The sequence below is a fragment of the Semicossyphus pulcher genome, unplaced genomic scaffold (assembly GCF_022749685.1).
Source record: "Semicossyphus pulcher isolate SPU_LCO1_2020_fin unplaced genomic scaffold, fSemPul1.0.p SCAF_2, whole genome shotgun sequence".
Taxonomy (NCBI): Eukaryota; Metazoa; Chordata; class Actinopteri; order Labriformes; family Labridae; genus Semicossyphus; species Semicossyphus pulcher.
In genome coordinates, this window is record NW_027211693.1 from 8893759 (window position 1) to 9182116 (window position 288358).

Below are 288358 nucleotides of genomic sequence, written 5' to 3' on the forward strand. Positions count from 1 at the left end.
CAAACTCTGCTACTTTCCTTTAGAGTGCTTCCTTCCTAATTAGAATAAAAATTTAATCTTAATTATTTCATGAATTCTGGACGGACGCCTTTGGCTGGAAGCAGTAATTTGAGCGTAGAAAGCTCAGGCCAACAAGGAGAGTGGAGGTGGCCTGAAAGCAGTAGGGTGCCATGTTGGACTTAAAGAGCTGTTTGTGTTTCTAGCATCAGATATGAGAGCGATGTTTGGACTCTGACCTCCACAGCCAGACACAAAAGCTTTCAGCCAGAGTGCCGTGACTGTTGCATTATGAATGTAAAAGCAGAGTTTCCATCAGGACTGACTCAGCAAAGTTTTCCACTCGTTTTCAAAGTATCTCTTAAATAAGTGGAGCGAAACCGGGGCGAGCAAGGCCGGCTGAAAGCTGTCAGGGGCGCTGAGATATGTCGGCTGCCAGACGCACAACGCACAAAGCTGAATTATCTTTAGAGAATTATCTAATGACTCCTCAGACCGTCTACTTCCACTGTAACTGTCTTTTTAAGTTCTTTCTGATTAAAAAACGTACCTTAGTTTAGACGTGATAAACACTGAGTTACTTTTATATTTGTTACAGTTGCTAAGAAGCGTTTGCCCGTACTTAACATACTCTGTCTAAACTCAACACAGCAGCACACCTACAACACAATTAGCCACATAATTAAAGAAACACAAAGAATATATATAAAGAAATTAACAACCAACATGTTCTCCTCTGACTCTAACTTTATCATGTTCAGTTTATAAACCACACTGCATTCTTTTGTTTGAATGTTTAATGTGTCAAAGAGTCGTCTTTGACTTATAAACTTTACAAAAGAAAAATAGTATTAAAAGCCTGAATTGCTACCTGGTCCAAAAATGACAGTCAGTCATATAAAACCAGTGATTGGTTGTGGTGGTTGTTGTGACTGTGGTGGCTGTGGAGGTTGTTGTTGTGGTTGTTGTGGCTCTGGTGGTTGTTGTGTTGTTTGTGATTGGTTGTGGTGGTTGTTGTGGCTGTGGAGGTTGTTGTTGTAGTTGTTGTGGTGTGGTTGTGGTTGGTTGTTGTGTTGTGGTTGTGATTGGTTGTGGTGGTTGTTGTGGCTGTGGAGGTTGTTGTTGTAGTTGTTGTGGTGTGGTTGTGATTGGTTGTGGTGGTTGTGGTGGTTGTTGTGGCTTTAGTGGCTGTGGAGGTTTTTTTGTGGTTGTTGTTGTTGTGGCAGTTTTGGTTGTGGCAGCTGTGGTGGTGGTTGTGATGGCTGTGGTGGTGGTCGTGATTGGTTGTGATGGTTGTGGTTGGCAGCAGTTTACTGTAAGCTGTATGAATAATAGAATCGGACCGACATGCTTCTAAAAGCTCTGAATATCGGCCTACTGAAATGTTGCGTTTAATGGGTACAAATAACCTTGAAATTTCTTGTTTACTCTGACAAGATGTTCATGACAAAGATAATTGATTGATGAAAAACGGAGCACTCTCTTTGTTGTGGAGCTACAACCAGCAAAAGTTTGTAATTCTTACTTGATAAATGACGAATCAATCATAACTGATGTTGATTAATTTTCTGTCTGGGGACCAATCTGTGACTGACTAATGATTTCAGCTCTAATTAAATCAGTATTTTGAACATCCTCACGTCCTGAAGGATCTGCCTTTTAAGGAGTCCTATCATTTAGTAAATCACTGCCAAAAGCAACCCACTCCTCGTTACTTGTTTTAATCAGTTTGTCACAAAAGCCATCTCATTTTTCAAACTAGGCTCCTTACTCTCTTTTTTTTAAGCTCTCAGAGCCACAAGCAGCGGAGATTCTTCAGCACGACTGCTGCATCAATCCACAGAGGTCAAACTGAAAGCCTCAGCTCGGGAGGATAGATCCAAACTAATGTCACTCTGTTTGAGCAGAGGCGAGCGGGAGCCATATGCTTCGTCCTAACGCAGCAGTCGCTCTGAACGTGCATCGAGGTGACATCGCAATCTGGAGTCGAGCGCGACGGCACAAAATTCAGCAGATAATGGGATGAGAAACCGGTCACATATCACATCTGTGTGAGCGTGCTGCTGCTGATGCTCCACGTACGACGTGTCACAGTCCATTACAGCCTCCAACACACACCAGCACACATGTCATACACACACACTCATTACTCTCACTGTCAGTCTGCTGTGTAGATGCACACACACACACACACACACACACACACACACACACACACACACACACACACACACACACACACACACACACAAGAACATGCAAATAACTGAAATAATACACACAAAAAGGAGAGGACGTTATGCCACTCAAATATATGCTCTTTCAAAATAAGAGCACACACCAAACACCCACACTGTACACACTAGGCTTGAATACCAAAACATCAACATGCTTTGGAGACATTTCCATCCCCGTCTTCCCTATTTAACATGCAGGGCCTTAATTGTCAGCAGCACCTGTGTGACATACACACTCGGGTTGTTTATAAGCGCAGATGTGTCGACATAATCTCTGGATTCGCAGGGAGAATGTCAAGGGAAAGCTCCCGCTCATTCCCCCCTAATGAATCATGCTATAGCTTCATCTTGCAGGCGCAGCAAGACATTTGTAACATGTGCCGGATGAGAGTGAGCACGTACATCGTGTTTGATTATGGTGATGTGTATCTACACGTAAAGCAGGAAGCTCATGACTTGTTTTGGCGATTTACATAAAAACATGTTGGATTTTTAAAGAGTACTCTCCAAGGTACTTGTTTTTGTGCTGTGACCATTGTGGTGTCCATGCAGTCCTATTTCAAGTTTATTCTTTGACTGCTGTGTGGGGTAGAAGGAGTTAAAATGTATGTTAAAAGGTTGACTGTAATGATTTAAAGGTGGAAGTCATCGACTCTTGTTGGGACAGATGAGGTCGGGAAGAAAGAGACTCCTTTGGTGCGATTCGTCTCAGGTTGGGTCAGGTTGTGTCACCCGGGAGGACTGTCCTCAGCAGTCTCCTTTGTTTGTTCAAGAGCTTCAAATGACCTGTTTACACTTTCCTGACAAGTGACCTCTTGTGGTAAATACTGGCTGTCCTCTCCCAAAAGTAAGACAGGAAGGACAGCGGCTTTGAGATTTAGGAAGGAGGCACTGGGCATACAAAGCGGCTGATTTTTACAATGCAGACCATGGTTTGCATCCTATTTTCTTAACAGCTTAAATTATCCTCCAGGAACCACATTAAGTCCCTCTCTCTTACAGGCCAAACTCAGGTTAGCTCCTGCACTGCTTGAAAGGTTCTTGGTTTTTTTATAGCCTAGGAATCAGATGAGTCTTTTAACTTGTGTTTTATTTAATTTAACATAATCCAGTATGTCTGATCCTGCTTCTGTTCAGATGGGTCTCCATTTGGCCTCATTCAGGCAAGGCCAGTCACACCTGTTTATCTTTATGAAGGTCACGTTTTTGATGCCTTTTTATATAAAAAAGCAAGATGGCTGCTGCTGATGTGTAACATTCTGAATCCGCAATCCTGTCAGTCTTAAATGGACCAGACTGTAGTTCACTCTCAATCTTGGTGTTGGCTATTACATCATGTCTGTGTCTGTGTATTATGTTGAACTAGAAGACAAATGATTTGGATGTTGGAGCTAGCTATTAGCCTAGCAGCCTGTCACTAAAGCACATGTTTCATTGCTCTGATTGTTCGAAGCATCTGGAGGCAGTTTGGTCTTCACTCCAAAATAAACTGAGAGGTGTCTGACAGCTTTTGCATTTTCAATGCCTGGTCCCGCATCCTGGGAAGGTTATTTCCTAAACGCCTTATTGTTGGTTAAGATTAGAAAATACTGCATCATGGTCAAAAGAAACAAGTAGCCTCAGGTGCCTTTCCAAACCTGAAGCAAAGAGATCACCAATAAGAAAACGCTTATTGGTGACAAATACAGTGGCGCTACTTATTTGAGTTCAGAAAAGGCGTTTTTTTTCCAAGGTCAAGGATGAACTTTTTACGCTCATAAGGTGCCGACTGACATGATTAACTTGAAAACTATTTATATGCATTTATATATAGATTTTGATATGAATGCATTTTAAACCTCCCTAGAAATAACATCCATGCCTTCTAATTAACCTCACGATTAAGTCTAACGCCAATATTTATTACCAGTACAGGAAGTAGTTTGCCCTTTATGTGCTGATGCTTTAACCAACAGTTTAAGTTGCCTCATCCAAACCATTCCTTAACCATAGTTTATATGCTCAAACCCCCACATAGTTGGTATTAGCAGATATTATAGAAAGCCTGAGTACAGAGGACAAGGAGAATTTATGGAACAAGCTGCAGTGCCTTTTTTGTTCTGTATTCTTTAATATGCACAAGAACACAATTACTGGCATATATTCTCCACAGTGCTTAATCCATCTAAGTCTGATGATTGAAGCATAAATGTGAAATTGTTATGAATAGAAAGTCGGTGAACAATAAGACAAACAGAAATAAATGCATGAATAACTGCATTTGCACAGAGGGAAAACGGAGCGCTTGATGCAGTGTACATGTAGCACAGATTCATGCATCGTACATGTTATTGACCTGATACGAGTCATGTAAAGGAACTCTTAAAGACTACTTATCAGCGTCACAGATCTGTGTACTCAGTTAGTGTTCAAGTTCAAGAACACTAGAGGTAGCTACAGAAACACTTTCATGGTCTCCCTGAAGAGGAAATGCTTTATGTTGTATAACGTCTCTTATGTTTACTGCTTATGTCAAGAAGCTCTCTGTGTCACATGTTATTTGTAGAGCTACAGAAGAGGACGAAGGGTTTTATTTGTTAAATTTAGATTCCCTGGTCTTGTCTGACAAAGCTACAGAATAAAAGTACTGTATATTAGGGTGTTTTAAAAGACGTAGTTTTTCCATATGATGCTACTTTATTCATCTGCATGCTTCTCAGGGAGTCATGCTGCACTTTACTTAACTTTTCTTACATTTCTGTTACGGCTTAAGTTAAAAATGAATATTTTACGTGCAGTATGACAATCTTCTTGAACCTTAGATCCACAACAATGCTAAGATTGCTCAACCAGCTATGACTTTGAAATGCAGCTTAAACTGTGACATGTTGCTAATAATGATCAATTATAGAGGTGTTATTTTTCATGACTTTTGATACTTGATGAAGCTGATGTTTTGATAATTATATTTCTTTACTTTTATTTAAGTAAACTTTGGATGCAAGCTTGTTTTTTTTTATACCACCAGTGATTTTGGTTATCTAAGGTCATGTGGCCTGAGCGTAAGCGAGTGCATGACGAACTAAAACTAGAAAATGACAACAACAAGAACAAAAAAAACACTCTTTTTTGTAAAAGGAAAACTCAGGCTAACAGTGTGCTTGGTCTAGATATAGTTATAGTGTGTCTTCTTTGAGGTGCCAGAGGAGCTGATTGATGTGTCCTCCCAGATCTGGAGCACCTGGGCCCATTGCTCCACAGGATATAAAAGCTCAGCTTCCTGCTGGACATCTCTCTCTCTCCTGACCAGCGTCTGCACCCGTTTAGTTTGATTTAGTCGTTTATGTTAGTTCACTCCTCAACACCCTCCACTACATTATACTCACACACTCACATGCACACTGTTGATGATGCTGACTTTACACACCTCACAGTCATTGTTATTCTTCAGTTTATTTACTTTAAGATTGTAATTAATTACTTATTTCTTTTGGCAATCCGTGTCCCTTCTTGTCTTTGTCATGGCCTATCAGTGCCAGGTTATGACGCAACAAAATAGGTTCCATTCCTTATAAATATGACTACAAGTATATAGTTCAATCATAGAGCCTATTCATAATTTATTAGTATTATTGATGCATAAACAGTATGAAGTTGCTGTAGCTGGTTTTGACTTGAATACTGTTGGGTACTTAAACAATAAATCATATTTTATTGAATAATCAGGTGTTTTATGTGTTAAATGTGATACTATAATAAATGTCACATAAACACGGTGGACAGTACAATACTTAACTTGTGTTGTGTGAGTATTAAGACACATAAAGTACAATTAAAATGTACTTTAGTATATTCTGTATATGAGCTATTTTTACTGATTATGTAAAATACTAATAAAGCACAAAAAACATTTTTTCATGGAAACATAACTAATCATTTCATTGATTATTCATCTGTAAAAATGTTTATTTTCCCTCGTTTTGACCAAATAAGTATTCAAAAATCAACTACTTCATTTTCACGAGAGCATTTTATATATGTGTTGTCTTTAGAGGTCATTCTCTCCTCGTGATGATCACCTGGAGGTCATACAGTAACGGTACAGTGAGGTCATGTAGCACCGAATAAAATGGTGGATACAGCACATTTGTATTCACCTATCCATCACTGGAGCGCACGTGCACTGTAAGTACGCGTATTTGTGTGTGTATGAGTGAGTGTGGCAGCTATAAAGAAACCCAACTCTCTCCCTCTCCTCTCTTTCCTGCTCAGTCAAGGGCAGTTTTCGCTTGTTGGCACAGAGCGACTGAACCGCTTCACATTCCGTCTGTCCTCGTTTCGTCGCTTCTGCTGCTGCCTACTACGGGACATCTGTGATTGGTTCATCCCTCCCTCTCCTCCCTCCCTCGCGCGTGATTGTATGTAAATCCGGTCGGGACTGAGCCAGTAGGTGAGGTTGGGGCTGGTGGCTCCTGCCTCGGTGGCGCACACGAGACCCGAGAGCGGCCGAGGTGAGATCTCTGCGCCGACGGAGCTGTCCACTGCGCCGTGGTGCTGAACTCCGTGTTGTTCTTCGTGCTTTTCTATCGTCTTTGCTGTGCGTTAGAGGTATTCTGGGAAAGGATTAACAACCTCCCCTTTGGCTGCTTATAGGTGCAAACTTCTACGGAGGAAATCTCACTCTACACATCGGAAATTGCACCGAACACCAGCCGTGGATTTGACCGGAGAATAGTTTGTTGAGAAGTGTTGCGTTCACCGCTAATCTCGCTTGGATTATCCCCCTGGATGGTTTACGTTTGGACACACAGGTAAGAAGAATCTAATTCTAATGTGTGCTTTATTTATTTTATTTTTTTGTGGACAAATTGATCAATCGGACCATGGAAAGTCCCCCTTCTCGCTCTTACCCTGCGAGTTTAACCCTCATCATCGGAAAGGCGCAGTAACTCTTCTCTAATAATCCACCAGGTCACTCTCCTTCACTCAGAAAATATCCCCCATTCTTCTGCCTTAAGCTTTCACCGTATCTGCTCAGGTCCCGGAGGCTGAAATCGGCTGATATCAGGATATCTGAAGTTTAGATTACAGCTGCTGTTATTCTGTCCACACTGGAGCCAAAACACTTCTCTTTGTATCACAACCAGTGTTTGTGAAGCGATTGGAGACTCGCCACGTTGCCCAGAGCTTTTAATTTATCCGCGTAGTACTTAGTGTGTTATATATTTTTTTTGCCTTGGCACGCTAATCCTTGAGTGACACCGTTAGCAGCAGAGGGATTATACTTTTGTTTTTCATCCTCCGCTCTGCGCCTGACTCATTTGGCAGAATATTACAGGCTCGAACGCAGGGGATGGACATTAATTGTGTTGTTTGATGGTTTGCGTAGGAAATTTGGGGTCGTTTTTTTTTAATATCACAGCCATGGTGCAGCAGATGGAGGAAGAACTAACCTAAAACCAGATTAAGTTGTGCCATCGATACGACTCAGACTTAAAGCCTGGAATCCTTTCTAATGGTGTCAGCTGAAGGATATATTGGTCACACTTAGGTCTGACAACATGTTACCAACACAGGACATTGAATATAACAAAAGTATGTGTGCATTGTGATAGTATTAAATCATGCATACAACTCATTAGAGTTTTACAACCAAACAAGGCTGAACTATTTGTAAGCATGTGTTGGAATATAACAAAATCCATTCACTCAAGTAGCCTACTGTACTTTGGCACATATTTAAGGTACTTTTACTGCATTACATCGAAATATAATTTTCTTGTTACTTTACAAATAATTCAAAACATATGGTGTTTAGAGAAATAAAAGGTATTACAATAGATAAAACTTCCTCACAGTGTGTGTAATATTTAAATGAGCTGCACCCCAACAACAAAAAATGCTAAGTACACATAAATGATAAATATTAGCGTAATGCTAATGCTTGGATAACATTTTTATTTGAGGACTTTTACTTGTACATATTTGTCTTACTGTGGTACCTTTTTCTTAAATGTACTTCCTTTTATCTTAATCTTTAAAATATTATACTTAATAAAAAATAAACCCTTGTAGTATTTGTTGTTTGTGTGAAAGGTGTCATAATGAGCCTGACTTATTAGTTTGGTGGCAACTCTGGTAAGAGCGACGGCTACTGTATGCTAACAATGCGTTTGTTGATCCATGCAAATCCCCGGGAGCCTGTATGTTGTACTTCCTGCACAGTTTTGACATGCTCTTCGATTCACACGGCACGCTCACACTAACGATCCGGCCACATTCCTCTAATTACAACAGTAATTTGAATTCATGTAGTAGAAGCGGGATCGCTGCAGAAAGCCGTGCAGTCTGAACGCTCATCCATCTGTAGGCCTACACAATCCGACTTCAATCCATAAAGTCCCACAATGCATTCACTTTATCAGTGAGAGCGCTTTGAAACCACCAGATAGAATCTATTTCCAGTGGCGCTTTTAGATGAATGAGGGGATCTGTTTTTCAAGGCTGCACTCACTAAGTGATTCTCCACTTGAATACGAACCAGGAACCAAGTAATGTATCATTTATATAGGCTATATATTATAAAAATCGTGCAGAGTATAGTGAGAATTCCTGCAAAATGCATTGCTTTTTATGAATAACACAAGGGAAGCGATGCTCATTTTCAGAATCACTCTGCTTTCTGCACCAAAATTATCCTCATAAACTCAGTTCTGTCATTTTCAAACCAAAAAGGACACCGACGTAGAAAAACAGCAGCGTTCAGGATATTTTTCACCGGGAAAACATTTTTCTCCATCACAACACGACTGGAAAAAAGTCTTTCCACTCCCTCTTTTTCTCCCCCAGCCTCCATCCAATTAAGCCATTTAACAACAGGTAGGAGATGGAGCCAGCTGAGCAGGTAGCGGTGTTAATGGAGCTGCTCTGCTTTTCATTACAATGACTTTCCTCAAGCACGGTGGGGAGGCAAAGACTTCTGAGTCAATACTTCTTTTCACCAGAAAGAAAACTCTGAAACTGATCAAAGCTTTTCAGATGTGAGGGGAAAAAAGCTCTCTGAGTGAAGGTGTGGGCACACAGTAATGGCAGCTGGTAGAGGGGGGCAGATTCAGATGATATGACAATAAAAGCTGTATGTTGGGGAGGCAAAATTGCTCTGGCAGTGAAAATGGCAGCGTTTGAGGGTCTTCACAATGATCTCAGGTATCCTGGCTTCGCAGCAGGTTGAAAAATCTTTACCGATTACCTTTTGAGATGTCTGTAAGGGCCTGTTTTGGAGATCAAACTGGTGTAAGAAGCCTATTTTTCTCGGTGTAACCTTGCAGCTCACTTTCCAAAGATACTTCAGGAGCTGCTTTAGGTCTGAAAGGTTTTTTTCCATTACAGCCAGCGATATTCTGATCTTTCACAAGCCCCCACTAAAGCTACTGTATTGCGGATTCTAAGCTTCCAGTTATTTCTACTGGGAACCTTGTGGGAGATCAAACAACTGTACTACCACCCTCCCAGCTTCCTTTGGGGATGTATGAATCCATTAGTGCATTTCAAACATGTTGCAGGGGAGTGAAATGTGCAGGAAACATACTGTAAGTGAAGGCTGTGCCATACAGTGCTCGTACACATACACGTTATGTGGCAATATTATTGGATTTTGTGAAAGAAACATTAAAGGTGTCCTGCAGATGGAAATGTACAAACTCTGCCACATTGGGAAACCTTCTGAAATCATCATCACATCAAACTGTTGGACACATTTTCAAAGCGTACTTCATTTTTTAAAGGGACAATTCTCTCAATTTACAAAAAAGACATTTTTACTCTCTAGCGTATTAGTTTTTTCAACCCTATTACAAAGGACATAAATACATTATTTAAATAACTATTTGTTCTGTGGAGAGTAGTTACAAGTAAAACTGTTTTGATTCCTGTTGAAGGATACCGACAGTAATGGGGACATTGTTTGGGTAGTGGCAGAAGTTTCAGAGATGGATAATTCGGGCTATTAAAACTTTTGCTATGGAGGCTGTCAGTTATTACACAGCTGTAATACTTGAGTCTGATTGGTTAATTATGGCATTTCGACGACAATAGCAGACCGTTGCTATGAAGAACAGACCGTTGCTAGGGTTGCAGCTCTAATCACACAATCCTGAGGACCAACTTGCTGTGTTCAAAATGCCGTACCATACCAGCAGTACGTACTGATTTCATAATGTGCAGTATGCCAAAATTACCCGGATGTCGTACTGATTTGGAGAAAATCTCCAGTCTGCATTGGAGCAGTCTACCTCGCCTACTGTATCCCACAATGCAAAGCGCTGGAACGTCACAGCGGCAGTTGAAATGACGGACAGCATAAGCATTCCAGCAGAAGGGGGCGCTGTAGCTAAAGAAGCGGCGGTTATTATTTACTTCCGCCTGGCGTCGCATACTGCAAAATTAATTTGAAAAGCTCCTCCATACTACAGACTACTGCCGAACACAGTATGCAGTATGTATTATGTAGCATATAGTATATAGTATCTAGTATCTAGTACGGCATTTCGAACACAGCCACTGTAATCGCAATGGGATCCTGCTCACCCTGTCGGGGTTCCATTCTACTATAACACCCTCAACGCTCTACATTATACCTTACTTTTCACAACCGTTTGAATACTTCAGACAGGGCGATTCAAGGTTCAATCTAAACAGCAACTGGACTCAGTTCTTGAAGATAATTTCAGGGTTAGAAATAAAAGGCTCAGTGCGTCATTAGATGTTGTTCAGACAGGGCCAGTCACACCTACCAGTTGGTCAGAAGGTGCATGATTATTATTATCAACACGTCCACAGTGACGTCTGCAGCGACAGGTCGACCATACAAGACCTTAAACGAGATTGTTAAAATAGTAAACACTTGTTTTTGTGCATAACCAAACTGCAACTGTTTAAAAACATGTCTAGCGTTTGAAAAAATATATGGTTTAGGTTAAAATATGGAAAATATGGGCGCTAGTTTAGCTCAGTGGGTGGAGCGGCCAAGGTTCAACTCCCACCCTCAGTCCTTTGCCGCTAGTCTCACTGCACTCTCTTCTCCCCATATGTCCTGTCTCTCTAGAGCTGTTCAAAAAAGTCTTTAAAATATGGAAAATATATTCTAAAAGGAACCACCACTTAATTGGCTGATATAACCTCAATCTTCTTAATAAAATCAAAGCTATCAGCTAAGTTAGAATGAATGTTGTAAATTGGTGGAAGAGTTTTGGAAAATGCACTTTCCCCCCTGAGAGTTAGATGAGATCATTACTACTATCATGTTTGTTCCGAGAGCTGGAATGTGATTAGCCTAGCTTAGCACAAGGACAGGAAGCAGCAGAAAAAAGCAAGTCCGGCTCTGTCCAAAGTTTAAAGGCACATCTAACACCACCTTTTAAAGCTCACGACTTAACATGATGTCTCTAATTTGTTCAATCCATACAGACACAAATCTGAAAATGACAACACGTCAGTTATATAATGTAACAAGTAACATTTTGTCCGCAGAGATAACATGTACACAAAGCACCTCTGTGAAGCTTCTCCGCAGTTTTTCTAGCAACCTCACAGTGATGACAAGACTGTGAAGAGTCACTGCACCCGGCTAATGCTTACTCAGAGACTGAAACCAATTTGAACAAAGACATTGCAGCAACCCCTTTTATCTAATTCTGAGCAAGAAAGAAAACAAGCAAACTGTTCCTTTAATATAAGAAACAATCCTTAGTTTGAATCCGTCTTCATTGAAAGATCCCCCCTGTACTGCGTTATGACCACGTGCTCTTGCTCGGGGATGCCTGGTTTCACTTTCACTTACACACATTCACACCTGGGAGTTGCCCATTACAGCCACAGTGAGTCCACTGGAGCAATATGGAGGATAAAGCACTTTTATAATGGGCCCATCAGTGCTATCTGTGTGTTATTTTCTCCTTGAATCCTCCCTCGGCGGTTGACCAGCGACTCAGTGAAACATGGACCCAGCATAGCAGTCGTCAGCATTCGCATGCAAAGCAATTACAGCAATCAAAGCTGATAAAAAAGATAATTTTCATCCTATGAGAATCTAAAATGTTTTCAGTGAATGTTTGATTCTCCAGTTTTTTAAGGTTTCATGTTTCATCTCTCAGCAGCTCAGCCCCCACCCACCTCAGTAATAACACTTCTAACATTGCTTTCCCCTTTTTCCATCTCCCCCTTTCTTCCCACTCTGAGCTAAGCTGTAACTGCTGCCAACTCCCATCTGTGTCTCCGTGTCTGTCTTTGTACTTCCCCTCTTCAATACGTGGAACCTTTATAGTGCAGTAGACCCACACACGGTGAAAAATGTTTTCCTGCTGCCATGTTTAAGAGACATTCTTATATCTCCTGGCAAGAAGGGGGTTTATTTTATGATGTGAAAGCTTGCTTTTCCTCTATTGTGCACATTCCTCTTTTATACGAGTCCACTTGCCGCAGGCATTCAAACCATAGACGGTATATAAGAAGTGGAGGTAGCTTCCATGACGTCACCCGTTGGTTTGGGAACCCTCCCTTTGGAGCCTTGAGTTTGGCATTTTGGCTGTCGCCATCTGTCTGTTTGGCTGTCGATCCTGGCTGACCGGACGTGGTTACAACTTGTCGAAGAGGGGGTATTGTGTTTCACATTTTAACACATATATATATAATTCTACAATGTTGGATGTCCAGACTAAACGTGGGTGACGTTTCAAATCTGTAGGTAAAAGTATGGAGTAACCCCCAGGCTTCTCATCTCAGTCTGCAGGCTGCTTTGAACGCTAGGTTTCAGACAGTTTTTTATAAAGCTGGCACTTTGTGTGGGTTGGTTGGAGCGGGGTTTCTTAAAGGGACAGAGCTGACTGAGTCACTTCAGGCAGAGGCTGTATTTGTGAGAGTTTTTTTTACCTGTAAATTAAGCTACTCCACAGGTATCACACAGTGAAATATGAAGCTTGGAATTAGCACAACACCCCCCCTTTAAAGTATACCCTGGATCCATGAACATCATGCTTTATTGAAGAAGACTTGAAGCTAGCGATTGGGACCATAAACTTATTAGAAAAAAATGTTCATTTAAGTAATACAACAGAGAAACTGAGTTATTTTCCAAACTGGTTTCATTAAAATTGAACTTCCTTTTTGCAACCATAGACTGTATATAGGAAGAGGATGTACCCTCTTGTTCCAGAAGTGAAGCAAATGAGCATTCTTTCTAACGACCAGCAGGGGGCGACTATGCGGGTTGCACTTCTTTAAATACAGCATGATGTCAAGTTTTTTAGTAATAGCCCCATTTGTACAAAAATCAACAAAACAGGGTTGGCTCCAGGGTGTGGCTAACTGTGATTGACAAGTCGCTACTTTGACGGCCTATCAATCAGGATAGAGACGTAGCAACTTGTATCCACACATCTCAAATGTGGTCACTTCTGGTTCAAACAAAAAAATCAAAATGGTGACCGCCAAAATGCCAAACTATAGGCTGCAAAAGGAGTGTTTTTTTTGTTGTTTTTTTGTATGATTAAATGTTTTATTTTCAAACATGGAGGTTACATTAAATATCACAGAAAATCATAAACCTGTACATACATACACGTTTTTTTTGCCCCTCCATTCTTAATCTCCCCCCTCCCTCCCGTATGACACATGGGTACAAAAATAGAAATATTATTGACATCAATAGTGAACATATGAATAAAAAATAAAGATTTGAATTAATAAAAAGGCTGAAAAAAAAAAAAACCAGAAGGGAAAAACTAGAACAACAAGAAAATAAACAACCAAGCAGAATATTTATGGGGAGTTGACTTCACTGTGACTAAGTCCACTTCTTCTTTAAAGTCTCTGTGTTGCTCAGGCGCAGTCGCCCCCTGCTGGCCATTTCAAGAGAATTCAGATTTAAGGCTTTACTTTTGAAATCGAACACAAAAGATGAAAAAATGTAACTTATATTGTCAGTGCATGCCTGGCTCGCTGTGATGATGTATGAGAATGTCATGTCTGTGTGCAGCGAGGTCGGTCTGGTAACATGTGGACGCTGAATCAAATTTCTTTCTTCTTTCCTTCGAGGATCAATCTAAGGCGACAGAATGAGCGCCTGTCTCCTGACTTTTCAAACAGCTCTCTATATCTGAAGCATGACCTCCTCCGCTCCACGTCTTGATTGAACTCCAAGTGGATTGTTAAATTGTTATTGTCATAAGCCATTTCGTACTGTACAGCAGAACAAGGCTACTTCTAAAGCCGAGGCCGGGTGAAATATAGAGACGGCTCTTTCTGCGTCTCCATGCTCCTGTCGGGCAGATGGTCAGACTATAATAGAAGTTAGACAAACTTTAAAGGTGAGGGTCAACAGGCTCTGGGTTTTATGTGCTAATCCTGTCAGTGTGCTGCAGGCAGGCTGGTGGCAAGTGAGGCTCGAGGCATTTTGAAATATGTTTCAGTGGGCACGGGTGTTGGTGGTGCTTCACAGTCTGTCTCTGAGATAATAATGCTGTTGTTTGCTGTTTGTTGGAAGCGTATGACTCTAGGGGAGGCGGGTGTTCGGGTGGTCTGGCCATGCGTTGCATTTTAATGGCATCCCCAGGTCGCAGGTCACTGTTCGCTGGCGCTGTGGCCAAGTGTGACGGCATTGTTCTGGGCACACTACAGTAGATTGGATCAGTATGATTATGTAATGATTGTTAACAATGGGAGAGCCGACGTGCCTGTGCCAGGGATTCTTCCTGCAGAGTTGTAACGACATCCTGCACCTCACGACATTTGAAATGGTCTATAAATTAAATGGCTATAAAAGAAAAGTCAAGGTCTTTCCTGCCGCTGCCTTGTATGTGGAGACTCCGGGGATCGTAAATGATTGTAATATGGACCATATAACGCCCAGGTCTCTGCTGTCAAGCCTTTGTCATACAGAACGTATAGATGCACAAAAAGGTCCTGAAACCTCTGCGCAGCAAAGCGAGGTTGGAAATATTTTGTGGCTCTCGCTCATGCTCTTAATTGTTAATGATTGTGGCTTTGGGATGAAACCAAACATACAATTGTAGTTGATAGTAAACAGTTAGCTGTTTGTCATTCTCAGATATGGTGCCAATAGACAGGAGTCCTGTGCATAACAAAGAATATATTAGCATCACTTAATTTCCTCACTGTGTGGCTATTCAGAGCTGTGATGAATAATTCGCACACTGTCTGAGGATGAATTAGTTCAAAGTTTCATTCAGTACAAACTGGTCACAGTGCGCTATCTGGCACTTCTTACAGGACTGCCTGAGTGGATCAAAGACAAATTATACTCTGAGGAAAGTTAGAGCGTCTTCAAGTGCTGGCATTTAAAAATAGAGAGCCAGACTTTCCCTTCATGTTTAAGTGGACTCTTTACGTTGTTATATTTACTTTCATGGTGTTCTGTTGAAAAATATGTAAATATATGTACTATTTAAAGAGGGGGTACTATGCTGTTTCACATTTTAAGTCATATATATGTAATGTTACAATGTTGGATGTCCACACTAAGCGTGGGTGAAGTTTCAAATCTGTAGGTTTGTTTTACACACTGCACTTTGTGACATCACGAGAGCTGGCCAATCAGAAGAAAGTGGGCTTGTAGGGGCGGGGTTTCTTAAAGGAACAGAGCTGAGAGTCGTTTCAGGCAGAGGCTGTATGAGGGCCTGCACAGAGCACCAGCGTGAGAAAAATTTTGATTTTTTATAACTGTAATTATGTAAAGCTACTCCACAGGTATCGCAGAGTGAAATATGAATCTTGAAATAATCATAATAACCCCCCTTTAACTCAACTGACACTTCATAATATGCTGCTGACAGTGTGCTGCAGATTACTTGAATTTTTTTGTAATTTTTAATTCTGAAAATATTATTGTCCAATCAATCTGAACAAAAAGTAGGCCTTAAGTGAGCACTTACACTTGTGCGCTGTGTTTATGTCCATCTGCGGCAGGTTTTCATGTCACTGTGTTGAGCTTTTTCCAGCCTTTTCGTGTTATTCAAGCTGTGGAGATCGAAACTGAGGCGATGATTTAAAAGTTAGAGCTAATACATGTTGTACACAGCACAGAATATATACATCAGCAGGCTTTAGTTTGGATAGAGCCAAGAAGCTAACAGTCAAATGCAAATATGCATTGGCCTGTCAGCTTCAGAGTTTAGGCTGAACATTCAGTTTAATCAAAGTCAAAGTCAGTATAAAGTCAAATTGTTAAATCATTCATGTCCATGTGTCATAAGCATGTTTTGTTCTCAGCCTGCAAAACACACATTTTCCCACCTTTTTCCGCATTCATGTCTTAATAAAAGACCAAACAGTGGAGTTGAAACAGAACACAGGACACACCTTGTGAGGGAGTTCACAGAATAATGTTGGAGTGCCTACAGGATCACTCACTTAGTCTCAGTGATCAGTGAGCGCTCACAGTCCACAACACAAAACATCTATAGTCCTGCTGAGAACAAAGGCGGCAGAAGCACATCAGAGGCTCATTAACGTTCCAGTGATTGACCGGCTGAACTGTGGTTACCCTCAACGCTTTCTTCACGTGTTCACGGCTAACAATCCCTTCACCTCGCCTGTGCGTCACACTCGCATGTCGACATCAGTCCTCTTAAATCCCACATGCAGAATAAAATTAATGCAAGATCTAAGTGAGACGCTGGTGTTCTGTGGAAGGAGAAACTCCAGCCTGGTTTTGTTCCTGATACTGCAGTTGCATGCTGCTGGAGCACCTTCCCCCCTGAGCGCCAGCATCATTGAAATTCTGCATTTGATTTCAAAAGTTTCTCTGCCTAGATTTGGACTGCCTGCCAGGATTTATAGCAGATTAACTTTGAAAGTGATTTAGCTCTGGGGTTTTGCAGTCCCTACCAGGGCAGAAAAATAATTTTTTTCTCATCCACTATTGCCATCCTTACTGCCGCACATATTCCCACATTCACTAGATATTCCAGACATGCAGAATATGATGTGTTTGTGTGACCCTAATGGTAGTGTCAGAGTAAATCAGAACTTAATTAAAAGGTCCGGGTGTAAACAGAGATGATTGACAGTCTTGTTGAATAAGATGAGACAGCACTGTACTGTAAAGCTGCTCTCTAATCGCACACAAACACAACAAAATAAACACACATTCCTCCTCCAGTGGTAAAATGTACCCATGGTGCATTGGGGATTTGTGAGGAGACACAATACGGCGGCATAAGTTCAAAGCTCAGTGTAATCACATTTTATGCGTTTGGATAGATATCTGACTGAAACAGATAACAGCCTCATAAAAAGGATGGGGGATAATGAATTATGTCATCACAACATGCAGCCAACAAATTTGCACAAGGGCCTATCTCCTTCTTTATCTGTTATCTGGTGGCACAGAGATGCTCCGCTGTTATCCGCTTGGCATTTGGAGCCGTGCTTCCTGTCTAATGAGCCGGCGATAGCGGAGCGGCGGCATCCTGAAGGGTTCAGAAGCAGGGCTGGAGACGGCAAAGTCGCTTCTTTGAAGTCCAGTGAGAGTGAGGGCTCACCGACGCTAAGATGTCTGAACTAATTATTAGCATGGCAGCGAAGTCAAGGGCTTGTATGTAATGTAAGGACCGAGGTCTGATTGATATTTAAAAGGGTTTGAATGATGAATTTCTTTTATGCAGTTCTTCAATAACGTAAAAGAACTCAAACTTTGCTTTTGCATTCTTACCTACTTAACCACAAATCCTGCACCTTTAAACAGTTTCAGTTCATGTCAGTGAGAAATTAAAAATCAACCTTCAGATTGTATGTTGTCTTCTTCTATTAAACTTTCCAAAAGCCAAAAAGCCACCTCACCGGGTGCAGAAGTTAATTGCAAAAAACTAGCAAACAAAAAACAACCTTGTAAAATCACAACAGAACAAATAATTTACTGTTATAATAATGATAAAGATAAATAAATGATGATGGCTCATTCAACACAGGTTTTCACTGACTGATATTTGTTTCATTAATTCATTCGGTTTTTTTGAAGTTTTCAAAATGATTTATATTATTTCAGTGACACAGCAGGTAAGGAAAATATGCCTGGTTGAATGAGTCCTTTAAAGTGATAATCTGAAAGTTTTTCATTTAAATAAATGTCTGTTAAGTCACTATCTATCGCCGAATGAGGTAACACGACGGTGATTGAGCCTATGGCCCACTGATGAAAGCCTTTGCACTTGCAGTTTTACAGTCTGGGTGTCTGTGGTGACTTTCGTGGAAAAAATCACAAGCCGCGCCCAGTTAGTGACGTGTTTTCCATCAGCCAGCAGTGGTTGGTCTGCCAGAGAGGGTAGGCGGAGCTGAGCAGCTGCTTTTCCGGTCTCTGCAAGTGTTGTGAGTAAACAGTAATCTACTATGGCTGAACAAACAAAGAAAAGATGGATGACTACAGATACAACTTCAACAATAAGTGAAAATCCAAAGAAATAGAAACAAATTTGACGCTCAGATGAAAGCTAATAAAAAGGTTAATATAATTAATTGTGATCAATTACTACAACTTAAAGAAATTAGTGTCACATGAATAAGTGCCATAATAATATCTTTTGAGTTCATGCTAATTCATTGCGATGAGTTGTGTCCAATTTCTTTGAGGATTGCGTGAAGTGAAGGGACGGTTTTACAGTGTGAGCGTGAAGTGTGCATGAAGTGTGGTTTTGAGCATTTTGCTATGTTGTCAGAGCTGCTGAACCAAAACAGTACAGGTGACACCTGAACATGCTATGAAAGCCGAGGATAGTTACTGTTCTGGACGATAATTCACCTGAGGTAATCACTAGCAAGCCGCCACTTTGTTTTCACATTATTTGATACATTGTTCTGTAAAAATATAAAATATAGGTACTTGAACTTGAAAATAAACAACAGATTTGGCTTTTTATTTTATGCTGTTGCCTCCCAGTTTGTTATTTTATTTTATTTAACAACCTCACAGAGGATGATTTAGTCAAGAGATGAAATTTGACCCTAACAGCCACATTTAAAGGTTAAGCGTACCCTTTCTGTTCGAGTTTTCTGCAGAGAAACAAACACGCTCTTGCAGATCGCTGCCTTTCATGCCCTTCCAGTCACATCAGTTTTAAACCTTCCCTGACTGAAGCAGACAAGAGTCAGTTGACAAAGTGTGAAAATATGGACCCTTCTCCGAGTTCAAGTAGGTGCAGTTAATTATTTGGTGCAGTAAGATGACCCATCTCACTTCAAGGACTCCCACGTGTGTTACACTTTCTCTCCATCAGGATGTTTTTACCTCCTACCAGCACAGCACATGGTGCAAGATGTTACATCATCATCCGGTCGACTGTGTCATACTTCAAACTCATGCTGCAGATTATTGAGCGATGTGATTAAACGTTGGGGAACCTCCGAGCAGACATTTGCATTTCAAATAGAAAAAGTTATTTAATTTTAAACTTCTTCACAGACGGCACAGCATTTATTTTAACGCCCACGTGTTATATAAGACTATTATATTGCCATTAAATGTATACAAATTAATGCTAATTTACTGAGCAAATTAATTAATTACCTCAATGAATTAGTCCATTATACCTGCTCCTACTTGATGTATCAGGGTGATTATAAAAAGACATTAGGCAGCTCAAGTGCTTCTCATTTGGACGTGATCCAGAATATCTGGTGGATGATTAAGGCCGTGCCAGGTTTGGGCCGCAGCTTTTCAAGGCCCGCTCAGATTTGGCTCAACTATTTGGACCCAATTTAAGGCCCACAAAGAAAATCCCCTTCTCTGGAAATTGGTCCTCAGATGAAAAGAAAGCAAGAAGGCACAGCCATACTTTTTAAAAACGAGCCCTTTTCAACTCATTCTTTGTACCAAAGGCACTACTGCTCATTATCCTGCTCTGCATAGCACAAACCAGGATACACTTAATGAAGTCTTACACTTCCTTTGGCATTTTGCCCATCTGAACAGTAAGCTGCTAGAGAGGAGGCTTAAAGGTTAGCTGGAGTTACGGTGGTTAATCTGTCATGAAAAGGCTCATTGCTTTCTTTCTAAAGTTTAGGAAAATCCAAAGGTAAAATTTTCTAACTCCTCATCCTCTCTGCTTTACTGCAACATGATGCCAGATTGTGATTTTGTGTCCCTGCAGTTTCAGAAAACAGTTCGCTGTCTCGCCAAAGCCTGGTCTAGGTGCCACCCTCGTATCAGTGTGGTCAACTTTGCAAAAACAATTCTGTAACTTCCACTTTCAACATAAAGCAATCGTAAATAAACAACATTCAGTTACATTATTAAAATAAGGCTAGCCAGGGCGCTGCTTTAGCTCAGTTGGTAGAGCTGGTGCGCTGTGTACAGAGGCAACAGTAGGGTTGCACTGATCGCAGGCCTGACTCCTGGTCTGCCGATCATTCCCCACATTTCCTGTATCTCTTCGGCTGTAAATAAAGGCAAAAGGTGGTCGAATGGTCGCAGCTTTGTTATGTTTGGGTATCAAAACTACTTGATTATCTTCAGACTCCTACACTACCTGGTTGGGTTAAGGACACAAACATAAGGCTAGTTTTGTAATAGGGATTCAAATATCAAGCAAAAATCCTATTCGATATTCACCGGGAACTATGCGATCATTATTCGAAGACCCCCCGTGCATGCAAACACACAAAGAGAGACCCATTTACTTTTTCACAACTGTGTTGTTTTATTTCAAACTCAAATGACTGTGCATAGTTGTTGTACACTTAATGCTATGCTAGTTTTAGCAAAGTTTGCACTTGTTTCTTTTCTTGTAACAGTTCCTCACAGAAGTCTTTGATGAAGTCTGCAGCACACCCGCTTTATCAGCACCTGGCAGGACTGCTTTCTTCTTCTTTTTTATTTAACTGCGGTTAGCAAACAGCTTTCAGGTGCGCTACAGCCGCCGTCCGGCAGTAGTACCGCATTACAACCAGTTGGCGGTAAAACAATGTAAATATGTTTTTAAGACGAGATAATAGTTGCATGATTAGATTTTTTGTAAATTAATTACTATTTGAATATTCGAAAATCATTATTATGTAACTAACTTATAGTTTACTAGTGTTACTCAGCGTATTTGATGTACTTACATTACTAAAAAACTTTCCTTATCTTTAAAAGAAGTCAACATGGAGGAGGCTGGTGGTTTCAGGGGAAATGAATATCAGCCTCCTGGATCTAAGTTCTACGTTTGTTTGACTCATCAGCCATCCACAGTCTCTTACAGCTAACCCAAGTGGAGTCCTGCGCTCTTCATACTACTTTAACTGACATAAATGACACTAGTGGGGTATCCACGGCGTCATACTTTGATGCATTGAGCCACAGAACAAGCTGCTGTATTTGATGATGTTGGAATGAGAACCAGCTGTCAGTGTACAGTCCAAATACATTTAAATCTGCTATTTTAAGACCAAACGTTGCATCATGTTGCTTTAGGATACAAGCAGGCAAGATATTTTTCATGTATAGCTAAAGGGACCTCTAATTGATAAAAAGACGGGACTTAAATGCCATGTAGGAGATGCTTTGTGTAGTAACATGACCCATATACAGTATATTGAATGTGCGTTTTCCAAATATGTAGACCCAGGGAAAACTCGCGGCTGCACACAAAGCAGAACCCACCCTGGCTGTCAGCAGATCCAGCTGCCTGCACAGCTGGGCGTCTGCGGAGGAAGTGCTCTCGTAGCAAAAAGATGCTCTCACCGTAACATCTGTCAGCGTGTCATTTTAGATGAATGGCCGGTGATTACACAATGACGGGTTTGTCAGGAGGCTTGCTCTGAACCACCTAATTCTGGGAGGATGACATGATGGTTCATGTTGGCTGATTCTTCTGGGGGAAAAGAGGTGCTGATGAGAGGTGCCATGGTGGGGTTTGGAGTTATTAAAATGTAGTTCTGGTTCAGTTTAAGTCGGATGATAAGATGTTAATGAGGCCTTTGTGACCGAAAGATCCCCAACTGTCGTTTCTGCTTCTACAAAAATCTGTAAGTTAATTTAATGATCAAACTTACTGGAGGTTTTCTTAATGAATGGTTGAACTTTAGTCCAAACAGTCTTTCTTTGCTGTTTTAATAGATGCCTGAACCTTACCAATAAAAAACACACTTCAGGAGCAGGTTTATTTTTTGTGTAGCAGGAACAATGACTGCTGCAAACAGAGGAGGAAGCAAATATTCAGAGTTTGTGATAATGTTTCTGGGTTCATGGAAAGGTTTCGCAGAAAATGGAAAAAAAAAACTTTTATTGTGTTTTTTTCAATTGATATCAAAGAATTGTGATTCAGAGAAAATCCTGTTCATGATAACTTTCACATTTGAGCTTCTAAGCACCTGGTTAATAGTTGTTTTTTTTTTAAGAACAAAATCCTCCGGCACAAAGGCTGAAATGTGTTTTATGTTTCCAGCTGCTGCAGCAGAAGGACTGAGCTGTTATCATGTGCAGCGACCGTCGGCACGTCTGAAAACACAAACCGAACAACCTTCAACAAACAAACTACAGAAACAGAATGTCAATGGAGAAACATTTCACACTACTGGCCAGAAAATAAAACAATAACCAAGAAATCTCTGGCAGTGTATCCGTTAAAACGAGTATGTCGTTTGGAAGTTGCTGCAGTGCTGTATTTACAGTATATTTTACTGTATATGAGGAAACGCGCTGATATAACACAATGATTAACACTAAAAAGAAACAAATGACAATTATGGTTTTAAATCTTCTGCCTTGTCATTGCGGCTTATAAACAAAAATATTTTTCCACATCAACCAAATGTATCCTCGGAAATATAAGTTTGACCAAACATTGCTAACTCAACAACCTTACATGGATTGATGTCAAACATTGTTCCTTTAAAATCAAGTACTTTAATGACTTTAATAAAAGACAGAAAAAAGTCAACATTGATGTGAAGTGCGGCTGCATTTATCCCGACAATTACAGTAACTTCAGGCCCATTGCAGACGGGGTTGTTTTAGACATACATTTGTGTATGTAAAGAAAAAAGTGAGTTTTCATTCCAAAGAAATGTTATCAATAAAATTGTAAAAGACAATTTCAAACAAGTTCCTGCCTTTCTTATGTTATGAATGACTTTTGAACATTGACAGGAAACAATAGAAATGAAAGCAGTTGATTCAGGTGTACATGACTGTTATATGTCATCATTTGGAGGTCATTTGAGCTAATGGGGCCGTTTTCTACCTACTTTGCTGAGTAGACTGGTACAATGCGGGTTTGCTGCGGGAGATGCTAACGTGCAACATTCACGTCATTTGCCGAATTCTGCTCATTGACAAATTTGCTTGACGCTCTGTCGCCAAGCCAATCAGCGTTTCGATTTCAGGACTTCCTTGAATGCATCAGAAATTATTCGTTTGACCTTCATTCAACGGACAAGCATTTTAAAGACGTTTTCTTTCTCCTGCAGACAGATCTGCCAAAGCTTTTTACTTTTTACAAATCTGCATCATGGCGATATTTCGGCCATTTTTGGATCCGTTAATTGCAATCAAATCGTTAAGGTTGGCTTTCTATGCAAGGCGAATATTCTCTTTACTTTTGGTCTGAACCCACTTTAACAGCCAGCCTTACTTTAAGGCAGCGTCACTTACTGGCTGTAGTGATTAGTCAGGTGTCAGGTGACTTTGTATAAAGAGTGGAAAAGTCTGCATCAGGAGGTGGTTGGGGTGGGTCAAACAAAAACGTGACTTTCACCCAGGAGACCAGGTTTCCTTTTCCAGTGTGAGACCAAAGTTGGGTTAGTCAGTCTCATTGAAGTGACTTTACTTCCTTGTTTTATTATTTCCTTAAAAACCAAAACCACAATATTGTAACTCTAACGATGAAGGTGAAGTAAGGTCATTGCTGCGGACATGCTGATGATAATGGATAAAAACTTCCCTTCTGACCTGCTGCTAGGTGGCACGTTCCCCCTCTGAAGCATACTAATAGTCGTGATAACATCTGATAAAGGTCCATTTAATGTTGTGATAACATCTGAAGCGTGTCCTCTTATTGTCTTGGTACTTGATGACAACACTCGTGCATACTGAACCCTCGGCATGACACGAAATGAAAGAGGGAGGACGGAGGTTTGGAAATCATTTATCTTGTTTAGAGTGTGTAGAGACTGCTCCAGCGTGCACGGGGCAAAAATCAGGTAAACAGTCTGCGCAGGTTGTTCAAATTAACCATAAACAACCTGACATTTATCCTGCCTTGTACCAATAATGCATTACAAGCTCAGGTTATCAGCGTTGTAATTAACAACTTTAATTTGCACTGTCTGCAGGGGAATTAAAGACTTTTTGGGATTCATTGTTGCGAGCGAGCTGAGAGATGTTTAAAGCTTTCGATAATGGCGAATAAAAGATCAGATCCTTTAAAATGTTTACAGCCTGTGTTCAGTTCAGCTCTGATTTATGGTTTATAGCCTACATACTGCACCTGCGAGGTTTATAGCTGAATGTTATGAGGCCTGTTTGGAAATATGACACGTGTGCAAATCTCTTCCTTCTCTCTGTACGCCAAATATCAGATCATCGCTCTCTCTGAAGTATAAAGCAAACACTAACTCACTTGCCTGTTGACTAGCTTGTAGTTTGATAGCACATGTTTGAGGTTGAGTGCTTAGCTCTGGGGAAATCTCGGTAGTATTTTTGCAGGGAAAGATTTCTGGCCCCTCCACTTCAAACGCCCATTTTCTTTGAGCTTATATGAGCTTCATATAATCCTACAACCTTGCATTCACCATCCAACTCCTCTAACCTCTAGGCAAGCGCTGCCCCTTTTTATGAACCCACTTTGCCATTTATTAACTGACTCGCTGACTGCTGGTCTTGCAGAAAGAAGTCTACTCCTGCAGAAGCGCCACAAAACTGTAGTAGAATGCTTTTCATGCAAAACGTTCTCAGCGTATCCTTTTCAAACCTCAACGGTTTCATTTTCATGCACAGCACAAACGTTTGCACTAGAGAGACGGCTGACGTTTCATTGATGCACCAAAATAATAGAGTAGAAACGGGCTGTAAGGAAATCTTGATTCACACCGACGCCACACTGGGACGTAACATGATGAATACAATAAGAGATAATGGTTTAAACATGTATGACATTCAAAGTCGTCCCTGTCTTCCTTTTGTCGTGCTCCATCTGAGAGATTGGCACAGCGTTTCCTGCGTTTGTAAGTGAAGAACAAGGACCAAACGGAAGCACTACCCTTGGGGAAGAAGTGTGTCGCCTGTGGTTTTGGACGTGCTTTGAACTTGAAGGAGTCCTTTATCAGTGTACAGTGCTGCCGGGGATGTTTGAGTATGGGAAGTGCGGTGATAACTCTGCCAAATAAGACATGCTGCAGCAGGGTGCTTGGGCAGCAAACACACAGCAGATGCTCCAGTGTTCTCCAGATATCGCAGAGACAAACCGTCGTACTCCAACCAAATTGATCTGTACATAGAAATCAGGCTGAGCGTGCTTGAAGAGCTCTGCCCAGGAGGTCAGGGATGTGTCAGCTCAAGCATGTGTGAGAGCGGGTGAGGAGAGAGGAAAGCGGTGCAGTTTATCTGCTGACTTCAAGTTCCCCTCCGGTGACCTTGCTGACAATTTGAATAATTTCAAACAAGCTTCTCTGGAAATCAGGGGTTTACAGAGCAGACTGTGAGCACTAGTGCATCCCTGCCTGCCTGAAACAGGCCCATGTGGCCTCTATCACAATCCAATTTCTCAGCTGCACAGGAGGGCTTCATTTTTACTGGATATGTTCCTGAGAAAATAGTAATTTCTGACTTCAGGGACCAACAAGAAGAACTTCAAAAGATGAATAAGGTTTGGTAAGTGTACTCATGTAGTCTGAGGTTGAAATTGTTGTTTATTCAGCAGCGTTCAGAACGGCTGCAAACCAAATGTCATCCTGCATCGAGAGCAAAACTTGGCTGCCTGGCTAACTTATTGTGTATGCAAATCTACATCTCTTCAAAGTACAAGTCCCTTAGTAGTGAAACTTTTCAGTGGTTTATCTTAAAAAACTGTTTTTTTATGTGTCTCTTAACATTTGCAGGAAAGAACAAAGCAGGAGTATAAAAACAAATCCAATTTCTTGAGTAAAAAACTTTTTTAATGGCTGCAAAACTTTCTAGAGAAAATAACAATATTGAATAAAACTGAAAATACTAACTGGGCAAACCTTGTATATAACTGTATCCATAAGGTGTTTGCGCCGAATTAGCCTTTATTGTTATTGATGATATTTCTGTGCAGTAAACAAATACACTATTATCCAACTCGGAAGGAATGGATTTAAAAACATAAAAGGAGAGAGATATTCCCTGTTTTTTTCTTCTTCAAAAAATGCTGGGGTGTAAGAAATGTACCCTCGTGCAATCAAAATATACGTCCTTTAAAAGTCTGTTGAGTTTGGTGCTTTTACATTGTTATAGGCAGCATCAAGCACAAAAGAAGCACGATGCTAACGCTTTAGCATGCAGTAAAGTTATGATTAGTAACGTTACTTTGGACATTGGCAGTATCAGTTGTGTGGTGATGTATGTTTAGAAGTTTTGTCTAAAATCTGAGCAGGTTCAGAGAATTAGAAATTAACACAAAAATCATATAAGGGTCTCCCTGAATCGAAACTATTAAATATTAAAGTGCAAAACGTTAGCATGCTAGCAAGGTATATATTTGTAATACAAACACAATTTTTACAGTCATTTATAGGTGTTGGGAAGTAACTAAATACACCTGTTCAAGTACCTGACTTAAGTATTTCCATTTTCTACCTGTTCATAGTACTTTTTACTACACTACAAATATTTGTGTTTATTTATGTATATGTATAATTTTAGTTACAAGTTACTATCCAGATTTAGATGAGTAATACTTAATATAATCAACAATTCAATTCTATAATTGTAACAATAAGAAGGAGTGATGCCGGGGGACATTTCACAAGCAGATTTGAGAGTGTTATGTATTAAGATTGATAAATAAATCAGTATTGGCCCGACACTTACACTTTTAGTTTTCTATTTTTACTTTGAATGCCTTTTACTTGTATCAATGTATTTCTACAACATGGTATCGTTAGTTTTACTTTATAGGTCTCTGTACTTCTTTTATGACCGTGGATAATAGATTGGAATATCAAATTAAGTGCACTCAGCAGTCTTACTGGATTTATGAAAACAACCATAACAACTTTAGTAGAGTACGTTGTCCTTCGTTTTGTTTTCACTCCTTGAAAATAGAAGAAACTAACTGAAGATAGAAGTTGTATCTCAGTTAAACTCGGTTATCATCCAGATTTTTAACCAGAGAGGTTAATTAAGAGGACAAAAACCTCAAATGATGATGGCAAGTAAACATCACCTTCTCTTTTCATGCCACAGTGGAACTGTTGAGCAAAGCACTTAAGTTTTTGTTCGCAGCTCAGCTGAACAACACTTCTGATTGTACTCTTCCCCTACCACAAAGAAATCTGCCACTCTGGAGTCAGTAAGAACCTGCATGCATACTCAGCAAAGTGGATAAATAACTTTCAAATGAAAAAAAAAGTGTTTATTTTTCCTCCTTGGACACTTTGCATTTCACACTAAATAAATAAAAAGGATACACCTGCCAAAGTGCTGAAAAGTTGCTGCCACCGGAAAATGATGGATGATGCTTCAAATGCCATTTGAACACTTGATAGTTTTCAAACACAGTTTGCAAAAATGGCATTTTAAGAATGTTTTTGAGAAAATTGTCTATCTTGCAGAACATGCTCTGATTTTTAAAGTATGAATGTGAAGCTCTGAGCAATTTTTACTATATCTTCTATCAGTCAGGAGAGAAATAAGAGAAGCTAATGGCAGCAGTACGACTGTGTGTGACTGAATTTAGGGACAAAAAGAGACATATTAATATTAACTGTAATACGTTTAAAGGTAGTGAATGAGAAGCCTCCAAATGTGTTGTTTCATTTGGAGATAAATCAAAATTATTTATTTTTGTTCTGGAAGGACGTCTGCTTCTTTGTCCATGTAATATGAGTGTTTCAAACAGCACGGCGACCTTGTAGAGGTCACATTGAGAGGGCAGCTGTTTGGTCATTGTCAGTGGACTGAGCATGCATGTTTTTCACAGCTCTGCCCTGTTTGTCATTCATAGATGTTTACCCCAGTCACCCTTGGGAGCTGTGCAGTACAACCGCAGGGCTCTAGTGTTTTTCAACTCATTGGGAACTTAAGGGAGTTGAAAGGTGTAGAACGCGGCAGCTTGAATGTTTTCTGCTTTTAAATAGCAGTAGGAAATAAATAAGAGACCTCTAACCCAATTGACTGCAGCTTTTTATGTATTCTCTGAATCCAGCTGCAGAGGCAGGCGAGGACAGTCGTTCTCTACTCTGAGGTCTCTGCAAATAACTCAGTAAGTGGATTGGACACTTCAGACTGATTTCAACTTAACAGTTTTGCTTTACATCAAGGATAGTGGTAATATGTTGTTGAGGTGCATCTAAATACACATTGTAGAGTGAGATGGTCCCTGCTGGTTTTGAGATTTGACCCTGAAACTTTTCCTGAAACCTGCAGACTTTCAGGATGTTGGTTCTTCAGATAAATATAAAATGTTGCACCGCTGGCTCAGAACAGTTTTTTAAATCTTCAGTTGTTGTGGGAAACTTTGTAGAAGACATTGGAGCTAGCGCTGCAAACATATGCTTGAGGGAAGTGTTGGCTGTTGTTGCTGAACACTCTGCTAGAGGCTTTGTTGCCCTTTGCTAAAAGGCTGAAATATCTTAACTTGTGCCATATGTTGTTCATATTAATGAGAGTATAATCTCTCAGTCTGGTTTTAAAAACAAGCTCATGCTGTACTGTCCGCTAAAAACAGAGCAGACTGGCGCTGTGTTTGAAATGCCATACTATATATATACTCTATACTACATTCTACATACTGTGTTCGGCGGTAGTACGGAGCTTTTCAAATTTATTTTGCAGTATGCAACGCCAGGCGCCGGTTTTGGAAAGCGGGAGTAAACAATATCTTGCCAATAGCAAACAGCTGCTTCTTTAGCTATAGCACCCCCTTCTGCTCTGCTGCTGCCGTCTGCCATTTCAATGGCGGTTGTGACGTTCCAGTGGTAGACTGGTCTAGTGCGTACTGGAGATTTTTTCCAAATTAGTACAACATCCGGGTACAGACTCTCGTGATATCACGCATTGATTACTGCAACTCCCTACTGGCAGACCTTCCTGCATGCACATTGAAACCTCTGCAGATGATCCAGACCGCTGCAGCGTGAATGGTCTTCAATCGACCCAAAACGGCACACATCACTCCACTGCTCATATCCCTCCACTGGCTCCCAGTCGCCGCTCACATCAAATTGTAAACCCTGTTGCTCGCTTACAAAACAGCATAAACGGCTCCTGCCTACCTGAACGCCCTCATAGAGGTCTACACTCCGTCCCGCCCACTACGCTCTGCCAATGAAAGGCGCCTGGTGCTCCCATCACAACAGGGCCCTAAGTCTCTAACTAGACTCTTCTCCTCAGTACTAGGATTTTCATGATGATGAGTATACTGATCTTGTTGATGTTGCTGATGATGATTATTATTATAAAAAAATAAAAAAAACACCCTGTGCACTGCCTTTCGGCACCAGTGTCTGATCATACTTGGAGCTGGTTTTTGGCTCTTACTGACTCCGTTCCCTCCTGTCTTGATCGTTGCTTGTGTTGTTTTAACTCAGATGTACGTCACTTTGGACAAAAGCGTCTGCTAAATGAAATTGTAACATTGTAACATCCGGGTATTTTTGTCATGCTGTAAATGTTGCTTTTGTTTGCATACTACATGGTACATTTTGGCCAAATCAGAACGTACTGCTGGTATAGTATGGCATTTCGAACACAGCCTCAGCATTCCCAGTAGTCCATCAGCCATATTCAGAATTCCTAATTTCTCTAGGGCTTAGTTTAATTACATTTGAGACAAGCTGACTGTAATTAGAAAGCTGTAAATTGAAGACTTATCAGCTATAAGTCAGAATTAGTCTAAGCTGGCTAATAGTCAGGAGGCCTTTTGGGGGGAAAATCATGCATAATGTCAGGAAAATGTATGGCATGTTTAATAACGTGTTCCTATTTTCCAGACTTATGACTTGCCAAACATGCGTGACAGCTGATATTTAATTACAATGTGCGCATGTATTCAAACCCAGGCCATGCCCAGTATGTTGCAGTCAGCTGATACATACAAATAAACGGGGCTGTATGGACATTTCTATTGTTATGCCAGCTGTGTGCACTGAATGGCAAGAATCTGCTGAATGAGACGGATGGGAGGGGGAGGGGGGGGTTAGAGGAGCGCGGCTGTGAGCTTGTCGAGACATGATGCATTGTGTACATAGTGGGAAATGGGTAGTCTTCATTTGAAAGTCAATGCCAAAGCTTAGACGTGCTCCAGGGAATTTAAAAACCCCAAGCCAAAGTTATGATGGCACTCCCGGAGGGGGTCCAGGGAAAACTTCCAGGCTGCTTCTGTCTCGTGTGCTTTCAAGGCAAATAAATCAGACTTTGGAGTATTTACTCAGCTACACACTTTTCCTCTCACACACAAGGACGCGCGCACACAATTGTATAGAACATGCTCACACAAGTGTTTCTGTCAGTTAGATGAAGAACTGTGTACACTAAAAGCTGTCATAACAAGTTTAATACAAATCCCTGTTTTGCTGTTTCTCCGCCTGCATCGTATCATGTATACTGGTTGTTGGTACAGAAGAGGACATCACAGGTATTTAATAATACTTCATGCTGCAATTTTTGTAAGGTACACATTGTAATACAAAGCTTGGTAATGTTCAGTGTTTGTTTGCACTGTTTAAAGACTTGTTGATTGTACGATCATATGATGGGCATGTTAGTCTGTATTGTTAATTTTAACTGCTCACAGCTTGAGTATATTGGTTTTGACAAGCTGTCTGTACATACAAAAACGTAATTAAAGCATTTTTTACCTACTATAGTATTCAGTGCTTTATGTTCTTAACCTCAGAGAGCAGCAGCAGCAGTACAGATGAAAATGTTGCTAGATGCAGCAGACATGCTTTCGCTTATCTGGAAGGTTGGTGACGGACAATTCTGTTCTTTCTTATCTGACAGAAAGAACAGACAGAAAGGTCGTCTTGGGCTCAAAGCTTATAAAATTGTTTTTTTACATACACGTGCGACGGTGGCGTTTAACAAAATGTGCTGAAAAATCCTCACTGTTGATGATTTTTGACGTTTTTTTGTCTTTTTGAAAATGTTGTGGGTCATTTTTCAAAACACAATGGCAGCAAGCCCCTGAATCTTGTTGTGTTACTTACCCATAAGTATCAGGATATTCCCTGCCAAATTTCATACCTGTAAGACTATTTATGCAATTGCAGTACCGTCATACGTGCTAGGACATCATGTAGCCAAAAGCATCTTTCAGAAAAAGGGCCCCTGAGACCAAACGGCCCCTAACTAGGAGAGGTTGTTATCATCTTGTGATGGCCCAAGGTTTGGGCTAACAGAAAATAATAGCGAAAAAAAAGGTAGCAAAAACATAAAGCTGTAGTTTGTGGGGCTGTTTAAATATTCCAACATCTTGGGGCGCTGGTTTAGCTCAGTTGGTAGAGCGGGCACCCCATGTATAGAGGCTCTAGTCCTCGACACACTGATCGCAGGTTTGACTCCCGGTCTGCCGATCTATTTGGTGCATGTCTTCCCCCACTCTCTACTCCCCACATTTCCTGTCTCTCTTCAGCTGTCCTGTATAATAAAGGCACAATACAATAAAGTTTGTCTACCCCGCAATAGGCCTATATTAAGCATTTCTAAGTCTTGCAGTTCAAGAGCTCTACCAACCGTGAGTGTTTGTGATTAATATTCATATTTGCACTGGAAGTATTGCTTTAACTTTTGCCTTCAGTTTTTGCTTCCATCTCACTGATATGTGTAGTTTGTCACTGTGCCAAAGCTCTATTAACAGTAATGGGGCACAAAATGAAAAGGAAAATAGACTCAATGACAAGAAAATTAACTCACCACCAGCCACAAAAAGTCTCTGAAGTCTTGAGTGGAACAAGCGCATTTTAAATATGCATTGTTCAATTCTCAGTAAAGCCTCTTTTGATAAAATACAGAATGGCGTAGTTGGCACTTCAGAAAGTATTCAGAGCTCTCAGTAAGAACACTTATGATTCAGTAGTCAGTGGTAAAAAAGGGAGGGGCTTGTGTTTTTCAGTAGTTTTTTGTCTGTGAGGGTCTGTGCTGTAAGACACAGTTAAACTTCTGAAAACTGTGCATATGTCTCCGTCTCTGACACAGCATCCTGAAAAAGTTAGTCCATTAATAACCCATTTAACACAGGGACGCTGCAGAGAAGTTGATTGATTGCGCTAGCTGATATGCTAATCCACCTAGTGTGGCCTAAAGAACTGTGTTAGCAGAGAAGTGGAGCAGCAGCAGCTGCAGGCAGGGGTCCTACCTGGGTCTGGAGACTTTAGAAACGCATTAAGAATGAATGTGATCACATTACAGAGGCAATAAGTAAGATTTTTAGTGCCCCATGGCACAAAACGAGCATAATATGTCTGCAGGGGGTTGGTAAGGCTGTTGATCATTACCAGCACTTTAACAATTACTTTTCCATGTTCAGAAATCTTTTGAATTTTTAGACTCGTACTTGGAAATAAAAGCACTCTGCCCCCTGTATTATTAAAGCACTTTTAATGCCCCCTCCCTGCTACACTGACATTGAGGAGTGAGGGACTGACATTACACGACATTTCATCTACAAAGGCTGAAAGCTTTGTTCCAGAGGAAAATAGGCTAAAGACCAAGGCTCAGAGCAGCAGCGGCATTACGCCAGTGTGTTCAATTTAACTTGTACACCACAGTCTTTGAAGACATTTCTTTTGAATTTCTGCTCTAATTAGCTGGATTGTTTGTCTCAGGGGGAACATTTTGACTTTAATGTTTTTGTAAATTCAACAGGACAAGCTGGATGGGTTGGTAGGTGGGCTGCTGGTTGATGTGTTTTGTGTGGGAGGAGAATTTATCAAATTGAGTCACAGTTTGTCGAAGAACAAAGATTTTGAAATCACGTCTGGAAATTTGGTGCGGAACTGGCAGACAATTATACGCAGACCCCAGCTGCTATTTGTTCTTCTGAGGGAAAGTTCTGTCAGCAAGTTCTTCATATCCAACACATTCTCATCCCAGGTTTTCAAACACAGATGCTTTGTCACGACTTCTCATACAGACACACAAAGTAACCCTTTGAGTCTCATCCAGAGGCACCATTTGGTGTCTATTTTCTCTTTTCTAACTTGTCGTTAACATAAAACTTTATCTTTTGTTATGTTTCAGCACAAAATGGTATAAAAAGTGTAATAAGTAGGATTTTTCTTGCATTTTGTCAACAACACATTCAAACTGGGCCCCTCCTCCTGGGCTCTTCTTCACCAGAAGCTCACTTCTCATTCTCTCATGTGAGAACACTCCCACCCCGCCGAGATAACAACACCAACAGCATCACGGTTACCGTTGCACTAGCATGCTAACGGCCGGTTACCGCTAGAATGCCAACTACCGCTTACCTTTGCACTAGCATGCTAACGGCTGGTTACCGCTAGCATGCGAACTACCGCTTACCTTTGCACTAGCATGCTAGACGCCGGTTAGCTTGCCCTACCCGGTTTGAGGCACCTACCTGTCCAATAGAAAGAAGGCCAACTCTGCATCGCTCTTTCGCCATGTTCGGCCATCTGAATGGGGCCCTGTTGCTAATTTGAACCACTCCCACACTCACCTACACGCTGTGATTGGCTCAGCGAACCACAACAGCGCCCCTCCTGAAAAAGTCCTGTGCAAAGCGAAACAACAGAATAGATGCAGAGGGAAGGGTCTCACAAGGGTCTGCACACACTCACCAACACACATGTATAAGAGGCCCATAAGTCATGATTTATATTATATTATATTTGTAAAAGTCGTTATTATTTTTCTAGAAAAAATCTACTTATGATACCTTCAAGTCAAATAACTTCTTGGTTTGGGTGTTGGTTAAAAAAAACACTCAACATGTACTTTGGTTTGAAACAGTACCCATACTCCAGTCTCCTGGGTTAAAGTCCTGCAATGTTGAAACATCAAGCAGACTGCTCTGAGCGAGAAAGAACATATTGCCGTGGGTTGGGTGTACATTTCAGTTTGCTGAAAGCTAGGTGTCTCTATTGCAAACACTAAAAGGTACTTTGTGTCTGTATGAGACACTGAGGGGCGTGACAAAGCATCGGTATTTCACGACGTGAGTATGAGAACTCGCTGAAATGTCTGTGCAAGAAAAAAAACTTTGCTTTAAAGCAGAAAATGTGCAGGGAATCTTCAGGTGTCAGACTCAGCTCAGGGGGCCACCAAAAGTCACATAAAGTCACAAAAATAAAAAAAAGTTTTAATGTTCCCTCCTCGTCCGCCACATCAAAGTGACACGTCGCTTTGCCGGCACGACCTCCCGACCTCCAGTGAAAAGCACGTGGGCCCGCAGAGGTTCCACTACAGAGCCGTTGTTGTCTGACTCCGTGTCACTCCGGAAGAACAGGGAAGCAGGGTCACCATCCTGCTGTCAGTCATCTCCCTCAGCCGGAGGATGATGAGCAGGCACTGGTGGCTTTAGACGTCTTAGAAAGTAGAGCTCAGTGTTCGCCTGAAAAAAATCAACAAGTCAAGCTGAGTCAAATTTAGCGCTTCGAACAAAGGGGATTTTTGCGACGTGCTGCACAAAGAACCGAGGGCATAATGCAGATAAAGACGAGGGGTGGAAATAAGGAGGAACAAATGCATTGCAGATTTCAACATAAAGCCTGTGTGCATGTGTTTGTGCATTTGTGTGTGTGTTAATCCTTGTGTTAGGCAATATGAGAGAAGCGGCTAACACGGATCCTCTTCTCTTCGATTTTCTGCTTTTTTTTTCTTGCAATTTCTGGGACAGACATTTTCACAGGGCATGTTTTTCCCCACAAGAACTGCTTTGTTTAATATCTATCATGCAAAGGTCAAACTCGTTTTCATACAGTGCGATGAATTATTGAAAATGCTGTTATATCCGGGGTAAAGAGTGAATATTCTCGCTCCGCTAAGTGCGTATGTTTGGCCTGCATCTTTGCGAGGGTGCGAGGAAACTGTTAAAGATGTTATCTTGCTGCTGCATCACAGTTGCTTGACTCAGACACTAATTAATCCAAAGCCCTCACTTTAATTGCCTTAATATATCGGCCCTTTGTCTTCTTTATCTTGATTTTTCTCATGACGTCTGTTTCCCCTTAATTGATTAAAAAGGAGATCTAATCTCCGAGCCGAGTGTGGGGCGCACGTATTGATAGCTTTAGTTTAATCCAGCGACAGTTTTGCGGATCCCTTTGTCTGCACTAATTATGGCCGACTTGATGTATTGTCTTGGCCAACCGGTATCGAACCTCCGGTGAGTCGGAGAAGAGCTCTCACCATTCTTGTTTGGTTTTTGACAGGAAAAGACCAATGAAGACAGCCAGATGGTGGTCGGCGGCAACTTTACTGCTGGGGCTCGCTGTGCTCGGCGCCAACGGGACGCCCAACAAGGAGGGATTCAGGTCGCCGCCCTATCGACCGGTCGTGAGATTTCGACACAAGGTATCGATCCCCGTCTTTTTTCATTTGCTGCCCGTAACAAGAAACACTTTGTGCTTTTGCCAAGTATGAAACTAATTACAGTGCCGCTTTCTTCCTGCTTCAGATGACTCTCCTGGTGTTGTTGTTTTTCTGCCCACTGGAAAAAAAAAACCACTCGATGAATCATTATCCCTCCCTCTGTGCCAGGGGACCGTCTTTTGAAAGACAACATCAGATTAGTGCATGCACGGCTGAGCAAAGATGAAGAGGAGCTTTGAATGAATTTAAGACGGTCGCATGCCGTATTAGCTGATCGTTTAAAGTAAAAGACGTCATTTAATGCGAAGTGACCCAGCAGTACAATCTCCATAAGCAAAATCTGACGCTTTCATTAGTCTGTGTTGCTGCATCTTCAGGAATAAGTAACATTTTTAACCCTCTAAACAAACAGCATACTATTATTTGTCTGCGAGAGACACCAGAGAAGCAGAGATGGATCAATTAGAGCCAGCCTGGGAAAGGAATTGACTGTTTTGGCAGACAGGGACTTCAGGAAAGCAGAATGTTTTGTCAAGAGGCATTAGTCGAAATGTGGTCCTTCAGTACACATTTCCCACAAGCCCCCTTTCCAATTCTCATCACTGGTAAACACTTCTCCTCTCCATCCAATCCAAGATAGAAATTAGCAGTGGCAATTAAGTTAACTTAAAATCACAGTTGTTCACAATCTGTCATCTTTAAAATGAGTGATGTGCTTAAGACTTCAGTAACCTGTAGTCACGCCTGCACAGGACTGAAAGGCAAACACAGAGTGCTGCTAAAGGGTGGGTGGGGTAAGAGGTGGTTAGAGAGAGGAGGAGATGGATACTGAGGGAACAGATGGTGGGAATGTCATTAGACTGTATCAGAGTTTAGAGTGGAGCCAGGGGCGATGCAGAGCTGTTGAAGGGACACAATGGTCAAACACGTTTTGACCTATTGAACGAGATTTAATCACAGAGATGCTTCTAAATGCAAGGACTGCAGGTATCAGCTGTACAGGAGTTCAGCTTCTTTCTACTTACAGCCACCCTGGAAATTGTGTGTGCGCTAAGGAAGTTAAGAGATTTAAAGTTCAATATCCAAAAATCCTGTAATATGATCTCAGCAAACTGCAGAGATAGCACTTCTGCCAGGCTGGGATGCTTTATACCAAGGGGAAGAGAGAGGCGAATGATCCAGCATCCAGCCCTGCCTGCACAGCGTTAGATTCCAGTCTTAAAGGAACAGATGCCTCGTTTTATTAACCTTATCTCTATGAGCAGCGTGGCAATGCACCATTGTTTTGTCAATACTTTGCACCAAAGCTCCAGATCCTACATAACCTGGGCTAAGCTGAAGCAACAGAAATATAAGCATCACAGATTTCAGCGTCTCACAGTTTCATCCTATAAAGCAGGTGCTCTGAAGGCTGAAGGATAAAATGCATCTTTCCGAAGCTTGTGTTCACACCTTTTAAGGTGTAAGATTCCAGGGATACACATGGTGTTTGTGTATCAACAAGTGTAACTGATACAGAGGGAAGTGTCAGAAGTGTCTGGACATTTTCTGTCAAACTGCAGTGGATCTGCATTAGAAAGAAGGAGGGGCCCTGGTGTGGAATGTTTCAATGCTAGGTTTGATTAGCAAGTTTTAAGACAAGTATGGAGTGACACGTTTAAATAATAAAGATGCTGAACTACAGGTTTTATATCACTTTGCTGTAGATGCTGTAAATTATAAAATAAAATAAAGGATTTGTTTTTATATTGGTAGCATTGAGCCTTTTGAAATGCTACTGGTGGACACTTTTTTTATAGATTTCTTTTTGGCCTTTGCCTTTATTATAGGACATTGGATAGAGTCTGAAATGTAGGAAGAGAGCGGGGACAGTCTGTTGTCAGAGTCAAACCAGGTTGTAAAGTGTACAATGTTTAATTTGTTTTACCTTGATGAGAATGTGTAAATGCATTGATATATTTTATTACTGAGTTTGTAGTAAAGGTTGCTGTGTTTCTATGATACATTTAATTGTTTCAAATATTCCCATTCATGTACTATAAGTATTTAAAACACCTCTTGAAGATTTTAATTGAAATAAATGTCTGTTAAGTCTCTATCTATCCCCGAATGAGGTAACACAATGGTGATTGAGCCTATGGCCCACTGATGAAAGCCTTTGCATTTGGCACAGTATTACAGACTGGGTGTCTGTGGCGACTCTCGCGGAAATAAATCACAAGCAGCGTCCAGTTAGTGACGAGTTTTCCATCAGCCAGCAGTGGTTGGTCTGCAAGAGAAGGTAGGCTGCTCTTCCGGTCTCTGCAAGTGTTGCAAGTAAACAGTAATCTACTATGGCTGAACAAACAAAGACAAGATGGATGACGTAAGTGAAAATCAAAAGAAAAAGAAACAAATTGGACGCTCAGATGAAGGCAAACCCCAACCCGAACCGTATCTAGGAAGTGTGCTCCCGCAATTACCGCTTATCGCCATAGGTGCCGCCAAAGAGAACGAAGCTGAGACCTTCGAGATTAGCACTTTAATGCAGGGTTTTGCAACACCGCCTCCATACTACTTGTATTTGAATAAACATCACTATAACGATGTCAACAAACGTTATAGATATCTTTAAAGAAGACTTAATGGCAGAGCAGTTGTATTGGATTACATTTGATTATACAGGTGCTGCGTCTAGAGAGTTAAATACACCTCACCTGTTCTAGTTTGGCATCACGACTTCAGAGATGCATGCTGTTTCTCAAGACCTTTATACACAAAAAAAAAACTACCGACATATCTTTGCACCACTATTTGCAATAAAGAGAGTTTGTTGTTGTGATTTGGCTCGAGTAACCCTTTAATTTGGCTACATTTTATATACACAATAAAGCCAACTTGTGGTGTTTGTGAATTTTCCTCCAAGGCATCGTTCCTTGCATTATAAGTGTGGCTATAAAAGACCTTGACGCAGTTCTTAGAGGGAGCTCTCCTGGTGTTGCCTTCGAAATTTGCATTGGAATTTTTCTTTAATGTCTCACTAGAAACCTTTTCTGGTTAATGTTTTTTTCCACAACAGTCCTTGGTGTCTCTGCTCTTACATTATTCTCTTTCGTACTGCACTGAGAGTCTACCACTTCCTTTTTATCGTTATGACTTCTTACATAGTTCAACTTTAACCAACACACACTCTTTGATGTCGGTCTTCCTTTCTATCAAACACTGTACTATCTCTTTTTGCTTCTTTTGACTTTCTCTCTTTATTTAACTCTGTTTGGAACCAAAGTGACTTCAATAATTAAAGTAATGCATGTCCACATGTAGCGCCAATCTGACAAGAAGCTACAAAAATGATGTATGTGCTTTTCCACTCCAATGAAATTAATGTGCCAGGCGCTGTGATTACATTGCCGAGGAATGTCATTACAGCATCTGCATACCATTACAATCCATCCTGTGAGAGGACAGAGGTAAACTCGGCTCATCTATCCGCCTGTCAAAAAGGGGCTCTGGAAATTTACAGCGCTTTGCTGAAAAATGGCCTCATCGCAAGCCCTTTTCCAAAATGTGTCAACGGCCTTTGTAGCTTAGAGAATTTTTCTCCGCCCTTGGCGAGATTGCAGGGAGGCCCGGGTCATCCACTTGTCAATACAGCTGAGTGAGCAGCGTTAAAGATCAGTTGTTTCAAAATGAGATATCCACAGACTGTATGAAAGCAAGTTTCAGCACATCGGTGACGGCTCAACGTTTTTATTCTTCTCTACTTTAAAGGATGTGCATTTAATTATTATTTTTTTTGGACCGGTTAACCGACACTGTTAATGGTTAATAACCGGATAACCGAAGAGATTGAAATGTACTTTTTGGATTGGATAAAAGAACCATTAAAACGCCAATACAACAATTTTTTCCACTTTCTCCATTAGAAGTGAGTTTCTTTTACATGTGCAACAGCATGAACAGAGAGAGAACCTGAGGGTTTAGCCTCCACGTCTGTATTTTACACATCAAGCCCTCTGTGAACTAAATAGACAGCAAAAAAAATTAAATACAGCCTAACGTTGGAGCCAAAAGGGTTTGGAGCATTGTGGCTTCCAGGATACCGGCAACTTCTGACTTTGAAAATAAAGTTAGGCTTTGTGAACGAAAACACATGAAGAAAATCGGAATCGGAATCGGGGTTTATTGCCGAGAAGGTTTACACATTTTTGATTTTGGTGCAGAACAATTAACACAGAACTAGAATAAAAATAAGTAAAAGACTTAAATAGAAGAAGATAAAAAATAGGCAATAAGAATAAAAATATAAAAAGTAAAATGTATAATACAAAATATGTACAACAGGTTTGATTAAAAACTGTACAGATGTGCAGGATATTAGTGAGTGCAAAAGCTTACAGTATAAAGTTAAAGATAAAATGGTGCAGTGTACAGACAATATAAAAGTCCAGTGTGTGTTAATGTAACGCATAGAGTCTGAATTGGAGTCTTAAACATTCGTGGAACGTTGAGTCCTCCAGTTTTTCCAACTCAGTGACTTTCTCGCTATATTAAGCAACTTTTTCAGACTAGTGACATACATTATATTACTTAAATCCCATGTATGTATGCTGCTCAGAGTATTCTCAGTTCACGGCTCCTCCGAGTTGTTCTCTCTTCTCTCCTCTTGTCCCGTGCTGCAGCAGCACTGCACGGGCAGTCCGGGGTGGGCGGGGCAGGCCTGGGGCGGCGGCAGCATTTGCTCACAACCACAACGTGTTGTGCAAATGTATACATGATGACGTCACCAATATGTAAATTAGTGTATGACGTCATCTGGTGACTTCTAGCGACTTTTGGAGCTAGTGCTAGCTGCTTTCATTGTTGGCAACACAGGAATCCTCCAACACACGAAAAAAGAAATCCCTCCGGCCTCAGACGCTGCATGGGACATATAATTAGGTCGGCTATAGGCCTAATACCTGGAGGTAATAATCTACTGTAGATCTCTCTGGAAATATAGAACTTAAAATGGATAAAATAAATAGCATGTTTTTTGCTCGTTTCATTTTGCTCTCCTCTCGGGCTCAGCTCAGCTAACGACAACAGAACATGCGTTTCCCAGATGTATATGTATTTTATTTATTTAACCGTGTAACTGGTAGTATTAACCGGTTAAAATTCTTAACGGTCAGTTAACGGTTAACCAGCTACTTCTAAATGACAGCAGGTTACAGAATTTCTAGTTTGCATCACATATGTAATGAAAATCTTCACATTCATCATTAACGGACTGTGATAGCACATGGAAATCTGAACGGCCTAATTACATGTGTTCTCTCATCTGTACATTCAGTGACATGTGCTGAACATCCTTTCAGCTCGCTGCCACGAGCTGTCAGAGCCCAGCGTCCGTGTTAATGCCATGCCTTTCCCTTTGCTTTAAAGGACATGTGTTTGACAAGGGTAACAGGATCGGTACGACCTCATAAGCTTTCCTCACAAAAACTTCAATCACTAAGAGCCACTGGGGTATAAACAGCTGGTCACATGCCCTACCCATAAATCCCATGTTATTGTTTCGGAAAATTTAGAGTGAAATCCTCGACATGGGGTCAGGAATAGGACAGCGGTCACGGCCACCAGAATCCAGCTCTAATTTTAATGATGGTTACTGTGAGTGAAACTCCCCGTGAGCTTAAGGGATTCAAGGTTTGACTGATGGAGAGACTCCACATGTGTAATTTGGGAACATTTCTGAACTCGTGGCCGGGCCTGCTCGACACGAGGGACAAAAGCAATTTCTGAGAGTTTTGTCGCATCAAGCTGTTATGTCAGGACAAACAAAATGGAGGCAAGGACAACTGTGCGCAAAGCCCCATCCATCCTGCACTGGCTGGGCCACATGGCAAATCTAGATTAACAGGGGATAAGCAGAGAGAAAGAGTCGGAGGGGGGATGGGCAAATGAGATTGAGATACAGAGACAGGGAATGGGAGAAATAACAAGGATAAAAGTCGTAAGAAACAGCATGATGTTCTGTAGCTTCAGTTAAAGCTGCAAGGTTTGGCTTAAATGTAACTTCTGTCACTATTATCTCCACCCTCCTCCTCCTCCTCCTCCTCCTCCTCCTCAGCTGGTCAGTTTGAGCCCCAGCCCTTGTCACTCATCTTGATGAGCTGTCTACTTTCAAATGGCAGCCAGCCCGAGGCAGAGGTAACCAGCTTCTGTACAGTCTCCACAGGGGCTGAAGAGCAGACGCTGTATGGAGCCAATCTGCTATCACAATAACAAGATGTCAATGTCTGTGCTAATGGCTGCCTGTGTTTTTCAGAGCGAGTTCTGCTGCATGCTTAGCTTTGCTGTGCTTTAATATTTGTAACACCGCAAAAATTCTTCATATCAGAAACGTGAAACAGCATGGGCCCGTGCTGGTGTGGGTTGCAGCGTGTAAACAAGCACAGATCTAAATGAGCACAGGTGCAGGACAAAAACAGGAAGCAGTTCTCTACAAACTCACATCTACAGGCTCTAAAAACTGAAAATCAGTGACATTTTTTGACCTCCATGCTGTCTGATGAAATCTTTAAAGTGGAAATCTCGAAGATCTCATTTTCGTTCTCTTTGGCGCCACCTATGGCGATAAACAGTAATTGCGGGAACACACTTCCCAGATATCCAGACAGTGTTGCATGTGTGACGTCCACGGTTGGCTCCGGTTGTAACTCTTGATTTTCCTCGCTGACGGTCTCTTTCCTTTTCAGACTGTTTGCTTCATCTGAGCGTCGAGTTTGTTTCTTTTTCTTTGGATTTTCACTTATTTTTGAAGTTGTATCTGTAGTCATCCATCTTTTCTTTGTTTGTTCAGCCATAGTAGATTACTGTTTACTCGCAACACTTGCAGAGAGCGGAAAAGAAACCGATTAGCTCCGCCTACCCTCTCTGGCAGACCAACCACTGATGGCTGATGGAAAACGCGTCACTAACTGGGCGCTGCTTGTGATTTTTTCCACGAAAGTCGCACCGGACACCCAGTCTGTAATATTGCAGATGCAAAGGCTTTCATCAGTGGGCCATAGGCTCAATCACCATTGTGTTACCTCATTTGGCGATTCTGCAAATCTTCGAGATTATCACTTTACGCTTGAAGACTAATCAGATGCCAAAATGTCTATAAAAAATGTCTACTCTGAATCTCTAAATCATGCTCATGTAAACAAAACAAATGATCTGTCAGGGTCAAGGTCAGACTGGAGACTTAACCACAAGTGAAAGTTTAATAGTTTGCTACAATCCAACACTTGTGCATTTTAAATATAAAGCACATTTATGTTGTGATATTTAGATGTTTTGTCAGCCAGTAGCAAGTTGTTTGCTATTAGTGTCCTGACAGAAAACAAACTCTCACCAGAAAAACTTCCAGCTCCCTGTCGAGCTCCCTTCAGCCAGCTGCGACCTTATTTAGATGGATCACTCGTCACTTTAACTTATCAGTCAGCGCTTTTAGTAGAGGAGTAGTTAGAAACGGAGCATCTGTCAAACGCTCAGCGCTGCATTGCTCACGGGCAGTTAGGACACTCCAGTGATAAAACACACAAGCAGACTGACTTTGTTGCTGATGCTAGTTGGCGTCGCATTCAGTTTGGACAAGGTGTTACACTGCGAGGAAGGATTATCTGACTCTAATAATAATAATAATAATAATAATAATACATTTTTTATTTATATAGCGCTTTACTCAAAGGCACTTTACATAAAAGAAAGAACAGAAGCAACAATAGTAAATACATTAAACACATTAAGAACACATACAATGCACAAATAACCGGTCATTGGTTAAAAGAAGATTTAAATAGGTGCGTTTTGAGTGCAGTTTTAAAGGAAGGAAGAGAGGGAGAGGTCCTTAGGTGTTGGGGGAGAGAGGTCCTTAGGTGTTGGGGGAGAGAGTTCCAGAGGGAGGGGGCAGCAGTGGAAAAGGCTCTGTCCCCCCAGGTCCGGTATTTGGTTCGGGTGAGAGGGGTGAGGAGGTTGGCATCAGTCGATCTTAGGTTGCGGGTGGGGGTGTATTGGAGAAGGAGGTCGGGGAGGTAGGAGGGGGCAAGATTGTGAAGGGCCTTGTAGGATTTTGAATTGTATACGAAATGTGATGGGAAGCCAGTGGAGGTGTTGTAGGACAGGGGTGATGTGTTCTCTGGAGCGACAGTGGGTGAGCAGACGGGCTGCAGAGATTTGGATGTACTGCAGTTTATTGAGGATTGTGGAGGATGTGCCATAAAGAATGCTATTGCAATAGTCCAGTCGCGAGGTGATGAAGACGTGAATCAGTGTTTCATCAGCTGAGAAGGTGAGGGAGGCGCGAAGACGGGCAATGTTTTTGAGATGGAAGATGTAGTTGACGTGAGGTTCAAATGTGAGAGATTGGTCGAAAATGACACCAAGGTTGCGGATGTGGATGGACGCAGGAACAGTGGAGCCATCAATACGAAGGGTGAAGTCGGGGCAGGATGAGATGAGTGATTTGGGGCCGATGACGAGGATTTCTGATTTGTTGCTGTTGAGTTTGAGAACGTTTGCTTGCATCCAGGTTTAGAGACTCTAGAAAGTTATCATGATGTTGGTAAGGAATAAAGATAAAGGTAGCACAGTACTCACATTACATATAAATTTTCTCGGCTCATGCACTAATGTTTTCCAGTGAAGTTTGTTTCTGAAGCAGCTGCGGCTAAAAGTTGAGCAAGGTTCAGCATTTCTTCAGGTTCCCAGTGTTCTTTGTGTTCTGTGTCCAGATAAAATAAATAAAGGAGCCTTGTTGTTTTTCACCCTGCAATATCTGTATCTTTATCCAGGTCTAAAAGACTAATCTTGCCTTCAGATATAGCTTCTGTATATTCCACTCTCTTGTCATTGCTGTATGTTGCAGTTTGTGGTTTTATGTTACAAGTTGAAGTGTACTTGGAAGTTGATGGTGTGGAGGAGTGAGGGATGTCAGATCTGAAGCAGGAGAAAGAGAGGAGAAGGAGGCGGGCGATATGGGTGGAGGAGGGCGGGAGGGGGGGGTTGAGAGATAAAGCCAGAGAGAGAGGCAGAGGGAAGGAGATGTGGGCGGTCAGCCAGCTAGCTGTGACAGGGGCAGATGAACCACAGGTTGTACAGCTGGGTGCTTCTCCGTCCCCAGAGTCTCGGAGCAGCAGAGACAGGCCTGCCAGCGGCCCCCGGGGGAAATCACTCTCTTCAAACAAATGAAGTGTGAACACTGACTGCCATATGCAAATAAGCCCCTTTTGATATCTTCCCTACCTGTAGTGCAATTCTAAATGTCACCTCCTCCATAGGGTGGGAGGGGGAAGAATGTCAGGGTGCCACAGGTGTTTTCGCTGATTTGGGCCCACTGGGTCGTGAGTCAGCATTGTTTTGTGAAACATCCTAAAAGGGGCATTTTTTTTAACAGATCATGATGTTAAATAGAGTTTTTTGTTTTATAATATCGTCTGGTTTTTAAGATAAGATAAAATAGCCTTTACTGATCCCCACTGGGGGAAATTCACCGGTTACAACAGCTCAAAGGAAACGACGGGGTAAAACAAGTGATGGATAAAAAAAAATGCAAGACAAAAAGACAATAATAAAATACAATAATAATGATATTAATGGTAAATATATACACTATGTACAACTTTAACTTATAGTGGATGCTTAAGTTTCTGCACAAAGTCAAAAACACACAGTGTGTATTATGGTGATAAGGCTGAATAAATAACTGCACATGAAAAGCAATTGCACAGACATAAGTGCACGGTATGGATGAGGTGATAAAAATGCAGAAATATATGTAGCAAAGATGATATTACACTATAATAATATATTACAGTAGATGTGCATACATAGTAGATGATAGTAAAATATAAATATGTTTAAATATAATTGTGCAGTTATAAATCAAACCTGAGTGCAAAGAAGCTGCCATGACTGGTGGTTAGTGACTGGAGTATTGTGATCAGACAGCGGTGCTGATGTTATAAAGTCTGACTGCAGATGGATAAGATGAATGACCTGTGGTAGCGCTCCTTCTTGCAGGGTGGGTAAAGGTTATTGTTTTTAAATATCCCACTTTGATATATAGTATATCACATTTTCCTTTAGAACATTAACAGTTGTGATGTACAGTAGTAATGTCAAATGATCAAAAATGCCTGGATAAACCCGACAGATGGTCAGTCTCTTTATTTCCTGTGGTGAATTTCCATTATCTGGATCATTGTAAATCCGGTTATTCCTTAAATGAGTGACTGACAAAGTCTACTTTGTCTGGTGTAAAGCCCTTTTCAACTAGAAGGAGGTTCTTGTCCTTTCTGTGATGCATTAAAGCATGTTTTTATGGTTATAATAAAACTATTGTCAAATGCAACTAATTTGGGCCGGATAATTGTCACATAAAGATTTCATATAGAATAGAATAGAAAATAATTTATTGTCTACTTTTTGTATGCAAAAGGCAGAAATTTGTGTTTGACTTACAGGTGCAAATATATGTCATATAAAACACAGGGTAACACATTTTTGATAAGATGAGATCAGATGAGCCTTTATTGATCCCCAGGGGGGAGATTCGGGTGTTGCAGCAGCACAAAGACAAAATAGCAAGTAAAGAATACAGTATAAAAATAATAATAAAATAAAAATATGAGTTTTATACAACTGTTGTACAGGAAGGCGTAAGTGACAAGTTAAAGTGACATAGAGTGACATGGTGTGTAGGATGAGATAATACAGTATGGTATGAGGTCTAAGGTTTACGATAGGGTACAGTATAAGATGCAGTATAAAAGTGTAAGTAATATAGCGGTAAAAATTTCAATTGTAGTATAATATAGTATAGTCTAATATCATATACTATGCAGTATGGTACAGTAACAATATCGTAATGTACATTATGAACATATACATATAGAATACTACAATATAATGCACCATATAATATACTATACTATACAGCATTTACACAAGGTGCTACGCACACTTAAAACACAACACACACAATAAACAACATAATGCTTCCATTGCTCGTCAATAATGATCAGAAAGTGGTCCATTAAAGAAGCTGCAGCTCTACAGTATTACACTCAATGGTATTATTGCTATTCATGGCAGATGTTTCTTCAGTGTAACTTTGTCATAAGAACTTGGTGAGAGTTTTTATAACTGACACAATCTCAGATCCCGTCGGCTATAGTCTGAGGCGATATCGCCTCTGGGACACCAGTGAATGTGGAGGTAAGCAATAAACGACTTCCCGTCAAGACTTCACTTATTAGACTTATTACAGAAAGAGAAACCGTTTTCTTGTGATTTACTTGTTATTAAGGGTCTTACCTTTGCTGAAATTTCAACATCATGATGCAGATTTGTAAAAAGTTAAAATTAAGCTTTGTCAGGTCTGTCCTCAAGAGGAGAAGAAAAGTTATTTGTAGCACGGATGCATTCGATGAAGTCGGGAAATCTGAACGCTGAACAGCTTTTGTGACACAGCGTCAAGGGAATTCATCTCAAGTTACATTTAAGATCTAGAACAGATTGTTAGCTGTTAGCATGCAGATGTCTGTTTATAGAGATTAATAAGAAGCTAAATCGTCGTCAGATGGCCGCTGATGTGAGCCGGGATGGCATTGCGGCGGATTACGTTCCGTCTGCTTTTGCTCTCCTCATGGACTGTTTTTCCTGCATACGCAGCAGCCTGGACTGGGACTACAAGCATAGTTCAAACAGAACCAGAACACTTGCCTTCCCGGAAATCCACATCCCTGCCTACAGATTCTACTCTGTAGGCTATTCTACTATGTAGAACCTGTAAAAAGAGATTATAACTGACATGCTTGGTTGTCGCTTTTAGCTGCTGGTCATTAGCACCAACGGTTGTATTTAACAGCAGCTCGGCTGCCACAGGAAGTCTCCACAGTCGGCTTAGGACTTGTTAAAAGTATGTAAGTGCTCATGTGGGTGTTCTTTAGTCTGACAAGGGTTTCATTAGCGACAGCAGTTATTAATGCAAGAGTACAGAGTCAGTGCAGTCTTAATGAAAGTGCAGGAATGACAATGTGGAGTGAGTATAGTGCAATGATACAGAAATCAAAGTGAGCTGGATTATTCAGGCAGTAAAAATCCATTATTAACCAGACAGATCTTGTGACACAATTACCCTTTCAAAGAACGGTATACTCGAGTAACTGACTTACAATAAACTGAACATATTTTAGCAAGAAAATCTACAGTATGCAGATCTTGTGTGCAAACCAGGAATTAGGTAATCTTCTATTTTCAGCAGGCAGTCAGGGACCACTGTTCTTTATTGACTGTAGACCTGTTGCATAATGTATCCTCTCCATAACAGCGCCGTGCTCGAGCTGGTAGAAAGAGAGTCTGAATTTTCAGTACACGACCGAGAAGGATGAGCTATGCAGATTTCACTGTAGAGAAATCAAATATTAATGCCTCTTTCTTTCGTATTCATGGTTTGTGGAGAGCAGCTACTCAAAATAGTAATCCTGATAACAGCATTTTCTACAAGCAGCGACACTGTGCATTCTCTAAATGCAGCTGATTTTATAGTGCGCCCACTCAGGGGTCATGGGTATTTGTTCTTTCTATGTCTACACTTCTGTTTTTAGTGACTCCGATTTTTTTTAAAATCAATATACAGTATATCGGGATTTGCAGTAATAACAGGCAGCGCTACCCAATGGTATGCGCTTTGTAAATTCCCTCATTTATCCTTTTATTTATCGTATTTTAGTGTTAAATAAATGAGCATAACAGAACCATCTCATCAAACAGACACGGCTACTTTCAGGGGTGTATATGGCGTGCTGCAAAGAGACCTAACCACTGCTTACTGTTGGATGGCACTGTCCTCAGTTGTCTCTAGTGAGGCTGCTCCGTGACTTGGTGCCCGGTGGGGCAAATTGCACCTTGACAGCTAGAGAAGAGGTAGCTAGATGAGCCCTTAAATATGAAGTATTTCCCTGTTTCACAGGGGCTTCTCTGGCCCACATTTTGTTTAGTTTGTCATGCAAATTTGCTGGCTCTCCCCTGTCTTTCATTTGAAAGCAGAAATGTTCCCAAACTGCCAAAGATATATTTGGTTTGGTGATCAGAGCAGCTGCATTTGTTTCCTCTTAAAAAACAAAGACTGAAATTTGTGCTGCACAGGAAGGAAACACACAGTTGGTGGGGAAAATTACACCCTTGAATCTTTACATAACAAAAATTATATAACATTCAATAGACACGCATGAGATTGTAAACAAGAAAGCCTCATGGAAAGACATGAACAGCAGTTGTGGCAGAGCCTTGCTGTCCCCTGCAGTTGGCCTGTCAATAATGGGATACTGCTTTTTTGCATTAGATAGGGAAAAAGTCAGTGTGTGACCAAGTCATCTTTGCTCAAGTCCCAAGTAAGTCTCAAGTCATTTGGTCAAAGTCTCAAGCAAGTCTCGAGTCACTTTATCTTGGTCAAGTCGAGTACTTAGTTAAGGCAAGTCAAGTCCTGAGTTAAGTCACTTTTTTCCATCCAAGATCCAGCACTCTTACCTGTCATACCCGGTCTTTATAAAGAGAAAAGACAAGGTATTAGTCGCTCGTCTAATAATGATATTATTGGCCAATTTATATAACCTGTTCAAAAAGTATAGTAAAGGATTGTATCTGTATTATCTTGGCACAGACGCAGCCATGATGATGGTCTGCTCTGAGCACGTATTGAGTAGTAACGAGTACGACTGATGAGGCTTCTATTTGGGGGCTTTGATGTTGCGTTCTGCCATAGCGAGGAGTTTGACTGACAGCTTTGTGAGTCGTCCAATCATGATTCCCAGTTTGCGCTGCATACAAACTTGATAGTTAGACAGAAACCTTGAATTTCATCATTTTATATTTAACAGCTAACATTCAAACTTATGAACACACAAGTCATCCGAGTCATCATGCTTCAAGTGAAGTCAAGTCATTCACTTGCAAGTCCAAGTCGAGTCTCAAGTCATTTATTTTGTCAAATCACAAGTCATCAAAACAGTGACTCGAGTCGACTCGAGTCCAAGTCATCAAGTCTCAAGTCCACATCTCTGGAAAAAGTAGGACAATCCAAAGGAAACAGGAGGGAAACTGTAGAGTAATAAGGAGATCAATTAATCGCTTAAAAGTTTTTTCGAAGGAGCTCACAGTAAAGTAACGATAAGATTACATCATCAGAGATGCAAACTCCTCACCTTTCGGCGAAATTCTGCGTTTTGAGATCAAAGTAGGTCACCAACGAGATTCGTGTAGATCTGAGGAGCGGTCGGCATGCAATCTGCGGCAATGGTTTTGGCATCTCTTCTATTTTCTCCACTCGCCGCGAGCGAATCTGGCACGGAAACATACTCAGACCTGGATAAAATGGATAAACAAGCACAGGCCACAGACCTAACTACACAATGCTGGTAACAAACACTGTCTATACTGTGGCCATTCATTCAGTGTAACGTTATTGATCCCAAGTAGGGCAATTCATTTTTAACTTACCCCATCACAAGCTCACAAACAACATCTACAAACGCACAAACAACAACCAAAATGTGGCTGTTAGAATTAGTTTTCAGGCAGATGCAAATATACTTAAAAGTAACTAGAGATGAGTATGTAAGGCAGAATCTGTCAACATTTTCTCCTGGGGGACAACGCCCCCTCTATCCACGCAATGTTCTCACCTTTTTTACACCTTACCTGTTTGCATCCCTGCATCATGCAACAAACATAAAGAAAAACATCAAAACCTGAATTTGATGGCAAAAGATTACGTAATAACAAAATATATCCTTCATGCACAAAGTTAAGTCATATAGGATGTGACTGGTGATTTTTTGAAAGGTTTATTGTTGCGCGTTCAACTGAGGCAACAACCACTTAACGTAATGGCACGTTAATGTCTGACTTATCAATGCGTCATTAATTGCCATTCAAACAGGCGACACTACATTGCTCTGGACGAGTTCTTGCAGGCTGAATTCTTTAGATCTGAATTCTTCGTCATCTGAACACTGAGACATTTGCAAAGAAAGTTGTGTTAAGTGGTCTATAGGTGATTTCTGTGGTAATAGCACAAGGATTTTACTCGCATAGTTAACAGCTTTCTGTTTTGTTTTTCAAGTGGTGGTTTAATCTCTTCTTCTTCTCTGTCTTCTTGTTCCAACAGGATGGGATCCCAGAGAGCTTGAGGATAAAGGGTGAGTTTGCATTTTTCCTTCCTTCCTCGTTCCTCTTCCTCTCCTCTTTGACATGCAGCCAGCTTTAACTTTATGCAGGTGAGGTGCAGGATTGTCTGATGGAGGCCACAGCATGGCTAAAGCACATAAGCTGTGGGATCTGTGGGAGCAGCCCATTTTGTACAGGATTTATGTGTTTGATTGTTTAATAGAAAACAGCAGATGCAGAGAGCAGCTTTTTATGATATTCACACTGGAAAAACCATTAGGAGCACAGCACTCCATCGCCTCCGCTTTCAATCACCTTGTTTGGCTGAACATGAAGATCTCACCAGATAATCACCGAGCGCTTCCTGGTGCAAACATCACTGTGGTGATCTCCTCTCGTTTCCATGTAACCAGGTGCTTTTAAACACTGCATAGAAGAAGCATGAAGGAATTCAACCACCACTGGACCATGTGGTGATGCACATTGTTTCTTGCCACAGTTATGCTTTGTTTTGTAAAATAGATGAGTCATCACCAACCTTGGACAGACAATAGAAAACATTCATGCACCTTACACTTCAACATCAATATCCTCCTGTGAAAGAGAACCCTCAATTATGCACTGACCAAGTCTTGTATGTGCATCTATCCACAGGGACAAGTCAAACAGAGGGAGTGAGAAAGTGTACTGTATGTGCACCGCTGCATGTTCTGTGTCAGTTGATACTAGGCTGCAGTGCAGGTGCAAGATATATCTTTCAATTAATAGTAATAAAGGTTTTGTGCAATATACTGTACAGCAGAGTGAAGTGTGAAATATGGATTGGAGAGAAAGTTTAATACTTTGGCGCATCTTAAACGCACATGCCCCTCAGCATCACTTTTTGTTCTGCTGTGATTTCATATCGCTCAGACACTCCTGGTTTTATGAAGTTTTGTGGAAATGAACAAAATGCCTGAAGTAACTCATGAGCTGCTCAGTGCATGAAAAGTGAAGAATTATACTTCCCCTTTACAAGCGATGTGAGAAGTGGAGTTTCGAGTTATTGGATGAGACATAAGTTTCAGTGCCAAAGAGAGCAGCTGAAAAAAAACGTACTTTAATATTTGCTTTTGAAAATTCACTCAGAATACGATTAGCTTTAACAATGATCTGCATGTGGTAAAACATTTCAGAGACTTGGGTCGCGATTTGTCATTAAGGAGGTGGTGGTGGATCCTGAGGCCAGACCAGGTGAGAACCACTGATTTAGACTTCATGTGGGGCTGCACGGAAGGTCCTTAGTTCCATCCCTGGTTCGGACGATGGGGGCCTTTCTGTGTGGAGTTTGCATGTTCTCCCCGTACATGTTCTCCCCGGCTTCCTCCCACAGTCCAAAGACATGCTCATAAGGTTCATTGGTGACTCTGAATTGCCCGTAGGTGCGAGTGTGAGTGTGAAAGATTGTCTGTCAGCCCTGTGATTGATTGGCGATCAGTCCAGGGTGTACCCCGCCTCTCACCCAGTGACAGCTAGGTTCGGCTCCAGCCCCCCCACGACCATGGACAAGATAAGCGCTTTGGAAAATGGATGGGTTGATAGACTTTATATGACGTCTATAATCTGTGGATATATGAAACATGTGTTTGTGAAGCGTTTTACTATATCAGGGTTTAATCCAACATTTATTTTCATTACAAACTAATCTGCCTTTTGTCTGGACTACTTAGATTGAGTATTTGTTTTATCTTGTTAAACTCACCTCAAAAACACTAACTTCAAACATGAAAAGTTCAAGTTTATTATTGGCATTGCAACCATAAGTACCTGTTGTTGTTGTTGTTGTTGTTGATGTAACAAGAACATATGTTGTTGTTGCTCTCTTTGCCTGTCTCTATCCTGCATCTCCTTCTATCCCATTTTCGGCCCATCTAGTCGAGGCAGATGGCTGTTCAACATGAGTCTGGTTCTGCTCGAGGTTTCTGCCTGTTAAAAGCACGTTTTTCTGCCAATGTGCCGAATATTGCTAAGTGCTTCTCATGTTGATTCATGTTGCGCCTCTCTTTAAATAACATAACGAAGAGTCGGTCTAGACCTGCTCTTTTTGTAAAGTGTCTCGAGATAACTCAAAAACAAAATAAAATTTAATTTGATTTGATTTGAAGTTTGAGGAGCTGTTCCTGTGAGTTTTTACAGTGAAATTTTAAAAAATCTTTAAAGATCTTCTTCTTATTTAACTGTGCAGTAAATGTCCCCATTCACCTTCATGGTGCTCAAGGTAACATTTTAATTAAATAGTCTCTTGTTTTAGAAACTTAATTGGGCTGTTGGTTCATTTTTATAAAGAAAGCATTACTTTAAAAAATAATTGATTCATAGATGAGCCTTTAATGAAGAGAACCATTAGCTGCAGGTGTAGCTGGCACCATTATCCCTAACCAGGATCATCTCCTGGTGCGGTACAAGCTGTCGTGGTTGCATTAATGGGCCATAGTCCTCTCGCTGTTTGACAGATGCATCTCATCTGTCAAACCTGTCACCTTTCTAATGCCTCCTGTGTCTCCTCTAAACAAGAGTCAATGTCAGGTGAAAGGTGCTCCTGCTGCCCAACATGTCTGCCACTAAGTGTTTGAAAGGGCCGCTAAATGAACATCTCCCCATTTTTCTTCACCAGGGAAGGTCGAAGCAGTAATTGTAGAGGGTGCATTACCATAAAGGGCGGCCCCAGCTGTCTGCTGTGATTCACTTTAATGCGCCATGTTCTGTAAGCCGAGAGGGGAGATCTCACTTTGGCTAGTTTTCAGCAAACTCATTTCCAGCCCTGATAACGAGAAGGCAAGCGGCCTGTAGAGAAAATCATAAATAATTCAAGCATCAACCCGGACATTGGGGGCTTCTCATTATTACGCAACTGAGGTCAATTTGGCAACTTGAATCTCACAAGCTACAGTATGTAAGCATCTCCTTTTTTAAGATGAGAGGAGACAAAGTAGCAGCTGAATGCAGTGATCCTGTTCATTGTTCAAGAAATGTGTAAGAATTCCTGGAGCAGAGTATGTGAGGTTTCTACCTGTCTTTTAAAACTCCTGCAGGATACAGGTGTGAGGCGTTTAACAGACTAATCAAAACCAGTTACAGGTCTGAGTGTTGAATTCCCTGGCAGCCTTGTTTTGTATTCAAGTATGTATGAATACATACTTGAATGTGTTAAATTGTCTGAGACTGTAATATTCCTCACCCTGTTGTAGACTGAAAACCTGTCCAGCGAGCACCTTGTCCAATCTTTCACCTAATGTGCGCTGCAGCCCTGAACTGGATGAGCAGTTAAGACAACGGATGGGTATTATATTCCTACAGTTACTGTGGATGAGAAAACAAAAAAATAATTATAGATCGGGGAATGCAGCGCCCCCATAAACTCTCACTGAATGTCAGCGCAGAGGAGACAAAGACAGAAAAATGCCAGCCGTTTATCAGGAAGCTCTGTAATTGGAGTCCCAGAAGGAGCATGTGCCACACTCACAGAGCTTGTTATGCAGTCAGCAGCAAAAACCTTGGGCTGCCGGCGAATTGGGAGTTTACAGAATAAATAACCTGATTTAGCCGTATGAAATACCTGTTGCAAGTTTTAGAGATAATCTTACCTTCCTCATTATGTGTAAAACGTGTCAGTGAAGGCAACGCTGTTATGACGGCTGTCTTGTGCTGGTTTGGTGAGTATAACGGGAGACTGTAGTCTTATTGTTGATGTTAAAATATGATGCTCAGAGTCTTAATAAAAAAGACACATTTGTTTATGTTCTGCTTAAATCAGGTTAAAAATACTTGTTTAATCTAAATTCCTTGTATTACACTTTTGAATATTCTCCGAAAATGACAGAAAGATGAGTAAAGCCCAATAACAAACAAAGTTATCTCATGACACTTAACATATAGAGCAGGTCCACATAGATCTATATCATAGACTGTAATAATGGACGTAGTCTCAGTGACGTCACCCACTGGTTTCTGAAGAAGCGGTTTGAAGCCTGAATTGCGCCGGCGCTGGGCGTTGCCATATTGGAAATGCCAGAGCAGACTAATCCAGAGACGGGCAAAGAGGCGCAGCGCGAACGAGCTGAAGCTTATGGCTGAGCTCTATGGGCGGGCCGCCTGAATCAGCCAGCTACGGCTATGAAGCTAGGCTATATGCTCCTCAGAGTAGCTAGCGGCAGTTTCCCACCTGCTGTAATGTTATTTCTTGTTTTCTGGAGCCTCAAGTGGCCACTGGAGGAACTGCAGTTTTTTGCAATTCTGCATTGGCTTCATTTTTCAACACCGGAGGTTGCCGCTTGGTCTATATCAGTACAATGAGGGTGGTGACAGACGAGACACGGCACACCGAGACGCTCCGCATAATCTGCTTTGCAGAGATGTTGATCAGGTTTGTCAGGGAACACCTAAACAGTGCACGCTGCCAAATCTGTGTAGCTTAATCACTTCTAAAAGAAAGTATTTTTGGTCACTGTGTTGGAACTAGTTGGACAATGACATTTACAGTGCATACTAACAACAGTGTGCTTTTTTTTTTTCTATGGCAACTTTAATAGGAATAAACTACCCCCCCCGGCAGTGGTTACAGGCATTAAAAATAACTATAAAGATATAATCAGTCTTGTCTCTGTTGGTCTTGTTTGCATTTGTAGCTCATATAGAGCCATCAGTATTGATTGATTGATATCATCATTTCAAACATGTTAAAATTAAAGTAGATTAAAAAAAAAAAATAAACAAGAAAAGTATTGAAAACAAAAATATCCATATTCAACACAAAGCAAACAGTACATGTTCAAAAAGGAGTAGGATGAGGTTTACACTTATTTTTTACACTTTATTTTATCTACTTTTCAACAACTATAACACAAATATTAACCTGGTTTCCAAAGTAGAAACAATAAATATATAAATACAGTTAATTTCAGTCCATTTGATAACCAGCTAAATTTACTTTTCCATAGCTTTAATTTACCTGCAGATGAGAACAAAACGAAACAAAAAAAGTATAATTTTCTATACTAGTCAAGTTTCATTTTTGCTTTGCTTCCATTATTTGCAACTTGTTGCCACGGCTTTTTAGCAAATGTAGTTTCAGGGCTTGAGGGTGGTATTATGAATTTTTTTAAATTTACATATTCATTCTACATATCGATTCTTTTAAGTTTAATGACTCCAGTTCAAACTGTGTACTGTTTGCAGTGAATCCACCTCCTTAGCTACTAACATCTGTAGTAGAGAGTCGGCCTGTTCTGTGCTGAAACCTACTTTTTGTGCTTTTAACTTTGCTGACATCTGCATGTTTAAATACTCTTGTGATATATTGAGCTACCACTGTAGTTTACCTTTAACCTTACCCTGTAGTTCACACATTTAATGAACAAGTAGTCTATACAGCAACATTAAAGTACATGAGGCGGCTGTGGCTCAGTCGGTCGTCTCTCAATCGGAAGGTTGGGGGTTCGATCCCTGACTGCTTCAGTCACATGTTACATGTCGAAGTGTCCTTGAGGAAGACACTGAACCCTCAGGAATGCATAGATCCTGATTGGAAATGGGCACTTAGGTCATTGCCATCAGTGTGTGAATGAGTGAATGCGACATTGACTTTACTTATATAGCACTTTTCCACTCACTTTTCCACTACATGTCACATTCACCCATTCACACACACATTCATACACTGCTGGCAGAGGTGAGAGCTGCTACCTGAAGTGCCCGGCTGTCAACCAGCCTTCACATTCACACACCGTTGGCTATGCCACTGGGAGCAATTTGGGGTACAGTGGGGTGGGGTTCCTGCCCAAGGACACTTGGACATGTAGACTGAGGGAGCTGGGGATCACCAGCGTCCGACTGAAAGGCGACCGACTACCACTGAGCCACAGCCGCCCCTCAGAACTAACTGCTCAGTATCGGTGTGTTTTTAATCTTGCCATGCTTTTGATGATATTTCACATGTAATTCCTGGAAAGAAAGATTGTGCCTACTATTTGGTAAATCCAGCATTTTAATCAAATTTCTCATAACTAGAGGCTGTGTGTAAACACGCGTAGGTTCATTGAGTAAGCAGGTGAAGCGATCTCTTCATGCATGTAATCACAGCCACTGAAGACAGATTTCCCCACAGACAGAGTGCAATATCAGTCTTAAATAACAATCGAAAATCCCGCACTATTCCCATTAGTGCAGTTCAGCCTTTGAGGTTTGAACTGTGCACACGAGCAAACATCTTGTTTAGTTGCCTGGCACTACTGTTTATGTTCCTCTAATCTATGTCGTCTCCAATTCTTTCATACACTGACATAATATGTTCATTTGTATGCATGGCAGCTGCCTCACCCCCACCAGACCCGAGCCCACAGCAGAAGTACATTTGAATAATTCAGAGGCTGCAAACACCAAGCTCTAAATTGTATATTAATTCTAAAGTTACACACCACCCCCTGGGCCCGGGTTACACTTTTAATAACTCGTCACAGCTGTACGGTGGAGCGCCGAATGCGGCGCTGCTCCACACTTCTCTCACACTGAATTAGTAGGAGATTCCCCGTTGTTCCACCTAACCTTTCACTGTTTCGCCACGATTTAATTTAAGAGCGCTTTCATATAGTAAGTCTTAATCACGTTACTGTAGTATCGTGGAGTGTGCAGGAGTACTTTTTAAAGAGAGGCTGTGGGACTGCACTGCACCATCTGCTTATGAGCTTCACTGACGGGCTTAGATGAGGAGCCGAGGTTAAAAAAAAAAATAAGCCTGTCGGATTTTCCTTTTGGAATTCCCACAGGACAAGCTGGCTAGCTTTACAGGCCACTTATGCTCCTTGACCCATTAAGCCGTAAGAGGACAGTCGTGTCTGGCCTAAATACTGTACGGGACAGCTCAAGTCGCCTCCTCGGGGGAAGGAAGCCGGCTATACCTTTCATGGTCACACTTCTAAGAGCATTAGAGTGTTTGCACTGCAGGTCTTCATGCTCTGTTTTAAATGGTTGTCAAATCACTTTTTCCCATGCGAATCCCTGGGTTTCGCTTGTAAGTTATCTGAAAGCAATATGACCCAAAAAGTAGTTTGTTTTTTGGGCAAAAGTTCACCCACATTACCCGAAATAAATTGAACTTTAACCAAAGAATTTGTATTTTTCTTTTGGCTGAGCTGACCCTTTACTACACCTGATACAATTGACCCTTCAGTAAGCCCCTCCCTTGAACGACCAATGTCCAATCCTACGTTAGCAACCGTAACTAGGTGCAGGAGGCCTGTCAAGCTTTCAGAACAAGGTGAAATGCCAAAACGATGTGCGTATGGAATCTGCAAGTCTGGCAGCAGATCTCCTCAAAGTTTAGAGGGGGGTGTCATATTATTCACTTTTCCAAAGCCAAAAACTCGAGAGGAGAGAAGTCGGACATGGATTAAAAATTGTGGAAGACAGTCAACTGATCTCTGCTTACAATCCTGTCTGGCCTGCGCTATCACCACCGGTGATATGAGCCTTTATTTTTCCACCCATTGGTTTGTGCCATTGTTGTGGCAAACTTGTGATTTTGTTGGGCTTTCCTGTTTCCCCTTTAGGAGAGCAATGGGCTGAAACATGTTAGATAATGAAAGTTTAACGGAGTCATAACTAAACATTAGCTTAAAATAAAACAATATATCGACTAACCCAGCTGTGTGACAACATTGTTGTTCCTGTATATGATTGTCCTCACCATGACGTGCGGTGCCTGTCGCTCGCATTGGGACCGGTGAGCTTTTGCCTCAATTTTTATGTCCTCTTCATTCTCAACACTCTGCTGACACATTATATTCTGGATGTAGCTTTCAAAAGTGTGTCGTCGTCCTTTCTGTCGACTTCTCTCTGATATTTGGGAAGTATTTGTCCTGAAGTTTGCTATTATTTCACTTCTCTCTCACTGTTATAGCTGAACACGCCATATTTACATGCCGGTGTGAAAGCTTCACAGACGTAGCAACAGTAACCAAGGGGGGCGGGGCTTAGCGAAGGGTCAATTAAGGACTATAAACCTTTTGATATTTTGACAACTAAAACATCTTCAACTTTTTGGCTTACTTGCATATCTTGCACAAACCCATTAATAATGTTGAAGTCACACCAGTGTGTTCTCAGCTATGAAGTAAAAAATACCCGTTAGCTTAATTAACTGTCACAAATTCACACTAAAGAATTACTTCAACTGGATTTCTTGTGTTCACCTGGAAACAGTTTTTCCTCAGCTTCCACTGTGCCCTGAATCAGCTTGATTTTTGAACAGTGTGCTGAAGGCCACGGTCGTTTTCCATCACACCAGCTTGTTAACTCACTTAACACCTGAAGTCTCAGGTGGAAGTCAGCTTCTAATTAGATCGAATGTAAACCAGCAGATCTCTGCAACTTGTGAACCATAATTGAACCGCTGAATGTTTCCTCCCCATGTCCAGGCTTCTAATGAGCTTCTATCTGTGAGAAATTACTGTTCAGATGGTGTTTCTTAAAATGGCAGTAAACGCGACGGCGCTGCTGCTCTCACCCCTGGATCCTCATTTTGAGCGGAAAGTTAACAGTTTGACTCCCATTGCTCTCTGGATTAAAGTCAGCAAATGTTTCTCAGCAACAGAAGGGTGCATCTGTTGGAGCGGTTTGGAGCTGTGCCACTTAAAACTAATGCAAGACTGAATTTTTGGACATGTTATATTTGATTTCTTTGAGCTTCACACTCCAGCCCAGTTATCTAGTTCAAAGCAGGAAATCCACTGAAAGGAAGAGACCCCGCGTGCTTTACAAGGTGCAATCATTTATATTCAGCTGGTTTTTAGGATACATTTTGACTGCTTGTACACAAAAAAGTTTCACAACATAAATCTCTGCCTCCTGGCTTTGAGAGAAACTTTGAATCCTAATATATGTTGACTAATGGACTGTCCTAGGCCTCAAGAATAATATATATGAGCCGCGCCGTAAACAGTTATGGCATGCCATTTGTTTTAAGCTCTTTGAATTGCTTAATGAACTTGCAAAGAACATTAAACCTCTTATTTGAAAATAATAAAGCACACAAGGGTAAAGAACGGGAGTGATAGGTGTCGTGGTGATCATCAGTTCTGCCAAAGGAAGCATAACGTGCTTCACACTTAGCAAGATCAACAATATTACCACCAACACTCATCTTCAGCGTACAAATGACTCCCAGGATGTTGATACCCGTAATTTTTTGGCAAACCGTTTCTGAATATGTAGAATTAAATGGAGTGAGACGAATGTAATGGAGATACATCAATAATTCTCAGTGATCTGCTTGAACCTGTGGTACTTACAGCGGATAATGATGAAGGCTCGGCAGTAGCAGTGCTGCTTTTTTTTTTCATGTGAAGGTCAACACAGTAATCATAGGAAGGAACATTATGTTGAAGGACGGCTCCTGCTCTCATCCGAGATTAACTTTAATGTGACTTTTTATCTGAACGGCAGGACGGCGTCAGCGTCCAAACATAAAGTTACTTCATAAGAGAGCCCATTCACAGACTCTCTTACCACTCTCCATTCAAAAGTGATTTATTCCACTTTGCATCTTCCAATGCAAGAATACGTTCCTTATGATTTCTCACAACTCTTTATCCAGCTTCCTCCTGGAGCTTGACATTAATCGCCTCAAAGCAGCGACAACAGCCTGAATATCTAAGACGGCGTTTGTGGTAAATAAACCAAGCATGAATAGAGCATGTGAGTGAAATCAGCCGGGGTCTTAGTGTCTCTAACACTCTCAGATTATCTTTCAAAGCTCCTTTTTTTCTCGTTCTTTAGTATCACTGTTTGCATGTAGAGAGATGTTAAGAAAGTCGATTTGACTGACGGTACACTCGCGTCTTGTTGTGTAGTTTTTTTCTCGGCAGGGGTTGAAGCTTATCACCGCAGTGGGGTAAAAAAAAACACAACTGCAATTTTTGTTTTCTCTTGTTCATCCTTGAGCTGAAATCTGAGACGGTCTTTTATGTGTTTCATCATGGCAAGAAGAAAAATCTCTTCTGCTGTTTGCTTTCTGTCACACAGGAGCAGTGTGTGCTTAAAGCTCTTCGCTATTCAGCTCGTGTCCTCTGTTTGGTGACACTGAATTTTTTTGTCTTCTGCCATTTGAAAAAGGCCCCTATTGAGTTTAAACGGTATAACCCTCTGAAGGCTGAATATCAAAAGCCTCTTTGCCTCTCTTTACCTCTTCAACCGGAGGCACAGTCACAGAACAATTCAGGTTTCATTACAAAATAAAAGATTCGATTACTTTGGAATATAACGATCCTAATTGGAATCATTTGTGAATCAGCTTTGATCTTATTTTCAAAAATATTGGTTTCTCTGAAGAACCGCTTGTAAAAACACAAAACGGAGAGAGTGTGCGTTAAATAAATGGATTTTCTCATTGACATTTTAAGAGTTTCTCTAATAAAAAAGGTCCATCCTTGTGTGGTCATATAATGTTACATCAACTTTATGCATTTCCATTCATACTTTTCTTTTTTCTTTTCCTTATTTGTTGCTTGTTTCCTAACTTTCAAAAGCTCTCTGCAGTATTACCTTGAACCTGAAGAGAGCTCTTAGCACTGAAGCGCTAAATGTTACAATTCCTTTAAAGTGTCCAGATAAAAACTATTCATTGTGGAAACAAAATCTTAAAGTATTCAAGCAGCAAACAGCTGCACAAGTTCAAAGCTATCTGTTTTTTTCTTTTCTCGTCATTCTTCCTGTAATTCAGTTTTTGCAATAAGTTTAAGGTTCAACAGCAAAGTTTTATCCTCCTCACCGAGGCTGCACAATTAATCCAATATTAACCCTGATCATGAGTTTGGCTTCCCACAGTTAAAAAATGATGACTGACTGTGATATTGACGTTTCAGCAGCCTCTCCCCCCAGGAGGGCGATCGAGAGGATTTGGCTTCACTTTTGGGGGAGCTGGCATGTCATCTCGCGTCATGAGTGCCTACCTTGCAGCTGCAGTTCAGCACGGAAGAGTAAACAACAGAGACGTTAGGGAGAAACAAAAGTCAAATGTAGAAGAAAAAGAAGACGAAGAGCTGGTCCCCTGAAACGGCTCGTCATCGGTTGTTTGGAGGTCCTTCAGGTTTAGGGTGCGTGATGTTAAAAGAAAATTGCAGAAAGTGCATGAAACCTGTGTCTGCACCTAAAAGCTATACAACTAACTTGTTCGACCACCTGAAAAAACACCACAAAGTGCAGCATGAGAGTATGACGGTCAAGAGGAGTAACGTCGCTACTCCCCGTCCAGTCCAGCGTAAAGTCAGACATCTATAGCAGCGATGCTGTAAAGCACAACATCCTGACCACCCAACTTCAAAGGATAGACTGAAATTACCAATGCAATCATATCTTTTTTTGTAGAAGCAGTTTTTAGATGCAATTGTATTTATATTTTGCATCTACAAGATGCACATAATTCAGGTAAAGAACCAAATTTGAAGTCTTAGTTTAAAGCAAAAGTTGTACATGAGCCTGAAAGTAGCAAAAAATTGAACTAAAAGCGTAAAAGCATCGCTTTATTTATTTAAATGTGAAAGTACATTAAAAAAAATGTCCCAGGGTGCTGGTTTAGCTCAGTTGGTAGAGCAGGTGCCACATATACAGAGGCTACAGTCCTCAAGGCTCGACTCCTGATCTGCCAATCATTTGGTGCATGTCATCCCCACTCTCTCCTCCCTGGAGAGATCTTTAAAAAAAAACAAATCCTAAAAATTCATTAATTAAAGCGTATTATTAATCGTGATCTTAATATTGATCAAAATAATCATGATTATCATTGTGGCCATAATCGTGCAGCCCTGCTCCACACTGACAAAAATGAAACCTTAAGTCTATGAGGTTTATCTTCTCCTTCCTTTTGTGAGAGATTCCTCTCTGTATCCTCATACTTGGTCCCTAAAAACAACATTCACAGACTCATTTAAAATCCACAATCACAAGGGGAAACTAAACTCAAAAAAATATCAGATATGCAAAGCAAAATTACTCGTTCTGCAGTTTGCCCACCAAGCGCACCGCTCAGTGTAACGTGGAGTAGAGCTGGGAGTAGCGTGGGGTGCTTACAATTAGTCTGCAATCTCTGATAAATGGGGTTGTTGGTGAAAACGCTCTCAGTGCTGCATCCTGATGTGGACAGAATGAGAGAGGAGCCCGGCCCACGTTCAGTCATTAGTCGAGGGAATGAAATGGGACGGAAAGTTGCCAAGTGGCTGCCAGGTGCTCTCATATTCACACTCCAGCACATGCACTCAGCCGGAGAGCAGCACACTGCACACTGTGAGAGGGAGGAAGTAACACATTTCTTTCAGTCTTGTTACAGCGATTCAATATATTGTTGTGTTTTTTCAAAATGACTCAGGGTTTCACATTTTGTTACAGAGTAAGTTACATAACCTCCACGTAGGCATTGCACAAATGTGATACTGTGAGATGTGCTGAGGCATATGAAAGTGGTGAGCTTACTACCTTCATAACTATATTTGGACACCTGAAAGGAGAAAGACACAAGCATGGCAATCTGGGATCCTATCAGCGATAGTCTGACGACGATATAACCTCTGGGGACAACGTGAACATGCTGGGCGTGTAGCCAGCGGTTAGCATAAAGGCTTCCAGTCAAGACTTCCTTTTCTGAAAATCTTGTGATTGACTTTAATTTATGGAATTGCCGAAATTTCGACATCATGATGCAGATTAGTAAAAAGCAAAGATGAAGCTTTGTCAGGTTTGTCCTCAAGAGGAGAAGAGAACTACTTTTAAAATGCTCGTTTGTTGAACGGAGGTCGGATCGATCATTTCTGATGCATTAAAGGAAGTCGGGAAATTTAAAGACCAAATGGCTTTCATGACACAGCATCAAGTGAATTTATCTGAAGTTTAATTTTTGATCTAGAGCAGAATGTTAGCTGTTAGCATGCAGATGTCTGTTTATAACATTAATATGAAGCTAAATCGTTGTCAGATGATGCTGATGGGAGCCAGGGTGTCGGATTACGTTCCACCTGCTTTTGCTCTCCTGATTGGTCAGTATTACTCACACTACAAGCGTACTACAAATGGAAACAAGAACACTTGCCGACTCCAAAATCCACGTCCCTGCCGACTGTAAATGGAGATTACAAGCATGGTAACTCAAAGAAAGCAGGTGCACATTACAGTGATGGATATGCAGTGTAGATTGTATTCCATTACCTGAAGTCTCAGCCACACCGCCTCTCCTTGATAACAAAAGTAGTAGAAAAATGAAGTCTAGCTGAGCGAGAGGGTGTAAATTATATTTTACTTGCTAATGCAGGGATAGAGCAGCAAGATAAGAGTTTATATTTCATTCTCAGTGAACAAGTCTTCATACCTTTAAAAAAAAAACCAGTTGAATCTAAATCCAGTTATGATTAAAAACTGAATCCTTTAATACCATTTTTTAATTTAATTAGATTTCCCTTGAAACATTTCTAAATAGCAGAAGTTATGAATAACAGTTTAGTGTGTCTGCCTGGGAAGGAAGAAATGAGTTCAGAAAAGAGTCCAATAATCTGCACAAGCTGGGTTGAAAACCAACAAAAGCAGTCCTTTTAGCGTGCAGTTCATATGTGCACATCTTCCTCAGGATAATCTCCACCAATCAGCAATTATTGTAAACAAAAAGAAATCACCACAAAAATCACAGATGAGTGATTAATGGGTGTAATTTATGTCTTAGAACAAAGTGACTACTACAACTGATTTTCTGCATAATTCCGAAACCTTGCGGGGAACACAAAGATTTGATGTTATCATTCATATTCCTGGTGGATCAGTGTCAAAGGAGCCTCATTAACTCGCTGTGAGTCAAAGTTGTGAAGTAATAAAAAATAAGGGTCCACAGTGGATAGGGGTACTTTTTAATAGGAACTGAAGAGGACGGACTCGGTGTGTGGCTATTAATATCTCTGTGAAGAATATCCCACATGCAGTTTATTCATACAGATTAATTTGTATTTACAGAACATCCTTTGTACTCTGCAAAGTGCTTTGTGATGAATGTGTCAGACAGCATTTAATGAATAAATTGGACGCGACTTTATTTGGCTGTTCTGTTAGATTTTGCAAACGCTCAGCACAGCCTTTTCATGTGCTGTCAATTGTGTTGGCAGAGAGCTACAAGATGGATGTTCAGTAGTAAACACCCCTCTATCCCGTATCTGCCTCCTTTACCTGCGCTGAACACTCCTGTCTTGTTTAAAAATGTACTACATCCCCCCTCTGCTGTATTTCTTTATTGAACACCTTCTATATGTGATTATTTGAGGCTCGCAGGAGTATTTTCTGTTGCTACTCCTGTCGGCTCGTACTGAAGTGGATTTGACCCTTGCCCTTTTTACTGTTAAAGAGGGAATTGCATTTCGCTGTTCAGTCATCTCGTATAAGAGGTAAATGTCTAAAATGCGAATGCAAATGCTGTCTCTTCAGCATGAGTGTTACATTTTTTATAGGTAGAACGCAGGAAAGCAGAGTAAGGCTGCAAGGTTTCAGTCCTGCAGGCTGCAGAGCTCAGCTTTTATTAAAAAGGAAAAGGCCGTCCACTTTATTAATGATGCCAGGGATGTGTCCTCTGTTCACGAGCTGTCCGACTCCTTGAGTTCATTAAACAGAAACGGCGAAAAAGGACCAAGCTAATTAGAAGCAAAAAATGCAGCTGCATGAAATCTGATATAAATAAAGTTTAATGGTGAGTTATTATTCACTGAAAGAGTGTGAACTTACTGAATATGAAACATGGCATGACACAGGACTTCACTTTGGTTTTGCATCATAGAGAACGGACTGTGGAGCGGACTCATTGAGGTGGAAGAGAAGTCATCAATGTTTTAAACATAGAGAGTTATTCGGCTCTGAAGGGTTGAAAAAGCTCTTACGCCTTAAATAGCTGCTCATAAAATGTTCACGAGTTGTTTATGCCACCAGGAGTAAAAGTCCTGTCACAGTGCAGCAATTAGCATACAGTGTGCGGGGGGGGGGAGCGTTTCAGCAGGTGATAACACAACACCTCTGTAACGTGGCCGATAGATACAGGTCTGTCAGCGGGTCCGCACCTGGAGGACAGACAGGAACGAGACTTTGGTCTGACATGCGTAACGTTGAAGATAAATGACACACAGCAACTGGCTGCTTTCTTGTTTTTAATGAGGATCTGCACCGAGAAAAGTTCTGGTTAAGTTCCTGCATATATCTCAACATTTCAAATCAGAGGAGCCTTCGACATTTCTAGCTGTGATAATCATTTACATTTACTTAAACAAACTTAAGTTATGCGAACCTTTCATTAGCAGTGTGACCAAGTCATCTTTGCTCAAGTCCCAAGTAAGTCCCAAGTCATTTGGTCCAAGTCTCGAGTTATTTTTTGTTGGTCAAGTCAAGTCGAGTCCTTAGTTAAGGCAAGTCAAGTCCCGAGTCGAGTTGTTTTTTCCACCCAAGATCCAGCACTCTTACCTGTAGTATCTGGTCTTTATAAAGAGAAAAGACAAGGTGTTAGTAGCCCGTCTAATAATGATATTATTGGCCAATTTATATAACGTGTTCAAAAAGTATGAAAATGAATTGTATCTGTATTATCTTGGCACAGACACAGCCATGATGATGGTCTGCTCTGAGACTGTATTGAGTAGTAACGAGTACGACTGATGAGGCTTCTCTTTGGGGGCTTTGATGTTGCGTGTTGCCATAGCGAGGAGTTTGACTGACAGTAAGTCATCAATCATGACAATCACGTACCGGTGAGCTTTTTGAGTCATCCAATCATGATTCCCAGTTTGGGCTGCGTACATACTTGATACTTAGACAGAATCCTGACGACATTGAATTTGATCATTTTATATTTAACAGCTAACATTCAAACTTAAGAACACATGCAAGTCATCCGAGTCATCATGCCTCAAGTCAAGTCGAGTCTCAAGTCATTTAATTTTTGTCAAGTCAAGTCGCAAGTCATCAAAACAGTGACTTGAGTCAACTCGAGTCCAAGTCCCCAAGTCTCAAGTCCACATCTCTGTTCATTAGATATACGGTCTTACAGTTACAAACATGACTGTAGCTGCAGGTTGTTAATCAGGTAGCCACTCAGAGTGAAATGTAAGTTGCTTGCAGGTTGTTTTTTACTAACAAAGCGTCCTTCAGCAGTGCAGTTGCTTTCAGGCACAATGTGGAATTGATTGCCCAAGAATAACAACACCGAACCAAACAAAATGTATTCTTTGTTTTAGATAAATTAAAGAGTGAGCTTAACTTTGTGTAGTACAGAAACCAATTAGTTTTAAAACCCCAAATTGTAATTCCAGGAATTTTAATGTGACAAATGTTTACACTTCGAAAAAAAACGTATAGTGTGCTAACTTATAGTATAGTGTGCTAAATTACACACAGCAGTAAAACTTGTCATGCATATAGTTAAAGAGGAGGTATTGTGCTGTTTCACATTTTAAGACATTTTTATAAGTTTACAATGTTGGATGTCCACACCAAACGTGGGTTTTAAATCTGTAGGTAAAAGTATGTTGGAGTAATCCCCAGGCCTCTCAGCTCAGTCTGCAGGCTGCTGTGAACGCCAGGTTTCACACTGTTTTTTCTACACGTCACAAAGCACAGCCTCAGAAGGCTTCAGAGAGCTGGCCAATCAGAAGAAAGTGGGCTTGTAGGGGCGGAGTTTCTTAAAGGGACAGAGCTGACTCAGACGTTTCAGGCAGAGGCTGTATGAGGGCCTGCACAGAGCACCAGTGTGAGAAAAATTATGAGTTTTTTTAACTTTGAATTATGCTAAGCTACTTCACAGATATCACAGAGTAAAAAATGAAGCCTTAAATTAGCATAATACCCCCCTTTAAAGATTGCATAGGCATTACTTTCAGTGACGTTGCTTCAAATATCTCAATATTCCAAAACAAAGGGGCTTTTTCAATTGACAGTTGTGTGAAAACATGATGATAATGCAGATTTATATTCGTACACATGAAATAAACTGTGAAGCTGAGCAATGTCTCATTAGGCACAGGAGCTGTACAGTTACAAACTTTCATTAAGTAGCCTCTCAAAGTGAAATATAAAAGCCAGAAATATTCAAGCTTATTTTTATTTATTTACTTTGGCAGTGTTGTTGCTTTTGGGCACAATGTGGGATAGCAAGGATAACAACATTGAGCCAAACCACGGACAATTAAAAACTCCTAATTATTTTTAATTATGACAGTATTTCATAGTTAAAGGTATTTTTATGTCTAAATCTCTGAAGTCTACCTATTTGAAAGTCTGTCTGGTGGTTGCTGGTTTGTTCAAGTGTCATAAGTCAAACTAAACTACTACATCTTCCCTTATTGAAAGTCTAAAATGATACCTACATGTTTGTGCATACCTGGGACTTAAGCTGGATGAAACTGAATCAAGCTTTGGGCTATTAAGTTGCTCATTATTTAAGTTGCTACATATATCTATATCTCAAAACAGAACAACCTTTAAAATATAAAGCGGGGTGAAAAACTATTGACATTCACACTTGAGCTGTACAGACTTTCCATTCGACCCTGGAGAGGTGGAGTAAACCATTAAGTAGTCTTTCATTGTTAAATGTGGAAATCAGACAAATAGCTTCCAGCTAGGACACTCTTTGGCAATGAAGTTGCTTCCAGACACATCAAATCGAAAGCCCAAGGATAAGTACACAGAGCCAAACCAAACAAATGAATTATTTTTCTATTCAAAATAAATTAAAAGGACATTTTTTCAGCAGTTTTACAGTATGTAGTACAGAAACCAATTATAGTTATAATCTCAAAATAAGAGATAAGACACAAATCAGTTTAGTCTACTTATTTAAAACCGTGTCTGGTGCTTATTTGTTTGTTAACGTGTCTCTAGGCAAAAACTAAACCACTGCCAGTTCTCTCACTGAGCGTCTGAAATGATATCTGCATGGTCGTGCATACCTGCGACGCTGGCTGAAACTACATGGAGCTTGGGGCCATTAAATTGCTCTATCTATAAATATGTCACAAATAATTTATTGTCAACAAATAGGTGACATTCAGGAGCTGGCTGCGCCCGAGACACTGCTAATGGCTGCAGTTTAATTCAGTCATTGTGGGAGAAAAACCCAGCGCAATGGCAGATTGAATGACGTCAACTGTTTAGCAATGAATACATTAAACTTTTTGTTTGCATGACAACAGGTTGGCTAAAAATACTGCTGCTGCTACAGTAAATGCTTGTGTATTCAAGAATCAGCAGCATCTCTGCACAGCCTTGTGTACCTGCCGAACGTCTGCAGACTTTCAAAGAACTTAATCGAGCTGGGTGTCAGCCAGTGTGAGGGAATCTGGCATTGTTTATGCACCGTGTAAAGTTTTAGTATTATTTTAGTAGTAGTTTATTCTGATTTGCATCCTCTTGTTCTCGTTCACAGGTCTTGTGGGGCAGCTTAACTCGGTGAACCGAGTGAGCTCAGGGCCTCTGACTGTTGTTTACCACACTCTGCTCTCTCCCACAGGACTCTGAGCTGCTGTAATGGAAAACATCAGATGAGTACCAGACAAACATTCTTAGTTTAGATAGAGAGGAAAGAGCCAGTCATGAAATAGGAAATGCAGTACAGCTTTTTTAAAGAAAGAGATGCATGTCCAAGACTGAACACATCCAGGCCCACTGCTGAAGTGTTTGTGTGCATTTAGATTCAGCCTGAGCAGCAGAGATGTCAGAAGGCAGCAACAAAGACAGCGGGGTTGTTACACAATTGTGGAGAGCAGTTTCTATTATAACGCTTTGTGTTCGTTCTCAGACTTGTCTTTTGCTGTGATGGCGAGGCTTTGATCTACCTGCGATGACAATCTGTGATCATGTCAGCCATGTTGAAGTACTCCTGTTCTCCTTTTGCACTGTGTTCACCTCATTATGCATGCATCCAGGGCTGATGCCCTTCAGATGATGCACACCGGAGTCACAGATGTCAGGACCTTAATGTTGCCTACACGCTCTGAGTAAAGGTCAACATTTTACCTGCACCCGGGACATTTTCTGCCTGCTTTGTTTTTAATGAGACAATTCAGGTTAATTTTGTTTTTTATTTTACTGATTTGTAGGCGATATTACAAAATTTTAACAAACAAGTTAGAGCAGGTTTGCAGGTGTGATACACATATCTTCAGTTTGACACATGTCCTGGGCAGCATGTCAAATGCAAGCAGCCGCTAACATTAGCTCAGATTCTTTTAAAGTTGTAGGATTCCTTCTGTGTTTAATGATCCTGAGGTTTTTAACGGGAGTCATCTGCAGCAGTCTATGACTATATCTGAATATCATTGAGTAGCGTGAAGAGTCACACCATCGTAATCTACTCAACAATGACTAACTGAGGGCTCTGGTTTTGCTCAGCGGTTAAATCGCACGTCCCATGTACAGAGGGTCAGTTCTCGACACAGCGGCCCTGGGTTCGACTCCGACCCTCTGCCCTTTGCTGCATGTCATCCCCACCCTTTCTACCCATATTTCAGACTCTATTACCTGTCGTATCATCAAAGGAAGAGGCCAGGAAAACAATCTTTAAAAAGAAATAAATGGATAACTGTGATTTTTTTAAACCCTCCGTACTAGCGATGGAAATAGCAGGGTAAGTCATGATATGATACGCGATACGTGACCCATGATAACGATAATGGCACGATACAGCGATTCTGCGATAATTGATATATTGCAAGACAATCATATAATGATACATGACCATATCTAATTATCGGAAGAGTCCAAAATGGCTCTAAAATGGTAAAGTGCAGGATTTATGTATTTATTCACTGCAATTTGGTGTCACTTTCAGAAAATTGGACACAAACTGAGATAGTTGGCGACAACCTATCGATAATTCTAAGCTTAATCCAAAAGGCAGCTGGTCTTTGTTGACCAGTCAGAACTGAAGAAGCCTTTCGGATGAGAGGTGAAACTTCTTCAAGACCTTCAACCAAGTCCATCTGCCTTTTTGATTAAGCTTAGAATTACCATGACCTGGATGACTGAGAACCTTCACAGGCCTATGGATGATCGTATCGCACGAGTCAGGACGACGGTATATTGCCGAATTGATATTTTGTTCCACCCTGCTCGGTATCATATCTTGTAGACCACAAACACAGGCCTGTAGTTCACTCCACTATAAACACTTCACTATCACAACATTTTGATAGTCTCTTTATCTTTTCAACAAGACTTTAAAAAGTGAGTAAGGCCCTAAAATATCACCAAATTGGCTCACGTCAAATCCATGTTTTGTGTGATTACTGAAATCTCAAAAGCAGTCCTTAATTTAAAAGAAAGCCTGTTTGTTGCTAAGATTGCTTTCTCGTTTCCTTTTAACCTCTTGTTGCTGCAGTGTTTTTGTTCTGCTGCAGTCTGAATAATAATCTAACTGCACTAACAGCTTCTGGTATCTAAATGGGTTCAAACAAGCTTCTCTTGTATACAGCCAGCGTGCACAACTGTCAGCGCAGCCAACATCATCATCTTTCATACTAATGTAACGCATCATACTGTCAAAGGTTTTTATTACAACCCTGTGGATCACACTGAGCATCATGTATTTCTGCCCATGCTCTGCAAAAGTAATAGGTCATCAATAAATGAACGGCGCGAGCACAATCCCTCATTTGTCTCAGATGTCAGCTGATGACCGGACCGTTGGATGTGCATACTGATAACAAATGACTGCGCCCTTCGCCGACCCTGCTGGTGGCAGAGGATGCCTGGCTGTGCGACACAAATTCACTAAATAATCATTATGCCAGGGCACCGCGGGGATTTAATAAACTAGCAAATTGACTGGCTCCAATCAGGTCACAGTGTACACACTCGTATCTCGTCTAAATCCTCTGTGACGGCTAGAGGATAATGCCGGCCTGCGTGTGGGGAGATGCTGGGGATGTGAATGAGGCTTAACTCTTCAGTTTATTTACCCTGTCGTCCAACAGCTGAAACTTGGCTCTGATATTCATGAACACATTTTAATTGAAACCCTTTAATGTGAAATTTAAGGATTTAATATCACCTTGTTTCTTCGTGATGTTAATGACGGAATGAATGTGGCTTTTAGGAGGTCACAGTGTCTCCCAAGGCTCTGTGGATATAGAAATAGTGCAGAAAAACAAGTGTTTACTCTTTGGGATTTGGTTTTTAAGGCAGACTGTGATAGTAACTCCACAATGTGAAGCAAAGCCGTCTCCCTAATGCATTGCTATAACCATTTGCTGAGGCGTATCTGCGAACACTCGGCTTTGGTGTGAGTTAATATATCAGGAAACCATTCTGCTCAAAGCCAAATGCATCATAGATTGTAATTAATGCAGCGAGGCACCACTCTCTAGTCGATATTTATTTGTCAGAAGTGAATACAAAGTGTGTGCGATGTGAGAGTAAAGTTTGTGAATGCCTGTCTGACTCAGTGAGCTCCTCAGTTATGTTATTTTTCCATTACATTTTTACAGTTTATTTGAACACCGTGCAACCCAGTGTCCTATGATAGATTATCATGTGCATAATATGTGTTGGAGCAGGTTTTCCCTTACGTGTATTGTGACATTGTTGGGCAGTGAAAAATGCCTCTTCGAATGACCACCCTTATTTCTCCTCTGCAACCCTTATTTGACAAGAAATTAGGATTTAACAAACCATTAAAATGATAACCTTGCCTCAGGTTCCAGGAGACAATATGGATGAAAAATGTATGGACATTGTGCAAATATTGATTTATGAATACAATGTCAAACACATATCTTTTTGGCTTAAGGTTTCCTTTATGCAGAGCCGTCGCAGGGAGGGCGTGCAGCCCTGTGCGAACTTGACGTGCAAGGCCCTGCTCGTTGACACGAATGCCCGCTAGCTTCACGCACCTGCTCAGCCACCACATCTCCGGAAGTGTTGACAAATCTATCCAGCGATCCTCACAGTGGCTTATTAAATTCTCCCTTTTTTAGATTATTTTCTCAGCACCCGACGAAATCTGTCGCGCTCCCAAGCAGCCCGCCATTGTTTCCCCTTCTCCTTCGTCCTGGCAGTGAGCACCGAGATGGAGCACGCACTACTTAATGGAATCATTTGTGAGGTTAGATTTTTGAGTATGCGTAATGGAATTGACAAACGGGAATTTAGTGTCTGAATCAAGGTGGGTCAACAACAGTAGTTAAATTATTATATAAATTAAAAGGGGGAAAAAGCAGGATGCAACGCCAGGGTTGCCAGGGTTGCCAGGTCTGCGGTTTTCCTGCAGAATTGGGCTACTTTTAAAGCGGACCCTGTGCGAGGCCCTTTAGAGGTTCGAGGCCCTGTGCGGTTGCACACTGCAAGGTTAGCCCATGCAATGGTTCTGCTGTTATGATATAATGTTAGACATATTCAGATTTAATTGCATATAACCTGTATTCATTTAAAATGGCAGGAAGGGCATGAAGTTAGCTCAGTGAATAGCTGTTTCTAGCCCCACCTCTGCGAGACCGTCATACATCCCTTTTGAATGCAGTCATTTAACTTTACAATTGTGCAAAACTGGTGCGCTGGTTTAGCTCAGTTGGTCGCGCAGGTGCCCCATGTACAGAGGCTACAGTCCTCGACACACTGATCGCAGCGTGCCGATCATCCCCCACTCTCTACTCCCCACATTTTCCTCGATCACGATCATCAGTTCAACTCTCTAAACGGTCCCCCTAAGGAAAGCCATGGAGTTAGCTCGTGTTAGCTGTTAAATTTAACAGTGATTGTGTTGTACAGCTTACAGAGGAAGAGTTAATATTAGGGTTGAAGTCTCTGCTATCTCTGGAGAAAATAATATGGCATGGTTAATTGTAGCATGTGCTAAAGCCGCAGAGTTGGTTAATGATCCGTCATGGTTGATGATTATTCGGCAGTTATGTAAAATCAAAAGACAATTTTTTTTAGAAGTTACACGGATCTAATTTCTCAAACTGTCAAACTCGTGTCTTTTTTCCAGGCTCGTCTTCTCTGCGTAATTCTTTCATCGTGATAAAGCATATGTCGCTTGCTTAATATGCATCAGGCGTGTTATTTGATTTATTTTGTCTTCATTAAAAAATAATTCATAAGACAGTTTCATGAGGCTGTTTGCGGCGGTGCTGCAGCGTCTGTTGTGTCAGAGCTTCCATCCATCAACACCGAGCTGGAGCGAGCCTTTGTCTGCGTGTGAGGATGTGTGCTCATGAGGTGTGAACTTTGCAGCTTTCATTGCAGCCATTAAAAAAGCTCAGCATGTCATGTTATAAAAAAGGAAAAGATGAGACGTATATTTTTATTGTAATCTTATTGCATTGGCAGTTTTCTAAAGGACAGTACACGGACACTTGTGAATACAGTGACCTTTTCACAATAAGCAGTGGACAAACCTGTAATCATACTCAGCGATGCCTTATGTTCATAACCGTATGTAAGCTTTGAGAGGCTTTCACTCTAATGGTTGTGATTTCTTTTTTTACAACCATCTCTCTGCTCATCACACTCCTCCATTCCTTCAGGAGGGCAATTTGAGAGCGAGTAAGCTGCAGTTTGAAAGCAGATATATTTGGCGTGGTTCACGGGTTACTGTACAGACTGACCTGTGAACTGTGGAGACTTGTTAGTGTTCAAATGGAAGAGCACAACAGAGTCGTCTCTTCTGAGAGCATCACATCGATCGCTTTTTAAAGGAAACGCTTATTCTCATAAAACCTCACATAAGTGAAATCTTTCTCACAGAATATTTTTCCTTCCAACTTCCCAAACATACACACTGCAATGTTTGGCATCTTATTTTTCCTGCCTCTCCTCTAATCCCCCATTGATAATTCCTCGGTTTCTTCTTGCCTGCTCCATACAGTGGTCGGAGTTCAGGGTGTGCTGCAGAAGTGCACCCCAGAACTGAATGCTGGGAATGAAAATGTCTTGCTCAAGGACACTTTCCTCACATTTGATTTAGCTTTCCTTTTCATTCCGAACCCTCAACTCCTCAGCCCTTGGATTAAATGAATTCTCCATGATGTGTGATGCCCTCTTCATTATAAAGGTCACTTTCTGTGAGAAGGTGTTTGTTGCTGCAAACTGCGCTCTCCTCTCTCTGTGGTGTGTTTATTCACTTCAAGTCATGGCAAGGTGAAGGGTATGAATGAACAGTGAAGAGTTAATGTAGTATATGCTTGGAATTCTATAAGTTTTTATCTTTTGACCCTTTAAAATGAAGCAATGGCCAGTTGTGACCCCTACTCACAAGATAGTACTGACCTAATCTGAGATCTTAAAGGGGCTGTATCTTTTAAATGGATATTCTCATGTTTTCATGGGTTTCACATGTTTGGGTGTTTATTGTTCACAGTGAAAAAGTGAAAACTGCATAATTCCGTGTTTTTCCAGAATGACATGTTTAAAAAGGTCGCCTCTGAAATGAGCCATTCAGAACGGCTGCAGGTTTCTACTTAGAGCTTTGCTTTCGCTGAAATCGACCAATCGCCATTCACCGTCATTCACCTCAGGCTGCCTTCTTGCACGAGCTTGTTGTCAAGTCGTTGTCAAGATTTCAACATACCACTCCGATACCTCCTGGTGATTCTGGCTTGTACATTCAAGGCTGAATAACTGATCCTAGAGTAGCCATGTTGTCTACAACTGTGGAGTGACAGTGCAGTGCGGCGGCTCCCCCTTTATGTGCGATCCCATGTGGGGGAGGGGCTATGCTGTCACTCCAAATACTGTCAGCCAATCATTGCTAAGGTCTAACATTTGAATGGTAAAACGGCTTGTTTGTTTAAGGATGAAGGAGAGGCTCCAAAAAATAATTACATTAAAATGTGTTAACAATTTTTAAAACAAAACAAACTTTACCAACGTGATTCAAAAACACATTAGAATAATAGAAAATTGATTGCACAGCTAAAATAAGTTCTCTTTAAGAGTCCTCTTTTTAAGTAAAAAAATGTCTTTATTTTGTCTCTTGTGTGTTTCCTGCAGGCTTTATGGGACACACTGGCTTTCCCGGTCCATGTGAACACAAGTACTGTGGCTTGGGGCGTCACTGTGTGGTCAACCATGAGACCGGCCAAGGCGAGTGTAAGTGCTTGGATCACTGCAAACCGCACTATAAACCCGTGTGCGGCTCAGATGGGAAGCTGTACCAGAACCACTGCGAGCTCCACCGGGCCTCCTGTCTCAGAGGACACAAGATTACCATCATGCACAGCGAGGAGTGCTTCTATAAAGGTAAGAGCTATCTGCGTGACCTTTGTCTAATGGAGGATGTGTGCGGTCCGGTGGATGCTGTATGCCAATGTATGCAATGTATGCAAGGCCGTTTTCCCCCTGTAACCTGTGGGATGTGATTTAATGAAGTTAGGACAGGCACTAAAGATAATGCGACAAAACTACATTATATAAATCTTCAAAATGTAAATCTGCAGCAAGCTTCTGCAGGAGTATCCCTCATAGAAAGTAAGCATTTTGTGTGCTATCTAAGAAGCTGTTTCTGATTTAAAAAGTAAGGTAACATTTGCCTGTGGTATATTTAAACTTGAATGAAGGAAAATGACCTACAAAGCGTACCTTACGCCGTCATCCAACACACGCAGTTTCACTATAGGTACCCCGATGGGACACAAATGCTTAGCCGTGAGCAGTATTAGAGCCATTACTGACCCACTGAGCTGCACAGGACTGCAGCAGGGTTACTCATGGCCTGAAGGAATATGGAAATTAAGGAGAATGAAAAATACTTTTTAAAGCAGAAAAAGAGGAATAACTAAAACATATATGAGTGAGAGACTAGGAAACGGCCATCAACAGCTTCCCTGGCAGTTAACCAGCCACTAATAAAAGGAGCCTTTCTAATATTGTGCTTTGAGAAAGTAAAGGACTTCATTTTGGCTCACAACATATCATTTCCATCCCCAGATCTAAATGGTGTATTAAAAGATTTAAAAAATACATCAGTACTCTTAAACTAAAGAGAAAAAAGGATAATAATCTTATAAATGCATTGAATAGAGTCGACGAAGAAATCAATCATTATGTTGTGTTTGACTTATTTCGAAGAAATGAAAACTAAAATATGGGACTGGTTCTGAGATTGAAAACATACTTTGTGGACTTAATAGTTTGTAATTTTTTCAACTCTCGTATTTCTCGGTTAAATGTGAAGCTACAGCGGGCTGCTGGTTATCTTAACTTAGCACAAGGACTGGAAATAGGGAACAGGAAGCATATCTAAAAGTCACAAGTTAAGTAGTTGCAAAAAAAATTATATCACTTCTGTGGTAAAGGTGTACCCAGTACAATGATATACATTCTGCATTACATCTTGTCATAGAGAAAATAATGATTTTGGTGGCTCTACGTGGGAGTATTATACAGAGACACACTCGAAAAGCAGCTTTGTAATTATAGGAGTGCATGTGATGTTTGCAGCAAAACAATTGCCATTCTTAGATGGATGCGCAAACCTAGATACTTAAAGACCCCCTCCAGTGAAAATCAAGTGTTTAACCTTGTGAACATCTCCATGTGGTGTTCTTCGTGTGCTACAAGACATATCAGGGACAACATCAGCATCATCTCCATGGCTGGGCCTGTCTGCTTTTAAACTGCAGTGTACCAAGGACAGGCTGAACAACACGTTTTCAGATTGGCAGGTTTGAGACGTCACAAACCTAAGGAGCCAATCCCGTTAATGGACGGGGTGATGCTATGCATGTCATTATGCGTAACCTATGGCAACCACTTTGGCGATGCGCTAGCCAGTTGTGCAGTAAAGTTATGATTAGTAACGTTACTTCGGACATTGGCAGTATCAATTGTGTGGTGATGTCAACTGTCATCGTCATTTTTGCAAACTCACTACTGACTGCTAATTGCTACATTTCAAGCGAGCTAAGTTTCAACAAGTAGCCACCAAATGATGTCAGAGACGTTTTTTGTTTTCGCAACGGAGGGGGCGGTTGGAAATGTGCATAGTGGGCGGGGCCTATGCAGATTCAGGAATTTTTAATGAGGGAGAAGGAGGAGATGCCTTGGGGGGGATTTTTACAAGGTAATTAAATGTATTTTTGCAGAAAAAAAAAACTAAATTTATTATTTCAAGCAGAGCATTTTATACATCTTAAAACATGACTGGAGCTGCTCTTTAACTTGGCACAAGGACTGGACATAGGAGGTAAAGTGTTCCCAGTAAAATTATATACACTCTAACATCTACATTTCAACTTGTCATAGAGAAAATAATGATTTTGGTGGCTCTACGTGGGAGTACTGTACAGGGACACACACGAAGAGCAGCATTGTAATTAGAGGAGTGCATGTGATGTTTGCAGCAAAATGAGTGCCATTCTGAGGGAGATGCATGCTGTACCACAAATGTAGATACTTCATGTCCAAATTCTCCCAATGCTTTACATGAAATACCATAAGAACACCTCTTAGACATAATGTAGCTACACAAAAAGACATTACAGTACACACAAGAACCAATGACATGAAATATTGACAAATGCAGTCGTGTCTAATGTGCAACATAAAGAACAAGGCACACAGTCTGATAGCAGTCATATAGCTCTTAGTGAAATGCACAGCTCGGTGTAGAGGCAGGAGCAGGTGGTAGTGCTGTAGTGTTCATATTTCCCCAGAGAAGGTTGACTGCTCTCCACCATTGATTGTATAAACACGCCAATTATTCTTAGTCCCTGGAAACAAGGCAATTCTCCCTTTTGTAAAGCTAGACATCAGTAAAGTAGGAGCCCCTGACTGTCTGAACCCTTCTTCAATTCAAGGCGAAGGGTAATAGTGGCAGACTGCTCACAGACAGCATGCACAGTCATAATATTCATGAGCGATTGACTGAGGCACTGCATTGATTCGACAGGGTGCCTTAGCTCACTTGTTAACTTTGAAAAGCAACTTCATACGAGACTGGGAGTAGCTTTGGATCTATATACTGTTGCTGATGAAACTCTCTGTGGTCCTCCTTACTGAGAGTTTTGGGTGCAACATCCTTGGATTGGAAGACGAAACAAACCAAAACAAAAACAAAACACCGAGAACACCGTCTTACACTACTGAAATGTTCGATTTAGAGGTGAAGCCTCGCTGCATGGAGGAAAACGTAGAAGCTTTTTACAACTATTCCCGACACTTCACAGGAGTCAGCATATAAACCATCTTCAAACCAAACCTCGTGATTTGGCATACATTAAGAAGCCTGTGAAGGAAAACCGTATAAGCCCGTGCTAAAAATCCAAAAGAGTCTGTTTCATCCCGATCACATAAAAAGACATTCAGATCAATGATACATGCTGGGTGGGTGACAGGCCTAATCAGCTCCTCATGTGTCCTGCCCTGTCAGACTTCCCCCTTGCCACCCACCTCCTATACACCCAATCAGCATCTATCCGCAATGCAGAGTGGGATATTTGACCAATGTCAAGCAATCAATACCAGATCAACAGGAGCCAAAAGGAGGAATGAAGAAAAACACAAGGACCTTTTTTTCCCCTCTCATCTCATCCCCTGCTCAGTCCAGACGTTTCTTCTTTTTACTGTGACTGATATGTAATCAATTTCTCGTTGGACGAGAGCTCCAGGGAGAGGACACAGGAACCTGTTGGAGCAATTAAAACAATCTCTGTTAAAGGCATTGCCTTCCTCCATGCACTTTCAAATAATTGTAGAAATAAAACCGTGAATTTTAAACGTGTTGTTTTACCGTTTTAAATCGTTGCATATGAATACAGAGGGGTTGCTTTAATAATACACAGCTACAGAGAATTTATCCTTTGTTGCAACAAAAGGCACCGTGGTAATCAGAGGAAATGGATAATTGAGCAAATGTAATAGAGCTTAACACCAAATCTAGATGTAATTATGATTGCGGGGTTATTAGTGGGTAAAATGGAATATGCCCTCAGTGGAATGTTAAATGTGTCACTTGATTATTTGTCCTCTAGGTAATGGGTTCAATTTACCCCGCAATATGGAGATATGTAGTCATTATCACAGCATAATAATGAATTTCCTTTAGTCCTATATTAGATACCTCCGCGGAGGAGGGAATGTTTGGGGTCCCACTTGTGTCTTTGTCTGTTACTCTCTGTTATTTCCGAGAATATCCACTTAACAGATTTCAATTAAGTTTGTAAGATAGTCATGCAGTGGGCCAAGAAGCAAATTAATACTTTGAAGCTACGCTAACGGCTTCCCTCAGGGATGGCAATGTTGGTCAGTCCACTACTTTGGTCAAACGGACACGTAGTAACTGTTGGATGGATTGCCATGAGAGCGTGTGTAGACGTTCATGGTCTCCAGATGATGCCTAACGTGTTTCGTCACCATTTGCTCTAGCTCTTGAGAGGCATTTGCCTGAAAATTGGTACAAACTTTTATTATCCTCTGCTCTTACATCCACCGGTCAAATTTCTCATTTCCAAATACTTTGGTTTATGATCTACTGCCTGACAAACTAATGACTCTACCGCCGGCCTCAGGTGTACTCTGTGTTTGATAGAGATGACATGATTCTGTCAAAAGACTACTTATTGCAAGGATAATTATATTTATATTGGCTAAAATAGGGCCAATCAAAACGCATTAACTTCCTAATGTCCTCTAGTGTTGCAGTGTTGCTCTCCTTCACATTTCACAATGCAGCATGTCACTGCAGAAGTGAATGGTGAGTGCAATATTAATTTGCGCCACAGTAATCATAAAGTGTTCGTCAACAAAAACCTAACGACTTTATTTCTGTCTCTAATGTTCAGATTTAAGATGCACTGAGAGGCAAATCCCGCAGACACTCTTAAAATGAGACTTTAGCCTGGTGCCTCATAAATAATGCACATGTGTTTGGGGTTCAATGTGTCACATGTGCACATGAACAACTGGCACAAACACCTCACAAGCTACCGTAAATCTGGCCCTAGTTGTTGCCACCGTTCCTCCGCGGAAAGCTTGTCATCACCGCAGCATAAGGTCTTCCCTCTGTCCAATACATAAAACTGGTTGTAATCTATGACCATAGGCTGTTAAATTCCAAACACAGTGCCATAAATGAACTGTCATCACCAGATGGATGACTTGCTGGCTCCGCTAATGCTCGGCTGACTGCTACAAATTGGCTCATACTTTCTTTGTTGTTAGATATACAGAAGCTAATGAAATGGCGATCAGCCGGTCACTGATGGTCTATTTACATCATTTATCAGACGCTTACATTCTGTGGCCAAGCGGTTAGTGCAAATCTAGTTTTAATTATAGATGTGCAGGTCATCTTATTTTGGACTCGTATGTGTTCAGCTGATCTAAAACCGAAGCCGTACCCTCCAGTCCTCTGCAACACGACTGCTGATTAAACACAGAATGTGCAAATATTGAGAAAACAATGTGTCGGTGATAACGCTGAGACGCGTTTATATAGTAGATTTGCATATTTACACTTCTCTGGGGTACTGTATGATATTGCAAGCAATTCATAACTTAATATATCCTGTAACATACTTTGAAAGTTGGAATAATAGCGCTACAGTGGAATACGATGTAGCAGTTCCAGTGGTTCATGTTTGAGCAATCGCTGTACTATTTTCTACTTTATTCAAATGTCTGTGTGATGTCTTACTGTGGCCATGTGCCGTCAGCAGTCAGGTTCAGGGCAGCTCATGATCACTGACAAGATTCTGCTTCATATGGATTTGGACAGACAATTAGTCCCCTGGGCAAGCTTAAACTTAGAGCCATTGGAAATGATTGCTTTAGAATTGACACCCATATGCAAAGAAGTTGAGCCATTATTGGTTCTGGTCCCAGTTGAATGGGTCTCTGCTGGAAATGGACAGGCCTTGTCAGCCGTACCTTCTCTGTGCCTCTGCTGCGGACGACAGGATAAAAAATGACAGCCATGTGTTGACTGAAGCTTCTCATTAGCACTGGGGAGAGCATATGACCCACCATTTACCCCTCGCAAGGCCTGGCAACTTAGCCAGGATCGGATCTGATTGAAAATTAAGTGGTGCACAAAAGCCTGTCCAATCTGTGGAGGGAAATGTGTGCATGAAGGCGAGCAATCTCTGCAGCAGGCAATTGCCACTAGCGGAGACAATCAGGGCTAAGGTTGCGGCGCATCAAGCAAGTGGTTTCATTGCATTCAGCACATCCAATTATCTGGGAGATCATACATTTAGAAAACCTTCAGACATTTGGCTCCCAATAAACCGACCGTGATAGAGCTTTTCATTTTTTTATTTACTACTTACTGTACAGTTTTACCGCTTCGTCCACTCCCCAGTTGCATCATGAAGTTGGGAAACAAGAATCAAAGTTTTACACAGCCTTTGTTTCATTATTTGGTATAAGCTGCTTTTGTTAGATTACATCATACCGGTTGTCGTTGCGAAAAAACATACGGTTGGACATTTTTGTTGTCAAAATGAAAACAAATCAAAAGCTCACCTGGGAAATGCATTTTCTATAAACACACACAGTTACCACATTAGTCCAAACAGGTAACTTCCAGTAGAGAAGACTGACTGATTAATTGATAATCAAAATAATCCTTCTCTGCAGCCGTAATTTAGACGGCTAAACGGCTATAATGTGAAAGTCGTAAAGTTAGCATTCCAAACACAACAAGATCTAATGTCATGCTCGCTACACGTGACGGGGGATGGGAAGGGCAAAACTACACCATCTGTTATGCTTTTAATCAGGATTATAAAGCTGAATATACATTATAATTACTGCCAAAATGTTATTAATGATTAATATCTGAGAACCTAGAATAGCACTCTCACTTTCATAATTACAGTGCTGCTGCTTGACTACCTGTACTGTATTAATGATCTCATCTGCATGCTTGCTGCTCGTGTCTGCCTTTGCCTCAAGCCTCACACTGCGGAAATGTGTTATTCAGCTGTCTCCTGTAGGGCGGCAAGTGACAGTTATGTTTCCAATCAGTCATACTGCTGAGTATCTTTTAGATGAATTAGTTCTTTCTCTGTTAGGTTAAATTTACAGTTATGTATGTTGCCAGTTATTCAGCTGATCATCCTTTAAAATAATCCTTTGAAAAATAGTGAAAAGATTCCTGCTCCGTGGTAGTGCAAGATGAAATCATCAAATTCTTATGTTTACAGGTCAAGTCCAACAAAAGACTTTAAAGTGGTAATCTCGAAGATCTCAGTGTCGTTCTCTTTGGCGGCACCTATGGCGATAAACAGTAATTGCGGGAGCACACTTCCCAGATATCCAGACAGTGCTGCATGTGTGACGTCCACGGTTGGCTCCGGTTGTAACTCTTGATTTTCCTCGCTGATGGTCGCTTTCCTTTTTAGACTGTTTGCTTCATCTGAGCGTCAAGTTTGTTTCTTTTTCTTTGGATTTTCACTTATTGTTGAAGTTGTATCTGTAGTCATCCATCTTTTCTTTGTTTGTTCAGCCATAGTAGATTACTGTTTACTCACAACACTTGCAGAGACTGGAAAAGCAGCCACTTAGCTCCGCCTACCCTCTCTGGCAGACCAACCACTGCTGGGTGATGGAAAACGCGCCACTTGACGCTTGAGATTTTTTCCACCAATCCACCACTCATTTATTTGAATTAAAATCATTGAGATGATCACTTCAAGTTTACAATCATGAAAGGAGTTGAGCCTGCGACCAGTGCGTCAAGGACTGTAGCCTCTGTACATGGGGCACCTGCTCTACCGACTAAACCAGTGCCCCAACCAATTTTGATAAATACTTTTTTCAACTATGTCTTCTTCTGAAAAACGCAGGTTAGGTTGTGCAGTAAGGTGCAGTGATACAATCTGACAGAAAGAGAGAGCAGAGTGAGTTAGCCTCTTGTGGATGAATGATCACAATTTTGTTTTATTTTGAATTATCAATGAGAGGGAAAAATCAATACACATTTGACATTGATGGGGACATGTCCCTCACATTCTCCCTGAAACCAATGCCTGTAGTTGAGATGTACTGGGTGCAGAGAGTAGAACATGAACTCAATCATCCTAAGCACTTTTATTTTTAAACGTGAAAGTAGAGAAGTTTGAGTTCGAATGAGGATCTGATATCTTTTTTCTCATGTAATGAATCCAGCTTGGATGTCGTAAGAAGAAAATTTAACACACATATGCTATTAAACATCAGTGTTTCTTTGAGAATGGTGTGCACATTATGTTTATGATCTCAGATTCCCTTACGCAGGTGGATATATTGTATGTATGTTGTTTTGGCATAGTTTTAATTCGTTTTTGGCTCTTGATTTTCAAAAAACATAAATAAGAACAACTTCAGAACAGAATTTTTTTGTTTTTGTTTTACCTCTGCATACCCTGTACTTAAACCACTGTAAAGCCAAGTTACATCTTATATTTTGCTGAAAAACAGGCACATATGCTGCACAGCGATAATGAACATCTGTAATTAGGCTGTCTATAAAAGTAGGGCTTGTTGAACTACAGTGCGTCTGTTGTTCGCTGCTTCCCTTGCGTCTCAGCACAACAAACTCTTTGTGGACGGCTCCCCTGGGCTCTGCCAAGAAAAACATGCTCATGAAGCATCACAGTTTCCACCCTCCGGAGACCTGCTACCTTAGTGATGTGTTTGTGTCTTTCCCCACCGGAGAGGCATTCCAATGAGATCAGCCTGTGTACAGAAAAAAGGGCATCGAAACCTCCTGTGCATTCTCGCTTTCTTTTAATGACTCTGTGGCGCCATTAATGCTGCGACCTCTGTACGAGACCTGGCGTTGTCATCGACAGCAGCGCCAAAGAACAAGCTCCTCATTAAAATCCAGACCTGTGGATCATTAAGTTTGCAAGGGCGTCCAAACCATTGTCAGCTGCAGGGTCGAATGTGCAGGTCGAATCTGAAGTTGGAGTCTGTTTACATCGTTCTGTCTGTTGATTAAAGAGGTTTTTCTGCAAAATTAGATTCACAGATTGATTTATTTGCGACCGACTTAAAGGCGGGTGACCTTTCCCGGCTGTTTAATCTTTTTAATTTAGAGAGAGAATGCACCTCAAATGATTTTTTTCTGACGTCTGATTCTGAATTTTTGAACATACAATCTCCTGGCTGTGTCGACGTGTTAAATGTTCCCGCTGGATTCTGGAGCACTGAGGGCAGAGGAGATTAATGTTCCAGTTCAATCTATCCAGATTATGAGCTCATCTGCTGTGTATCAGATCAGTTGATGCAGGATCAGATTGTTTTCTTTTTACTAAGAACAGCCACACACACACACACACACACACATAGTCATTACAGAGGCAGTGTGACTGTCTTTGGTGTGTGTAAATTGACACCATGAAAAGACAAGCTTATACGCTATCACCGGGTTCGGGTGTTTATTTCTCTGAAAATGGATATTTATGACAACTGCCTTATCACAGTCGAGAAAAAAGGCAAAATAAGGGCAAAGAAGCCATTACATGAAAGAAATGAAAGAGAGCAACATATCCCCGGCCTTGAAAACGATCGGTTTGCATACACTCAGTGTTGCCAGTCATCATTCTGCCATTTTCAATGGTCAGTAAGAGAATTAATGTCCGACACGATGCAGAGAATAGAGCGATACAAGGCCAGGTTCATGGAATAATACTTGAAAGAATGCAATGAAATTGCTTTTTGGAAGAGGAATGAATGGTGCCTCCATGACTCAATTTGCCTTATTTTAATAGGAGGCATTCAAAAGGCCTTCTGCCTGGAGTAATGGCACTGAGGATTCATATGTCTGTTTGTAGTGTACAAATCGATGTTTCACAGAACTCGATCATTGGAAATCTTCATGAATTAGGATGTAGCACACTGAATCTGCACTGGGATCAAGGATGTTGTCACTTTTTTTCATTGATTTTTTTCCACGCTTCTGTCTCCGACAGGGGCATCTGCTAATAATACTTATATCACCGAGTACATGGCACCGCTTGCCTCCCTTATTACGGCTGAATGAAGACAGATGCAGCAGAAAAACAGATGTGGGACATAGCTGTAGGCAGCAGCACCGGCCCATTTGTTGAAAGCTGATGGGGTCAGGGAAGTTTCAGATCACAGTGGTTTCATCACTCTCTGTGCCTCGGCCTACAGGAGCAGCTCTCCTCATGCAGCTGTCAGGAAGGGTAAAGGATAACTGATAATTATACATGAAAATTGGTGCTGAAATGGAAAATATGAGTAGAGCCAGACCAATATGGGAATCTTGAGACTGTAATCGATTTTAGAGAGGAAAAAATGTACTGAATTTGTATTTTACACCAATTTTGCTCTGATGACTGTGCAAAGGTACTCAGAAGGCTCCTTTCTCAGCCTTTTATTGAAGATAATTTAGCATTATTATACACTCTTATACACAACAAATTTTGTTCCTTCCACCCTCTAATAAGCTGTAATGGTCTGGTAGATTTGCTGCAGACAATGCTGAGACCTTTATAAAATATGGAGCCTGAGCGCGCCTTGCTGGACAGACTGCATGAGGACACGACTTTTCCTGCATTATATAAACAGTTTTTCCATTTCTGCAATATTGGGAAAACATGCCAACACAGTATGCAAGTTGTTGTCCCGTATTGGCAGATAGTATCGGCCAAACGTTTGGTTCTAATGATGACAGTAAATCAAAGCTTTCCCACATCACTGATCTCACTGTTATGTAAAGGCTTACTTTCACCCCTACCTTGTGCAATATGACAAAATATTGACATGTATCCACCCAGGACTCCACATTCATCAGAAGCACTGTTGTCTCGCTTGTGCTATTAATCAAAAGGCAAGATTACTGAAACCTGGCTGAGTTGCACAAGATGTATTGGGAGCGACTCTTCAGCAGGGTTTCAAAGGGAAAATGAGAGTCCAAGAGTCACTGCGGATGGTGAGGACAGCTAATATTTACTGAAGGACACGTCCTGGAGCCGCTGTCCCTTGTGCTTCTTTGACAAGGATGAGCAGCCACTCTGCTCTAATTTTAAAGGCTGCGGGTTCAGTTTGTTTATTCACAGCCCTGACTCCTGTCAAAACACCGAACCTCCAACGTGTCACCTAAATTAGCTGGTAAGTCATTGGTTACAGGGTTTCACAGCAGCTCCTGTCATGCGAGGGTTTGGTTACAAGCTGATACAGCAGCCTAAGCTTCTCACCGTCTCTATGTCATATTTCCCCAAAGCATACTGAAGTCACAACACCATAATCCAAAAGGCCTAAACCCAAAATTCAAAACACTGAGATGGCACCTGCCGTCACTCCAAACCTGATAGACAGGCTCTTTAATACTGGTTAAAGTTAGTTGCTCAGTGGTCTGCTCAGTTAACTCATAGTGAAAAAAGACCTTTAATTCAACCTGTTGAGTTTGTATTTTGTCCTAATTTTGGGTTTCTTGGGTCCAAACACACAGTTTAGGTAAATTGGAAACCCATCACAGTATTTCCAAAGGTCATCTCAAGTATGTTTGTTCTTAGACATTCATTAGAAAGAATCTCTAATTAAGTGCGGCTTCCTTAAGAGCATCTCAAGAAGCAATCGCACAAATGCATGTTTTTCTTTTTCCATTTGAAACACTTTCATCAAGGCCAGCGATGCTCGCTGTGAATATCAGTGTCTTTCATGAAATACACGAGATAATTTGTAAGTTCCAAACATAAAAGTGCATTAAAAGCACTGCCTCCTTTGGCCCCGATAAATATAATATAGACAGGGAAATGAGGAAAAGATTTTATCTGAATGAAAACTTGAATCAACAACCTTTTTAGCCTGTTATTTACTCCAATCTAGACACTTTGCTTTTACGATATTTGTTTGTTCAGGCTTTCACCGTCAAAAGCAATCAACTTCAGTTTTCAAACTACATGAGTTGAACTTATTGTAGGAAATATCACCATTAAAGCTCCTGTGAGGAGTTTTTTCGCTGGTTATGAAACATCCATCTATCCATCCTTTATCTATACCGCTTATCCTGTTCAGGGTCGCGGGGGGGCTGGAGCCTACCCCAGCTGTCATTGGGCGGAAGGCGGGGTTCACCCTGGACTGATCATCCCAATCCAGTCAAATCAAGAGATTCCCTCAGATTCCTGCCAATAGTTTTTTTTTTTCTGTCAATGTGTGGTTATCCTCTTCCCTCTCATCCTCTCTGTTATGTAAAGGCATCAACACCCACGAAGCCATGATCTGCAGTGAGTTATCATGATGATGACAGTGCAGCTCTGTGATGAAGAGATGTGTAGGACACTGGACGTTGGCGATGTCATCCCATACTTTAATGTGATCCATAGTTGTCAGCCTGCCCTTGAATCCAGGAGACACGAGGGGCTTTTACTGCCTGTAGTTTTTCTAATGTGAGATTAGATTCATCTCGCCTGATGCGTCCTTTGATCTTCTGATTCCATTGTTCATATATTCTCCTTTTTCTATCTGTTTTTTTTATACATCTGTTTCATTCCTTTGTAAGTTAACTTCCATTTGCCGTTGGCGGTCTCTTAAGTGGAGTGTTGATTTGACAGTGATAACACCTGCTTTTATTTTTCACAAAGATTATTCTCAGGAAGCCAGACTGTCACTTCGAGACTTCTTGTTAGTTTGTTTAATTGCAACACATCTACATGTAACAGCAGCCACTCTGATTAAATCACACTACCTCACAGCTCGCATATAAGCTTCCCACTTACATACATAACATTTATTGCAGAGAGCGGTAATGTGTCGTTATTTGAAGCATTTTGTTTGTTTGATGTTGATAATGTGACAAACTTACTGAAAAAGACAAAGAATCTGTTCTCATGTGGTTTATTGATTCAAAAGATCTGTGAGGTGGCTGCATAGGCTCACCGTGTTATCAGAACCATTATATGGTTTCGATTATATCTGTTCAAGTAGCACCATCTCTGCATGTGTATTTATAAATACGTATATGTATCAGGGTGCTTTTTAGCGTTGAAAGAACCCTTGAGGATTTTCTCTCAGAAAGACATATAATTTATTCAGTGTGCGTTTATGGTTTGTGTGCCTCCATATTTTATATTTTCTCCCAGTGGTCCGCAGTCTAAACACCTGAGGCTTCATTTACCCTATTTATAAGGACAATTAGCACCAGCTGCTTCACAGTGCTTAAATATATATATATATATATAGGAACATCCTTTGACAATTGTGCTTTGTTATTGTGCGAGTTTAACTTTTGTTTTAAGAGCTTTATAACGAGCATGCCTCCGAGGAAATGACAGAAAGAAATAACCATAAGTGACATGGAATGCAACAAAACAATTATATATACATTTCAAAAGAAGGACTTATAATAATAATAATAATAATAGTAATAATAATAATAACAAAGTTACGAAGTGCTTACAGAATAAATGGAATCAAACACAATTAAAACAGACAGATTAAAAAGTGCTTCACAAAATACAAAGGATAAAAAAACAAGTTGCAAGTTTCTTATGAATAAGAACAAATAAGATGAATCACTGCAGCACATGAAATACCAATCAATCATTAAAAAAAGGCCTTCCTATAAAAATATGTTTTATGCAAAGATATAAAAACAGATGAAAACGTCCTCAGGCAGGGAACTCCAGAGCTCCAGGGCAATGATGGCAAACGCCTGGTCGCCCTTGGTTACCAGCCTTGACCGAGGAACAACTAATAAAGGTACTCTGGAGGATCTTACATCTATTGTCATTGCCTCAACTTTTAGACAATAGACTACGTATAGTGCCCAACTGTCAATCAGTCATCACATTCACACTGATGGCTATGCCACCGTGAGCACTTTGGGGTTCAGTGTATTGCCCAAGGACACTTTGACGTGTAGACTGGGGATCGAACCACCGACCTTCTGATTGAAAGACGACCGATTCTACCACTGAGCCACAACCCCATGACAAAGGACAAGATAATACAAAACAGTGTTGCCAGACAGAAAATAAAGTAAAATCGTACTGCAGCTTTAAAATTATCTTATTTTACCAAAAACTATAAAGAGTCAAAATGCCACACTACATTGCAAAACTGTGAAACTATGCCCTGCGCACCATATTAATGTAACAACACAGAGGTCCCGTCCTTTGTACAAGACGGCAACTATACACAATCATTCCTTCCGTTATTACCCTTCAAAATAAAAGCCCCATATCTACACCGGTTGGTGAAGAAAACTCGGTGCAGAGAGAGCCAGCGGGTCTGTGATGGCTCAAGAAGTTTATGAGGTTCAACATGACAGAACTCCTGAAACTCTTTCGCTTGGTGCTGTTTTTTAAATAGCCATACACAGCCCTGCATAAAGGCCCGCACATCCGGCTGCTTGCAAGCCGTGCTCGCACAGAGATGCAATTAGAGACGGATGCATCACTGAACTGTTATTGTGGGTTTCTTTGAAAGGGCGAAATTATCGTGCATTTGGCCTTTTTTGGCATTATTGATAGTTATCGTACATGTGGCAACACTAATACAAAAACATGGTGTTGGTGCAGTGATTGTTGTCATGAACTAACCGAATTTATCATTAGAGTGAAATAAAAATAATATATACTGCAGTCCTATGATTCTGTTTTAAAGATGTTTTCCAACATTGCTACAAGCCAATGATAAATATTACATAAAAAGCACATTGATTTGAAGGACAACAAGCTTGGCTTTGATATTAAAACATAAACATGTTCCTTTTTGAAAGAAAAGTTTGAATTAAATATTTCTAACGTGCAGTTCCTCATATAAGAGGAGAATCTGAAATGATGTCTTTATAACACATAGCATACCTACACCTATAAAAGCAGCAAATGTCTTTATAGTTTGGAACTAATTAGAATTGTTTTGTCCAATTTTATGTGGAGCGCAATCCAAAGTAGACAACGCCAAAACCCCTGCAGCTTTGTACACTCAAAGACAAAGAGCCCCGATGTGTTTGATCGATGGGTTTATTTATAGCTCGCTCAGCTTCAAAGCATCCTATGTTCATTTGCATGTTCATTATGTGCCTAAAATGGCCAATTATTCCGTCAGAGGTGTGTGCAGAGGACTGGGCCGCAGATCCCAAACAATCATGTGACAAATTAGCCAATTACACACGTTTGATGTTCCTCCCCCCTGGAGTGCTGAGTAAGAGGTTGACAGTGCAGAATAATTTTACTAATGATCAAAAGAGGCATTTTTGGAAAGGGGAAAAAGCAGCTAAAACCACCATGAAAATATATTTAAAGTTTATTTTTATTTCTATCTAATGTTTTTTTCTTTGTGAAATTACTTTCATCGCTTTCATTAAGATTTGTTTACCGCTCTGTTTGTTCTGGCCTCTTAAACTTTCCAGTAAGCATGCAAGTCTTTATAAAGCCTTCAATACTCCTTAGACTCTTGATGAATTGGCCAATTGCATTCTGTTACAAGTGTGTTTACTATGAGTGAATGGGTTCCAGAAGACGTTTTGCAGGCTGCACAGGGTTTGCTTCCCATTAAAGTATTGGTTAAAAAGCCTGTGCAGCCCATTATCCTGAAAAAAAAATCATTTTATAGCTCTCTCCCTCCTCCCTCTCTTTTATTTCCACCCACTTCCTCCATCCTGGATATGAAGCTTTTGAACAATTTGGTAAAAGTGAACAATAGCTGCCAACATCGCTTGAAGCAGTGCAATTGTGAGTAAGTAGAAGATACAAAGATGAAGAGAAGGAGGGAGTGTGGGGGGGGGGGGGGCAGGTTGACTGGGTTGCAGCTTTGTGGGCGTCTTCTAATATCAAAGCGTTGAAATTGTTCTATGTATAGCACAAGCCATCTGACCCAATGACGTGACAAATGTGTTGGATTGCAGGTGCTGGACACTGCAGTAAAGTGAGCAATGCTTTTCTTCAGAAGGCAGAAATGGAAAACATGGAGAGAAAGGATCTGCGGGAAATACATGTTGGAGGTCACATTTTTAAATTGGCATGAGAGAAAAAGTCTGCTTGTAACAAATAGAAAACACGTGAGCCGCATGATAATGTGCTAATACAATACAAGAAATGTAGTTATCTTTTTTGTGGAGTTTTCTTTTTTGTAATAATAGAAATAAATAACCCATAAGGGGAATATTTTCCCTGACGTGGGATTCTCTGCATCATTCATGTAAACATATAAACATACTTTAGCCTTCAGTCATATCACAAGGTCGTCTTTTTGTCACCTTTACTGGAGCTTTTGACTTCTTATGTCTGCTGCCGACAGATGCAGCAGGAAGTGTGAACTGTGTTCTTAAGAAAGCTTCCTGCTACCGCTGAAGTTGCGGGACAGTGAAACGATAACCTCAAGCTTGTTTATAAAGCCGATGGGGAGCTGCAGGTTTTCTAGGTTCATAACAACGACTGACCCCTTTCACATTGTTACATGTTTTTCACTCTGACGTTTGATACGTTGCTTTAAGAACACTGATTATATTTTGCTTTTAACATTCTGTTATTCTTATTAGCTGCATCTGGCCATAAGACTGTTTGTGATTTTATAATCTCTATTTACAGATTCTACATAGAAATGTAGAGTCTGTAGGCAGGGACGTGGATTTCAAGTGTTCTGGTTTCCGTTTGTACTACGTTTGTAGTCGGAGTAATATTGACCAATCACGTCTCAGCAGGCTGCGGGGTATGCAGGAAGAACAGTCCGTGTGGAGAGCAAAAGCAGGCACCGTAATGACATCCCGACTCCCATATCTCTATAAACAAACATCTGCAGCAAGTTCAGCTAACAATCTGTTCTAGATCTAAAATTCAACTTGAGACAAATTTGCTTGTCACGAAAGCCATTCAGGGTTTAGATTTCCCAACTTCCACGAATGCATCAGAAATGATCCGACCTCCAGTCACTGGTGATTATATGATTGTTCACGTTCTGCCGTAACATGATGGTCGAGCAGACATTCATCATCTGAACTTGTAAAGTTAAGCCTTTAAATTCCTCTGATGGTTTGTTAAAGTGTTACACAGGAAGTGAATGTTGAAGTACAGTTAAAAGGATCAGCTCATACAGTGCAGTGCACGTAAGGGCTCTCCGATGATTTTAGTTGAAAAGCCTTTTCCCTCATGGCTCTATCAGTTTGAATGAGAGTCTGTCAAAAGCAGTAATGACTACACTGGCTGCCAATGCGGCAGATTACTTCATACATCAGAAAACAGTCCGATTCCTGACAAACCATCAGCAAGAAAAATGCATGTTCTGGTCAGAGAAGAAATGCTTTACAATCCAGCTGACCTGGACCTGATGCTCCTCTCTACTGATGGTCAATATCATCACGATACATGTCAACACAGAACAGATGGATGAAAAATGTCAAAGCAATTTTTTATACGATGATGTCGTAAGGCTCTAAAAAATGTCTGTGTGGATGCTGAAAAAGTGTCAGGTGGATGCGGGACAAAACGGTCTTGTTTCCATCCCTGTTTGTGAAGCTGAATGTTTTATAACTCGATCAATAAAGGCTGTAGAGTTTGCCATGCCAAGAGATCTATAGGACTTCAACTCTTTATGGTTCCCAGCTATGAGTCGACTGGCTGGATAGATGATAATAGAGTCCTTTAACCTAATGTTGACCCCACTGTGGTATAAGAAGCAGCACTCTGGAGGCGTTGTGATAATCAGTGTTACTGCCGGTCAGTAGAAGGGTCTGTTTTATAGTCTAAGTATCAAAGACTCTGGCTGCGTGTTTGTATCCATTAACGTCTATAATATAATAGTAGACATTACATAAAAGCTGGATTGATTCGTGTAATCCTTTGGACCACAAAACAGACTTATGGCAGGCTGCAGTTTTATTCATGCAGTACAAACATTTCTCAGAGGCCGGGCTTCTCTGGGGACCAAAATAAACTCATTGGCTGATGTAAACACTGATATCCTGAGTCAAAGAGACCAACAATTTTAGTTCAAATAAGCTAGCTGGGTGAAGTGTAGGCTAAATGTCATTACTCTCTAATGGTTAGCAAAACAGCTAACTAGTATACCACCAGGGACCTATCTCCACGCTACAGTCTCCGTGCCAACAGAGCAGCGTAGCAGAGCCAATTACTGTCCCATAGCATTTATGAACTGCCTTGGGGAACTCAAGGACCTCTTGCTTTATTATTCTCATGCTTTTAACAGAATTACATGAAGTGCATCAATAGATTGAGTTCATGGAAGCACATGTTTAAATTTGTTCATGTTGGGTCAAAAGTTGAAATTGACAGTAGATCTAAAAAACAAGTAGTTAAAGTGATAATATGTATTTAAATAAATGTCTGTTAAGTGACTATCTATCGCCGAATGAGGTAACACGATGGTGATTGAGCCTATGGCCCACTGATGAAAGCCTTTGCATTTGCAATATTACAAACTTTTGAAAAAAATCACAAGCGGCGGCCAGTTAGTGACGCATTTTCCATCAGCCAGCAGTGGTTGGTCTGCCAGAGAGGGTAGGCGGAGCTAAGCGGCTGCTTTTCCGCTCTCTGCAAGTGTTGCAAGTAAACAGTAATCTACTATGGCCGAACAAAGAAAGAAAAGATGGATGACTACAGATACAACTTGAAAATCCAAAGAACAAGAAACAAACTCGACGCTCAGATGAAGGAATTTATTTTTTCACCAATGTGAGGATTTGCAGCCTTTTGCAAGCTTTCATGATTGTAAACTTGAAGTGATAATCTTAATGATTTTAATTTATATAAATAAATGAGCCTATTGCCTTTGCATTTGCAGTATTACAGACTGGGTGTCTGTGGCGACAGTGGTGGAAAAAATCTCAAGCTTCGCCCAGTTAGTGACACGTTTTCCATCAGCCAGCAGTGATTGGTCTGCCAGAGAGGGTAGGCGGAGCGATTAGGTGCGATTAGTTGCAGATACAACTTCAACAATAAGTGAAGAAACAAATTCGACGCTCAGATGAAGGCAAACAGTCTAAAAAGGAAAGAGACCGCCAGGGAGGAAAATCAAGAGTTACAACCAGAGCCAACCGTGGACGTCACACATGCAACACTGTCTGGATATCTGGGAAGTGTGCTCCCGCAATTACCGTTTATCGCGATAGGTGCCGCCAAAGAGAGCAAAACTGAGATCTTAGAGATTATCACTTGAATTAATCGATTGAAAGAAAATCAATTGCCAACTAAATCGCTAAGAGATGAATTTATGGAGCTGTTCTTCACCTAAAAATGTGAAACAGTCTTTGTTTTTGGGATTCTATGTTGGAAAGAAGCAATTTCTAGATTCTATCATTCATGGCTCTATGAAGTTTTTGTCATTTGTAGACGTAACTATCAATTCGTCATGAAAATAATCTGCAGATTAGTTGGTAATGAAAGTAAGGTTGCTGCACGAACCAATCTGCCTATGCTGTAACCACTGTGACTAGTTTAAACCGGGTACATCATCCCTCCTTTGCATCTCTTTAATTTATTATGGCAAGACTTCACTTCTTATTAGCAGCAAGAGCAATGTGATTTATTTAACTCCTCTCATTTTGCTTGCGTTTCCCGCTGAGCTTTCTAACATATTAAGTCGTTAAATCAACTAGTGACAAGTGAGAAATGCTTCCAAGCCTGCTGCAGAACTGCAGCCAGTCACCGTATGGCCCAACTGTGGAAAACAATATTCCCCAGCCTGTGTACCATAGTCCAAATATAGAGCTGCAGCAGTGTGTTGATTTGATGCCTCAGCCTAGGTGTGCTGAGCCCCTGGGTCACTGTTCTCTATCATGACATCAACAAGCCCTCCCTGCCACTGAAGGAGTCAGCTCTGTGTAATCAACTCTACCGGGATCAGATTTGAGAAGCGAACAAAGCCTTTCTTCCTGCTATCTCCTCTTCTTTCTCCGTCTACATCTGTCTCGCTCTCTTTCGGGTGCATCGTGGTGGCATAAAATGTGGTGGAAAATTGGTTCAAATGTGCTTCTTTTATCAAGTGTGATGATTTCCTCTGAAAATGACTTAAAAAACAAATACAATGAGGCTCATGAATAAGTTAGACCTTAAACAAAGTTTCAAAGTTTGTTCCCATCTACGGCCTCGCTCTCTTGCATAATGCATGCATTGTGATAATTAAATGTGAGCTGCAGCTTATAACCTTGCTATGCCACATACTAAATAAAACGTGGGAGTTGAGATGAGTCAGTTTTCTTATGTGCTGCGAGTAAATATTAATATGAACCACTTGAACGTACGACACAGCCACAATTAGCAGGGCCTTACAGAGTTGAAAGAACGCCCCGGTTAACAGAGAGTGGTCCAGTGCGGTGGCTCTGCAGGTTATGGTAGCACGTGGAACATGGAGCTTTAACAGGGAGAATTGGAGGCCCAAACCACCTCTGAAAGCTGCTGCAGGAGACCATTTAAAGAAGGTGAAGGTGGGAGGGGGCGAGTGGGATGGTTGTGGTGAGGTTCGAGTAAAGCCTCCTGGATGATAATGATCCCCTTCAAGGTGAGAGAGGAGGGGTGGAGGGTAATACATCAAAGATTAAGACATGAGGAAGTGCAGCGGGCTTGATGAAAGATGGGAGGGAGAGAATTACACCTGCATCCAGGGAGGAAACAGAAGTGACAGAGACTGAATGAAGGAGGGAATCCGTCTTGAGCTGTTACCAAACTCCCAGAAAGTTACTAAGTTGTCCTCAAACAAAGTCACCGAAGAAACTGTGGTACTGGGACCCTGCCTTCAGGATGGTTTTTGCTACCTTTTTTTCACTGTTATTTTCTGTTAGCCTTTACCTTGGGCCATGACAAGGTGATAACGACCACTCCTAACTCAGGGCCACTTGGTCTTAGAGGATTCTTTTGGCTATGTGATGTCCTGACACATATGAAGATACTGCAATTGCATAAATAGTCTTACAGGTATCAAATTTGGGAGGGAGTATCCTGAAACGTATGTGAAAGTAACAAAATAAGAGTTAGGGGTTTGCTTGTGAAGATGATGATTTTTCAGGGGGGCTGCAGCCTATCCCAGCAGTCATTGGGCAAGAGGTGGGGTACACCCTGGAGTGATCACCAGTCAATCCCAGGGCTGACACACAGAGACACTCTTACACTTACACTCACTCACAATTTGAAGCCACCAATGAATCTAACGAGCATGTATTTGGACTGTGGGACTCGGAGGGAAGCCACGAATACACAGGGAGAACACGCAAACTCCAAACAGAAAGGCCCCCTACGCCCGAACCAGGATTCAAACCCGGATTTTTGAGTACAGGTGCATAAAAATTCAGGGATTACTGATATGCTGTCTGATACTGTAAATATTTAGGCTGAAATAAAAGTGGACCATTGGGCACTAGTTTAGCTCAGCGGTTAAATCAGCGGCCCACGTACAGAGGCTACAGTCCCCGGGTTCGACTCCCATCTTCAGCCCGTGTCGTCCCCACTCTCTCTTCCCCGGTTTCCAACCTTATCTACTGTCCTCTAACAATAAAGGCATAAAAGGCCAAAACATTAACCATAAAAGTTGACCATTTGTTATTTTCAAATTTGCTATTTCAAGTCTGATGCAACGCGAGTAAGTGGAATTTGTTTTTGGTACAACAAAAAAACTCAGTGTCAGCAGCACAACGTAATTAATAGGAAAACATGACCAAAAGTTTAAAGTGGCAGCTACATGACGTGATGAGGATCATGGGAGATGATTGAAAGACCCACTATGGCCGTAAATGGACGTTATGGTGAGATTGTTTTCTCAGCTGCTGTTTTCAAGGTCAAGAATGAACTCTGAACCTCAATTTTGTATGCTTTTACTCTCCGGTTTTATATAGTCGCAAAGCTGTTCAGTATTACAGTCAGAGAGCAAACTGAAAGTTTTATTCTAAACTCTGCAATGTGAGTCAAAGTCTGTTATCTGTGCCTGAGGTCTGCTGCGAGTTTTCTTGCATCTGTATCATCCCGGGCACAGCGGCTGCGAGGAGATTGCTGCCCTACTGCCCAGATATCCATTTCAGATCCAGTCAGGTGTTGCGGCAGTGACACCTCTAGTTGCTCTTAAAGATTGCAATCAGTGACCTCTGATTTGGGTAACCCAGTTGTCACGCTGTGCTGTCTTGATGTATTGTGAGCCGTGGCAGGACCCGAGGCCCGGGAGACGGAGATGGAAAAGCTGGAGGAGGAGGTGGAGGGGCAGGCTCAGCGAGGCAAAGATGGGGCAGTTTCAGGCGCGTTGACTCAGGCTATTCTGCTGAGCCACCTTTTTCTTATATAAATAAAACAGTGGTGCTTTTAAAGGGGGAGGTGGAGGAGGCGGTGGCATTGGGTTCACTCGTGGTTATTGCCTCAGTAAACTGTGGATGGGATGAAGAAGGTTTTTCTGTTTCCCTGTTCACTTTAATGTGCAATCTGAGAATGAAAAGTGTGTTTTTCACTTCAGGATTCAAATAAAAAACAAACACTTGAACAGTGAAATAAGACAAGCAAAGATTTGCATATTGACGAGCCAATCTGGTTAGTTTTCTGAGCCTTTCATTATTCACAAGGTTCTCGTGAGAGCCTCCTGGATGTACAGTGATTGTTTCTCTGTGGCGCTCGGCGCAGTGTGCATCAGACGCTGTAGATTCCTGGTGCACAGTAGTGATCCTCTCAGGTGCGTACAAAGCAGGTGTTAAAAACATTGTCACTTCCATTTCATCACTCCCATATCTGAAAAAGCTCTGTAGAACAAAAACACTTGAAAGCAAACATTGTTCTTAGCCTTCATGCTTCATCTAGTTTTCTTCATCACTATCCGGCTCTTCCCTGTGGATCGGTGCTTCTGCACTCAGGAGAGCGTCATTATCTTCTGGTTTGCATGCCAAGTTTTGTTTTTCCTCTGTTGGAGAAATGGGCCTGTTTTTCAGGTTAATTTAAGTGCCGCGTAGCCAGAATGGTAAACGTTGGCTTGTGATGGGAGAGTAAATCATTCTGTCTCTGATGACAAAAAAGGACAGTGAATATAATCAGTGTTTTCAGACAAAGCCAGTGGCATGCATGCTGTGGTGTTGGCAGAACATTCATCTACAGATCCACTTTGAAAAATCACATCAAAGCTGATGCACTCAAGAATCAGCTTTATTTATACAGTACAATTACTTTTGTTCTATATGCTTTTTATGAGACCGCCTATTAAACTATATTCAGTATATTTTTTGTACATAAATGAGAGAAAAACAGAAATATTAGTGCTATAATTTCTGTGTGAAATTGTTAGACATGATGGAATATACATCTCATACAATGTGATTTTCCAGCGCAGACTTTCTGATGGATAACAGATTGTCAGTTGGAATTGATTGATAAAGACAGAAGACAGTGGAATAGATAGTTTGCATCTTGTTTGGAAAGAAGGAATAGCTTTACAAATAATCATCCATCTAGCTTCTCCTGTTCAGGGTCGTGCAGAGGCTAGAGCCAATCCCAGCTGTCATTGGGCGAGAGGCGGGGGTGCACCCTGGACTGAACGCCAGTCAGTCGCAGGGCTGACACACACAGACAGACAAGAGTCACCAGTGAACCTAACGAGCATATCTTTGGACTGTGGGAGGAAGTGGGAGTACCCGGAGTATGAACCCACACATACACTGGGACAACATGCACACTGCACACAGAAAGGCCTGCAACGTCTGAACCGGGGTTTAAACGAGGAACCTGTGAGGCCACAGAAAAGGCTGCATTGCTGAAGTATTCCAGGAACTACTCAGCAGTACTTATCTGACACCTTTAAAGGGAACTGAAACAAAGGAGAGCTGTGAATGCAGCAGCTCAATTCAAAATGACTTAAAAGCTGAACTTGATGGCTTCTTCTGTTCTGTGATTATTCTTTAAACAGGTGTGTTCAGCCTCTGAGCTCTGTGGACCCCGGGTCTTCCGGTTAGCTGTACGACAGCAGTGTTGACCACCCTTGGGCCCTCCTCTGGTCATATTAAATGCTTGCAGGGATTTGATTAACTGAAAGGGAAGTCTTTTGTGCATTTTAAAGACGGATGAGAGACACTTAAATAATAGATCAGCATCGACCACGGTGCCGATGTTCCTGCTATTGTCACATTAAAGCTTTATCTTAAACGTGTCTGCAGGTTGAAGTATTATAATATGAGTTTTAGTTTTGCACATTATTTTATAATTCCTGTGCAGTATTTAGTTTGCAGCTTGTAAGCAGAAACAGGCTTGACTCTGTGACAGAGACAACTTTTAACGCCTTGTGAATACTGAAAATGTAGAAGAAGTAGAACATCAGCACCTCCGTCTGCAGTTTTACACAAAGAGTGAGTGAAGTGTGAGCTATTATCGTAGTCGTAGACGGCGACTATTCTTTTATTAGATGTCGGTGAAACCATGCATGAGGAGCTCGGTGTCATTTCAATAGTTCCACTTTTTTTGTCTCTTTTCCTACATTTTCACGGTCATATAAAAAATACTGAACAGATGAGGAAAGAAAATATCAAGCTCAAGAAAAAGACAGGTACTGCCATGACAATACATGTATTAATCCAAGTCAACATTGTCCCTGTCATGACGGACAGTAGCCTTGAGCAGCTAGCTCAAGCAGAGATGAAGAGCAGGATACAGAGGTCAGTTAAACTCATGTCTTTCTAACTTCGAACTACAGATTTTTTCAAGTTCAAATGTGTTTTTCTTCACATCCAACTTCTAGTTCCAAGTTCTTGAGGGCAGCTCTCTCTGGAGCCACAAAAGATGGGTTCCCCTTTAAATGAGAAATCTGTCTGTCAACATACTATCTGAAGAAAACTTCTTACCAAGGAGAGGAGCCTTCTATACACCCTTTTTGTTAATCACAAGCCACTAAACAGCTCCTTCAACACGATACAACAAATGAACTATGATTTCTTGTTGCTTTAAAAGGCTGAAAACGGCGTAAAGCCTGATTCCTCCACATTAAAGTGTAGTTGTAATTTACCAGGAGTACAACTGAGAGTGAGAGTTGGCAATGATGGCTGTAGATTATAAACTCTTGGCCCTGCATTTGAATAACAAAGCTCTTTCCTCACAGAACAGCAGCCTCCTGCGACAGTGTTGCTCTTTTTAACAAATAGATTGAATCAAATATATCGTCTCCCAATCGATGAAGCGCACATGACTTCCTCTCTCTCTGACATGCATTTCCATCCAGGTGGGAACTTGACCTCCACATTATAGGAACAGTTCAAGGCAATTAATAAGAGGCATTGGCTTTCCATGGTGGAACCAGGCCAGCCGCTTGCCTCGTATGGAGCCCATGTGACCAGAGACATTTGTCACAAGCAAGGTCATCGAGCAGTCGGAGCCAACAGTAAAGCAAGCCGACACGACTGCATCCTCTGTGTGCTGTAATACCAACCATTGAATCATGAACACCGCCTACCATAAATAGCTCTACATGTAAGCTAAAAGCCACTTGTTTTAAAAGATGCTATTCAAAAGATTTTAGTGAAATATTGAGTGTATCTCCTGTGAGTGGATGAAAAAGCTTTGCAACCTGACTCCACACCACCTAGTTCTTTTATATCAGCAGCTTTCTGCAGGACCTTTCGGCCCTGGGAAACGTCATGTGTTTCATCCATGAATTGTGTCGACTAAAGCCGCATCACACTTACGTGTTCCTGTGGAGATCTTACAGTTGATGGTTCTGTTACAATACCCTTGAACAATGTTTACTCGGCTTGTAATTGGACGCAAGGAACAAAAGGTCGGAGTCATATAACACGACTGATGACAAAAGAAAAGAAACATTTTCAGATTCCTCTCGAGGTTGTGACAGAAGTACTCCAGCTCTTGCGGCGTGTTTGAAGGTCAAACTTAAGTGTTAAATGTGTGAGACGCAGGAAACACTTACATACTAGGATGTTTTTTCACTCTTGCAGAAATCACACTTTTCCATCAAGTGGGTGAAACCATTTGTCAAAGCATGCTTCAGGTGTGATAACATGCGAGAGACAGACACTTTGAGCGAGTTAGGGCCATTGCATGTTCTGCTTCCTTTGAATCAGTTAAATAACAAACATGCAAAGTCATCCATTGCTTTAGTGAGATTTTTAAAATACATCTTAAAACAAGGTGGTGCAGTGGTTAGCGCTGTTGCCTCACGGCTAGAAGGTCACCGGTTCAACCCCGGTTTGGGCAAGGTGGGCCTTTCTGTGTGGAGTTTGCATGTTCTCCTCGTGCATGCGTGGGTTCCCTCCGGGGTCACCGGCTTCCTCCCACAGTCCAAAGACATGCTTGTAAGGTTAATTGGTGACACTAAATTGCTCCATGTGGGTGTGGGGTGTGTCAGCCCTGTGATTGGCGACCAGTCCAGGGTGTACCCCGCCCTTCGCCAAATGACAGCTGGGATAGGCTCCAGCCCCCCACGACCTTGAACAGGATAAGCGGTATAGATGATGGATGGAGATGTGGATTGTAAGGGTGGGAATCACAGGGTAGCTCACGATACGATACGATGATATACGATTATATCACGATACAGCGATTCTGCAGGAATTGATGTATTGCAAGGCGATCATACAATGATACATCACATAATATGATATCTGATTAACTGAACAATACAAAATGTATTAAAAAAAAGGTCAAGTGCAGAAATAATGTATGATTCTCTGCAATTGGGTGTCAGTTCGGCAGATTGGCAGGAAAATCTATTCAGAGCTTTAAAATAAAAATATTTGGCACCAGCGATACGATAATTGTTTCACACCAGTCGGGTTTATATTTTTTGTTTGATCAGTTTTTACTTCCACACATTATTAATGATTTAGCATAAAAACACATAAGACATATAATTGTTGGAAGTTGGAGTTTATGTTACCTTACTGACAATCATCATGAATTATCAGAGACATCACAAACAAATAGACGAGGATGCTTTCTTGTCATAGTTTTAAAAAATCCTCATCTACTGCAGAACATCTCTCCTGCATGACTTCTGGCATCTTAAGCCACGGGGGTGCTCTGAGACAAATTAGTAAACGTCTGGTTTCTCTGATAATCTGTTTACAATCAGAAGGAAAAAACAAAAATCTGAATGACAACATGAGATTTAAATCTTGACTGATGATTCAGGTCATCAATGTTAAAGGAGGAGCGCTAATTTGTCAAAACACATCATGGATAAAAATCACTTTGACTGTTTTTGCTTGTTGATTGACCTCACCAGTTCTAAGAAGAAAACAAACAGGTCGCATGCATCTCACAAAGCATTTATGGTGACTGAGACTTCTTCAAAACCAAATGCTGGATTTAACAAGACGTCTTAGTCGGTCTTGATTTGTCTGAATGGATTTAACTGGTTTGGATTTTTGCTTAGTTGTCCTTAAAGCCCCCCACCAGTGAAAATCAAGTGTTTAACCTTGTACACATCTCCATGTGGTGTTCTTCATGTGCTACAAGACAAATCAGGGACAACATGAGCAGTCATCTCCATGGCTGGGCCTGTCTGCTTTTAAACTGCAGTGTACCAAGGACAGGCTGAACAACACGTTTTCAAATTGGCAGGTTTGAGACGTCACAAACCTAAGGAGCCAATCCCGTTAATGGACGGGGTGACGCTATGCATATCATTATGTGCAACCTATGGCAACCATTTCGGCGATGCATGAGCGAGCTGTAATGTTGTTATTTTTGCCAACTCACTATTGACTGCTAACGTTAACGTTACTGCTACTAATGACTACATTTCAAGCAAGCTAATTTTCAACGAGTTGCCACCAAACGATGGCAGAGACGTGTTTTGTTTTTGTGATGGAGGGACCGGTTGGAAATTTGCATAGTGGAATATTCTGGAATTTTTAATGAGGGAGAACGTGGAGATGCCTTGTGTGGATTTTTAACAAGGTAATCAAACATATTTAGCAGAAAATGCCATTTTGACCAAGGCATGTTGGTTTTATAATGAGGGAGATTATTGTAGCCAATAAATGCTATCACCTTTCCTATGTAGAAATGTACCATTTGGATACTTGGTTGTGAACCAAGTCCAGGTGCCTTTTGGATTAAGCTTAGAATTACTCTGACCTGGATGGCTGTGAACCTTCACAGACGTACTGTTTGGATACTTAGCGGGGTGGAGTAATATATGTAAGAGCATGTGTGTGTGCATATCAGTCAGTGTTTGTGTACCTGTGTGTGCGTGTGTGCATGCATGCGTCAGCGTGGGCTCCTTAGACGATGCTGACCTTCATATCCCCTGGTTATGCCAGCAGCCATTTATCTTTTATTCATTCTGCCATTTGTGACTAAGGCAGCTTCTCTGGCACTGACGCCTGTCAAAACAGAGCCAGTCCCATGATATGTGGCATGCTGCAGCCTGCACGACACGCGCTCCAGCAGCTGATGCCGTTCCCAGGGAAAGAATTAAACCATGCTGGTTCCATTCCCAAGAATTCACCAGGCGCTCTCACTGTTTTCACACTCAAAGCCATTTAGTAATTCAATCGATCCTCCAGCTGTTTTGTTATCTGTGATGGCTGGTAGAAAAGACCAGTCACCACTCTGGTTGTTCACACCCTGATGTTTGCAGGAAGCCTCAGACTGAGTGTGCAGCTCCAACATCTGTCAACAACTCATTGTTTCGCTCACTGGCAGGTGTGCCTGCTAAAACAAACTGGAGCATTGTTCCGGAGCTCCTTGCTTATGTTTAATTCTCAACACCTGGCTATGTGAGCTTTCAATTATTTAGCTCCCCAAGTTGAAACAACAGAGACCTTGTTAAAACACAACCCGTACAGATGGGTGAAAAATCAAAGGAAAACCAACATAAAGCATCTCAGTAGGATGTTCAGCCCCCGCGAGTCTCCAGACCAGCCTCAGTAATCATTGGCAGAGATTTTCTTGCTCTTTAATAAAAGAGGAACCACCATTCTTCTAAAGGATGTTCCCTCATACGGTGTTCTGATAATGGTGGTGGAGACACTGTCTCACAAATGGATACAACATTTCTCCTAGGCGTAAATCTGTGTTGGGAGGAGGCGACTGCAACACCATTTTTACGTTCATCAAACCATTCAATGATGAGTTATGCCCTCTTGTGGAGGCGTTTACTGTTAGCTGGGCATTACTATTGTTATGTTTCTCCACTTATTCGTACAGTTTATTTCCTTTATATGTCTCCAGGGGTTGGGCAATGTCCACCAAATTGGCAAACAACAACATCCAGAGGGGATGGCAGCGCAGGCAAACTTTTGTTTTTAGATGGGCTATTGTACACAGAACAGAGAAATGCTGGCGCAACAGCACGCCGGGCTGTGTACAAACAGAGTCTCAAAATTACCATCAGAGACGGAGGGCAGGCGCGATGCTGGACAGTGTGAGGGGAGCAGCACAACTCCAGCCTGCTCTGACACTCTGCTCCGGTGATGATTGGCAGCTAAGTTTTCTGAACCACTTCTGAACAGCGCTGTCAGCATGTCGGCAGGAGAGATGCTCCGTGATGTGCTTGTATTTTATTGCTGAATAAAAGCAGGACCTTCGCTTCCTCCGACTGTGTGAAAAATCTGAAGTTTTTACATCAGAAAACAGCGTTAATACTTGAGACCTGAGACTCGTGGCGGCTGATACGTGGGCTAAGTGTGTCGCTAAATTGACGGGTGATTGGGCGGGGGGCTTTTAAAATTGATGTTAGGATGTCAGAGTGCTCGGTGGTCAAAGACTGTGAGCCATCAGCCATGCAGCGTTAATCGGCTGTGCTCCATACGTCAACTACTTGAGTCTATATGAATTTTCTCATGCCCTCCTCAGTCACAATCGTGAATACACAACTGTAATACCTGCTGACTGAAACATGGTCAGATGTGGTGAAAGTGGAGATGACTGGCTCGCCTCTGTGGAAGCCCGTTGATTTCACTCCCGGTGTATTAGAAATCCTTTCAGCCTCTTTTACCCAAATGAAGATTGGTGTCAGGATTAAACCCAGCAGCTCATTTAAATACGGGCTGATTGCTCAAGTTGTTCCACTGAAGGAATGCTGGGAGAAATTTTAAGACAAAAATGAGATCCAACACATCCGATAATGACATGTCATTGGTTTCTGGGGTGGCTCTGATTTTACTCATCAGCTCCCAGCGAGCACCCTGTTCTACTGAGTGGAGATCTCATTACGGCTCTCTCGACATCATCCCCGCCTGATCATACACAGCAAAGTTCATTTATCTCTCAGACGACTCCATGGAGCTGCTTTAATTCTATATTTTTCCAGGTTTGATCACACCGCATGATGTGCTTGGTGATGTCACCTCCCTCCCCTGGGATTTGAAAAGCATCTCAAGGAACAACAAAGTTTCTCCCGTGGGTTGTTTGACACCAGCTAATGTGACTGTTATTAGAGGAGAAAGACCTCCAGATCTAACAATGAGAAGTTGATATGACATGTGTCAACCGCGAGTTCTAGTCATTATTTTTCTCTTCGCCTCGACTTTACTCTGCTCAACCTTTCATGTAGTTGACTTCTTTGATCTGGATCCTTTGATGGCGGATTGTAAATACAACAGCATCATGTTTTCTGTTGCTGTCAGAGTTAGCTCCTGACACCTGTGTGATGGATTTGTTCGTCGCTTTCTTTGTGTTGTAGGCGGCGAAATGCAGCACGGCTGTCACTGTTTGTGCTCCCCCTAGGGAGAATAATCCTTAGCATTTGTTATTGTGATGAAGACAATCAAAGGCGCGCTCAGATTTGGGTTTCGCTGAATATAAACAGCTTCTTATTGTTTAATAATGCAAGTCTTCAGGGGGATTATAGTTTTCACAGGTAGTAATTGGCTCAGATTCTAAAACATTGCATCCAATTTTAGAAATCTTAAGATCAATGTGTTTAATCACGCACGTTCTGCAGCACCTGGGATTCATTTAAGTACTTATAAAAAATCTGTTTTTAGACTTCTGCTTAAAATTCAAGTAGTGTTTTTAGTCATTCAAACAGACAAAAACACATTTTCCTCTCAGCTCTAACAGTAGTGATTTTACAACGTTGACACATTTTCTCCCCCCCTCTCCTAACCATTCTCTCCTTTTGTCCCCAGATGATAACTGCAGACTGACTGACTACCGTCGGCTGAAAACCAAGATTCTGGATTTGCATGACAAACGCTACATGGGCTCTAAGATCCACGGGGCCCACAAGGACAACATGGCTGCCAGGAAGCAACTGGTTGATATGATGTTCAAACGCTTTGATGCAGATAACAACGGTCAAATAGGTGCCAATGAGCTCTCACAGGTGAGGATTTTGAACGTAGATAGACTTTAGAATGAAATTACTTCGTCAGATGTTGCCATAACGATAAAATGAAATGACCTTGAGGACTTTTAAGAGTGCATTAAGTTACAGGAGAGTGTTTATTGTCATATTTCTGTCTCCTAAAGGCATTTTATAAACGCACTTTGTAGACAGCCCCCACAGCAGCTCTTAAATCTGTCAGAACTGTCACTTTTATCCACAAATCCATCCAAAAGGAGACTACAAATGAACAAACCATCTGTGTGCTCAGGTGTGCAAACTAGCTGCTTTGATGTCTGCCATAATTGCGTCCATTTTCCTCCTCTTACCCTTCCCTCTGGTAGCCGCGGTGCGAGGCTCTAGGTAAATCTTTTGAAAAGCAACGTGGGCCAAATGTGAGCCTCGTGCACACGGGAGGCTGCAGCCTTTGACCGGTGCTGCCAAGAGGGATGGTTGAATAAAAGAGCTTTTTTGTGGCTGCTGTGCCAAAGAAGGATATTCTGTGCATAACAAATGCCGTCTCCCAGTACCTGAGGACTGATTTAATAAAGGAAGTATTTAAATAATTGAAAGGGTAAGCAACCTGCGGTGATTTTCCAGAGCTTTGAAACCAGTTGCTGTTCTTAGGTCAGTTTCCCGCTGATCCAGGAGGATATCCCATCTGCACCGGGGTCACCTTGGTTAGCTTTGTCAGTGCTCTCTTGCCCAACAGGGGAGGTCTCATTAGACTCCATTGAATATATTTAAGTATTTTGAGTTCAAAGCATCTAAATATCGCCTTAAAAATAGAGATATTTTCATATTATTATCATATTTTTGCATGTTTTTACATTAACATGGCGCCCCCTGCCAGCATGACTGAAATCAATGGTAAGTGAGGGAAATCCACAGCTAACAACAACCCATGTTGTGTTGTGTTTTATGGAATAACATTGTCAGTATGCTCTGACTGTGACTTTTCACATGCCCTTTAAACCTATTGAATATTACATTGGACCTATTTTCCAACCTCTTGGTGATGCCATTTCTTCTCTTCCAGGCCAAGCTGTTCCCCTCCACCTCTCCCTCGGTGTTGGAATGACACAAGCTAGTCAGTAATAATTAACATCCAGATGGAGAAGCTCTTTCAGGGGTTCCTCCAGGGCTGCTTTTAGCCATCCTTCCCTTTTTTTTTATCCTTGACACATATGGGAATGTTGGCAGATTTTTGTACACTGTAAGCTTCCTAAGACAAATGCTCAAAGAAATGAAGAGCATTGAGCTTTTCTGGAATAGTCAGACATCAGAATATCAGTGGATTACAGCTGTCCCTTACGCGGCTGGATTCAAAGAGCCTTTTCCGCATGCATGCACACAATCCTGGCCCTCTCTAGTAAACATATCTGTGTGGTTGTCTGATTTATTCTCCATTTTCTATACCTTTAAAACCACGATTATGCAAACAACACATTTTTTGTCACTCTGCAGCTAAGAGGCCTGTTTGTCTGCAGTGCCGAGAAGCTTTACAAGTATTCACACAAGTGGGAAAACTTTTAGGCTTCTGCATAATTACACTTCACATCAGAATAACTGCATAATAAATAACTGCATATTAAATACCAGAGTGAAATAGTTTCATCAATCTGATGAATCACTTAATAAACGAAGGCAGTTGTGGGTTGACGGTGACTCAACAAAAGCGTGCCTGAATGCAATTATGGATTGGGTCTTTAATGAGGTTTTTATGCTGCTAAATGAAATGTTGTCTCAGAATTTAATTAATAGCTTGGAGTTACAAGTTTCTCTCCAGTGGATGTAACACATACATACATGCATATAATGCAAAAACATTGCAGTGACAGGGCGTCTTTTTTAACCTCGGTTTTGAACACAATCTGGGCTATAGTCTGACGGGCGCGTAGCTGGCGGTTAACGACTTCCAGACAAGAGTTAGCTATTTACAGAGAAATAACCAGTTTTCCTACAAACGTAGTACACACGGAAACCAGAACACTTGCCGACCCGGAAACCCACGTCCCCGCCTACAGATTCTACATGTAGAATCTGTTAATAGAGATGACATGAGCAAATCACACTTCTATCACCAGTTAAAAGTGCAAAACTATGGCTGCCACCATCTTGCCCTGAAGCGCCCTTGATAATTGGAGCCTTCTCTGATCTCATCTGAAATTCTAGGACGGAAATCACTCACCCCCGCTTACTTGGCTTGCTAGACTGTGCACATGAAGGGGCACAGGGAGCAATTGTCCCTGCCCTTTTAGTCGTCGGTGCCCTTTTTAAAATGGCAAATCAAAACTTCTTTTTTCTTCATGCATTGCCTGAATCTATCATTTGACCTAAGACAGAATGCCTGAAATCACACCTTTTAGAAAAAAGATATGAGGAGAGACAGCTCCCTGTCCCCCACTGACCTCGCTCTCGCCCCGTCGTCTAAAACTGTTATGTCATTATCATATTGTGAGCAGAGGCTGCTGTTGAACTTTCTTTCTATCTGATTTTGCCCTTTTATAAGTATTTAAAACACGTGTCGCGTTGCAGCTAAAGTATTAATTACAATCCATTCAAAGAAAATGCATTTCAAGCCCCTAGTTTTTTCCTGCTCGCTCTCTCTCTCTCTCTAGTCTTTTATGCAGCTCTGGGATTCTTTTGGAAAGATTATTTTTATTATAAAATAAGTTTAAGTACAGGAGACCCCGGCTCTCACGAGTATCTTTAGAATCAAACCAGACGAAATAAAGTATTCATCTAGACCAGAACAGAAATAACGACATGCATTTTAGTGTTTTCTTATAGATGAACAGTATTTGGGTCCGTCTACAAAACCCACACAGACCTTCTACACCAGTGGTTCTCAACTGGTCTCGCCTCAGGACTCAGCACCACCTCCTTAATGACGAATCATGACACCAATTTCTTAACCAGTCAAATTTATTTGCTGAAAACTGGTGCAGTTTGGACCTGACACGGAAAAAAAACATTGCTGTGTGTCAACATGATAAAACGCAAAAGTATAATACTCAGTCTAAATGACCAGCAGGCGGCAGCGCAACTGGTCTTCAATCAACCCCAAACGGCACACGTCGCTCCACTGTTCATATCCCTCCTCTGGCTCCCAGTCGCCACTCGCATTAAATTCAAAACCCTGTTGCTCGCTTATAAAACAGCAACAAAAACGGCTCCTGTCTACCTGACCTCATCCAGGTCTACACTCCGCCCACTACGCTCTGCCAATGAAAGGTGCTTGGTACTCCCATCACAACAGGGCACTAAGTCGCTAACTAGACTCTTCTCCTCAGTAGTCCCCCGGTGGTGAAACGAGCTACCAAACTCCAGTCGGTCCGCAGAGTCCCTTTCACCTTTAAGAAGAAGCTAAAGACCCAGCTCTTTATGAACGCCTCTGACCTTAATGATCCTGCTATTGATGAGGATGATATCGAGGATGTAGTTTATGCTGACTAGGATTTTCATGATGATGATGATGACTATACTGATGCTGTTGATGTTGGTGAAGATGATGATTATTATTATAAAAACAACAACAACAACAAAACCACCCCATACACTGCCTGTTGGCACCAGTGTCCGATTGTACTTGAAGCTGTTTGTTGGTACTTCCTGACGTTGTTCCCTCCTGTCTTGAGCGTTACTTGTGTTGTTTTAACTCTCAGATGTACGTCGCTTTGAACAAAAGCGTCAGCTAAATGAAATTGTAACACTTTAGCATTGTCACAGTGCATAAGAGGAAAATATTCCCTCTACAGTTCATTCACTTAGCAGCTTTTTTCAACAGAAATAAACTAAAAAAGTGCAACATAAATGCAGCTACTGTCGAGCTCATCAAGCTTCAAGAATGTAACTGTAGCTGGGATTATCAGTGGACGCATGGAGTGTGAATAAACTACTACTCCATGCACGTCACAGGAAACGCATGTTCTTCAAAATAAAAGCGCAACAAAGACATTTTTTTTCAAGCACACATCCGTGACCCACTTTTGGGTCCCGACCCACCAGTTGAGAACCAGGGTTCTACACTACACATGACCCCTCTTCTCTTTCCAGTGAATAGGTTATTGGCACGTGCAGCCATAGTGCATACTGCCTGTGCAGCCAGAATAGGTCCTGTGTAATTACTGAAAGTAGTTCCAATGCTAGGCGGTAATAAAAGCTAAGTGTAACTGCTAATTGTGAGATAGATGTTCTGTCTGACTGACCAGCCAATGTTCCGTTGGCCGTGTAGATTAAGCTTCGATTCGAAACAGACAGAAGCTGCATTCTCTGTAAACATTACAGCTGGTTATCCCGTCAGTGATGTTTCTCACTTCATTTAGCTCGCAAGGTCTGCTGAAAGCCAGGGAACATGCGCGTTCAATGGCTTTTTTCCCCCTCCTTTTACCGTGGGTGAATAAGTCGTCTGCTACAGGAAAGTGACTGCAGGAATGTGATGCAACCACAAGTTTGTTTGCAAGGGCATGTCATGAAATATTTAAGATTTAGAGTTTAAGCATAAAAACCTGTAACTCCAACACCACTTACAGTACAAATATATCCCCACCTACACCTGCATTACTGCAGAAAGCAAGCCAGCGAGGAGGAGCAGAGTCGAGCACATTTCTGAGTTTCAATAACTTTGCTTCCTGAAGAATCTGCAGAGTAATTTAAGTAATCACCAGCTCTTTTCTGGTTTGGGAGTGAAGCAAATCAAGAACTAATTATAAAATAAAAGAAACAAAGAATAAAATACATAATTTTGCAGATGAGCTTGAATAATTAAGCCTACAAAAGACACAAGCTGTAGTTTCTTTTGCACACAACAGTCAGAGTGTTTCTAGAATACCCCGAGGAAATGCTTGTACAGGTGACTCCTACATTTTGGGAGAGTGAGAGGGGAAGTGCAGTGATCCGATAGGCAAGTCATGATGTATAAAGCTGTCCCATATGATCAGCATTCTGACAGCTGATCTAGTGTGATGGATGATTTACTCCCGGGGCCATGCACAGGCCGTTGAATAGGATCATGCATTCGCAGGATAATGATAAAACCTGCACAGTGTTTTGGGGCGTTTTTACCATCAAAAGTGACAAAACTTGAGCGAGTTTCCATCAGGCCACGACAAACTGACAGCTAATAATCTGTGTGTTTCATCAACTTTGACATTCAACACATAGTTTAGATTGGGTACGTAACTTTGAGTCAATATAGAGATGAGATTGTCTGCAAACTTTTCAAAGTTGACAGTAGATAAAGGACACGGAGTGACTTATATTTTTAGATACTAAAGCGCTACTTTATGCTTTTATTCCACTGAATTTCAGAGGGTTTATATTTTACCTTTTAGCATTAACGAGGATAAAGCCAACACTTATGCAAAGCTGTTTCCAACAGCTAAAGAAACATTATAAATATGCATCTGCCACAGACATTCAAATCAAACTTTCAACATGTGATTTTATACGAGATGAGTGCTTCCCAAAGTGGGCACCCTGGGATGTCTTCAGAATGGGAAAGTAAAGGTTTGTTTGTTTGTTTTTTAGCTGTTACATTCCTCTCAAACATTTCGTGATCTTACAGTACAACCACATTCAATTTCAATCAAATTGGAAGCAGTAAACCGTAAACATTAAAGTGATAATCTTTAAGATTTTCATTTAAATAAATGTCTGTTAAGTCACTATCAATCACAGAATGAGGTAACACAATGGTGATTGAGCCTATGGCCCACTGATTAAAGCCTTTGCATTTGCAGTATTACAGACTGGGTGTCTGTGGCGACTTTCACGGAAAAAATCACAAGCGGCGCCCAGTTAGTGACGCGTTTTCCATCAGCCAGCAGTGGTTGGTCTGCCAGAGAGGGTAGGCGGAGCTAAGCGGCTGCTTTTCCGCTCTCTGCAAGTGTTGCAAGTAAACAGTAATCTACTATGGCTGAACAAACAAAGAAAAGATGGATGACTACAGATACAACTTCAAAAATAAGTGAAAATCCAAAGAACAAGAAACAAACTCGACGCTCAGATGAAGCAAACAGTCTAAAAAGGAAAGCGACCGCCAGCGAGGAAAATCAAGAGTTACAACCGGAGCCAACCGTGGACGTCACACATGCAACACTATCTGGATATCATTTTCCTGACGTATGCAATAAACATGAATCATCAATAACAACATTTTAGAGACGTCAGATTTGTTAATCAAGTATTTTTGCTCATATTGTTATAAATAAATAAAAAATCAAGAAAGAATTCATTTGTGCCCTTCACATGTTTGGTTTTGACAATGATTTGGAAAAGTTGAAAAAGTAGGACATAATAAAGACAGTCTGACAAAAGGTCGACCTTCTTTAAGCCAACACCACTGCTTTGTCATTGAAGGTTATCAAGCAAGAAGGTCTGTCCAAGGATGTCTCCGAGTGCACATTGTTCGACCTCCTGAAGTACAACGACGTCAACGACGACGAGCACCTGACAAAAGAGGAGTTCTACACAGCTTTTGGTGAGTTTGAAGGTTTTTAAAGAAAACATTTTCTTTTGAAAAAAACCATTTCAGGTTCTCTGTGTGACAAAAGGTTTAACCCTGTCCAGAGAAATGATGTTTCAGGCACCATCTGATATGTTTGTGCTCACTTTCTGAGTTTGCCTCATTTTAAAAAAAACATGTGGAGCTGAATTTCTCATCCAGAGACTTTTTTAATACAACACTACACTCTGACCAAGTCATCCGATTGGATAAGAGGCCTTCCATGAGTGCTAATATAAAGAACAACATCACTGGGCCTTTTCACTCTGTGTATCAATCCGCCTCAGCCAGGTGTTCTGAATACTGTTAATTTACATGACATCAGACCGTGTGTGTCTACAATGATCAAGTTGGTACCTCTGAATCCCACAGCAGACTCTTATTTTACTGGTTGATGATAAATTAAAACAAACAGCTTATGGTAACCTGTAGACACAGAGTGCAGGAGAATGTTTGGGTTGCTTGGCAACAAAAGTCCAGTTTCAGATAAAGGAGCAAATCTCTCCTGGAAAAAGCCACTGTCAGTCAAAGCTGGTGTTCTCTGTAATTGATAGAAGCAATATTATTTGAAATTGGCACCATAGCTGTGGAGAAAGTTGTAAAGACAGGTCGTGGTTTCGCCCATTCTGCATTCCTACAACTCCCAGCGTGCATTGCGTCCCTCCCTCTGAAAGGAACGGCCCAGCGTGAGACGCTGGAGTGAAATACTACCGTTTTAGCTGCAGGCAACGGCTCAGAGCGGTACAGAATCCAAAATACGACGAGAATATACCGGTGGATCGTCAAAAAAATCTTCAGGTCTGCAGTCTACATTTCAAACCTGACGATTTTGAACGAGACATGACATCGGAGGTGGGCGTCCTAGATTGAGGAAGTGTAGTTTAGCGAGCTCCCTGGCCTCCGCCAGATGACGCGTTTAACGTAGTCGGGCGGAGGTTTTCCAGGGCCCGTTGGAGAAGCGGATAGCGTCCTCCAAAGGCACAGAGTGTTTCTCTTCAACGTTAGCTCCCCATAATAGCATGATAGGACTGAGGTGAAAATCGGTGAACTGGCCCTTTAAGTTGTGGAACTAGTTGGGTTGGTGGAGCAAAAACAAATGTGTTGTTGATTGTTACTTTGTACTACTATTTAGATGTGTTTAAGTTGATTGTTCACATCCTCTTAGTCTGCACCAGTTAGGTACAATTTACTTGGACAACAATACAACAATCAGCCTTAAAGTGTCACAGTGAGAAAAAGAAAGATATTAACAATAGACATGTTAGGTCTCATTTGTTTAGAAACTGTCTACCCTGATCCTCTGCTTTCTTTTAACAGCATCAAATCTGCGCCATCTGTCTGACAATGTGTTAACCTTGTATGGTCCATAAAATAAGGTTGTGTAATTTATTTTTGATTGTGTTTTACTTTGAAATATAAGGAGCAGCTAGCTTGCTAACACCTGAACTGCCAGGCTGTTGCACCACCTTGAAAAGATGTTTTACGACACAGTTATGATGATGATAAACCGAGAATGTTGTTTGATATGTTGCCAAACTCTGTTAACTTTGAACTCCACATTGTTTGTCTATAAATGTTGGCTCCACCTGGGCAGAAGGATTGAGGGGTTAAAGATGGATTTAATGCCAAAGCAATCAGGTCAAGACTGCTGAGAAACAATAGATCAAACCAACCCTCCCTCATTAGGCAACATAATGATGACAGGTAATCCCAGTCACGCCTACACATTTCCTCCTTTTGTTTCCTCCTCATGCTCTCTTTCACGATACTCCCCGTCTGACATTTTCAGTCGGCTCAATATCCTCTGACAGAATATCCTCTGACATTTGGCTGGCTTGACACATTTAGAAGCGGCAGAGAATTCATAATCAACCTTCATCTCATCGACCCTTTGTATTTAAAGCGTCTCTAAGAGCAGACAAAGTCACGAGAGCAGCTGGCAGAGTGAAGGAGTCTCACCTTATCTACTATTCTGCACATCATACGCGAATGTGTGGGAGCAAACCCCTTCTGGCAAGTCACAGAAAAAGAAAGTAACCGCAGCCAATCTAGCGAGAGCCGCGTTTCCTTGAAGAGTTAAGTTTCTCTAACTCCAGCTACTTTCAGATCTTTTTTTGCAAGCTCCCAGCTTAACTCCTCGCACGGAAATGGGTTATTTAATGATAATAAATCTCCTCCTCTGTGGTGGAGTGTCTTCCTCCTCTCTTTAACTTTCATTCTTTAGCTGTATGTGCCACTTGTTATTATTTAGCAACAAATATATAAATGAGTGATTGCACTAGCTGCTTCATTATTGCTCGTTCGTTTAGGTGACTGTCAGAAAATGCAGGTTCAATCGAGCTGTAAGGGGCTCAGAAGCAGTTTTGTGTCTTTGCCAACAGCTCGGCTTGAGTCAAGAATTTTGTTCACTTAACCGGACTGCTGCGAGCCATTTCACCTCTGTTCACCCAATGCTGAATTTAGATGAGCCTTTTTACATACTTGGAGGTCATTGTAGTTCACAGATGGCGTCTTCTTCACTTTATTCATCGTTAGACCTCCTTCACTCGGCTAAATGCTTAGGTGCTTCAAAGAAGCCTGTGAGGCAGCTGAAAAAAGGCAGGCTTGATAATAAGGTCACCAATTCACCCTTCTCAAAAGACTAACAACTGCATTGAACATTTCATTTCAATAGGAGTCTATTCGTAAGAGCGAGGAGGATAACACAGTCACGGTGCAAAGGAGATGAAGCCTTAAAAAACAAAGAGATGCTCATTTATCAGAACATCAGCATGTGGGTAGATTTTAGATGTAGGCTCGACAGGCAAATAAAAAAGCTGATAAGAAACAGCGACTCTGCATCATTTCAGATTATGGGGAGCCAGAATTTCCAGCTGAAAGGCAGAAGGTACACTTTATTAATCCCTGAGGGGGAAATTCAATGTTTTCACTCTGCTATTATTACAAACATGCTGCACACACATGAAGGCCCGAAATACACAAACTGGCTTCTATGGACATGCATTAAAGGAGATGTCAGAGTGAGGGGGCTGCACATGGACATGCACCCCGAGCAGTAGAGGGATTCAGTGCCTTGCTCACCTCGACAGAGCTCAGGAAATGACACGGCACCTCTCCAGCTACCAGCCCCAAATTCCACGCTTGGCTTGTACCTGGATTTGAACCGGCCACCGTCCGGTTCCCAGGCCAGGTCCCTACTGAGCTACCGTCTACCCCGTTGGGAAGGTTACTTTAAAAATGTTTCTCGATACAGTTACTAATTACCTGTTCAAAAATGTAATCAGTAAAGTATCACAATTTTAAAGTAACTTTACTTTCAGTTACTTCAATACTAAATCTGCAAATAAAGACAAGAGAAAATACATTTCAATACTTTTGTAACGCACAAATAAATAGCGGTAATTCTGCACATTTAAATGTACTTTGTTAAGTTTGCTATTCAGACTTCTTCACACTCAGCTTCACGTAAACTTTATTCATAAACTTAATCCAGTCTGGGGCTTGTGTTTTTACCTAACATCCCGGCTGCGGCATCACCAGAGTCACACACTATCAGTAGTAGTAGGCGAAGACGACCGGTTAGCTAACATTTTTAACTGCCAGTCTGTGCAGCTGACGTTAGCAATGGGTCTTACCTGTAAATGTTTCTTTAAATTAGATGTCGAGTCCTCGGATAATGACAGCGGGAAGGCATAACATGCACGGTGCTGCGATGTTGCTCTTATTTTCTCCTTTGAAGACAAATTGATGGTGAAATTTCCGCCCAGTGAAAGCATTTGTTTCACCACAGGCCATGGCAACCACAGACCAGTGGTTCCCAACTGGCCTAGCCTCAGGACCCACCACCGCCTCCTTAATGACGAATTGCGACCCAGCTTTCTGAAATATCTCAACCGCTCAAATTTATTTAACGAAAAATGGTGCAGTTTGGACCTGAGACGGAACGAAACATCACAAAACACAACGGTATAATGGTCAACCAAAATTCAGTTAGCAGCTTTTTTTCAACAGAAATAAACTAAAAAAGTGCAACATAAGTGTAAATACTGTTTGGCTCATCAAGTTTCAAGAATGTTACCGTCACTGTGGCTGGGATTACCCAATCAGTGGATACATGGAGTGTAACTAAACAACACATCTACTTCCTGCACGTCATAGGAAATCCACGTCTTTCAAAATAAAAGCACAGCATAGACTTATGCCACGACCCACTGAAAACAGCTCCATAACCCACTTTTGCCCGACCCACCTGTTGAGAACCACGCCCATACACTGTTGATGGCAACTTTGAGGAGCGGTGCTGTGAGACTTGCCGTAACGTGCGCGCGCAGGTGCATGGTATTATCAGACGGACGGTTCAGAAATGAGATGCCAGATGTTACAGAGGATCTTTGGTATTATATCGACTTCATTTTAAAATTGTAAAACTGCTAATAATTCCCATTTTTAATACATGTATCTGTAATCTAATCTGTAAACTGTAACAGAATACAGTTGCCTTTTTTTTGTATCCTCATTACGTGACGCCGTTACTTGTACGTCTGTTGAAAATCACCTGTATCACCACCACATCACGGTGCTGCATTGTTTACCCTGCCCATACGCCCATACGCCTCAAACATCGTCTTTATCATCACATTAGGACATAAATGCTAAGTGGAAAAGCATTACATTTTATTATGTTTATAGATCAACTAAAAAACAACGGTCAATCAGCTTTACCGAGCATGGCCAATCTGTTTTATAGCTGCTGATATTCTTCCATGTAAAGGTAGAACAGCCATACAACAAGCACACGATAAAAGCTACATCTTCCCTTTAATATCAGGTGCCAGGTGCAGAGATGCTGATAGCATGCAATTGCAGGCATCTCCAGTAAAGAAGTTGCAGCCTTGAACATGTGTTTAATGCCATGTATGTTTCAGATGTAGCTGCAGCTGGTCACAGCGCCGGAGGCAAAAATGAGGCATATGAAGTTATAGTTTCTCAGTTCATTGCCGACATAATCTGTGAGTGGCAGCTGTAAAAATCTATGCAAATACCTTAAGCGCTGTCGTAAACTGAGCGCCGTCATAAAGTAAATCAGTTGATCCAGTGTGTCCAGAGTTACGGTGCAGCTTGGAAACGAACAGCAGTAAATTCACAATGACTCCCCATGAAAACGGCACCTGTCCGACTACTCTGCTAATAAGGACCCTTCGCACACCTTTGTGGAATATTCAAAGCGTGGCAACATTGTTTGTCAGGACGGCAGATAAGACTTTAATGTCCATGCATTATTCATTGCTGCTTTGCATAGACTAGAGGGGGGTTGAGAATCAATTTGCCTCAGCTAGCAGTAAGGAAGCTGTCTGGCAGAAGTGATGTCTTTTAATTAGATGATGTTACAGATATGAATGATGTCTGCCACGCTACTGATAGTCAGTGGCTTGTCATCGTTGAATAATTTAGTGAATGATGGCCTAGTGCATCATGGGTAAACAGATAAGGTGTCATCTATCATGAAGTGTCATTAACTTTTGGTCGGAGAATGTTGCAGAACATGGGGGGCATCGGCTGTCAGGAGCAATACGTCATGGACATTATATGAGGAAAAATACAGCCACAGTGTTACAGGCTCAGAATGACCTTGATTGTACTTTACTTGACCTTGTAATTAAGTACACTCACCATGAGAGAAGGCATAAAAAGCTGCTGTTGTTACACTTTCTGATCTACATTCAGTCTGTGTTAATGCTGCATCCAATACTTTCCCCAATGTCACAGCACAACACAATATTTATTGACTCTGGTGTAACTTTATTCATAGACTTTTCATGTCTAAACAAGCCGGCTACAGTCTTAATTTTGGCTGCTATTTTAGATTTAGTCTTAAGATGAAAATGCTTCTTAGTTTTAGTCATTTTTACCCTTTATCGTTTTAGTTGACGGGAAAACATTTCAGTCCAGTTTTAGTCGATAAAAAGTCATTACTTTTAGTCAAAATGTTTTCCCTCTTTAATCTAATTAAATCAGCCTCATACAGATTCAGTCTGCTCTAAAGCAGTGCTTCTCAACTGGTCTCAGGACCCACCGCCACCTCCTTAAAGTCGAGCTGAAACGGCATTTAGAGAGCATCTAGCTTCCGTATCGTGACGTGCAGGCGGGACATATCATTAGAGGGATTTGATAGCTGAGAAGTGGGCGTAGACAGACGTTCTCCACAGCGCAGTAGCTAGCTAACTGACCGAGCGTTCTTGGCGCTCTGCGGCTAAATGTTGCAGATTGATTGGTTGAAATTGTTTGGTGCTAACTTACGTAAGCACGCGTGAAATTTACTTTTACTGGAAGAAACAATGATCGGATTTTGATATAAGAATACGAAGAAATGGATTTTCTATATTTTTTTTGGGCCTATATTGTCAAATAGATGCACAATATATACTGTGGATGTGATCTAAAAGGATTAAAATGACATTTTTCATTTCACCTCGACTTTAAAAACAAACCGCGACCCAAATTTATAATATTTTTTCAACCACTCAAATTTTTTTAATGAAAAATGGTGCAGTTTGGACCTGAGACTGCTACCTGACCAGCAGGTAACATATACATAATATTCCCTCAACAATTCATTCAATTAGCAGCTTTTTCCCAACAGAAATAAACTAAAAAAGTGCAACATAAGTGTAACTACTGTAGGGCAAGAATGGAAATGGAAATAAACTACACCAATACTGCGCGCACGTCACAGGAAACCTATGTCCTTCAACATAAAAGCGCAGCATCGACTTTTTGTCACAATTTTTTTTTTTTCTTTTTTTTCTTATTATTTTTTCAAGCACACATCTGCGACCCACCAAAAACAGCTCTGCTACCCACTTTTGTGTCCCAACCAAGGTTGTGTATGTGTAAAATTTTGGAACGTAACGTGACGCATGTAAAGCCAGAGAACGAAGCCGTGCAGTTACAGTAGCTCATACTGTCGTTTCCTCTCTGGCCTTATTTGCAGCAGCAGTGTCGGTATTTACCATTACATTCATCATCGCTTCTTATTTAAACTGAAGCAGCTGATGATCGATCCTTTTAGTGCGGAAGAAGAGTCAAATGACGAGCTCGCTCAGAGCCTGAAGCAGCAAGCCTGAGTTAATGGAGAAAGTTCATAATCACCTTCATGATACATGTTAGGTCTGTGTGTGTTGTTGTCAAGCTGCCGCTTTGGGACATCACCTGTATGTCTGGGTCAGATTCAAGGGAACTGCGCACGCTCCTTAGCCAGTTCAACCAGTTACAGGAATGCATTGCTTGTATTCTGACAGACAGATTTTGAATGTCCGACAGCCCACCAGTAACATTTTAGTCCCGTCTCGTCTTGTTGACGAAAACAAATCATACGTGTCGTCACAGTTTTTATTATCAACGATCTATTTTTAGCTCGTCAATGTCTCGTCTTCGTCAAGGAAAAAGATTTGTAACAAACATTTATCATCATAATTTTCTGGCTGGTTATCAGACTATGTCAAGCTGAAAAGATGTGAATCTCACTCTCCATTTTAGGGATGGAACAGAGATGCATCATGAGTGCATAAAGCATGCAGGGACATGTGATACAGGTGCTCTCAAAAAACGCATTTAGCATGTTTTTGCATGTTCTTCTTTGCCTTGTTTTCTCCGGAGCTCTGCCACAACAAGATAGTTGGAGCCACTGTTGCGCAGCCAGTGCTGTGAGGGAAGTCTGTCATCTGCAGCAGACCAGCCAACATCTGTGATCACTGTGAAATAAACTTAAGATAAGGTCATGCTCACAGTCTGCCACGAGTTATAACTCTACATCTAAAAGCAAACAGGAGCCTGGAACACTCTATTCCTTCTGTTAGTGTAACCATTGAGTATATTTGATTTAGCTTCCGTATTCAGACACTGTACACAATGAACAGTCTGTCAGTTAGCGTAATATGTGCTAGGGCTTGAAGCATTCAGACAGAGGGTTTTAAAAGCAGCGACACACCATTCAGACTGTGACTGTGTCCCTGTGCCAATGTGCTGTTTAAGCCCTTTGAAGTTGGCTGGACGATCACAGGGTGCTTTGCCTCTGCACCACACAGCTTAATGTTATTAGTTTGGGTACACCTTCTAAATGCATTCTCTGAGTGTCCAGACACGCTGCTTCACAGACAACAATGGAAAACGAAGTGCAAGTGCTTGGAGAGAATCCTCTGTGTGAATGCTCCCTCAGGCTAGTTTGTTGGCTCGACGCTCATCCTTAACAAAACCTCCTCTCGGGTCCCTGCACGGCCGCCTTTTACACCTTTCTTTTTTAACACACGTGTAAAGGAGTCAAGCTTTAAAGTGGCAGTAAGCAACACGAACATTCCAATGTAAAAAACATTCTGCCTCTCCTTATCAGTCCTCTACACCAAACATGCATGCGTTGTTCTGTGCGTCTCTCCTCAGCACCGAGGCAAATAGAGAGAGCGAGAGATGCTGTTTATTCCAACAAGTACACTTTATTGCTTGCAGAATGTTCAAATATTACTATTTATAATAAGTTACTATTATAGTTATGACTCTTGGTGTGGACCACCTTTGTACCTTTAGGTGTTGGAGCTTAGTGCTACCGTTAGCTGTTACCTGTCAAGAAGGAACAGGACAACCTCTGCACCGCTCTTCACCTTACGCTCCCACTCGTCTGATCCCTCTTTTTGTTTAGGGCTCTCTTAGTAGCTTTTTTATCCCCCAAGCTCTTACTTCTTTCTGCTTCTTTGGCAGTATATGTCGTTGTCGGCAAAGGAGGGGCAGGAAATTTACCGCAAGTTGCCATAGTGCCTGACTGACCCAGCCTCTGCGTGCACGCTGCTGACACAAGTCACGTGGAAGCCGGATGGCGCTAGTTTGTACAGAGTTGTTGTGATTGGCTAGTTACGTGGAAAGCTAACCCTGATTGGAAGTCGTGCAGTTACAGTAACAGATGCTGCACGTTCCTCTCTGGTCTTATTTGCAGCAGCAGTGTTGGTATTCAGTTAAAACTTTTTATATATACTCATCATCACTTTTCATTTAAACAGTCTGACTGAAGCAGCCGGTGATCACTTCTTTTTGTGCGGAAGAAGCGTCAAATGACGCGTAAAAAACTCCCCGTAAATTCATAGTTATTTTATCATAGGAACATTCATGTTGTACCATAATCTGTGAGAAAAGAAATACATGTTTAATTTGATAATCAATGTTGATTAATGCTCCTTTAAGCACGGTGAGTGACTTCATGCGCAGTGTAGGAGTTGTTATGAGAGCCGCGTAGGCACAGGAGCACAACGTTTTCTACCGTTTTACTTTTTGTAAAGTAAAACCGAATTACATCTCCATCATTCGCGTCAGTCTGGACTTACTGTGCCTACGGCTTTGCGTAGACTAGCTGTTCGCGCATTGTTTTTCAAGCTGCCGCTGTGGGACATCATCACCTGTTGGATTCAGGGGCATCTGCACACGCCCCTTAACCAGTTTAATCAGTTGCTGTGATTGGCTAGTTACCTGGAAAGCTAACCCTGATTGGTTGTTTGATTCAGACCGTACACATGTTTTAACAAACTAATACAAAGGGGAGGGGCGCTCACAGTCACCGATCAGCAATCAACATCATTCCAATGTAATATTGTTAATGCAATCATCAAAATTAAATGAGGTACTTTAACCAATCTCTTCTGAAATAATGCCTACTGTAGCTTTAAAGTGGCTGACTTGAAACACACTGACAATAGCAGTAGCAGCACTGCAAAGACTTCAGTTTTAGTACATTATGCCTCCAAAGTGTATCTGTCAACCCTGCACAATGTTTTGAATATAGAGTTTATGTATTCATTAGCTTTCTCACAGTAATGACCTTAATTGTATTTCTCTCTTGAGTAGACTGTTAATGCTATCAGCGCTGCACTGTGGGACGTTTCTCACCCTTGCTGGTTGTTTCTTGGGTGCCAAGTTATTGATCTGAACCCTGACACCTCCTGACAGAACACCCAGCCAGGAGATACAGCTCTTTGATTTCTGCTGAGGCTGGAAACCTTGTTATACAGTATACCTGTAATAGCCCAGAGGGACCGGTGGGAAGCGTAGACGGCCGGTAATCCGACCCATCATATTGAAATGTTGACGTGGTGCTCACACAGATTGCACTCCTTTTTGTTTCACTGTTGATTTTATCCTTCTCATCGTCTTTTGTTGTAATGCACGACAGCTTTATTCTTGTGTGTTTCCGAGTCTGGAGTAATCCCTACATTTGCACAAAGTCTGCCGAGCTCGAAAATTAGTTGACTTACACTCTCTACTTCTGTAAGATTATAATTAGACATCCAAACCAACAGTGCAGCCTCCTCCAGGGACGACTCCCTCCATTAAGACAAGTTTGCTGTTATTCTGCACTCATGGCACGGCGACAAATTAATGGATACTCAAGCTTTTACTTGTCAAAACCCCTGCTGAGCATTCCTTTCATAGGCAGCTAGAAGTGGTGTTAAAATCGTTTCATAATTCATGGTTCATTTTCCAACATGTGACTTTTCTATCCTCAGAATATATTAGAGAGATTTCAAAGAAGTTAAATTACTTTTTTTTTTTATTCTTAGAGATCTTCAGCTGGAGTACCAGGGACCATTTTCTCAACAGATCTCAAGGGAGGATTGTTCTCTTCCTCTTGAGCTTAATGACAAAATAAAGGCTTTGTGTATTTTCAAAAAGGATATATTTACTAAACACACACACAAAGACACAGCTTTTTATGTTTTAGTTTGAAATAGAATAAAGTATTCTTGAGTGATTTAAAGCTCCTGTGAGTTTTTCACTGGTTATGAAACAGACTAATGAGCTACAAAAGCAAACCAGACCATCAGAGACAAGATTGATTATTTCTATATGGTTACTTTTAATGCCTGAAACTGCTAGCGGGGGGTAGAGCGAACATTTAAAGTGAGAGATACATAAGAAAGCAGGGTGAGATTTTTTATTGAAAACCACCACTTAAACTTGTACAGGACAAAATCAGCAAAGAGATGAGAGGTACGACTTTGTCCACAGGGGATTTTGTGCATTTATGTTGGAAAAACAGGATCAGTTAGTAGAAGATAAATATAGAAGATGTTGAAGATATAATATTTTTTAAAATAACAGATTGCAATCTCCCCATACAGAGAGGCCACACGCAGCGGCTGCAGGCTCGACTCCCACCCTGGGCCCCTTGCTCCATCCCATGCTCTCTTCTCTCCTGTCTCTCTTCAGTAAATATCTGTAAATAAAAACCACAAATAACAGATTTTAAATGTAAGTCTAGATTGCTCCGAGCATTGACAGGTTTCAAGTAGCGCTGGGCGACAATGGCAAAAAGTATGAGCAAGATAATTTTTTCCTATATTGGCTGCCACAGATAATCATCATATGTGATGTATGTAATTTGATGATGCTGCTAGTTGGAGGAGTATCCTTGAAATAAGGCCTGAAGGAACCTGGTAGATCACAAGTTAAACTGAAGAATATAGTTTATTAACTTTGTTTAACACTTTCTTTCAGGTTAAGATCATTAAATCCAGTAAAAACACAACTCAAAGATTATTTTGAGTACTTACTTAAAACGAGTACAGTGAGCTAATGAAACAACAGAACTACTTAAAAACATAAATCAACAATTATTGAGAAGATACCACAGAGGCCTACTTCCTACCCTCCCCTCTATTAAAAGATCGAGTTTGAGTTTTTCCCAACTGGACCTGAACGCATCTCTCCTCTCCTCTCACTTTAACTTGTGTCGTAAAGTGCGCATTGAGTGAGTGGTCGAGCAAGTATGAGAGAGAGAGAGAGAGCGGCAGAGTGACGGTAAATACGAGCGGAGCAGAGAGAAAGTTAAGGTTATATTTAACATCGTACCGGGGCTTCATTCAAAACGCTTGAGGCTCAAGCCAGCGCTCCCCAGAACGTGGCGCCCTGGGAGACCGCCAGCGATGAGTGACAAGATCTGTTTCTGTACGTGCCTAACTTTACTGTGCTCCAGCACTTAACTCACTAACCCTCTTGTAATACAAATCGACATATTTCTGTAATTGTTGTCATCGATTAATTCGCCCAGCCCTAACTCAAAGCAGTTTGACTTTGATCTGAGGACACATCATATGTGAGCCAACGTACAACACGACCTGGCTTCTTTTTAGGTTCCTTCAGTGTTCATCTTCCACTGGGTTTTGAACAGGAGCTGAGTTATCTATTGAAACAAAATAACTTGTTTAACATATAAACCCAGTGTCTGTCTGACCCTACTCCACAGCCAGAAGGTCCCAGAAGGGGCTGCAAACAGAGCTACTGACATCTTAGCTTGTAATCGTCTGGTTGATCCAACCATGAGTCAAAATGTCCAAAGTTCATCCCCAGTTTTGCGATCCCCGATCACCAGCCCTAGTTTTAAAGCATACACTACTCATCCACAAAGTGACTGATGTGTTTTCTCACTTCGTAGTGGCAGCCAGAGCAGCGATACATCTCAAACAACATGATAAATGATGAATATATAACTGCTGGAATTAAAAATGTGACAGAGAATAAATCTAAATAAAGGAGGATCCACAATATCCTCATCCCCTCCCAGGAGAGGTGCATCTCTGCCCGACCCCCTGCTGTTTTTAAAGCTCAAACCCTTTCCTTCCTGCTGCCATGCTTTGTGAAGTGTAATCTCTATAGGCAGCTGTTGAAATTTCACAAATCCAAAATCCACTTTCTATACGTTTCAAGCTTAACTACATCGATAACGATCACTCACTTTGAAGATGGCGGCGCTGGGACGGAGGTCTGACTTTTTGTGGATTCAGTGAATGACGCTTCAGTCCGGCTCTCGCGTCACCGATGACGCTGGTTTAGATTCACAGAAAGAAGAATTTTATTGCCCTCCGACTGAGAGAGGTTCAATGAGCTTTTCTGGCTGTCAGGATTGTTTAGTGGTTCAGTGTGAACAGATTGCTGCATTCGTCCTCTTTTCTCAACATTTACCATCTCCTGTCATCCAGTCGAAGGTGTTGGCATGCACTATTTGCAGCTGCGCAGCTACTTGACTGTGCTGTGATGCTGGTGTAAAACCAGCAGAACATGCAGACAGTTGGATGGAGGCACTGTAAGGCTTTCTGACTTTTTTATGGGTTGATGTGATCTCGAAGATTTTCATGTAAATAAATGTTTGTTAAGTCGCTATCTATCGCCGAATGAGGTAACACAATGGTGATTGAGCCTATGACCCACTGATGAAAGCCTTTGCATTTGCAGTATTACAGACTGGGCGTCTGTGGCAACTTTCACGGAAAAAGCTCACAAGCAGCGCCCAGTTAGTGACGCGTTTTCCATCACCCAGCAGTGGTTGGTCTGCCAGAGAGGGTAGGCGGAGCTAAGCGGCTGCTTTTCCGCTCTCTGCAAGTGTTGCGAGTAAACCGTAATCTACTATGGCTGAACAAACAAAGCAAAGATGGATGACTACAGATACAACTTCAAAAATAAGTGAAAATCCAAAGAAAAAGAAACAAACTCGACGCTCAGATGAAGCAAACAGGCTAAGGAAAGCAACCGCCAGCGAGGAAAATAAAGAGTTACAACCGGAGCCAACCGTGGACGTCACACATTCAACACCGTCTGGATATTGGGAAGTGTGCTGCTGCAATTACCGTTTATCACCATAGCTGCCGCCAAAGAGAACGAAACAAAATTAGCACTTTAACACAAACATGCAAAAAAAAATTTTTTTTCTGTTGTTGCCAACAGTGAAAGAACATACGTCACTCAATATTTAACCCTAAATGACATAAAGAATGATGCAATCTGCTCCAGTCTGAAGTCTACAGGCTTACCACTAAATCACAGCCTTTCTTATGCTATAGCTTAAGTGCTCTATGATTTACTTATTGCAGTAAGATAGGGGATTTTTCATTAGTTGTTTTCCACAAGGTAGCTGTGATAAAATTAATCCAATTAGAGCTCCTCTCAGGCTCTGTTGCATACTAATGCCGGCCGTCCCTCAGGATCTCTCCCAGCAGCTGCTTGGGAAGCAGACTGAAGGCTGATCAGCCAGAGGTAATGCACTCACTAAGGCCGTTTGTTAAAGTTTTACAGCCGTCTTGATGTTTATAATGTTTGTGGGAGGAGAGAGGAAGAAGGTAATTATTACCCTCTCGCCCTTTACGTTACACCTGTCATTTTTGCATTTTTAAACATGTTATACCGCTAATGGAGCAAAAACACAATTATTTCCTCTGGTTCTCTCGCTGCAGCAGTATAAGACAGGAGACGGTGATAGATACCGAAGACTGGTCACTGTAGCTGTGCCCAGAGTATTTTCCTTGGAGTCGAGCCGTTGAGAGCATTTTAAAATAATCTCATTTAAGTGGAAAAGCTCAGAATCAACATCAAAGGTATTTCCGCCTTTAAAACGTTGCCAGAGTTCTGTGACCCAAAGTTGAGCTGCCGAGTTTTCATCCAAACAAACATGAATTTATTTATTCTGAAAAATCAAGTAGTGAACATGTGGAGTGGCTGTCTCAGACTGAAGTTAGTACCTTTACAGATGCTCACAGAGATCCTAATTACAGTCTGTGATGTTGAGATAAGATCAGGTTTGTTTTAGTCTGTTTATCCTGAACACATAAAACACAAGAAAAGTGCCCCAACAAATGAGATACGATTACAGCTAGGGCAGTGACGGTAACCTCTGGTGCTTTAAAATCTAAAGGGATGCAGTAAACTCACTATCCATGCATCCCAGGGAAGCACCTCATGTTTCCAGGACGATACATTATAAACAAAAGTGTTAAACATCACAGAAGTCAGCAAAAGAAGCTTTGCTGTGAGAGCCCCGCTGCCTCAACCCTCTGCACATCTAATCGGCGGGGACAAGATCCCGTGTGAAGTCTCATGACGTGCTACAACAACTAGCCCGTCACCATAGATTTCTTTGCTACAGTTAAGGATACGAACCTAGTGGTGATAGTATTTCCACTGCTCATGCTGTGTTCACTCATGTCAATGATGCTGTAGTGAAAACAACAGAACATACTCGGGCAGCGGGCTGAGGCTGCGGGGGGCGTTAGTGTTTCACCGCGGTTAGGACAATTCAGTACCGTCGCAGCCCTTATCGCCCTGATCACAGCTGAAATCAAACTGATTCTTTGCAGGAACATAAATATTTTTCCTGTTAACTTGGTTGTTTTAATGTTAAGTGATTTTTAATTAAAACAAAAGTACTGCTGAATAGATGAATAGTTATTTAGATTATCAACCAATCAGGTTGAATATTATTTCAAGGCTGTTTTCAGCCTCTTACATCTGAATATTTTTTCCTTTGTACATTTTCTCGACGTGTTCTGACATTTAAACGATTGATAGAAAAAATGATGAAAGTCACATTTCAGTCAATAAGTTTTCTGTCTTTGAACTAAATCAATTAGCCTCATACAGGTATCAGAAAGTGGTATCAAGGTGACAGGTTGTCCCACATGTTTGAATCTGTAAAGCACCATTTCACTGTCTTCACACTTTTACTTGTGTAATATTCAGATTCCTTACCTCGTGTAATCTAGCCTGGACTCTCTCACCGATTCTTCCCACCTGATTTGTAGCCCTGTCTCTCCGTCCCCCGTTACTACAGTGCACTGCAGCCCCGCCTACTCCCCGAACAAAGTATCCAGAGCTGTATAGACAGAGAGTCACGTCAGTGGAGGTCCAATATGCTCCATGATCCGCCATTGCGATGTCGCAACTCTCTCTCTCTACAGGTGTGAAAGTAGTCACTCAGTCATATGCAGGCTCGTGTGTAGGGCTGACCCCGGCGGTCAGCCAAAAAGTTCAAAGAAGGCCGACAGAAAGTGGACAGTATAACAAAGATAACAAAGAGCTCACATCCAATACAAAGGGAAACAGGAGGTAGACTTAAAATATGCAAGCTCCTGAAAGTCTGCTTTTTAGATCCATGTGGAAAAAAAAGCAGGGTATTTCAGGACAATCTACCATATTCTCAAACCCCCATAACTGTCTTCAGGCTGCAGCCTTTCTTTCTGTATGGTCAGCTTTCCTTTCACAGGGGAGCTTCCACTTTTCAGCGAGCAGGCTAACTCTCGGTCTTCTTCTGAACACAAAGCAGCCCTCATCGGTTAGGTTAAGCATGCCTCCATCTGCATTCTCTCCCCATGTTTCCTCACTCAACATCACAGGCCACTTATATATTTTGCTCTCCTAAATGTCTTTTTGCTCTTCCTCTGTGTCTCTGATAAGCGCTGAGAGGAATAAACACAACCTGTGATGGTGCAAAGACGCGATCTCTCCCTGTCAACATGTGTGTTTGCCTTGAAACTCACCTGATTGGTGTTTTGTTGTTGTTGCCTTATTGTTCAGGGATCTGCTTTGTTTAGCAGTGCGACTAGCAGCTCAGCAAAAAAAGCAAAGAAGCATTTTTCCTTGGGAAAACAAAAGGGAATGTGAGTGTTCAGCGTTCAAACTGTTTTCTTCCTCTGTCAAACATTCAAGTCCACCGAGTCAGTATCAAAACAAGCAACTCCACTCTTCTTGTTTTGGGAGAGAGCTTGCACAAATCAACCCAACCATCCAAGATCAGAGAGCGTTAGCATGAATCTGAATTCTGTTTTTGGGGTGTATTTTCCCCTTTGGAGCTTTTCACAGGGCTATGAATGCTCAGCATCAGGGAAAATACTTTTATCTCCACTTCAAAATGTCAAACTCTAAGCAATGGGGGCTAACGCAACTGTTCAGCCTTAGTAGTATTGAGCGTCATTGAGCGGGAGGAAGAGAGGGAGTGTGTAAGAAGAATGAGAGAGCTGCTGAAGAGAGACAGAGCAAGAGAGCGTGTGTTGCAGAAAGAGAGCGACAGAGCATGATAGAGGATGGAGTAAGGGGGTTGGCTAAGCAACCTCGGTGCAATTTGTCTTCATGCAGCCGGCCCCTCGCCACGTCCTGCAGGCCCATGCTATTTTCCCTGACAAGCTTGTTGCCTCCAGTGCAGTAGGTGATTTACCTCTCGCAGTGGCTCCGACCAACATCCCGTTCTAGCAGCAGAGCGGAGTAAATCAAAAGTCTGGACTTCACCGTTAATCACTAATTACAGGTTTGGACGGAGAAGGTTGATCATTCCCAAGAGACTGAGTCCCCTCAGGCCTCAAATCAGACCAAAAAGAGGAGCCAAGGCCACTTCCTCCTCTGATAAATCTCTCACAGAGGAGGTGCTGGATTCAAAGTGTTTGAATCGGATCCAGCAGCCCAGACTCCCATCTCTCCGAGGAGTTTCTCATTCAGGTCGGATACTAGCCCTCGCTTCCTTTTACACTCCCCTCCTTCCTCCATCAGCCGGCTAAAGCTATGATGCAGCCTGCCTTCCCTTTCGTCTGCCTGCCCACTTTCTTCTTTAAATTCTCGCTGTAACTTCACACATTTCTATCCCCCCGGGGATCAGCGGCAAATCGAGTTTGTTGCTCGCAGCGCATTCCGAAAGCATTAAGAGACAAGAAGGCTGTAATTGAATGGTTAGGGAGGACATTATTGAGGGAGATTTTTGTCAGCGTATCCACCCACCATCATCTCAACACCATGAAGAACACCAAGTGGCTGCTTGTTGTTCTGCTGGCTACAGCGTTATTAATGTCAGAGGAGGAGGAGGATCATGGATTAGCTGCATGACTGATGGAAGATCCACTCTCCTTATTTCTTCTCCTTTTGCATCAGGGCTGAGTTTAGGTGTTTTACTGTCCTGGTGTAAATGTGTATGTGTTTCCTGCTTAAGCTTTTTTTTCCTTAAAGGGCCAGTTCCCCGATTTTCAACCTCAGTGCTATCATGCTATTATCGGGAGCTAATGCCATTATGGTAGGAAAAAAAATGCTCTGTGCCTTTGGAGGACGCTATCCGCTTCTCCAATGGGCCCTGGAAAACCTCCACCAGATGATATTAAACTATTAGGAAGCCCGCCTCCGATGTCATGTCTCATTCAAAATCGTCAGGTTTGAAAATTAGACTGCAGACCTGAAGATTTTTAGACGATCCTTCAGTATATTCCCGTCATATTTCAGCACCATCGCCTGCGATCAATGTTCTTGACTGGAAAACGGTAGCATTTCACTCCAGCGTCTGTTGCTGGGCCGTTCCTTTCAGAGGGAGGGGCGCAATGCATGCTGGGTGTTGTAGGAATGTAGAATGGGCGAAACCACGAGCTGTTTGTACAACTTTCTCCACAGCTATGGCGCTTATTTAAAATATTATTGCTTCTATCGATTACAGAGAACACCAGCTTTGACTGACAGTGGCTTTTTCCAGGGGCGAATTGCTCCTTTGTTGTTTTCCTGACATTTTTATTTGTAAGACGTTGTGATTGGTTTCAATTTTCTTTGTTTGGGATCTTTAAAGTAATTTTCATCATTTTGGAAGAGTAAAGAAAGATCAAAAGTAAAACTACATCCCAAATCGTCCATTGTTAACATCTGTTACAGTTTAAAGAGGGAATCCATAGCGTACTGTACTTGCTGCAGTTGTGTGCACTCTGTCTTCTTCGGTAATGACGGCTTACACTTCATGAGGGAATTGCAAACAATCCCTTTAAAGCTGCTGTACTTCTGAACTCTCAAAGAAGTTAATTCTCTCCACTGCAGCCTCGCTGGGTAAGATACAGTTTAATGAAGGACCTGTTAAACGTCTTCATTTCTTCAAAGTCATTTCTTTTCTCTCCGGTCATGTCGGCTCTCATATCACCCCTGTAGACCGCTGTCGTCACATCTTTACTACATACAAACAGCTCCGTACTGATCAAACGTGCTGCATCAAATGATTTCTGTCACATAATGATGTCCACAGGGGAGATGTTCGCGTCTCCTGATGAAGCTTGATATCACTTTTCATGTACGAGTTAAACAGTTCCTTTTCTACATCAACACAAGTGGTGGGTTAATTTAACGACAAGAAGAATCTCCCTCCGTGCCGGCCATCACAAGATGTTTTTATCATCAACCAATGAAAGAGACTCACTAATGAATGAATATGTTCATGTTTGCATTTTAGAAATGAAAGACTGATTGGTTCACTAATGAATAATTAAACCGACTCTCGCTCCGTCTCGTGTGTGTGAGATGCATAATGAGAATAAAAGCTTTATTTAAAACTCTAATCTCAAGGTAGGAAAGTTAATACAATAATAAAAAAGGAGCGTCATACAAGTCCTAATAATACATGGTGGTGGACATGGCAACAATAGCACCTGTATTATACTGTATAATACAGTCTGTTGCAATAGCTTGGCAATCCACGCCGGCTCCATGGAGCTGATAATGTTCAGCTTTTGTCGACTCCGTCACAAATGTGTTGGCTCAAAACATTAGTCGTGTTGCTTTGAATTACATTACACAGTGTGTTTCTGCAGTTAAGTCGACAAAGCTTTGAGCTAAGTGAACAGAGGCTTTTTTTAAATACCTTTTTTCACAGATATAGCAGCCAGGGTGAGAGTGGTTTCCACCCAGATTTTGGGTCCCCATGCTCCTAAATGTTGTTTCCTGCAGAAGGAGAGCCACAGTTTACAGTACTGCTTTTATAAATAGTCGGTGAAGAGGACAAAAGGGAGTGCAGATAGCGTCGGATTCTGTGTCCCACTTAATTATCGGTTTAAATGTTTATATTTGGCATTATAAGTTTCCCCCCGGTTAAAGGAGCAGTTCGCCCCTGGAAAAAGCCACTGTCAGTCAAAGCTGTAGTTCTCTGTAATCGATAGAAGCATTAATATTTGAAATTGGCGGCATAGCTGTGGAGAAAGCTGTACAAACAGCTCGTGGTTTCGCCCGTTCTACATTCCTACAACACCCAGCATGCATTGCGCCCCTCCCTCTGAAAAGTGAACTACTACCGTTTTCCAGTCAAGGACATTGATCAGAGCTCAGAGCGGTCTAAAAAATCTCCAGGTCTGCAGTCTACATTTCAAACCTGATCGGAGGCGGGCGTCCCAGATTGAGGAAGTGTAGTTTAGCGAGCTCCCTGGCCTTCCCTTCCTGTTTTCCAGGGCCCATTGGAGAAAGTCCTCCAAAGGCACACAGTGAAATTGCTTTTTTTTCCTACCATAATGCCATTAGCTGCCCATAATAGCATGATAGGACTGAGGTTTAAATTGGCAAACTGGCCCTTTAATAAAAAAAAGCATAGACAGGAAATGAGGAGACTTTTACACCAGGACAGTAAAACACCTACACTCAGCCCTGATGTGAAAGGAGAGGACATAAGGCGAACTGGCCCTTTATGAAACCAGTTACGTTCCTGGATTCTTTAAACTTTAGCCGTGCGGATCCCCTCAGAGTTGGATAAAACTCTCCACTGACAGTATAATAACTCTTAGAGTTATACTCCACTCGGACAAAACGTCTGTTATTAATCCTGTAATTTTGAGGGAGATTTGGCCGGGCTTAGGCAGGGCTTCAATGGGCCGAATGATAGATTACAAGCCTTAACCCTGAGCTTCCTGCTGAGAAGAAGTAGAGTTCTCTCACGGCTCCCGTCTGGCTCTAACAGGCTCGCTAAGTTCACAGCTCAAAGACACAACAAGTGGAGCAAACAGCAAATGAGTGAGAAGGTTAAAAAAAGCATTCAGGAGCCATTGGTACGAGGCCATTGGAGTCACGCTGTAATTGAAGGCGCTCTCATCCTTATTCTGTGTTCTGTGGCGACTGAACACTGTCTGCTGGACCTGCTCTTTCATTAGGTTTTGTATTTCATGCCCTTAGGAGCAGAACAAATTGAGTCTCTGTTTCCTTTTGCTCCGTTGCTCATTACCCAAGAGAAAGATTAAAACGCATTCTCTCACAGGCCATGTTACATAACACAAACCAAAGAAAGGATGAGTGTACATTGTCCTCATTGTCTCAGCAAAATACGGGACGCACAAAAGGCGTTAACCAACCATGGCCGCACTGACCTCGAAACCACCCTGGCTTTTCTTTGTGCTTCCAGTAATGGGAAAAAATTAACTGTCGAGAACACAACCACATCTCATCATATCAGAAACATGCTCCAAAAACTTTTTATTTGTGCAGGAATACTGAATCAAGCCAAGCACTGACTCGGGTCGAAGTCTAGAGCTGTGTTTCCATGGGGAACCTCTCTGGCAGTGCAAGCTTATTTTTCCATGTTACTTTCATCAGAAAAAGGTGCACTCCTGGGCTTTTACAACAACGTGGAGAGCCTGGCTCGCTTGTTTAATACTCTCAGAGCACGGAGCATGGTAAAAATATTCCAGCTTCTAGTTACAAAGCAGCACGCTTACACCAGCAGAACCGCTGCCTCCCAACAGTCTCTGTTTTGTGCTGTTAGCTAAAAAAAGAGGTGCATCGCGGCGGACCCGGGGTCCTCGGAGAGATCAGCAGAGGAAGTAGGACTTTCATTATAGTATCATTACATAAATTATGCAAAGGATTTACAGAACATTTAACCTAATCTATTCCCATTACTTTGCAAATTGCAATAATTGTGCTGCCTCAGTGCATCTTTAAGTAAAAAAAACATCTGCCTCTATAGCACAACACAACAGCAGCTAATTGAGACACTTTGTGTTTTGCATTCTTGTTTTCAGGCTTCATTAAGTGAAAAATGTGTGCAAAACATGACGTCTTTCATCGTGCAGTATCTCAGCGAGTTTATTCCTGTGAATTATGAGCTGTTACAGGGAGGATAAGTCCATCAATTTTCTGTTCTAAAGTTTCTAAAAGTTTCACAAAGGACTAAAATTGTTCCCACTTTCACTCAGCGGGTTTAGTTTAATGTCTGAAAACTTACACTGAGTTATTCTCCCGAAGACAACGCGTCTAACAGTGTGTCATTGTTCTGTCTCATCCGCAGATGTGTACCTGCTCAGCCTCCCAGACGACCAAAAGGTGAGCGTCACCACAGTGACAGTCGGCCAGAGCGCTGTGATGACTTGTGCCATCACTGGGGAGCGGAGGCCTCCTATATTGTGGAAGAGAAACCATCAATACCTGAACTCCTTGAACCTGGAAGACATCAATGTAAGAGCCGGCTGTCATCACTCTCTTTGATTTATGGTGCAGAGGTAGATGGCTAGATAAACGGGTGGACACATGCATTATAGGGTAGATAAATATATAATGGCAGTTATAGCTGAATGGCTGTGACAGTGCACAGCTCTAATTATCCTGTTTTCACTCTGTGAAGCGTCATCAATTCTTTACGACTGTTTCGGCGCCGTCCTTTTTTTCTGCTGTGCTGTAAATTCCAGATAATTTCAACCTATACTTCTTTCTTATCATATTCCAACTTTATTTTTTTTGGCAGCAGCTCAGATTGTCAGCACATTTTGTTTGACTGTTGGCGCTGGCTTTGTATTGTAGGTCTGACAGTAATCCAGGATGTCAGTTTGTGTTCCTGGTGTCTGTGTTTAGAGACTGCTGGGAGGGACAGGGATTTCAGAAAGAGAAAGAAGATGAAGGGGGGATACCAAAGGGGTTCGGCCCTGGAGGACGGACCTACTTTTACAGAGAAAGACTGTATGTGTGTATGTGGCTGTGTTTGTGTGTGTTAATCTGCAAGCAGGGCCCCAGACAGCCCTCTGTGTCACTTTCATCCACATCAAAAAAAGGAGGAAGGACACTTAGGTGGCAAGCTACAGAAAAGACAGACCTCCTTCCCTTTTCCTCTTCGCGTGTCCGGGCTGACCGAGATGTGTGTGATACTGCTGTGCATAATTAAGTCAACACTGTCGCAGTAGATAAAGGGAGACCCAGCGAAGCCACTAATGTAACATTAAATGTTGATGACCCTTAAAATGAGTAAGAGGCGCCCAGCTGTCGCCAGTCATCCTTGGCACCGTCAACTGGCTCTGAAGTAGCACGCTGGTTCTGGTTTCTGGTGATGTGGGATACACATTATGAGCAGGACCAACATCGCGAGGTGATTTTCAGGTCGTGCACACGAGAGTTACAGCTTTTACAGAATTTGCATTTTTCAAGTCATTTCCCGTCATACAGTTTGACGGCCAAAAAAGATGCATGGAAGTGCTGGGAGTTACAGAAAATAAATGTCAGGTCAGATTATTTCTCCAAAACGCTCTGAATATCTTTTAGAGGTTTTGTGGGAGAAAAGAGTTGCAAGGTCAAAGCAACCTTTGATCTATCTTTCATATATTTTTTCCCCAGAACTGCTCTGTTCTTTTTATTCTCTCTCTTTTTTTTTGCAGATGCAATAGACCTAGTTTTTGTTTCATCTCCTGATATCGCCTGCAGACACACAGCAGAGTTCAGTGTCCCGACCAGGTGTGGTCTTTGTCTGCACTTCACACAGTTGTCAGTTTCCCGGTGACTAATATCAGATCCTGCACAGGTCTACTTTCAATTCAAATGTCAGCGCGGGGATAAAAGCTGCTGCTGCCAAATGCTGCTCAGTGTTTCTATTGTAGCAGACAAAAGGTTTGTGTGAAGTTCATCAATAGCTGGAATCATGACAGCAGACAGAGCAAGGACTTCAAATAACTTAAAGTGACAATCTCGAAGATTTTCATTTAAATAAATGTCTGTTTAGTCTCTATCTATCGCCGAATGAGGTAACACAATGGTGATTGAGCCTATGGCCCACTGATGAAAGCCTTTGCAGATGCAGTATTACAGACTGGGTGTCTGTGGCGACTTTCGCTGAAAAAATCACAAGCGGCGCCCAGTTAGTGACGCGTTTTCCATCAGCCAGCAGTGGTTGGTCTGCCAGAGAGGGTAGGCGGAGCTAAGCGGCTGCTTTTCCGCTCTCTGCAAGTGTTGCGAGTAAACAGTAATCTACTATGGCTGAACAAACAAAGAAAAGATGGATGACTACAGATACAACTTCATAAATAATCCAAAGAAAAAGAAACAAACTTGACGCTCAGATGAAGCAAACAGTCTAAAAAGGAAAGCGACCGCCAGCGAGGAAAATCAAGAGTTACAACCGGAGCCAACCGTGGACGTCACACAAGCAGCACTGTCTGGATATCTGGGAAGTGTGCTCCCACAATTACCGCTTATCGCCAGAGGTGCCGCCAAAGAGAACGGAACTAAGATCTTCAAGATTACCACTTTAATGTCTTAGACTGAGCAAAAATTTGTATCAGAAAAAACATAAATTTTTGTGGGATCTGACAGTCAGAATGTTTTCTTGCATTTAGAGAGTGGACAGAAGAACTCATGTCTTGAGTAACACATCATGGATAGAAGAGAGCAGAAAGAAGGATGCAGCAGAGTTTGCATTTTAATTAACTCTGAGCCCCTTTGGTACTCCAGGCTCTTTATATTGCCTGTTTTTAATGTTGTGCTCAAAAAGCCTCTTCCTCTGTCACTATGGTGCACACAGCATGTTGGGATGATGCCAGTGCATCTTTATGAACTGAGACTGAGTTGGGACTAAACCGTCTCTTCAGACTGAGAGAACTCGCTGTTCTTTGACCCTGGAGGTCTGCCATTGTCAGATGTGATTTTTTTGTTGAAGTCGAACATACCCGGAGTTTAACACCCCTGCCAGAGCGCAGATTACCTCCAGAGCATCTGCAGCAACACAGCAAGTGAATCAGCATGAGTATTTACAGTCTCTTGTGACTCATCAGAAAAATGTGTGCAAACCACGCAGCACCAAGAGAAACTACCAGTGGGAACACACCGACTGCAGCTTAATCCAGATTTATTTTTGGCTCTCAGACACCCAGTCAATCATTGTTGTTCCTTCCAGAGAGGAGAATGGATTGTGCCTGCACCTGGCATCCTCAGACTCATCCTAAATTGCCTTGCAGACAATTTCAGTATAATTGCTGGCTGTTAATATTTGTGAGTATCCACTGCCAGCCTTAATTAGAGTCATATTCCTGTGAGCACACATGGGAGCTTTATGCATTCTGATCTCGCAGGCCTTCCCAGTTTAGAACGTGGTTATTTTAGAGATTTTGCCGACGTTCAGACTTAGTGGATAGACATTAATCCCAGTGGTTCGCTTGTATCCCGGAGTTCAATGGAGCCTCTCTAAATTTTGACAAAGCAGCTTACTGTAATTCCATGAAGTTGACAGTTGCTGGCTATTGCATCATCATCCAAGGCTGTCAGTATTTCAATCCTCCCTGAGTGGCCGAGCCAAAGACACAGTCGGGTTTATGTGTGTGTGTGTGTGCCTGTGTATGTTTGCGTCTGGGGATGCTGAATCTCTGCTCTCGGAAATTGCTCAGAAGATGAAAAATGCACTTGATATTTTATAATTCTTTAAAAGTTTGAAAATGTGCACGACTGTAAAAAGGATTTCTTAGCTACTTTTTGGGGTAACGTCCTCGTTGCAAAGTCAGCCTGCAAGGTCACTCTCAAAGTTTATCAGATTTAGCACCAAAATCTTTGAAATACATGGAATTAATGAAAATCTGTTTTGAAGACGGCTGCTTCAGGAGGAGCAGATAGAGCGCAGGAAGCAGCACGATCTGAGCTGAATCTTCTGCTTTCTTATCTTGTCCATTGGAAAATGTGTTTTTATCTCCCATTTTGGCTTTGCTGCCTCATTCTGGTGGGTGTCACATTATCTCCGTGTTGTGGAGATGTACCACATGTAACATTGAATGTACATGATTATTTATAATATCTACGTTCAGGTTCGATCAGTGTGTGCCAGCTCTTGTGATAGAATTTGTATTCTTCCTGCGCTGCTCCCGGAGGACGAATAAATGAGGCGGTGCAACTTTATAAGGCAGATAACTCATAAATCTTACTGAATCATTGGTCACTTTTAATATATCTGCATCTTCTATCAAGAAGGTATTTTTGTCAGATTAATCATGCAGTCTGGGAGCCCAGAATCCGATCTTTATATCATCTGGAAACTGAGGTGTACACTGTACTGTGTCTGTGACAGCATGTATTCCTGTGTGACCACAACACCAGCAGTGCTTTCACCTGTCTGCTTTTATATGTCTTACTGCTTTCATTGAACGTTACTGAATGTTTTACATGTTTTTCTCCCCTACAGATCCCGTCCCAGGTAGGATTCTTTTACGTTTTTGCCTCAACAGACGGACATTGATTCACTTTATGTTTCATTCACAAGAAGCCCACAAAGCTAACGATGTGCCTACAACAGACGCACAGTGCCGCACTGGCTGAGGTCAACAAAAAAACTGCACGTAATGTCATTATTTTCCTGCACATGAATCGCATTCATTTAAAAGCAGGTAGAGAAAACCTTAGGACAGGTGTGTGAGGGAGGAAAAACATCAGACAAAATTGTAAGTAAACTCCCCCACACTGTCCAACTTAAGAAAATACTTAGCTGCTTTCAACGCTCTCGCTCCTCGACCTTCACACTGTTTTCCTGATGAAGGACGAGCACCGAAACGTTGCAAGTAAAGAAATGTATTTTGTGCAAGTGGACAGTGTGTGGGAGTTTACTTGCAATTCACTTTAAACTAAAAATCTGTTCAAAGCAAAATAAAGTTTAAGGTTGGTAATAGAACAAGAACTAACCATATGTTCAAGTCTAAACGCTTTCACTTCCTCAGCCTGTCTGTGGCGTTCAGCATCAAGCCCTGTCATTCCTGTGAAAGATCTTAAAAACACAGGTCATGACATTTATTCTTAAAATCAGGTTAAATAGTTTACTTTAAAAAGGTGTGCGGACAAACAAGCAAACAAACATCGGTGCATGCATGAAAGAAGCATCAAGTTCAATGGTGTGCCTCTTTAGGAGGTCAGGCCTGAGCTACACAGACACTTCTTGTAAACAGGATCAAGACATTGTTGGTGATTTGTTGATGGACAAAAATATTGAATATAAGTAGATTTATCCTTAAAGGTTTACACTTGTTAACAGTTACAACAAGTCATCCCTGCATATGCATCTTCTCGTTGAAATTTAAACATCACCCAGAGATTAAAAAACACTTTTTATGAGTTATGGGGCGACGCCTGCGAGCTACTTCAGACAACTCCAGCTGCACTGATTCACACCTGACATGCGTCATCTCCACAGTCACCTGACAAACACTTCCTCCCTGGCGGTCTATTTAAGCTGCAAGATTTCCGCTCTCTCCCTCTGCTCTGTCACTGCCACCGCTGCCCTGCACCTGTCTGCACTCTGACTTCAGCCCCACCACCACCCAAGCATCCACCTGCAGGCTCCGGCTAGGAGGGTTTAAGATATTATCTCATCAGTCTGCGAGGAGTGATGAGGTCGGAGCATAGACGCCAAATACAAACTTTGTTATGCTGTTAAATAAATATGTCAATCTATACGAACGTGAGTTGTCTGACTGAAATAGTTTTTGTGACCAGATTTTAAGACTTTTTCCACTCTGAGATGTCTGCCTTATCCTCAGTACAGCTGAGGACTTATGTTCTTGAAACTCATGGCATTACTTTGTGTCATGTTAGGTCTCTTTCTTTGCTAAAAAGTACCTCCAGTGGAATCTGTTGTCCGTCAGGTCTGGGGATGATGCAGAGTAATTGGGAACATTGTTTCTAAAATATATTCAACTCCATCACATTGAGGTGAAAGCAGAAATTTTGGCAGCAGAAAAAAAAACATTGGCACAAAAAACTAAAACTATCAGTGTGACTAGATACTCCCGGAGGTGAGGGCGAAAATGTGATTTCTGTAATTTAGTGAACCCGCTCTTTAATGTCAAACTAGCCTCTATTTTTAGTGTGTGACTCAAAATGGTTTCATTTTGGGGAAACAAGATTCTCTCTCTCTGTTCACACCGCAGGGTATTTTCCACATATTGTGTTTCTTTCACAAAGTTTTATGAGACCAGGCTGGAAACTTCTTCAGAGGCCGTTTTGTGAAATGCCTCGTCACCACCAGAGAGGTTAGCTGTCCAATGAGGTGGCTCTTTAGTGTCCTTTCAGAGGTGACCTGTCGCTGACAGCTTTATTAATTATAGTTTCTTGAGGGCTATGGCCTATTTGTAAATCCACCTCTACCTGCCCTTGTCTCCCTTCGTACGCCGGCTTGCTGTGTCTGCAGAGAGCTGGGTGCTGGGTGCTGCTGATAGCCGCGGTGAGGGTGGTGAGCTGAGGTGGAGGAATCATGTCGACAGCCTCCGCCGCGGCTCGTTCCACCCCCCTGAGTTTCATTTCTCCCCCCATTCATTTTTCATTTAAGAAGGTGACACAATATGCTCTCAGCCCAAGGGGCCAAAACGCACCATCGATTTCCCCTCATATTGTGAAGCTCTGATGCTTCACTCAGCCCGAGCTGTTACCGAGCTCGCAGGTTAGATCGGAGCACACCAGGACGAACTGATAAACACAGCGTACGCCTGTAAACACGATGGCTGGCTCTCCCCGCCTGTCTGTAGACATTTAAGGAGATAGTGAATGCCAAGATGCAAAGATGTGATGGAAATGTTAAAAGCTTTTTAATGAGAAAATGCACTTTCCTTGCGATGAACTTCTCTGGGAGAGGACGAGTAATTAGGGCTGAGTCTTTTTAATAAAAGAATGGTGTGTTCAGTTAGAAGAAAGGAGGAGCACAGGGGCCGAGTCATGGACAATCTGGAGAGCAAAAGTTCACACCGCTAAAGATATGTGAATGATTTTTTAATGCATGGCAGCAATCAGGACTGAGCACGTTTTGGCACCTGGCCTTCGTCTAGTTAACGGGCTCTGAAAAAAACCATAATGAAGGCTGCCGTGCACCCGAACGTGCTAATCTGTTATTACAAGCACAGGCAGTCCCTTTGTTTTTAAACTGTCCATGAGGAATAATAGTATCATTCAATTTAGTCACTGTGAGATCTTCAATATCTATTGTAGCAAAAGCACAATAAAAGTATACTTTATTATATAAATCAGTCATTAGAGAAAGAAGAGCCTAAGCTCAGCACGGCTCCTGTTTCCCAACTCAAGACATGTATTAAGTTTGTATTTAAGTCAAAGAAGACTTGGCAAATAGCTTTTATTCATGTATTATTGTATGTTATAATACTTATGAATGTTATATTTATCTTTTATTTCCATAAGTTTGAGAGCAGGAGTAAAATATTTATCTTTATCAGTTTGAAAAATAAAGTAAATCCTTGTAAATGTTGGCAAGGAATTGGATTGGATTATCTTTATTGTCCCCAAGGAGCAATTTGCAACAGTAGCACACTCAAGCAATACACATCATTCAAGAAAATATATAAAACATAAATACCAAAACAGGAGACATAAATACAAACATACATACTCCCATGGATGTCATCATGATAGCCAACATAAAGCCAACAGTCCTTGGTAAATGTGCAGTGGTAACAATGCCTACAGCTTATAGAACCGCCAGGGCTCACAGTATACCTAAAACTGCTATTAGAATGCATTGATTTTCAAGGTTCATTTATTTATCATTTACAACACAAAGTTGTATAATGATGTGTTTATGCAGCTTACAAAATGACAACATGACAATATAAACATAAAAACAGTATATAACGGTATAAACTTTATTTGCAAAGCACTTTCTAGACAAGGTGCTTGGCAGAAAACAAACCAAAGAACAGCACACAGTCCTGGATTTATGTTGACATTTTTTAACAATAGGGGGCGCTACTGAACACACTTCACAATCAAAAGACAGCTGCAGGTAAATTTTCCCGGTTGGCGGTTCTAGTGTTAAGAACCAAGCTGCTGATGGAACAAGTTGGATTTGGCCCTCTGAGTGTAACTGAACCTCCTCCTTTATGTAATGTGTTGCATCAATTGAAAACATTTACCATTAACACTAATTTGGACATCAGCACAAAACATGACAAAAAAAATCCTTTTGGGACAAAGCAAAAAAAACCTCATCACAACATGTCAAGATGGCAGCCATTCGCCGAGAAGATTCATCCCAGTGGCACGCCGTCAATGGGCTCATTAGCTTTGGGGGCTTCTATCTGTTTCACAGCTGAATAATTTATTCTTCTGTTTGCTCTCTTTCCTCGTCCAGCACCATTTTTTTTGTGTGTATTCACGAGCTTAATTATCACAACACAGCATGAATTAATCATGTTTCAGTTGGCTCGACATAAGTTAACATCATGGGTAGGTTTGGTTTAATTACGTCTTTTGTTTGGTTTTAAATGGGTCGCGTGAGAATTGAAGGGCAACATGTTTTGCCTGCATGTCGACCAACAAGTCACATTTTGGTGTTTCCGAGGGACAATGACATTTATATTAGCAGCAGACGTTTTCTGATCGACTGCCTGTCTGCAGCGCTATATGTTTCACTGTTTTTCTATTAAAGTCTGTGTAATTTCTTTGCTAATCAATTATAGCCTCAGTCCTTTCCCATCAGATCACTCTCCTCTGATTGGAAAAATGACATGTACCAGAAAACTATTTTTCTTAACCGTGACTTTGACATTTATTTTCCTCATTTGTTTGCATTGCCTCCAAATGCCTTCAACTTTGGACTTAGATTGATGGACATTTCTCCACAGAGTGCCTTTTTGGATTATTGTCATGTTTTTCATTTCCTATGTGATGAAACATGTTTTTCTTCTCATTTGCACACTGCAGGCTTGTTGCATCCCCATTGACACTGTTCATTTCCAGCTTCAAACACCTTCAACCATCACTGCTACACTGCAAGATTACCAGCACTTACTCAAGGACTTTCTCCAGTTCATCATTAAGACTCTGTTTCCTCTTTCTCTCTCTTGTAGGACTTTGGGGATGATGGTTCACTGTACATCACCAAGGTGACCACAACCCACATGGGCAACTACACCTGTCATGCTGACGGCTACGAGAAACTTTTTCAGACCCATACTCTTCAAGTGAATGGTAAGAGGCTACTACAAAGATGATTATTTCAAAGCTCCTTTTCAAAGAGGTCATTCCCCAGCAGCACTTCACAGTGTTTGTGTAAATAGGTGTGTATGGAACTTATTAACAGTGGAGTCACTGCAAGTAAATAGGTGATGCCATGCTGCTCTCAGGAAGCGGTTGTCACCAAATCTATTACAAAGAGCAGCACATGTTTTGTCGTGTGCTGGCTTCTACAGCAAATGTATAACATCCCCAAAACAATTTAAACAGCCAGTTTGCTGATTTTAAACCTCAGTCCTATCATGCTATCATCGGGAGTTAATGCCATTATGATCGAATAAGAATGCAATTTGGCTCTTTGCCTTTGGAGGACGCTAACCGCTTCTCCAATGGACCCTGGAAAACCTCTGCGAGACTACGTAAAATGCATCATCTGGCAGAGGCCAGGGAGCTCGATAAACTAGACTTCCTCAATCTAGGACCTCCGCCTCCGATGTCATGTCTCGTTTAAAAAAAAAAAGGTTTGAGATGTGGACTGCAGACCTGAAGATTTTTTAGATGATCCACTGGTATATTCTTGTCGTATTTCGGATTCTGTCCCGCTCTGAGCCGTTGCCTGCAGCGAAAATGGTAATATTTCACTCCAGCGTCTCTCGCTGGGCCATTCCTTCCAGAGGGAGGGGTACAATGCATGCTGGGTGTTGTAGGAATGTAGAATGGACGAAAACGAGTTGTTTGCACAACTTTCTCCACAGCTATGGTGCCAATTTCAAATATTATTGCGTCTATCGATTACAGAGAACACCAGCTTTGACTGACAGTGGCTCTTTCCAGGGGAGAATCGCTCCTTTGTTGTTTTCCTGACATTTGTATTTGTTAGACGTTGTGATTGGTTTCAATTTTCTTTGTTTGGGATCTTTAAAGTATGTTTTATCATTTTGGAAGAGTAAAGAAAGATCAAAAGTAAACACATCTTGACATCAAGATCTGTGACATCTATTAGAAGTTTACTTCAGTTTAGGGGAATTGCAGTAAGTTAAATTGTACCAGCTACTAACCTGCCACACTTTACTTAAATTACCTGGAACTGGTAAGAACTGGTAAGAGCCTAACCTGAAACCCTGGTGAACTCCTCCAGCTTTCCACCACGGCTCTGCTCCTTCCTCATCATGCTTCTTAACGCTCTTCAGCGTGGCTGTCAACTCATTCAGGTGCTCTGCTCCTCGTCTCATATCAACAGCCGTGCACAGAGCTCAGTGTTGGCCTCAGTTCATTTAGGTTAGCAAACAGATGCAGACGGAGTCTAAAGCAAAATTCTTCAGGGATCAGGGATTGTCAGGCATTGTCAATCACTGTCTACACTGAAAGAGTTGTGTTTGCAGCGGCCCGCCAATCTCCCCTCCTTTCACTCTCACTTTTTCTGACCTTGACGTCTGCCGTCTGACGGGGTCATTTTATGTTAGTCTTGAGATTTTATAGCCAATCAGAGTTAATAAATGACCACATGTGACCGTGACAACAGCAGCAGTGTCTATGTATAAAAAGGTGATCCATCCATCCATTATCTTCTGCTTATCCGGGGCCGGGTTGCAATGACAAAGTGACAAATTCCCCAAAAATCCTGGTTTGTTGTGATGTTCTGCTGGATCCAGTAGACATGCAGTTCAGAGTGAACTGTTATTCAACTTTGCCCTGTGAATTGTACAGTCAACCACTGGTACCTGCCTGTCATGATGCATCTTGTTTTTTGCAACAGAGAAGTTTTTTTTCCCCCAGCACTGTTTCTTTTTACAATTTCACCCTTCTAGACTAGATTCTGCAGCGCTAGGGTTATGTATGTGTACTTATGAACCTGTATCCATAGTTCGAAGTAGTTACTAGTACCTGACAGTACCTTTTTTTGGTGCTTTACTTCCTGTTTAAGAACATTTTATTAGTTATTTTGAATATCGTACACATAATATTAAATGGAACTGCTAACTGTCTGTCATAATGTGTAGATGCTGGCCCGCTCTGCATTTGGCATCACAAATATTGTAACCAGCTTTGTCACGGTGAAATTTGGAAATGTGTAACTGCACTCGGGGCTGCTTTTTGTCTGCCTTTGCCCTGACTCACCATAATAGGCCTGTGGTTCACTGATTATGCAGAGCCTGCACATTATTTGACAGTAGGGGCTGGAGTTAGCTAACCCGGTTGCTGATGGTTGGTGTCCCGGCCCTTGCTGTTATGTGCACTGGCGCACTGAAATGGAGTGGACCACCGTTCCTTGAACAGTTTAAAAAGGTGTCATTGTGTTTGGCATCACAAATATTGCAACCAGGTTTGTCTATCCAAATGTGTAATTGCACATGTGACTGCTTTCGGCTTGCCATTATCGGCCTGTGCTGCACTGATTATGCTGAGCCTGCACATCATCTGACAGTAAGGGTTGGACTAGCCCAGTTGCTGATGGTTGGTTTCCCGGTCCTTGCTGTTCTGTGCACTGGTGTACTGAAATGGAGTGGACCCATCATTCCTTGGACAATTTACAAGAGTGCAATCCTCTCTCTCCTTCTCTATTTTTAACTTGACTCTGTTGCACCAATGTGATTTGGTTGATACTCTTAAAGTGCAGACTTTCTTACCAAACTCCAGCTCTCACACTTTGCCAATAGTCTATTGTTTCTTTGCTTAATATTTATTTTTAACCAAGTTGGACAACACCCCAACTGTTTGACTGAAAGCCTGTCCCTTAAATCAGCCCTGATGGCTTTTTTCAGTGAAGAGTTTTATTTTCCACTTCAAGCTAATTGGTTTGGGATTGTCGTCAGTGTGTGAACTGCCATGTGAATGCAGAAGCAGAGAGCTGGCGCAGAGGGTGACGGTGTAGTGGCTGAACTGAGATTTAGTTTGTGTGAATGGTCCTCTTTCCTCACATACTGGACCTTATGAGATGAATATGAATTAAACCTCAGTGTAGAAAGCTTCACATATTCATTACATTTGACAGACAGTCTGTTCATTATCATTCTTCTAAAAGAGCTCTCCAAGGTTAATTGCAATAATACACAGGTCTCATTATAGCAAGTATTGTGTTTATGGAAACAGTGAATCCCATGAGAGCTATTACTTTTGTTCCTAATTGATAGTGAAACTTCCAGATGACCTTTTTACCGCAGACAATGAATTCCACATTCTTGGTCTGGCTCGAGTCTCCAAGGAGCAGCTATTACCCTGCCATGACTACTGAGATTTTCTAAAACTCAATTAAGGAACGGCTGAGAGAGAGACGGTAACTCTGGGAAACTGCATTCAGAATGCTGTCCATCACTCCGAGGCCGCATGAGAATGACGAGATATACAGCATTTGGAGTTTTATTCAGAAGAGCTGATGCAATTTAGACAGGAGGTGCTTTTAGAGGAACTTTTGATTTCCCTGTGAAGCAGGCGCAGCCGGATCCTCCACACACTGCACACGCTGTATAGTATGCTTGTGCAGCGTGTGGAGGATCATTCAGGGTTTTTGGATGTGGATGCTTCTCCTCACAGATGTGTTTTTATTGACAATCTTTTTGTATTTCTGTCATATCTTGATGGAGACTCTGGAGCTATGTCTGCGTCCTGCACCATTATCTTCAAGATGTTCATTTTGTTGTGATTTGTTATCTTGCGTCTTCTCTTGTGCCTTTTTTTCTAATCTAAAGCTCCTTCTTTGTCGCAGTGACCCCACTTTACCCAAAGGAATCAATAAAGTTGCATCTAATTTGTACTGTGGCTGGAAACTTTGTCCACTCTCCCAGCCACTTTAGCAGAAAACAAATCGTTGTTTGGGCTAAATTAATGAAAGTCTGGGTTGAATCGTCAAATACACCAACCACCTCTGCGGCTGGAAAAATAAATGTAGTTTTCCACCTGCTCTCATTTTGAGAAGGTAATTTGAAATCTAAGTATTTCTGATGGGTACAATGGAGCAATATGGGCCCTAATGTTGTGTTTACTTCTGCCTGGCAGTATCATCTTTCCAAAGGTAGCGCTTGTTGTTCTGCGGTTATTAATGATACATAACAGATGCATTACTGATGCAGCATTCATGCACAGTTTGTCATTGTCATCTCTTTATTGCCCTCTCACTGGCTTCATTTGAGAATGATCTAATCGTGAACTCCTAAGCATTACCACATTATCCTGCTGGGTTGTTGTGTGCGTGCTTTGACCCTGCTGTAGTTAAAAGGTCTTCTTACTTACTCCTGAGTGAGGGGGACAGGTGCACCTGGTGGCTGAGCCTATACCCATGGGGCTTTGTTAGGAAATAATGTGAGATAGCGACCACAAAAGCCTCGAAGGTTAGCAGTAAGTGGCAAAGGATATGATGTGCTGATCAGATAGACTCACTAATTGGTTACTAATTGGTTTGTACACCATTTTGAAGCCTCAATTTGGCATTTTTACCATCTCCATGGAGCCAGATGTGACCACATTTGGACGAGAGGGTTGATATTATCCTGGTTGACAGGTCGCCATTGTAGCAACATGTACAGCACAGGCAACCACACCCTAAACTACACCCTGCTTCTGCAATTTCACTCTAAATGGGACCATAATATACATAATGATCATTCTGTATTAAAAAGCCTCATTAGAGCATGTTTACTGGGCTGAATAAACGTAGAGGTGTTGTCCTTTTCTGTTTACTGACGTACAATTTGAGGTCACCCCTGCTGGACTTTAGTAGGAAAAGTACGTTTAAAGCACTTTAGCATTGACTTCACGTGAAACCATGAGGGTTTGTGCACTTGTTATATTCAGTCTGGCTGATCTAAGGCTACAAAACTGGCCCTCAGGACCTGGGATGTCTTATTCCCTAATGGGAATGGGTCAGGGCAACAGGTGGAGCCGTAACAAGTAGACATATTCAAGTAGATAAATAGTTGTTGAGCTCACCTCGGTGCCCAGCAGCACCTCTGGAAGCAGAATCCTTAATGGGGCTGCTTCAAGAGTTGCCGGGCTCTTGTGGGGATTCTCAAAGGTTTGTGTTTTTCCCCAGAGAGCGAGAGGCTTGGCCTCATGCTGCAGAGAGGACAGCTCTGAGTTCTGCCATGCTGAGACACCAAGAATACATTCAGAGTACACTGTCTGTAGTTTTGGAGAGTGTGTGTCACCAGGAGACTTCATAGTTTGATATGATTCATTATAAGGAACAGAAATTTAATGTACTTCTATTCTGATAATTGTCTTTTCAAACACTTCTCATGGAAAATGTTAAAGACCAGCTCCTGTCATGTTTTAAGACGTATAAAATGCTCTGCTTGAAAAAATAAATTGTGTCTGATTTTTCTGCAAAATACGTTTTATTACCTTGTAAAAATCCTCCCAAAGCATCTCCTCCTTCTCCCTCATTAAAAATTCATGAATCTGCATAGGCCCCGCCCACTATGCACATTTACAACCGCCCGCTCCGTCGTGAAAACAAAACACGTCTCTGCCTTCGTTCAGTGGCAACTTGTTGAAACTCAGTTAGCTTGAAATGTAGTAATTAGTAATAGTAACGTTAACGTTAGTAGTCAGTAGTGAGTTTCCAAAAATGACGATGGCGGTTACAGCTGGTTGCCATAGGTTACACATAATGATATGCATAGCGTCACCCCGTCCATTAACGGGATTGGCTCCTTAGATTTGTGACGTCTCAAACCTGCCAATCTGAAAACGTGTTGTTCAGCCTGTCCTTGGTACACTGCAGTTTAAAAGCAGACAGGCCCAGCCATGGAGATGACTGCTGATGTTGTTTCTGATATGTCTTGTAGCACATGAAAAACACCACATGGAGATGTTTACAAGGTTAAACACTTGATTTTCACTGGAGGGGGTCTTTAAGTTTTCCAGCTTAATTGTGACCACACAGTAAATTGAACAAAACAAGCAAATTAAAAGTTCAAAGTATTGTTATAACTGTGATTATATTATAAACACAAAAATGTGACACACTGGCTTTTTAGAAATAATGAATATTTCATATAATGTTGCCTAAAGTTTTTTTCATTGCTCGTTATTCTCCTAAGCAACATATCCTCTGTGGACTGAATAACTTTTATTGTAATTTTAGCGTTTAAATTCCAATAAATAATGAAAGAATGAAACACACACATCAAACAGAAGAAAAGGAACCCCGCCTGTGCAACACCGAGGAAACAGTCTTTCGAGGTATAAAAGAAAGCACAGACGGCACGGTGGTTTCCCCCAGAGATCCATTATGCTTCCTAATTTCTGTCCCAGATCTTTTTAAGAACAGCTCCTGTAGTTTCTGTTTTTACTTTTTCTTTTATCCTAAAAAAAGTTATTTTTCACCGTTGTGTGAGGTACATGTAATGCATTGGATGTGGGTGCAGGACTAAAATATAGTCTCGGCTGGATTTCTCCCACATCTCTGTGCCTGGGAAGCTTGAAGCTCGGGTGAGAGAGTAATCACAGCTGAGAGAGCGGGCGTTCATCAGGCTGCGTGCATATTTGTCACAGTGTCTCTGTAAACGTCTGTGTGTGCGTGAGTGTGTGTGTGTGTACAGTATGTCATGGTAGTGTTTGAGTGAGTGGTTGTATACATGTGACGGAGAGGGCAGAGGGATTACGTGTGATTTTGAGTGTGTGATGTTCACGTGTACTGGGGCAGTTCTCACAATCTGATGTTTATGACCGCCATGTTTTTTAGCAGCAGCCACGAGTTCAATTTGATTGAAGAGTTGTAACAAGTCTGCCAGGCTAAGTTGGAAATCTCCCAGTACTGTGATGGCGAAGTGGTCTCCTGCCATGGTGTTTGTGTGTTTGTGCGCACGCCTGCTCATCTTCTACAGAGCCATGGCCAACGGGAGTCTTGCTGAGTGATTGACGACTGGCTGGGGAGCTTTATGATGGAGCTGTCAGCCCTGCTGCGTTGCATTCTCCTGGCAGTGGCTCTCCTGACACTCTCAGAAGCGCATCACAATGCGACTTCTCTCACATCTTGTCTGAATCGAGTTTTGAGTGGAAAAACCCCACTGACCGGCTCGCTCCTTTCATTTTATAAACTGTCCAGGCAAAGGAAATGGTGATTTGCAGGCAGGCATAGAGTTTACACACACCAATTGGTGGAGTGTGTAAGTGAGGTGTTTCCAAAAGGCAGATAACACACTTTTTTTTCCTGGTTGGAAGGGGAAAAAGACCGTGTGGTTTTCTGTAGCTTTTAGGGAGCTGACAGAAGATGGAGCTTAACTGTGAGAGAAGGAAAACATGAATTTATGTCTAAATCCTGTCAGAAAATGCTTTCAATAATTGAATCAATACATTAATGCTGCCTGACATATATATATATAAAATCACCAAAAATGTCAGTTTGGTGTTATCATTATCTAAAGGCGGATGTTTCAGGAAACAGCAGCTAACAAACACATCAGGTGTGCCAGCAGGTTATTCCCTAACCTCTTGTGATGTCACAGACGTCACTGATTGAACACTAACACCTAATGCTCTCAGTGTAATGTAAACAACTCCTGCTTCTTAAAAACACTTTAAAGACACACTGAAACTTTGTTAGGAAGTTTCATTTTTAATTTAATTTGGCATCGTAATTCAAATGTATTCTTAAAATCAAATGTATTGGACTTCTTACAGTTAGTCCTCAGGATTGTGTGATTAGAGCCCCATCCCCGGTAACGGTCTGTTCTTCATAACATCGGTCTGTTATCGAGAAATAACAGAACTCGGAATGCCGTAATTAACCAACCAGAATCAAGTATTTAACACAGCGGTGTAATGAATGTTTTTGCTCTCTAAAAACATTTTGGATGACAAATTTTAGGTCAAACACATTCATCACATCAAATCTGATTTGGAGCGCTGAGCGAGCCCTGCCCATTATCTAAACCACCCCTAACCGTTTGCTTGTATGTTCTTGTAGCTAGCAGAGCAGTTGGCAGTTGGCAAAATCCATTTCCTGATGTCACATGAGGATGAAGACAGGTGGTTGAGAGAGGTGTATTTGGAAGCTGACAGTCAGTATTCTCTAAACTGTGCCACTTTTGATTTATTAAATGTGAAGGATTCTCTCTTAATTAAACACACACACCTGTTTCATATCACTCACGAATCTGTATCATCACTAGTTATGCCTTCTTCTTCACTGTTATTTCATCATGTTTGAATTCAAACATACAGCTGTCATTTTATTCGATGTTTTGTAGACATCGAAACATTTACACCTGCTCCTGATGATGGCTTTTAGAGCAAAACCAGAAGCTTTAAAATCAAATCTCCTCTTTTTTGACTTTACGTTTGTGTTTTAAATTTCAGTGGCACTCCTGGTTTCAGTAAAATGTGCATAAATAACACATTCATATTAGCCTTGATGTACTGTATTTTATCAATAATCATCATTAATGTAACCCACATAAAAACCACTCACTCTTTAGTTGATTGGTGTCTGTAGCAACAGTATCTCATCTTAAGCTAACAACAATCATCCACATTCTCCTGATAAGTTTCTTTTAAACTTAAGAATAACTTTTTTAAAACATGTTAATTTGCAGTCATCCAAATCCTTCTTAACAGTCTTCAAATTAACACTTCTTTTAAAAAACTATTTGCCTTTAATATTTTCATGCTTTCTTTCTACCTTAGGGGGGAATTAGAACATTTACACCTCCACAAATCAGTGAGGAACTGCAGTAGCATTAATAAACCTCGGCAGCAGCACAGAATATACTTTCTCTCCCACATTCACGGTCACTGAGGGAATTCACTGACAAGAGCTCTTTCTCAAATAATGGGCCTTTGACTAAGGAATGACCTTTATTGAGCTCCGTGGGCACCTCGTGGGGATCGCAGGAACATTGATAGAAATTGGCTCCTCCTACTCTGACAGCCCTCCACCCCTCCTGCCCCCCCGAGGAACACCGGGGCCGGTAACTGATGGACAGCAGTCACATAGTCACAGCAGAGGTAGATAAGCGAGATATTCAGAGCAGATACCTGACAGGAAAATCTATACAGGCTAATACAATGCAAACTGTGGGGTATGTGGTTTTTAAATAGCTTCCCAGGCTTAACAATGAGGTGAGACGTGAGGAGCGCCACTGCTGAACAGCTCTTTAAGGCTAAATTCAGATACCATTCATGCATTGATGTTCATCAACGATGAAATTCCCTTCCTGCCAAATATAATTGGTTATTAGTTTTTTACATCATTCTGTGAGGTCACATATTGTCTCTTTAATAACTTAGTCTTTATATTTTCAATTTGAACACCACTCAGTAGATCCAATTTTCATACAAAAAGAATCTGACAAAACAATTTCCACAAGGTCAAGATGTTAAGGGTCAAGAATGGATTAAATAAATCTAGATTATGAAGCCAATTTGGGCAAGAAGGCCTTAAAATACTGGAACAATAAAAGTCAATTCAGCCTGATAATCTAAACAGAATCACTACAAAATTCCCAACAATCGAAAATAATTTAGTTTTTGCACTCTTTTAGGGGTCATTTCTGTATATTGACAGCTATTAACACATTATCCTCTGTTATTGCCAATTTATACATTAGCCCTTTTTACACTGCCAGTCCGAGGTGAGCTTATTACGCCTCTGTTGCGTTCCGTCTTCTATGTAAAACGCACAGAGGCGGAATGGTGGGGCGAAGTCGTTCCGCCTCTGAGCCGGCATCGGAGGTAGTAACAGAGGCGAAACGAGCTGGCGGGGCAGAGCAGCGCCGTCAGGTGTATTTGAAGCACGCGCTGTTTACTTACACCAGACAGCTGGGTACAAACACAGACTGGGGCGGCTTTATGCAGGTAAAGCAGTTTTTATTTACACCTGTTGCACATATTTTGTATTATACGTATTGCTTTTTATATTTTTTTTCTCATTGCCTATTTTCATTGTATTTTCTTATTTTCATTCTACTTCTGTGTTCGTTGTTCTGCACCAAAATCACCAAAACAAATTCCTTGTATTTGCAAACCTACTTGGCAATAAACCCCGATTCTGATTCTGATTCTGGTGTTGCTTGGTCCAAAGTAAAATGACAAAGGCAGTATAAGATAAGATAAGACTTTATTGATCCCCATTTGGGGACATTCACTTGTTACAGCAGCTCAAAGGACAGGGGGAAAACAAGTGATGGATAAAAGAAGGCAAGACAAAAAGACAATAAAATACAGTAATAATATTAATAATGGCGGAGCGTCGTAACGGTGCTGAGGAGGAACCTCAGTGTAAAAAAAAAGGGCTATTGATAGTTTTATTGAGCATCTAGCTTGCTCATTAGCTACATAAGAAGATGACCCTCTTATTCCTAGTGCACCCAGTTTAGCACAGATTGATCAATAGTTATTCTATCAATGGGAAGCAACCACTAACTGGCACAGAAACAAACACATTTAATTGCTGCACTGGTCTGTTGGGAAATCGGTCCGAAAACAACCATGTTCCACAACGTTGTAACATTGTTTATTACATTTTAAGAGACACAGAAACTTTTCCTTTCAGGCACTCTTCTGTTGACAATATCCTCAGTTTTCATACAAATATTTAAACATGGTTCCTCTGTTTACCAACATAGTTAACTATGTAATTATGCCATGCTGAACTGGGGTGAATACCTGCGTAGAAATCTCTTGACGTTTGAGAAAAACTAGGCTGGGTTATTAAAGTTTTGGCAGGCCCTGCCTTCCAGATGTTTCATTAAATTAGGTCCATGAAGCCTACAGAGGACTCAAACTTCTGCTCTGCCCCTGCCAACCTCTACATACCCTCTACACTCACAGCACTGATGAGACCTTCTCTTACCTATTCAGTAATTACACCTCTGCACAGTGAGCGCACACTTTTACTGTAACCTATCTGACTCCTGCAGCGGTGTCACCAGCTCTGATTGGATCACAGGCAGACATCTGCCGCACAAAGTACCAAGCAGTTCCATCTTCTCCAATCATACAAGCAATTTACCCAAAATAGGTGTGTGAGATGAGCTGTGAGCTTGACATCTATTTTCTATCAGTCTCAATAGCATCAGAAGATTGTTCTATATACTGTATCGGCTCCAACAAAAGACCATCCTGATGATCAGATCACAGCTCTGTCTATCTTTGCTGCACCTGAGTCCAAAAGAATCTATTTGGTGTCTTCTGAACCAGCCAGAAACATACTAAAATACACGACAGCATTTATGTAAGAAGACTGTAAAAATGTAAATTAGATAAAACTGTATTTAAATTGACAAACTGAAGCCTGCTTATTTCTAATCCTTTATTACCATCTCAAAGAGAATCAGTTTTATTTGGTGGATTAGAGGCACCAACCATCAAAAACCTTCTGGGGCGCAGCTGGTTGCGTTACATCCAGATCATTTTACTGTTTTCCGCCACATTAAACTCCAATTTTCTCCTCGACAAAGAAAAACTGTGGAATTTGTTCAGACATTGACGTAAAGTCTGTGAATGTAAGATGACTTTCTTAAAGTCTAGAAAATCATAATGTTAGATTAAAATCAAAAGGGCAAATATTACCAGGCATCATGCAGGAAGAATGCATTAACATCCCTGCTTCTTTATGCACAGTGCCTTTATATAAACTGTGCTAGAAAAAGAAGAAGACATACTTTATTAATCACCGAGGGGAAATTCAATTTTTTCACTCACTTTCACTGTAAGTACAAACATGCTACACACACAAAGGCCCGCACAAATACACACATGCACTAATGGAGAGCAGGGTTTCCCTTAAGAAAAGCCTGTGCCAGTGAACGTGTCCTGGAAGCTTTCAATGTTACGAACACATGTGCATTTAGTTAGCTGGAAAACAATTGATTGACAGGCTATATGAAAGGCGTAGAATTTGGTAGGGTAAGTACTGAATCGTCCTTACAATCATTTTGTCCAAAATTAAATAAATTGTACGCGTAACTGTTGCACGTTCAACCTGCAGAGGAGTCGAGCATGAGACACCCATCACTCTGTCTGTCACAGTAAACAAGGACTCCCATCAGCAGAAAAACATGTCTCATGAGCACTTTCTGTGCTGCATCTGCGCTGTCCATATGTATGTGCACTTTCTCTCTCCCTGAGGGAGTGCAGTTCGTTATACATACTAATATTAGTTCATATATAGGCTATTATTCTGGATATATTTCACTGAAATCCCCAGCGAGGACTTCACAGGCCGTGGAGAAATTCAAGCCTCCACAGTCGCAGAGCGCTGTCATCACAGCGCTGGCATCTCGTGCGCTTGTGGCATCGCTGAGCAGGGCTGGTGCTGCTGACGGGTCCTCACCGATAATTCTTTTGCCAAAATGACCAATAATGGTTCTGATGGCTGGTTTGGCAGATTCCTGAAGCGCTGAGGGGACGGAGTTATAATGTATCAGGGATAGTGTTTTTGCTGAACATATATTGTTTTCACCGGACATCATGACCGGGGCAGTTTAATATGTCGGACTTTGTCGGCAATTACCGGATAACGGAAACCCTGATGGAGAGATGTCAGAGTGAGGGGGCTGCACATGGACATGCTCCCTGAGCGGTTGGGGGATTCGGTGCCTTGCTCAAGGGCACCTTGACAGAGACAGGAAAAGAACTGGCACCTCTCCAGCCCCAATTTCATTGCTTGGTCCGTACTGGGACCTGAACGGGCCACCCTCCAGTTCCCAAGCCAAGTCCCTACAGACTGAGCTACTCCAAATTGTAGACGATAAATTCTCCATGTGCGGAGACACTCGAGTGAAGTGTCTTTCTCCGACAAACCAGTCTGAGTTTAAATGTTGCTGACCCCTTTGGCAGTAAAACTGTTTCCTCTTGAATAAAAAGGCCTCTGGATCTATTCTAATTCAACTCCAACACACATAATTAATGCAAATTTGTGAGATTGCCGGAGAACTTTAATTAATGAGGTGCTCATGGGAACCTGTTCGATCCATGCTTCTTTATACAGAACAGCTGTTGATTACTAGATAGTTGTGGCTTTGGATTATCAAGCGTCAAAGGTGCACGCGAGTGTGCCGTGACCACACGATCACAGCCTGCTGTTCAGTCTCAGAGATCACAAAGATTACCTGTTACATCTTTCACATTTTGCTTCTGATTTCATCGCACCTTTAGCTTTGTAACAAAGAAAGAATCTCATCTGATCATATGTATTAAATATTGCAGATGACATGCCATTCATTTATAATACTAGGACAAATTGAGTCTACTGAGTTACTTCCTCTACCTTCAGGCTGAGAGGAGGGAAGTGTTTCCTTATCTTCATAATGAGTACATCTACATGCACTCTGGTGAACTAGATTTGATCATATTTGGGATAGCCTATTAAGTTTACATGGAGCACAGAGGAACCCGGTTATTAAGCTCCCATCATACCTGATTCTAATTACTCCGGTCTCTGATCGTCTGCTTCAGCGCAGGTTTGACTTCAACTCCACAACAAAAAACTCCTCCTACAAACCTGTCATTCCTGTACTGAGGGAGTTACTGAACTCAGGTTGAGTTCTGGGTACATTTCCAGCTTTTCTAACTTCAGTAACAGAAGAAAAGAGCAAAAAACAAAGTTATCCTCTGCAAGCGTGTTGTTTTTAACCGTATGCACCAGCCAGGAGTACCAGGAACCTCTTAACCTTGTTGTATCCTGTCATACAGTCACAATTAAGGCCTTAAATTGGATTCTGTAGAGCTGCAGCAAATGATTGTCTGTGGTAGTCTTTTTATTGTTTTGTTAAACCAACAGTCCATAAACCAAAAGTATCATTTTACACTAAGTGAAGCAGCAAATCTTTCATTTCAGAGGCTTTAACCAGAGGATATTTGGCATTTTTGCTTGAAAAGAAGCTCAAATTATCAATGGATGATAAAATCAATTGTCATTTCATTTCCTGTGTTGTCAGTATCACACTTTAAATTTCATTTCATTGAGTAGATCATAAATTCAGAATCGATTTTGAGTGAAAGGGTCTGATACCTGTGGAGTAGCTGAACATATTTAAAGCTAAAAACTCCTCATGTTTCTCACACTGGTGCTCTGTGCAGGCCCTCATACAGCCCCTGCCTGAAACAACTCAGTCAGCTCTGTCCCTTTAAGAAACCCCGCCCCCACAAGCCCACTTTCCTCTGATTGGCCAGCTCTCCAAAGTCTGCACTTTGTGACGTCACAAAGTGCAGCGTGTAGAAAAAACTGTGTGAAACCTGGCGTTCACAGCAGCCTGCAGACTGAGCTAAGAGGCCTGGGGATTACTCCAACATACTTTTACTTACAGATTTGAAACTTCACTCACATTTAGTCTGGACATCCAACATTGTTACATTATATACATGTCTTAAAATGTGAAACAGCATAATACCTTTCTAAGAGAATCCTGAGTTATGTTGTTTTATGCCACATTATCACAATTTAAACAACACCTAGAGCAGGAGCACATATCCAGGTCTCAAACCAGGGCTTTCTTTTGCATGTTTCTGAAAGTAGGATAAGATTTACTTTTATAGCACAAAACCGCAACTTCCAAAACACCTGACATCGGCTATAGTCTGACGACAATACAGCTTCTGGGGACAACGGTGAACATGCCGGGCGTGTAGCCAGCGGTTAGCGATAAACGACTTCCAGACTTTTCCGCGTGCTGCACTGTTTACAGGAACAGAACCCTGTTTTTCTTGACATTTACTTTAATTAACGGGCGTTAAGTTTGCCGAAGTTTCCACATCATGATGCAGATTAGTAACAAGTAAAGATGAAGCTTTGTCAGGTCTGTCCTCAAGAGGAGAAGAAACAACTTTTAAAATGCTGGTTTGTTGAACGGAGGTCGGATCGATCGTTTCTGGTGCATTCAAGGAAGTCGGGAAATCTAAACGCTGAACGGCTTTCGTGACACAGCGCTAAGGGAATTTATCTCAAGTTGAATTTTTGATCTAGAAGGGATTGTTGGCTGCACCTGCCGCAGATGTCTGTTTATAGAAATTAATGAGGAGCTAAAACGTCATCAGATAGCCGCTGATGGGAGCCGGGATGTCATTACGGCACATTACGCTCCGCATGCTTTTGCTCTTCACACGGACTGTTTTTGCTGCATACACCGCAGCCTGCTGATACGTGATTGGTCAATACTACTATGACTATTAGCGTAGTGCAAACGAAAACCCGAACAATCTGTAAATAGAGATTACTAGCATGCATGTATACCCACTCAGTAAAAAGGGGACAAATGGAGGGGTACCTTTCCCTGTTTTCTGCTCAGATGCTCTTGTTACGTAGACAGCTGGATCTCATCCTTTGCAGGTGAAAATGAACATGCAAATAGCAGAATTTACATACTGCCGTACAGGTTTAAACCTTAAATCTCTGCTCTTATTGTATGTGTGTTCAGGAAGATTGATGCTCACATTCAGCTATAGATTCAAACAAGCTTTATTCATGGCGCAATTTCAACAAACACAGCTGTCACGGAGTGATTTACAGTAAACACACGACACAGTGAGAGATAAAGAGAACAATAATAAAACCAGAGAAACAACATGAGCTGCCCACACACAGAGAAACGGGCCCAGATCTTTTGTATGCACAAACGGGCATTCGAGAGGATATTAGGTGAGTGATAATCTTCACAAAATAATATGTCTCCATGGGATCTCTTCAGTGAACCTTGTTACTGCTAAGGGGCATTGGCGAAACTGGCGTGTCTCTGTGACTGTGATTGGTAAAGTAACCTGGGGGGCCGTAAGAGCCCTCGGGGGCCCGCTGCGGTTGGCGGCATTGGCACTCAGGTTGATGTGAGCTCCAAAGCCCGGGAGTGCTGTGGTAACCAGATGGCCGTGGCAACAATCTTCAGTCCTTTCACTCACCTGGCTGAGTAAAGACTTCCTCTAACCCAGTGCCCACAGGAAACGGTCTCCACTGCACGTCTGTCTTCTTTTGCTTCTGCCAGGACTCTCGCTTCCGTCCTCCGCTCGTGTCTCTGAAGTCGGTTTCAGAAAGGAGAGAAAAAAGAGGACACTGATTTGGGCCACAGAGGCTGTGAGGGATTTCTCAAAACAAGATGGGAAGATAGAGAGATTTCATGTCCCTACATAAACCACTGCCAGGTTGTCGTCCTTATATGTGACAGGCTGTTTGTGGAATGACTCATGCTGCTTTTTTTACGGTCCCTCTGTAAACAGTTCATTGTCACTGTCCAAGTTTCAGTCACCACTCCCTCAGATATACTTCAATCCCTTTGAAAGCTTTTATCATTGTTATGCCGTTATGCACAGAAGGCTTCTTCCTTTAAAGGATTATTTAAATTCATTCTTTTGATATTTTCCATGTTTTGTGGAGCAAGACTCTAACAAGTTTGCCCCCGGGTGTAAGGGAAAGTTGTGGCATATTCTCGGCCAATGCATAAATGCATATTATTAATGTATTTGTGTATTGTATTGATTTATGTTGATTTACGGTTCTTGGAAATGCTGCATGTCGGTGAGGTTTTTTTTTCCTTCCTTCTTTTTGATTGTTTGTTTTTGCTGCAGGGTAGAGTAAGGAAGTGAAACCCCGGCATGACAGTCGCGTTACGTGTAGAAATGTGTGATTCGGCTTCTGGAACAGTTTGCAGACAAGAGCGACATTTAGTGTCTTTTCTTTCTTCACACTTTTGTTTTCCCTGCCTCTATCCCCTCATCTCCTTCCTGACAAAAGGTTACATAAAATCAATGCCAAGCAAGCAAAATCGATGACGTCTGAACAGAGGTTCTCTGCCTTATTTATCTATCTGATTTGTTTGGCTTCACAGAGCATGTTAACCTTATCTAAAGGCATTCAGTACTGCCGAAAATGCACTCAATCTTACTGATAGTGTATGCTAATGCTGAACAATAAGTTCAGGACTTGGCATCTTCTCCTAAACTTCCCGTCCAATAAGGCTGCCTCGCTACTCAAGTGTTGCTAATGTAAACAATGTACGGCATTTAGTCATTTTTAACCCGTCTGCCTCTCTTTTTTTTTTTAAATCATATTTTCCAGTTCCTCCTGTCATCCGAGTCTACCCCGAGAGCCAAGCCAGGGAGCCGGGCGTCACTGCCAGCCTGCGCTGCCATGCTGAGGGCATCCCCAGCCCCCAGCTGGCCTGGCTGAAGAACGGCATGGACATCACAACCAAGCTGTCCAAACAGCTCACCCTGCAAGGTACAGAGCGGAGGAGAGTTTACCGCTCGCTGCACGTACACTTCTACGTTTTTATTCCCACCACTGCGACTACCATCATGGTTTTTACTACTGCTGTTTCACACTTTTACTGCTGCAATTGCTCCAACAATTGCTGCTACGGCCAGTAAGATAAATGTCTCTATTATTGTTACTATATGACTATGAATAATGCTGTAAAATGGAGCTTGGCAATACAAACTAAAACGGATGTCAAGATAAATGATCAGATAAACTTCAATAACGTTCAATATAACCTTGTTTATACAAAAGTGCATGTATTTTCTCTTTACTTCCGTGTCGCACTCTGATTTGTTTGTCCTGCCTTGTTGTTTTACGAGCAATTTCAGGTTAAACATGTTGAGCAGAAACTGCCGTATGAGGACATTTAACTCATCTCAGATTCATAATGCTGGTTATTTAATAAATGTGGGTTATTGTTCAGGCCCAGTTCAAGGTTTAAGGACAGTTTCTATAGTACTTATAGTAATCAGGGTAAATTGTACACAAACCACTTAACCTGAAACACAGCAGGTAGCATACCTGTGCTTAATCCTTGCTTTGAACTCCTACCCTTCTTTAATTCTCCCAACAGAAACGTCTCACCTTCCTTCCTAACAGAGTACAATGCTGTTATGTAACAAAGTAAAGCCAGCAGAGGATGGTTTTTATCTCTTTCTGAAATGCAAACTGTCCTCTTCTCTCTGTCTCTCTCTACACTCTGTTGTTCCTAAAAGCTAATGGCAGCGAGGTTCACATCAGCAACGTGCACTTTGAGGACACCGGTGCCTATACCTGCATCGCCAAAAACGAAGCCGGCGTGGACGAGGACATCTCCTCGCTATTTGTGGAGGACTCTGCGCGCAAAACTCGTATGTATAAGTCATGATTTCAGTCTGTTTTAGTCAAAGGGATAATGGAGCCATGCAAATGGAGGACTTAATAATTTATCCCATCAGTTCTTAATAGTTTATATCCTGTGATGCGGCGATAGAGCCTATGCGTGGGAAGTAATGGAGATGCTATCTGTGCTCTCTTAGGCTCCTGGTTTGGAGGCAGGAACAATGGTTCATGCATCCACTCAGGAAGACATTTTTGTCCTTCATATTTAATCTCCTCTTTGTTCTTTTACACCAGAGCTGCAGCGAAGAACTATTATTTATCAGAGCTTTATTGCAGAAAATGAATGTTATCTCAAAAACAGCCGATCATTCGCTGTTTCTCGCCTCCTAAATTTGATTTGCTGTGTTTTATATTCTTGGAAATTGAATATATTTTGGCTTTGGCTCGTTTGTGAGACAAAAAAAGGGATTGGAGATGTTACCTTGGGCTCTGACAAATTGTGATGGCAATGTTTCCTCTGTTTCTGACAATCCTTGCCAAACTCATTAATTGATTGTCTTAATAGGGCCATATCATTTAAATGGATCTTTGTTTCAGATGTTTGGGTGTTTATTGTCCACAGTGAAAAAGTGAAAACTGCATAATTCCGTGTTTTTCCAGAATGACATGTTTAAAAAGGTCGCCTCTGAAATGGGCCGTTCAGAACAGCTGCAGGTTTCTACGTAGAACCTTACTTTCGCTGAAATCGACCAATCGTCATTCACCTCAGGCTGCCTTCTTGCACTAGCTTGTAGTCAAGTCGTTGTCAAGATTTCAACTCACCACTCCGATACCTCCTGGTGATTCTGGCTCGTACATATAAGGCCGAATAACCGATCCTAGAGCAGCCATGTTTTCTACAGCTATGGAGCGACTTTGCGGTGCGGCCGCTCCCCCACGTGGGGGGAGGGGCTATGCTGTCACTTCAAATACTGTCAGCCAATCATGGCAAAGGTCTGACCTTTGAATGGCTAAATGGCTTGTTTGTTTTAGGAGGAAGGAGAGGCTCCGAAAAACAATTACATTAAAGTATATGTACAACTTTACCAACGTGATTCAAAAACACATCAGAATAATAGAAAATTGATTGCACAGCTAAAATATGTCCCCGTTAAAAGTTACTGACAAATGTATTAATTACAAAATAATCATAAGTAGCAGCAGTTATGTTCATTATTAATAACCTATCTCAATTTACTTCCAATAAAATAATCATTTAGTCTATATAATGTAAAAGAAACTCTGAAATCATCCATCAATTTGAGCTGATTTGCTTAATAAGTCTCAAACTTTGACTGATTATTAAATTGTTGTGAGTTACTTTTCTGTCATTGATTAATGGACCTAATTGTTCAACACTTCCATCTCCTGTCACGCTGCACATTAGTCATTTCTAACGCGGATGTGAATTGATTAATGTGGTATTTGGCATTAGTCGTCTACTGTCAATATGTTACATTACGCTGGTGACACGAGTAACCTTCTTATTCAAATTTGACATTATTTTTCTCCTCTTGTACCCTCTCTATGCAAACAGTCTCACGCAGCAATTAACTTTGACCTTCTCATGAATGTCAGAATCTGTCTTTGGAGCTTAAGACCAGTTGTTACTTTCCTGTGGCTAATTAGGATTCCCAAACAACACGTCGAGCAACTTTGCAGTCGAGTCACACGTCTCACGTGTACCCCGTCCGATACCTCTGCCAGGCCCCGACGTGTTTACATGTTATCCCCACGGTACGACACTTCCTCCGCCCAGCCCGTCACGCATCAGAGGATCAGGCTTGGCGAGGTCAGAAGTCACTCGTGGGCTTTGAAGCCTTTGAAGGTCTACCTCGGGCCAAAATGCTACGAGGACTTGGATATTGCAGACCCTTTTTAAAGTGAGCAGCCCCACAGGAGAGGGGTTCAAAGGGATGTGAGCAGACAGCCGGACGTGGCTGCACTACTACATTATGGAAAGTAGACAGAATAAAAACAGACTTTACTATACTGCCTGGGATGAATATACTTGACCCACTCTGGCTTTCCTTTGAGAAGGAAACCTTTATTCAGAAAGAAGTTAAGTGACCAAATAGAAGCTCGCAGTCTATTTTCAATGGACTTGTGTCCTCTCTAAGCCCGAGGCTAATGTTGGCTGCTTCTTTCAACCACTGAGACCCTCACCTCTGCTCACACCTACGAGTCACTGAGCTCAGAAGGGAAGCTTGAAAAGATATTTCTTTACAGTTTACAAACACTATGCTTCTTCCTTATGAGCCATGTTTGGACTATCTAACATCCCGATATCATAAATTACAGCACACAACCTAATTCTTTCAAACTCTTCCCACAATGTCCCAGAAAACTCAGTCAGGTAGAGGCTAATTTTAATCTACTGGTGTCATCAGATCTCACGAAAAGACCAAACCAACATGGGCAGAAACTGAGTCTTTGCTTGTTCGTTTTTAATTACAGATTCTCTTGCCAATAATTGACATTTCTGCTTGATGCAGGTTTGAAACTGAATCAGTTGCAAAATAATTAATCTCTATTTCCAGATTCCACATGGAAATATAGATGTGGTTTTTTAGTACCGGAAGTGTTCTGGTTTACGTTTGTACTACACTTGTAGTCCGAGTAATATTGACCAATCACGTATCAGCAGGCTGCGGCGTATGCAGGAAAAACAGTGGAGAGCAAAAGCAGGCGGAGCTTAATCCGCCGCAATGACATCCCGGCTCCCATCAGCGTGATCTGACAATGATTTAGCTTCTTATTAATCTCTATAAACAGACATCTGCATGCTAACAGCTAACAATCTGTTGTAGATCTAAAACTTGAGATAAATTCCCTTGACGCCGTTCAGCGTTTAGATTTTCCGACTTCCTTGAAAGCACCAGAAACGATCGATCCGACCTCCGTTCAACAAACGAGCATTTAAAAGTAGTTTTCTTCTCCTCTTGAGGACAGACCTGACAGAGCTTCATCTTGGCTTTTTATTAATCTGCATCATGATGTTGTTATATCAGCAAACTTAAGACCCGGAAAACTGTGAAAATTCTGGGGGATTAAATGAACCATGAGATGACGCCGTTTATTTTGCTGACATACCTGGAGGGGCGAAACTTGCTTCACTTTTGATCTGAACACACGGTCGCTTCTCCAGTTGCTAAGTGGACTGTAAACAATTCAGCGCAGGGAAAAAGGGTTTATACCCCTGGCTAAATCGGACATGCCTGACATGTTCACTGTCAGAGGCTATGTAGTCGTCAGATGATAGCTGGTGGGTTCTAAGATTGCAACAATCGACATAATAGTCGACATAATATATTAAAAAACGATTTGTTTAGGCCCTTAAAACCATCGTTACTATGCGTGTCTTAAAAACAGACCTAAACAGTATTTTTGGGGACTATTTTCAGCTGTCGATTTGCTGCACTTGTGAGTATTTATGGCAGCAGGATAGATATTGGATCATCTCAAAGTAATTAGCTGTTTGGTTGTTTTGTGTGCTGGTTGTTTGGTCACCCGTTTAATCATGTTTCATATTCTTACTCCTCCCTTAAAGAAAAGAGATCTGAGGTGCTGGTTTAGCTCAGCGGTTAGAGCGCACACCCCAGGCTACAGTCCTCGACGCAGCTGCCCTCGGTTCAACTCTGACCCTTGGGCCTTTGTTGCACTTCATCCCCACTCTCTCCCCTCATTTCCGATTCTGTCCACAGTCCTATACATGAAAGGCAATAGACCAAAGCACCTCAATCTAATCGAGAATACCTGGTTAACTGAAAGTTACTTTGTGTTTTTCAACAACAACTAAGTCTCTCTTATGTGTGAATTTAAATGAATAGTCAAAGTATCCTTAATAACAAATGAAGAACATATCCGTTGCCACTAAACGGCTCATATATGATTAATCACCAGTTAAACAGTGTTTTTAATCACCTATATACTTTACTGCACAGTTAAAGTTCTTAATTTGTCATATGAACAGTTATATAACTCAGTCGTTCACGTCTCCCTGACAGTTAATTTCAGCCTGATGGCCCTTCGCTCTCTTTCTTCCTGCAGTTCGTCTTTGAGCAGCATATGTTGCCCTGATTTTCCGGGCTGTTTCCCTTGAATAATAAAATTAAATAACACTGTAGTTTATGGACTGATGCAGCTGCATATTTGATCACAGGTGCCTCAGATTCAGAAGTCTATTAGTTGTCTCGTGTTGCTTTGAAATCTTACATATCAAAGATCCAAGAGAAGAGGATTATTCTCAGGCTTCTTTTGCACCTGAGAAATATTACTAATTGGCTTGAATCAAGTATAACTTACCTCTGCAGCCGTGTTTGTACGTGTTGGGTTATTCTAGAATGATTTAAGTTTAAGTTAAATATGGAACATGTGGATGATCAGTTAACACTGACGAAGAGAGGCCTCCTTAATGCTGTCAGACAGAAGTAGACCATGTCAATTTAACCAGACATGTTTCATGAGTTCAGCCAGCTCTGTGGTCTTCATATAGAAATCATAAGAGTTCTTGGAAAATAGAGAATATCAGATTGTTCAGCTTAGTTTGTAATTAGTTTAATAGTTAGAAAAGGTCAAGTCAATCTATTTCTAAAGCACTACAGTCTAAAGTGCTTCAACACGGGTCCATCTCAGAGTACCTTACAGTGAACAGCTGTGTGCGTGTGTGTGTGTGTTTCTGTGAGGGAACAGAGATATGTTGCAAAGAAAGTAGAGTGTAAAAAGACTGCAGATGGATAGTAGCTATTAATGAAATCTGGAATAAATCATCTCTTCATTTTGCCTCTTTGAAGATTGTCATTTAAATAAATGTCTGTTAAGTCTCTATCTATCGCCGAATGAGGTAACACAATGGTTATTGAGCCTATGGCCCATTGATGAAAGCCTTTGCATTTACAGTATTACAGAATGGGTGTCTGTGGCGGCGCCAAGTTAGTGACAGCAGTGGTTGGTCTGCCAGAGAGGGTAGGCGGAGCTAAGCGGCTAATTTTCTGCTCTCTGCAAGTGTTGCGAGTAAACAGTAATCTACTATGGCTGAACAAATAAAGAAAAGATGGATGACTACAGATACAACTTCAACAATAAGTGAAAATCCAAAGAAAAAGAAACAAACTCGACGCTCAGATGAAGCAAACAGTCTGAAAAGGAAAGCGACAGCCGGAGCCAACCGTGGACAACACACATGAGACACTGTCTGGATATCTGGGATGTGTGCTCCTGCAATTACTGTTTATCGCCATAGGTGCCGCCAAACTCAGATCTTTTTAGATTACCACTTTAAAAAAAGCCTAATAATTTTATGCAAACTTTTTGACAAACTTTGAAAGATGCAAAAAATGCTCCCAAAGGCCAAACCTTACAATCATTCCTTTTCACTGTTTGGAACATCTACACTTTGTTTTATTTTAATTGTGAGAGAAATATTCAAATCAACTTGAGCTGAAAAAAACATCAAATAACTAGATGACTTTTTTCCATATACTCTGTCCATATAGGATGATATGAATGTGAGAGGTAAGGAGAGAATCTAATATATGAGTGCAGCCTTGTTTATGGCTGCGCCGCTGCTCATATAAGAAGGTGAAACAAACACACACCAAACTTATTAAATCTGTGAGAAGGCTTCAGCTTTCACTGTTGACCCTCTCTTGTCATTTGCATTATCTCAGCATTTGATTAGCCAGCCAAGATGGACAGATATTTTTATTGGTTTCTCCAATAAAGGGGCGGCCGGGTGATATTTTCTAGGAAAGCTGCCAGCTGCCGTCAATACGTCAGCGTTTACGGCCAGAACAGAGAGAGTGAAGCAGTCGGGTCTCCTTGTGTTTATTGTGAAGTTCACTGTTAACACAACAGACTTGATTGAACACAGCAGCATTAATATGTTCAGCAAACAGCTGCTTTAGAAAACATTAATAATAAAATAAACAACACATTATGTTTACGACAAACAGATGATATTGCAGTGTAAGGCTGAACTTACTTCAGCAGCACATCCTGCTGCGCTGGCTCTCATGAGATGCTAAAACACTGTGGAACTGTTTATGTTTGTTTTTGTTGATTGAGGGAGGGTCCACCGTAGCGGGTAAATGGCTGAGAAGTAGTTCCAGGGAGGGGAGAGGGAGTTATTGATTAAAGCTACTTTTAAGCAGGAGTTCTGGGAGGAGAAGACGCATGTTGAGCGAGTGAGAGCTAAGTGAGAAAAGCAGTTAGCTAACCTGTTTCGTGTTTTTTCCGGGGACACCTGAATCTCAGGTCAGCTGTAGCTGCGCAAGGAAGTAAAAATGGACTCTGTTGAGCTAACAACACGTATCGCCTCTTCCTTCTTCCTCCATCCGTTTAGCCACCCTGCAACGCTACAATATTTTGATTTTCACACTAAAATTATCGGCTAATATTTTCCCCAGACTCAGGTCATGTCTACATGTACACGGGTATTTTCCCCTCCATTGTTTCCAAACGGCCCCGTCCACACAAACACGGTTATAGAAAAAATCCCCGTCTAAACACAAAAACACAACAGAAACGCTGTCATGAGAATGCCAAGCCAACAGGCGGCGATATAACCCCGTCATGCAAAGAAGAAAAAGAAAATCGCGCACATTCAAGAGTCTGAAAAAATCTATTGCCAGAAGACCACCTGGTGAGCTGCAATGGCGCATGGAGGAAGGAGGGAATCATGTTTGCACTGTGAAGTGGAGCGCAGTGACCTCCGTAGTGCATCCCGACGCCACTGTTCCTCAGTATCGGGGACGAGCAACTGTACACTCTATGCAAAGTTAGAAGCATCCCTGTCCGTCATTTTGCAAGGAATGTCGCCTCATTTGTGACGCCTCACAAAGGAGCTCACAAGGCAAAAACACTATTTACCCCGTCTACACGTCTCCGTGGAAACGGAGTTTCTAAAAGTCTTCACCCTGGCCGGAGTTTTACAAAAGAGCAGTGACCTGAAACAGCACTTGTGTGTATACGAAAGGCTTTGACAAGGCCTCAGTACATTAATGTCCTTTTCACAAATTTGAATATTTGAATTTCCTTTGATACAAAACCTCATAAATTGTTCCACAACGTAATGCAAATGTGTTCAACAGAAGTATTAATCTCCTAACATATGTGTTTCAGAGTTTACTTTAATCCTTTAAGTTGAGATCTGTCAGTAACCCATGTGAAACTCTTAAAATCAGTTACAAAAACCTGCAAAACAAACATTTTGTATTTCTAATAACCCAAATCCTTCCAACAAGAACAACACAGCAACACACAGAGAAAGGCAGCCATGTTTAAATAACTACAGATAAATCAAAAATGAAAGCAATACAAATGATATATAAAAGTTTGTTTCCGTACTTTTAAAAAAAGAAACAAGGTTTACAAAAGAGTTGGTGGAACATTTTCCATCATTCATCACTTAATGAAAAACCAAATAGATGTTTCCTCCTACGTAAGCTCCTCTTTGTCGAGGTAACCTGACCAGAAAGTAGAACGAGGAAGACTGATTCAGCTCCAGGTCACCCTTTTATAGATCTCTGCATGTTTTCTACCAGCGCTGTCTAATGCAGTTTAGTCAGGACCAGCACAGTCACTGGTTGTCCAACAGTTTTATTAAAAATACGCCTTTAAGTTTGTTTTCTTCTTTAGTATGACACTAAACAAAGTCTTCCCCATCACCACATCAATTTCCTGCTACATCCCGGGTCTTACACTCCCATGAGCTACCTTCCTGGATGTGGCATGCGGTCATAATGAGGCATAGAACCTGCATCTGTAAAACCTCAGAGGAGAAGCACATGCCAAACTCAGCCAAAGCACTTTAAATCACATTAGAAACAACTTTTGTATTCGTAATGCTGTTCACCATTAGAGCCAGACACATTAGCAGTAAGGCAAGCTGGCCAGACTTCACCAAGTCTGGATATCATCCTGCTGTCTCATTACCATGTACACGATTGTGCTCAGTGTGCTTACATGCGCTAAAGTGTTTCTTAAACAAGCCGGGTTTCTGTAATCAGGGAAAGGCGATTAGATTATTTCCCCTGCTAGATCCCTCCTGGAGGATGCCAAATTGTTAGTCATGCATTAGAGAAAGGGTTTCTAAAACAGCTTTGTAAAAGTATGAGAGGAGTGATTATTTCATGCAGCCTCGCTCCATCCATAAATCACACTAAGAATAAAAGTCAGGACTGACGCAGCGTCTTCTGATGTAGTTAAAAGTAGTAAAAGGTCTGAGGACGGGGGAGAAATCTGACTGCAGTGCAAGAAAATACATTTTCCAGTTAGCCCTCGCTAGCACATGAAACCCGGCACTAACTTTCATCTACGAGCTTTTCACCTGCATCGACTACAAAGCCTGGCCCGTGTGAACTCCCTTCCTCTCCCGGCAGTAACTGTCAAACGACAGGGAGAGCGATTGTGAGTTAGTTGATAGCAGAAGTCACTGACATTCGCTCAGTGAGTTCATTCCCCTCCTCTGCAGAGTGGAGATAAGGAATTCTGTCTGAAGAGATGTTCACATAATGATAGTATCATTTAAAATTTTGGATTCTGTGCCATTACTGTATCTGAGTTTCAGCACCAGCACCACAATGTCTGTGAAATAACTTCTACAAATGTCTTTTTTTTAATTAGACAAAGTGTCAGAAAAGTGCCGTCAGCTGTAATCGTTTTTTCTTTGCAAAACTTTTAACCATTGTCGTATTTTTTTCCAAATCTGCTGCACGTCTTACACACCGAGGACGCTTTCACACCTAAAGCCCGTTTGTTTAATCAGAATCAAAGACCAAATTGTTACACTGTGGCACTGTGCCTAAAGTTTGGTTTGTGTTCACACGTCAGCTTTTACCAGCGGACCAAAAGTTTTGATGTGCGAGGAAACTGCTCTCTGATTGGTCAGAATTTCTATGTGGGAAAACTCCCTGAAGTAAAGAAAGAGGGAGAGCACACTCCTCAATCGCACTCAACACGATCACAGACTTTAATGTTTTGTTGTTAGTGTTTTTTACTTACACCGACATTGTTCCACAGGTCAGCCCATATTTCTATTTCCTCGTTGCTCCCCCACGTCTGTCCTCTACTCATCTTGCTGCGTGTCTGTCTATGCAAGTGTCAACATCCGTTAACAACCCACAATGCACTGTGTTTTGGTTTGCTTCCTATACTAGGTTCTACTTTAAGTCCGTTTATGTTCTCACCTGATTTGAGCCGGAACCGTGGTTGGTTTGAAAACGGACCTAGGTCTGTCTTTTCAAGCGGACCATGGTCCCATGGTTTGGTCTGCACCGGAGTTCGAATGCACGTTCTCACCTGCCAAAACAAACCGAAAGTCCAGACCAAAGCTGTCAGGTGTGAAAGCACCGTAACTAAAAATGTCATTTATTCAATGGCATCTTGTGGACGAAGTGCATCAGCACTCTCAAAGGTGCGATAGGTATTGCGATAGATATTTTTGATGCACTTTTCACAAACCCACAGCAAACTTCTCTGGAGAAAAAAAAGAACAAGAACATCTGTAATAAGTCCATCCCATCATTTAATTCAAACCCCCCCTAAAAATCTTTGATGGCCTACCTGCCACCTTCCTACCTGCCTACCTGCCTGTATTCTGATTTTGCACTTATCTTGTATGAGCAGCGGTGAAAGCTAGCGATACGGCCAACGATAACAACGTAGTGCTATTCTCCTCCACCCTGTTGTCTCTGAACTTGTTTTGCTGCCTTAATAAGGCAGACCACACTCAGCTGCTTTAGGGAGCGGTCAAAATCTAGTTTACTTTTCATTTTTCAAAGTCTGTGTTGACATCGACGCTGACTATTTTAGTAGCAAGCTTAGATATCTGTCTTGTTTTTGATGCTTTCTGCTTTAGGCAAACTTTAGCCAGAATTTAAAAAGCAATAAAGCAGTGTACTGTAGTACTTTTCTAGGAAAGAAAATAAACACTGAAACATTGCCTTGTTAAACTAACCTTTGTAGATACAGTTAATATTCTGCTGGCAGTAGGTGCTGTTAGTACATACTCACATTACTCATTTAAAGAGTTTCTGACCAATGAAGACTGCAAAAATGTAATCAAGTCATATCTTAACAACATCTGTGTACCCCACTTATGTCACTTAAATCACAGTCATGTCAGAATCCTCATTTAAACCCACACGCTGGAGGACATCCAGAGTGCGAGCCCAGATTAGCTCCATATGGCTTCGTGTTGCGGCCAGAGAGGCTCTCTAAAGTCGTTGGCCCAGTTATTACCCGTCTATGGACCAGCATCTGGTGTGACACGGTGGCCTCGGGGAGCGACGACGGGGACAAATATGACGGCAGTAATGTAATCGCTCAGATCAGATTTTAACCTCAATAAATACGAACACATCTCAACTTAATCACGTCTAACGTAAGCCTTGTAAAACTTCATCCCCCAATCATCGTCATCTCCAACACAGTAATGCTGGCTTGAACAAAGGATCATGAGCAGTATAAACTAGTAGCACATAATCATACTATAAGACCCATTAAACAGATGTCCTTATAAACCCTCTTATCTGCTTCTGCAACACACCCCTAACTGTTTTTTCCTCCTGATTTCAAGCATCAGTCCTTCTGTTTCTTCGGATGTTGCAATAAGCAGACGATGTTCCCGAGTACTGACTTAATTGTCTTCAGGCTTAGGCGAGAGATGCGCACATTATTAAAATGGCTAGCCTTTAAGTAGCAGCATCAAGGACGCTTTCAACCAGGAGTTCTGGTCTTATCCCACAGAAGTTGACATGCTGGTGGGCATGTTGTGGCGCCAGACTACCCTTGATCTAATCCCATTGATCTGAAACAGACCCAGAATCAAGTGACGCGTCGTGATTATACTTGGAGATGTTTTAGAAATCTAACTTTGTGGAAAGTAATGATCTCATTCTGTGAAAGCATTGTGTTTATGACCTGCCTCAGGCTTCTCATTCAGACACTCGGATATGAGAGAAAGAGAGCTGAATAACTAACTAAGCCAGTTGTCAAAGGGCTGAATAAGGTATTAAGCAGGAGATGAACTGAAAAACATGATTTTATGAGCGAGGCATAAATGATCTCCCGTAGATGAATTCACCACTGAGGAGCTTGAAGGTCAAAACCTCCTCTCCTCGGGCGCAGCACTAAAGTGAATTGTTTTTCTCTCAAATTTACCCGAGCGCTTCGTTGTTTGGGAAAACCTGAGCAGTCACTATTCTGAGATCTCTTTAACAGAGTCTGTCACCAGCAGGCAGAGCGCCATCCATCTCTGACAGTCTGCCGCTAAACTGGCATAAATATCTGCCCTTCACAATGTGCCAATTATTTCTGCAATGTCAGAGGATCCGTGAGGCTCAGAGCGAGCGTTTGTTGCTTTGGTCTCTCCACTTAATGTCTCTACATTATGCTCATGCCTCATATCAGGGATCTGCAGAGTACTCTATAGTGGATATAAAGGCTCAAGGAGATGGCCCTTTGGCCTCTTTAGCTGAAGTGCCCTTCTGGACCAAATAAAGACATAATTATTATAGATTTATTCTTAGGACTGTTATTGGTGGTGGAAATGTGCCAGCTCAGAGGAGGATTGTATCACCGTCTTTAGTGCCACTTATTAAACTCACACTTTTTTCCGCCTATACTTTCCTCCCTGTTTGTACATAAATTATCTCTGTACAAGTTAATCTATTCTTATTATGTAGGTGATGAACCGAGCAGTAATAGTTAGTTTGAATGTAACCTAAGACCACAGTCTCACTGTATGGCCATTTCATTCTTATTAAGCTCTCATTAGTAAGGTAATTAGCACAGAGGACACAGTGTGGCAGCAGCACTGGTGTTTTATTTGTGGCCATTGTGCCGTAACAGTTACCCTTGAACCTTTGCGCCTGGATATCTAATAAGCAATATGAGCACTGAAAACTTCCCCCGGTCTTATTAGTCTTGTTTTCACGGCTTATATTGCTTATTAAGGTATCCCAGCGCGGATAGTGGCTCAAACATTTTAATGGCCTAACAGTTGACTGGTTCGCTAAGGTTAATGTAACTTTAGAAGTAAAGTTTGTTGTAGGATACAGATTGGTTACAGCACCCTCTAAGAATCAACATGACAGAGTAAAATCTATGAGACGTAGTGAACAACAAGCTTCTTCTGCACACAGGTGTAATATTTAACTGAAAGGTTTACTTTGCAATATGTCCTTAACAGAGTTTAATAAGTTTAATATTACAGAATTCCGGCCATATGGAAAAATTATCGGACATTTGCTTTGAAAAGCAATATATGTCTAATTCATGAATTAATTAATTGAAGATGAATTAATACATTAGACATCATCCTAAATGTGTGTGCGTTTCATTAGCGTTGAATAAAATAACTTTACAATAAGCTCCACAAAGAAGCCATTATATGTAGGTTGAAAAAAAAGTGGCCTCATCAGTCCAAATTGGTTTGCAGCAGGGCTTCATTGAACACAACTGCTCCGCTGCCTTTGCTACGTCCAACCCATTGGGACAACTTGCAAGTTACAAACCCTTGTCCTCAGTGAGACGGCTTCTCTGGGCTGTTTTTATCCGGTTCTGGGGCAAGAATCCAAACTCTGTAATCTTTGCCAGTTTTGCCCAGTTGGAGTGGATTTCCCCGAAATCTTGGATGATTGTAGGATCGTTCGAGATGAGAGAGGCGGGCGCAGAATCCATTGCTGCCTTACCAAGCACATTGCATGACGCTTAGATTGTTGTCCGACTTGCTCTGCAACTGCGCGAGGCCTTGAAGTCTGGTCGGAGCGAGGCGGTCGCAGTTTTCAGGGAAAGGCGCCACAGTTGACTGCACAACTCTGGGCATGATGGGAAACGACTTGCTCTGGTTTGAGTGAAGCGCCTATTGGCTGAAAAAAGCTTTGAGACCCCAATAAAGAAAGTGATGAGACTTCTGTCTTATTCATCATTATTAATAAAACTTCATGAAGTGTTAGACGCCAAAAGGTTTTATCGAAGTACTGGCATTCACAATGTAATGCTTCACATTCCTCATGAATGCTGTCTTAATAAACACATCTGCAAGGGCGTCTATATCAAAATAACTATCAAAAGCCCTGAATAAAATATAATGAGAACTTAAAATTAAATCTAATTAAAATAATAATAACAAATTCAGACTTTATTCACATCAATTTACAGTGAAGCGTTAGTAATATAGATGCTTGACTTTGTCCGACTTTATGACTCCTTCCCCGACTGCAATAGGCTACTCTCGCCTGTTGTCGAGGCGAGCCGGCAGTCATCTCGAACAAGCAGAGTTTCACAGGCCGTGTGGAATTTCAACCCACCAGACGACTGCACGTGGTACCGTCAAAACACAGCATAACCCGTTAGTATCCATGTGTTTGTCCTGTTAAAGTTTCAGGTATGCATTTTTTATGGACTGTAAAACCAACATTCAAGTAAGTCTACCCTACATATAGCACACATTATGTCCTGTTTTGTATTTGCATATGTAAAATCATATTATACATAAAGCGTACAGTGCTGTCATAAAAGTTAACAAGCATCAGCTCGATTACTCTGCTTCATATTCTACTCTGGTCCCCACTCATGACTCCGGTATGTACTATTTACTTTATATGCTGTACTCAATACTTCATGACTCATTGTAAGTAATGTATGACCTTTACGTACCTCAGCAGGAACAGAAAGTCTTGAAACTCTAGTGGGCTGGAAAGTGAGTTTGAACGTTGGACAGCAAAACATCTCCACTCAGTCGTGAGTCAGCTATTAGGTCTTAAAATCCCACTTTGTGAACAAATCTGCAGATATGGTCGGACTATGTCAGCTTTTCTTTTTAAACTCAGGGATAATTTAAACCAAATGGGAGGGTTTTCTCATCTTCAGATGCTTTTACACAGAACACTGAACGACTTTTTAACATAAACATGGTGTAAAAGTGTCCAAACATGACAAATAATTGTTGGATGAGTAACTCCCCGACTCTCTCAATGACAAATCCATTTGCATTTCAGTGTTAAATTGCCTTTACTGCCCTTTTTTATTATCTCTGACTGTGCTATCTTTGCTATCTACACTTGCTATTGTCTTCATACTGCTCAATCTTTATTCCATACGTTTACAGAGCTTTTGACGTCTAGCAGTTCGTATGCTTTTGTCCCCATCAAACACAGCACTGTTGATTTCACAGATTCAGGCCGAGGAAGATCTAATCAGTGAAATCCGCCAGTGAAGTGATTGGTTGGAACAAAGCCCTGCAATCTCCCGAGCCTCGATGGCAAACGAATGAGAACCTCAGCTCCATACCAAAGTCTTCACAAAGCTGTTTTTATTCTGCACGGGTCGCCCGTGCTGTCTGCTCTATATCCTCTGAATAGAGAAGACCAGCTACGTGCCAAAAGAGCGGCCATGTTTCCATCAGCGGTGTCCCTCCCCATCACAGTGGGCTTTCACACAGTGTTGGACACGCTGTCAGCAACAAGGAGCTCAAACCAGGCAGTGACGCTATCCACACTGTCAGCAGCCTACTGCCTGTCGACTGAGTTTCATGCTAAAGCTTTCTGAAATGAATATTGTAAATCCAGTGGAAAGTTTAAACGCCTTTAAGCCCCGGTTACAACATGACAGCTTATGAATATTTCCTGTGATGCTCTCTGTAAAAGAGTGATGTAATAATAATAGTCATGATGGGAATAGCTGCGTTTTTAATTATGTAATCCCCACAAAACACAAGCAGAGAACACATATCTAAAAGAATAAATCAAGTATTAATAAAAGTGATTGATCAAAGTATAACTGATTAAAAGGTCGTACATTTCAGTCACTCTGAGTGACTTTAAAAACTTTTCTAGCACTATGAAAGCAAGACGTCCCCATGATGGTGCTTCACATTCATTGCACAGAGAGGTATTTGTCTCCCCACGTCTGTTTTTGTTTGAGATGAGCACAAACACTTGAGGAGAGAAATGTATTTGTCATGCTTCGGCACTTCAACTTCTCGTCAGCAACATTTCTTTTTTTCAAAACTCTCCGAGGATTAAGTCTTTCAAATTCTTTTCCTCTTAAGGAGATGATACAGCCTTCAGTCCTCCACAGGCTTCCAGCTCTAATTCTAGAGCGGTCCGTCCTGTCATCTCGGCGACTCCCTCACTCCACCTGACTGTAAATAGCGCCGCAGGGACTCGCTGTTGGAGTTAGCCCTCAATCTTTAAGCGCCCTCGAATGCATGCAGCTCGGACTTGATAAAAGCAGAGGAAAAAATCTGTTAAAAAGTCTGACCGAAGAATTGATGGGTAAAATATAAAAGCTGAAAGACTTCTTGCTCCGTCAGAGGTGGGATTGGATCTGAGTGAGCCATGGCTGTGTGGAGTGAAGAGAGAGGAAGCCAAGTGAAAAGCACAAAGGACTGAAACGGATACTTTTTCATCAGTATGCACTTTAGCTCGAGAAAAGCTAAGCTGCCATCGGTCGGACCTTTGACGACTTTTCCCCAACTGCATAAATCCTCATTTTTACGTTTTGTAAATCGTGCAAGAAAACTTTACCCTGTAGTTTGATACTGAAGGGGAATTAAAAAAAAGAGTCATACGTTGTGTTAGTGAGGACTTGAGAGATAATCCATATACCAGACATTTGAGGCATATCAAGTTGCTGATTTAACAGCATGATAATTTCACACAGATGTCTACAGAAAGATGTCTAAGAAAAGGTCACTCTAAATGTGCAGTTTTATCACACAGCACAAAGAAGCACAGGCGTCCAGGTGGCTGGTCTCAGATGATCTGACGTAGGTGAGGAAGCTGGATATGGAGGCCTTTGGCTGGCATAGTGACACTTGGTCTGGGCTTGTGAGGCTGGTTGGATGGTCCATCAGGATCTCGGGCATGAGTGAGTGAAATGGACATTTAATTCATAGGCAACCACAATTATGGACTTTTCTGCAGCCAGCATTCTAAGTAGAGGCCTTTGCAAACCAAGTCTGTATTTTTCATATGAAACTGTCGCACAAAAACAACAAAAAAAAACCTCACGTTGATTATGTTGAAAAATGATCATATTTCTGTTAAAAATAGTCTGTTACACTCACAGTGAGAGCTGCGTCCATAGCAACGGTTAACTCTGTAGCCTCTTTAAAATAAGCTAACCTAGCTGTTGTGACTCATATTTAAAATGAGCTAAGCTAGCTGTTATAACTCAGATTAAAATTAGCTAACCTAGCTGTTTTTACTCACATTAAAATGAGCTAACCTAGCTGTTGTTACTCATATTCAAAATGAGCTAAGCTAGCTGTTGTTACTCACATTACAATGAGCTAACCTAGCTGTTATTACTCACATTAAAATGAGCTAGCCTAACTGTTATTACTCACATTACAATGAGCTAAGCTAGCTGTTGTTACTCACATTACAATGAGCTAAGCTAGCTGTTATTACTCACATTAAATGGAAACATTTCCTCTGATGATGAATTAAGACACTGGGAACTGAACCGCAGGAATCAGTGCAGCACCTGATTGAGGTTTTCTGTCCCGTCACTATCAGAGTCTGTTGACATTTTCTTTTCCATTCACCGTCTTTAAACACCGCCGTTTCCCGCACTGTGTTCAGTTTAATGTTTACTTCAGGTGCCGTCTTCAGGAACAGTCAACAGGCCTACATCACATTTACTGGACTTCTTTCGGCGGATTGATATGATTACAGTTAGCCCACCCCGGATTGTGTGATTACAGCAGTATCCCTAGCAACGGTCTGCTCTTCATAGCAACGGTCTGTTAACGAGAAAAAGCAGACCTTGGAATGTCTTAATTACCAATCAGAATCAAGTATTTAACATAGCTGTGTAATAAATTGTAGCCAAGGATCTTTTATTCTGAAAGGATATTTGTTTTCTTTTTATGCAGTTGAAGAAAAGAAGAATAAAAAGACTTTTTACCTTTTTAGTTAAATTTGTATTCAGCTCCTTCATTGCCTACAGCAGTGATCGGGCACTCAACTTTTAACAACATTTGCAGTTGTCAGTAATTAAGTATTTGTGTATTGTTTATAATTAAAGCAGATTTTACTGCAGGGGTCAAGGTCCAGGAAACTTCTAGGCTAATCTCTGCACACTCAAGGCCGTCACCCTGAGTTACACTTTGTATTTCCACCTTCTGTGAACCAATTACTCCACATATTTTATACTTTTGCTGTCTTCTGTCATGCCACTTTGGTGAACACCACAGGCTGTTTGGTCCACTGTCGAAGTAGCTTGCTCTTGTAAACAAATTGAATTTATGTAACCTTGCTGACGGGTAGGAACTGCAGAGTCCAGGCTGGCTGGCGAGCGTGGTGCTCTCGATGTTTGGAGCCCAGTGGAAACACAGTTATTACCAGCAGAAAGAGTGAACTCACCGCCTACAGTGGCAGCCAGCTTGTTTTGTTATATGGATGATGAAGTTGATGTATGGCCCCCTTGTATGCGCTGAACAGCCACAGTCTTTCTGCCAAGTGATGAATAGCATCAATACTGTGGGCTATTGGAAAAGACCGGGGCACACAAGATCTCATCTCTGCTCCTCTTTTCTATTTTCTCCTTTTTCCATTTTTGGCACAACTCAAATAAATTGTATTGTTTTCCTTTTTGTTTTGTCCTTCCCTGCCTTCTCTCCTTGTCCCTCTATCTATAGCCTCCTTTTGTGTAACTTTTAATGAGCTAAAAGGTATGCAAGACTGCACAGGAAACACTTGACAAAGCACTTTTGAAAGATTAAGGCTGACTAACGGCACAGTGGTGTCTCGTTGGCTTTGTCTCCCCCCCCTCCTTCCTTTCTTTTCCCTGCATCTGTCCACCCGAGCAAGAGGCTGCGGGAATGAGCATTGCAATAGAGGCGAGATTAGAATCGGATGTGAATTGGCTTGGAGATTGGTTTGTAGACTGAAAATGCCTGAAAATGGAAGATGGGGTGGAAGCCGAGGGAAGACCGGGGGACAGATGAACAATGAGAGAGAAGGTCACAAATAAAACGGCGGTGTGAGAGGATAGTAGTGCTGCCGCGGGGCCGGAGAATAAGAAAGATAAAGGAGAATTTGCTCTAATATTTGCATGGAAAAAAACTTTATAATGGCTCTATACTTTCTCCTTACCCCATCGCTCTTTAGTCATGTAATTCTAAGTAATGGCATCTTTTATCTCAGAGTGCCCGGTGGCTGCTTAGAAAACCAGCAGCTGGCCTGCGTTTTAGGTCGCACATTAAAGCACTCGGGGTGTTATGCGCCTTTCATTCAACATTTCATGTCATTAGTCACCGCTAAGTGAATTTAATGAGAAATTACCTGTTATAAAAGCCAAAACTGCTTTTGCAACTGAAGAAGGCGCACACTAATCCCTTCCTAATGACTTATGATTATCTTCTGAGCGTAAAACCTGTCGACTACTCATGGGTGACTAAGTCGGCTTATCCATAAAACTCATATTGATGGATGATAATCTGATGTGTAAGATTTTAAACTGTGTAACAGCACTTGTAGTTTGTTGACTGCACTCCATTTTCCAGTGTTTGCTATCAAATTATTTCCAAGCAGAGGGCTCTATCGATTATTTGTTGCACTAGGTGTCAGAGAGACAGTTTCCATAAAACTTTCATGCGGTCTGCTTTCCTCTTTGCCTCAATAGGAGTTAGTGTTTGGGTGTTAACTCTCACAAAGGGACTCTATTGATTCCCGCATTGATTTCTAACCCTGCTTCCCTCTTTTTCTCCCTCACAGTGGCAAACATTCTGTGGCGAGAAGAAGGTACGTCTAGACTGCTTCTGCCTCACTATAGCATTCATTAAACTGAGTTAATTGAATTTTTGTAATAGGGTTACTGAACTGTGATGAGAGGGATTAAATGATTTGATGCTTTCAAAGCTGATAGCAGTGTTGTAGGCTTATTTCCGTTGCAAATATATCCACTCTGCAGACTCATAAGCTATTTTGGGGATGCACTGTAGCAAACTGGCTCTCTTCTTTTTTTTCAGGTCTTGGCATCGGCAACATGTTCTACGTGTTCTATGAGGACGGTATTAAAGTCATCCAGCCTGTGGCATGTGAGATACAACGACACATCAAGCCAAGCGAGAAGCTGCTGGCTCTGCAGGTGAGAGCTCGAACAAAAGAAACACACACCTTATGACTCATTTTATAGTGGCTCATCATGAGCTGGATCATCCCAGTAATCCATCATCTTTACTATGTTTTATAGAGTTGCAAGTATAGTACAGTATTTTCCACAAAAGTCAGTTCATCTTTCTTTTATCCACAGTGTATCTCAAAAGCTGTGAAGGTTCTCAGTCATCCAGGTTAAGGTTTAATCAAAAACATGGACTACATAGGCCTGTATTTTGTAGCTCCGTCCAGCTGTCAGTTTAGATCTGAAGAAGCCTTTTGCATTTGTTGGGTGGAAACATCTTTGAACGAATGTTTCTTCGTCTCTGCTGGACCAACCTTGGAACCTATCAGCTTTCATCTGAGATGATATAGCCTCTGGGGACAACGGTGAACATGTCGGGCGTGTCCAGTTAAGCCAGCGTTTAGCGATAAAGGACTTCCAGCCAAGACTTCCTTTTCCGTGTGCCGCCTTATTTACAGTCCAGTTAGCAACTTGAGAAGCGACCGTGTGTTCAGATCTAAAGTGAAGCGAAATTCACCGCTTTCAGATATGTCAGCATTGAGGTGGTGCATTTGAGGAAGTCGGGAAATCTGAACGCTGAAAGACTTTCGTGACACAGCGTCACGTTGAGTTTTTGATCTAGAGCAGATTGTCAGCTGTAAGCATGCTGATGTCTGTTTATAGAGATTAATAAGAAGCTGTTTTTGCTCTCCACATAGACTGTTTTTCCTGCATACTCCGCAGCCTGCTGATGCGTGATTGGTCAATATTACTCTGACTGCAAGCGTACTACAAATGGAAACCAGAACAATAGAGAAACCAGAGTTTCTGTTTGCCTAAGCAACTTATAAATAAGCAATATTGTGTTCCCTGATTGTTCTAATGCCCCCAAAAACAGTTACTGCAGGAGTTTTTATCCACCTACAGGCTTTAACTTCTGTATTTTGCTCATCTTTTTTATTATTTAAGCTGGAACGTATGATGCAACGCTTGGAACTTTAACAGTCAGACAACTGCCATTGTCTAGGTAGACAATATAGAGCACTTTTCCATCCAAAATCCTGAACCCATGAAATAATTGTTGCAGTCTCTGACTCGCTGACTGTCAAATTCAGACCAGCATTTTAAGAGGAATCTGAAAAACACATCTTTTTCTTCTGCTGGTACTAAGTCCAAAATACTGATTCATGCAACACTGTGTGTTGTGTCCTGTTGCTTGTATCCTTTCACATCTTCAGGATTGTTGACGAGATTTTCAAATGTGATCAAATAGAATTCTTAAAGGGAGCGATCAGCAGTGTCGTGAGTCCTTGGCATAAATCATGTGCTGTACATTCTCCACCATGAAGACATAAATACTAAAACATTTATGATGTAAATGTTTGTTCGGTGGACTCCCGTGGGTAAACAGGAAGTGTTTGTGTTTCTGAATTGAATAATGTGGTAATGTGCGAGCCGTGTGATTTATCATTCGCTGGCCTTGACAAACAACGCTTGACGCGTCCTGTTGGCTGACCTAGTAACGGCTACTGGAATCAATCATTAGCAGTCAATAAAGTTTGTGCAGGGATTTGGCTGAGACTCTTATTCACATGCAGCCGAGCAGCTTCAGCGTCGTGCTGAAGAAAGGGATTTGCTGTTTCACTTTAAATTCAGAGGGCAGCGTCTCACCAGCATGCCACCAGCGCAGATATGATTTGCACCCTGATTTTTATGTCCTACCTGGAACTCCTGCATAATAAATACTGATGTCATCGTCTCATCCTGTCTGACAGGTGCAAAAGGAAAAACTGCTTCATCTCTTTATTCCTTGTCAAATTAACGAGAACAGAGTTGTAAATTAATGACAGGGCAGACAAGTTGGACATTTTATTATTTCAATCTTAAATCCCAGAGTGTTAGAAGTTAAGACTAAAATAGCTCATTGAGTTGAATAATTGCTCACTAAAAAGCAGAAAGGCTCCAAGTTACACACTGAACAGATGAGATATTTTACATTATGTAATCTCTTTACAGATTACACATTAAAATGTAGAATCTGTAGGCAGGGATGTTTATTTAATGAAAAGTGTTTCGGTTTCCGTTTGTAGTCCGAGTAATAAAAACCAATCACTTATCAGCAGGCTGCGGCGTATGCAGGAAAAACAGTCCGTGTGGAGAGCAAAAGAAGGTGGAACGTAATGTGCCGTAATGACATCCCGGCTCCCATCAGCTGCTATCTGACAACGATTTGGCTTCTTATTAATCTTTTAAACAAACATCTGCAGCAAGTTCAGCTAACAATCCGTTCTACATCAAAAATTCAACTTCAGACAAATTCCCTTGACGCGGTATCACGAAAGCCATCTAGCGTTTAGATTTCCCGACTTCCTCGAACACATCAGCAATGATCGCTCCCACCTCCTTTCAACAAGCGAGCATTTTAAATGTAGTTTTCTTCTCCTCTTGAGGACAGACCTGACAGAGCTTCATCTTTACTTGTTACTAATCTGCATCATGCAAATTGAAAGATATAATCTTGAAGATTTTCATGTAAATAAATGTCTGTTAAGTCACTATCGCTGAATGAGGTAACACAATGGTGATTGAGCCTATGGCCCACTGATGAAAGCCTTTGCATTTGCAGTACACAGACAGGGTGTCGATGGCGAGTTAAGCAGAAAAAACTAACAAGCGGCGCCCAGTTAGTGACGCATTTTCCATTTATCGCCAAAGGAGCTGCCAAAGAGAAGGAAACTGAAATCTTCCAGATAACATCTTAAAGACCCGTTAATTAAAGTCAATCACAACAAAATCTGTTTCTTTTTTCTTGTTCATACTGCAGAAGTTAGCCAGAGTGCAGCCTCTGTGTAACTTACTACTTAAAGTGAAACTTAGACGCACCAGGAACAGATGAACGGACGCTCCTCTGGAGGATTTCATGAACCAAGAAATGACAGCATTTATTTTGCTGACATATCTGAAAGGGGCGAATTACACTTCCCTTTTGATCTGAACACACGGTCGCTTCTCAAGTTACAAACTGGCCTGTAAACAATGCAGCACGTGGAAAAGGAAGTCTTGGCTGGCTAACCGCTGGCTAAACTGGACACGCCTGACATGTTCACCGTTGTCCCCAGAGGCTATATCCTCATCAGACGATAGCCGAAAGCTATTTTATTATAAGTTCATTAGAAGTATAGATAAGTATATTAAACATAGAGAGAAATAGACGTAAGTAAAAGGCCGGGTGCTTTAAAATGTAAAAACAGGAAGAAAATATGTTAAAATGTTTAGTTTGGTCGAGCTTGAAGCAAAACTTGCATCAATTGTTTTTTTCTTTCCCTCAAGAGTGTGAGAGAGCAAAAATCTTTAGACACAATATAGACACATCGTTGTTATGGCATACATGTTCGCTTCCTATTTACTCATTCAGCAGACACAGCGACATCAGCATTCATTTGGAGTCGTGTTTATGTCTGCATTATGATTCTTGGTCCAATATTCAGTCTCCTTTTAGCTCCGTCTTTGGTTTTCACCGACTCCTGGGGGAAATGTCTGGCTGTACGTTGGGTTATCAGAGCTTTTATTCTGAAAACAGCTTCCTGTGACTCGAGGAAAAAGCTGCGATGAGGACGGTCAAACTGGAAAAAAAGGAAAGTTGTGGACAGTTTGTTATCATTTACATAAATATAATGATTAGTGCAGCTCCAAAGTGGTTATCGATACTCACACATGTTCTTCTGGTACTGCTAGCTGCAGAAAACGATGTCCAGTGGACACAGGGGCCACCTAACAGTGCTGAACCTGCTTAATTCAGTTCACTGACAGACAACACGCAGCAGCAGAGGGGTTTCACCTCTCAGCAGACTCTTTACATCCCCGCTGGTTCTCCGTTTATGACTGAAGCTTCCAAGCAGCGAAACATTCAAAGTGTGCTGCTGATACCTACCTGTTAGATTTACATGTGCTCTCCAACGGACGCTCTCCTTTGAGCTGCTTTTCATCCGGGAGCCCCCCGCGCTTATTAGATGGCTGTTATACATAAAGCGACGCCCTGAATGCACAACATTCAGCTGAGCGCTCCTCAGAGAGGCGTGTTCGTATTAGGATATCAATCACTGCTCGCGCTGTGGTGCCAGTTCCAGCGCTGTCACGAGGGGGATCGCCGTGTGAACACGCGAGGGCCGCTCCCAGCAGGGCACGCACGTTTTCCCCATCACAGAGGAGCATTGATTGATTTGTCTATGTTAATTGGAAAGCCGATCCATTATCCTTAACTACCATATAGAGTGTTTGCCTGTGATACACACAGAAGCAGGGAAACCACTGTGATCTGTTGTTGTAAAGTCAAACCAGGAAGTGACTTTATTTTGCACACAGGAAGATTGCGTCAAGTGCTGCTGTGTTCTTATATTAGGTAGGACATTATGGGCATGTACCTGCATCATACCATGTATATAAGGCTCTTTATTTTCCTTTTTGTAAACAAGTAGCTCTACATTTCCTTGCTGCTCCTGCCTAAAGGGACTGTGGGACATAATAATCAACAGCTCATTTGCAATTTCTCTCCATTTTTCACTTCACTCTCCATCACCTGAAGCGTTTCCTGAGCTCTTACTTTTTCTGAGAGGATCTCTGACGATCAACATGTTTTATCGGCAGGAAATACAGCTTTTGGATGCAAGTGGGAAATCATTCTCCATTTTAGAAAATTAGGCTGAAAATGTGTACGAAATGAGTCTCATGTATAAGCGATGTACTTTGCTTAATGTCTGCTAAATCAGTATACCAAAATGTGATATACTTATGTCCCACTTATCTACCTTTTAAAGTTTGCAGCCGTTCGGATTGAGACCTTGGAAAAACACCTTGAGAAATAAGCGTCTGCTGCTGTTTCTTCCTCCTTTTGACGCTCTGGATGTTGCCAATTCGCTGTTTTCTGCTGTTTTCCTCCCCACAGACGCCTGATGTCGTGTCACAAATATATTAGCACTACAAATCATCCAATGGCTTAACTGGGGAATATCAGAACCCTCATATATCTCTATGGCTCTTAAAATGTCACCATCCACATTCACGAGTGAAAAGAGCAGAAATCCTTTAAAATTTATTTTGCAGTTGTATATTTTTACAGCTTCTGTTCATGAGATTATAAGACAGTATTGTATTGTACTGTAGTGTTTCTGGCTTGATTCCAGTGCTGCATAATGTCGTTTTTATTGAATGCATGAAATATATACACTGTTCTGTTTCTGCACCGTGTAGGAGACGTATCTGCAGTCTTAAGGAGCTGTCGGTTGCTACATAAATCGCATGCGATCACATGATATGCGCCCACACGTATTCGGACATATGCAGCACACATAAACATTGTGAGGATTACAGCCGCCTCCATTCACACCCTCTGCTGGGCATCAAATGTTCGATTTCTCACCTCTTTAAGGTGCAATAAGTGGGATATTTACAGCCCTGTAGCACTAAATGTCCTCAGAGTGGGTCTGCAGGGGTCTCGCAAGGTTCAACTCCGATGACTCAATGATTACTTCACCAAGTGGAGGTATTTCTGGCTTTAAAAAGCTGATATTCCAGACCTGTTTTGGATCAAAACAGCAGACAGCTGGTGCTACAACTGGATACCTGAACACATAACGGCTACAAAGAATTAGGAACCTTGATGTGCAGCCAAAAACGCCAAAGCAGTGTCATTGTTTTAGCACTCAGAGTCTGAAAACGACCTTTCTACAGGGTTTTATTGTTGCATGTCTGCCCAAATTAACCTGCTTCATAAAACACAGGGGACAGGGGGAGTAGGGGGCTGAATTAGAGATGAGATAAATTCTGTCAGTGATGCTGCAGCTCCCCCTCGTACCTGATGAAGTTCAGTGAAGTTCATACATTACAGAAAGCCTAAGTCGGCCTGTGGGAAGGCACCTGTCATGGGCTGCCACTGCGGTTGTAAATATGGGAGAAAGAGTTCATCCTGCCATGCCGGAGCCCTTTATTCATCCTTCTCTGGCCAGCAGCTCCCTCAATCGCCCCTCAAAGTTTGGAACAGATGACTGGGCACAGCCCGGAGGTTTGGAGGGCCGGGGAGGGGGCAAAAAGGAGGAGAGCACAAGAGACAGAAGGCCGGTTGAGGTTTCCGTCGGCCAGGACGGGAGAGCTGCCAGGACTGGAAGCCGAACAGTCATGCACGTCGTCTGCAGGCTTTGTTCTGTGGATTATTTGTGGACAAATAGGAGCGATTAGAGAGATTTTTCAGGACCTTGCAGAGCTCATTTATCTCGCCAAGTTGCCAAGATAACACGACTCACATCAGCATAGGTGATAAGACCGCAAGTAGTAAACAACACAGACTAACGACTGGATGAAGATAATTGTTTTTTAATGAGACGTTTTTCCCTGTGATATGAAAAACAATTAGTTAACACTGAATGTGCGTGTGTGTGTGGTTTTTTTTTTTCCAGGAGGAGGTGTGCCCCACCTCACCGGGAGAGGAGGTCCAGAGGTGTGTGTGGTCATCGGCGGTCAACGTCAAGGACAAGTTTATTTATGTGACACAGCCAACCTTGGACCGAGTGCTTATAGTCGACATCCAGTCTCAGAAGGCCGTCCAGGTAGGTTCCAGGATAAATAGGATGTCCGGTTGCCAGCAGCACTGAGAACATGCATTATGTGACAGGAGTGTACTATTCTGAACAGATCAGGAAACACATCAGCTTTCCTGTTTGTTCATGTCAGAAAAAAAAGAGGGTTTTTCCCGACTGAACTTGAAAGCGGCCTCCATCTGAGCCAAAAAGCTCCAAATGTTCCCTCAGTGATTGAACACAACGTTTTTTACAAAAAGCTTCGATAAATCATCCCTTCTTGTATTTTCCGTGATCGATTTTGTTGAATGAAGGACACATTTTTTCATTACATCGTCCCCTTTGACTCAGGATTCTGTTTGATACAATGCATCGTCCTTCATCCAGAAACTCTATTATGTCAGAGCATTGGACTAGAAGCTCCCGACTCTCCCCCAAACTGCGTGTGAACTTTCTCCAGACTCTTTTTTTTTTTAAAGAGCTTGTGCAAAGTGACTTAAAATATTCTACTTGAGTAATAATTTAGTAGGATTCTATACACTAGAGTGAGGGCTGGCCTGTGCAGATACTGGCCTTGGTGAGCTTCAGAGGTTGGCAGGAGGTCTCTGAATAGTCAGTAACATAAACAAAGATGCAAACTCTGATTCTCCTTCAGGGCTGCCAACAACAGCTGATCAGAGGCTTTTAAAGACACGTAAACCCAATAGATTTGTTACGGTTTAAAGCCAGTATGTGTAGAATTTAATGTTACTACAGTCCCTTTAAAATAACTCCAATGGCAGGCTTGGACGCAGTCTATTTGTTGCTGACCACTAATTCATCTTGTCTGATACCACATGAGCACCCCAAAGGCAGACATGTCTTAAACTGTAATAACCACAAAACAATAACAAAAAGGCTGATAACACAATAATATAAAAACATTAAAAAAAAACATTTTGCTCTTTTGAGAATAGAGCCAAACCTACAGTGCTGAGAAAAGAATTGTTTTAGAATCATGTCACAAAAGGTGGTTCCACTTTGGATCATGTTTGTGTTCCTGCAAAAACAAAAGCCCCGACATCTTAAGGCCAGTTCAGATCAATGATTCACAACGAGACTGGATGCAACTGCCAAACGAATCCCTCGACATCCGATCGGAAACGTTCCAAAACTGGGCCGTTCACATCAAAGTCACGCAACGCAGCTGACCGTCTCCATAGCAACAACGCAGCTGACATACCCCACTACTTCTGCGTTAATACTATAACGTTAGTATTAGGCCGAGGTTACGTGAATTAACTAGCTGGATTTCTGTTATGGTTATAAAAAGAAGTGGATGACAGTGACAGTGACGCGCTCGCAATGTTAGCTCTAACTATGATTAATAAATGTAGAAGTAGGAGAGTTTGGAAAGAGAGGATCTGGAGCCGTCTTTGGGTACTGCAGCCTCAGAGACAGGCTGCCTACGCAAATTTATGCTGTTTCCTGATTGGCTGAAGTGAAATAGCGACATCATTCTGTTCTAAAACTGCATTTGGAGATTTGACAAGTCAAATCTTTTGCAACTCCACGCAACGGCTTCAGACGCTCTGCAGCTAACCAGTTCACACCGCTGCAATTTTCTCTGCAACATTCTGAAACTGTTTTGTTGTGTTGCGGATCATTGATCTGAACTGGGCTTTACCTGAACCTTGTGAAAAGTCTCTTTTCATTTAAAAAGCGTCAAATCAGGAATATAAGTGGCACCGGAATATCTGTTTTTGGGGGGATCCCAGTGGGAAAAAAGTTATTTCAACACTATTTCATTTTATTTTCATTTGAACAAATTAAAAACACACGAAGTATAGCCTATGAGCTGTGTTCGCCATGTCGAGTTTGCAATTCTACTAGCAACAGGTAGTTGAGCTCAGCCTACGGTAACATTGAATGTTGTGAGGGTGGTGGCAGCTCATGCGATCATGAAGGCGCATGTGCGTGACGAAGCTTTAGCTACATTATAGCAACGTTGTCTGGGTAAAACACCATAACACCGCACTAGTATATACGACGCAGCCCACTTTTAGATGAAAAAAAAAACGTATTATACACCGAATTTTACTGTATGTATTTTAAGTTTATATGATAAATATGTGTCTTTAACTTTTAGTTATATCTGATGTCACTAATTATGTTTAGTTGTATAAAAGCTAGAAGGAAAGTACTTGGCGTGCCCCCTGAAAGCTGCTGTGAGGATGAATTAACACACGTTGACCCCAGGTGTGTTTAGTCAGACAACAGTGACATCTCTCTAGAAAGACGATTGATTGACAGGATAGTGTTTCAGTAAAATCTTAATGAATATCTCATTAATAAGTTTATCCAAATCCACTGGTCGTGGATCAGGACCTCCTGCAGTTCAATTAGGTAGTTGAGAAAAATAAGCCGTCAGAGTAAGTGTTGTACCAAGTGAACTGTTATTCTCACGTGTCAGACACATTTAATCAACATTTCCTAACTTGTGACGCTCATCTCATTTTCAGTTTGTAGCTACATGTTGAGAAAATTAATCAGGCTGCCACTCAAATGTTTTCCACTTGGCCACCAAAAGCTCAGTGCACATCTCTGTTGATTTAATGTTGAAAACTTAACGTCCTTAGATTTGATGAAAGGGATTTGAAAGAAAAGATAAAATGCTGTCAAACCCCCAGATTAGAGAAATCCCACACGTGTTTGATTTCTGCATGCATGTCTTTAATAGCTCATCTAACGCCTTTGCAGTGCATCGCCCTGCGCTCTGCTCTCTCCACTCACACTGATGATCTAAAGTGCTGCTTATTCAGCTTTCAGATCACTTTTCTCACCTTCAGCTCATCCGCTAACCCCTGACCCGACCTGCTTCATACATACTGCAGCAGTCAAGACCTACACTTAACCGCCACATTGATGTGTTGACCAAATAACCCCGAGGCCCACCTCTTCATGGAGACTGTAACCTCGCAGCCCTTCATAGATATCGTAACATGGCAACCAACCCCTGCCGTTCGTTTCCCTCACTGATGGTGAAAGAGGCAATCCCTCAAACGCTCCCCACCTCTGCGGCACCGTTTATTTTCCACAGGGAGTTTTATTTTTGCGAGGCAGGCTCAGGAAGCAGCACATTTCTTACATGACAACATTCAGTACGTTTGCTGCGTTGAGTTAAATTATCGGTGTCAGTGGGTTTTTGGGCGTGTCAGGTTAATCCAAGATCCCTGCAGATGTTTTTGACACCATGATGGCTGTTTACAGCTCCTGAGCCTCTCAGGGGCCTGCCAGTAAGCAGGTTTGTGTCCCAGAGACTGTCACAAGCTCATTATTCAGTCGCCTGGAGGTTTAGCTTCATTGCATTATATTAGCAGCTGTTAATTAACCACCTGAACCTGTCTCTCGTCGTGAATAGTAAAAGAGACACAAGTTCTGGTTTTGTGTTCCTCTGCCTTCCGTCTCCTCATTGAATCATTAATATGATTGACGTGCGTAAAGAAATAATAATGAGCGTGCTGCATCTTTAAATTTGTAACCAATTAAAGACCCAGTGAAGACTTTTTAATGAGCAGATTGTATTTTGCTTGTTAAAACCAATTAATCACAGAGTACACACGGATAAATATTTGAAGTCGCTGTTATGTTTTCCGGGCTTGATCTCTCTCAGATCCGCAGTCGGCACTAGAGATGTGCGAGCATATTGCACGAGGATCTCGGTAATCTTCCTCAGCGAGAAAAGAAGTTGTTAGTCAAGAGAAAAAGAACAACGTGAACACCTGTTTTCTCCAAAGACTACATGTTCAGAGATTAGTTAGGATTCAACAGATATTCTCATCTTATGTGCAATAACCCTCACAGGAGCTGTTTGCACTCTCAGTGAAACAATATGTATTTTGCCTAGGTAAACAACACTATTAGGGCTCCAAAGCACAACAAATATGTAGAAAGTAAGCTGCAGTCAGAAGGGATTGTGGGAACACCAAGTTGCAATAATTTTCCTGAGAGGAGATGATTGCTTTTTCTTGCTGCTGTTGGAGATGTAGCTGCTGCACGCACTCTCCTCCCAGGTGCTTTCTCTATTCCCTTTGAGCTGCCTGTCTGTCTGCACTCAGGTGGACATAATGCATGAGGAGCGCTTTTCTGTCACATGCGTCTCATCTATTGTTCTGACTTGGAATATTGCCGCAGTGTGACAAAGAATGGATAAAGACTGAAAGCAATTACCTCAGTGTGGTAAAGCAATTGTGTCTGTCACCACTTGATTTGAAATGCAGCGAAACACCAAATGCACCTCGCACATAAAAAAGCACACCTCCAATCCGCCTTGTTAAGAGAACACTTGCTCCTGTCAAACGCAGACGCATTAGTCTGCAGGAAAACTTTCCAAACGCATTACCTCTGCACATCAAACAGGGATCTCTTCAAAAGCAGAGCTGATTGCACTGAATGGTTATTCTGCAGCCCAGCAGCCTTTAAAGACTCACTTTGGTTTGTGTGTCCTCCGACAGACCGTCAGCACCGACCCTTATCCTGTGAAGCTTCACTATGATAAATCTCACGACCAGGTGTGGCTGCTGAGCTGGGGAGACATGGAGAAAAACTTCCCCACTCTCCAGGTAAGGCTACAGTTCACTGTTTATTACACTCCATGTTATTTATTCCTCTGCAGAGTTTCATCCTTGTGAAATGGAAGAAAAGCAGAGAAGGAGCACAGAGATGCAGACCTTCTGCTTAGCATTGACATTTCCGAGGTTATCAAAGGTAGACGTCTTTTAAGCGACAGAAACACATGTTTTTAGATCTGGATGTATTGGCAGAAATGAAATATAATAACCCTAAACATGTTTATTTGTGTAAAATGGCAGGAAAATAGCAGTTGTTGTGTTTTAGTTACTTTACAAAGAGCTTTTTATTCGTGCAGGGGAAGTGTGTCCTCTCCACACAGTCCTTCATGTCGCATCATCATGCTTTTACAGAATGCACAAACCAAACACTGGCTCTACAGCGGACCTTTCTCCTTTTGTGTTCCGCAGACACTTTAGTATCTCTTAAATGCTTTAAAAGGGTGATGGAAGCGGTTGCCATTAAGTTGCAATGTGAAAGCTCTCTGATAGATGCCACTACATTCAAAACACAGGGCCTTTAAGGTCTCTGCAAGTTGTCAGTTATAGTCATGATGTCAGAACAATGTGGAAAATATCCACAACTAACCTGAGCCCAAAGGGATGTCTTTAAATAGCTTGTTTTGTTGAACCAACTGTCCAAAACCCCAAAAAGCATCTAAGAAGCAAATGTTTGAGTCACTTTTCCAGCATAATAGCTCAATTGATTATCCAAATAGTGACTGATGTATCGCCTCAGGGCTGCACGGTGGCGCAGTGGTTAGCGCTGTTGCCTCACAGCTAGAAGGTTCCTAATTCGAATCTCAGTTCAGACGTAGCGGGCCTTTCTGCGTGGAGTTTGCATGTTCTCCCCGTGCATGCGTGGGTTCCCTCCGGGCGCTCCGGCTTCCTCCCACAGTCTAAAGACATGTTCTTTGATGAATTGGTGACTCTAAAATTGCCCGTAGGTGTGAATGTGAGCGTGAAAGGTTGTCTGTCTCTATGTGTCAGCTGTGTGATTGACTGGCGATCAGTCCAGTGTGTACCCCACCTCTGGCCCAATGACCCCCACGACCCTGAACAGGATAAGCGCTATAGATAATGTATGAATGGGATATTGACTCAGCTTGAATTCAAGTCACAGTAACTGTAAGGCAATGACTTGAAAATCAATCTGCTGTTGTTGATAATAAAACACCGTATGTCAGCGCTAATATCGACCTCATAGCCTTGAGTATTGCGTAGGTTTGTCAACAAAGTGCAGGGTCATTAAAACCACACTGATGAACCTTATTCTAGTCACAACAAATAAAATGTTTACTGGCGTTTTATTATAGCACTTCATGTACACTGTGTTATAAATAGCCTTTTAATGACCACCATGGAAGGGCATTACAACTCATTAAACGTGAGTTCTTCAAATGGATTGTGCTCCTCCTCCTTTCCCAGCATGACATGAACGTGGCATTAATCACCACATCCTCTCACAGGGGTTCAATTGTTGATTTGTTTGTCTTCCCTGATGAGGGGCAATTAATAACCACTTACAGTGAAGTGAGTGTTTGGACAGTGACACGTTTTTTTTTATTGTTTTAGCACAGAGCACCAGCAAGTTGAAACTGAAACAAAAACACGAGAGAAAGCTGCTGATTGGACACATCTATAGTGACCGATATTTAAGTCAAGTCAAATTTATTTACATTTTAAACAATGTAAGCTTTATATTTAACTAATTTTAATAGTTAATTTTATATTTAACAAATTTTATATTTATATTTATAAAAAAAAATTAAAGGCACAAAAAAAGTTTTTTTTAAAGAATTATTAATCAATCAATCAATCAGATTTTATTTGTATAGCGCCAAATCATAACCAATTATCTCAATACACTTTACAAAAAGAGCAGGTCTAGACCGACTCTTTGTTATGTTATTTAAAGAGAGGCCCAACATGAATCACCATGAGTAGCACTTAGCAATATTCGGCACATTGGCAGAAAAACGTGCTTTTAACAGGCAGAAACCTCGAGCAGAACCAGACTCATGTTGAACAGCCGTCTGCCTCGACTGGATGGGCCGAAAATGGGATAGAAGGAGATGCAGGATAGAGACAGGCAGAGAGAGCAACAACAACATATGTTTTTGTTACATGAACAACAACAGACACATACTTATGGTTACAATGCCAATAATAGTGGTACACTAGTGTGAAAATTAGCAAAAAATAAATTAGCACGAGAAGCAGAGTAATGATAAAGGCTGTAGTAATCGTAATTGAATGATGTATGTATTGTTGATTTTTCAATTATGACCATGTAGGTTTATGTTAACATATAATATAACTTATATCGATGAAAGCACTTCCAAGGTCAATCTCAGATCCAGCATGTTTGAGTATTGAGCACCAACACCAGATACTCTCTGATTACACTGCAGGTCTCATAACTCACATTTTGCTCCAAACAGAATCAAAGAAAGGTGAAGAATTTGTAATTATTTTCAAAAATATCTGTTTCCTCTGAGAATCATCTGATTCAGCTCGAGGTGGTTCTAGCTGCTTGAAAATCCTGCCTGTCATCGCCTGCACAGAATCTCATAATGCAGAGTTTGTTGAGAGGCAATTTGCTTTGTGCATTGTGGCACAATCAAAGCAAACCCTGCCTACACACAAGCACATGTCTGCTCGCTCCCATGCATGCACAAGTCTTATTTAGACACCGGTGACAGCCGCGCACATCACCTCCCACTGGGAAGCTTCAGCATCTCAGCAATAACGAAAGCATCTCGCAGGTTGTATCTCAAATCAATGCACCCAAAGCGAAGATAAACATGATAGTATTATTAGTCAGTGATTTATTTGAGTGGATCCTGCTTTATGAAATAAAACTAAGTACAAATGGAAAATAAAGCATCACAATTGCAAGTATTTCTCCCTTTTGGTTGCAAGCTCCACATAAGTATGAGTTATAGACGTAAATGAGCAGCGAGCAGCGGCGCCGAGTGTATTTATCAAGCTCGTGTTTAACACCCACCTCCTTCTCCGCTGGCGTTCACCAGGTGATCAATCAGGCCAGTGGAAGAGTCTCCCATCACACCGTGCACACGCAGCCCATCGGCAGACGCTTCGACAGGGTGGACGACTTCTTCATCCCCGCCTCCAGCCTCATCATTAACCACATCAGGTACGTCCAGCGTGATCCAAGAATACTCCTAATGCAAATTGATTTGCAAATTAAATTCACCCCCATTGGCACTTTATTCACTTTTTCCCTCCAACACTCGATACTACAGTAATGATTTGGAGTGTGTTCTGCTCTGCTGAAGCTCTAACGGAGGTTTTTGGAGAAAGGTTGTTGTCATCTGTGCTGGAGAAGAGACAATCACCTGTAATAGTTCTAAAAATAAACCCTTGTTTCATCAGCTGTGGAATTTAATTTCCATATCTGACTTTATTATTACAAAAGCCAATTAACAAGCACTGATAATGTTTTAATTACTAAGAGATTAGTTTTGTAACTTGGCCAGTGGGGATGTGGAACATAAACAATGATTGCAACAGAAACATTTTCTTCATTAAAACAATGAAAAAACATCAGTTTAAAGCAGCGTGCATCGCTCGACAACATATGACGTCACAGAAACAAAGCTATTTCTAACCAATCACATGGCAGTTTTTAAGGAATGACAGCTAAATATAGAGAGCTGAGTTGGTTAAGCTGAACACATCACATGCTGTTGTCTTGATACTAAATGGTAACTCCTTGTATGTGTTGTATTACTCCATCGTGTGCCGTATTTGTTCTTGAGTACGTTAGTGGAAAGAACCACAAAGCACATGTAGGGAGCAGGTCGGGGTAGATATATGGCTTATTTGCAGGACTTTTAGGGCTGCAACTAACAATTATATTCTTTAAAGAGGGGTGTTTTGCTGTTTCACATTTTAAGACATGTTACAATGTTGGATGTCCAGACTAAACGTGGGTGAAGTTTCAAATCTGTAGGTAAAAGTATGTTGGAGTAATCCCCAGGCTTCTCAGCTCAGTCTGCAGTTTGCTGTGAATGCCAGGTTTCACACTGCACTTGAGCTGGCCAATCAGAAGAAAGCAGGCTTGTAGAGGCGGGGTTTCTTAAAGGGACACAGCTGACCGAGTCGTTTCAAGCAGAGGCTGTATGAGGGGCTGCACAGAGCACCAGTGTGAGAAAAACTACTACTCCACAGGTATCACAGAGTGAAATATGAAGTTTGAAATTAGCCTAATATCCCCCCTTTAATTATTTAGTCATTAAAATTTCATAAAATACTGAAGAATACCATTGTGATATTTTCAAATGTCTTCATTTGTCCTTATACCGATGATACAGAGAAAAGTAGCCAAATCTTCACGCTGGAAAAGTTGGAACCAGAGTTGGTTTTTCATTTTTGGAATCAGCACCCGGACTCCACTGTAAAAACAAACAAACAGTAATTGTATTTGGCTGAGCGATGGACTTGCTGGTTTACTGCTGCCTCGAGTGGTTAGTTTGTTTTTGTGTGTGATTTAAATGTTTTAAATGGTGAGCTCTGAGCCAACTTATCTCATTTACACAAACAGACTAACTGGTTGAAGCTTACCAAACTTAGTGGACGAGCAACTACTGTTTTCTGCGAGGTATAATTACTAGTTTTGTCAATGGAGTCTGGTGGCTTTGAGGATAGTGGTGTAGATTACAGCTGTTTCTGGTTAAAAAAAGCATCTTACCTTACACAAAAGGTCTGTCAGTGGCACAAATAAGCACATTTAGAGGACATGTAAAAAATACTGTATGCCCCAGATTTAAAAACACTTGAATCCGCTATGTGCTCAGTGTTGGAGCACATCGCTTTTACAGCGATGTCACGAAAACAAGAGGAGGCAGTGTAATTATGTTGTTTAGCATCCAGAATGGCAAGTTAATGCTGATGACTGTCATTTGGGCCTATCAGCGGATTCAGCTTTAACTCAGCTCTGCCTCATTTTAAATGCCATGCAGGTTGTGTGTGCTCCTAAAGATTGTTTAAACATACACGCACAGCCAACATGAACTTTAAAAAACGGAATTAGCTCATGTTTATAGCAGCTGACATTTTCTCTTCGACAATATCAGACACAAGTCAAATCAAATTCTATGATCGGCCAATGCAGATATCTCCAGAGATAGTCAAACACACTGGTTCTTCCGGGATAACACTTATCATATAAATCGTTAAGACACCTGGACAAGGATTACTTATTTATGTGTTCTAACCGAGATAAAATAATCCTGCACAAAGCTATAAAGACAGTAGCCAGAGGGAGACAGTCGGCACCTCGCCCTCTCTATCATTTTAGTTCATCATAAACAAAGCACACATGCTGAATGCAGAGTGCACTCTAACGCTGCTGTGGTTTTATAAGCGATGAGCGGCGTCACGCTCAGGCTTAACGTGGACTGTGCAAAGCCGCCCCAAATGCTTGACTAATGTCATGGAGAGGCCAGGAGCACGCAGGAGGTCTGGGGGATTTCAGGATGTTAACGGTCTCCTGGAGAGGAGGAGAAGGCAGGCCAGTGTGTGTGTGTTGGGTGGGGGATGCTGGCGCAGCTGTAATTAGATCCTTTGGGACCTGCAGGGAAGATTGCAGGAAAGTGTGGCCGGCTTTTTTTGCAGTGTTGTGTTTGAAAATTGCAGTCTTTAGCTACTAGTTGCTCATCATTTTGATGCTTTTAAAATAAGCTCATTGTATGTTCCTGCTGCTGCCAGGTGCTCTTACTCTGAATGTTGTTTACGTGGCTAAAATGTTAAATTAGTCACCTGAACAATTACCTGCACATAGCATAGATGTCGTGCTTGTTCCCAGTTGCGTACAGAAGTATAGGGGTTGATGTGTTGTGCCCTATTCTTCTTCACAACCACCCACATTAAAATGCTTTCTCACTGTGTAACTGGCCACTGTGCGCCTCTTACCTGGGGAAGACATGGCTACAGGATGCACTATGGGAAGAAGGCAAGCTGGCGGAGGCAATGTGAAGCTTTGGGCAGTGCTCTGCTGGGAAACCTTGGGTCCTGCCAAAAAAAACATTGCTGCAGACCAAGTACACCCCTTCATGGTAATGGTATTCCCTAATGGCAGTGGCCTCTTTCAGCAGGATAATGCTCCCTGCCACACTGCAGAGCGCCCTGCCACGCTGCAGAAATGGTTCAGGAATGATTTGAGGAACGCGAGGAGTTCAAGGTGTTGACTCGGCCTCCAAATTCCCCAGATCTCAATCCATTCGAGCATCTGTGGGATGAGCTGGACAAAGAAGTCCGATCGATGGAGGCCTCACCTCAGAACTTACAGACTTAAAGGATCTGCTGCTCACGTCTTGATGCCAGATACCTCAGCACACCTTCAGAGGTCTAGTGGAGTCCGTGCCTCGACGGGTCAGGGCTGTTTTGGCAGCAAAAGGGAGTCTGATACAATATTAAGCAGGTGGTCGTAATGTTTTGGCTGATTGGTGTATATCATCGTATAGCAACAGAAAGTTTCGTCGTAAACAAAAATCAACTGTAAGACAGAAAAATCTATTCTCCAGCAGAATCTTTGAGATCTAGATGCTTCATCACATTGATGCAGAATCCATTTAAAAATCCAATTTAAGTTTTTCTAATATTTTATCCACCTCATGTCCTTCTCAGTCAGTTGGGGGTTTTTTTCGACAAACTTGGGCCTCATTTATAATTTGATTTACTACATTTGGCTGAAAGCAGATGGAAGTATCACACAGAGACGCTGTTGGCACTCCTTGTAGTTTTGTAACAAACTCATAAGTCAGCCTCAGAACAGCAGTGTGAAGAAGTCCTCTGTATATTTGCCAGAAGAATATATCAGTAAACAGTTGCAGTACACACAGAGCGTGGATGTTGTTTTTTATCCCGACTGCTGTTTGTATCAGAAATATTAGGAAAGTTCAAATTAACTGCTGCCTTGTGGCTCAGATTTTCCTTCTTTTTCTTGATCTCGTACCCACACAGCCATTTGTCTGCTGGCAGGAGCGCTGCATTGATTAGTCGATTTAGCAACATGAGCAGTGTGTTGAGCAGCCGACATATATTCAGCAACTTCCAATTGTTTAATGACTGGGGATTCCCTCAGCTGCTGCTCTAAAGCAGGCAGGAACGTCTGCAGGCTGTCATTCATTAAAACCATCGACTTACAGTCGGGAAACTGTGCATGTCAGCGAAAAAACGCTGTTACTTCTTATTTCTACCCACATCGTCTGTACTCTGCCAGACTGCCTTTTGGCAAAACAAGCCGAGCGAGATGTTGATTCGATGTTTTTGCACTGGAGGACGGGTGAACAAGAATTCCTGTGTTATAGATATCTTTTACTGTGCAGCGTTCAATGATCTGTTCCCTGTTCATGAGTTTGCCCTAAGGAGCTTCAGCTGAACCGCGGAGCAAAGTGTAGAGACCCAGTCATTTCTTTTACTGAAGACACTGACGTGAAGATAAGATGATGAAATGTGAAGTACAGCTTTATTTGAACATAGCCCCACTGTGCAGAACCAGGGAGAAGCTTTAATGCATTAATCATTTGTACAAATGACAAACAGCAGCTGTCATTTCGGCTGAGAGCAATCCGCGTCTGCCGATGGAACAACCCAGCTGTGTTCACATCAGAGCGACGCCAAACAACGTACGATTATTAATTTATCAAACATGAAAACATTTCCCGCTGATGGTGAAAATAATATTGTGATTGCAGGATAAATGCACCATTGACCTTTAGCTTTCACGCATGTGACCAATACATCACAGCGTGTGTGTGTAACACTTATTGATCTGTCACAACAGCCGCAATATTGAATACAACCCATAGCAAAACAATTCCAACAGTGTTTGACAGGCAGCCGTAATATTGGTCTGTAAATCATCAGCTGTGGCCTCAGCGGATGAGAAGCTGAGCAGTTTTTCATGTTCGAGCTGCACAACACACTTTAAAAATCACTTTTAAAGTCTCACCTGTCTCTCAGATTAATTCTTAACACAGGTGTGACAGACTACGTTCAAGAGCCACTCTGTTAAGTGTCGGAGGACTTCCTTTGAGTTTAATCTAACAAATTGAGCTTGTGACACCCACAGGTCACATGAAGTCCATTTAGCAGGTTTGACATAAAAGTCGAGACCTAAAGTCTCCTAGATACTAAATTAGAAGATGGAAAAATACCTTTATTCGCTCAGCGAGTATTTCTCAAGTCTTTAGAGTCAATTCATTGCATCATTGCATGATTCATGCTGTAAATGCTGCATCTGAGGTTATTTCAACCACTTCGGTTTCCACGAAGGTGAATCCATTTGAGAAATAAATTAAAACATGTACAATTCTTAATTTGCCTGTCGCGTACAAGACATACTGACAACTATTTTTAGTGGGTTTAGTTTCCTTGAAACAATAAGATTGTCATTTGTATGAACAATATAATAAAAGACTAAGAAGCCAGCGGTGTCAAAATACAATTATCGTCGCCTTCCTGCTGTGTATTTGGCTCTGCGGTAACAATACCGCTCACTGTCAGCTCATTGTAGTAGAAGAAACTGTCTTGGTCAGTCAGGCAGGAGAACGGAGTGTTAGTAGTTATATTAAGCTTTTCAGGCACCCAAAGACACTCAATTAATTCCTATATTTTAAGACAAGGTTCATGCTACTGTCGGTGTACCCTCTTTGTGATGCTACATTTCACATTGTTATGACAGTACCTATTAGCTTTGGCTGCTCACATATACCGTGTAGCCCAGTGGTAATGCAGAGCTAAATTAACAGTGTAAATTATCAGGCCGTTGACAATATAATTTAACACCTTGAGATGAATGGAGTTTTGTTTTCACATGACCAGACTGGTGCGTGTACTTCAGATTTTTCTTTCACATTCCTAGAGCTTAAAAGACCGTTCTTTTTAAGGGTATATTTTCTTATCTCACACTCCAGGTTTTATTCTTCTAGACAGCTGCAGCATCCACCTCTGCTCACACTCAGCATTAACAAGAAACCCCAATCGGTTTTGTCCGTTGACAGTTCAAGTGATTGTTAAACAAAAAGCAATGCGAAGAAAAATAAAACTGTGGAGCCACAGATGGCTGGAAAGAGGATAATGCGAAGTTCAGTTTCATTTCTATCACAACACCGTCTCAGTCGAGAGTACGATGAGCCACAAAATGTAAAATCCAACCCCTATAATAAGGAAATTTAATCACAGAACTACTCAAACTGCAAGACAGCCGGGCAAAAATTGTGGCGCTCCACAAAGTCCAGCGAAATTACAAAATATCAAATGACAACCAATCTGGCTCGATTCCATAAAATGTCACGGGAGAGCAATCCGAGTAACAACTTGGGCTTAATCCATGCAGCACCTTCCTGACATTCCCTAATGTTCAAGATCTTTATTTTGTTAATTTCTGCTCGGACCCAGTGAACGCAACGATCAATGATTCCTTCCACGGGGATGTTAATGTGCTCCGTGGCGTTTAAACAGCCATTCTGTGTTCACAGGTACAGACAGCTTGGTGTTAAAATGGCATAAAAGATGATGAATGACGGAGACATTTAAGTGCCTGTCAGCATCGATCAGCTGGTACTCACTATTAATTGAGGCTCCGTTAGCTCTGTGCATATTCCCCCTCTACCCTGTTCAGCTGTTAAAATGTAATGACCCATTAACAGATTCTTTGGGTTTTTATAATGAATATCATTTTCACCACGATCCATGGCCCACATATGAAACGGCCACAATTCAATCAGGGGGAATGTATAGATAGAGCGTTACTGCTGATCTGAAGATTGTCAGCGAGCAGGCCTCGGCTGTTCAAGTGTAAAATGGACCTCTTAGCAACATTTGTTTTTTTTACTCCTCAACATTTCTTTACAAATTATGCCAGTCCAACAATTTTCATAATTACCAAGAACAAATCAATTTGCATTTTCTCTCTCAGGTTGGCTTCATCTTGATGTTTGGATTGTGCAGCTTTATTTTAATGCGTCACCACTCGCCGCTTGGGAACTAATGAGCTTAGGAAACAAAAGAAGTCGAAAGTCTTTACTGGAAAAGTCCTCACTTAATATATGGAAAGGATTTTCGGACCCAGCGCATGATAAAATTACCCTTTTTACAATGACTTCAACTGAATCAATCCTGCTGTCCTTTTTTCAAAGATAATTTTTTGGGCTTTTTTATGGCTTTATTTGAGGAGAGGACAGTGGATAGAGCCGGAAACAGGGGCAGAGAGAGTGGGGATGACACGCGGCAAAGAGCTGAGGGCGAGAGTTGAACCCTGTTGCTGGTTTGGCTTAGCGGTTAAATCAGCAATCCTGCTGTCTTAAGCATCAAGAAAAGCCGTTTTTATGGTGCAGAAGCCACCAAAAATTCATGATCAACTCTACTTTCTACTGATTTGTAGCTTCAGCTGTGAGCTTTGGCTTCCTTCACTGCTGAACTGATTGTTTGTTTGTCTGGATGAGAGACTAAAGCCACAGTAACTTCAGCATGCTTACATGGCCAAAACAACAAAACATGGTGATGTTCAGCAGGTATAATGTTTTCAAATGTTCGCAGGTTTTTTCAGGTATAAGCAAGTTAAAAATGCCAGCTGATTTATTATTCCATTCTACATAAGGGACACATGAAAGTCTGCACCTTATTTCATAGAAATCTTTGAACATTTGTCAAGCCAATTCACAAAAACCCAAAATGTGAACTTAATGGTGGTAAGGAGGAAAAGTCAGGGATCATCAAAGTCATCATGTATCATCAGAGAAGCATCAGTGCTTTTAGAAGATGTTGGACCAGTCGATCTTTTCAGTGATTGGATGAAAACAATTTTGACTTGCAATTGGTGCTAGATAAAACTTGGGCATCATTAGGCTTCATCTGCTTAGAACCATAAATGTCTGCACAAAATTGATGCCAATCCATCGAACAGCTGTTTATTGCAGTCTGCACCAAAGTGGAGGACGGATTGACCAAATGGTATCTCCACGCTAAATTGCCAAAAGTGTGTCATAATTTGGGTTTACAACAAGAGGACGAAGTGACTTATTGATTGAATCTTTGTTTTTGTCTTTAAATTGTCCACAGATTTGGCCTCATCCTTCATCGAAATGAGCCTGTTCTCCACAAGATCGACTTGGAGACAACGTCGTACGTGAAAAACATCAGTTTATGGGAGTATAACTGCATCCCCAAATCTGTAGCCTACACCCATCTCGGCGGCTACTACTTTGTCAACTGCAGGGCCGACTCCACCGGCGCCACGCAGCCCCAGCTCGTCTTGGACAGTGTAACAGATAGTGTGATCGGCCAGAACCGCGACGTCACTGGCACTCCCTTTGTTTCCCCAGATGGCCACTACCTGGTCACTGTGGATGATGGCGATGGCCTGATGAGGATCCAGAAGATCTCCGAGCGGGGAGAGATTCAGGAGCCCTTTGACATCCACACCAACCTCCACCTGTCTGATCTGGCCTTCCAGCGCTCCTTCACCGAGGTCCACCAGTACAACGTGTTCGGCAGCTCCGGCCGTCAGACTGACGCTCTGTTTGTGGAGCTGAGCTCCGGAAAAGTCAAGATGATCAAGAGCTTGAAGGAGGCGACCAAGTCGTTCGAGTGGCCGTGGAGCAGCAGGAACAGGGTAATGGCGGGCAGCGGACTGTTCGGACAGTACCTCATGACCCCGTCCAGAGAGTCCCTCTTCATCCTGGACGGACGGCTCAACAAGCTCAACTGTGAGATCACTGATGTCCTGAAAGGCAACGTGGTGGTGTGGGTCGGGGAGTCTTAGGTCGTAACGTAAAGACCCAATGAGCTTTGTTTCCCTCAAAGGTACTGTTGCACTGAATTCTGTTGCAGATTCTTTAATTTGTGGGAGCGCAATTGTGAATACGTACAAATTGACCATTTTTAGTCCATTGGATGAGGGACTTTCATCGGAAAAAAACATAAAAATACAAGTGACGGAGTAATTGTCTTAAAGCCAAGTTAAATATTTTTTTCCCACTGGTTGGTTCACGTTAAAGTCAACATGGCGTTGCTTGCTGGTTCTCTTTTTCAGGAAAATTGGTATGAATCCGTAATTATGTGCAACTTTGAATTATTATACACAATGGGTTGTATTCAGTGTGTGGGAATGCTGTAGATAATCTCTGAACTGAACTAATATTTAAAGAAAATTGGCAGAAATCAATATATATACTGTATATGTCCAGATTGTAAGTTATCCATCCTCAACTTTTTTCCTGTGCCTTCAAGGAAAATTCCCTCCATCAGAGGAATTAGCATAATTATTCCCCGTGTGACTGCAGACTACACCTCTTCCTTTGACCCCTCCATTCGTGGTGAGCGCGGTTCCTCACAATTCTCCCGCTCTCTCGTCTACCCGTCCGTCCAACGCGGGCCGACTCAGTCTAATTAAAACGAGCCCTTGCTGCGATCCCATCCTGTTTGAAGTGGAGACTGAGAGACTGAGCGGTTCATTACGGTTGTGCGATCTGTAACATTTGATCCCAAATTATAACCAGCGTTGGAAGGTTCTGAAATATATAAATATATATTTTCCTTTTTAGTCCAAAGCAGAAAGTCAGTGGCGATGTTAGTTAAACTGTACCAGCTTTATACGCTACACATTGTGAGATCTCAAAATATTCCTTAGCGATGAGTCAATAGAGCACTCGTGTGAAGAAAATCATAACTTCTTTATCCCTGGACCAAAAAAGAGAAGAGAAAAGCATCTTAGAGTGTAATAGACTGAACTGTGGGAACCACGCTGCTCTGTTTGACAGCGTGTATTTAAGTGGCTGTTTTAAGTAATGATGAGCTAGCACACTGAGGAGTGGGGTAGTTGTTTTGTGTAGAGGGTCTTTGAGGAGAAGCTTTGAATATAGGAAACAACTCCTGCGGTAGAAACAAAGCTGGCGAGTCAATGAAGCTGTTCCCTAGCTGGACACATTTCTATGCATTTTCACCCTGGCACTCTATGACTCTGTGAATCACAATGGGCAACTGTATCGCAAATTTAGTACGGACTTTTGACGTGTACAGATTATATAAAGTCGTTCTGTCTTTCCTGTAAAATCTTTCTCCTTTTACGTTTTGATTTGAATTTATGTTCGACCTTTTCTTCCCCCTTCTCACATGTTGTTTTTTCAACCTTTAAACCCGACTGTACTGCTGATGATGACCTCTGACCTTTCTCTCTATTTATGTTCTGTACATAGCGGCTGACTGTGACTCCATTACTTTCCCATCGGTGTACAGATTCACGCAGGTTCTGCCCATTTTTTCCGAGAAAATAATCACCCTCCTTTTTAAGAAATGAAAACACACAGCTGTCATTATCCACATCCTGTACACAAGCGCATTGTGATCACAAACACCGCTTTCACCTCCATTATAGCCATGTCTTGTATGTTCCTTCATGTGATTGTTATTTATATAGAGAAAACACGCTTGTCATTTTACCCAACAATAAAATCTAGACCATGAAAAACAAGTGTATTATTGCCTCCTCTCATCATTAAACAACCCTTTAAACAAGTTTCCTTTAGGAGCCTGTTGCCAATTATGATGCTACAAGAGATGCTACAAGAACAAGGTCAAGACTCTGTTTTCCCTTGGTGTATGTTTATCTTGCAGGAAGGCTTTTCAGTGTAAAACATCATTATTAATTAGCAAAGAAAGAAAAGACTATTGTTTGACTTTAAGGTCTGTAACCGCAAGAAAAAGCAGACTGAGCAGCAGATCAGAGCAGGATGAGATGAAGAAACTCGTCAGCTTGTGTCGAATATCTTCACATCTAATTTCAATTCTCTTTGACGAGGGAAGTCTCTGATATTTTGGACTTCTCTCAAAATGTGATGCATGAACATGATTTCAACTTACGACTGCCAGAAGGCTAAAAGAAAGATGTCTGCACTATTAAAGATACATTTCAAGCTCAACTTTAGCTGGAAAGAATTTTGTGGATTTCAGGTTCGATTAAGGTTTCTTCCAATAATCAGATCATCTGTTATATAAGCTGAACTGAACCACAGCTCAGCTAACCAGCCAGGACTAAACTCCAAATTCAGACGATTACTATTCAAAAAATCTTTTCCTAACTAGAAATACAAGCAGAATATATGCAGAATGCCCAAAAGTGTCCTTAAGAGGAGTTTTCAAAATACTTCTGTACTTTTACTCAAGTTAAGTATGAATAGTAATAGAGCTTCAGACAGTGATATTTTATACAGCTCTGTAAAAAAGACCACTGCTAAAATATGTTTTTTCTCTGGTTCGACTATTTATAGGTTTGTGTAAAATGAACTTTAGTTTTTTCTCCATTCTTCCAAATAAAATATTCTCATTCAGGTCTTTTAATGGCAGAAAATGACAGCTGGTTAAGATAAAAAAAGATAACAAAAAGATGACAGTGAATAATGCAAAGAAAACAAGTTCATGTTCCGGTTTAAAGATACAATCTCGAATATTTCAGTTCCCAATCTAAAACTAATCTAAAGTTTTTCTCTGGTTATAAAACAGACTGAAATAAATTCTGATTACTCTATATGAGCTACAAAAGCAAAACCAGACCATCCGAGACAAGATTGCAAGATTACATTTTCCAGGGCAAACATTTACATATGACTGTTAGAGAAAGCAGGACGAGATTTTGTGACAAAAATTAAGCCAAGAGATAAGAGGTATGGTTTTGTCCACAGGGGGTGCCAGAATCAACACAAACCAAAAGTTCCTCACAAGAGCTTTAAGCAGACATCTACAACTCTTGATTTTCCTCTCTATCCTCTTTAGACTGTTTGCTTCATCTGAGCGTCAAATTTGTTTCTTTTTCTTTGGATTTTCACTTATTTTTGAAGTTGTGTCTGTAGTCACCGATCTATTCTTTGTTTGTTCAGCCATAGTAGATTACTGTTTACTTGCAACACTTGCAGAGACCGGAAAGGCAGCCGCTTAGCTCGGCCTACCCTCTCTGGTGGACCAACCATTGCTGGCTGATGGAAAACGTGTCACTAACTTGTGATTTTGTTCTGCAAAAGTCACCACAGACACCCAGTCTGTAATACTGCAAATGTAAAGGCTTTGGGCCATAGGCTCAATCACCATTGTGTTACCTCATTCGGTGATAGATAGTGACTTAACAGACATTTATTTACATGAAAAGTTCTAGATTATTACTTTAAAAAACCGAATACAAATGTTGTAACTTCAGAGATTTGGTATTTAGTATTTGGTGGAATAACCTGGTTTTTAATCACAGCTTTCATGCATCTCGGCATGCTCTCCACCAGTCTGTCACAGTGCTGTTGGGTGACGTGAGGCCGCTCTTAGAGCAGCGATGGCTTGTGACCTTCAATCTTCCTCATGAACACATTCAGGAGGTTTTCAGTGTGGTTCACATCTGGATCGGGCTGGCCAAGACATGTAGAGAGAGATGCGGATTTGAGGAACATTTGGAGTGGGCTCTTAATTTTTTCCGGAGCTGTATAATATTTAATAAGTGTATAATGATGACTGATGCGTTACCAACTTAAAGCAGAATATAAGCAGCTGTTGTCATTGTTTCAATGTTGTGAAGCAAATTCAAACAGCTTTTTAACATTTAATCAGATTTTATACATTTTAACAACTATAGCTAACTGCAGCTGTCGGGGGGGGAAATGCATTGGAAGATAAAGCACACTATATCCCTGTGAAAGGTACGTCAGTAAAGGGGAAATGGAGCTCAAATGTAGAGCAGTGTTGTAGTGCTACACATTACATGTACTCACTGTAATGCAGGAGTATAAAGGTGTGTACCTGAAAGCCTGTGAAAGCACTTTTGCTGCTGATGGCTTGCGTTTGTTTTTACACCAGAGATCAACAGAGCCGCAGCTTCAGTGCAGCCACGACGATCACCGGACCCCCCCTCTCTGTGCTTCTGATAAATGCTCCCTGATGCATTCCTCCCCCCACCGGCATCAATTTATATTCATCCCTGAGTCACCCAGGCCGGTAGTTTTTATTAATATTCCTCCTTACAGAATCCCCTTTAATAAAACAGCCGTGTGAGGAGAAGAGAGGTCCTGGCAGTTCCTTAATTATCTATTGTCAGTCCTTTATCTTCTCCCGGTCACATGGGAGGGCCTCAGACTCCTCCCCACCGCACACTCCAGTCTCCATCAGGAGAATTTAGCACCATACTCTGCCTCTCTCTATTATTCCATTCATAAGGCGAGCAGCGTAATCACGCCGCCGGCTCCTTAATCATGATGCCAGCGGTACGACTCGTGCTCTGCATCCATTCCACAGCACCTGATGACTGATTGAGGCCACTGGTGGAGCTACACCGTGTGCAGGTTGTAGGTCCTCATCCCGCATTCCCCTGCCTGCTCTCTCTCTCTGCCTGCTCTCTCTCTCTCTCTCGCTGCCTGCAGAATAATCAGTGGACGTCTGTGTGGCGGGGGACGGCAGCAGTTAGGAAATGGATTTTCTCTCAAGGAAAGAAGCCGTCCTAAACTGCAAAATGAACTTGTCAGAGAGGTGCAGTAAGCAAAATGTAAATAAAGAAGGGATTTAATTACCCGCTACACAAACATGCACTTTGGATACATTAAGGCTTTTTTGATTTTCGTTTTTCTGCTGGGTGATTATTTCCTTTACTTATTAATCTGTCGATTGTTTTTCACCCAGTTAACTAGCGTTAATCTGGTGTCAGAAAAGAGCAGAAAAATTTTACCCAACAGTCTACATCCCAACAGAATATAACAAGAGTCCACAGCCATGCTCTCAGCTCTGGGCTGTGTTGATTTTAGCTCATTGCTAACATCATATGGTAGCATGCTCACACTAACAGCTAACATGCTGATGTAAAGCATGTTCACCATCTCAGTTGAATAAGCTTGCTAACATTTGTTAAATAGGATTAAGCAAAGTACCGTTGAGACTGATGTGACTGTCATTAATTTTGTGTGAATTCAGAGATTTAACAAAACATCTCACAGACAAAATGAACCGATAAATACAGTAATGGTCAGAGGATTATCAAACTTATCAAAACTAATCTTTCGTCCAAAGTTTAGGACAATTCATCCAACAGTTCAGACATGTCGCTCAAAAGTTCTTGCTGTTATGCTAGAGGAGAAGTGGGGAATCATAAGGGCCTGTGTCCACTAACAGCATTTTTTAAATACAAAACCAGTTCAGTGTTTTCAGCGCACAGTGTCCTCATCACAAAACGCTTTCGATGTCAGCTTCTTTTAGTCACTGCGCTCTCAGTTAAAAATAGTTCAACTTTTGGACAACTACCACACTTGTCAATGCCACTTCTCCCTCACGGGCCAATCGAAACCCAAGAAGGGGCGGGACTACCAATATCAACTTTGCCAACAATGATGGCGGAGGAAAGCTCATCCTTTCCTTTTTTTCGGGAATACAATATCCAGGTATCGAGCTGTTGTTAACGCCAGGACACGATTCCATTGTTTTAATGTCTTCTCTGTAAAATTTCCATGAATAAAAACAAATATTCAGCACACAGAGCGATTTGGAACAGACTCAACGGTCACTACTAAGGGAAGCAGAAGTGCCGCCAGACAACTTTCGTAACCTAGCAACAGTATGCGCCAGTGAGAAGCGCTCAGAAATTGAGGTTGTGGGCGCTGCCAGGGTGAAATACGGCGTTAGTGGACACAGGCCCTAAGTCTACAATTTCTAATAAAAGAATGTAATGAAGGTAATCAATCCATTGGTTTTTAAGAAACTTAATGCTGGACCAATCAATCAATCAAGTTTTATTTATATAGCGCAAAATTATAACCCAAGTTATCTCAAGACACTTTACAAAAAGAGCATGTCTAGACTGTACTCTTTTTTTATGTTATTTAAAGAGAGACCCAACATGAATCCACCATGAGCAGCACTCAGCAACATTTAGCAGCATGGGCAGAAAAACGTCCTTTTAACAGACAGAAACCTCGAGCAGAACCAGGCTCATGTTGAAAAGACTGCTGCTGAGACTGGATGTGCCGAAAACTGGTATAGAGGGAGACGCAGGGAGGATAGAGACAAACTAACAGAGCAACAAGTGGGGGGACACAACAATAAACAAATACATGTTGCATTTAATTTGTTTAGCATGGCCTCATTAGTCCTGGGTTAATGTCGAATCTCCTCTAGACCTTCTGTCAGTTTCATCAATTCAGTGTTTATCTGGGATCTGGAGGCCAGTCAACGTACATAACACAACTTTTTGAAGGTTATTTGGTCAATTTTTACTTCTTACATTTCATTACTCTTTTCTTCTATTTGAAGAGTTGTGGCCATATGGCACTCGCAGAACCCCAGGATGTGGTTTAAGATGCTGACTCCTCGCCCCCTCCAGTCGTCCTATTGTCATGCTGAGCCGGCTGCCAGGACACTGAGGATGCAGGACGCCTGTGGACACTCAGCGGTGACGGAGACGCGGGGAGAATCCTGTCATCCAGACACAGCCGACTGATCCGGTCCTGATAGCACCCAGGTCGGCCATGACAGGAGCCACCACCTCCGCTTAGCATGCACCCTGTCCGTCCTTTTACTGCAAAAGGCAGCAGAGGGAGGCTCTTCAAGGTCGACCCGAGGAGGGGAAAAAAGTCTGTTAGTTAAAGCTAAAGGTCTTCCTCTACAGCTTTTACACCTCGGCTGTCACACTGTGTCAGAGCAGGGAATAAAATATCAGAGCTGTCAGAGCAACACTTCACAAACACAGCACTCTGTTCATTTACGTCATGCTGTGATGGGTTCTGCACATTAGGGACAGTTTTCTATAGGGTTCTGATGCACAACCATACACTTTAAAGTAAACCCTCTTAGATTTACTAACTTCTCAAAACACTACTTTCTGCCTGACCTGCACTTCCATCAACCATACACAGAAAAACCAACATCCCAACTGACCTCAACATGTTTCACATCTTGTAAACATGTTATCTGATGATCTTCAAGCGTCAGCACCATGAAACCAATGCTATTGGCCAATCACATTCATTGTGGTGCTCTATTGTAAATAACAAGTAAACACATATTAAAATCAAACATGGTGTTGGCACTGGTTTTGAAGAAATTCAAAGGATCACCCGTCCTACCCTTCAGTATCCTATTATGATTCATAACTATATAATTTCGATGTATGGGAATGGGTGCGTCTCCCTGCAGCAACTGAGCGATATTTTACAGTCAGAACTGTTATTTTCAGTTTGAGAGTTTTATTTACACCGTTTATTTATGTATCGTTCGCATTTAAAGCTGCCTGGTCCTTTACAAAGCTCACCCTCGTGGCAGAACACTTTGTGCTGCAAGATTGTGTTTCACTCGGAAATACCAGCTAACCAGCTGTGCTAGCGAGCCCCATTTTGTAGGCCTATTAGCATAGCTAGCTAATGTTAAGGTGGTGATACACATATCAACTTTTACATCAACAGACAACATAAACATCAACGAGCAACATGATGAGACACAGGGCAACAGGCCTGTGGGCAACAAGCTATTCTAGCGAGGGGCGTTATCTCTCTGTACTCCTCGGTTCCGTTACCATAGCAACTCCTGATACGACCGCATTTAAGCTGGCTCAAAGGATCTAGGTTCAAAGGATACCTGCGGTTGGATGGCCGCCATTGTTGAGAACATTTTTGTGATACACATGATCAACTTTTACGTCAACATCAACAGACAACGTTAATGTTCAGTGTTGACCGTACACTTTTATTTTGAAAAAGGTCAACCTCCTCTTATCAGGAATTGTCAGCAGCGACCTCTTGTGGTCAACATGCAGAATTACATCACAAATGCTCCAATCGCAGCCCAGGTTTTGGGTCATGTGATCTCTCTGGCCTGAAACATTTTCTGAACAATGGCGGCCATCCAAGCGCAGTGGATCGAGGAGAAGGAACTTAAACTGAAAAACATTACTCTGGTAAGTGAATGTGTGGAGAACACCTGTCAGGTAAAAGTTATTGAATATAAACAGAAAACACATTTGGGATGGTTGCCTTTGAGCTAGCTTAAATTGCGGTCGTACTAGGAGTTGCTGTGGTAACTCCGTAGTTGTGATTGGAACGGAGGAGGCTTTGTTGTCCACAGGCCTGTCATCCTGTGTTGCTTGTTGATGTTCACATTGTCTGTTGATGTTGATGTAAAAGTTGATACGTGTATCGACCTTTACTACCACTCTATGTACTTTTAATTCTTGGTATTGCACCCCCTTTTGAGTCTCTAGCAGCTCCCAAACTGTGATTTGATCCTACATTATAGGAAGGAAGGTAGTCAAGCTATGGTTTTGGCTAGTGATGTTGGCCACCAAGCTACTGAACTTTCTCTTCTCCACTGGAACAGAGAAGAGCTAAAGTTTGCTCAAAAAGTTGCTAAAATACAAACACTACAGTCATACTTTGATTTGCATATTTTCTTGAGAAAGAAGTTGCAAAGGGGGATTAAAAGAAAGGGGTCATTAAACTTAGCAAGAAAGCTGCTAAATTTGCAACAATAGATTGGAATTAAGAGTTATTCTTTTAGAGCTATATCAATGTCTGGGTAACAAAAAAGAATCCCGCTCCATTGAGAATAACAGTATAGGGCCACTTTTACAGATAAAATAGATACAAGTTTTTTGGGGGTAATTATATTGTTGTACAAATATTTACACAAGAAGAAACAAGGATATTCTGAGCAAAAGTTTTACTGAAAAACAGCCTGTTTGATCTGTTTGGCTGCAGGTTGAATCCCTTTTGTTTTGAATCAATCATTAATGGATCCACTGCAGACTTAAAGCATCTATCATTGATCTGACTGACCGTCCATCTGGACACAGCAGCTTTCAGACTACACTGTGTGACCTTGGAGAAAAGAACCAGCACAGGAAATGAAGCAACATGTTCTGTTTCAGGCTGTTTCTCCTTTCCATTCAGGCACCGAGGTAAAAACCTTAAAATGTGTTCAGAGTTTGAAAATCATGAAAGTTCTCCATGTTTAGATTTCTCTCTCCACCGAGTTCGGCTTTACACCAGGCCGCAGCGGAACCGGGCCGATGGCCAGCCGGTCGTCATTAAGAGAATTTACTTCTCTCTGACTGCCTCTGCTGAGCTCAGGACCAGATGTGATGCCCGCCTCGCGGGTTGCCAAACACAGCGAGAAGCATCCTGCACCGGGGGAAAGCATTCTGGAGAGCAGCTCTATCACTGCCAGGAGGAAACATGGCTCAGCCCTCTCCAGCTCGACGGCTCTCAGCCAGAGAGCCAGCTGTTCAGAGAGGAAGTCTGAGTGCACGGAGTGGAAGGAGTCCTGTGGTTTTTAGGCCGCGAGGGACTCCTCCAATATGTAAAGCTCTCCAGTCAAGAGCTAGACTGCTAACTGAAGGAGGACCTACACTGGAATTTAATCTACTGTGTCTGTACTATATCTCTCTGTCAGAGCACTATCTCCATGCATCTCCTTTACAGGTACGTCATTTACTTTCTTGTGCTCTGTTGAGTGAATAAAACCCTGGAAGTTTCTCTACTTTTAGCATTTTTCTAAATGATGTAGCAGGTGCAGATTAGCTTAGGTGGAGTTACACGTCCAGCTTAATGATTGGCAACATAAAAGGAAGACCTCAGTATAACTGTGCCTCCCTTTTTTTACCCTTTAACTTTTACCAATGGCAATAATGTTACATGGGTTTTATGTACAATGACTACCTACAGTTAAAAGTACATTATTACACGACTGTCTTAAATACTTGATTCTGATTGGTTAATTATGGCATTATGAGGTCTGCTATTTCTCCATAACAGACCGTTGCTTGGGATACGGCTCTAATCACACAACCCTGAGGACTAACTCATATCAATCCGCCGAAAATAGTCTGGTAAATTTGACATCGGTCAAATCGGTCGAAGCAAAGAGACAAAAACAGCAGAGAGAAAGCAATGAGGGTTAGACGATGCAAAAACTGTCAACAGACTGACAGTGATGAGACAGAAAACCTCGCGCTCATTCATGTCCCGTTCACCATGTCTTACTTCATCGTCGGTTGAAATGTTTCCATTTAATGTGAGTAATAACCGTTGCTATGGACGCAGCTCTCACTGTGAGTCAAACGGACTATTTTAAATGGAAAACAGAAATCACTTTTAAATGAATAAAATCATCTATAAATCATTTATTTGTGTCATATTATTGATTTTGTAAGTAGGCAGCCGTGTAATAAGGACGGGGTCCTGCTCCCGCTGTCGGGGTTCCATTCCACGATAACAACCTGCTCTATTTACATTACACCTTACGTGTTTACCTCTTAAACAAAATAGGAAACTAAAAGGTATCTGCACAGTTAGAAAATATAAATGATATAATGAATATGTAAGTTTTAATGTGTGTCACTTAAAAAGACGTTTCTAATTGCACTTCAGGTTTAGGACATAAGTGCATCTGAGCATCTTTTATGAAGGATGCAGCTGCAATTGATGCTCTTTAGTCTGTTTACCTTCAGCACTTTATTTTGACAGCCACTTCTTTTTAATACCTGTTAACCTGAGTGTTGAAATTATGAGTTTAATGTTTCAATTTATTTACCAGGGACAGAATTTACTGAAAGTGAGACTTTTCTTTTGTGCTGTCTAAATGTTTTTCTGTGACATGAGCTCAGTCCTTACAAAATAAAGGCTCTCAATATTTAAATATATTTTATATATATATATCTAAACAAACTCAAGGTTAATACCATGTTTCATGCTTATTTAACTAGTCCTCCAGCAGTGGTGCTAGCTTAGCGTTATTGTTATCTTCCTAAGAAGAGAAAGTTTGCTAAGAAATGTATTTACCTTACTTTGAGAGCCTCAGCAAACAAAAAACACCTTATTATGAAAAGTCATGATTGGATGAAAACAAGTTTTTATTCTGGGCGAGCAGCCAGCAGGGATAAATCAGTGTCAGTGGGCGTGACCACGCTGCAGCACAGCAGATCATTTTCAGTAATGTAATTAGGAAAAGAAGGCATATTTTGTCTCTGGCACTTGAGAGTTTTTTTTCCTTCTTGTATGTTTTAACATGCACACGTTTTACACTGTAAATGACAGTAATCTTAGAGAGGAAGGAGGCAGAAGTTTCACTTTGAAGAGTTAGAAAATCTGTTGCTTTTTATACAACATTTCAGAACAGATCACAAAGAGCAAAAAGAAAGAAAATCCATTTAAAAACACACTCAAAGAGATAAATCACAATATAAGGGACTGTAAGTTATCAGAAAAGTGTGGGATTTCATCTGCAACAGCGTCTCAAGTACAAAAGGGAAGTTTGAAAGCTTAACAACCACTACTTCAAAATCAGAGTCAACTTTAGTTTTAGGCCTTGATGAAGGAAAAGCCAACAAACCCTGATCCGAGGATGTAAGAGATCTGTTGGCAGAGATCATATAAAAACATGGACGACATGACAGCTCCCTAAAAGTAAAGCCAAACCCTCTCTATCGCCCCCTGCTGACTGGCTGCAGTATAGGTCATAAAGCCCGCCTCCTCCATGTTAACAGATGGGACATAATCATGCTGATTTATGTCCAAGTGTTCATTCTTCTGACGAGTTTATTTTTAATGAGTTATTTGATGCTGTCAAAAGGATGATTGACAGCTCTGCTGACAAATCCAGCTCTTGCAGCCGATCAGTTCCTGATTAGCAGAGTAGAGGAGGAACGGCGAGAGGAGACGTAACTAAAACAATCACTACAGTCATTGAAGTTTCCATATCTGTGAATGTCTGCTTCAGACCAACACAAGATCCTTGCTGTTATTTTCGCTAAGTGTAAGTGTGTGTTTTGGTTAGTGGAAGTGGCTACGGTGGCTTCACTCACTGATCTCTACTGCACAGCTCTGACTTCAAATGACGTCACCATGACAAGATGGCAGCGCCCGTCACAGGGGCTTTTTTGGCTTCAATTTCGTACAAGGAAAGCAGATGGAGACGTGCTGTCCATCTTAATATACAGTCAGTGGTAAAGATCTGTTAGTGATCACAAGAACCGTGAATTAGATCCTGAATTGGTAAAATTGACATTCTATACTTTTGCAGATGTCGTTTGTTTCTCTGATAATGTGAATCAACGTTCATGATAAGAGAAGAGAAAGAGATGCTGTTTCAGCCTGCGAAAATCAAAGCTTTATACTCTTAAAATGAATTACACTGTAAGAAGGAGGGCAGTGTTAGTCCAGGGCTGACAGACTCACTTTATAATGCAAATGTTAGATATTTGTGTTGTCCATGAGCACTCAGAAAATATCTTGGCATGTGATTTAGTCCGTCTTTGTGTCCAACAATTTGTTCCAGACAGAAAACACTTGGCTTTTTGCCTTTATTCATAGGACAGCCGAAGAGAGACAGGAAATGTTGGGAGCAGAGAGTGGGGGATGACATGCACCAAATGGATCGGCAGACCTGGAGTCGAACCTGCAATCAGTGTGACGAGGACTGTAGCATCTATATATGGGCCGCCTGCTCTACCAACCGAGCCAAACCAGCGCCCCAGAAAAAACTTTTTTAATACTTTGGTAAGTTATACATTCAAAACACTTTACAGCTAATATACTAAAGATTGTTAACATAGCAAACATAAACATTATTAATCGTTATGGTAAGCTAGTCAGCATGCTGATGTTATAGGTTAAATCAAAACACTTCTGCGGTACGTGCGGCCTCACACAGCTGCTGTGTTGTGTTCTAACAGATGAACACGGCAGACGACAACCTTTCTGTGCAGATCCTCTTTAAGCACGTTGCCCTTTAAATCATACCTACACATCTGGTTCAAAGCACAAACCTCACACTCACACTGTACACAACCCTCATACATACTATGAGAAGAATATGCAGTGTCACAACAACTGAATTATTAACTCCGCCACCTTCAGAGGTATTCTGAGATCTAACCTGTAGCCCCCAGAGCTAAATGTGGCTCTCCTGCAGGCTGCCAGTCACAGTCTGCCTGCCTGTGACAGCTGATGAAAAAACATAAGGATTATGAAAGTGACATAAACATGAAAAGAATAAGAAAATGCAAGTCTGACACTGTATAATGTCATGACATGCTTGTACTCACAGATCCTGCCTGTGTCTGCCCTCTGGGACTCTGCCTGCAGCTGCATGTGCTGCTGTTTGTGACAGAAACTCAAACTTAATCCAATATGCAGCTCCACACCCTCCTCTGCCTCGCTGACCTTTTAACGCAGGTCGCTTGTTTAAAAGAATTAAAAATAACTTGAGTAGCACACAAACACATTCTGCTGAAAATAAGGCCTTTATTTGTGTGACTCTTGACCCCTTAAATCATCGTCGTCATTCCCACTGATCCCAGCTCAGCTTATTTTAGCCCTGCACTCGTATAATCACATCCAGCAGAGCACACATTTTAATTAGCTCTGAGCCACATGCAGCATTTCAAACTGAAGATACCATGTTAATACTTTTTTGTGATGAGAATATTCTGCTTTGCCCACATTTTATTTTATTTTGCTCCTCCATCCAGGTCAAGGATGTCCTCCTCAGTCTACTGAAGAAAACAGACATGTTAGACGTTAAATCTGTAGCCTTCAACTCTTTTAAAAGCTGCCTTTGAAAAAGAATAAAGACATTAACTTTGTGAGCAGTAGAAGAAAAGATCCCCACTCTCCTGTTCTTAAGTACACAGTTGAACTTGGAAACATGATTTGTTAATTTAAGCTAAAAAGCTGAGAGTTCATTTTCTAGCTGGAAAACTGCTGTGGATGAGATTGTCTCCTCAGCTTTGACTACAATTTGATGGTTTTAAATCAAGGAGAGAAAAATAACAGCATTTTTTTTAGCTTGTTTAGCTGGAATTCAGACTGAATTACAGATAATTTTTTGCTTAAATCTGAAAACCCTTGGAGTTCTTGTTGACGTCCGGCAGAAACTATACATAGCTGCATGTACAACCAGACTCAGAGACAGTTTTTACCATGACACCATCAGGCTTCTCAACTCTTTATTAGGGTTAGGGTTACCTCGACGCTCAGATGAAGGCAAACAGTCTTAAAAGGAAAGCGAACGTCAGCCAGGAAAATCAAAATTACAACCAGAGCCAACTGTGGACGTCACACATGCAACACTGTCTGGATATCTGGGAAGTGTGCTCCCGCAATTACCGTTTATCGCCAAAGGTGCCGCCAACAAGAAAGAAACTGAGATCTTTGAGATTAGCACAATGAGCTCCATTTGACTAATAAAATTCAACTTTAACTTGACTTCAGTATGATTATGGAAACAGATGGACTGTGGATAAGTGTCTCAAAGGTTTATTAACCTGCAGACTGCTTGCTGAGCTGACAGAGGTGGACAGCTCTGTCTGACGCACACCTGTGTCTGGTACCACAGCTTTATTTTCATCTCTCTGTGAAGGTAATTCAAAATAATGAGAGAACCTCAACTTTAAAACACACACTCAGTCTACTTCTCCAGACTTCAAGTCGTTAAAAAGTCCTCCCAGCACTCGTCTGTTATCTGCTGCTTACAGCTGCTGTGGTCGGAAACAGTTGACACTAATATTAGTATATAAACAATGTTCTGTGGTCCATGAAAAGGGAAAATAATTAAGCTATTCAACACCTGAAGATATCAGATGGTCCTGTAAAAATCAGAGCTGCCCCTGAGAGAATCAACACAGTCGTCACTACATCAATAAAACAGCAATCAATGAAGATGAGAGATACTAAACATTAGGGCTGCAACAACTAATCGATTAAATAGATTAAAATCGATTATTAAAATAGTTGCCAACGGATTTCATCATCGATTAGTTGGGTCGATGTTATGATGCACGGCATGCGCTGTGAAAACGTCACTGGGGGCGGCCAGCCAATGTTGTGGCTTGTTTAGATCATGTGATGTAATAACAGGAAGTTAGGCCATCTCCGGTCTCCTCTGGGACAAACATGAATGATTTTACAATGAGGAGTATCCGTTAGTTGTGCAGTGCTGATGATGTGTCCACCTCCGGTAGATTAGTGTTAGTGTTCGTTTACACTGACAAACGCACGATTACGGTTTCTAACGTTCATTTAGCCTAGCGCAGCCCTAGTAAACATCAACCCTCAGTGGACACCAGACCAAAATGGATCACATGACTCAATAGGTAGGGGTCAAAGGTCACTTCCAACACCAGATACTATCTGTTAATAGAGACAGCTGTTATGATCTTTACCACCCGATACAACCACTATTATTACGTTCTTTACTTGTACATGATGATAACTGAACCTACGTCCATGTAAACAATTTCTGAATTTAATTTCTTCCCAGTTTTACATTTTACATATATTAAAGTTTGAATAGGGGTATGTGATGACACACAAAAAAACTAACTTGGTTGCAAATCCCTGCATTAAGTAAAGGGTAATGTGGGACTCAAATAACATAACATACGGTATGGATAAGTCATGGTCATTGTTGAGTTTGAGAATGAATTTGGCTGCTCAGATCCCAGTGCAAGATGAAAAGCTTTTCCTCCAGCGATGATCCTACAGTCTTATGTTTTATTTGGATAATCAGGCAAATACAATTTATAAAGTGCTGTTTCTTCTTCACTAGTTCTTTGAAAGACACTATCAGTTCATTAATCGCTTCTAAGAACAGATGTGAGCTTTTGCAATGCTTACAGGATCACATAGGAATGGCATTATATCCGGACATATTAGGCCTAGTTCTATTAAAATGGGCCGACGCCTGCAAATTAGTTCAGGCAGGCAACTCAAGCTGCACTGATTTCACACTTGACTTGCGTCACTTTCCACACTCACCTGACAAACACTTCCTCCCAATGTGGCGTCTACTTAAGCAGCAAGATCTCCGGTCTCTCCCTCTGCTCTGCTGCTGCCATCGCTGCCCTGCACCAGCACTGCACTCATACTTTCAGCCCCACCACCACCACCCCAGCATCCACCTGCACGCTCTGGCTCCTCAAATTTCTGCATGTGAAATAAATCTGCGAGGAGCGACAAGGTCAGAGCCTCGACACAAAACACAAGCTATGTTCTGCTGCTGCGATAAACATTTCAAACTATTACAAACATGAGTTGTCTGACTGAAGTGAAACGACATTCAGTTTTGTCGTCACTACTGAACTCAAAGCAACATCAGCCTCAATTACAACAATCTCTGCTGCTGTCTGATCACTAGTATTGCCTCTGGGACAGATCAGGTAAACATGAAAGTGTACCTGTGAGCTCGTGAGTTTGCATTTGTGAATTAGGAAATGGTCCCACTGGTCCCCTCTGCCACTGGGGTAAATAAAAAACTGTGTGGTGAGGTGGGTGATGAATTATTCAGACAGATGTCGCTCCAATACTCGTGTGACACGCTGCACATTCAGGGATTCCCACCAGAGTGTTTCCCAGGACTCTCTGAGCCACATGACATTTAATATAACATCAACAGGTGCTCTGCAGGTGGGTATAGGGTAATGGTAAATATGCTGCACTTATATGGCGCTTTTCTAGTCTTGCTTTAACACTACTGATGGCAGAGGCCTAAGTGCCACCAATCAGATCTATACCCATTCATACCCGATGGCTGTGCCACTGGGTGCAATTTGGGGTTCAGTGTCTTGCCCAAGGACACTTTGACATGAGACTGCAGGCAGGGATCGAACCCACAACCTTCCACTTGAGAGACGACCAACTCTACCAACAGTTGCCCCGATATTAAACTTGAAATAAACAATTAATACAATGACATCATATTTAAAATAGCTGGTACTTTAAAAGGATATGTTCACAACTTTTACCTCATCAAAACGGTGTTTTATCGGTACATCTGACCAGATGTGTCTGCAGCCTCTGACACAGACATCCTGTTGCCTTCAGGTTTTAGTTATTGTGCTCGCAGTGACATGAAATTGTTTTTTACAGTCCTAAGGTGTAAGTGCTTACACCGGCTCAGGCAGAGGGAGCAGAACAGCAACCTTGTGTGCAATAAAGTAAGTAAATTGAATGTGTTTTGTTGTTTGGCATTCAGATCTGCAGGGATGTTTGATTTACATTTCACCCACAAAGCTGTCAGATGTGTCAGCGATGTTTGACACTGTAACAAGGATTTAATCTTCTCTCACTCGTCCCCTGATCAAAATAACAGCTCTTACACGGGAAAGAGAAGAGGGCGGCTTTATATGGTGCTCAATATAAATTTATTTTGTTACAGCGAGGGGAAAAACATCACATATGGCGTGAGTATAAACAGTTATTCCCTCCAGGAGAATGCTATGCACAGGTGAGTTGGAGGCAATTCAAATGCAATAGAGCAAGCACGCTTATATTTCCCAAAATAATATAGAGCCAGCCAGTACTTGCAGCATTTCTCAACGCCTGCGTGCCTGCGACCCACCGCTCTCCCCTCACTGGGGATTCTGGACTCATTCTTGGGAATATATTGAACACAGACGCAGCTTTCAGACGGCTGCACGTTCATCATTTGTTATTGCAAAGTCCTTCAGTTGTGCCTGCAACGGACTTGAGGAAATTATCTGGTGACCGGCTATAAAGGTCTCTGCAATCTTATAAGGCTGTATGGGAACACTGAGGTGTGACGCTATGAATAGATCATATGTAAAGACAGAGGTGGTGCAGGTGAAAGAATTTGAAGCATGTTTGTTTTTCTGTATGCGTCTGTGAGCAACCATGCAGGGTAGAGATATAGCAGAGTGTATTTACTTTTTTTATTTTTTGTCTCTTTTCCTGGATGTTGTCTTTAAATTTGGAACAGCAGCAATAGCAGGTATAAACATGCACACGCATACCAGTTATGTGTTACACGTAATGACATCAAATCCTGAGTGGATGTCTGAGAAACCAAAATATGCAACTTTTACAGAAACCACAACTTTTGTAGCATAACAATGACAATGTGTAGAGATTGCATTTATGCACAGCAATGCTTAGAGCTAAATGCTAAAGTCAGGAAGCTAAGATGCTATCACTGACAAGGCTAATAAGCACACATTAGGAGGTATTCTGTTGGTTATTTCCACCATCAGGGTGGCTGGGGCCCAGTGGTAGTGTCCTTGGGCAAGACACTGAACTCCATATTGCTCCTGAAGGCATAACCATTGGTTGTGAATGGGCATAGATCTGATTGGAGATTGGCACTTTGAGTGTGAAAGGGTGAACGTCCCATGTAGTGTAAAAGTGCTTTCAGTGGTATGAAGACTAGAAAAGCGCTATACAAGTACTGTATTGTTCTCACTGTGTGGGCACATTTTTAATGGCTCATGTATTTCGCCGTTGCTGGTTGTCTTAAAGCTGCATTTTCACACTTCTCTCAATCGTTGCTGACATTACGTTGTGTTACATCTGACAGTGATATTGTGAGATGAAGAAAGCAGCTCACAGGGCCACTGACGGCTAATCTAAGCATTAATCACGCTTCATTAATTTGTCATGATGAAAAAAATAACTTGAGGACAGCACAGCTGAGCTTTCAGGCGCTGTCCAAGGTGCTGAAGTTGTAAACACGCAGAAACATGTATATGAAACAGTCACTAACATTCATGATGTATGTTTATGACATTTCGTAATTCAAACTAAATCTTATGTGAGAATGAGGCTGTTATTGTAACTGAGCAATCTAAACTTAAAGGCGGGGGAGAGGCGAAGGGAAGGCACGTCGCAGACTGACGAGCAGGCAGAACATTATGATGCATTGTGACCAGTGTTGGGGTCGTTACTCAAAAAAAGTTATGTGTTACTTGTTACTTTTTTAAACAGTAATGCATTCATTTACTTAATTACTCCCTGTGGAAAGTAATTCGTTACACTACTCGTTACATTACTTACATAAGTGTCTTCACTGTGATTGTGCCTGAATGATTGCATGTGACGAATGGAAACGTACATGAGTTGCACTGTCGCAGAATTTCCACTTAACAATATAACGCTACGCTTTCAGCAACAATTTAGCCCAATTTACAGAGGAGGGGGCAGGGATTGAACTACAGACCAACTAGTGGACAGCCCACTGTATCTCCTGAGCCAAAGCTGCCCCCAAATGTTAAAGGAAGTGTAAGCATGCTTATAGCTCTCGAGGAAAGGTCAGGGGAACACTAAAGGAATTAGGATTAAACCCGAAGGCGAAAACAATTTAAATTCCAGGTTTTTAATTCCTGTTTGCCATCGAAAGAGTTAAAACATCAACTTAAGTTATAAAACTGTTTGTGTGACAACACTGTTTAGCAAATAAAAGTCTGACACTGCCATCAGTCAACATACATGGTAGAATATTCCTGCTCTTTGAACGTAATTGCTATCCAGGAACATTTTATTATGATGCTTTTATTGTGGCGGTTTTCCATAACCGGCACTCAGGTGAAGCCAAAATCAGCGTTCTGGCAGCCAAACTGGGCTCATGCAGAACGCTGAGGTAACAAAGCAGGTTCACAAGCAAGCAGGTCAGGGGTCAAACCAATCAAAGACACACCTGCACACAGACAATCACACACCTGGATGCTTTGATCATGTTTACAGGGCCCTGAATAACCAGGCCTCACTATGTGTCTGTTAGTATTTAGCATGTAGTGGTGTTACTCTGTCTACTCTCTCTGCTGCTTTTGGCATGAGCGGAGTTGTTATTGCGAGGACGGAATTTATTCAGCTCTCAACTCTGTAAACATGCCGAGCCGTGTCAGTCGGAACACAGCGGCTCTCGTGTTTTTTTATCTCGCCTCCTTTAGAAGCAGAAAAACTGCCCTGCCACACATCTCACCAGGAACTACTTCAAGTTTCTCAACCTTCAACAATGATGTAAAGTTTAATAAATAGTTTTTATAATCTATTAATCTGTTTGTTTATGTAAAAAAGTTCCCTGATTCCAGCTCCCCTCTTATTTGTTAGCATAATAAAGAGCTGTAAAGGTTATATCTGTCATTCCTGTTATTAGGCTGCAGAGTTACAGATTATGGGCCGATGCAATGACAGTAGAGTCAATTCATTCAAAGGTAGACGTACAGTAGGCTACACGCCGTCCTGACAGTATAACCAACTTGTGTAACGAGTCACAAAAAGGGTATTCATTTTGGTAACGCAAAAGTAATCAAGTTATTTTACAATGGCAGTAATGAGTTACTTATAAAAGTACCTCCTCTCTGTTAGACTTCACATGCTGCTCTGTCAAAGTGGCAGTACGACCCCCCGGGGTCTGTGTACGGGAGCAGACACTTACTGCGATGCATTACCATCATTTGTATTCACATGCTGGTGTCTGTATTTTCATTTTTATTACTTTCACCTTGATTATAATAGGAATATGAACAATAATGTGGTGCAGTACTTACCTCCCTCACTTTGAAGGAGGTTACTAGACAGAGTGTGATTAAAAACTTTCAGCTGCTCACGGAGGACTATACTTCATAATCAAACAGGCTCTGTACAAATGTATGGAACTCTTGAAATCACAGATTTTTATTGCTTAATTCTGTTCTTAACGAGAGCAGGGATGTGGAAGGCCGGCGCTGTACAAACACAGAGAAGTGGTTCATTATTCCGTGCAGAAACAGAGCAGGCAGTAAAGGCATGAAATGCTCCTCTCCTGCTATCACAATGGAGGCCGTTTCCTTTGTTGCCTCTGAATCACTTCCTGGCTTCGCATGTCCACGGGGAACAACCCGGACTTGTTGCTCCGTTTGTCCCGTTCATTTGCATTTTTCCGCTGCAGAACTGCATTTAATTATCACAGAGAGAGCCCATTTACAGGGATAATGAGAGAGAGAGACAAAGAAAGCAAGAGTCCCATTACACAGTTAAACACTATATACAAGGAAAGCAAATCCTGCTCGACACCCATTTGTTTTCTCCTTAAAGAGAGATAAAAATTCAACAGTCGCACATCACTTTTTACTTCAGCACTAGAAGCCTGAATTGGTCACTGTAGGGCAGAGGCGTGGATTAATGAGGGCGCATAAAGAGATCCGTCCAAATTAAACTTGTATTTCAAGCTCACATCCTTGAATCTTACTTGAAGGACCAAAAACATCTACAGCTCAGGGTCTCGCTCCATGAAAGGTGGCTGCAGAATGGCAGCAACGTGATTCATCAGACCAGGCCACCTTCTTCCATTGCTCCATGGTCCAGCTCTGGTGATTAAATGCCCACTGCAGGCGCTTTCTGTGGGGGACAGGGGTCAGCATGGGCACCCTGACCGGTCTGCGGCTAAGCAGCCCCACACCCAACAATTTACGATGCCTGACACCTTTCTATTGGAGCCATCAGTAACGTTTTCAGCAGTTTGAGCTCAGCGAATGTTACGTGCCATGTTCTGGTAATGTTTTGAGCGGGAAGTTTTTATTTGGTTCCCACAGTGTTCCTTTTAATAGCAGGAGAACGTTCTCTGAAAACATTTACACAAAGTTGCAGTGAAAATGTTGAAATCACATTTCAGGAACGTTTTATGAATCACGTTGTGATCGTTCAGGCCGCACTAACATCCTGAAAAGATCCTCAGAATGTTGCAGTCAGCATGTTCTACCGTTGTTTTTATGTAACATTGAGCAAATGTTTTATAAAAGGTGTTCTACTTCACCCCAGGTCGTAAAGCATCTTCCTTAATTAATATGTCACTGCTTCAGGCTAGAAGAGTGATAGCACTGAGGTGGAAAAGTACGACTGGTCCCACACCTGCCATGTGGCTGAAAGAATAATGGCATCTTGTCTTGTTTTGGAGAAGTTACTGAAGTTTACTGAAACCTGGGACACATTTACGCAATTCCTGGAGAGTGATCAGGCCGAAATTGTGTTATAGAAGTCACAACAACAATAGCACCTGTATTATATAAAATGTATTATACCGCTTGTCAAGAATGTTTTCTTATTAGGATGTGAGTATATGCACTTTTGATGTATATATACTGCATATATGCAAGTCACTTTATTGTGTATCTTAATTCTTTGTGGGGTAGGGGGATGTTTGTGTCTGTAACTGTGTTTATATTATAAAAAACAATAAACATATTGTAAAAAAAAAAAAAAAAAAAGAATATCCCAGGCCTCAATAACAACCTGAAAGATCTTCAGAATGTTCCAGGTGAAACGTTTTGTCTTAGTTTAAGTTTTAACGTTACAAGAGCTTCTTTTGAAATGATCCTTAAAACGTTCTTTGAATATGAGATTAAAACAATTTCTTTAAAACGTTGTAGGTAATGTTAGACAATGTTATGGGAAAGTTCCCTTGCTGGGTTTGCTCCCCACCATGACCCCGTCACCAGTTTTCCTTCCTTGAACCACATTCTGTAGGTCCTGACCACTGCAGACCGGGAACACCCCACAAGAGCTGCAGTTGTGGAGATGCTCTGACCGGGTCGTCTAGCCACCACAATTTGGCCCCTTCTCAAACTCGCTCACATCCTTACGCTTGCCCATTTTTCCTGCTTCCAACACATCCACTTCAAGGACAAAGCGTTCACTTGCCGCCTAACATATCCCACTGACAGGGGCCGTTGTAACGAGATGATCAATGTATTGACTTCAACCGTCAGTGGTCATAATGATATGGCTAATCCTGTTTGTATTTTTTCATTTGTTTTGTAACATAACTTTACAGTAAATTTACCAGAAGTACTCAATCTCGCTCTACATGTGTGCAGGGATCATTTTTACCTTCTTTAGTCGACAAACTGAAATAATTCTTCTCTCAGAGTCACAGACGGAAGAAATGCTCACCTACAAATATGCTAGAAGACGCTGTCAATCACTGTGAGAGACATTTAGATAACAGTCTGAACCATTGAGGTGTTAAAAACAAACCTGGGGGTAGGATTCAATTATGTTTATTGTTTTTCCATTTGGCCCTTTACAGTAGCATTTAATCACTCAGGCGTCATTCTGGTGTAATTGTGGCAGCTGAAGGAGAATAAAAGCAGCTTCTTTCAGTCAGAATTATATTAGAAAACTACAGGTCACTAAATGGGCTGCACAAACGTAATAAATATATTTATTTTAACATCCGCTGAATGAGTTTGGAAGCGAAGAAAAGTCATCTGAGTTCCTGGAGAAGTGTTCACATATTGACAGCCCATCATAGCGTGTCTGATCATCTGAGTGACGGCAGGTTGTTGCATCCCTCCAGAGCAGAGTGCCGAATAAAACTGAAGTGACATAAACTTTTACTTGACAGTTTTCTTTTTCTTTATTTTCTTTGGCATTTATCTCGACTTGTCCACTTCATTGAACTAATATGAAGTGTCTAACCTTTGGTGGAAACGGCCCCACTCAGCCTTGAATGTAAAGCAGGGCTTTGCCAACTTGCTCCCCTGACACCTTACAGTGTACCGAGGCGTGAGATTCTGCTGCTATGTTGGCTCTTTCCATTTCCTCAGCCAATTTCATTCACCCTGTCGGGGAATTTGTATGCAAATATTACATATCCATACTCCTCACATAGTATAACAGACATCCATTGTATGCCCACATTCGCCCCAGACTTAAACCTCTGGACTGATAAGCAGCAGAAAACGAGGGAAGAAAGGACAGAAAGTCCTGGAATAATTACAGAAATGCTGCTTTTCACTGATTCTTGTTATTCTTGCACATATCAGTTTACAGTTATAACAGTGGCTTGAAATTTGTAGCTTCTCTTTTCTAGATCAACTTAGATTTTTTCTGACTGAAACATCGACTGCATCAAGCAGATTTTATCAGCTCCAGCTAGCAGGCTAACAAAGCTAATGTTAGCGTCATCAGCTGCAGTCTTTTTATGATTTTTTTATTCTTCAAGTTGATTTAAGAAGTAATCATAAGTATGCACTTTGACGGTTATATGTACATGATACGATGCAAAAATAATGAGGTGTTTTTTGTGCTAACAGTGCCCACAACCTCAATTTCAGAGCACTTCTCAACGGCGTTTACTGTTGCTAGGTTACAAAGGTTGTCTGGTGGCGCTTCCACTTCCCTTGGTAGTGACCGTGAAGTCAGTTTAAATTGCTCTGTATGCTTACATTTGCTTTAATTCAAGAAGATTTTACATGAAGAGCAGCTCAACACCTGGAAACTGTACCCTCGACCATCCTCCACCATTGTTGTTGACAAAGTTGATATCTGAAGTCCCTCCCCTTCTTGATTTTGATTGGTGGGCGAGGGAGAAGTGACATTGACAAGCGTGGAGGTGTTGCAAAAGTTTAACAATTATTAACCAAGAGGGATGTGAGCGCAGTGACAAAAAGACGACTGACGCTGAGGGAGTTTTTGCGCTCCAGACGCTGACCTGCACTGGTTTTGTATAGAAAATAGCCGCTGTGTTAGTGGACACAGGCCCTTAAACGAGCAATCAAAACACTCTTCTTCATATGAAGTAACAGTCAAATTTATTTATATCTTTTTTAGGGCTGTCAATCGATTCAAATATTTAATCGTGATTAATCGCACGGTTGTCCATACACAACTCGCTTTTAAATGGCAATTAATTGCATTTTTGTACCTTAAAGAGATATTTTTTAAAGATTTTAAAACTCTAATCAACATGGGATTGACAAATATGCCTCCTTTATGCAAATGTATGTTTATTAATATTGCAACATTCCAAAACAATGACGAATACTGTCCAGAATATTCTACAGAATAACCTCAAAGGTTCTGCATGCTCAACAAATATGCTGAAAGCATAACACGGCAAACTGAAGGCCAACAAGCAACAACAGACGGCATGTTGACCTGAATGTAACATTCCTAAGTAATAAGTCATTGAGTCTGCAGCAGGAGATAAAAATAACATCATTTTAGTCAAAGTTTAATCACATAAAGACATTTTTCACAACCTGGGGCTCTCTGCATCAGCCGTGTGCTTGGCCAGGAAGTGGTATTTAAGACTCGACGTACTCCGGTGGTAACTCAGTTCACAACGACAGTAAATACAAATAACTGTTGTCTTGTCCAGAGAACCATCTAGCAGGGCTTGCCATTTAAAAGACCCTTTATTTATCAGTTTCTGCTCACGGAGGTTTGCTTCTGCACACTATCCACAACATTACGGCTGCAACGCTTCTTGATTTCCCGAACTACGGGGCGGGCTGAGGGTCATAATAGAACGTGCGTGCATTTATCGCGCGTCAAAATAAATAGTAACATTAAAGGAATGTGCGTTGACGCGTTATTAACACGTTAACTTTGACAGCCCTAATTTTTATGTTTTGGGTTTAGAAAATAAAATAAATCATTGCGGTTGTTCTTCTTGTTCTCCAGCTGTTTTGAAGGGTGTGCCAGCCACACAGAGAGAGGCTGTGAGCTGTGAGTCGTGTTGATTACTCACAGGAAGAACAAAAATGTTGTTTTCTCTTACAGAGGCATGTCAGACTATGATGAATTAACACAACACCGTGAAAGAGGAAGGTCAGCTCAAATTCTTTCAGACACTTTTCTATTTGCACACTTTAAACCATTCTTTACAAAGGTAAATATACCAACAATCTCAGGAATTATTCCCTTTGTGTTTAGCCTTTGAAAACATTCTGTCGTCGGTTACAATGAACCTGTATCACACAGTCTCTGCAATTCACTGTGCTCGCCTAAAAGGAAGGAGAAAAGTGAATGCTTTACTCGGTGGGACATTAATGGCTCTGCTTCATACAGTACCTATTCATATGTGAGATTGCCTGGTAAGAACGCCAAAGAGATGAATAAGGCATAAGAGGAATATGCATGTCTTAAGAATCGGAAATGAGTTAAACCGAGGTTGCTAACATGACAGATGTGTTGGCCTCCAGCTGCTCGGCCCTTATCATAAAAAATGTGTGCAGTAACAAAGGTGGCCTGTTAATCATGCATGTAAAAACTAGTGCACTTTGTATCCTCACAAGAACAGTCGCAGCCTCATTAACAGCTGGGGAGAATATTACATTGCATTTTCTGAATGGTGTTTGCTCAATTAATTGAATTTCAGGTTTATGAATTAAAGAGGAGCCATGTAAATTATAATCCTCAATTCACTTGACGACTCGAGTGTGAAATTCATTTTCATTTTTTCCCCTTTAACTCTCTAATTTTTGAGTGCGGCGCCCGATCATGTCTCTGTGCATTAGTGCAACTGGATGTGACTGCAGATAAAGTGGAGCGGAGAGGGAGCTAAGGGGCTGCAGACGTTCATTCATTAACAGATAACTGCACAAACCCAGACTAAAGTAAACTGATACAGTGGACTGCATGCAAATGCAAAGACGCCGCAGTGCAGGTAAAACCCTCAGAAAGCGTGGAATATATTCAAACATACTTGTTATTAATTAGACATCATTCTTATGACCATACCAAGCATTACTATCGCACTGTGGGGTTGTTATGCTAAAATCTTATTGGAGAAAAGAACCAAGCTAATACAGACTGAGCCTGAGTCCTTCCAACACCTGCCGACATTTATCTTCTTTTTCACTGTTATTGCAACCAGTTCTTTTCACATGAAAGTCCTTTTTTCCAAAAAAAAAAATCTAAATTTGACGGAGGTGAAAGGTTGGTGTTTAAGGTAAAAAAAGTTTGATGGAAACTTCACATCACATCACTCAAGCTTCTACTCGAGGGCTGGAAACATCACATATACAGTATGTGAGGCGCTTATGTTGTATAGTATAGTGTAGTATAAGTTAGTACATGAAACAAACACACTTGTATCATCATTGTCGATTGTTTGAGCTTTAGCTGGCCCACTTCGAGTGTTCTTCTTCTGCAATGGTGTAACGAGAGCTGACTGGAGAATAACCACCACCAACTGCAAATCTTTTAATATTCACACACCAGAAGTTGTGAATGCAAACATGCATCAGCTAATGTTTGCCCATTTTCTGTTTATGGAGTTGACTTTCAGGCTAAATCTGTATGACAACGTGACTATTAAATACAGTGAGGAGGTATGGGGTGGATGGTGGGGTCAACAAAGCATCTCGTCCCAACTTTCTTTCAAAGCTGGTAACTACAAACACAACATACCACATATAGTGTAAAAAAGGTCACGTGATGAGCCCTCCCATTTCTTAGTTCAAGCCGTCTTTTGTGTCGAGTTAGTTTACAACAGTTACATCAGAAAAACGCTAAAACAGTGGCATAAGTTTTCTTTTCTTTTCCTACCGGTCTCTGCGCTTTGTGGACGATCTTCCTCCCCAGGCCCTCACCAGGCCCTGCACCTTTGCAGCCTAAACACACAGATCATACAAACAGCTTGTATACTTTTCACCTTATATCTATCAGAGCAGCCCACGTTACATATTTTCCTCCTTTCCTCTTAACCCAGCCCCAGCTCTGGTAATAGAATTGCCTTGCCGCACAGCAGTTGGAGTCCATTAAGCGTGATGCCCACACTGAGCTTGACACTCCCTAATGACAGCATCAGACACAATAATACCTGTGCCCCATTGACAGAGTACAGCCCTGTGCGCCGCCAGATGCACAGGTGCCATGCCTTACACTATAAATTAAATTGCCTTAACTAAACCAGACATTTAGCTCCCATGAAATAAGAGTATGTGTTTAAGATCCTTTTATATGTCTTGCAGCATATATGCCAGTGTCTGGCCCACCAATAAAGCTGTTCTGTAGATTGTTAGTGAAATTTTAGAGTGTGTCATTCCTGTGGGTGTCACAATTGGCGACCATCTAACCTTTAAGGTTCATGATTGCTTGGTCATGCAGATTTGCCCTGTACAACACCAAGAAGATCAGACCCTACCTTTCAGAGAATGCAACACAACGGCTGTTACAGGCTCTCGCGATATCACGCATTGATTACTGGAACTCCTGACTGGCAGGCCTTCCTGCATGCACATTCAAACCAGACGATCCAGAACGCAGCAGCGCGACTGGTCTTCAATCAACCCAAAACGGCACACATCACTCCACTACTCATATCCCTCCTCTGGCTCCCGGTCGCTGCTTGCATCAAATTCTAAACCCTGTTGCTCGCTTACAAAACAGCAACAAAAACGTCTCCTGCCTACCTGAACGCCCTCATCCAGGTCTACACTCCGTCCCGCCCACTACGCTCTGCCAATGAAAGGCGCCTGGTACTCCCATCACAACAGGGCCCTAAGTCTCTAATTAGACTCTTCTCCTCAGTTGTCCCCCGGTGGTGGAACGAGCTACCAAACTCCATTAGGTCCGCTGAGTCCCTTTCACCTTTAAGAAGAAGCTAAAGACCCAGCTCTTTATGAACGCCTCTGACCTTAATGATCCTGCTATAGATGATGATGACATCGAGGATGTTCTTGATGCTGACTAGGATTTTCATGATGATGATGATGACTATACTGATCTTGTTGATGTTGCTGATGATGATGATTATTATAAGCAAAAAAAACAAAAAAAAAACACCCGCCCTACACTGGCTGTCGGCACCAGTGTCCTTCAAGTGCACTTGAAGCTGTTTGTTGGCTCTTACTGACTCCGTTCCCTCCTGTCTTGATCGTTGCTTGTGTTGTTTTAACTCTCAGATGTTCGTTGCTTTGGACAAAAGCGTCTGCTAAATTAAATTGTAGCATTGTAACATAAACATTAAATATATCATGCATATCATTTCGGGTCCTGCTGCTGCTAGCTAGCTTTAGGGTTCCAAATCCCTTTAAGTTTTCCTGCCTCTCTCCCTGCTGTTCTCCTTGAGCTTTAATTCCCCGGATTTTTCCACCCAACATGATGAAATTTCAAAATACACCCAAGCACCATATTTATTGGAAATAGGATCACCGCTGTGTTTTTTAAATTACACACAGTGCGTTCTGTTTGTAAATGGAAACACATAAGTATGCAGACTCTTATGACACTGCTAGCTGTTTCATGAGAGCTAAAAACCCTCGAAAATAAGTTGTTTTTGGAAGTCATTAAGGAAGAAACTGAGAAGCAGCTTGTTTTATGGTTAAAGTGTTGTTGATTAGTTGGTGCAGCTTGTTATTCAGCTGAATCTCTGCATGTTTTCCAACCAGACCTCTCGAGTTTAGAGAATTTAGGGTCGCTTAATGAGACCAAGATCTCTACTTGTCTGCGTCCGTAAACACGCATGAGGCCGGATAAGAAGTCCGTATGAGTGTAACACAGCGGTGACATCAAACGTGAGCAACAGCAGCAACTGTTCATACAGGACATCAGGTAATATAAAGAAAGCTCTCTTTCAGATCTGCAAAGTTTCAGTTCATCTTATTCTTGTTGAGCAAAACAAACAAATGTAAATGTGTGTGTGTGTGTGTGTGTGTGTATTCTGGGCAGTCAAGGTCTAATTGCATTTACTGCTCCCAATTCTAATCAGCGACACCATCACAGCGTCTGAGGACGACGCCGTCACAACATCGGCGCTATTTGTTGTATAAATTACACTTTAAACCTCTGAAAAATGAGATGTCATAATAATCCGCTCGTGTTGTTTTGCCTGAAACGTAAGAGCAGAAAACCTGTGTGATTTATTCTCAGTGTTTTGTTGCTCCAGTTGCAAATGTGATGTATTATAATTTGCTAAACTTTTCCCCGCGCTGAAGTTCGGTGTGACAGAAAAGCACATTACTGTTGTGCATCAGAATCAGCTTTTCCTAAGCGATAGCTTTCCTCTTTCGTTCTCATTTGAAGCTCATATCGAGCAACGTAAGCCCCAAAAGAACGCATTTAATGATGGTGTGAGCGAAACATAAATGAGCTGGAACAAATCTGATTTACATATTTCCAGCATGTATTATGATTTAGTTAAATTGGTGGAGATTTAGAAACAATCGGGGACATTCTGTGGAAAGAAGCTCTGGAGGATAGGAGGTGTCTTTGTTTTATCATAATCATCTAAGCAAAATAAATCAGCAGAGATGGAAGTCGTTTCGCTGGGATGTGCATTACTCTTCATAAAAAAATAACACTCTGACACAAAGTGAAATTCATCGTCTTCTCCTCAAGACACTTTCTGTCCTCAAGTGAATCCACTAACTTTTTTACACGTCGAATGATGTCTGCCTATTCTTTTAATGTGCTAACGTGTTGCTACATGCGTGTTTGACGCCTTATTTTCTGGACAGATGTGGAAGCTGAAGAGAGCTAATCTGACGGCTGCACATGTGGCATATCTGCAGCCACTCTATCCCCAAACCTCCTCACACACTGCGAGTGATGCACCTCTGCTACCTCTGTTCTGCAAACATACTCTATTAAAAAGTAATCTGCCTGAGGGTCTTTACGTCAGTGTGTGATAATACTGTGGTCTTTATGAAACATCAGTGTCGTGTTCTTTATGAATAGAAAGTGTCTCAGGATCTGTCCCCGCTGTAAATCAATACCTAACCCCTTTGTCTTGTGTATTTGCCGTGTTTGTTTGGGTGAAGTTCTGCTTCAAACATTAAAAAAAACACATTTAAGGTCCATTTAAAAGAGTTTCTGTAAGTCACTGGTGATGGGTATGCTCTGCACACAAGCGTTCAGCTCTTCTGACGTGATGTGGATGCTGATCAGGGAGGGATGGTAACTTTATGGTCCAACAGTCAGAAAGTTTTAATGCTACTGAATTGTAAAGTATGTTTTTCTCCCTGTTACCCATGTTTGCAGACTAATTGCGACTTGTTTTGGTTCGGTTAGGATAGGCTTCCACCTTTTTTGCTTGTGACTCCATGATGCAAAGTCCCTATGACAGCCTGTCAGAGCCCGCACGTCTAAGAGGGTCAACTTTTATTCTTTTTGGACTGTTTCATGAGAAGACACTTTGGACCGCCTGGTTAAATAAAACAATAAAAACTGCAGCAAGTGCAAAGAAACAACCAATTTTTGTTTAGCCAATTTGCTCCTCTCTCCCTGTCCTGGAAGGAGTATTGCAATAGATTGTGCAACCACTTGACATCCAAGTATGGAACGACTGTGGTACACCTGCTCGACATTTAACAAGGAGGAGGAGGAGGAGAAGCAGAAGAAGGAGACATACTTTATTAATCCCTGAGGGGAAATTCTATTTTTACACTCTGTTAGTACAAACATGCAACACACACACACACAGGCCCGACACAGGCACAAACAGAACCCTATGGACATGCATTAATGATGAGAGCGAGGGGGCTGCACATGGACATGCCCCCCGAGCAGTTGGGGGATTCTGTGCCTTGCTCAAGGGCACCTCGACAGAGCCCAGGTAAGGAGCTGGCACCTCTCCAGCTACCAGCCGCAATTCCATGATTGGGCCGAACCGGGACTTGAACTGACCATCCTCTGGTTCCCACGTAAAGTCCCTACAGACTGAGCCTCCGTCTACCAGCCAGGATGGTCGGGGAGCTTGATGGCTAATTTGCCACTCATAAAATGTGCAAGCATTAGATACATAACTGTGGCTGCTGCAGGACTGCATCATAACTGAACCTTTGACAAGAGTATCAGAAACTTATTTCTCATGTTCCAGCAGGAGCCTGATTGTGCTGAAAACGTATGTCAACATTTGCCAAACTAGAAAATCGGCTAGCTGAAGCTACATCTGTTCAGCCACTGTCTGTCTGTCCACTGACTTAAGCGTTCACGACATATGTAATCTATTTCACCAGACTTTGCTGTAATCGCTGGATTTGGTCCAGACAGTCTTTGCGTCAGCATCTCTTGCCAGCATGCACTGTGTTTATCCCCGAGGTCTCGCATGAACATAACGACTTAAATTCAGTTTCCGAGCTCTGCTAGTGGTCACAAATGTCTCAGATCTTCCCGTTACAGATCCCTTTAGTTAAACGGCGTTCACAACAGTTCACAAGAGTCTTAAATGCAGTTTGCGAGCCTTTAGATGTGTTTATTTCTTTCCGTCATGATAACGATCAATCGATTAGGACTTTGTCTTCGGTTAGTGAGCTCATTAGCTCAGTGGCTTGTTAGACAGTAACGTATGGCGAAGCTATCTCGGACCTGATACTGCCGATGATATCTCTCTTATTTTACTTTGCCTGTCCCTGGTGAGAACAAACCCCGGGGCTGACAACAGACAGACACGAGTGCCAGCTGCGCTCAACGCTGGGATGTGTGAATCCACTTTCCTCAAAGGAAAACTCCGTCAGCACACAGCGGTCCAGCCATTCATCATAAACTGTCAGCTTGAACTTTTATCATGCTTTTTATATCATGCACATTTCTGACACTGATGCAGTATTCCCAAAGAAATGTCGAGTTGACAATTCCACTGAGAGACTGACGATCTGACGATCTGACTGCGAGTTCTCTGACAGATTCTTTTAATTTCACGCCTGTGCAATAAAATCTGACTACAGAAGTGTTGCACGACTTGTAGAATAATCTAATAATAACCAGATGAAAATGATAACCTGCCTCTTCATCACTGCTGTACATGTTTCTTTGCCCTTCGTTGAAGAGGATCTCAAGCAGCCCAAAACCTCCCACCGTTGTCTCAGCTGCTCGAGCTGCTCTCGGGTCCAGGAGGGGATTTGGCAGCGTAACAATATCAGGGCAGACATCCAAAATTCTCCCAGCATGCCTGTTGCTTCCTCCTCTCCTCCTTTTACTTATACAGTACTTTCCTCCCACCTCCTTTTCACTTCCCCCCTGTTAACACCTCCTTCCATCTCCTTCACTCTCTGTTCCAACCCTCGTCTTTACTTTAGGGATTAACAGATTTTCAGTTCTGTTCTTTATCCAAAATAAAAAAGTCAAATTTGTATAACTTTCGTTGAATTATGCACAAGATCGCTGTGGTGCTAAGAAGGTATCAGAGGCTGAAGCTGAAAATCATCGTGCTCAAAACCCAATCAGCTTTTTAAAAGACAGATTTACAGAAACCAATTCACACTCACACTCACACGGACCATTTTAGAGTCAGCAATGAATCTAACAAGCATTCTCTATGGACTGTGAGAGGAAGCCTGAGTACCCGAGGAAAACCCACGCATGAAAGGGGAGAACATGCAACTCCACCCAGAAAGGCCCCTTCGTCTGAACCGGGATTGGAACCAGGAACCTTCTAGCTGTGAGGCGACAGCGCTAACCACTGAATCACCGTGCAACCCTTAAAGCTGCAATCTCAAAGATCTCAGTTTTGTTCTCTATGGCGATAAACAGTAATTGCAGCAGCACACTTCCCAGATATCCAGACAGTGTTGCATGTGTGACGTCCACGGTTGGCTCCAGTTGTAACTCTTGATTTTCCTCGCTGACGGTCGCTTTCCTTTTTAGACTGTTCGCTTCATCTGAGCGTCGAGTTTGTTTCTTTTTCTTTGGATTTTCACTTATTTTTGAAGTTGTATCTGTAGTCATCCATCTTTTCTTTGTTTGTTCAGCCATAGTAGATTACTGTTTACTCGCAACACTTGCAGAGACCGGAAAAGCAGCCGCTTAGCTCCGCCTACCCTCTCTGGCAGACCAACCACTGCTGGCTGATGGAAAACGCGTCACTAACTGGGCGCTGCTTGTGATTTTTTCTGTGAAAGTCGCCACAGACACCCAATCAGTGGGCCATAGGCTCAATCACCATTGAGCGATAGATAGTGACTCAACAGACATTTCTTTAAATGAAAATCTTTGAGATTCTAAATTGAATATCTTTTGCTCAGCTGTTGTACGGTTCTGTGAGATTTTCAGGACACAATAATGACCTAAAAACAATCAGGTGATGAATGGGAAAAGGAAATCATTGTTAATTGCGTCCCAAACACTTTTATTGATTCGGCGTGCACCCTTACTTTCCTCTTCTTCTTCAATCCAGTCTCCTCCTCTCTCGCTTTAATCTCATTTCTTCTCTACTTTTCTCTCATTAGCCCGTTTCCTTTTCCTCCTCTTTCCAGCTCTAATTACTTTCCCTGTCCTCCAAACTCATCCGTCTTAACTGCTGTTCTGCATGTTAGTGTTGGCTCACAGAAAGCCTAAGTTCTGATTCGAGCTGGCACGTTTGGTCGGACGATGATGAATCCGTGCTCGCGCTGCAACGGGGAGACGGCCCTCTGCTACCCACGGTTTTTAAATGGACTCATTGGAGCCGCTGTAATTTATTGTTTTCCCTTTCAATTGCAGAGAAGTCATTAGAAAGTAAAGTGAAAACTCATTATTAATGCCCTCCTTCTTTAACAATGTTGACGCTCCAGCTTCCAGTTGATTTAATATACATGGTTACCTAACTGAATAAATGAAAGGCTGCTTTGTTAAAAGCCTGCCCATGTGGTAATCAGCGCTTAATTACAAAATAAAACCACCATCCACAAGTGTGACGCTCCTTTTACTCAGCCTGGTTTCCTGGGTGTTGTCGTGGTTCTCCGCAGCAAATAGGATTTTTAAGGATTTTGCTCATTTAGCTGTTCTCGAGGGAGCACAGGGATGTGGGAGCCACAGTGAGGCCGCTCTCCCCTCAGCTTTGAACCTCCTGACGATATATCTGCCATGCAGGTGAACAGAATAGTGAATAAAGACGAGGTGAAGAGAAAAGGAGGGTTGATCCGGCTGCCCTCAACCCTCTGGCTCTTTCTTTTGTCTCCTCTCGGTGGCAAGTGAGCATCTGGCAGAGCTAAGCTTCCCCGCTCTCCCCTTCCATACCCCTCTTTCTTCTCTCCCTTGGTTTTCTGTCTGGCGCTGACAAAGGCGAGCTGGCAGACAAATGCAGTCAAGCAGAACACGGCGCTCAGATGTAAGACTATTTGTTTTAGCGGGAGCAAGTCATGGAAATAGTCTCTGCTTTCTGCTTCTCTGGTCAATTTCGTACGGGGGTGTCAGTGTAACGGCAGCGTCACGATAATAATGAGGATGTTAACCTGAGAGAAAAGGATTTGTGCTGCTTTGAGAAGCGAGTAGAAATATTTCTTCAATCTAAAAAGAGATCAGAGAGAGAAAGTGTCAAAGATTTCGTCCTCTTTGTAATTCCATTATTTCTTGCAAATGTTTCCCTGTTGTCTTGCAGTGAAGTTCTACTGCAAAGGCCCCGTTTGAAGGGGATTTGGCAGGAGCGTAATCATGCTACTAAAGGGAATGCACTGCACACAAATGTTCAGTGCTTCTGACATGATATGAATAGTCAAAAAATGTTCAATAAAAACGAACTTTTAAAAATGAGATTGGCAGAAAACAGTCAAACACTGAAAAGTTATTCAGTCAGGAACACTCGTCAATGATTTCAACCATCTCTGGAAATACAGTCATGCCGATGGCTCCGCTCTGAAGATGCTCCCAAGCAGCATGCTATGGCAACACAGGAAGCACAATGTAAAAATCCCCCAGGTATGAAAGAGTGGGCCAAAGGCTTCAGACTTGAAGGTTGGAGGCTTGGGGTGGTAGAGGCAGAGCTCTGCCAGCAGCAGCAGAAGCAGCTGTGAATGTGAGGCAGTGGTGCAGCAGGGATCAGTGAGGAAGAGTCAGAGAGGACTTCTCTGTCCTGCAGGAAATAATGCAATGCTTCATTTTTTATGTTGCCCAAGTTTGCCAAACTTTTTGACAAAATAGTATTCACATCATTTTTGGTTTGGCTGTGGCTCTTTTACTTTTGGCACCTAAATCAAGGCTCGACATGAGCGCTGGCCCGGTGGCGGTATGTTTGTAACCCCCCAGGCCGGTAGACAAAGCCCACAATGTACACAATATAGTAGCCTTCCCAAGAGAGTCCCGATGGACAGGACTGATTACCTTCCACGCAGAATCCCACGGTAATCTCTATCCAGTGTCAACATTACTGCAGGCTCTTTGGCTACTGCTGTCAACAACACGTTACACGCTACTCACTGCACTCGCGACAGAGCAACTGTCATTCTAGAACATGCTAATTGACGTTAGCAAGCCACCGCAGACTGGTACAATGTTTTTAAAAGCCCCGTCACCGGTGTCACGTTCTGCCACTTACATGGATTTTGCAATACCGTCATTACCAGATAAACACAGGTTTTAGTTTTGGTGCACACACGAGGGAGATTTACTTCCCCCGCTGTGCATGCAGAGTCTGTGTGTCGCCTGCCTGTAAACTGGAAACATGGGTGCGACGCTGCTGCCATCGCAGATGTGCATTTTGCGGGATGATCGAGGCAAACGGGCAGTAACACGAGGTGGCTACAAGCGCGTGTATTCCCGTTATCAGCGTGCACGTTAACGCTGTGGCTACATAAACGGTTCGCGGAGCAGATGTGCCGCGGAATGTCTACTGTTAACGGCTACACCTGCAGCGCACACACAGCAGGAGGTGTGTGTGTGCTGACAGAAAGTAGGAGACAGTAAGCTTTCGTTTCAAGAAGTACTGCTTTTAATAAACGTTTTGTTTATACCCATATATTTTTGGTTTTGGTCTATTTTTAATAGAGTTTACAATAATCCCACAATTGACATATTCAGTAATAGGAACCATGACATAGGGAGAAACTAAATTTGACGTTAAAATAATACTGAAGTAAATAATTTCAGGGCCAGTGGTTTTAGTGGCAGGGCCAGTGAATTTGGAAAGTTACTGGCCGGAGAGTCAGTGGAATATTGTGCTCATTGTCAGCCCCTGCCTAAATACATAGAACAGTTCAGCTATGACGCTTTGCGACAGGGTGCACATCTGTTTCGAGTAATTTTCCCGTTCTTGGAGCATTTCACGGGCCTTGATCAGATGTTTTTTTTGCGGTTAGAGGTGTCATTCAAGTTGTTTTCTGTTTTGCATGCTGCTCATGCTCCTGCAGCCCCTTGTGCTTTTGTGCTCTGAATGAACTTCAACTCAGAGCAGAAAAAACTCTGACATTATTTATGTTGTGTCCGGAGAGAAAAATGACTGGTGCTGGTTTGAGAAGCACAAACACACACACACACACACACACACACACACACATGAATATCTAAAATCCTAAAAGAAGTCAACACATTACAAATTCAAGCAGTGATAGCTAAATAATCCCCACAGTATCAGAGTATGAAAGAAGTTCCTTTTACATATTCAGAGCGTGTCACTGGTTTGTTTTCGGTGCCCGGCCTCTTGATTCTTCTCAGAGTGCAACAGCAACGTAGCAGACGATTAGCGACACACATGCCTCCCTGAAATCCAGATGAGTCATATCATCAAACCGAGGGCCGCCAGCCGGCTAAGAGAACAATCACGGCTGGATGTGGGTTCACATTCAGGTTGGACACATCATCACAAACCTGCTACGACTCTGTCAGCTAACTGAAGCTGTAATTTTGCACTCCAGCGGTTTCACAAAAGCTCTTTGATATATATGTTTTAAAGCAGAAACAGACAGCTTATCTGATCAGCAGGCGCTTTTTATGATGAATTACATACAAGGTAAGGTCAGAATAATGGGACCACCCAAACGTCAACATTAAGTCTCCACAGAGTGACGGATGGGATTCCTCCTCTCCAGTGGCTGCATTTCCTGCCAACTTCTCTGCCCTTCAGGGAGCTGGATTAATTGTTGTCATCTCTTACACAACACTCAGAGCTGAATACTCTTGTTGTGGGATGGAGCTCCTTCACATGCTGACTACTCCTCTGTAGTGATCAAGCATTAGGAGAACAAAGAGACAGAAAATGTCTCATTGTGAATTCTTTTAAATGAATAACATCTCAAGAAATATGAGTGAAACTACTTTCAGCAAGTAAAGCTCACTGCATATATTCTATTTGGTCTACACATGCTACGAATGACTCACCCTGCGTAGACCGCGTCCTTTGAAGGATGCAGCCCCTAAATTGAGACACAGCTATAGTTTCTTTGGCACTTTTGGAGAAGCCATTGTCTCTGTCCGAGTCGGAGATGACACAGAATCAACAAAAACAAGTTAAACCGAACTGGAAACCTGCCTGCTCCACTGAATTTTGCTAACAGTAACGTTATAATGACAAAGTACAGGTGCATAAATATCCTCCTTATTCCAAAAAAGTCGATATTCCCACAAAATTGTTGATGTGGCGAACGAAAGTAAGAGCCGACCAGGCATGATAACAATTAAAGATGGGGTTCATTCCTGTCAACTATTCACAGCTTCTTCCATTTTAAAATCACAGAGCAAACCGATGGCAGGGAAGCATTCGTCTAAATCGTGGTGATAAAGCAGCAAAAAGTTATAGCTCTGCACGATACTGAGCACAGAAAACTACACGATTCGGCCTTGGAATCAGAAGCAGCAGTGGCGGCACCAATTTGTAGAGAAAATGTGATACGACATTTTCTAGGACAGCGAATGTTCTGGGAAATGTGGCGTTCTTTGATACACATATTCAAACTTTGAGTAGAAGACAGACATAAAAAAATCATTGTCAAGTCAAAACTAAGTACAGACTGTGCCAGATAGAGCTGAGTGTACCTGGGTGGGATACAGAATGGTGCTGGTAGAACTGGTCTGGCTGGGATCGGGATTTCCAGAGGCAAATCTTGTTACTATTTCACCGTATTAAATAATTTATGAAAAAAAGGATTATCTAATACGAGGCCTCTGGCATGAAGAGCAAATTCCAACATGAATCCACTCTCGGTAGTCTCTATGTGGTGTTTCTCTGCAAAGAACTGAGTAAGAATCTAATAAAATGTCCTATGATAAAAGATATTTCAATGATCTACACTGTTAAAGAGGGGGTATTATGCTGTCTCACATTTTAAGATATATAATGTTACAATGTTGGATGTCCAAACTAAACGTGGGTGAAGTTTCAAATCTGTAGGTTAAAATACGTTGGAGTAACCACCAGGCTTCTCAGCTCAGGCTGCAGGCTGCTGCGAACGCCAGGTTGTGACATCACAGAGTGCAGCCTCAGCAGGCTTCAGAGAGCTGGCCAACCAGAAGTGGGAAAGTAGGCTTGTAGGGGCGGGGTTTCTTAAAGGGACAGAGTCATTTCAGGCAGAGGCTGTATGAGGGCCTGCACAGAGCACCAGAGTGAGAAAAATGAGTTTTTTTAAACTGTAAATTATGCTAAGCTACTCCACAGGTGTGTCAGAGTGAAATATTCAGCTTGAAATTAGCATTATACCCCCCCTTTAAAGTAAAGGAAAGGAAAAAGCTGTAGGAAACAGATGGTTTGTAGCACTGCTTCTACAGTATGAATCTCCTGTCTGTATATTGCCACATTTACGCCACATATTTCACCTCACATACTCGAAAAATTTAACAGAGGCTGCAATTTCAACAAATCATTGTAATTTGATCGAATGATAGTATTTTTCCTCCAATCAACAACAGTGTAATCAAGAAATTGGCAAGACACTGAGCGCAGCAGCTTCTCGTCATTGGCAGATCTTCTGGTTCTCTCTTTTTTTCTACTCAGAGTAAAAAACAAACAGCCCTTTTGTGTTCATGTAACATGTTTTTCAAATAATCACAACAAAACTAAAATATATTTTCGCCTTCCGAGCTGCATTTTAAATTCCTTTGCAGCACATTTACACATCAAGATGACAACTGGTAGATAATAGTACGTTAGCAGCTGCATGATTGAGTCAGTGACCTTCCAGTTATAAGACAGCCCATCTTCCCATTAAGGCATCCCGCAGAGTTTACAGATAATTGAGCTGATTTTGACACCGACTGCATTTGCATCAGACAAAATGTTGCGTGACTCAGAGGCAGTTGATTCAGATGCAAATGTGTATTCAGAGTGAAAACATCAGAAGAGGTCAGACCTGGCGCAGGCTAAGTATTCACAGCAGCGCCACAGCAGGAAAGCAAACGCTAACTGCACAGAGGAGGTAGCCTTCCTCCAAATGTACTGACAGGTCTCTCTCTCTGTGTTTGCAGGACGACTCTGCCGCTTTATCTCGCCTAAGGCTCAGCGGAGACTCAGACTGACACATTCCAGCTGGTTCTGTGCACACGCTGCTTACAAAATAACAAACTGCCAACCGGCGAAGATGTGTGAGGGGATGCATGCTGTGCCCTAAAGGATTTATGCCCTGTCCTCTTTGAAGTGTTGCTGCAGTCTCTGTAATTGTCTGGCCTTTGTGGACTAATTGCTTGTCTGCTGCACCGGGGCATACAGCAATTGGTCGAAGAAGGACTCACTTTAGAAAAAATAAATAAAGGGGGTGCTGTCTTCGAGAACAGCTTATTTGAAATAGAGATATCATAGGCTGTGCGGGCCCTTTTCCTCGAAATTCCTGACAAATGCTGAAAGTGCACACAGTGGTGCTCAAGTCAAACGCATGTTAGACAGCAGACAGCAAAAACACAAGCCACAGAACAAGCAACTACTGAACTTCCCACAGCCAACGCAAGTATTCATAGTATTACAGATATTTAAGTAGCACAACTGCTTCTATTACCACTATTACCATCACTTCTGCTACAAGCACTACTACTACCACCATCACCACTACTAGCACTCTTATTACTACTAAATCCACTACCATAATTACCACCACTTCTACTACCACTATAACTACCACCACTACAACCACAACAACCACTATCACCTCTACCACCACTTCTACTACTACCACCATTACTACCACAACTATAACTACCACCACTTCCACCAACACCACCACTACTACCACTACCACCACTACCACCACTATAACTACCACCACTACAACCACCACTACCACTACCACCACGACTACCACTATAACTACCACCACTACAACCACCACTACCACTACCACTATAACTACCACCACTATAACTACCACCACTACAACCACCACTACCACTACCACCACGACTACCACTATAACTACCACCACTACAACCACCACTACCACTACCACTATAACTACCACCACTACAACCACCACTACCACCACTATAACTACCACCACCACCACTTCTAACACTACCACTACTACCACCACTATAACTACCACCACTTCAAACACAACTACTACCACCAACACCACCACCACCACTACTATTACCCTTACTACTACTAAATCCACTACCACTACTCCCACCACTACTGCTACTACTACTACTACCACTACCACCATTATTACCACCACCACTACTACTACTACCACTACCATAAGTATTAGACCAATATGACAAAACCTGCCACATTGAATCCTGGAAAGGGTTTAACCAAATCTTCGATATCTTACTTGAAGTACAAGTACTATTCCCAAAATTAGTCATAAATTAGTCAAATAAGTCAAAAATTATTTTCATCACTACCTTCCTTCCGCTGAATCTTGCCTGCAAATCCTACCTCTACTACTTTTACTACTACTATTGCCATCATCATTATTTCGCCACCTTTACCAGAAACACTACTGCTACTAATCTGATGGCTACTATTACTACAGCTATTCATCATCTCACCTTAAGTCAATTATATTTACAAAATAACAAACCACAAATGTGAGTACAGGAGATCTTCCCAAAAGCCCCTCAGTGTGGAAAACAACTGGAAGAAACTTCAGGAAGAGCAACAGAGGATGGATCCCTTATCTGTGCAATTTGTCAAGACCAAATGACATTACAACAATCCAACTAATCAACAACACAACTGAAACCTATAATGGAACAGAATATACAAACCAAACGCATCAATAATCACCCCTGCACTTCTGACTGCAAGAGCACTCATAGCTTGCAAGGGCCGACTCGGTAAAATGGCAGGCAGCTGATTGGACCTTATATGCACTGACATGTCACATTATTTCCGACACACTTCAATCTGTCTGATGCCGACTGTCGACACTTCATCGTGTGACTTTTGTGATAAGGTTGCCATGACATTTTCCAGATGGTGGTGGAAGAATGTGGGAAACAAGAGGCTGGTTAAATGGATTCCATCCTTCGCCGCGGATTTGATGCTTCCTTATCGACAGGCTAATTCCCCGAAGGAATGGGATGTGCCAGGGGAGGAGACTAATGGAACAAACGGAGGCCTGTATTCCCCAAACGTCCTCTCTGAGTCTCCACTCGCCTGCTTATGGACTGCAGCGCAGCTCGGCTCCTTCTGGCTCCCTCTATCTTTTGCCTTGCATCACTTGCCACCTCAGGGCTGGGTTAAAAGGTCAAATCCACATCAGATTTGTCTTTATGATGCTTTTAAAACGCAGCATTATTCCCCTCCTCGACCATATGTGAAAGAGAAAGATAAGGCCTTTCTGCTGGTGATGTACCGAGGCACAGCGTGTACAGGCACACAGACAATGACACATGACAATGAGTCCTCTATGGTGCTCAGGCTCCCAGTGAGATTGGATCCGCAGTGACAATGCAGCAGTATAAATAACTCCAGCAGTGGATTAGATGAGAGAGCTCATAACAGGCTGTTCATACCATTTAGACTGAAGCAAATAAACACAGGCAGCAGGTGACATGTCCAACAGCTACTGTGTAGCTGAAGAACGGGACTCCTGAGGAAACACGCTGAACTCTCTGGATGAGACGAGCCTCAAAAAAAACAGACTGCTGTTGAATTGAAATGTCGAGCAAAACAACAGTTATTACATCAGGTAACAGACTGTACGCAGTGTACACAGCCTCTGTAACATTATAGAGATGTTCCAAACCAATCTGTCCTTCACAATACAGACTCTGATACCAAGTCTAATGGTGGATGATCACAGACTGATACATGACTGCCTACTCGCCAATATACAATACGGCATTTTAGGCAGCATTGGAGGACGATATTGATACTGGAATCTGCCTCAGAATGACTCCATTAACTTGGTTAAGGCACTGCAGTTTTGAAGCCTGAGGTTTGGCTTTTTTTAAATTTCTTGATAGTGCAACACAAGTTATCAACATATCTGGCATTTTAACTGTTTAACTGCATCTTTTATGGAGCCATATGTTTGCATATAAGGACAAAAGAGTGGAGATGGAAAGAGGCAATGGTTTAGCAAATGGCAAGATATCAGCAGTTGCTAGCGCTACCTCAGTTAGCAGGTGTATCTCTAGCCCTTTTACTACCAGTTCAAGGTGGGATTATTACGCCTCTCTAACGTTTCGTCTTCCATGTAAAACACATGGATGGTGGGGCGAAGTCTGAGCTCACATCGGAGGTAGTAACAGATGCGTAACGGAAGCCAAATGGCATCACTGTAAACGGCGGAGACGGCAGGGCAGAACAGCAGTGTGTGTGTGTGTTTGAAGCACACACTGTTTGTTTACACCTCGCACATGTTTTGTTTCCGCAAAGCCGGAGCGCTATGTAAAAACACACGCTAGGCGTTGCTTGGTCCAGTGTAAAATAGCAAAGGTGGCATTACACGCTGTGGCCGAACTGCAGTGAAAAAGGGGCTTCTAATTTGCAGGAACTTAGTTATCAAATGGCGTGATCATTTTGTGAAGCGAAACACAGGCTCCAAACTAACTAACAGCCAACATCTTTGAGTGTATTTTGATACAACAAAACACTAATGCTGCATTGAAGTAGATTTAACACTGTACAATAAGACCATAAACCAGTAGCAAAATATTTACTGTTGTTATTAAATTAAATTGAAAATTCGGGTAATTTTCTCATAGACTTCGATACAATCTGACTTCCTTTAACAACCAGTGGAGTCGACACCCTGCTGGAGGTTTCAGGCACTCCTGCATTGGTTCCACTTTTCAGACCCTGAGGATAAAGGATACACATTTGTCCTTGTTATATTCTACACATTTCTTCTCAGATGCATTACGTACTTAATTCAACATCACACAAATGCAGAGATGATTTAAAGGCCAGCTGGTGTTGTTCCACAACATTTGGACCTTTTGGCAGTGGGAGCAGATTTAGCGTGTCAGCGACGATACGACACGGTGCGGTGTCTGCCGAGCCGTTCATATGTGAAATGAGCAGAGCTGCAGATGTAATCAACGCTCACCAACACAACACAATCTAGACCCCGTCATAAAACAACCTCGGCTGACACCAGCGCTATCACCACCAAGGCTGCAGAGAAGATCTCCAACCATCATCATACTTAGGTTTGATTCACTACAAGGGAGAAAACCATAAATCAAAGCTCACTGTTCACTCCGAGCAGACTCTAAGGTGAGATGTACAGAAGTTTACTCTGTGGTTACTGAGAGCTGAAATGACCCTTATTCTCTTAACACATGAACATGAATTCTAACAAAGCGTCTCCACAATGGAATTCGGGCAATTAAATAAAACATAAAGACAGAATTTTTATGGTAACTGCCACAAGCAAATAAATCTACTGTCAATCTTAAAAGGGAGAGTTCATTTTTTTGTTTGAGGTACTTATCAACAGTGAGTGTAGCCTACTACCTACGCTGCATGCATAGGTATATAGAGTTGTTGTGCAGAGTAAGATCGATAGATAGATTGAGTGATCCTGAGGGAAATTTAGGAAGACATAAGACCGAGGGAAAGGGCTGTCTGACATCAATGTGAAATGGTGAAAATATTCAGCGTTCACTTAACCTGAAACGTTTGTTTATATGTAGGACTGTTTTAAGTGGCTAAAGTATGTGGTACACATGACGCCGTCAGCAGCCGTGATTAGCTTAGCTTCCGTGTAGGAAGTCCAGCCGGCTTCTCCTAACAAGGGCCGTCATCCACTGTAATACACTTTGATAAGTACCTTATGAGTACGGAACTATCCCTTTAATGTTAAACTTTCTTATTGTAGTACTTGTAGTATGTCAGTGATTTATTATAATGTTGTAACTTAAAGCTGCTGCGAGGAACTTTTTGGCTTGTGTGGATTTTGGCGCCCCCTGTGGACAAAGCCGTACCTCTCATCTCTTTGCTTATTGTGTCCTGTGCATGTTCAAGTGGTGGTTTTTAATAAAAAAAATCTCATCCTGCTTTCTTTAACAGTCATATGTATCACTCACTTTAAATTTCTGCCCTGGGAAATATAAACAAAGGCAGCGTGCAGTTAATCACTTCCTCTGACACCTACCCCCCGCCAGCATTTTCAGGCATTAAAAATAACTTTTTAGAAATAATCAATCTTGTCGCTGATGGTCTGGTTTGCTTTCATAGGTCATACAGAGACATCAGAATTAATTTCAGTCCGTTTCATAACCATCAAAAAACTCCTCACTGGAGCTTTAATCACTTTTGCCATGAACGATCTCCTTGGGAAATTGAAAGTGTTTATTTCTTTGAATTACTGTTTTGACGATACAATTACTGTAATGTGAGTCACTGCGAAGCACAAACAGCCTCTGAACATTTTGTTTTTGAGCCACGGCTCCACATGTTGCTTCACACAGGAAGTAATGTGTCTGTGTGATAGGATGAATAGTGAAACCTGCTGGAAGATAATCTCCCAACACGCTGGAGCTGATGAGGACGTCTTTGTGGACGAGACAAAGACAGTCCTGCAGGACGCCGCGGTGTGCGGAAACATCAAAGCGCTAAGGATCGAGTAATCTCAATCAATAGCTCTCCCGAGTGAGAAATGTGCCAAGTAGAGAGAGAGAGGCACGAATACAGAGCCAGAGGGAGAGAGAGATTCAGCATGAAGAGATATGACAGGTGTTTCTATACGTTCTCTGAAATAATAAGTATGCATTAAATCTTTAAGCTTTCTCAGTAAACCTTGAGAAATGCAGAGAATAAATGGACTATTGAAATGACCATTTTGCCAAAAAATGTTTCTTTCAATTATTTTCAACAACTACATGAAAAGACCAAAACCATTATCACAGAGCCTCTTAACACACCCTGACCTCCTAACCCTGTCTGTGGCACTCATGCTTAAGTCCACTGGTTCCTAATGAATACATGGATCACAGGTTAAAACATATACACTTAAAAGGTTGCACACAGTAGCATTTTGCAAACACTGCTCAAACTAGGGCTGCAGCTAACAAACAAACTACAGCTTAATTCCATTTTATATTTGCTTATTTTCTGGATTAATTGAGGATTTAGTTGTTGTGTGTGTGCGTGTTTTAGAAGACATCCTCAGTTTGTTTGTTTTTCTTGACCTATCAGTCCAAACCCCTTAAAGTGTACAATCCTATTTGAAAACAAAAAACAAAAAACAAGCATTAAAGACCCCCTGCCCTGAAAACCAAATGTTTAACCTTGTACACATCTCCATGTGGTGTTCTTCATGTGCTACAAGACATATCAGGACAACATCAGCAGTCGTCTCCATGGCTGGGCCTGTCTGCTTTTAAACTGCAGTGTACCAAGGACAGGCTGAACAACACGTTTTCAGATTGGCAGGTTTGAGACGTCACAAACCTAAGGAGCCAATCCTGTTAATGGACGGGGTGACGCTATGCATATCATTATGTGTAACCCATGGCAACCACTTCAGCGATGTGTGACCCAGCTGTAACTGTCATCGTAATTTTTGCAAACTCACTACTGACTACTAATGTTAATGTTACTATTACTAATTACTACATTTCAAGCTAGCTAAGTTTCAACAAGTTGCCACTAAAGGATGGCAAAGACGTGTTTTGTTTTCGGCTGTAATTTTACAAAAGGAGAAACGTAGCACACAGTGGGCGGGGCTTATGCAGATTCATTAATTTGTAATGAGGGAGAAGGAGAAGATGCCTTTTTTTTTTTTTTACAAGGTTATTACACGTATTTTGCAGAAAAAACATATCAGACAATTTATTATTTCAAGCAGAGAAATGTATGCGTCTTAAAACGCATATATATGTCAAAAAAATTGTGAATTTGATAGAGACTATCTGAGGATTAAAAATCAATGTATTAAAAAGTGAAACTATGACTAAAAAGATGTCAACTTGCAGACCTTGGATCAGCTTTTAGAGACGTCCCTTGTGTTGTTTCAGAAACCTTTATTACCTGTCTCCACTTCTCCATTCTTGCCTCTTCAGCCTAGACAAAGAAAGTTTTAATGTATGGAAACCGCTCCCACCTGGGTGTCGCCTCAGATATGTGATCGACTGGTCTTTAAATACCTAGTTAGCCTTAAGGGAACTGATAAATTGCAAACTCTGTGCTGCTTGACAGTTCAGGGATCAGGAAAGGGCCGTCTCAAACAAGACTTTTTCACCATGAACACTTAAAACAACTTATTCCAAGTGACAATGAAAAGGGATATTAGGATGCTGCACACATTTCATCCGGGACTCAAGTTAGCAGCAAGTGAGGTTCGTGAAAAAGCAAACAAATGAACAGTACAGTAAAAGACGCTGCAGCTCTATTGTTGGCATTTGTGAGAGCTCTGCAGCAGGTGAGTTCTTCCAAATGAAGAGTGAATTGGCAGCTGTACTGTACTTGTTTCTGTTAAATTAACTGGAGAGCCAGCACACCATGGATATTTTACTGCTAAACTTTGGCTTAAGGTCAAATTGTAGAGTTAAGCACCGCTAAATTAACATGTCCATCTCCTGCTTCCTTCCTCACAGAGGACACAAACTGTACAAAGCGGGAAACAGGCCGTCTCATCCACTTAGAAGGACTGTTGGATCCATTTGGTACACATGAGTAAAATCTGCATTCTGCACACAGCCATGCATCATTCAGTTAACCCACGCTCAAGAAAAGCGTCTTTCTGTGTCTGCATTTTAAAAAGCACACTGGTATTTGTCCACATTCTGGTCTTGCAAACAATTTAGGGTTCTGTTATCAATATAATATCTTTGTGTCTTCAGATTTCACCTCGCCTGCATCAACTTGGCAGAGAAAAGTCAGACACTTGGGATGAGTTCAAAAAGAAATATATTGATCGTGCACTTTCAGCTGCAAGAGAATGTATAATGAAATCTCTAAATCTGCCTACAATACATCACAGGCGACATCAAATCATATCCCTTTACAAAACTTTCTTTTTAACTTTTCACTTGTGAATAAAGCCGGCTGAGGCAGACAGGAGTTACAGCTGAGTCACTGATATGTGTAATGCTGTAAATAATGTATGTTATAACAAATGTTATAGTGATGTCACTATATCGTTCTCTGATTAGAGCTAAAACAATCATTCAATGTAATCAATGCCTCATCTTTTCTGTCATTTATGTGAGCTCAAAGGACAAATATTTGCTGCCTCCAGCGTCTCAAATGTCAGGACTTTTTCGGTGTCATATTTGCCGTACACAACGGTAACCTCTACATCTTCAGGATTGTCCTCTGTTGATGAAACTTTCTTCTTGGGTATGTGAACAATCTTTGGGTTTTTTGTATTTTTTCCAGCATGGAGTGTTGTTGATCAAATCATAAAAGAAAGACGGGAATAATATGAACTAAATAAGTAAATAAATTGGGGATGCATGCTGGTGCAGTGGTTAGCGCTGTCGCCTCCCAGCACGTGCATGCGCCTCCCAGTGCGCCCAGTAACAGCTGGGGCCGGTTTCGCAAGGATGTTTTAGACTTGTCTATAGTGTTAGGCCAGTCTTAATGTTGCTCATAGGTTTGTCTCATGCAAGTTAGACCGTTTCACAAAAATAAAGCCACCTTACCCCAGGCTAACTCAGCTCTAAGACCCATGTTACCATGGTAACAATCAGTAACACCTACTGACCAGTAGCACCAAATTTTGGACATCTTTGATGGTTCTTTCAACGGTCAGATTAACACTGTTTACTGTTGCTTCAATTTTTTTTTCCATATCAGTTTGTTGTTGTTGTTAAACTCTTTTTTAGTTAAATGCCCTTCAAACTGTTGAATTCCTGCAACAGACAAACATTTTCTGCTGGGGTAAACGGAGTCGAGCGGTTAGATGCAGTTACACTGTTGGCACAGTCTTAATTTACCCAGAATTCAATGCACCATAGTCCTGCTTAGGATAGTCAAGAACTAAACTGCTTTGTGAAACAAATTATTTTGTCTGACTATCTGAAGTCTGACTGTTTATTATATCCTAGCCACAGTCAAAGTGTATCTTTGTGAAACCCTGGGATAGACTCCAGCCCCCCGACGACCCTGAACAGGATAAGCCGTGTATGGACAATGGATGGATGGATGCAGTAAGTTAATACTTGTCCATATATACATACACTTCATGCTGGCGTTGCAAGGTTCAATGTAAAATGTCAAAGGGGGCGTAACGGCGGAGCTTCGTTAAGGCGCTGTGGTGGAGCTGCAATTTTCAAATAGCTATTTATATACACATACAAATACATTGTACACACATAAGGAGATAAAAATAAACTATTTATAATAAACTATAAATTGATACAAATAAATAAAATAAAATGAGTTAAAATAAAATTAAGGACTTTTTTTTTTTCATAATTAGCTACTTAGCCAAAATGATGTCCAATAATGAGCTTTATTCACTATTTTCCCAGTGCATTACTTAGACCAAAGAATTAATCAGTTTCAAAATAATATAATTAAAAGCCCTATTTGTAATAATAATAATGTAATAGTAGAGTGCCAATAGCAATTTTATTTAAGAAGCACATTTCATTACAGCTAAGCTCAATGTGCTCAACATGGGGGGTAAAAACTAAGGAATACCATCACTGGGGGGTTGGGGGACCAGCAGAAGTTTATATATATATACAGTATATAATATATATTAGAAGGTTTGTTCTTAAAAAAAACTTAAAGACCATAAAATAAAACTCTCCTAATAAATGCACTATGTGTTAAATTAAACCTACATAGCTGCTCTTGTTTCTCTCTACACTCTTCAGGTACTTAAACATCCTCAGGTACATGTGGTACCATACAGAGGGCCACAGCACGTTTTCCTTCTTTTACTAATGTACACCTTGGTAAACCTGTCGCCATAGCAACCTGGCAGGTATGTGCATACCTGCATTATATATAGATCTAGAAAACATGTCATGCTGAGGTGAGGTTTTCCTGTGTTGCATCCGTAATCCAAACATCTAAACAGGATCAGGGTTTGGAAGGGATGCCTCACTACGGCGGCAGCAGCAGGCTCCTAACCTTGGCAGTGTGAGGTCGATGCTCTATCTATTGAGCTACACATGTACTAAAACCCTTAATCCTGGCAGTGTTAGTGTATCGCTCTGCCAGCTGAGCTTCAGAGGACATGGGATACCCAAACCTGGAAGCCCTGTGAAACACCTCAGTAAGCAGGGTGAAATGTAGCGGAAAGTAAGGAGACGAAGTGAAAGGCCAAGGACGAAGATGCAAAGAGAAAACATCCGTGCAGCAAACACCAGAAGGAAAATCTCACAGCGTGATTTCCCTGGTGGAGAGGAGAAGAGGTCCTCTTGTGGTTTAAAGATACTGCGCTGTAATTAGAAAGTCACGGGTTAAATCCCATCAGCGGCCAACACGTCCATCGACAGCCATTTGTTCTGTTAAAACGTCTTCACTTCTCTCTCCTTGTTACATTGTGCATGCACAGAGCACCCCGTCCATCGACCACACTCTGGTTCAGGTCTAATGTGGATTAAGCTATTTAAAAAGAACCTATCACACCCTGATTGAATGTCCCGTAATAGCTTAACATAATATTGCATAAGCCTGTCACCTCTCCCCTCTATATTTGAATAAGTGGATGGCTTTCAATACAAAAAGAAATAATTATCCCAGGAGTCATTTGTGCGAACGTCCTGAAATTACCTGACAAATAGGCTTGTTAATGCACATTGTGAAATAAGCACTCCACCAAATGCTGGGGAATTTGCCTTTGGTGGATAAATCAATAAGGGTCGGTGGCTCAGAGAGACAATACCGTTTTAATGCCAGGGTGATACACAGTGTTTGGACTTCGCCTTTTGTTCACGCTGAACGCTGTGGACTATTTCTGAGCCAATTAAATCAAAGCTGAGCAACAAATGTGTCAAACAGGCTCATAAATTGGCTGTCTGTTACTCCCTGCACAGCCTCAGTGTCTAATCTTTGACACGTTTTTTATTGAAAGTGTATGGTAATTGTTTTGGCTGATACTTTTCCTTGGCAGTTGTTTCTTAGGTTCACCGGGCCACGGCAGTCGAGCCAGGAAGTGTTTGTACATGGAAACAGACAGATTTATTTGTGATGCAGAAATCGCATGGCATCAAAAATGTTTTTGAACTTGAAGTCTAGGGAATCAAATGCTCAAAAGCACAGTGGCTAAACAGAAGCGAAGTTCAAATGTAAGTTTCAGGAATAGAATTAACACAACACCTTCAACACAGTCGGAGAAACAAGGGTCCCCAAGCGACATCTTTTAACCATCTACTCATTTTTATCTTCTTGCCAAAAAAAATAACATTGCATATCTAGCTCAGTATAACAGGAAGGGGATGCAGATGGTCAAAGCTTAGCCAGATACCAAGCTTGCACTCCATTTTGAGCAGAGTGCAAAAAGGGGTCATCCCTTTACACATGTCAAAACACACGCACGGAATAATTTGGATTATGTGTATTTTCAGGTCTAGCTGTCAGCTACAGTAAAAACTCTTTGGAGGTTTTGTTTTTACTCGTGGGCCACTATTTGTTTTCGTTTTTTTTAAGGTTATTTTTTGGCCTTTTTATGCCTTATTTGACAGAGGGAGGACGGTGGATAGTGTCCGAAACAGGGGAGGAGAGAGTGGGGACGACGCACAGCTAAGGGCCGAGGCCGGGAGTTTAGCCGCATCCAGGACTGAGCCTCTGCACATGCGACGCATGATTTAGCCGCTGAGCTTAACCAGCACCCCCCATTTGGGTTGTATTGACCACAAGCAAGAGGGTGCACGAGCAGCCCAGCAGACGACACTTCTTGCAGTTGGTTGCTGGGGATTTCACTGATCAATAACTGGTGGCAGTAGCAAGAAAGTAGACAAAAGGAAAGGAGGAAGAAGACTGCAAACTTGGAAATGGATGTTAAGGATATAGATTAGTCAATAATTCACAAGAAGATTGGCATAAAAAATAACCTTTATCTCTTAAAGAAATTGAATAATTAGAAGGTTGCGATGCTCAAATTCAACCAATTGACGCAACTTTTTCTCGACCTTGCAGTTTTGGCCAACTGATGCAACTTTTCTGCAAATTTGACCAATCCTCCTATCTCCCAGCGTGCTCAAAGCATTTAAGCCATCAGATCCTCGTCTTTGATATTCAATATATTGATCCCCTGTGGTCCATATGTTCTATAAACATCGATGAGAGTCTTTAACCATTTCTTTATCATGCTTGGAACATTGCATGCTAGAGACGTACTTTTATTTTGTTGTGAAGCAGACAGATGATCCGTTTTAACAAAGGCTTTGGTGTGATTGGCTCACTATCATGAGCTACCTCATGCAGCCTCAAACAACAGTCTTTATGGAGACTCTGTACAGTAATACGCTGATCAGCTGCTGCTTGTTGTTCTCTGTCATTCTCTCGCTCTGTTACTGAGTCGCTCACAGTGGAGGTGTAATGTGTTACAGAAAAAAGGCCTCACATCACAAAAAGCTTCTGTGAAATCAGGCATTTACAGTAGTTTCGGTAGTTTTTTTATTTTCTTTTAAAAAGTGAAAATGTTCTTTCCAGCCTGTTACATGTCTTCCTTCTTCTCTAACTTTTGGATACTTTTAAATTGATCTTTTCCTGTTTTGACTGACAACAAGACATTTTAAGACATCAACTTAAACTTTGAGGAACTGGGATGGACAATCTTCCTCTTTTTCTGGCAGCACGTAGCCCAAACTATAAAGATAAGATAATCCTTTATTCGTCCCACAACGGGGAAATTTACAGTGTTACAGCAGAAAAGTGGATTGTGCAACATTACAGGGCATTTAAAAATAGGTAACTAAACAAGTGTATCCTAAAAAATAGTGCATCCTAAACAATATGTACAGAGCTAATAAGATAATACGCAACAGACCAAATGACAAAATAAGTCAGCAAGTGTACAGCATGAATTGAATTAATCCATTAATCTTCATAATAATCTGCAGATAAATCGATAATTAAAATGATCGTCCTTTCCATGGGGCACCTCCAACAACAGCTCTGACCTTAGTGCACCATTACATCATTTATAATTGATCCAGTGCATCCAGATCAGTTCCTTTATTCTTTAACAGCTGCTCAGACATTTCTGTATTTTCACGAGACTCCGTCCTGATTGATGACGACTTCATGATGTCTGCAGAGCACGTCAGATTATTATCAGTAGCACATAATGCAGTTGACCTAATGGGCCATAAAGAAATTAGCAATTAACTTTGACTTGATTGAGTTTACAGTTGCAGTTAAGTCTATTGATGGCTTTCATTCTCATATGTCTTTCCTGTTTATTTGATTGATCCATGATGGGGGACAGGCGATATTGAACATTGATTGTTCAGAAGTAATTACACAAATTTATCATATGGGGGGAAAATGCACTAAATCATTCTCTAAACAAAAGCACTGAATCATTGTATCTCCTATAATGCTGCTTACACTATACATGAAGGTATCACTGAGAGAGGAGAGGAGCACAAACCTGACTGGTTGCACTGCACACTCTGCAGACTAGAAACGTTGTGCATACATCTTGGGCCTTTGTGTTGAATGCTTTTTTAAACACAATGGGGTTTGTGTAGATTAAAGTGTTAACGGTAACCAGGGGAAACACCAGCAGCGGTGATAAAAACTGAGAACAGCAATAAGGACGATGGCTGTGGGGAAAGAGAGACAATGGAGGGCGAGGGAACGCAGAGATTTAGAAGCCATTTGATCGGTTATAAAAGTAAAGTTCCCCAAGGCAGGCAAACAAACTGTGTCACATAATATATTATGTTTATATATACTCCTGCTTCTACTGCTTTTAACGACTGTAAAACCAGGTTTTAGTTTCCTCTTAGATGTATTTGAAGAAGCCTTTTTAACACCTTGAACACGGACATTAAAAAAACAGCCTCTGGGCTTATTCATGGATTTTTTAAAGTTATGTTTTTTATTAATTTGCACTGCCCCTTCTTTAAAAAAAACAAATATTTAAAAGTAATTGCAGATGGTTGCACACTAGGGGTTCTTGTTAAAAGTATTAAATTAATATGGCGAGCAAGTATGTACACACTGCAAAGCATGAGGAGCTGCTGCTTTCCCAGCAGCTGTAACCTTTAGTTCACACAACCTGACAGGACTAGTTTGTGCAGGAAGTACAGCGCGGCCATTAGTGTGCATGATGACACCAACTTTACACAGCTGAAGGTGTAGCACAACTTGTTCCCTGTCAGGACTGTGGGGGTATTTTCACACTCGGATCCTCCTCTGACCTCATCAACCTGCAGCAGCACCACCATTTATCAATGCAGCCATTAAAAGTAATGACCTCTGTAGAGCTGCGGCATGATTTAATAGCTGGCACTCCTCACAGTGAACTTGGTTAAAGGTATTGTTTACAGATGAAGAAAAAGACTGTCAGGGTAATGAATTTTTACACTTTCAACTCCCCCTACTTTCTGTGCGTGCAGTGTGTAATATTGATATATGAAGGCTGCAGCAGTGATGCGAGGCTGAAATGGGGCTTGCATATTGTTGTGGTAAGTTATTGCCTGTGTGCAGATAAAATAAACATGAATTATAAAACAAATTACGAGCCCCATAACCATATGTAACAGAAGCTGATACGTCAAAATCTGCAGGTAGAAAGTGCAAATTATTACCTGGAGCCGAAGTGAAACCTGTGCAGCTAACTGCTAATACAAAAGATCTGCCTACACTGTGAGGCTTAATGAGGCGAAACACCATTAGCATGGTGAGCAACACACCAATAAATTACTCAACCACCGGCGACTTCATTACCAGTAAACTGATTGAAGTGTCTATAGATAATTCAATGTTGCACAGTCCTTCCGCTGCAGTAGTACTGCGGTCTATATAAAACACATAAAGATGTGGTAATATGTGTGAAGGCACTTGGAAATCCATTTAGTCCCACAATCCAATATTGCAGTGTGGAAGTCTTCTCCCTGAGATGTGCCATGCAAATGAGATTTTAGCATCTTTACGAGACGAGAGCGCCGTTTGGTCATAATGATGCTGTGATGCTCAAGGTTACTAACCTGCTTATCGGGCGGGGGTGGGGGGGGTGGGGGTTAAAGAAGTCACTCCTGAGGAAAGTGTTAGCATTACTCACTGATCACGTCATTTCCTTTTTAAGTGACGGACACGTTTTTACATACGAGACAAGTTATAAAACGCTCCATTCGCTGTGTCGGGGGAAAAAATGTCTTCTGTGTGTTGCAAAAAGAAAGCAGCAGCTGCAAGGAACCAACTGCTGTATTTCTAGATAGATGACGCGTCTCCACCTCCTCTAGTTGTAAAAAAGTACAGCCAAAATACCCCCGGAAGCCGGAGCTGCCATCTTGAGCATTTGGAGCCTGTGCAGTAGAGACCTGAACTGTGGAGCTGCGGTATTGACATCCCCTTTTGATAACCTAAACACACATTTATCTTATTGACAAAGCATCAAAGATCCCTAATGTCAGCTCAGTCTGCAGCAGAACGGCTTCTTGTCTCAGTCTGAAGCAGACCTTCACAGGTATGTAAACTTCACTGACTGTGTTTTAGTTTCCTCTCGCCGTTCGTCCTCTACTCTGCTACTCAGGAACAGATCGGCTGCAGGAGCTGTATCCGTCAACAGAGCTGTCAATCATCCTTTTTACAGCATCAAATAACTCATTAAAAATAAACCTGTCAGAAAAATTAACACCTGGACGTAAATCAGCATGATAAGAACTAACTATAAAGACAGAAAAATGTATTTGACGTGTATTTTGATTTTATAGTTTGACTCATGTCCCATCTGTTAACATGGAGGAGGCGGGCTTTATAACCTATACTGCAGGCAGTCAGCAGGGGGCGATAGAGAGGGTTTGGCTTCACTTTTAGGGAGCCGTCACGTCGTCCATCTTTTTATACAGTTTATGGTTTGGACACATGAAGGACTTGGTTTAGTTTAGGTAAAGAGCATTGTTAAAGTAAAAATAGGTAGGGTCTTTGGGAGCTTTGTGATCATGGCTACAATAATAAACACATTGTAGAGGTTAGAGAACAATCATGGCCATGCTGACCCTTTGACCTTTAAAAACTGTAAACAAATAGTTGTCTCTCATATAAGGACCCGTGTCCACATAGCGCCTTTTTCTGGCAGAAAAGTGCTGGCAGGGCGCTGGGGAGCACTGGGATGAAGCTTGTGCAGTGAGAGAAAAAACTAGGGACGCACCGATACAGATACCAGTATCAGGTATCGGGCCGATGTTGTGTTATACTGAAATCCAGACCCGGAGTGAGGCATTAGATTTTCAGGGGAGGTGGGAGCACAATAAATCGATGCTTTCAATAGGCACCCCTGTCCAGCTGTTGGTAAGTGTGCATAATTAATTAGCTATTGGGCCCTCTTTACACGATCTAAGGCGCACGGTCTAAAGCGAATGGCGCTAAGTGATGTCATCACATATGTATGTCAATATGATGTTAAAACCACTGAAGCATCCCACTGCACAGCAGCGTCACTTTAATTAGGGGGATTATTTGAATGGCCAGATGGACCATCACAGAAAGGTTGGCTGTAAATGTTTATGTACTTATTGTTGCTGCTGGATCACATGGCTGTCCTGTCCTGTGTGTGTAACGGAGACTGGAGACACACAGTGTATCTGTGTTTCATGTGGTGTTGACATGAAACATGAACACAGAGTCGGTGTCTGTTCATCTTTTCTCTCCACTATGGCCTTATAAATACATAATCTCTAATATTTATATTCATGTTATTTGTGATCGAGTTGTTTTTAAAATTAAGTGCTATTAATTTGTGTCTCCTTACAATTAGAAAAATGAAAACTAAAATGACGGGTTAATCCACATTGTGACGGAATTTTGACGACCCTGTTTGTCAAAATGACAGCGAAAAAGTTTAGCGCAATCTCTGACTGTAACTGTAATAGAAATTAAATACATGAATAGTCCGCCTCACGCTCAGCAACTAGAGGAGGGGGAGGCATAGAGGTCATCCGTGGGGGGCATGAACCCTAAATACCCACCCACAGCGCCGGGTCTGCTAAAATCCACCGAATGTGTTAAAGGTTACACGAAAGTAAAATGCGTGGCAGTGCCATGTTTGTTAGTTAAGTAAAACAAAGTTAAAATGTCAGCAACAGTTGCATCATTGTGTTGATTTACTTTGTTACAGTGAGGAAGTGAAGAACATCTGATAAAATGAAACATGCTTCTAAAGTCATCATGAGAACTGTAATGATATTATTAAGTACTCATATAAGTACTCGGTATCGGCAAGTACCCAAATGTAAGTCTGAAAAAAAGTGGTATCGGTGGATCCTCAGAACAAATGCTGCACGCCGGTTTTGTTTCTATGACAACAATAAGTTTAACAGCTACACAGCTAACAACAAGCTTACGACGCGTACAGCGATACAAGCACAACACTGACCAGTAACATTTAGTGTCCGGCTGATCTGTGTCCACGAATGGGCTTTTCAGTCTATATTGTGATCCTGTTCGTTCGTCGTAACAACAGCTCCAACAGAAACAGCCAAAACAGTTTGCTCCTCCATGGTTACCAGGGTGACGAGCGGCGCCCCATCTGATTGGTTGCCTTTAAAAAGCTGGGTTGACGACACCTCATTGGGAACAACTGGCGCTCAGAAAAAGTCGCTATGTGAACTCAGGGCTGAACAGAGCAGTGTTTTGTTATAGTCCATAATTCTATATAGACAAAGCTGCTCTCTTTATTTACTTTGTTAGCTCAGATTATTACTCCGTTTTAAAGGTTTTAAGAGCATTAAAAGTCCAACAGCCACTAATGCTGCTGGCCCAGACTTCCCCAGCTTTCTGCTGTTTGGCCAGGCCTCCAGACTCTGGTTAACTACTGGAACAAGTTAAAAGATAAACTCTGTAACAACCTGGGAATTGTTTCAGTTTTAGTTTAATAAAGTTCTGGATTTATGTTTGATTTGGATTTAAGGCTAATGTTTGTTTGTACTGGGGGGACAGTAAAGTAAAGAGGTATCAGAGGAGAGAGATAAAGACGACAACAAACATTTCTCACTGGTAAAACTGGGTTTAATAAACAGCGCACATCTGCTCGGCACATTTCAGTGTTTATTTGTTGGTTTGTGGGTTTAATTTAGAGGATAAACAGGATTGAGGAGTAGAAATGAGTTTCTGCTTAATGATAAAAAGTTGTCTTGATTGAGGTTTCTGATGTTTGCGTGTCGCGGGCTGAGGGGAATAAAACAGATTGTTTTGTGCTCGCTGTCCTCAGAGGAGTCACAGTGATGTTTGAAACATTGTTTATATGATATCATTAAGGTTGATAACAGAAAAGAAATGAGTTTTGATCCTGCTGAGCTCTTGTCAAAAAATTCATTTCACTCAAAGACCAGAAACATAGAAATATGGATATTTAAAACCAATTCTACGTCTCATAGTTTACGTTTAACAAAGGAATAAATGTCGTGTTTATCAAACCATTTCCTCCATATTGTGACAGGAAGAGGCGGTAATTGGTTTGTTACCCTCTCAGGGTTCAGTACACATCCATTTCTTCCAGCTTTCTTATTATAAAACGCAAAGTTAGCCTCATGTAAACACAAATTTAACCTTACCTAGCGCTGCGGTTTGAGCGACGCTACCTCACAGCGTGCTAAAATGTGATCATGGCCCCCCGCTTTTCAACCAGCAGTTCAAAGCCATCTGTTGTCAGAGGAAATGTTTCTTTGTAATTCCAACTATCAAAAGTAGGAACTGCTTTTGAGGAGAACACAGGCGGGAGAATTTAGACTCTTCCTCTCCTGGCATGTGATCCAGGAAAAGTGTATTCAAAGACGAGCGTGGAGTCCCCTGCGTACGTCGCGCTGCGTGTTTCAGCAGAAAGACAAACAGATGGACGAACACGGCAGGGATAAAAGAAGCTGCAGACATTAAAGTTAGATTCTTTTATTTTGTACTTGGATGCATGCGAGGTATTGGTGCTAGTTGTTATTCAAGTCCAGGGATCTTTAATGCCACCATTATAACTGGTGGATTTGTAGATTTCTTTTAAACTTGACAGATAAGTTCTATCGCCTTTGATTTCCTGAGTTTAAACCAAAGAGAAGTATAAAGGATCAGTGCGGCAGACCAGATGTTCCCAATTTAGAGCGGAGCGCTTTTTAAATATATATTCATAAATATATATATATGAATCACATTTTGTATTATTTAAAAAACTTCTAAACTGAAGGTCCACTGAGCAACAAGAAAGTATTTCCCTGGTTAAGAAGAAAGTTTTCTATCATTGATGTTCGTTTATCATCAATATATTGTTGGTGCAGGGCATATGTGGGTTTGATTTTCTGCTTTCTGTCACTAATTTGCGTTCAAATCAGGGGAGGCAAGGTACAACCAGAAAACATGACACACAATGCAGGATGGATGGATCTGTGCTGTATCGAAGGAAGACAACCACATGAAGATGTTCAGTAATGATGATTTTAACTACGTTGTTCTTGATTTGACAAAACAGATACTTGAAAAATAGATACTTACTGCTTTGACAAATCTTGACTTCTTAAAAGCTTTAGCTAGACAAATGAACACGTGTCCCAATGGACAAATGGAAGATTTCGTCCTTTCCGAGTATTATTTGGCTCGTAATTAGATCGTGGAGTTCTTACCGCTCAGCTTCATCCACCTTTAGTCCAATCTAGATGAATTAGAGCACAGGAATGACCTGCACAAGTGCATCTATACTTACTAATGTATTTTACTATGCTCAAACTGATGATTGTTTTCATTAGCAACTAATTAATCAATCAATCATCCATCCATTATCTATACTGCTTGTCCTGTTCAGGGCCGCGGGGGGGCTGGAGCCTATCCCCGCTGTCATTGGACGAGAGGCGGGGTTACACCCGGACTGATCACCAGTCTATCACAGAGCTGACACACAGAGACAGACAACCTTTCATGCTCACGCTCACAACTACGAGCAATTTTAGAGTCATCAATGAACCTAACGAGCATGTCTTTGGACTGTGGGAGGAAGCCGGAGTACCCGGAGGGAACCCACGCATGCACGGGGGAGAACATGCAAACGCCACACAGAAAGGCCCACTTTGTCAGATTTGAACCAGGAACCTTCTAGATGCGAGGTGACAGTGCTAACCACTGCACCACCGTGCAGCCCTAGTTAGACTGAAAATTATTTTTAGTCTGGGAAAGATATTTCCCTGAAGCCAAAGTATCTTCTTCAAATGGTTTCTTGTCCAGCTAACAGTCGAAAACCCAAAGACTCAATAGCTGATATAAACTACCAGGAAAAGCAGCAAACGCTCCCATTTAAGAGGCTGGTAACATCAAATGTTTGAGATTTATCTTCTTATCTTGAGAAAACAGATGGAAATGTATGTTCTTTTGATCAAGTAAAGATCGGAGCTCTATGTTTTACCTGACTACATCCATTTCTCACCTGCAGTGAATAACTCATAGTGATCTTTGTTATCAGATCAAACACGAGATGATAACAGGAGAAATCATTTGCAAGTCTAAGTAAGTGACGATTAGAATCTCAAAATCCAACAAACTCAGGTTGGTTTGGTAAGTTTATATTGTGGCTAGAACCATTACTGATGAATGTGACTGTCTGAATCAAACATGTTCTCGTAGCTCTTAAAGTTTCAGGTCTATTGATAACTGACTGTTTATCATTCAGTCTGAACCAAAGGAAGCAGAGGAGAAGCGGACACAGGCAGATACGATCGGGAGAAACAGAGAGACTCTCTGGATAACGCAGCTCAGTATGAAGGCAGCGATATCCCAACGTGAACTTGGACCTGCGTGAAATTAAACTGTTGTTAAGCCTCTCCTCAACACGGTGTAGTCAGCACGTCTGCATAGTCACTGTCACACCTCTGCCGTGTTTCCTCCTACTCCCTGCCAGGTGTGGGAGAGCAAAAAAAAGAGCAAACAGGCTAACTGAAACACAGGTGAGCGAGTAAGTCAGAGGCTCGATCTCAATGTGATCATGAACTCTGCAGACTTTCATTATTTTTACACCTAAAATTCATGTTTTACTGCAAAACAGTGCAAGGGGGCATCACAGTGCAAGCAGATGTGCTATAGAGTGCTAGTTTATATTACATTACATTACATACATTTTATTTGCTTTGTTTTCCCTGTGATAACTCATTTACGGTTCCCCAGAGAAACAGGCTCAACTTACCTCATTAGTCGGGGCAATGACAGCATGGCATGTCCTGGTCTGTAATATTACAGTGTCAGATCAGGGGTTCCAAAACCCTGGCCCACAGACCAGTACCTGGCCGTAGTTCGTTTAGTACCGGGCCGCGAAACCCAACAGGTGTCTGTGACATTCCAAACATACGCAGAGTCAGAACCGTTGTGGGCTGTGTGAAGTGTGTAACCGCACAGGGCCTCGCGCCTCTAAAGACAAAAGTCGCCAATTCAGCTGGAAAAAGTGCAGACCTGGCAACCCTGGCTTTGCATCCCATGAAACTTTGATCATGAAGCCTGAAGCCCCTCTAAAGCTCTGTGTTTATCAGTGAAATACATGAAGTACACAGCATATGGGCATATGACAGCATGTGGAGACATCTCCTTACGTCTGTCTCCTCCCCGCGCGGCGTGATAACTCTGTGTGGATCACCTCCGGCTCATCTCAATCACAGCGTGTGAAGACGTATTTTATGATTTATAAAGGGAGCAATCGCGACCCTATGAAGTCAGGGGCAGAGCCTGAGAAACACACAGATCGGTGTCCTCACTGCGCTGCATGATTATAAATTGCTCACTGCTGGACCACATTATAAATTCGGATAAACTGCTAGGGTCACACTATGGATCATCTGAACCGCGCCATCCCTCTCGTCGGCTTGTCCCGTATTAAAAACTTAGATGCAGTCACCTCACTGAATGAATACAGACAAGCTCGGTCTGTATTTCCGTGTGTGTGACCGTGATTTATGCGCATGCATGTCACTGAGTAGAGCTGATTCCCAAGGATCGGGAAGAATACCTAAAACTTGCCTAAAGATATTGACCCCCACCCCCGGTCCGTCAAAAATATTATTGCTACTGTCTGGTGCGTGTAGTCAAAAAGGTTGGGAAGCCCTGATCTAGACCACTGGAAAAGGATCCCTTCATCATGAGGAAAGCAGTTTTGTTATCTCGAGAAAAATTAGTCGAGATCTTGAAAAAAATTATCACGGGAAAACGGAGTCTCCTATTTACTAGATTTTATTATAAATGTTCCGACTTTAAATTGTCAGAACACAAAAACGTGTCAATTTTATTGTACAGATAAAAGAAATGGTGTACAGGACAAACAGGTGGAGGAGCAAAAGAAAACAGCTTGATTGTTTATCCTCTTAAAGTCTAACTCTGAACAATATTTCCCCTAACATACAGTTTCTGTTTTCAGCTTCTCAATACTAAATAAGAATTAATCATGTCCTCATTGCCATGAGCCAATTCTGTTGCAACAATGTTTTTTTTCTTTTATGATTAAAGAGGAAGAAGATGAATTATTTAGTTCATTAAAATGTATTTAAAACTTATTTAATCAAAAGGGACAGATGGTGTGAATGTCCGCAGTCTCTGATCAAACAATCTTTCACATTAGTTGTGCTTTTGTTGCCGTTTTAAAAAACATTTCACAGTGAACAAAAAACTATTTTTCCTTCACAAAACTTTGCTGTATATGAGCATAATTGTTAGCAGAATACACAAATGCAAAAGTGTTTTTTTACTCAGAGTTTCCATCATCCCGGCCGTCAGCTAAGTGACAGCTTCATGACAGCTCAGAGGCACGATGACTGAGCCAGAAAATTTAGCGTCTTAATAACCCAATTTACTTTCAGAAATGTAAGTCTATTTAAAAGAATAATATACTGTAGAGAGACTGTGCAGCCACTGATGTCATTTTCCACCATTTTCTGGCATTATGTGAACTAAATGATTAAGCAGAGAAACGAAATGATCATGTGGTGTTCAGTCTTCTAACAACTAAAGCTCCAACCATAGACTGTATAAAAAGATGGACGACATGACAGCTCCCTAAAAGTGAAGCCAAAATATTTCGGGCGCCCCCTGCTGACTGGCTGCAGTATAGGTCATAAAGCCCGCCTCCTCCATGTTAACAGATGGGACATGGGTCAAACTATAAAATCAAAATACACGCCTGATAAATTTTTCTCAAACTTGGTGTTCATTTTTCTGATAAGTTTATTTGATGCTGTCAAAATGATGATTGACAGCTCTGTTGACAAATTCGGCTCCTGCAGCCAATCAGTTCCGGGTGAGCAGAGCGGAGGACGATCCACAAGTGGAAACGTAACTAAAACAATCACTACAGTCATTGAAGTTTCCATACCTGTGAACGTTAACCTCAGACCAACACAATGAACACCTTGCTGTTTTTTCGGTAAGTTAAGTGTGTGTTTGGGTTAGCTGAAGTGGCTACGGCCGTTTCACTCGCCGATCTCCACTGCGCAGTTTCTGGCTCCGTATGACGTCACCATCGCAAGATAGCAGCGCCTATCACAGGGGCTATTTTGGCATCAATTTCGTACAATGGGAGCAGATGGAGACGCGTTGTCCATCTACAGTCATTGGCTCCAACGATAAGTTACTTTTATGCTATTGAATTAATTGTCCGCTATTTTGGTAACTGGTTCATCATCAATCAATCAAAGTTTATTTGTATAGCGCCAAATCATAACCAGAGTTATCTCAAGACACTTTACAAAAAGAGCAGGTCTAGACCGTGCTCTTTGTTATGTTGGGTAATTTCTAAGTAAAAAAACAAGTTGTAAATTCTCTGATTACACCTTCTTAAATGTATATATTACTCCCCTGTAACATCCATCCATCTTTATCTATACCGCTAATGCTGTTCAGGGACGCGGGGGGGCTGGAGCCTACCCCTGCAGTCATTGGCCGAGAGGCCAATAATAGAGTCACCAATGAACCGAACGAGCATGTCTTTGGACTGTAGGAGGAAGCCTGGAGTACCTTTAGGGAACCCACGCATGCACGGGGAGAACATGCAAGCTCCACACATAAAGGCCCACTACGGCTGAACAGGGATTCGAACCAGGAACCTTGTTGCTGTGAGTCGACGGCGCTAACCATGACACCAAATAATAATTTGAGAAAATAATCAACTGATAAATCAACAATCAAAAGCCCGAATGATAATAAATGATCAAATATTTATTTTACTTGAATGCATCCCAGAACATATTTAACTCACAGAACATCAATTTGACTAATCGAACATCATCATGATATTGATTTCCACCATAGTGCCCAGCCCTTACTGGCCACGCATTAGCAGCACAGTCACTTAAAGCTTTAATTCTGAAAAACCCTCTTATCCACTCCGAAACTCCCCGGCTGAGTCACAGTCTCTACTTAATTCAGACACAGCGCGGAGAAGGAGCCGAGCAGCCGAGCGTAAAGCTCTTAGGGAGTGATGTAAGGAACAGGAAAATGTGAAAGGCTCGTACGGAAAATGAAAATGGAGGACTGAAACGTCTGCAAATGAAAGCCTCTCCAGTCCAGTGGTGCATTTAAGGGTCCTGACTGTGAGAGCGGTGTGAGCTTCAAAGGCCTGCTACTGGGAGAGGAGTGAGTGCCCAAAAGAGCGACTTCAATACGAGCATGAAAACAAAAGGAAAGAGGAGGATACACGGACGCACAAATTATACTCATGTTGCTTTGTTGTGTCACAAATTGAGTTAATGGGTCGGAGCAGGCGCGCGCACGGACAGCCTGTCTGCAGCTTCGTGTGTGTTGTTCTGTTTTCTGCCAGCAGTGGCTAAAAATCAATGACATTATATATTGATGAGTCAATATTTTCAGCGGAATCTGAGACGAAATAACTCCTGAAACGGGGACGTAAATCGAATAATATCAGAGAATTGATAGAAAGGACTCTGAGACTAAATGTATTTATCGCTTTTGTATCATTTAATTAGGGGGGTGCAGTGGTCCCCTAATGCTATTGAACCCTCATTATTCAGACGGCTCAGTGCAACAGTGGATATTTGCTGAGCTGCACTGGGAATACTCTCACACACACAAAGGTTTTCTCGACTTTTGCTTCACTGTTTTAATGGAGCATGTAATTTTTAAGCAGTTGTTTTAAAAATGTGCATCGTTCAGAGATAACACATTAATCATTTACTGGCACACAACGCTCACAATTTCATTATTTAATGATTTGCATTGAAAGTATCGTTAAAATGAGATTAGAGAGGCAACCGAGTGGAGGTACCGCACGATTGTTATGAATGCCTGAATATTCGTACCCAGTGAGGTACGAACAGAAGGACTCCAAACACAAGGGGAGTTCTGCAGGTGTCGGGGGGGAAGCGTCAAAGATTGTGAGGTTATTAACCAATGACACTAAATAGAAATGATGATATCATTGAATGTGTCAGAATAATAAGTCAGCTGTAACACTGGAAAGCTAAACTTTGCAATCATGCAAGAGTGAGTGACAACATGTTAACAAGCAGGCATAGAAGTCAAGAAACAGGAGGCTAAAAGAGTCGCATAAACAGTTACTATGACTACCTGGAAGTATTTGATAAATGTTTGAACATTGTACTAAAAGTAATGGATTAATTAGTTTAATTATTAGCTAATAATATTGAATGAACAGCTGAAAATGTTGAGCTTTAAGACATGAATAAGTGATTGAAAGGAATAGCAAAAACTAGGGGTGGGAATTAAAGGGTAACTCACGATATGATATGCGATACATGGCCCATGATAGCGATAATATCGCAATTCTGCGCTAATTGATGTATTGCAAGACATTCACATAATGATACATCACAATTATCTTCTTCAGCCAATACATGTCTGTTCACATTATCCTCATTAAAGTCTAAAGCGCCACCGTGAGTAGTCATGAAGTAGTGACACGGTGAGTCAAAATATCTGTAAATTAAAATATCAATATTGATACTGACTATAATTGTATTGCAGGAGTCAGGACGACGATATATTGCTGCATTGATATGATGTCTCACCCCCAGCAAAAACAATTTAATTATTTCACTAAAACTAAAGGATAATTGTTCAAGACATGTAGCCAAAAATAATGAATTAGAGGCTAAAATTAATGAATGAACAATTGAGGTGATTAGCTTAAAGTAGTGGACAAACCGTTTAAGTATTATACTGAAAGTAATGAATTTAAACTTGCAATATTAAACTTAAAATAGTGAAAAATTATCGAAATCTAAAAAATAAAATGGTTGAAATATTGAGTTAAAAGTTATTTAGAAATGGTAAACACAGTAAGCCAAAAATAACCGATTATAGGCTTAAAAAAATGCCAAACGTTTAGGATAAATGGCAAAAATTGTTAGCTGAAAGTCATGGATTAACAGTGAAATAAGGTCAAAGCAATGACTGAACAGTTGAAATAATTAGACAAACGTTATGGATAAAGAGTTGAGTATGGTTAAAACGTTAAAAAAAATCTGCAACAATGACCAAACCACTTCAATTACATGAAAAAATGATTGTAACATTATTAACTGTTATACTATCAGTAGTGTTATACATGTATAGAAGGATAGCTGGGAATTAATGAGTGGGTGGGTAAATTCATCCTTCCGGGCTTTGGGGTACCCAAGGCCAAACGTTTAGGTACCACTGTCCAAAACTAAAGTTGTTTCATAATGTGTGCATCCTAAAATTATAGAGTACAACAATTCACTATTCAGAGGCACGTATTGCCCCTAAAACAAGTTTGTGTGTGAATTTCTGCAGTCGGAGTAATAGAAGAAGTGATAATAAGGGCACACACATTTGTTTCTGTGAAATGTCAATACGTTACAGCTCCATATTCATCATCTCTTTGCACATTCTGTGTTCACCCACAGAGAGAGAGAGAGAGAGAGAGAGAGAGAGAGAGAGAGAGAGCTCACAGCCATGCATGTCTGAGAAACACCACCACAGTGCCTCAGGTGCTTCATCGTCATGTAAATAACAGCCTGCAAACGTGATGTTTAATTAAAAAGCACCCCCCTGAGTTGTGTTATTTCAGATATGTATATTAGCAATTATCCAGACTCACAAATAAATTAGAATTTGCATCTATGTGTAATACATGATTTAATTATATATAGGCTAATGCTATATTAGCTATATAATTCTATATAACAGAACAGTTTGCTACGTTTTTATTAGATTCACCACAGAATGGATCACCTACCATGACATCAGCAGGTATGGATACATGCGCAGACGCAACTGGTTCAACAATTCACTTAAAGGGATATGAGCATGAGACATTTCAATATAAAACAGAACTGTCATCCTTATGGAGCACGAGAGGACAAGTCAAATGTGACCAAAGTCGTTATGATAATAAAAACTAATAAACTGTCCCACTTCATCCAGCAGATGTTCAATATAAGGTATCACAAGATTGGGGGGCAATCGGGCTCAGTGGTAGAGTGGGTAGTGTCTCAATGGGCAGGTTGGAGGCTGCTGTAGTCTACATGTCAACGTGTCCTTGGGTATGACTCTAAACATCAAAGTGCTCCCAAAGGCAGAGCCATCGGTGTGTGACTGTGCATGAATGGTGGGCGGATTGGCACTTTGCATAGCAGACCCTGTCAGTGTGTAAATATGTGTGTGAAAGGGTGAAAGGTTTAAATGGTCTGAAGACTACACCAGTGCAGTCCATTCACCATTTTACCAGTAGTGGAAACTTTGACCTTTTGGCAGTAGAGGGAAAGCCAGTGGATCACCGCAACTCATTTTCTGGGCACCTTTAAGAGCAACAGTCCAAGAGGTGAGAAGTAGTCATAGTGGACTGACCCACCAACACAGTGCCTAACACTGCCTTACAGCCATGCCGCTAGCTTGGCTGAAAACATGTAAATAAACCAAAATATTAATTCATTATCATGACCACAGGCACTTCAGATAGTCCCAAAAGAATACATGATTTCCTTTACTTTGAGCAATGTTTGCTGAAAACTACAATACAGCTTATAAAGGAGAGTTTTTTTAACCATGCTTAAATTGAAATGAATGGACCAAAGGGTTAAGGCGACACACCCAACCTTCTCTACCCATGTTTCCTGTCCATTTCTCTACACCGACAGGACTTTCAAAATAATTAATATCGACCGCCTTATCCTTGAAATGCCTTTGAAAGAAGCAGAATACGAACTACATTCAAGATGATCCACCTTTAACGCTCACTTTTCTCCACTAGAGCAGCAAAGACAGGATATTCAAGGAGTAAAGTAGGAGAGGATATTCAAGGAGTAAAGTAGGAGAATTTCAAGGTGACACTCTTCCAATAACCCACGTTGTCTACACTGTAAAAAGAAAAGTTGAATAAAATGTCTCAAGACTGCAACAACTTTTCATGAATGGATAAGTCAGTGATTGTAAAATTCTTATGCATCTCTTCATAAAGGTTTAATCGTTTGAGGCAAATGTCAAGCGACACTTCCAAGCGATCCCTAATTTTAGGTTCTTGGTTGTGATCATTTGCTGATTTTCTTTGCCTTATGTGTTCATAAACTCAGTATGTTTTGGTTTAAGACATAAACAGTGTATAAGGAGGGAATGTAGCCTCTTGGTTTCAAAAGTAAGCCTATGCAAAAGTACCACAAACACAGCATGATGTTCATTTTGTGAATTAGGGTCCCATTTAGAGTAAAATATAATGCATACGTAGCCACCCTGTTGTCCAAATATGGTCACTTCTGGTCCCACAAAACCAAGATGGCGTCCAAAATGCCAAACTCAAGGCTTCAACCAGTTACCACAAACCAATGGGTGACGCCACGGTGGCTACATCCACTCCTGCAGTCTTAGCCCTTTAACTGTAATTGGACATTTCATTTCTCTGACATTTTACAGATCCGAAGATGAATTACTTACTGGAGCAAATTATTGGCAGATTAATCGACAGGGAAAAAATGGTATCTGTAGAAACATGGGCAAGATGAAGGATAACTTGCAGAGCTAATTTTGCTGGTCTTTAATTCATCAGTGTCTTTGATATCAGGTTTGGCTTCAGCAAACACTTAAAGTATCCCATGGATGCTCCACACTATCTTGGCAAAGGGATAATCCAGCGTCTTCTTACTATTCGGATGAGCCAAAAAAAAAAGAAAAGTGCTGTGTTTCATGGTACATCCTTCAGGGCATGATCCTTCCACAGCCGCGTCTTATCTGTTATTAATATGGACAAGACATTCAGACATTTTCTTGCCTTTTCTCCTCAGTGAGCACAGACCTTTGATATGGCTCTGTGGAAAGGGAGAGGATAATTGGCGATGCCTTACTAAACCCTACTACAGGGCTTTTTCCTGATAATTTCCACTGTATGCGTGTTGTTGTGGACTATGTGAGCTCAGGCAGTGGAAGAACTGGCTGAATGGAAGCAAGGATAAGTGAAACTAAAAAGGAATTAAATATAGATCTACAGAGTGTTGACGTTTTCTGGCCTTATAACCTCCTGTATCACCAAGAGAACATTACATTCTGGCTTTGCTACACCTTTTACTTTATTCTGCTGAACTTAGAGCTCTTGTCCTCATTGGTAGACACTTTTTGTGCCATGTAATGGTAGCAGAAGCAGAACACGAGATGGCAGCCATTTCTGCCAAGTCAAGTGGACACGGCTGAAAACCTCATCATATTTTATGGTTGGAACATATTTTTATGTCTTATAATGTGTGTAGTTTAATATGGCATGTATCGGACAAATGTTAGCTTTAAAATGTAATGCTCATTTGTTAAAGGGATAGTTCGGTGTGTTTGAAGTGGGGTTGTATGAGATACTTATCAATAATAAGTGTACTACATACAGTGACATACGGCATAAAACACTTCGCGGCATGAAGGACAACAACGTCCTCTGGTCCCCACCGTAAACGGCACTTTGTCGTTTCCATAATGTTGTATTTTCTTTAGTTTGTCGTCTCTTCTACAAACCACTGACACAAACAGCAGATCCGACACCGTACGCTGCAGGCGTAGTAACACGTATGTGTTGCGGTCCACACAAAGTAGTGCCAAATAAAGAGGCATTCTAAATGAAAAGTGAAATGCAGTGAATTATTCAAATATAGCGCACAATCGATACCCTATTGATTTTGAGACGAGCGACCTTTTAAGTGGATAAATTACGTGTGGAATTGACCCTATCTGCAGCGGCATGTAGCCTAGCTTCTGTGCCGGCACTCCGGCTGGTTCCTAAACACTGTAGCCGTGCTGAGTGGCATCCACTGTATGTAGTACACTTACTATTGATAAGTCTTTCCTACAGCCTCACTTCAAACAAACCGGACTATCCCTTTAAACGGAGGCTGCGATCATTTCTGATGCATTGGAGGAAGTCACGGAAATCCAAATGCTGAACAGCTTTGGCGACACGGCGTCAAGCAAATTTGTCAATGGGAGCCGGGATGGCATTACGGCAGATAAAGTTACGCCTGCTTCTGCTCTCCACACGGACTGTTTTTCCTATACGCTGAAGCTTGCTGATACATGATTGGTCATTACTACTCTGACTACAAGCGTAGCACAAACGTCTAACCTAACCGTGCCAACAGTGCCAACAGATTCTACATTTCTGTGAACTTATCTCATCCACATAGTGTACATTAATACGCCGATGGCTTTGTCTAACCGAAGGACACTTTGACATGCAGACTGCGGCAGCCGGGAATCAAACCGCCAACCTTCCAATTAAGAGACGACCCACTCTACCAATGAGTCAAATCTATGATGCTTCCCATAAGGAAACACTTGTTTGAGGACATTGCGACTTTACTATTTATTCATAGTTTACATTAAGTGTAATAGTTGTGAAACATCCTGGAAAGACTTGGGAAGAAACCAACTGTTTACAAGGAAATAAATAAGAACTGCACGTGAAACAAATCAGTCTACATTTATCCTTAATTTATATTCATATTGTATAGATTTCCAGTGCTGATGTCTCTGTCAAGAGCAGAACATTTGCTTAATGTAATGGAAGGAAACGGCTTTTGCTTCTTGTGTTTTTATGCACATTAATGTTAAGGCCACGCAATAAAGGCTTTTATAACTGTGTCATATAGTCAGGTAATTCCATCTTACCCATATGAGGACATCATGTTAGTCAAAAACCACCTCATGTTCAAAGACTAGACTTTATTTAATAATCCAACTCACCCTGAAAACTAAGAGAAAGTAAACATGCAAACCAAACTAAGGCTCTGGTCTCAGGAGGCACTCGTGTTCAAATCTGTGCTCTGCAAACTAAAACCTTCACATCCACAGGGAGACTTTTACACTTCAAATGACATTCAATGACATTTTCATCTTCTTAATTATGTAAGACTGAGTTATGAGCAAACACAGGGTTGGAGGACATTTCAGTCGTTACAAAGTGCTACACATGTTGTGTCTCAGAGCGCTGTGTCATATTTCTGATGCTCTTATCTTTTGTAAAAATGAAGCAATGATGCAAAAAACGTCCATGAGGTCTGTCAAACATGCCAACTGAATAATTAAACATTGTTTGTTTGTGTGTAATCAGTTTCTTAGAGCAGCGATAACCTTCATATTTCCTCTATACAGACAAGACAAAAGCAGAAACGGGATCAACTTTCACATTTTTCCTCTAATTCTTCTACGCATCAGTTTCTACCTTTCATATCTTTACAACGCCTCTGTCAATCAGACACTTTGATGTTCCCCTCAGTGACAGTTACAGTGTGATAATGTACAGTGTCAGCAAGTTGTCAGGCGTCTGCTTCACTAAAGTAGAGCGTAAAAAGAGCTCTCACTTGCAGTCTTCAGGGGTCTTTTCTAACCTTTTCCCGCTCCTTTGGAGAGAGGGTCTTTGATGCTGACTACAGTCTTTGGAGAATGTCATCTCTAATTACCTCAGACATCCGTCTCTACCCCCCCTGCAGCCCACAGAACTGCCACCTGTGTGGGCCCCCTGTGTTTGTCAGTTTAAAGGGAGAGGACTGTACTGGGGGTGACTGTACTGTAGATTAAGCTGCCTGTGACTGTAAGGCTCTTTCAAATCACAACCTCTGTCAGTCATAGTACCGATACTTTGATATGAATAAATGACCCTTCACTAAGCCCCTCCCTCTGTCAAATCCTACATTAGCAACCGTAACTAGGCACAGGAGGCCTGTCAAGCTTTCAGATGCCCTAACGGTGTGCATGTGGAATCTGTAAGTCCGACAGCAGATTTACTCAAAGTTTAGGGGGGTTGTCATATTTTTAAGTTAAGACGCCTGCTAACTTGGCTAGGTTAGCATGTTAGCAAACAAAGACGGTTGAATATTAATTAGAAGTTCATCCAGATCCAGTGTTTGGATCAAGCCCACCATATGCGAGCAATATCCTGACGAGCTTTAAACAAAATGAAAAAGTGGGATCATTTAGTTTAGCTAGCAAAGGGATAAAACATATTAGATAATGACAGTTATAGGGAGTCATAACTAAACATTAGCGTAAAATAAAACAATATATCGACTTAATTGTAGCTTCAAATGCGTATTGGCGTCCTTTCATTCTACTTCTCTCCGATATTTGGGAACTATTTTTCCTGAAATCAGCTATTATTTCCCTTGGAACATCTTTCACTGTTATAGTTGAATGCCATAATATTTACAAGCTTGACAGGCATAGCAACAGTAACCAAGGGGGGCAGGACTTAGCGAAGGGTCAATTATTTGGGGTTTGGGTTGAAACATGGCATCTCCTTGTTTGTTCTTGACTCGTGCATGAACATTGCAACGCAACATGGCGGGATAGGTAGAAGTGGACCAGCATCTGTAGATGAATCTTCCATGATTCTCATGCGATAATACCCCCATGAAAGCATACAATTGAAGATTCTATTCCATTTCTGCCAATAGATCCGTCTAAATCTTACACACTGGACCTTAAAGCTGTGCTGCTGATGCACCTTACTTTTACACCTTCAAGTCTTTTGAAGTACCCCAAAATCTAGTTCCCCTGAGCTCCAGAGTGCACTTTGTTGTCCTTCGACTTATTGCTTTCATTTTATGTCTTGCAACTTTGATGATTTGGTTCAGTTTCACTGCTAATATCCGATTCATTTATAACTGCAGCTGGCAGAAAAAGTTTTTCTTACTCTGTAACTCAGGCAGAAAGCGGCAGTCAGGGACTAACTGTGGAAATTCAACCTTTAGTAGTTGGTGGAGACCAAAACAAAGCTAAAATACATTCATGATGAGGACACCACGAGTCCAAATAATTAAATTCTAATGTGTAAATGAGCAACAAGTTTGCCTTTACCATTTATAGTTATATCATGTCAATGTTGTGCTAACGGCATTCTCTGCTGCCCCCAAGAGGCCAGAATTAATAAATTGTTACTAACTGAGCTAGTTTATCAGTTTACCATACTAATCAAAATAAATCAACTGGTTAAAAAGCAATGCTCATATTTTTGGATTGGTGGCAAAGAAGTTGTCAAACTGGTCAGGAGTTCGCAGTGTTTAACATCATCATAAAATACATTATATAAATGAGGATAATACAACTATACAAACAAGCTAGCGAGAACACATCAAACTGAAGTTACAGATATTAGCAATGGTACTGTCAGAAGTAGTTAGAAATAGTAAAAAAGTAACATTGGCATGAACTAAAGTTGCCATTTGAATCCAAAAGTAACTGCCAGCTGAACTGAAACTCTGTCACCATAAATCCAAAGCTCTCCCCATTTTTAAATGATTTCTTTTATTAGCTTTGGGCCTTGTCACATCTGACAAACTGCCCCCACAGTGCTTCAAAATGAACAGAAACGCACACATAATGGAGACCTGCTTCTTTGATGCATTCAGGCAGAGCTTGATTAAACCAAACTGAAGGAGTAAAGACTCAAAAGTTCAAATAAACTGCTCCGAATGTTCCCTTACTAATGACGTCTTCGTGCACGTGTTCAGTTATAACACAAAGTGTGCAGAGGAGAGCGAGCCTCATCACCGCTGACTGTCAGGCTGACATTTTAATGAAAGCATAATTTGTGCCGTTATTAAGATATATGAAAGAACTGAAGATCAGCAGAGGAGAATTAGTTCATCTAATACATGGATCACTATTGTTAAATCAAACATGTTTTTTCAGGATGGCCTCGAACAGCTGACAACTAATTAACATTTAATGAAAGGATCATCTGTGGAGCCTCTCTTTATAATGAAGTGTAATTACGATACCCCCCCACCTCCTGCTCCTCCTCCAACACAAACTCGGACTGTACCCCACCTTATGACTGCATCATAATTACATCAGTATAATAAAGTGTATAAGAGACATTGACATTTGAACAAAAGAAACTGCTCCTTTGTAAAGTTTTGTGAACAGTTTTCGATCTCACTGCTCTCTAAATTTACAGATTTTCACCGATGTGTTAAGGGACGTGGGAGTGACAAACTCTCACTAATACCTTTGTCCGTCAGTTGAATTTAATTCCCCATTAAATTGAGTGAGTGTGGATCGCCCTGCCATAGACCCCAACGGCTCATTGTTCGCAGCAAGTCTCATTAAATCTGTCAAATGCCCATTTCCGTGCACACATTCCTGCCCTCGTATTTTAATGAATAGTGGGAAGATTACAATAGCTTACAGTTATGGATGGTTGTGGTATGCGGGGAAACCTGGGGTCTGTACGAATAACTTGATCATTATGGCAAGGTGGTGACTGCATGGAGAAATATAAGACTTGCATGAGCTGTTTCCCCTCTTTTGTAATGGATTTCTAAAACAGGAAATAAAACACTGGAGGTAGTAGCTTGTATGGCCGGCCTGGAGCTGCCCTTGTGCTTCTAAATAACCATGTTATGACCTATAACACTTTATTGTTGAACGACAATGGGACCATTATTTAATACCGAGTCCACAGATAGGTTTTTAGGCTGAGCCTTTTATTATCTTCTGTGTTGTGATTCACCTGGGTGGAAATATGCTTTATACGGCTGCACCTGTAGGCATACTAACGGTCAGTTGTGTGTTGTGGGTGGGTGGGTAGGTAGGTAGGTAGGTGGGTTGTGGGTAGGTAGGTGAGTTGTGGGTGGGTGGGTAGGTAGGTGAGTTGTGGGTGGGTGGGTAGGTAGGTAGGTAGGTAGGTAGGTGGGTTTTGGGTAGGTAGGTAGGTGGGTTGTGGGTGGGTGGGCGGGTAGTTAGGTAGATGGGTTGTGGGTGGGTAGGTAGGTATGTGGATAGGTTGGTAGGAAGGTAGGTATGTGGGTTGGTAGGTAGGTAGGTGGGTTGTGGGTAAGTAGGTAGGTAGGTGGGTTGTGGGTAGGTAAGTAGTTGGGTTGTGGGTAAGTAGGTAGGTAGGTGGGTTGTGTGGAGGTAGGTAGGTAGGTGGGTTGTCGGTCGGTCAGTCGATACATAGATAGATAGCAATAGATAGATAGATGATAGATACATGGATGAATGGATGGAGATAGAGAGATACTGTATAAGACAGCTCCAAATAAATAAAATATTTTCTTATTGGAAATGCAGCTCACAATTATTTTATAATCGATTAATTATTGCTTACTTTGTCAAATTAATCTTTAATTGTTTGGCCTATACAAGTGTAGGTTCCCAGAGTCTCAGTTTATAAAATAGTTTTCTATCAGCCTCATTGATGCACTTATTGCTTTAGCTCAGTCAGGATTTTCATGGCCAACACGACGTTATATAACGAGCAGAAGTGACGTAGAGACATAGCGTAACCTCTGTCTTCTTTCCCTCCCTGCTCAGATGACATGTTACACCTTTGTCATCCTCCACTACCCTGTAGGTGGAGTTAGTTACTGTAGTTGTTCTCTGTGACTCCACTCTCACCTTATTCGCAGCTCCTCACTGTGTGCAGCCCCTCTGGGACCACTGCTATGGACGAACACTGCTGCCTTCGCCTTGAACTATATTTAATTCTATTGCAAAACTATAGGGCACCACTTTTCTTTGAAGGCAGTAAAAAAGCAAATGCACTTCCTGCTTTTTTCTCTTCTCCATGCTCCATTAATTTTATATACCAAATGCTTCCAAACCAAAGACAACTACCTTTAGACCTTATAGGCACAGTGTTCAGGATTTGCATTCTCACTGAAACCTGCAAACATGCTGATAAATATTATTCCATCTTGTACAAAATCCCCAAACAAATGTTCTTGGAGACACCCTTGGTTGGATGCCACATTTCTGAAGCAGCATCAACAAACAGCGCTGGCCTTGTTGAGAGGCCAGGCTTACAGTTTATTTGTTGACTTCCCACAACAGATATGAGGTTTCACTCCTCTCCTTGAGCGAGACATAAATCTAGCAGACACAATCAGGCTGGAGCTGGAGATCATTAAAACATCTCCCATGGTGTCAAGTTTACTCGAGGAAATCTTCACCTCTGAGGGAGACGTGGCCACACTGCGCCTTTTGTGCTGAAGACCATTTGTGCCCTGTTGCAGCTAGCGGGGGACTAATATCTGGTTCCTGGCACTGCTGCCGCCAGATTTTTTATGAGGTCTTCAACCTGTGAAGGCAACATCCCGCTGAAGCGACAATTACCTGCTAATGCACGTTCGCTAATTTGGATCTGGGGAGAGGGTTATTATGCAGCAATCAGCTTGAGTCTAAAGCCGCGCTATGTGCGTAAAATGATAGTACAGTATGGGTTGCTAATGGTGTTTTACTACTATGGCAGCATATAGGTATGATAGCACTTTGGGTTACAGCCCTTCACTACAGCTGTGTTATTTTGTAGCAGGAACAGATGGCGTGTGCATATGTATACTGTGCTTCTGTGTTAGTGATTTTATGTTCTGTCACAAAATGAACCATTACCTGAATATTTTTAGATATTTCTTCCCATCTGATGGGATTATAAATCTTTGAAAGCAGACTACTTATGTAATATGAGCACATTTGGTACATAATGTTCACCAGACGCTGCATTCCCTTCTGTTTTAGTGCATGTACTGCCGCACACAGCAAGGCAACAAAAGGTGGAAATGTCAGGAATTCTTGTAATGTGTACTCAAGGTATATGGAGATTAAATTAAAGAATGTCGAAACATTTTGTTAAAAAACCGTAGAGGATGGAGGCTTGTTTACAGCTCCAAAAGCGCTGAGATGTGTGTTGTCGCCACCCTCACGGTGGCCCTTCACTGAGGGATTATAAATGTGAATAGCGACACAGATTCCTCTAATGCACCAGAACAGATTAAGATGTGAAACAGATAATGCAGTGTAATTACTCTTAACTTACAACACAGACAGCGTCAAAGCTCATAACAGGAGCTTCGGCTGACAAGAATAACAAGATGAACGGTCATCAGCCCTGATTATTTATGGATATAAAATATGTCTGTTTTTAGTCCACCTTTGTTATATGTGGACTATTTTTATATTTAGTTTTATACCTTATTGGTTCTCCCTTTTCAGGAAAAAAAATGAAGAGAAGAAGACTTTATATATGGGTTGTTTGTAGCCTCAATGTTGCTAGCCTTGTGGGTTAATCTGTGGTGAAGAGTAAAACAACCAAGAGCACTTGAAGAGGAGGGTCCTAGCACCCGTCCAAGTGATTTGTTTATAGTGTGACAGCAAACAGACCAATAGCTGACTTTATTAAAAGTCGGTATTTGATGTTAGCATAAACTCAAATCTTCTTCAAATCAATCTCTTCATGGTAAAATATTCAGGGAGCAATCTATTGATGCATCTATGTATAAGCCATGCATGCTTGAGTGTTTATCATTTGGTTACCATGACAACATGGATGCATAACAGAACATGAGCACAGAAGTCGACAACAGACAAACTTTTTAACTTTACTTTATGAGTTCATTAGGTCCATTTAAAGGCGCGTGACAGGAAGTTGGTTCAGCTCAGTGGTTAAATCAGCGGCCCATGTGCAGAGGCCGTAGTCCTCGATGCGGCGCCACCCTTGGCCCAGCTCCCACCCTCAGCCCCTTTGCAGCACGTCATCCGCCATTCTCTCTTTCCCCGTTTCCAACACTATCCACTGTCTCTATAAATAAAGCCATAAAATAAAAATAATCTTTAAAAAGACGAGTGACATAGAAGGCTCAAATCATCCTTCATGTATCCACTACAGCTCCAGGAATATTGCTTTATAAGATGCTTCTTTACGGTCCTGTCTCTACCTGATTGTTATTATTCTTGACACGTGGTCGATTTGCAGTCTAACGATACTAATAATTCAAACAGAAACGAGCAGGGATTGAATCGTCTGTCAATTATCAGTGCCACCCAATGTCATGAGGAGCTCAAAAATGCTTATTGAGTGACAAACACACTGAATGTTTTAAGAACCAGACAAAAGAGTGCACAATGATGTGACGAGAGAAGCTGAACAAATGTGTAATTTACTTTTCACCCTTTTTCACTTCTACAAGAGGAAAAGGCTTTAAAGATGAAGCTGTCTTCTCTTTAAAATGAAAGCGTTATATATCTTTAAAAGGTCTTTTTCCAGAACTAATTTTGTATTTGAGCCAAAGCCGTACTTGGTGTACTGTAAACCACACTGGGGAGCACCTGTAGTCTTAATGATCTGTGCAAAATACACTCATGCATTCTGATGCTGTCACATGGAAGTCCAACTAATATGAAATAAATTGTATTTTAATGAATCTGTCTCTACAGGTTGGCCTTGAAAGACTTTTTTTGAAAGTGTAGTGGGGCGGAAGAAGTCAGAAAAATATCTGTAACCCGTGCAGCCGTGTGCGAGTGCAAACTTGTGACTCTTTTAATGAGAAAACTTTTTTTTCATGTCAACTTAAAAAAAAGGCTTTGGGTATAAATAGAGGATTCTAAAAAAAAAACCTATCTCACATTCAATCATTTCATCTGTAATGTGATTAAGGCTGCAGTAATTTAAGGTAATTATAGAATGATTAACATCAATCAGAAGCAGCTATATATGAAACATTTTATTCATGTTGCAATGTCAACAAAAGAAAACCAATTATATGAAAACTGTACTTTAAAAGGGTGCTGTCACTGCGTCTCCCTTGCAGTCACTTTATATATGTTTTAATGCATGCAGAGGCTTCTTTTGACAGCTATTAGCAGAGGTGATTTACGTCTTTTACCGTGTAACTACGGACGACTTCTGGGAGCTCTCTTCATTAAAATGACTCATGGAGGGAATCGCTGCGGGGTGCGTGCCAAGTGAACGCAGAATGTAACCATTTTATTGATGCATTCTTGTTATCTTGACAACTGCTTGTGGCTTTATACCACTAAATAACAACTTGAAGTGGATTGTAACGGATGCCTTACATCGTCATTACACGGATAAAGTAGAACCAAAGTACAGGTGTGCTTGTGTATCTGTTTGAGGAGGGGAGGAGAACTTCTTGATATTGTAAATTAATATGCAGAGTTCTGTCCAGATCAGATGTGCTAATTAAAGATCAAAGTGATGTCATCATGAACTGTTCTCAGGTTTTTCGGATGCTGTTGGAATGAGCAATGCAATGGATCGTTTCATTGCCTCGGTCGTCGCTTGCATCATCTGAGATTCTTTCCAAAGCCGCTTTAAAGTACGGGAGGTTTTCTGGTGAGGGAGGGGGGAACTTTAGGGAAAGATGATTGTATTTTCTCCTTGCGTCTCCAAGAGGATATAATCTTCAAAAAAAAAAAGAAAATGTTTGAAGCGCCAAAGCTCCTGCGTGAGATACTGGTTGAAACTCGGGTTAAACAAATCCACTCGCTAATCTTCCCCCAAGAAAACATCCAAACACAGTTTTTGTTTCAAGTTGTAGCTCAAGTGTTTTTGCTGTTCGACGTCGAGCCGGTGCCTCGTGGGAACGTCTGTCCGCGTGTGCGTATCCTGACAGAGAAATATGACTCACTTTCAATATGAGGTTTGTGCTCTATAGAGCTGCTAATGCGTGCTGACCTGAAACTCTCCGCTGGGTTAAGTGAGTGTTTGTTAGAGTGGGACACAGTTCAAAGCAGGAGTCAGTGCCTTTGAGGAGTGCAATTATGGTGCTTAGCATTTTAGAAATACAGCTTGACAGTCTGATCCCATGTGGTCACTCTGAGTACCAGAAATGATTCTGATAGTTCACATTGCTTTAAGTGAGGTCTGAAATATTAAATATATTGAGACATTTTGTGTTAGTTTGTCGGCTCTAACCACACATGAAAAGAATTTAAGCATCACTGTCACATGTGTTCGTGTTTCACAGCCAAACAGATGTTTCCACGTCAGACATTTTAACTGGTCAGAGCAGGAGAAGCACAGGTGTTAAGTAATAACATTAATGATGGCTCTAAAACATTTAGGAAACACGCCAGTCAGACAGCACGCACACGGCCAACGCTGCGGCACAAACACACCTACAGTAAATGGGGTGCAGCCACAATTAATGTTATCAGTTACAGCAGTGGCAGCTGCGAGGGAAGCGTTTGGCTGGAGGTATCAAACATCTGTGTAATAACTGAGGCCAACAGCCAACCTCGAGCGCTCCAGCTGAGGGCAAAACATTTCATCAAAATGAGGGAAAATATCAGGGTTGGGACTAAATCAGGTGATAAACTCATTTTAAAAACAAAAATCTCAGATGTTTCTAGCAGAAAAAATATAATTTGGTATTTGTTCCAAAATAAATCCTGTTTAAGCATAGAGTAAAAAATAAGTGAAGCACTAGTTCTCGGATCTCTGATAATAACCTGCTTAATAATATGTGTTTTCTTTCTTTCAAAGTTCTTTTTATTGGATTTTTAGAAGCAATACAGCTACGATATATTTATGTAGTACAGTTAAGACTTTAAATCCCCTTGCCCATAAACACACTCATATACAGATAATAAGTGTTTAATGTGAAGTTGGTATTAATAGTGATAAACCCACAGATAATAAAAACCCTACTCTGCAACGCTACAAACTTTTAGCCTCTTTGAGCTCTTAGTTTTGGTTTTACATCAGATGTTCTGTGTGGATGTTGCTGTGCAAACAGATGAAATCAGTTAACCAAGCAAATCAAATGTACTTACTGGTTAAAACGGTGGTTAAATAAAAAGTCGGTGTAAAGAAATATGGCTCAAAATGTATTTCTGCGAGATGTTTAAGTTTGTTAGCTCTTTTGTCAACCACAGAAAGACAGCTATATAATAGGGCTGTGGGTAAGTTATAATGTTTTTTATATTATATCTCATTTGAAGTCAACGCTGCAAAAAACATTTTCTAAGGATCCTTTGTCTCCAAACTGAGAACACCTACATGCAACTACTAAGTTGTAGAGCTGTAGCTACTCAATATGAATATTTTATTACATTTTTCACCTTTTCTCAGTTCATTAACTCAGTAAACTCTTATATCAGTGTCATGTTTTACTTGTAGGACTTTCTTTTTGCCTATATAGATAGGACAGCTGTAGAGAGAGGAAACGTGGGGAGGAGAGAGTGGGGGGATGGCATGCACCAAATAATTGGCAGACCAGAGTTAAACCTGCAATCAAGCACTGCGGCCTCTGTACATGGGGCGCCAGCTCTACCAACTGAGCTAAACCAGCGCCCCAGGACTCAGGTTTTAACACCTTGTTCAAAAGTGGTGTAGCCGACTCCACCGACAGTCATTACCAGAGCAGAGAGTGTCGGGCATCCAACAGACTGGAGGCGCGCTGCCTGGCTTGACGCTGCCCTCCGTTTATGTAACTCCTCTCTGCTTAAACACAGCTAGTGCCGTGATTTTTGCCCCAGCTTGTCATGCTGATGCTCCTGCATGGCACTGTGTAAATAAGACAGCATTAACACAACAGTGCAGACTTCCAATGTACAAAACGAACGTTGTCTCTTGGCCTTCTAAAACGGTTCATAGAATAATCGCTCTCTTGAGGAAAGCCCGACGAAGGTGTCATCAGTTTGTTTGGCATTTTATGTGGCATGAGGCACAATGTGATTTCCAAACTTCTCCAAAGTAAAAGTGAGAGAGCTGGACTTTTTATAAAACTCTATAATTACCCAGAAATCATCAGGGGAGAGGAGAGAATTTACAGAGGGGAAACAAAGACAAAGACCAGCTTCCATTATTTAGGCTCATCAATTGTAACTGCAGCAGAAGGTTCACGGGGGCCGAAGTAAATGCTTACTGTATATGTTAGGGGGCTGTTCAGCATACTAACTGTTCACTTCTCATAGGTTTGCTGAGTCACATATGGCCCAGAGTAATAAGCTCATGGCAGGTAGTTAACAGGGATTGATAAAAGAGCTTTTAGAGGGCGCAGCGGCCTCTGCGAGTCTCTTATTGCCTTTTGTGTCCAGAGTGAAGAGAGACGGGAGAACGAGAGAAAAGAGATGTGACATTAGCAAATGGATAGTCTGGGTTTTAATCCATGCAACAAAGCAAGCTGTGTGGAGACAACAGAATTGCCATTAGGCTTTGCAGGGGGCTCTGGAAATCAGACACGTCTGTTTTAAGTGATGTGTGTTGGGTGTTTGGTCTCTAAATTAGCCTTATGTTGCTGTTAGCCACTGTGTGATGAATTCAAAGCCTTATCCCCAGCGTTAGGTAAGATTAAAAGCAGCTACTGGTGCATGCATAATGAGTTTTTGTTGTATTATTCCAGCAGTGGTAAGTGCAGTCCAAATATTTCAATTAAATCTCATGCTTAATGTAGTTTAGCCTAACAGCAACAACTGAAATACTACGTGCAATAAGCTCTGTTTAGAGAGCCGTATACTTTAGATCTCCCCACAGTCCTCCTTTAACAAAGTCCATCTATTTACAATATTATTTGGAATCACATATAAAAGCCAGCGCCAGAGCAGCTTCAACACAGCCAAAAGAGAGAGGGGATGTTACCGCTAAATCAATGGACAGGGCTTTACTGCTCCAACATATGGGAGTTGGGGAGTTAAATCTTGCTTGGTTGCTGATTGAATTTTACAGCCGGAGCCTTCAGGAGAGTGCTGGATGGTAATTACCCCAATGTAGGAACAACCAGAGTGGAAAGAAGTGCTAAAAAAGGGAATGAGAATGAATAGCAGCGGGCCAATCCTTGGGTGTAACCCATCTGCTTTGAAATGTGGCAAGTTTAAAAAAGGACAAGGGAAGCTATAAAGGACAAAACTGCAACGAAGACACATTGCGGCTTCGCCTCTTAATGAGGTTTAGAGGAAGCTTCACTTTTTGGGAACAGTTCACAGTGCCTGGGAGTTTCATTCTCCCACCAAATGTATCCGTTATACAGCCGATTAAGAGCGCAGAATACAGTGGGACCTTTGAATCATGTCGTGTGACCTGCTAAAAAGTCTGGCAGAGTTTACCACATGACTTCACACACTCTATATGGCGAGGAGGATGTGTTGAGCAAACTAATTTTCACTGGCTTAAGGACTTTCCTTGGAGATGAGGGGCTATAATGGATGGGGGTGTATTTTAAGGCACAGCAGAGATTACACAGCAGGTGTGCGCTGCAGATGTTCTGTCCGTCAAAAGTTTTGTACCCTCCTTTTTAGTTTCTATTTCACAAGCAAATTATGGAAAAGAAGCCTTTTATTATCGCTTGGAAATAGTCAAAGCCGTGACGAACACGTTTAGGCAAGAAGGTAACAGGAAGAGTAAAAACTGGAGCACAAACAATTCATCAAAAGATCACTCAAACTAAATGGCAACCATCTGAGAAGAAACTCAAGCAAACTTTCAAGATTTCAGCTTCTTAAATGGAGGACATTTTTAATCTGAGGAAGTCGTGTATTTGTTCAGATGACCTTCAGATGACCTCCAGTGTTGACGGAGATTATTGTTAATTGACCAGCGGTGTCACACAGA

General features: G+C 41.6%; 1 protein-coding gene across 1 annotated transcript; it reads left to right on the plus strand.

The window, feature by feature from the left end:
- The first annotated feature begins 6715 nt into the window (after positions 1–6715).
- On the plus strand, positions 6716–206401 carry fstl5 (follistatin-like 5). The gene is made up of 16 exons (XM_069670589.1): positions 6716–7024; positions 35784–35925; positions 51125–51155; positions 76150–76398; positions 107111–107307; positions 113671–113791; positions 135672–135838; positions 144469–144589; positions 161559–161720; positions 162476–162610; positions 181352–181378; positions 181606–181724; positions 188186–188335; positions 192799–192906; positions 195948–196072; positions 204004–206401. The coding sequence occupies exons 1-16, from the start codon at positions 7002–7004 to the stop codon at positions 204704–204706; spliced, it is 2580 nt and encodes an 859-aa protein (XP_069526690.1). The 5' UTR covers positions 6716–7001; the 3' UTR covers positions 204707–206401.
- The last annotated feature ends 81957 nt before the right edge of the window (positions 206402–288358 follow it).

Bases quoted from the DNA above. Each gene is read 5' to 3' on its own strand.
- fstl5 (XM_069670589.1), top strand. From the start codon at position 7,002: ATGGTTTACGTTTGGACACACAG. The intron at 113,792-135,671 runs GTGAGTTTGAAG...TCTCATCCGCAG, and splicing joins GGAGTTCTACACAGCTTTTG to ATGTGTACCTGCTCAGCCTC. The intron at 161,721-162,475 runs GTACAGAGCGGA...TGTTCCTAAAAG, and splicing joins CAAACAGCTCACCCTGCAAG to CTAATGGCAGCGAGGTTCAC.